Source organism: Mauremys mutica, chromosome 6, assembly GCF_020497125.1.
Source record: "Mauremys mutica isolate MM-2020 ecotype Southern chromosome 6, ASM2049712v1, whole genome shotgun sequence".
Lineage (NCBI taxonomy): Eukaryota > Metazoa > Chordata > Testudines > Geoemydidae > Mauremys > Mauremys mutica.
In genome coordinates this window covers 74,125,018-74,413,375 of record NC_059077.1, presented here as the reverse complement: position 1 = coordinate 74,413,375, position 288,358 = coordinate 74,125,018, and the positions used below count along the sequence as shown (strand labels likewise).

General features: G+C 40.9%; 2 protein-coding genes and 1 long non-coding RNA gene across 12 annotated transcripts in view; 2 read left to right on the top strand and 1 right to left on the bottom strand.

The window, feature by feature from the left end:
* Nucleotides 1-47,645: 47,645 nt before the first annotated feature.
* CSNK1G3 (casein kinase 1 gamma 3) lies at nt 47,646-201,607 on the bottom strand. 7 transcript variants are annotated; one of them, XM_045020930.1, is made up of 16 exons: nt 201,390-201,607; nt 184,999-185,074; nt 177,266-177,694; nt 168,559-168,599; nt 156,355-156,423; nt 152,731-152,800; nt 119,937-120,085; nt 118,359-118,593; nt 97,971-98,056; nt 97,759-97,843; nt 96,595-96,743; nt 92,760-92,855; nt 91,023-91,118; nt 65,191-65,297; nt 64,747-64,770; nt 47,646-50,091 (listed from the first exon to the last, which is right to left on the bottom strand). In XM_045020930.1, the coding sequence occupies exons 3-16, from the start codon at nt 177,441-177,443 to the stop codon at nt 50,037-50,039; spliced, it is 1,440 nt and encodes a 479-aa protein (XP_044876865.1). In that variant the 5' UTR covers nt 177,444-177,694; nt 184,999-185,074; nt 201,390-201,607; the 3' UTR covers nt 47,646-50,036. The 7 variants fall into 7 exon arrangements, with proteins under 7 accessions (XP_044876865.1, XP_044876867.1, XP_044876866.1 ...); XM_045020932.1 differs by having other exon boundaries at nt 91,029-91,118; XM_045020931.1 differs by lacking the exon at nt 201,390-201,607 and adding an exon at nt 201,194-201,215.
* Nucleotides 201,608-201,910: 303 nt separating this feature from the next.
* Nucleotides 201,911-224,318, top strand: LOC123372659. Its single transcript, XR_006580393.1, has 6 exons — nt 201,911-202,238; nt 207,145-207,221; nt 211,815-211,938; nt 212,722-212,794; nt 215,081-215,119; nt 223,973-224,318. It is a non-coding gene; the product is annotated as an uncharacterized LOC123372659 (long non-coding RNA).
* A 12,564-nt stretch (nt 224,319-236,882) lies between these two features.
* The window catches only part of CEP120 (centrosomal protein 120), a 71,668-nt gene continuing 20,192 nt past the window's right edge, over nt 236,883-288,358 (top strand). Inside the window, exons 1-17 of one of the 4 annotated variants that reach the window (XM_045021878.1) lie at nt 236,883-237,018; nt 251,506-251,662; nt 253,935-254,049; nt 256,615-256,756; nt 261,060-261,208; nt 265,413-265,610; nt 266,648-266,875; nt 267,135-267,351; nt 269,516-269,629; nt 271,132-271,306; nt 272,798-272,947; nt 274,203-274,385; nt 278,798-278,894; nt 278,989-279,138; nt 281,110-281,199; nt 281,642-281,734; nt 284,225-284,386. In XM_045021878.1, coding sequence (XP_044877813.1) covers nt 251,535-251,662; nt 253,935-254,049; nt 256,615-256,756; nt 261,060-261,208; nt 265,413-265,610; nt 266,648-266,875; nt 267,135-267,351; nt 269,516-269,629; nt 271,132-271,306; nt 272,798-272,947; nt 274,203-274,385; nt 278,798-278,894; nt 278,989-279,138; nt 281,110-281,199; nt 281,642-281,734; nt 284,225-284,386 — 2,391 coding nt within the window. In that variant the 5' untranslated portion in view covers nt 236,883-237,018; nt 251,506-251,534. Of the gene's footprint in view, nt 237,110-247,235; nt 247,600-251,505; nt 251,663-253,934; nt 254,050-256,614; nt 256,757-261,059; nt 261,209-265,412; nt 265,611-266,647; nt 266,876-267,134; nt 267,352-269,515; nt 269,630-271,131; nt 271,307-272,797; nt 272,948-274,202; nt 274,386-278,797; nt 278,895-278,988; nt 279,139-281,109; nt 281,200-281,641; nt 281,735-284,224; nt 284,387-288,358 lie in introns of those variants that run through there. The other 3 variants (XM_045021879.1, XM_045021876.1, XM_045021877.1) reach the window with 3 other exon arrangements.

Sequence of the window (288,358 nt, the reverse complement as noted above, 5' to 3'; positions counted from 1 at the left end):
GCAACCAACAGAAAACAGGAGCCAAATGCTAAAACTAACCAAAATGCAGAAGGAGTCCAGTTCCCTAAAAAGACAGAAAAGAACAAATACTAAAAAAACACACTATACACTGCAAAGAACCACTATTTATAGTATATGTGCAATGAGTTTAATATGTTATTGCTACTGGTAATGTGTAATAAAAATAAAAGCCACCACACCATAGGCAACCCCATAAACCCCATTTTGGAGTGGGATAGGAATGCTGATCTTATAGATGAGGTATTACAGAAGCTATGAGTTCAATTCCTAGTTCTGACACAGACTTCCTGTGTGATCTTATTCATAGATTCCAAGGCCAGAAAGGACCATTGTGATCATCTGGTCTGACCTCCTGTATAACGCAGGCCATAGAACTTCCCCCAAAATAATTCCCAGAGCATATCTTTTAGGGAAAAAAAGCAGCCAATCTTGATTTAAAAATTGCCAGTGATGGAGAATCCACTACAACCGTTGGTAAATTGCTCCAATTGTTAATTATTCTCCCAATTAAAAATGTACACTTTATTTCCAGTCTGAATTTGTCTAGCTTCAACTTCCAGCCATTGGATCGTGTTATACCCTTCTCTTGGGCAAATCATTTAACTTCCCTTTGCCTCTGTTTCCCATCTGTAAAATGGGTGTGATAATTTTACTAACTGACAGAGGGTGTTGGGGGAATAATTCTGTTAATGTTTGTGAGGTGGTCAGATCCTACAGTGGTGGGAGATATCTAGATAGATAGGCACATGTATTAAAGGGTAGCCTAAAGTATGACATTTTTTTATTACAGCCTGTCACACAACGTTCTGTTTATATTTCATGAAAGTGGCCAATAAACTCTGAGCAGTGTGAAGGGGCCATAACTGGTAAGGGAACCTGCCCCTAACTCTTTAGAGGTGACTTCATGCAAAACAAAAGATGTGTCTCCTGGGATCTATTATTTACTAGAGTTTGACATGTTTCAGAGTGCACTGGGCACCAGAATGCATTAAAGTTCAAAGACGAGGTGTTGGGAGTCCAGTGCACACTCATCTATGGAGAAATCCTGGCTCTACTGAAGTCAATCAGAGTTACCCACTGAATTATGGGGTCAGGGTTTTACCACAGGAATCTGCTTGTCATCTGTAAAGGGCAGGGTGAACCAGAAAGTGTTCTCATGTGGGAAAGCTGCTCCCAAAAAGTCTCCTGCCAACAGCTGACCTTTTTCTCAAATTATCCGCAATTGCAGGGCATCACCCTCAAATTCAGTCTGTCACCTAGTTCATTCGCCAGAACACTCATTATCCACTTCTTAAGTTGGTCCTTAACTTGTTTAGTCCCAGACTTGATCCCATCCTTTGAGCTGACTGAAATTGCCAACAAATGTGACAGTTGTAATGACGGTTAGTGTCATGTGAACTCCTGTCATTTAAGAACTAGTTTGAGAGCACGAAGGACACTGAACAGTCATGAGACGGTAACTACTTTCAGTCTGAGTCACATTTGAAACAGTGACCTGGAGTCAATGGGTTTTGGAGCCCTCTGCATATCAAAAATAATGAGCATATTGAATAGGATATAAAAATGTAGTTGAAAAGCTCAGTTTTTTTATTATATTGTTATTTTTGTTATTTGTACTGAGGTAACCTATGGGGGTCACAACCATGGATCAGGGCCCCACTGTGCCAGGTGCTGTACAAACATAACAAAATGACACTCCCTGTTCTAAAGAGCTTAGAAGACAAGAAACAACAGATGGGTACAGACTGAACGGGGAGTACAAGCTGACAATAAGACAATGCGGGTCAGCCTGAAAAGCAGTAGTCACAGCACACCAGCTGTCTCATCATTGTTGAGTTTTCCATCAAATCAGAGGCGTGTTTCAAGAGAGATTTGAAGGACAATGAGGAGCTTTTAAACGTTTTTCTTAGATGGACCATTTTGCAAATATTTAAACATTTCCCCTGCAATTGCCAAAAAAATATTAAGCACCCAACTATAAATGAAGCATTTTAAAAAAAAATACAAGTTACTCTTTAATACTTTTATCTTGGAACGTTCTCAGACAGAAAATATTGTTGTTGTCTTTGGCCTCATTTGTAAAGAAGTGAAGCTAATACTCGCAGCAGAGGAGGAAAGAAAATAAAAGCAGCTTTCTAAAAAAAGACAACCAGCTGTCCAAAAGAACCTGTCTCTCTTTTCTAAGAGAAAGGGTAATAGTAACAATGAGGATGGAATTTGTTTTAAACTACACACTGCAGAAAGATTTCTGGTGTTCCTTGAGGACAAAAATAGCTACGAAGAGAGGTCCTGGTCCTACTGGAGTCAATGAGATTATCCATATGCGTTAGGACTGCTCAGGTGAGTAATGGTTTACAGGATCAAGTTCCTAGTCTACCTATTACACTTTCATTTTTTTGCCATGCAATAAAAACACTCTCAGTATGCAAAAAAGGTGTACAGTAGCTACCAGAGGGTTAATATGCTCTTAAATCCAATACAGTGGCAGTATTTTTTTTAAAGAGCTGGATAATTTTACAAATATGAGCATCTGTAGCTATTGAGTTTAAGATAATCAAGAGAAAACTGATGACCCGTGTTGATCAGGAAGAAATTCCATACACACTCCCCATATATATCTTCACACAATTGGCTAGGTGTATTGTGACAGTTTTCAATTTCTTTTGTATCATTTATAGATTGGTCACTGCTGGAAGCAGTATTCTAGACTACATTGACCTATGGCCAGATCCAGAATGAAACCAAACCCAATAGAACCGCAACATCACCTTTTGTTAGCATGGCCTCACTAGTCGTTCATATGAGGTGACATACAAAGCCAGTTTCCACTCGTATGATTGTTATCTATAAGAGAAAGCGAGAGAGAGTTAGTGCACGCTATGCCCCCGTTATTTTTTGGTTTTCCAGCTTCATTAAAATCCATCACAAACACCAGTTATATTATGCAAATCTCTAATACTAACAACTCCTTTTGCTTCCGAAGAACAGCCTTTTAAAGAGACTGTCATAGGAGGAATCTTTAGCATGCTTTTTGAGGCCTTTTACATAATTCCAGCCCTTTTGCCCAGCACAAAGGTACCAAAGTAGGGGTGAAGATCTTACCCAGAGTGTGGAGCGTAGATGTAATACACTTACCAGCCTGCCCAGGGGCGGCTACAGGCCCCAGCACGCCAAGCGCGTGCTTGGGGCGGCATGCCGCGGGGGGTGCTCTGCCAGTCGCCGGGAGGGCGGCAGGCGGCTCCAGTGGACCTCCCGCAGGCGTCCCTGCAGAGGGTCCGCTGGTCCCGCGGCTTCGGTGGAGCATCCGCAGGCACGCCTACGGGAGGTCCACCAGAGCCGCGGGACCGACGACCGGCAGAGCACTCCCCGCGGCGTGCCGCCGTGCTTGGGGTGGCGAAATGGCTAGAGCCACCCCTGAGCCTGCCATATTCAGAAGGCTGCCAGGCATGTTCTTCAATATGTGACATTTCCTTGCAGCCTTTGTGGTGAAGCCCTTTGTTACCCCTCCAGGCCAGGCTATTGCAACAGGGCTATTAAGGTCTTCACCAGAGAGGAAAGGACATGATTTTTTGGCCTAATGGAAGTGGGAAAGGCCATTTCTTGCCTCTGCTGTCGTCGGGGATCTTAAGAAGCAGAGATGTAGCTAGTAAAACCCTGAGATTGTGGTCCATTTTGACAATGAGTAAACATATTCACTCAAATGGTGGTGCCATCATAGACTTTCCACCTCCTCAAAGCACTACCCTCCTGTCCAGGTTGAACTTAAGCCAACTCACTCTCAGCCAAGTCCCTATTTTTGCCACACACAAAGTACTGAATGCTATCAGCATACAGAACACAGAGACCAGGCAATAGAGAGGAAAGTCACCTCAACAGAACATTTCTTAAAGACGGAGCCATCAGCTCTCACATGTTTGAAGGCTGCTGACAGCTTGCCCTGACTTAAAGACACATTAACTAACAATCCCTGCCAACAATAGGCCCAGAAATATACCCTACTGGTTTCACCATCCACAAAGGGCACTGAAGATCCAACTTGCATATGGTTAGGCAGATCTTCCAAGTGCATCTACAGTCTCTGAGTAGGACACTGGATATGACTCAATTAGGGCAGACTCTGCATTTATCCCTTCCTGCCTTGATACCACTAAAACTGCTCCAGAGCAGCAGTTCTTATAGCCAATCAATCAGCCTGATCTGCAAAGTAAATTGACGTATTTTCAGATGTGCCCCTCCATAAGTATCCCTCTTCTCAAATACCTTCAACACTAGCATTCCCTTTCTAGAAGGAAAACATCAATCAGACTTTAGAGTGTGCACATTGTTTTAATCATTAGAAAACATAATGCAACTTGAGAAGGAATCCAACAAAGGACGTTCGAGGAAGGGGAAATGGATAAAAAGGCTAAAAAAATATTAATTTAAGCCTAGAGTTATCAATTGGTTCTGGCTACTTTTGTTGCTATCCTGTGAAATGTGTTACCATGGCCAGATTATTACCTTTGCATTTTTAGTAGTCTTATCAGCACTGTTGTGTTCCAAGACCACATATATTGCATAAACCCTTGTTTGTATGGTAAATAGGCTCTATCTGGTTACCTAGGGAAGATAGAAGCATTTGATATGTATTGAATATAAAATTAAACATCTAAAAATGCAAATGTAAAAAATACTTAATGTTTTGTGCCAGTGTATATGATTCATATTTAACAGCCATAATTTCCTGTCAAATTTGTAAGCAATGCAAGTGAATAGTATTTAATATAATTTAATTTTAACTCCTATGCTAATTGACGTGACCTTTAAACTCTGAAAATAGTGTTTCTGTCCATGTGGCAAATATAATTATGGAATTTGATTTCCTATATGTAGTAGGCAATGAAACTGTTTTAATTGACACTGATATATATTTGTAATAACTTCTGTATAAATTAAGAATCAATGCCAATTTCAACTCCCTGGATATTTTTTATTGAACTGCTGGTTATTTCTCAAGGCTTGAAGCATGTGCAAAAGCAAATCCTTTGCTCACCACACAATATATGTTTTTAATCCTAGTATAGCAGGTATGCATGTCATTCAGGATCAAAAATTTGCATGTCTCCCTCTCACACTTATGCACATATAAATCCCATTAAAACATGGCTGCCTTAGTGAGATTTTGGCCTCTAGCTGATTTTTGATTGTTGGGCGCTCTTTGCATTGTCTAAGTAGAGATAATATTGTACTATCTGATATCAATGTTTCAGTGCATCAAACATATTTAATACCGGTATTCAAGAGAACATCAAAGGAGGGCTCTTTATTCAGTAACACTTTACTTTCAGTTTGCACAGGGCGGCATGGATTAAGCAAATCTTTCTCCTTCATTACACAGAAATACTCTGCGAATGTTGCAGATGTGTTCCCTGCTTGTATTGTCATTTCTTTGTTCACATCACCATTGATGTAATGTTGGAAAACGGGCCTTGACTACAAATATCTCAAGTGAAGTAACAACTTCATGTAGAGCTTTATTTAAAAATAAAATCAAAGTACTCTGCCATCTGGAGCCAGGTGTTCTTCATGAATCAGGTCCTTGCTAGAGTATGCCTTGAATTGGGCACAATGTGCTATTCGTTTAAAAAAATGTATTTTTAGAGTTCCGGGGGGGAAAAAATAGCTGGTTTATATGAAATATTTTTCGGTCATCATAAAACCCACAGTTATTCATAATTTTGGACTAAAAAAATTAAAAGGACACAAAAGGTCATTTCAAAATGTGTTTAATCTTTAATAACGTTAACACTGTGAGCATATATTGGAAAATGGACTGGAGCATAATGAAAGGAGCAGGAATGCTGGCAGTTCAAAGTTCTCTCTCACACACACACATACACGCCTTGATCTAGTCTCACATTAGGTACATACTGCTGTGAGCATGGACTTCCTTCCTTCTTTGCATAAATCTAAATACATAAAACGGGAGTTACATGGCTTTTAAACTGGTGTGAGTGAAAAGAAAATACAGCTCAGGAAATGCTCAGCTACGTTGCCTGTCCCATTGTCTGAGTCTCCTGTTTGTTCATGCCCCGCTATTTCTTAGCAAGACAGCTGGAAAACAGCTACAATGGTTCACTGCTATAGAACACCAGGAGAATACCGTGCCGCACAGAAACAGCACTTTCCCCAGTAATCAAAAAAGTCAAATAACTGCCCCCCAACTCGCCTGTGCTTGTTTCTAAACAGGAACATATGTTTTACTTCCTTCAGAGTAGAAGCACTGAGCTGCCACTGCCTTCTACAATCACTGCTCTGGCTCCATGTAAACCATACAACACAGGTCCACTCTTGATTGGCCCCTCCCAGCAAGAGATCTGCCGCCAGCATGGTTGGAGGATTGTTAAGAATGTGTCCCTGTCCCCAGGAGAGAATTGTTGCCGCGCTAAGCACTTGAGACCATTTTCAGCGCACAGGCTGGAGGGGGAGCGCGGGGGGAGGGGAGCTTGCTTAAGACACAACCTTTTCTTCCAAACACAATTGATTTCTGCCAGCTTGCAGATTGAAACACACATTGCTTCTGCACATCAGGGGTTTCATTCCAAGCAACTTCTCATAAATAAATCTCTCTCAAAACTATAAACATTAGAGGAAAAAACTTTCTATTAGACAGACGCTGCAAATGGCGCATAAGCCAACAAAACTGGGTCTAACTGGTGTTGTATTTTACGCCGTGACTAAACCTTCACCTTTGTGCATTTTTTTCAGATGTAGGCAAAAAGCACCTTCATATAATAAAGCTTATCTATGCCTGTAAGGGCCATTTCCCTACAGAGATTTCAAATGTAGTGAAATAATGCCCCACTAATCTGTAAGACTTTTTCAGTAATAGATGTGTTTTCTCACTAAATCAATTCAGAGGCTAATTGGGGTGGAAGGTGACTATCTCTAGTGGTTATAAATACATTTGCATTGCTATCAATCTTTTTGCACGGCGGATGTTAAACGAGGCTGAACAAGAAGATCTCAGTCTAGCGTTAGGGCAATAAAGCTCCGCGCGAATCCGTAGTCAATGCTGCCATCACGTGGCCAAACTAAAAGTTGCAGAATGGCCAATAAAGTTCCCTCCACTAATGGTTATGCTGCGGTTTTCCAGCCCTGGTCTGCCACACCAGGAACACCACAGAGGCCTGCCTGGCGTAGTTCCTTTCCCACTCCCTACCTTGCCCCACAGGTTCTAATGTGCTACTGGCTCTTACCAAGGGCACTTACGGCCAGCACATTGCAAGGGCAGAGACCAAACTCAGCCCACTCCCCACCTCCAGGCCCAGGATGTGGGGGAGAGTAGCAAAGGCAGAGCACCTGTCCATATGGGTCTAGCCCCAAGGTCTAGGGAGACCAGGAAGGGTGGCTTACTCTCCCTTACAACTCCATGTAGTCATGTCTATGATCCAGCCCCAAATCCTCAGCACAAGGGTAAAGAATGAAATTCCAGTAAAAACATTTCATGCCCTGGCAGAGCCCAATTCACAAAACGACCACAGAGACCCTTTCCCCATGCAAACATCATCATGTCCATATGGACATCTGAGAAAGAATGAAATGCCTAGTCTGCACCCTACATGGGGCCTGATCCTCCAAGGTGCTGAACACTTACCTCCCAGTAAGCTCAGAGATGAGGATCCTGAAGAGCTCAAGGGATAGAACCTATAATGTCTATCAGTGTGAGTATCTCCAAGCACTTCACAAACAACACACTTCACAATGCCTCTGTGAGATAAACAAACACAATAGCCAACAAATAGAAGCTTAATTCAATTACATTCAATTTAATTTAGCTTCTGACAAGACAGAAAATTCTCTGGAAGAAGTGGTGGGTCTGGCATTAGCAGACAATGAAGCAAGTTAATTTGGAACAACATTTTACGGGTCAGGCAGCTAGTTTAATTTTTTTTTTTTTAATTTCTTTTGTTTCATGGAAGTGCGAGAGGTGTGAGAGGAGGGAAGGGCTGTTAACACCAGAGAGCAGTAAAAGAGCAGGTAACAAGGTGAAAAGAGTGGAGTGTTTTGATTGTCTAAGGAAAGAAAGAACAGCTGGGCATGATCCTAGATCACAACCACTTTGATTAGTGCTCCCCATTTAGCAAATGGCTGTACTGTCAAACACAGAATCCAGTTACTAGAAGTCAAATCAAAATATACTTAGATTTGTGTCCAACCTGAAACACACATCAGCCTTGTTCCTAATACACAGGCCTCTACCTCAAGGATGGGCATTACAAATGAATAGGTAACAGTACTCCAGAGTTGAGGAGGCTGGGCAGTAAGAGCTATAGCTCACCATTTAAACTGAGAAGTGCTCCCTCAGACTTAGCTTCTACCTTATTGCACGCTTCCTAACCATCAAGCTACCTCAGGCCCACTTGAGAGCTCTGTGTGAACCAGGTTGCCTCCTCATGCATAGAAGAAACCCACATGAAGGGGCCAAAGGGGACAGTTCAGCAAGGTGAACCTAGAAGATCTCCTGCAAATAATCCTTCAAAGGAGGTAAAGTTCACAGGGGTCAAGGCATGGAAAAGAAACCCCAGATCTATGAAGTCAGCAACTGATCTGCATGGATCATTACACCTCTGCTGCTCTCCCATAGCCTGGCAGCTCGATCCCAGTAGGAACCATATTAGTGGCCAGGTCACCCGCTAACTGTATGGTAGCATCTACACAGGTGACACAGCAGGAGTTAATGTTTAACTACAATGTCCCTGCTTGAACATCCACAGTTTGGTGAGAGGATGGCACCATATAGCCTAGCAGATACCTTGTTCCATCCCTTCTCAAATAATCCCACAAGGCTCCTTCCACACAATAAGGCATCGCTCCCTACTTCTTCATGGACAGCATCCTTGAAGGATCCCGTCCTCTGCAAGGACTAGAGAGGATGGTCCAAGCCAATTGTTTTTCCAGGTGTGCAACCATTTAATGATCAACCTATTGTAAGCATCGGCCACTGAAATCTCACACTTGGTAGAATGGGAACCACACTCATTTTTATTATTTCTTTGAGAGGTATCAGGTAATGAAAGAACCAAAAAGGTGCCATCACAATCTTTGCCAGGCTATATCATGGTCGGTGTTCTGCAAAGCTTTAACAGCAAGAACTTACTGAGAATAGCCAGTGGCTCAAGCCCAGATGGCTAAAGGGCTGATTATACTGCACTCAACTGTTATGACTCCAGCATGTTGTTTTCATGTGCCTAATGTTGCAGTAAACAGTTCATAAACTGTAAGTAATGGTATTAAGGCAGGAGGCAAGAAACTTATGTCCTAACCCTTGATTATTTAACATTTGCATACATAATACCTCATGGCAATACATTTGGCTTCCTTGACCACGGGATTCATTGCGGTGATCCTTCAGGGATGCTGTCCATGAAGAAGTGGAGAGCGCTGCCTTACTGTGTGGAAGGAACCTTGTGGGATTATTTGAGAAGGGATGGAACAAGGTAGCTGTGAGACTATATAGTGCCATCCTCTCACAAACCTGTGGATGTTCAAGCAGGGACATTGTATAGAAGGGTACAGCTTGCTCAGGAAGGACAGGCAGGGAAACAAGGGAGGAGGTGTTGCCTTATATATTAAAAATGTATATACTTGGACTGAGGTTGAGATGGAAAGAGGAGACAGACTTATTGGAAGTCTCTGTCTAAGAATAAAAGGAGTAAAAACAAAGGTGATGTCATGGTAGGTGTCTACTATAGACCACTTAACCAGGAAAAAGAGGTGACTGAGGCTTTTTTTTTTAACAACAAAATCATCCAAAGCACAGGACTTGGTGGTGATGGGGGACTTCAACTACCCAGACATCTGTTAGGAATATAATACAGAGGGGCACAGATTATCCAACAAATTCTTGGAATGTATTGGAGACAATTTTTTATTTCAGAAGGTGGGGAAAGGAACTAGGGGAGAGGCTGTTCTAGATTTGATTTTGACAATAGGGAGGACCTGGGTTGAGAATTTTAAAGTGGAAGGCAGCTTGGGTGAAAATGATAATGAAATGATAGTGTTCATAATTCTAAAAAATGGTAGGAAGGAAAATAGAACTATAAAGATAATGGATTTCAAGAAGACAGACTTTAGCAAACTCAGGGAGTTGGTAGGTAAGTGGGTTGGGAAGCAAGTCTAAGGGGAAAAACAGTTCAAGGGAGGTGGCAGTTTTTCAAAGATACATTATTAAGAGCACAAGAGCAAACTATCCCACTGCATAGGAAAGATAGGAAGTATGGCAAGAGACCGGCCTGGCTTAACCAGGAGATCTTCAATTATCTGAAACTCAAAAAAGAATCCTACAAAAAGTGAACACTAGATCAAATTACAAAGAATGAATATACACAAATAACACAAGTATGTAGGAGCAAAATTAGAAAGGCCGGGGCACAAAATGAAATTAAACTAGCTAGAGACATAAAGGGTACCAAGAAAACTTTCTAGAAATACATTAGAACCAAGGGGAAGACAAAGGACAGGGTAGGCCCATTACTGAGTGAGGAGGGAGAACAACAACAGAAAATGTGGCAAGAGTAGAAGCGCTAAAGGACTTCTTAATTTCAGTTTTCACCAAAAAGGTTAGTAGCGGTTGGACGTCTAATATAGTGAATGCCAGTGAAAATGAGGTAGGATCATAGGCTAGAATAGGGAAAGAACAAGTCAAAAATTACTTAGACAAGCTAGATACCTTCAAGTCACCAGGGCCTGATGAAATACATTCTAGAATACTCAGTTTGTTGACTGAGGAGATATATAAGCCATTAGCGATTATCTCCAAAAAAATCATGGAAAATGGGAGAGATTCCAGAGGACTGGAAAAGGGCAAATATAATGTCAATCTATAAAAAGGAACATAAGGACAACCCAGGGAATTACACACTGGTCAGCTTAACTTCAGTACCCAGAAAAATAATGGAGCAAATAATGAAGCAATTAATTTGCAAACACCTAGAAGATAATACAGTGATAACAGTCAGCATGGATTTATCAAGAACAAATCATGTCAAACCAATCTAATAACTTTCTTTCACAGGGTAACAAGCCTTGTGGATGGGGGAAGTGGTAGATGTGGTATATCTTGACTTTAGTAAGGTTTTTGATACTATCTCGCATGACCTTCTCATAAACACACTAGGGAAATACAACCTAGATGGAGCTACTATAATGTGAGTGCATAACTGGTTGGAAAACCATTCCCAGAGAGTAGTTATCAGTGGTTCAGAGTCAAGCTAGAAGGGCATATCACATGGGGTCCCACAAGGATCAGTTCTGCATCTGGTTCTGTTTGATATCTTCATTAATAGCATAGAGAGTACACTTATAAAGTTTGTGGACGATACCAAGTTGGGAGAGGTTGCAAGTGTTTTGAAGGATAGGATTAAAATTCTGGACAAATGATCTGGATAGACTGGAGAAATGGTCTGAAATAAGTAGGATAAAATTCAATAAAGACAAATACAAAGTACTCTATTTAGGATGGAACAATGAGTTGCACACATACAAAATGGAAAATGACTGCCTAGGAATAAATACTGCAGAAAGTGATCTGGGTTCATAGTGGACAACAAGCTAAATATGAGTCAACAATATAACATTGTTGCAAAAAAAGCAAACAGCATTCTAGGATATATTAGCAGGAGTGTTGTAAGCAAGACATGAGAAGTTATTCTTCTGCTCTACTCCACACTGATTAGGCCTCAGCTGGAGTAGTGTGTCCACTTCTGGGTGCCACATTTCTGGAAAGCAGTGGACAAATTGGAGAAAGTCCAGAGAATAGCAACAAAAATGATTAAAGGTCTAGAAAACATGACCTATGAGGGAAGATTGAAAAAATTGGGTTTGTTTAGTTTGGAGAAGAGAAGACTGAGAGGGGACATGATAACAGTTTTCAAGTACATAAAAGTACATACAAGGAGGAGGGAGAAAAACTGTTCTCCTCTGAGGATACGAGAAGAAGCAAAGGGCTTAAATTGCAGCAAGGGTGGTTTAGGTTGGACATTAGGAAAAACTTCCTGTCAGGGTGGTTAAGCACTGGAATAAAGTGCCCAGGGAGGTTATGGAATCTCCATCATTGGAGATTTTTAAGAGCAGGTTTGACTAACACCTGTTAGGGATGGTCTAGATAATACTTAGTCCTGCCATGAGTGCAGGGTATTGGATTAGATGACCTCTTGAGGTCCCTTCCAGTCCTACAATTCTATGGTTTCCACCAAAACTACTAACACTATAGCATGCTCCTTTACATAGCAAATAAAGACACAGCCCCTGCACTGATGAGCTTACAATCTAAACTGATAGAGATACAGGACACTAGGGAAAGATATCAGGCAAGAGCAAGGAAGGATTACATAGAATAAGGTTACGGGGCTGCCTAACTGGTACAGTGTGTGCATAATGTTAAGTTAATGGGGAGGGGATTGCTAGTTACATTGTTTATTTAAATTCTTGTTTAAAGGGAATTAATTATTTTAGAGTTTGAGAGAACTGTTTTGGAAAGGTATTTGGGATATAGGCCACACAGTTCTTTCCACAATTAAAATGGAGTCAATCAAACTTCAGCTTTGAAGGCCTGCAGGGGTACTGGGAACCAACCCTCAAATCTCTTGTGCTAAAATGTGGTACATAGCTTGTACTATTAAAATTTCTTCTTTCGAGTGCTCCAAGACATCAGCTATTTGTATATTGACCTTTTTTATTTTTGCCTCATGTACATTTATTTTAAACAGAGATGTCTATAATTAAGGGGAAATAACCGAACAGCCCACATTTTATCTTTTATTAGTTACTAATAGAGAAATTCACTGTTTATTGAAAATTGATTTGATCAACTCCCCAATTACTGAGTGCCAAATGAGGAGAATTCTAGGTGGTCCATACAATGCAAACAGAAGCATAGATGAAAATCCAAACACCAAAAACACAAGCCAGGGGAGCCTTGGGACAGACTCAGGTAAAAATGGACCATAAATGAGGAGACAGGTGGCAGTGTTGGTTTCTAGTTTTTATTGTTATTGGGGAGACAGGGGTAGAACGTCATTAAAGGCTGCAACAGAAATAATTGATTTGTCTAATCAAAAAGAAAAAAAGCAGCAATCTTTGGTCTGGAAGCTTAGGGAAGTGAAAACATTCAGGAAATACCACTACAACTAATGGTGGGTCCATATGTAAACTTCCCCACCACTGTTTTCACGGTGGATAGCAATAGTGAGAGTGCTAACAGAGTCAGACCTGCAATGGCTTAACAGTGCATTATCTAACCTTGCTCACTGCCAATCTAAGACAACATAGTTCTTAAAATGCTGTTAGCCTCCTTCACCTGGTCTACACAAGAGCTCTTACTGGAACAAAAACCAATTTTGAAATTGCAGAATTTCCCATGATATGGAAATTCAGGTTCCCACACAGCTCTAGTCACCACCAGTCAGGCTCAGGACTCCTGCTAAGTTCTCATAGTTTGGCTGTTTTCATCAAGATGGTTGAGTAACAGGCCCGCAGATTGATTGTTCTTGTCCCTGACAGATCAGGGGTGACAAGGATTCTAATCAGGGGATGGTCTTTTGGGCTTCCCTGCAAACTGAAATTGTGTCATGACCTGCAGGTTTCGAATCCAGGTCTGTAGTGCTTAAGGAAGCAGTCACAATCCAATTTTCCATCTGGCAGTGTGCTGACATCTACTTACCTAGGATCCATGAAGCCCAGTCCCACTTTGAGGCTCCACCCCTCAGGCCCCATTGGCAGAGTCACAGAGCAGCTGATTGTCCCACTGGCCCTACTTAAGCCAGCAGCAGGAAGCTGCCTGAACAACTGGGCTCCTCCTTGTTCTAGACTGTGCGCCTTGTGCTTCCTGCTCCCCCAGCTTGATTTCCTGCCATCTGACTCGTAGTTCTGACCTTCAGTTGTCTCCTATCTCTAACCTCTTGGCATCCTAAGCTGGCCTGACTCCAGTTCGAAAATCATGGTTCTGATCTCGAGTTTGTCTCCTGCTTCTGATCTCCCAGTATCCTGACCCAGCTGATTCTCAACTCCTGTTTCATGAATGTAAACTCTGGCTCCTCATGACCCGTCCCTGACAATTTATGGCCTTGGCTCTCCATCTCCTCATATAGGCTAGACCCCTCTTACGTGATTGTGAAGTTATTGAGCTTCATTATTTATTTATATATATACAGAATCCTGAGTGATGTGTACATAACATACACTTTGCAGGCAAAGCACTATGTTTACTAAAAGCAAGGCAGAAACAAATGTAACATCTGAAATGATCTTTAATATTTTAGTTATTCTAGGTATTTGTAATGTTTGAATTTAAACCACTAAAGTTACAAAATATCCATCAAGTTCCATTATAAAATAGATATTTCAAAAGCAAGAACAGCCAGCCTGTTTCTATACTTCCAGATGTTGCTTTGTTTATATCTAACAGCAACATTCAGGGAAGAATAAATCTACTTCTGCAGCATGGAAGAATCACCCACATGGAAACCAAACACAGTTTTTGCTAAATCGGCCCAATTTATGCTACGTGTTCCATCCAGTAGAAACATATCACCTTAACTGTAATACGTTACCACCTATTAAAACAAAATTGGAATCATCTTTTCAATCCACCAGCTTGCCTTAAAATGTCTCTTATAGGCAGGTTTGACCTTTACATTATGAATTTCATTTCATAGTGAGCTCTTACATTTATGTTACTGCTTAACATGAACTCTCATTGAAATGTGACGTGACAATTTCTATCTGTATTTATTCATAGTGAGCTTTCTGCTTAACTACCATCAGGCTGCAAATGTACTGGAGAAATAATATTTCCTGTTATTTCAGAACCGTGAAGGTCACACCAGCTTCATGTGAAAGGAAATGAAATGCTTCATGTTTTTCAATTGTGTTGTAGAATTTAAATGCCTTTTAAAAATCGCTTGCAGTATGATGTTTGCCACTATTTATTTTTACTGTCTCCTTTTTTCCTCTAAGTTGGGTGTCCTGTTTATCATCATTAGCACTGCACCACCTACAGGATAAAGATACCACATGCAGCCATTCAAAATGTAGTAAGCCGCACAGGCAAATGTATGGAACTGTTTTGTGAACTCTAAGGATTTTTGCTGTGGCTGAGTTCTAATCATGTGTATTTATTCTCTTGACAAAAGAATTTTTCCCTTTCTGAATCTTGCAAACAAATGAAAGGATCCCATAGAGATTTATAAGCTGTTACCTTTATGTTCTTATTAACACACATCGATATTAATAAATGCACAAGTCTAGTTCCGTGATGAAAGACCTGTAATCTACTTCCAATTCGGCTCCATGTAAACACCAACTTTTCAGTTTCTGGGTGGTCATTAGTATACAGTAACTATGGATATGTCTACACTACGGGATTATTCCGATGTTACAGAAACCGGTTTTTTAAAACAGATTGTATAAAGTTGGGTGCACGCAGCCACACTAAGCACATTAATTCGGTGGTGTGCATCCATGTACCGAGGCTAGCATCAATTTCCGGAGCGTTGCACTGTGGGTAGCTATCCCATAGTTCCCGCAGTCTCCTCTGCCCATTGGAATTCTGAGTTGAGATCCCAGTGCATGATGGGGCAAAAACAGTGTCGCGGGTGATTCTGGGTAAATGTCGTCACTCAATCCTTCCTCTGTGAAAGCAACGGCAGACAATCATTTCGCGCCCTTTTTCCCTGGATTGCCCTGGCAGACGCCATAGCATGGCAACCATGGAGCCCGTTTAGCCTTTTGTCACTGTCACCTTATGTGTACTGGATGCTGCTGACGGATGCGGTACTGCAGTGCTACACAGCAGCATTCATTCACCTTTGCAAGGTAGCAGAGACGGTTACCAGCCCTATATCACCATCTGCAATTGGAAATTGGCGATGACGGTTATCAATCCTTTTGTACCATCTGCTGCTGTCATGGGTGCTCCTGGCTGGCCTTGCTGAGGTCGGCCAGGGGCGCATGGACAAAACTGGGAATGACTCCCCAGGTCATTCCCTTCTTTATGTTTTGTCTAAAAATAGTGTCAGTCCTGCCTAGAATATGGGGCAAGTCTATTAGAGAACCAGAGAGCACAGCTGCTCCGGGTCAGAGCCCCAGATATCCTGCAGGAATGATGAGCTGCATGCCATTCTAGGGGGTGCCCCTGCAACAACCCCCCCCCCCCGTTGCTTCCTTCCTCCCACACCCCTCCTGGGCTACCATGGCAGTTATCCCCCCATTTGTGTGATGAAGTAATAAAGAATGCAGGAATAAGAAACACTGACTTTTTAGTGAGATAAAATGAGTGGGAGACAGCCTCCCGCTGCTATGATAGTCCAGGCAGTACAGAATCTTCATTAGACATTAAAGGGGGGGGGGAGGTGCTCAGCCTCCAGTTGCTATGATGAGGATGGTTTTCAATCCTTCTGTACCGTCTGCTGGGAATAACAGGGAGTCATTCCCATTTTTGCCCAGGCGCCCCCAGCCGACCTCACCGAGGCCAGCCAGGAGCACTCATGGGATGATGATGAGGACAGATATCAGTCATTTTGCACCGTCTGCCACCGGGGAGGGGAGCGGATGCTGCTGTTCAGTGCTGCAACACCCTGTCTACCAGCAGCATGCAGTAGACATAGGGTGACATTGAAAAAAGGTGAGAAATGATTTTTTCCCTTTTCTTTCAGGGGGGAAAGGGGTAAATTGACGACATATACCCTGAAACACCCAGGAAAATGTTTTTGACCCTTCAGGCATTGGGAGCTCAGCCAAGAATGCAAATGCTTTTCGGAGACTGCGGGGACTGTGGGATAGCTGGAGTCTTCAGTCCCCCCTCCCTCCCTCCATGAGCATCCATTTGATTCTTTGGCTTTCCATTACGCTTGTCACACAGCACTGTGCTGAGTCCCTGCTGTGGCCTCTGTCTATCATAGCCTGGAGATTTTTTCAAATGCTTTGGCATTTCGTCTTCTGTAATGGAGCTCTGATAGAACAGATTTGTCTCCCCATACAGCGATCAGATCCAGTATCTCCCGTACGGTCCATGCTGGAGCTCTTTTTGGATTTGGGACTGCATGGCCACCCGTGCTGATCAGAGCTCCACGCTGGGCAAACAGGAAATGAAATTCAAAAGTTCGCGGGGCTTTTCCTGTCTACCTGGCCAGTGCATCCGAGTTCAGATTGCTTTCCAGAGCGGTCACAATGGTGCACTGTGGGATACCGCCTGGAGGCCAATACCGTCAAATTGCGGCCACACTAACCCTAATCCAACATGGCAATACCGATTTCAGCGCTACTCCCCTCGTCGGGGAGGAGTACAGAAATCGGTTTTAAAAGCCCTTTACATCGATATAAAGGGCTTCGTTGTGTGGACGGGTGCAGGGTTAATTCGGTTTAACGCTGCTAAATTCGGTTTAAACGCGTTGTGTAGACCAGGCCTATAGCTACTGCTCTTTGTACTAGCTTTTGGGACATAGATTTTTTTAAAAAAACCGTAAAACATACATGGGTAATTAGGAGATACAAGGAATCAGAGCAATTATAAATGATTTCTGCAACTAATTTGAGCTCATTCACTTTTTCTATGCCAAGAACACTTAGAATTGCTATGTTTTATATATATATTGTAGGCATGTTTCCATCATAGATACCAGTAGAGAGTAAAGAAGATTACCACAAGCGTGCCATTGACTTCAATATTGTTGTAGTGTACAATGCAATACAACTTTGTAATTAAAATACATTATGGAAAAATATCTTCTAACATTTTAAGCTTCCTTATGGAAGCTTTAAAGTCAAAGTAATTATATAACCTGGTTCATCTAGACTATTGCCCTAATCCATTTGCAAACATTTGGTGACATGTTTGATAAAATTAATACATCTATTATAATTATATCTTATGGGATAGTTACAATATTATGGGACACCTATTTAAATGTACATAAGGATGTCAAAATTTAAGTGTTTAAAATAAAACACTGAAATTAATATTAGATAAAAAATAAATGTATTTAGATTAGGGAAATAGAGTATTTTATTAATTATTACTTATTTCATTAGGTGCCTGATTACATATATTTTATCTGGAAACTGCTTTAGTAATCTAGATTATGACATATGTTAATTACAGCTATTAAGTATGTATGCTATATGGTAGAAATAATGGACAAGCAATCACATACTACAAAGATTTAAGCTCTATCTAGCGTTTCCAGTATCACAATATTAACATGAGTAGAGTCCCAGTACCCAAATTAAAACATCAAGCAGCACACACTGTTGTATGTTTGTTTGTATGATGTCTAAAGTTAGGTTTCTAAAGAAAAACACCTCTAAAAACAGGCAAAACTTTCATTTAGGAATATAAATATGGATTTAGAAGTCTAACTTTAGGTACCCAGGTTTGAAAATATTGGCCAGAATGTTTTATATAAAATTTCTTTTTATGCATTCCAAAACAGTTATAGCCATACTTATATGCTGCATGCTGTCTGTTGGACTATGGGATTTTTTAGGAAGTATAGTTTATATTTGAGCCATAAACTATTTCAGTGTCAACATATTTAGTTTTATTTACTGTGCTGTCATATATTATATATGAAGATAAATATTGTGATCTTCTTAAACAACAAGTCGGGAAACCCTATCTCATTAGAGAGTAAAATACTGTATCATAATACAGGGTTTCAAAATTGCTATTTAAGAAAAAACAGAATATTAATCTCTATTCTTCTGTATTGAGTTTTCAGTATCAGATGGACTAAGAATGATGGACATCCATAATTCTTTTTAAAGAGTGAAAATTTGTCTGTCTGTGCTCACTGATAGCTGCATGAGGTTAGTGAGCTATAACATTAATACTGTTAATACAATGAAATATTTACACTACAGGTATCTTGTGTCTGAGTCCATATTAAGTGTTCAATAAATGTTAATGAGATAAATGACGTTACTTGACAGAAATGACCTGAACTCTAACAGTACCACTATTAAAGCATGCCCATTGTGTCCAGATATTTTAATTTAATAAATGACATTGTAGACTTAGGCATTAAAGAAAAAAAAATTGCTACAAAGGGTCTTTTTTGTTTTGTTTTTCAAGAAAGGAGAGAGGAGAATTTCAAGTAATCACAGAATACAGAAGCCCATTTCTTGCACCCATGCTCAGATTATTAGTCAAAGATGTGTAGTCTACATCTCTCAAGCTACTGTATACATAGTTCTTTCAACACACAGTCATGGTCTGGTGGATCAACTGCCCTAATCAAATACCTGATAGTTATGTCCATAGTCAGAATTCCTGCCGACATACCAAGTGGGGACCAGTTGTCAAATATTGTTTTTCACATTTTCAAAGCAAAGTAATACATTACTGCTTTACATGGTTATTTAACTCAAACTTTTAAAATTTGAGAGCCAGTGTTTCATAGGGATTACAGCTGGGCCCTAGAAGTTCAGACTCCTAAGTTCTATTCCTGTTTCTGCCATTAACTTGCTGTGTGATTTTGGGCAATCACCTACCAATAAAAATAACCACACATGCAAGTACCTACTACAGAAGTGGGTGCTGAGGCTTCATTTTGATGAAACACTGATATCCTCAGATGTAGGCTTACATATCAGTGCAATGTGTAATAAAATAAGGTTAAAATAAATCTGGCATCAGTGTTTATGTACCATGATGTGACATACGATTAAAATGGGACTACCAAGACCAAATTTAAAGCTGGCAAAAGTTTGTAACTTCATTACAGAAGATGTCCCCAGTTATGCCAGCTGTGAATTTGAGCCTCTACCTTAAAGGAATGCAGACCACAGTCATACCGTAAACTATCATTGGCCCAAATGACATTTTATCTACAGATTTCAGTAAAGTTTCCATAACATACATGTTTAATCACCTCTACAGTTCCCTCTGATAAATTAACTAACATGGATTCTAAAAAACAAATTCATAGGACTCTGCCACATATGACTAGCCCATTTCAAATTAGCTGTTACAGTTATGTATCTTAAAACATGCCTTCTCATGGATGCATCTAATGTGGTTATCTAATGTGCCAGTAACTCATCCAGCAAATGCAATAGGTACTCAGAAAAAGATCCTTTATGGCAGGAATATCATAAAGAAAAGCTGACCAGCTAAAAGCTTGAATATAATTATCTTCAGTGGAGCATAAAAATAATACCTATCAATCAAAACCACACTTTAAGATGTGTGGCCTTTATTGCTAATCCTAAAAATACAGGATTGAACAGGGCTTAATTTTCTGGATCATTCAAATCAAGACTACACAGTATCATATGTTTTTTTGAAAACTACACATATAGGGATTAGGTTTTTCTCTTTTAAATATCTCCTGTGTGCAAAGTTCTTTATCCTACTGCCTCCTAATCTTTCCCTTTATGCATGGGATGGTTAATTCAACAAGTTTTACATTACAATTATACTCCAAACACAGAGAACCCTGGAATTGAGCAGCATAGTAGATCAATATATTAGTGTTTTACCTCTGAAAAGCAGAGTATAAATATCTTGTTTGGATCACATTTATAAAGTATTTGATGGAGTCACAACCTATTTTCTAGTGGACGTTTGTCCACATCACACAATTCCCGCATGCCACCACTCTCCAGCACATTTGACAATTTCTGCCAATAGACCTACCCAGGAGTAATACCTCTTCCAACTATCAACTCATCAAAATTAGAAACTGATAAACAGTGTATGATTTTGGTGACCTAGTGGTTGTAGACTAGAACATCTTTTGGTGGGCTGGAATTTTTAGATGTAAAATCATTTTAGACATCTATAAAACTGATTATAGATATATCTGCTAAAACTACCTTAAGGCACCATTAAAGCAGCATACTCAATACTCAAGTTAAGGTTGAGCCTCAACCGCAACACTGTATGTGTACAGTATACATGACAAAGACTTTGTGATGACATTAATTCTCATATACACCATAATTCCTTCCTCTTAGGGACACCACACACACTCGTCTCTGGGCAAGGGCACCATCTTCTAGGCAGCAGCCCTCAGACTACACAGGGCACATTGATCTCTGGAAACTTATGGGAACACTGCAGGAGGATTAAAGAATGAATAGTATCTTCACCAGGGGAAACAACAGTCTTCCCATTGGGAGTGCAGGGTTTAGCACCTGAGAAAGCTTTACAGGGAAACCTGGAATATCCTATTTATAAGAATAGGAGATACACAAGACTAATGAGTAGGCGAATCAGTTGAGCGCTCTCTCTCTCTCTCTCACACACACACACACACACACACGGTATGTCTACAATTAAAAACCTATGGCTGGCTTGTTCCAGCAGACTCGGGTCACAGGGCTCAGGCTAAGGGGCTGTTTAATTGCAATGTACACATTCAGGCTCAGGATCGAGTCTGGGCTCTTTGACCTTGCAAGGGTCTCAGAACACCACAATTAAACAACCCCTTAGCCCAACCACTGCAAGCCCCAGTCAGCTGGCACTGGCGAGCCACGGGTGTCTAATTGCAATGAGTGCAGACATATCCTTTGACAGTGAAAACACTGTGGGTGGGCATTCCACCCTGAGTGGTTTTGTTTAAACTAACAGGGTAGGAAATCTGAACACAGGAAATTATAGACAAATGTAATGTCAACAAACCAATGGTATAACCCAGCCCTTTCCTCCCAAACAACCTTCCTCCCAAAACCACACCCAACAAATGGATTCCTCTCATGCAAAGGCTAATTTTACATTTGAGGGACACAACTGACAAATGAAAAAGAAACAGAGAGATATCCACTAAAAGAAATTAGATAATGCATGTATTTAACATTCATGATTATTTGTATAAATAATTTACTTCCCTTTAATGCAGACATGAAAAGTACTTCTGCTTGGATTCACACTGTGAGTAAACTAACCCTACTGCTTCTCTGTAGCAGATTTCTTAAACTCAGAAACCCCTTTTTTTTTTTCTTTCTTCTTAAAGGAGAGTGACATAGAAAACTGTTTCAGGATAACAGCAAACCAAATCAGTCTGTACAGATTAAGCTAAAATGTCATGTTGGGCAGTCCAATTTTTTGGCATAACCTTTCATTAAAATTGTTTTAAAACTACTTTCTAACTAAATACCCCAACAAAAACTGCAAAATAAATTAAAACTTAGTGGCTTACTAGACAGGCCTAAGTGGAGAAATGAGAAAAGGACAGTTACCTGCGTTCGAGATGTGTTGCTCAAGTGTATTCCATAGTAGGTGTGCATGCTCGCCACGTGCACCGGTGCCGGAAGTTTTCCCCTTAGCAGTACCCGTACTGGGGGAGCACCACTGCGACCCCTAGAGTGGTGCCTCTATACCGCGCTATAAGGGGAGCTGCGCATTCCCCCCACCCTCAGTTCCTTCTTGCCGGACAACTCCGACAGAGGGGAAGGAGGACAGGATGTGGAATACACCTGAGCAAAACATCTCGAAGAACGCCAGTTACGGAACAGGTAACTGTCCTTTCTTCTTCGAGTGATTGCTCATGTGTATTCCACAGTAGGTGATTCCAAGCTCTCCCTGTTGGAGGTGGGTAGGAGTTCACGATAGACCGGGACCAAGTACCGCCCTGCCAAACCCGGCGTCATCCCTAGATTGGGAGACGATCGTGTAATGCAAAGTGAATGTGTGAACTGAGGCCCAAGTGGCCGCTCTACAAATGTCTTGGATCGGGACATGGGCTACGAAGGCAGCTGATGAGGCCTGAGCCCTCGTTGAGTGTGCCCTAACAATTGGTGGCGGGGGAACCCCTGCCAGGTCATAGCACGTGTGTATACATGAGATAATCCAGCAGGAAAGACACTGGGTGGAGATAGGTTGCCCCTTCACCCGCTCAGCCGAGGCAACAAAAAGCTGTAAGGATTTCCGGAATGGTTTGGTCCGATCCAGGTAAAATGCCAGTGTTCTACATACATCGCCTTCACATGCTTGGTGTTTCTTGCTGGGGGCATGGGGCTTAGGACAGAGCATGGGGAGAAATATGCTCTGGTCCATATGGAAGGCGGAGACCACCTTTGGGAAGAACGCCAAGTGTGACTTTATCCCTGTGGAAGACCGTATAGAGGGGTTCCAAGGTCAAGGCCCTGAGTTCCGAGACACGGCGGGCCGATGTGATTGCTACAAGGAAGGCCACCTTCCATGAGAGGCGAGACCAGGAACACGTGGCCAGGGGTTCAAAGGGAGGACCCGTGAGTCGTGACAAAACCAGGTTCAGATCCCATTGTGGCACGGGGGATCTAGCGTATGGGAATGAATGGTCAAGGCCCTCAGGAAGCGGGAGGTCATAGAATGAGAGAAGACTGAGTGCCCTTGCACCGGCGGGTGGAAGGCCAACATGGCCACCAAGTGTACCCTGACCGAGGTGGGTGCCAGTCCTTGGATCCTAAGGGACAGGAGGTAGTCCAGAATAAGATGAAGAGGTGCGGAGGAGGGGGAGACTCCCTGCTCACTCACCCACTTGGAGAACCTGGACACTTCGCCACGTATGTACGGTGCGTGAACGGCTTCTGATTTTCCAGGAGGACTCGCCTTTCCTGCTCCAAACACCTGCCCTCCTCCTCGTCTAGCCAGGGAGCAACCACGCTGTCAGGTGGAGCGCAGCTAGATTGGGATGGAGGAGACGGCCCCCATTCTGGGAGAGGAGGTCTGGGCAAAGCGGCAGCGTCCTCGGGGGGGCCGCCAAGAGGTGAAGGAGGGTCTTGTACCAGTGTTGGTGGGCCCACGCCGGGGCTATGAAGTTGACTCTTGCCTTGGCTGCTTTTACCTTTTGCAGGACTTTGTCAATGAGGGGAAACAGTGGAAAAGCATAAAGGAGCCGGCCTGACCACCACAGAAGGAATGCATCAGAGATTGCGTCCTTCCCCATCCCTCCCCTGGAGCAGAACCAGGGCCAACGCCAGTTCTGGTGAGTTGCAAAGAGATTGATCTGGGGAACTCCCCACTCTCAGAAGAGCCAGTGAGCGACCTCCGAGTGGACCTACTGGGGGGAGAAGACCCTGCTGAGGTGATCCGCTTGCGTATTGCGGACACCTGGGGTGGTGACCGGGATGGCCTGGTCGGCGTGCAGGAAGGGCGCGAGCTGCCAGATGATCAGTCGCTGCGCGCCAAATGGTGCGGGCAGTGGCCCTCGAAGCGGGAACTGCAACCCGCAGGAGAGGTCTGATGGGCACCCAGTGGGGGCTTGCCCTGAGACCAGGGAGCTGTCACTGGCTGTGCACCTGGAACCGGCAGACTCATAATGTCTTTTGCAGCCTGCATCACCTCCAGCATCAACCGCATCCGTACTGGCAAAGATGTGCGAGCGGACGGCTCCGGGCTGCTCCACTCAACACGAGTCGGAGGCCTTGAGCCCGGGGGGAGCCATGGGCTGCCCGACATGGGACCAGCCTTCCCTCTTTCCTTGTCTCGGTGCCACTGCGAGGTAAGACCCTTTCCCTGTTTCTTGGAGGGGGAGCAGTGCCAGCTGGTAAAGGGGGCCTCACTATGCACCGACGATGCACGGTGGGTGCCGAGTCCGCCCGGCGTGCCTGAGTTGGGACCAACGCTGATTCCATGAGGAGAGCACAGAGTCTAATGTCTCTCTCTCCTTCTTGTTCCGCGGCTTGAATGACCTGCAGATCTTACAACTTTCGCTGATGTGAGTCTCACCCAAGCAGCATACACACTGAGCGTGTGGGTGACTCCTAGGCATAGAACGGTGACAGGAGTCACACGACTTGAAGCCTGGGGCATGGGGCATGCCCCGAGCTCACTCTAAAAACTGAAGTAACAATTCCAGGAACGGTACCACTAAGGTCGAGTAGAAAGGCTGCAGCAGAGCTGGAGCACAAAGTTCCAACTACCTTCACTGGCAGCAAGAAGGAACTGAGGGTGGGGGGAGTGCGCAGCTCCCCTTATAGCACAGTATAGAGGCGCCACTCTAGGGGTCGCAGCAGCGCTCCCCCAGTACAGGTACTGTTAAGGGAAAAACTTCCAGCACTGGTGCGCGTGGCAAGCATGCACACCTACTGTGGAATACACCTGAGCAATCACTCGAAGAAGAATGGACTGTTAATCTATACAGGGTACAATTTAATTATACAGTAATCATCGGGTAAAAATCCAATTTGAAAGTAGTTATAGAAGGGGTTTGAATATGTAAAGGCCTTTGTAGTGGAATAGCTCATCACTGTGGGGTGTGGTGGCGTGAAGGAGTTATTCACTGATTTCTTCAGGTTCCATATTAAGTGATTTTAGTCCTTGTATTCCAAATAATCCAGATATCTCATCCAGAAACATTGCATGATTGTTTCCTTAATGTATCAGTCAGGTTTACTAGTGGTGCCAGCCAAATTTCAACAAGCGTGACACCTGCCAAAATCCTCGATGCTTTGCAATCAGGATTCCAAATGAGGCACAGCATGAAGACAGCCCTTCTGGCACTAAATTATGAGCATGGATCTAGAAATCAGTTTGCCGCAAAAAAACGCAGAATTTGCGCTTTTACAAAGCATCTTTAATTTTTACATTTTGTGAAAAAATAAAAACATATTAATTAAATTTTACTGAAAGCAGCAGTATCACTTATTCAATGTGTGCAACCTCCCCCTTTTTGAATGCGCTTTAAATTTACAGTGCTTCTGACCAATCTACATGACGTATCTGGAATACATGGCATAGCTACACAATGATTCCAATCATTCCTCTACAACAGAGCTCAGAGAGGGGTGGTTATCTGCTCCTTCTCCTCCAAGAGTCCTCACCTGTGGAATCCATTCTCTCTCAGTTGCTCTTCTACAGCTACAACTTGGAGAGGTGGCAAGGTGCCACAGACATGCCTGCAAGAGATCAGCTGGATAAAAGGAAGTGTTCCAAACTTAACCCAGGCAAGAGTGAGGTGATGCTGGCTAGGAGAGGAAAAGGCTTCCAAGAGCCTGCTGGACCATGTTCCCCTTCAGGGTACTGAGGATTCTATTTCTTGTGAAAAAGTAGGACATCACCTCCACCTCTCATGTCACCACCCAGCACAGCCCCACCACTCACTCTAAGGGCTTGTCTCCACTTACCGGGGGATCGACACGCGGCGATTGACCCACTAGGGTCGATTTAGTGGGTCTAGTGAAGACCCGCTAAATCGACTGCTGATCGCTCTCCCGTTGACTTTGGTACTCCACTGGAATGAGAAGCATAAGGTAAGTTGATGGGAGAGTTTCTTCTGTTGGCCCAGCATGGTGTAGACACCACAGAAGGTCGACCTAAGGTACATCAATGTAGCTGGAGTTGCATAACTTAGGTTGACTGAGTCCCATAGCCTAGACCTGCCCTAAGTGGTGTGGGGGCCTTGCATTGCTCCATCACATCACAATGGATTTCACTCTGAACTAATACATCTGCTAAAAAATGGAGTCTCTCTTCAGAATTGACTAGTACTTTTTAAAGCCCCAGTCTTTTTACAGAATATCAGATCTCATCCTTTATTTCATATTTAAAATGGTCTCTTGTGTCTTTTCAATATAAAATGGCTACTCCATGTTTTGTTAATGATAAACTATAAAAACAAACCGCACTGCACAAATGAATCACAAAAATGCATTTAGATGCCAAGAGAGTGGGTGGAGGGATAGCTCAGTGGTTTGAGCATTGGCCTGCTAAACCCAGGGTTGTGAGTTCAATCCTTGAGGGGGCCACTTAGGGATCTAGGCCAAAATCAGTACTTGGTCCTACTAGTGAAGGCAGGGGGCTGGTCTCAATGACCCTTCGGGGTCCGTTCTAGGAGATAGGTATATCTCCATTATTAAAAATTAAAAAATATATTTTAAAATAATATATTCAAAATCAGTCCTTCTTTAATTTACATGCCAAGAGCTTAGTTTGAGATTCTGTTTCCCCTCCTATTGTTGATGGCTTCACATGAACATCTCCTGTAAAGCAGGGAAGCAACACAATCTCCTTTTTTGCTTTAAGACTTCATGCTGCCACCAGCTGTGAAATAGAAATTTGAAGTCTGACCTTGGCAGGTAGAAGCCCTTCAATTTACCTTCTAATAAAATAACAAAGATTAATGGGAAGCGTGTTACTATTCAGAGTGAAATCAGCCACCATGTTTAATCTGGGAAATCAAAACAAATGCAGTACACAGCATTAAAAATAATTGTGTTTATACACTTTATTTTTATCATCTAATCTTTATCAATTTATTTAGAATCTACAACCAGAACATGTCTGGGCTGTGATTTGTCACACCATCTCTATATAAAGCGGGCAAAGGTAGTCACTTTTTTGCTCGTTAAAACTTCATAACAGTATAGTGCCTCAGAGGCACATTAAACAAAGTATGAGTAATTCTTCCATTGAGCACTCCTGCAGCTAACTAATTATTAATTTAGCATGTTATTTTCTGAGTTACATTAAAGATGCTTACCGAAGGCAGGCAATGAATATCATGAACAAGCACAAAAATGCAGGAAGAAGAGCTGTCCAGACATTTGGAAAGAAGATATTGAAAAAAAGTATTGGCTAAGACTAAACAAAATATAATTTTCAATGTATGAGGTATTTCACTGTATGCTATGACAACATAGAATTTGCTTATGTGAAAAATGAAGAAAAACAACATATCTTGTCTCATGATGGCTCTTCAAGTGCTTTACAGTTTTTACAAAATAGCAATATATTTGAATAACATCACTCACCACAGAAACGCACCCATCTCTGGGGTGAAATGATTCTAACTGCCTGACAGTTACAGCAACATTAGCACAAAGTACATACCTTACTCCTTTGAAGGTACAGTGGAAATTAGGTACACAGAATGTCATCACTTAAATTGCAATTTGGTTAAGACAATGGGCCTAAAAAGCCCATCTCTTGCAAAAGATGCGAACATTTTTAATGAGTTTTGCATCTCTGAGAAACACTGCTAGCAATAAAGTTCCCCTTATGATCATACCGATGCATTGGTTTAGCACCAACTCTGAGAAAAGAGAGCTACCTACTGAAACAACTTCATTTCTTGTAGCCCCCTAAGTTTTCCTTCCAAGTATTGTCCCCGACCAAACCTTAACCTGTATGGTCTGATGAAAAAACATATAGCTGCAGGAGACTAAAACTGCAGTCATAGATTTGAGGCTTGCTATAGCAGTCCTTATATCATTTTAAGGAAACAGTATATGTAGAGAGGCTACTTACCAGTCAGTTAATATAAATTGTCAGTGTGGATCCATACTCTGGGGATAGACGTGCACCCAGGGTATTTAATTAGAACATTCTAGAAGGCAGTGATTGCTGGCATACAACTGCTTCCCCCATTTCTCCCAAACCAAATGTTCAATCTAAGGGTAAAAGAGTCAAATCCTAGTTTTCAGTTCCTTCCACTTACTCAGAATCCATAACAGACACTCTGAAGGAATAGGAATGTGGGGAAAGGAATGTTGACCATCTCTTTGAAGTTGCACAGTCATTGGTCAGTAACTGTTTCTCTTGGCAATCATTTTCATCCCAACTGCTAGAACAGCACCCAGTCCATCTCCCAGCTGACAAACCCACACAATATCCCCAACTAAGAGTTTTGAAATCACCCACAACCCAATGGTTGAAGCCGTTGTGCATGGTTATATGCAGCCAGATACTTGAATAAAGGGCTCCCTCTTACTCTGATAAACCCCTTCTACCAGAAGTGCGAGCACTTGCAAACAGGAGGGGCGAGGAGCCATTCATTCATCATCCCATTTAAACAATAGGGTTTTCCAGCAACATCAACCAAGGAAGGAGACGGTAGCACTTGGCAAGCAAATACAGTAGGTGCATTTTTTTGTTCTTGCTTAGTAATTTTTTAAACAGTCTATTGAAGAGCAAAGTATAATGTAATTTGGGGAAGGAAATACAGAAAACAATCTCAATTTGTTGCACAGAATCAGCAGCAGTTTTTGATCCCTGCATTGTTCCAATCTTTGGTGAATCAAGTGCCTGTTATGGGTCAATTAAAGCTATAGCTCTCATGCTAAGAGCTCAGAATGAGGAGGATTTTGCCGAGGACAAAGTTAACATTATAGTCAAAACCTAAGCTGCTAAGGAGCTACTATCTTTAAAGCTAGATGGATGAACAGGCAAAGAAACTACCCTTCAGTGAACTTGAATTTCTCCAGGCCTTTGAACAATCCAAAGTTCTCTTAAGGAAAGATGGCATCTCTGCATGCAAACCACTTCTGCATATGATTCCACTGACATTAAAAAACCATTAAAAATGACAATTTACAGCAAACATGTTTCCTGTTCCTTCATGAAGTCTCAAGAGATCCAGAGCCTTTCTGAAAAGGAAGCAGCACTGGTTTCCACATTATCTATTTATAGATAATCAGAGGATCAAGAAAGCACAATAGGTAGATGTCAGGCATGAGGATTAAAAATTTCAGCTCATGCCCAGGAAGGCAGGTTACTACTTTGATGAAGACCACCTGGAGCAATGAGAGCATGAGGTTCACATTTTAATGTATAATTTCTATTAAACTGAATGCCAACACTGATGTTCATACAGCAGATGCCATTGCAGTAAGTTCTGCATTCTGTATTTCATTAATGTTTTATTTTTCTATTTCATCCTAAAGGAAGAGTTACTTAATGGTGTGCTAGACTGTAATCTCTTCAGAACAGCAAGTTTTGTGTTTTATGACTGGCCTACACTTATAAAGTTTTACTGGTATAATTATGTCAAGTTAGGGGTATGAGTTTTTTAAAATCAACATAGTTATACCAGTAAAAGCCCTTCTGTGGATACAGTTATACTGGAATACAGGTGCTTACATCAGTGCAGCTTATTTCAGTTTCCAAACCAGAATAAGCTATATGGGCATAAGCACTTTTATACCAGTACAACTGCATCCATACTAGGGATTTTGCTGCTTTAACTATACAAGCAAAGAGGGTTCTCCCGCAGTGCAATATATATCACAGGCAAATTGTAATTCTCTCCTTTTCCTCATCCTGCAAACAGTTACATCAGGCTATATGGTTCAACCCACTTAGGAGCAGGAGGCAAAGAAAATTCATCACTCCTCTGTAAGTAGCAATGCCTCCCCTACCCTACTTAGTTTGAGTATTTCCAAAGCAAAAAAGCACTTAACCATAAAACTGGGAAAGGGGGGGCAGGGTGAAGTAGGATGAGATAGAGGAGAAGACCAACAACAAGTACAGGTAAATACATTTTTGCACACCGTTTCCTCATCCTATAAAGAGAACACTACTGCATCATGCTGCTATAGCAAGCCATGCAAGCAAATGTTTTACTTTAACCAAGGGCTTGAAATGCACACACATACCCATGCAGACAAATATTGCTTGTAGCAAGCAATGAATGTATAGCTATTCTGCATGTTTTATCCGTTGTGGTTTCAGCTTTTACCCAAGAACACAGATTTATTACAGGATAAGCCTGAATAGCTCAGATAAGTTTTTACTCACTTTCAAGCTAATTATTATTATTTTTTAATCAATTTACAACAAAAAAACCACACCCTTCTGAAGTTTTTTTAAACTTCTGTTGTTACAGCATCTAAGATGGTTAAGCCAGAATGAAAGATTAAGGGGAAAAAATCCATATTTCCAAGTTTGTTTACTTTTTGCATTTGGCAGTCTCCCTGGTTTTAGTCACGGATCTTACATACAGCAACAGAGGAGAGAAAAACATTTTTTAATGATAAATATAAAGCTAGGGCCATTGACAAAGGGACTCAGAGGCACATACAGTACTACTTTTAACTGACATTTTTCACTACTTTTATCTAAGTTTTTGAAACTGACTAGATTTAAAGTTAATGACAACCCTTTATATTATTTAACTATTGAGGAAGTCTGACCTTACCAACCTCTTTGCCCATCTTAGCAAAGCCTTTAGCTGAAGATCTTACGTAGCTAGATAAAATTGGGTAATCTGAAACAGAGGTAAATAAGTCAGCAAGTCTGAAGGCAAATAAAAACTGTTCCCATGAGAGAGAATTGAAGATGGGAGGAAAGGGTGTCTAGACAACATCCCTAACTCAATGAACTTTAGACAAGACAATCTTCCTTCCAAGATTATGGAAACCTGACTTTGAAGCCCTGATTTCTAAAGGCAACATCCTTTTTTCATTGGTGCAATTTTCTGTCAGCAAAATTTAGCACTTTGTGTGCAATTAAGCCTGCTAAGTATCTGATTATGATTGTACTTGGCCACCTAAGTGACAAGGTTTGCAACTCCAAAAAGGGATGCCCAACTGAAAATTGGTCCCTAATGCTCTAACTTGAGTCACTCTACTTCAAGGTTCCAGGAGAAATCTACTAACCGAGGACAATGCGTAAATCTCATCTATTGGCACAAAAGAATCTCAAAAATGGTGGATCAAATTCTAGAAATTAAAGGGGAAAAAATCAAACTCATTCATCCAAGAGAACTTGAAGGCTAAGTAACAGATGCATGCACTCACTTAGGGAACTTGTTCTAAGTCTCTCAAAAATGAAATCCAGAACTTGTACTTGGGGCAGGTGAGGTTTAATTTCCCTGGCTTCATACCATCCGTAGGGAGCATGATGTAGGTGATTCAGTAATACAGGTTCCCATTTTGAGGGGGGACCCTATGTCAAATAATGTGATACTTACACTGAATGACAAAAAGGCCAGCAGTTTTGGAATACCTGATAGTTAAAAGAAATAGAAATTAAAAGGGCTTACATATTCCAAATGTAAAAATTATCTAAGACCTTGGCATTGGACATCTAGGAAGCAGGAAAGTTTAGCCAATGGAACACAATCATCTTTACTACCCTTATTCTCAACTCTCTGATCATGACCAATCAATGATAATAATTTCTATTATTTTATTGCAGGTGGAGCAGAATAGGTTCCTCACAGGTATTGTAGGCAGAGCTGGTAATGCCATCTATAGTTAAGGTTACTCAATACTTCCCTTTTTAAGACCCTGTTTTCAGTTGCTTATAATTTGGCTGAACTTTAATAGTCTGGGCCTAAATTTCCCATGATGAAAATTCTGCTAAATTTCAGCTAAAATGGTTCAGCCATTTTTTTAGAACAAGATTAAGAAAAAATACATTTTGCCCATCTTAAAATTCTTACAACCATTTTGTTGAGATGCTCCAACATCTCCATGCTCTGGAGCAAAATCTTGAAAATTATAAGCAGGTGTAGATGGGCTGTCTTTGTGTCAGGGAGGTGCCTTTTGTAGTCCCATTGAAAAACTGTCCATATTTGGCCAAGTTATAACTAGGGCTCTCCCAAATTCGTGGTCCATTTTGGTTAATTTCACAGTCAGAGGATTTAAAAAATTATAAATTATTTCAGATATTTAAATCTGAAATTTCATGGTGGCGTAACCGAAGGAGTCCTGACCCAAAAAGTAGTGGGGGGGGGGGTTGCAAGGCATATTGTAGGGGGGGTTGCAGTACTGCTACCCTTACTTCTATGCTGTTGCTGGCAGCAGTGCTGCTGTCAGAGCTCGGTGGCTGGAGAGTGGCAGCTGCTGGCTGGGAGCCCAGCTCTGAAGGCAGAGCCGCCGTCAGCAGCAGTGCAGAAGTAAGCATGGCATGGTATGGTATTGCCACCCTTACTTCTGCACTGCTGCTGGTGGCATGTAGCCTTCAGAGCTGGGCACCCATCCAACGGCCACCACCCTCTGGCCGCCCAGTTCTGAAGGCAGCGCAGAAATAGGGGTGGCAATACTGCAACCCCCTAAAATAACCTTGAGACGCCCTGCAACTCCCTTTTGGGTCAAGACTCCCAATCTGAGAAACGCTGGTATCCCCTGTGAAATCTGTATAGTATATGGTAAAAGCACACGAAAGACCAGATTTCATGGGGGGACACCAGATTTCACGGTCCGTGACACATTTTTCATGGCTGTGAATTTGCTAGGGCCCTAGTTATAATCCTTTGAAAAATCTCAGTTCATATTTGCTGAGTCTTGCAGCTAACAATATTGTCTATACCTGGCATACTTCTGCTCAGGCTACTGGGCTGTGCAGAATGTTCCCTGCTAGTGCTGCTCATAGCTGCCAGGGGCTTCTGTAGAGCCGAGCACAGGAATGAAGAAGAGGAGACTCTCCTCTGCTCTCAAATTCCCTGGAACCCTGCTTTGAGAATTGAGAGGTAAGGGGAGAAAGAGTGGGATGAGGATCTGAGGCAAGGACTGGCAGAGGGACAGGCTTAGAGAGGAAAGGGACAGAAAGGGGGATGATGACCACTGAAGAGTAGTCCCCTCCAAAATTTGGGAATGGAACCCAAGATTCCTGATGTGATCATTCCTCTGCTGTCAGCAAAATATCTGTGAAACCCACTCGCAAAGTGGGTCTTGTCGCCATCTAATAGCTGATCTACATATAGGAATGACAACTGATACTGCTCTCAGTTATGCTGTTAACTCAAGAGGCAGAAGTCTGTGCTATGAATCTAAAGGTTCCGACCTTACTGATAAACAAATCCTGTTTTTCCAGTTTGCTTTAAAAAAACAAAACAAAAAAAACCCTAGCAAATTATACACAAAAATTATATTAAGATTTTAAGTCAAGCTCTCAAAAGTTAGTAAGTTCCAGAATTATGGTTGCCTATCTAACTTTTGCCTCCCTTGTACATATGCATTATGCTTCAGTCTAACTCAGGGGTCGGCAACCTTTCAGAAGTGGTGTGCCGAGTCTTCATTTATTCACTCTAATTTAAGGTTTTGCGTGCCAGTAATACATTTTAATGTTTTTTAGAAGGTCTCTTTCTATAAGTCTACATACAACAATAGTTTAGTTATATATTATAAAGTAAATACGATTTTTAAAATGTTTAGGAAGCTTCATTTAAAGTTAAACTAAAATGCAGAGCCCCCCAGACCGGTGGCCAGGACCCAGGCAGCGTGAGTGCCGCTGAAAAGCAGCTTGCGTGCCACCTTTGGCACGCATGCCATAGGTTGCCTACCCCTGGTCTAACTGCATGATCACATTTTATTCACAGAACCTCTGCTTCATTCCTTGCACAGGATGCACCTGCTCTAGGGAAGAAATAAGATTGTGTAGTAAAGAACAGTTACTAACCTTTCTGTAACTCTTGTTCTTCAAGATGTGTTGCTCATGTCCATTCCAATGTAGGTGTGAGCTCGCCCTGAGCATCGCCGCTGGAAAGTTTTCCCTCCAGTGTTATCCATCAGGTTGGCTCTGCTGCTCCCTGATGTCACGTGCTCGTAGCGCCAGTATAAAGGGTCCCACCAACCCACAGCACCCAGAGTTCCTTCTTCCTGGCTAACTCCGACAGAGGGATATGGGGAGTGCTTGCTCACATCCATTCCACTGTAGGTGACTCCCAAGCAGTTGTGCAGGTGCAGGGTTTGGAGTTTATTGACATGCTGATTGTAACATCATTCAGCCAAATCCAGCATCATCTTTAGCCTGATGGGTGATGGTGTCGTAAGAGGTGAAAGTGTGAACTGATGACCATGTTGCCACTCTACAAATATCCTGGATAGGGACTTGTGCCACGAATGCTGCTGAAGATGCTTTGGCCCTTGTGGAATGTGCCATCAGGGCAGGGACCCTCACCAGGTCGTAGGATGTGCAGATATAGGAAGTGATCCATGATGAAATTCTCTGGGCTGAGACTAGAAGACCTTTCATCCTGTCTGCAATGGCCACAAATAGTTGAATAGATTTCTGAAATGACTTAGTCCTTTTTATGTAGGAGCCTCCATTCCTTTCTATTGGCATGCAGTTTCAGATAGAAAACCAGCAAGAAGATATCCTGGCTACTATGGAATTGAGAGAACACCTTTGGAAGGAAAGCTGGATGAGGATGCAATTGGACCTTGCCCTTGAAGAACACTGTGTATGGTGGTTCTGAAGTCAGGACCCGGATCTCCGAGGCCCTTCTTGCAGAAGTAATGGCCACCTTCTAGGAAAGGTAGGACAGAGAGAACATAGACAGCAGCTAAAATGGGGGTCCTGTCAGTCTTGACAATACCGGGTTGAGATTCCAGGGAAGGATTGGTTGCCGTACCTGGGGGCACAATCTCTCAGTGCCCTTAAGAAAACGTCTACAGATGGTGTTTGAGAACATGAAATGACCATTCACCCATGGTGAAAAGCTGAGATGTGGCCAGATAGACCCTAATAGATGACTCGGTTTGCCCTTGTTGTTTCAGGGACAGTAAATAGTTTAGAATGAATGGTACTATTGATTGCCTAGGTAAGAAACCCTTCTGCGTAGACCAGATTGAGAACATTTTCCACTTTGCCAGGTTAGTAGCTCTAGTGGACTGTTTTCTGCTCCCTAGAAATACCTTGTGAACAGGGCGGGTGCAAGGATGTTTCACGCCCTAGGCGAAATTTCCACCTTGCATCCCCCCGAGCCCTGTGGTGTCCTTGGCCTTGGGGGTTGGCCCCTGCCATTCCCGCTCATTGGCTGCTGAAACAAAGAGCCAGTGGTGTGCATGTGTAACGGAATTCGTAAACCTTAGCCGGGGCAAAGTATTTCTTTTCCATTTTCTTTGCTGTTGGCTGAAGGGACACTGGAGTCTGCCACAGTGCCTCGATGAGGTTCATAATAGTATCATTAAAGGGCAATGTTATTCTTGAAGGGCCTGTTGCTGTTAGAATGTCTAACAGGGCAACGGAGGAGTCTCTTATCTTTTCTACCTGGATCCACAGGTTTTGAGCTACTCTCTTGAGGAGTTCCCGATGTGCCTTGTAATCATCCTGGGAGGGTGCTATGTCTGCTCCTGTGACAGTCTCATCCAGAGAAAAAGAGTACCAGGAGAGGGCACTTCTTCACCCTTGGCACTGGACAGGTCTCCTGGTGCCGGGTCTTGATATTTGGCACCAACCTTGATACTGGAACCTGGATCTTGCCTTAAGTGGAGTGGTGCTCGGGACTCCAATACCATGGAGTATGACCTTCTAGACTGTGACCCCTGCATCAGTGGGAAAGCCCTATGGTTTCAGAAAGGCCACTGTACTGGCATTTGCCACTGGCCCAGGGACCACGCCGTGGGTGGGATGCCTTGGCCATATATTGCCAAGTGGAGTGATGGTAACATCTCCTGCCACAGGAATATGACTCTGACTCAAGAGTCTGTTTTTGAAGACTCCCTTCCTGGAGACCAGAGTGGAGCAGTGCTGACTGCTGCTGGTGAGTGGTGCCATGAGGGAGAAGATGGGGATGGGCCATCATGGCCAATTTCCCCTTTGAAGGTACCTAGGGCTTCAGTGCCATGGAGTTCCTTCTTGCCAGTGCCACATCTGTCAGCTCCCTGATGGTACCAGCAGAGAGAGTAAATCTCTTGTTGCAGCAAATGCATCTGGCATCAATTATACCACCAGGGCACTGGAACTCCAGTGGCTCTCCTGTGGTGAAGAGTCCATCAGTGTCGGACACAAAGGTACCCGTGCCAGGGCTAGTCAACAGAGTTGCACGGGCTGTTGGAGCCACAGAGTGGCCTGCTGAGGGTCGCACTCTATTAGCATCTCTCTGCTCCACCGAACTCGGGGTTGGGGATCAACCTCTATCAGTCTTTTTCTGCCTTTTTCTTGGCACTGGTGATGGAGACTGGAGCTGAGGTTTTTCTTTGGTGCTGGGGATGGCAGATGGTGCCGAGACTCTTGAGAAGCAGAAGAAGCATATTTTCTCAGTGCCGGTGATGAGGGACGGCGCTGAGTATGTCGAAGAGTAGTCAGGGTGCTCCTTACTGAGGCTGACATACTCGGTGCAGAGTCTGAGTGATCTGGATCCAAGGGAGATCATAGTGCTGCCTCCATGAGGATAAATTTTAGCTTTAAATCTTAGCTTGTCTCTATTCTTTTTGGTACAGGGCCTGAAGTCTTTACAGATCTTACAGCGCTCCCGCATGTGAGCTTCCCCAGGCCCTTAAGGCAGCTGGAATGGGGGTCACTCACAGGCATAGGCTTGTGGCACAAGGCTTAAACCCCAGAGAGGCATGCCCTTGTACCAGGCAGGGACTAACCCCCTTGAGCAGGGTTCTGCTAATCTATTTATCTAAAAACTGAAACTTATTTACTAAGAAGGAAGGACAGAACAGGTCGGGCAGGGGGAGGAGTGGCACTATATGTGAAAGAAAATGTAGATTCAAATGAAGTAAAAATCTTAAATGAATCCACATGTTCCATAGAATCTCTATAGATAGAAATGTCATGCTCTAATAAAAATATAACATTAGGAATATATTATCCACCACCTGACCAGGACAGTAATAGTGATGATGAAATGCTAAGGGAAATTAGAGAAGCTATCAAAATTAAGAACCCAATAATAGTGGGGGATTTCAATTATCCCCATATTGACTGGGAACATTTCACTTCAGGATGAAATGCAGAGATAAAATTTCTCGATACTTTAAATGACTGCTTCATGGAGCAGCTGGTACGGGAACCCACAAGGGGAGAGGCAACTCTAGATTTAATCCTGAGTGGAGCGCAGGAGCTGGTCCAAGAGGTAACTATAGCAGGACCGCTTGGAAATAGTGACCATAATACAATAGCATTCAACATCTCTGTGGTGGGAAGAACACCTCAACAGCCCAACACTGTGGCATTTAATTTCAAAAGGGGAAACTATACAAAAATGAGGGGGTTAGTTAAACAAAAGTTAAAAGGTATAGTGACTAAAGTGAAATCCCTGCAAGTTGCATGGGCCCTTTTTAAAGACACCATAATAGAGGCCCAACTTCAATGTATACCGCAAATTAAGAAACACAGTAAAAGAACTAAAAAAGAGCCACCATGGCATAACAACCATGTAAAAGAAGCAGTGAGAGATAAAAAGACTTCCTTTAAAAAGTGGAAGTCAAATCCTAGTGAGGCAAATAGAAAGGAGCACAAACACTGCCAATTTAAGTGCAAGAGTGTAATAAGAAAAGCCAAAGAGGAGTTTGAAGAACGGCTAGCCAAAAACTCCAAAGGTAATAAAATGTTTTTTAAGTACATCAGAAGCAGGAAGCCTGCTAAACAATCAGTGGGGCCCCTTGACGATCGAAATACAAAAGGAGCGCTTAAAGACGATAAAGTCATTGCGGAGAAACTAAATGGATTCTTTGCTTCAGTCTTCACAGCTGAGGATGTTAGGGAGATTCCCAAACCTGAGCCGGCTTTTGTAGGTGACAAATCTGAGGAACTGTCACAGATTGAAGTGTCACTAGAGGAGGTTTTGGAATTAATTGATAAACTCAACATTAACAAGTCACCGGGACCAGATGGCATTCACCCAAGAGTTCTGAAATGTGAAGTTGCGGAACTATTAACTAAGGTTTGTAACCTGTCCTTTAAATCGGCTTTGGTACCCAATGACTGGGAGTTAGCTAATGTAACACCAATATTTAAAAACGGCTCTAGAGGTGATCCCGACAATTACAGACCAGTAAGTCTAACGTCGGTACCGGGCAAATTAGTCGAAACAATAGTTAAAAATAAAATTGTCAGACACATAGAAAAACACAAACTGTTGAGCAATAGTCAACATGGTTTCTGTAAAGGGAAATTGTGTCTTACTAATCTATTAGAGTTCTTTGAAGGGGTAAACAAACATGTGGACAAGGGGGATCCAGTGGACATAGTGTACTTGGATTTCCAGAAAGCCTTTGACAAGGTCCCTCACCAAAGGCTGTTACGTAAATTAAGCTGTCATGGGATAAAAGGGAAGGTCCTTTCATGGATTGAGAACTGGTTAAAAGACAGGGAACAAAGGGTAGGAATTAATGGTAAATTCTCCGAATAGAGAGGGGTAACTAGTGGTGTTCCCCAAGGGTCAGTCCTAGGACCAATCCTATTCAATTTATTCATAAATGATCTGGAGAAAGGTGTAAACAGTGAGGTGGCAAAGTTTGCAGATGATACTAAAGTGCTCAAGATAGTTAAGACCAAAGCAGACTGTGACGAACTTCAAAAAGATCTCACAAAACTAAGTGATTGGGCAACAAAATGGCAAATGAAATTTAATGTGGATAAATGTAAAGTAAAGCACATTGGAAAAAATAACCCCAACTATACATACAATATGATGGGGGCTAATTTAGCTACAACGAGTAAGGAAAAAGATCTTGGAGTCATCATGGATAGTTCTCTGAAGATGTCCACGCAGTGTGCAGAGGCGGTCAAAAAAGCAAACAGGATGTTAGGAATCATTAAAAAGGGGATAGAGAATAAGACTGAGAATATATTATTGCCCTTATATAAATCCATGGTATGTCCACATCTCGAATACTGTGTACAGATGTGGTCTCCTCACCTCAAAAAAGATATTCTAACACTAGAAAAGGTTCAGAAAAGGGCAACTAAAATGATTAGGGGTTTGGAGAGGGTCCCATATGAGGAAAGATTAAAGAGGCTAGGACTCTTCAGCTTGGAAAAGAGGAGACTAAGGGGGGATACGATAGAGGTATATAAAATCATGAGTGATGTTGAGAAAGTGGATAAGGAAAAGTTATTTACTTAGTCCCATAATACAAGAACTAGGGGTCATCAAATGAAATTAATAAGCAGCAGGTTTAAAACAAATAAAAGGAAGTTCTTCTTCACGCAGCGCACAGTCAACTTGTGGAACTCCTTACCTGAGGAGGTTGTGAAGGCTAGGACTATAACAATGTTTAAAAGGGAACTGGATAAATTCATGGTGGCTAAGTTCATAAATGGCTATTAGCCAGGATGGGTAAAGAATGGTGTCCCTAGCCTTGGCAGAGGATGGAGATGGATGGCAGGAGAGAGATCACTTGATCATTGCCTGTTAGGTTCACTCCCTCTGGGGCACCTGGCATTGGCCACGGTCGGTAGACAGATACTGGGCTAGATGGACCTTTGGTCTGACCCGGTACAGCCATTCTTATGTTCTTATAAGAACAAGATAACTATATACAATGAAGTTTGAAAAAAGTCCACTGAGGGAGTACTTGCAGAACACAAGGACAAGGTAGTTCCAGAGACCGCCATGGGTGGTAAGAAGGAACTGAGGGGACTGTGGGTCAGCAGGACCCTTTATACTGGCGATATGAGTGAGCACCAGAGCCGACCCAACGGATACCCGTGGGGGAAAAAACTTTCCAACTGTGATGCTCAGGATAAGCACACACCTACATTGGAACAGACATGAGCACTCAAAAAAGAATGGAAGTAGTTGTCTGTGGGATCCCTGCCTCATTTGTTACAGAAGTGGGAAAGTGTGTCGTAAATCAGATAGGGGACAGCAGGAAGAGAAAGGATGGTCTCATGGTTCTATTCAATGTAGGTTCTTATGCCATGCTTAATCACCAACAGTGTATTAAACAATGCAACTAACATCTATCATGTTTGTTATCGCCATCCTTTCCACAGGGGAGACATATAAATATATATTATATAGGCACACTGCTATATGGTTATATTAGAGAAGCTAAGGTCTATGAAATGCATCCTGCACATAGAGCAGAAGGCAGTGAGATTTGTGATGGTCCTTAGTTCCTGGGGGAGTTCATTCCCGTCTTAGGCTGGCCCCCAAGAAAGCTTTACATTTATTGTATACCTGTTGCTGAGGAGATATAGTACAGCATTCATAAACCCTGAAGACATGCATAACTGAGGCCACATTATCATTTGCCAGAATGAGAGAGTCTCCTAGCCAACTGGAGGTGATGGAAAGCGTTTCACAGATGCTACTATGCAGGAGCTTAGAGTCAGCGAGGAAACAAGAAGCACTCATACGCTACAGACTGACCTAATTGTGGGTGTGTATCTTCAAGCAGAGGAGACTTCCCTGTGCCTGCAAACTCTTCAAAATGCTTTCCTCTGCCCACCAGCACAAACTCTGTCTTGCTCGTGTACAGCTTCAAAGAGTTATCCTTCATCTGTGAACTGATCTCTTCTAAGCAATGGACCTTTTTTGTAGTAGTAGCATGGTCAAGAGGAGAGGCAGACTTATGTGTCATCTACAAATTGCTGGTGCTTGAGGCCATGTTGTCTGACCAGTTCATCTAGTAGCTCATGTAGATGTTGAATACAGGAAGTTAATCATCATGGGACTCCACAAGCGAGAGGTCTAGTAGAGGTGCAGTTTCCCATTAATACTCATAGGGTGCATCCCTCAAGGAGGAACTCAAACAATTTTAGTGCATTACCCTGGCTTATTCTACTTTTGTTAGGGAGACATCAACACCTCATGATCAACAGTGTTGAACGCTGCAGAGGGCCAGGAGGATAAGAATGAACGTCTGCTCTCTATCCATTGACAGCAGCAGATCATCTATCAGGGCCAGTAAAGCAGTTTCAATTCCATATTCTAGCCTAAATCAACACTGTGCCCAGTCTAGGATATTAGCTTCAATTAGATGAGCTTGAGGTTGGCCTTTGGCTAACTTTTTCTATGAGCTTGCTCAAGAATGGAAGGTTTGACACTGAGTGATAGTTGTCTAGAACCGATGTATTCAGGGTGGGTTTCTTCAATGTTGGTTGAGCTATACTGCATGTTTGAGTGAGGAAAGGAAGGTACCTTTCATGGATGAGGCATTGGCTATTTCAGTCAGGAGTGCAAACAATTGCTCATGAAAGAAGGTCATAAGCCAGGAAGGATATGGGTAGAATTCAAATTTTGAGGGGAAAGTTTTTTAGGGTAGCCAGAACTTCTTGATGAATGAATGTACAAAACTCTGTGAATGCAGGCAGGCTACTGGTTAGTGGGTGCAGGTGGGATGGATCCAGGTTGTTTAGGAAGCCTTCCTGAATGTACATAGCCTGTCTGGGGAAGTCAGAAGATAGCTCTTTGCAGCTCTTGATACTTTATTCTAATGCAAGCTGTAGATACTTAGGTTTGATGAAGCAGTTTCCCACCCTGGATAGCACATTGGGGCAGTATTTGGCAGCTTCAATGAAGGCTGATAGAAGGTCTCTTGGTCTGTAATACAGTCTCAGCATAGGCTTGGAGGAACTGGTTATTTCATCCTGTCTGCATGTCTTTATTTTCCACCATTGGTGCTGGAATTTCTGCCCCTCCGGCACAGGGTGTCAGAAAACCAAGGAGATTTGTGGGCAGTGGGGAGGAAGGGGCTGTTTGCTGGCCAACTTGTTGATGGTTGAGGCATACAATTAATCAGATCCTCAAATCCTCAACCTGTGGGTGGAATATTGCAGTCCTTTAGCAGGCATTGGAATTTGATGGAGTTTCTGAATCTTCCTGGTAGAATCATGACCTTGAATCTTGTTGCCTGGGAGCTGGAAGAGCTTTGACCATTGCCTTAATGAGGTGATGATATGTCCAAGACAGTGGAACATCTCCCTGGAGAATTTGATTCTATCCCTGCCCCTGTCACATGGTTCCTATGTGATGCTAGGCAAGTCATTTAAATCAAACTTTTCACAGTTGTAACTCACTGTTCCTCACTTTCTGGGAATCCAACTTGAGACTCTTGGGCTGAGCACCTACAGCTACAACTGAAGTCACTGGGAATTGTGCTTTGAACATATTAAGTGCTATAAAACTAACTACTCTGAAAAAAAATCAGGTCCTACATCTCTCAAATTGGGCACCAAAATTAGAGGATAAGAACATAAGAATGGCCATGCTGAGTCAGACCAAAGATCCATCAAGCCCAGTATCCTGTCCTCTGACAGTGGTCAATGGCACGTGCCCCAAAGGGAATGAACAGAACAGGTTATCATCAAGTGATCCATGCCATCACCCAATCCCAGCTTCTGGCAAACAGAGGTTAGGGACACCATTCCTGCCCATCATGACCTATCTTCCATGAATCTATCTAGCTCCCTTTTGAACCCCATTATAGTATTGGCCTTCACAACACCCTCTGGCAACAGAGCTTGACAGTGCGTTGTGTGGAAAAAACAACAACAACAAAAACTTAGGACCTAATCACATCAGCCACGCCCATCAGGGGCTCGTTCACCTGCACATCTACCAACGTGATATATGCCATCATATGCCAGCAATGCCCCTCTGCCATGTACATTGGCCAAACCGGACAGTCTCTATGCAAAAGAATAAATGGACACAAATCTGACATCAGGAATCATAACATTCAAAAACCAGTAGGAGAACACTTCAACCTCTCTAACCACTCAGTGACAGACTTGAAGGTGGCAATTTTGCAACAAAAAAAATTCAAAAACAGACTCCAAAGAGAGACTGCTGAACTCGAATTAATATGCAAATTAGATACAATTAACTTAGATTTAAACAGAGACTGAGAATGGTTGGGTCATTACACTAATTGAATCTATTTCCCTATGTTAAGTTCTCCTCACACCTTCTATGGGTCATCTCAATTATCACTTCAAAAGTTTTTTTTTCTCCTGCTGATGATAGCTCATCTCAATTGATTAGACTCTTCCCGTTGGTATGCATACTTCCAAATTTTCATGTTCTCTGTATGTATAAATATATCCTGTCTGTGTGTTCCATTCTATGCATCCGAGAAAAGTGAGCTGTAGCTCACGAAAGCTTATGCTGAAATAAATTTGTTAGTCTCTAAGGTGCCACAAGTATGCCTGTTCTTTTTGCGAAAAAACTTTGTGTTTGTTTTAAACCTGCTACCTATTAATTTCATTTGGTGGCTCCTTGTTCTTGTATTATGAGGAGTAAACAACACTTCCTTATTTACTTTCTCTATACCACTCATGATTTTATAGACCTCTATCATATCTCCACTTAGTTGCCTCTTTTCCAAGCTGAAAAGTCCCAGTCTTATTAATCTCTCCTCATATGGAAGCCGTTCTATACCCCTAATAATTTTTATTGCCCTTTTCTGAACCTTTTCCAAATCCAATATATCTTTTTTGAGATGGGGCAACCACATCTGCACGCCGTATTCAAGGTGTGGGCATACCATGGGTTTATATAGAGGCAATATGATATTTTCTGTCTTATCTATCCCTTTCTTGATGATTCCCAACATTCTGTTCGCTTTTTTGACTGCCGCTGCACACTGAGTTGATGATTTCAGAAAACTATCCACAATGATTCCAAGATCTCTTTCTTGAGTGGTAGGATGCTTCTCACAATTAACACCTCTGTGCCTCAGTTCCCCATGTAAAATCACCCCACTGGGGCATTGTGAAAATAAATTCATTGGTGTTCATGAAGTACTCAGTTGCTATTATGATGAACATCACAGAAATCCCCAGAATGAAGTTTGTAATTCTGTATTCAGAGCAGGGTTTGAATAGTGTGCGGTAAATAAGGCCTGAGGCCACCCACAGAATCATGAAGGGAAAGCAAAATCTGGAATAGTTGCTCCCTCAATATGGTCCATATTGTGCACTGAATGAGGCAGGGTTCCTGTGGGGAAAAATGTGATAATGGAATTAAAGGCTATCATAATGCATATGCACACAGGGAGCTGAAGTTAAGTTGTACGTGCAACTTCAATTCTGGCATTTCCTGATTTTTGAGTGGTTTTTTGGGGGTTTTTTGTTTTGTTTTGTTTTTTTAAGTAAACTGAAAAAATAAATTCCATCAATTGGAATCATACTGACCTCCATGTGGGTCTTCCCCATAGATGGAATCTTTAGATCCACAGTACGGATTTCTACCACATGAACTAGTGGATTAACTGGTAGCAGCAGATTTACGTTCTGTGTGATCCAGCCATTTAACAGGAAATAAAAATTTGCGAGTGGGTTTCATAGCTCTTTTCTAAATGTGCCTCACAATCTTTAATGTATTTATCCTCACTACACTTCTGTGAGGTAGGGAGTACTATTATCCCCATTTTACAGATAGGGAATTGAGGCACAGAAAGACTAAATGACAGGAAATAAGTTTGTGGTGGAGTACGGAATTGGGCCCTAACCACTAGAGTATCTCCTGCATGTCTCCCACTACTCTGCATCAGAATCAAACTACTTTCACCATCATGGTGCCTGAGTTCAAGAAGCAGGACCATTCAGAGCACAGAAGAGTCTCCCTGCTCTCAATTCCAGTGCTCAGCACCACATTAGCTTGCACGAAATAGAACTGTATGGAAAATGCTGCGCAGGATGCGGAATGCCCAGCTGCTCTGTGGGAAGGGCGCATACTCAATCCACTTGGCTGAGTGAGAATCTTGACAGAGTAATGCAGCCAGCCTCTAGCAAAACTATACCAAGTATGTGTGAATAGTGATATTCAAAGGCTTATACCTTGGCAAGATTTGGACGGGTTTTATTTACTTACTGGATGATAAAAGGCACATACCTGACAGAAGGGTGGCCCTCATTTAAAATTAGGGCTGTCGATTAATCACAGTTAACTCACGTGATTAACTCAAAAAATTAATCACAATTAATCGCTGTTTTAATCACACTCTTAAGCAATAGCATACCAAGTGAAATTTATTTAATATTTTGGATGTTTTTCTACATTTCCAAATATATTGATTTCAATTACAACACAGAATATAAAGGATACAGTGGTCACTTCATATATTTTTGATTACTAATATTTGCATACTAAAAATGACAAACAAAAATAGTATTTTTCAATTCACCTCGTACAAGTACTGTAGTGCAATCTCTTTATCGTGAAAGTGCAACTCACAAATGTAGATTTTTTTGTGTTACATAATTGCACTCAAAACCAAAACAATGTAAAACTTTAGAACAGTGGTGGGCAACCTGCAGCCCATCAGGGTAATCCGCTGGCGGGTCATGAGACAGTTTGTTTATATTGACCGTCTGCAGGCACGGCTGCCCGCAGCTCCCAGTGGCCGCAGTTCACTGTTCCCGGCCAATGGGAGCTGCAGGAAGCGTATGGCCTGCAGGCTGCCCACCACTGCTTAGAGCCTACTAGTCCACTCAGTCCTACTTCTTGTTCAGCCAAACAAGCTTATTTACATTTACGGGAAATAATGCTGCCTGCTTATTATTTAAAATGTCACCTGAAAGTGAGAACAGGCATTTGCATGGCACTTTTGTAGCTGGCATTGCAAGGTATTTACATGCCAGATATGCTAAACATTTGTCTGCCCCTTCATGCTTTGGCCACCATTGCAGAGGACAAGCTTCCATGCTAATCAGGCTCATTAAAAAAAAAAATTGTTGATTAAATTTGTGGCTGAACTTTTTGGGGGAGAATTGTATGTCTCCTACTCTGTTTTACTCATTCTGCCATATATTTCATGTTATAGCAGTCTTGGATGTTGACCAGCACATGTTGTTTATTTTAAGAACACTCTCAGCAGATTTGACAAAATGCAAAGAAGGTACCAACGTGAGATTTCTAAAAATAGCTACAGCACTCGACCCAAGAATCTGAAGTGCCCTCCAAAATCTGAGAGGGATGAGGTATAGAGCATGCTTTCAGAAGACTTAAAAGAGCAATACTCAGATCCGGAAACTACAGAACCTGGACCACCAAAAAAGAAAATCAACATTCTGCTGGTGGCATTTGACTCAGATGATGAAAATGAACATGTATCGGTCTGCTCTACTTTGGATCGTCATCGAGCAGAACTCATCATCAGCATGGACACATGTCCTGTGGAATGGTGGTTGAAGCATGAAGGGACATATGAATCTTTAGGGCAATTGACATGTAAATAACTTGTGATGCTGGCTACAACAGTGCCATGAGAACGCGTGTTCTCATTTTCAGGTAACATTTTAAACAAGAAGTGGGGAGCATTATCTCCTGCAAATGTAAACAAACTTGTTTGTCTGAGTGATTGGCTGAACAAGAAGTAGGACTGATTGGACTTGTAGGGTCTAAAGTTTTACACTGTTTTATTTTTTAATGCAGTTTTTTTTTTTACATAATTCTACATTTGTAAGTTAAACTTTCATGAGAAAGAGCTGAACTACAGTACTTGCAATGGGGAATTGAAAAATACAATTTCTTTTGTTTTTTTACAGTGCAAATATTAGTTATATAAAAATAAATATAAAGTGAGCACTGTACACTTTGTATTCTGTGTTGTAATGAAAATCAATCTCTTTGAAAATGTAGAAAACAACCAAAATATTTAAATAAATGGTATTCTATTATTGTTTAACAGCGCGATTAATCACAATTAATTTTTTTAATTGCTTGACAGCCCTAATTAAAATTCAAGTCCTTGCTCGACAGCATACAGATGCTGAAGCTTCTCGATGAAATGGTTAAGTTTTTTTTCAGTCTGGGCAACAAAGGCAAAGCAATGTATTTTTTCCCTAATCTCATATTTGGAAACTGTGGAGCTATTTTATCTTAAATGTTTAAAAAATTTCACCTGAGACAGGCACCTTGCATGAAAAATGTCAGCCTGAACAGTTAAAGTTTGGAGACGTTATAAGCAACTGAAATCATGGTATTATATAGGAAAGTGATAGGCAGTCAACTCCACAAGAATATTCTTCTTAAAATTATATGCCAGACACTGTGGAAAATACCCTAATTGCAACCATGGGAAGCTCCCAAAGATTGAATACCACATCACCGAGCAGATTCCAATCAGGCTTATGTACTTCCATCCATTTGCTGTGTAAATGCATCATCAGGCTGCTATTTTTAGTGACTTTCTTTTACAAAAGCAATGCTTTAGGAGTCCAAATAGATTGATTATAACTGCTTGGGAGGCCCCAGACTAATGACTTCCACTATTATATCCAACCCTGTCGGAAAGGGGGGGGAAAAGACAAGTTAAAAAAACTACCTTTATTTTTTTTTCCTTCTTCAGTTACATAATTTTAAACAGGGATTTCATTATTCTGACATTCAGGCAATGTTGACTTCATTAGTTTAGAAAGGAAAAAGCATACAAATGCAAAACATTGTTGGCTTAACCTGAACATACCTGCTTTACTTATTATTGACCAGTGTGTGTTGCCAGAAGGAAATGATCCTTGGCATTAAAACAGAGCACTTAAAAATATTGCTAAAAAGAAAAATGCCTAAATAATGGTCTTTGCAGCAAATAAACAGATTTTATATTTTTTTATATTTAAGTCCATAATTGGATTAATATACACATCTTGATGTGTATAAGGAGCTCAGATCATATAAACACTGTACAGGCCAAACACCCCTTGAGAATTAAACTAAACTGGATGATAAGAAATACAATACTGCATGTATTTACAAATATTATGGAGTGACAAATTTGGTCAAATACTGCAAAGACAGTCAGGTTTTCACATTAGAATGGTCAAGTCAACTTACTTCTTCAGCTCAAATCAAAATAAAGAACATTGTGTAACTGTCCATGAGTTTAAGACAATCAGTAATACAAACAGGTTGAGTGGAAACTGTTGACCCAGTTATACAGTATATACTTTTGTAGGCCAAGTTCAGGTTTTTAAAAGAAAAATTTAACATTATTATTATTATTATTATTATTATTAACAGAAACAGTGACAATGACCAGATTACACATTTTTGTGTTCATGTGAGCACATCATTCATCAAAACAATGCACTGCAGTTTTGGCAGATAAGAAAAAATAAATTATAAAATACAACTAAAATCCCTGTAAATGCAATAATGAATTCAAAGGTGTGCATTTATCTATTTTAATACACATTTTGAATGTTACCACAAAACAGATTAAAAAATAAATAAGTATGCCAGAAGGCATATGTTGACAGAAAAAAAATTACAAGTTAGCTCTTGGAGGCTTTTTTAAAAATTGTGAGAATTAATCTGAGTTTTGGTCAACAAGTCTGTCTAGCCACTTCCGTCCTTTTATTCCATCTCTCCAAGTACTTGCAGCTAAATATGACAAAAGCACATCTCTGTCATTATGGCTTTAAATGAAGCAGACTTGAAAAAATGGAATGGGCTGCCTTTTCTACAGAACAGCTGGTTTATAGATATTGCAGGCACTTCAAAGGACTGTGGGGGAAAGTACCTGATCCATCCTTTCCCTAATATCTTACATCAGTTGCAATATTACACAGAAAGTTAAGAAGGTTCCAGAAAACTACAGCAAAGTTTTAGGTACTACAGTCTAGTACACAGAAGGCAGTATAAGTTCAACCCATTTCCATTGCCTTTTTTTTTTTTTAATCAATGAGTAAAATAATTTACCAACAAGATCTAACAGTTACATGGCACATCCAAATTTTCAGTTTAAGGAGGATGTTGCCATTCAGCAGTAGCCTTCATGGGAATTGTAGGCTTTAATTCCCATTCCACTTTAAGCAGATTCACATTTATTTCCTCTTAGTGTATTTTATAACTCTTAAATATCTTCTCTCTTTTGAAGATATTTCATCTTCCTGTCTAATGTAACCAGAAGCACAACTTACATTATACAAACATTTGTATTTTGTACAAGCATCGTTGCCATTTCTACTATACTGCAACTCCATTAGAGGCACAACAAAAGCATATTTTCAAACCCAGAGTCTACTGATGATATTTGTTCGTTAGCAACTACAGCATAGACCATGCCATCAGCAGAATCCATCTAGCTTCTTCCTCAGTATCTCCAGGTAGTGACTGTACCATGATATCATGGAGAGGATTTTATGTTAATACAATACAATTTGGGACTGCAGTACCATCAGTAATACTGAACAATCAATGCAGATGTCACAGACAATAGGAAATCTTAAGGTAAGATTTTTTATTATTTTTAAATGCTTGGGCAACTATATTTTTCTTCTTCATTATCCACTTGAAAAGACTGCTTTCAACTTGCTATTACAGAACTAATCAAAAACCAGATTTATGACATATCTGATCTTCAGCTAAGACACTGCTAATTGCTTTCTAGGACAGAAGAAATGCTTTTGAAGTTTAGTTTTGCTGAAGATAGAGCAGTGTTCATTTGTACCATTTCACTGGTCCATTTACTGATGGTCAAAGAAGCACTCATGTTTCATAAAACTTTAAAGCTTCCAGAAGAGATGGATGAAAAATAAAATACGAATGAAGGACAACCAAACCAAAGCACGGAGGCACGACATTTTTGTTTAAGATGGAGTCTTTGAAAATAATTTGTGGTCATTACAGAAATGATTTTTTTTTAAATCACAAGACAGCAGATGAACAAGAAAGTAATTCCCCATGTTCTGCCTGCTTCCAGAGTCATTTATGGCGTTGAATAGTTTTCCTTTTCCTTCGCTTGAAAAAACAACAGCACCTGCAAGTGTGACAGGAAATACGACATTTAACAAAAAAATGAAAGCACAAAAATAAATCATATCTAATGCCATACTTCTTTAATTTAAAATATGCAGTTAAAATGCCATAAAGTTATAAACCACTGCAAGGTACATATTAACCTCCATTGAGGGTGACTGACACATTACTGAAGCCAAAATTACAGCAGAATCATTTCCAACTCTTTTCACCCTTTCTTTGGAGACAGTCAAATAAGCTACATAATAGACAAGAGAATTACTAATAAAAGTGACTATTATAGTTTCAGGCCAAGACAGAACAGTCGTATTAGTTTGAGAGTTATAATAAAGCATTATGTATTGAGGATGAAAGGTGTATTTTTGGAAATAAAAGTGTTTTGATCTCCTGTGTATTACTTTTCATTAAGTGCTAGTATGACAAACAAGAATGTAAATGTATTTAAATATTTATATACTAAACCACTATACTAAAATTCACTAATATTGCTGTTGCTGCCCAAGATAATTTTAAAGGCATTTAAGCACTTAGAGCTTGGGAAAGGACCTTTTTAAAAAAAAAAAGAAAAAGGTCTCAAAACAATATTTAATAATAATTTTAAAATTCACGTTCTGATTCAGTGCTGTGAAGAAACATCATAAATGAAGGGGACCGGGGTATGAGAGCAAACAAATACAGATGAACAAAAAAAGTGACGGAAAATAAAAAGCTAAAAAAGGAGAGACAGAAGATGCAGAGGAAAGAAAAACAGAAGAAAGGAGATAAGTGTTTTTAAAAATCAAAGACTAAACAAGAGAAAAAATACTGGGAGAAGACAACAAAAAGAGGACCGAAGGAACAGACAGATGGAAGAAACTACACTTGTGGCATTTCTTTGCTATGTTAGCATAAAGGAATTTAGCCCTCTCTCTAAAACCCCAAGATAAAAGCTGCTTTGACTTCCTGGATATCTGCTCTAAGGTTAAAATGAACAATGGAGAAAATAGCCACACTATCTTTTTTATTTATTATAATTTCAGAAGTGAATGGGCAAACTTTATTTTAGAATATAGGATAGCTTGCCCAGGACAGGTTTGATGATTTGTTGGTAGTGCTCTGTACTACTGTGCTGCACACTAGGTAAGGATTGCTATCCACAGTGTCTCCTCCTCGAGGTGAGAAGTGCTGTGGAAGTGACATATTCTATAGTTACTGCACTTAAGAGGATTGGTGTGCTTTCAGTATCTCAGCAGTCCTTCCGCTCATCAAGCATCAGCATTCCTTATGTTCTAAAAGGAACCCTGCCTGCTTGGTTGAGATGTGGATTTTGAAAGGGAGAAAAAATGAGGGTCATTAGTGTTCTAAGAGAGATGAGGAATCCATCCATAGTGAGAGGGGAGTGGGAGAGTCACTGTCTCAAAATATTATCCAAGGGCACTCTGTAGCTCAATCACAAACAGAACTGGGGGACAGACTCAGACCAAAGCTGGTCAGAGTTACAGGACTTTCAGTAGAAAAAAAAAAGCACTAGTTATTGATAATGAGGAAACCCACAATTAGAAGACCAAGAAGAAGCTATATAGATTAAAGAATTCTTTTCAAGAAATAGGTACCAGCAATATAATGTTATTTATATAGTCCTTATGAAAAAATAGAACATGGCAGATCTTGAAGAAAAACAAATGCACCTAAAATCTGTTCATAAATCCTTAGATTTTTTGGTCATCCATGTATGAATGGCCAAGCTATGACCTCTACAGTTTGTGCTTAGGTTCTGAACCTGAAAGCACATCTGCAGAAATTGGTTCACTGCCAACTCCTCATTCACTGAATCCCTTTGCAAGCTTTCATTCACCATTCACTACTAGCTATCACACCTTTGGAGGCATGGCACAATCACTCATCAATGCACTGTTTGACAAAACCCATGGCATAATACCAGGACATTTAATCTTAGGGTTCTGGTGATATGCCACTTGGGCTACTGCCTCAGTTTATGTTTCCAGCTCTCAGAAGGATTTAGTCTTGTATTATAGGTTCACTTAGGGCCTGTCTACACAAATATTTAGTTTGTGACAAACTGGGGCATGAATCTACCCCAGAATAGCCTGCAATGGCCTAACAGTCCATGTGGACCATGCTGAAGCTGATCTAGGGACGTTGGTTCTGTATGCTTCCTTCCCTATCAGGTTTCAGTCCTTCCTTAGTTGTGATCTATATGTTATGCATGTAATGCTTCACTAGTTCCTGCTCCTGACTATTAGTTTGCTCCTTCCATGCCAACTACATGTGGACTTTGCACAACTGCCAATACAACTGGCACTGGGCATGCAGAAAAATTCCATCCTTAACCAATCCAGACAGTGTCTCCCATCAACTTCATGAACCTCATGAGCTTCGAAGTATTACTATTACAAAGATCTCTTCTAATGGATATTGATCTTAATTGTGATAAATGTGATCTAACAGGGTATCCCAATTAAGAGGATTTCACTATATAATGCTGAAGTCAAAAAGCTATTGGTAAGAGGAAATAAATCCTTGAATCTTAATATGTATTAATAATGTTTTTTGTTGGAGGAACATACATATACATTCCATATCATTAAACAGCCTTGGAAGCTCCGATACTACTAATATACATGAACATCTAAAGTGTTGGAACTCTCAAAGCCTCTAATTTTAACAAATGTCATTTAAATAAATCTAAATTTATGTAAGAAAATGTAGACATCTATTTTAAAATCTCCTAACATAAAAGCTCTTATGGCAAGATTTAGCATAGAGCTAAATTTATACTTTAATATACACCTTAACAGACCTAACCCCACCTTCACTCAATGACACTACACCAAGAAGTAGATCGCATCAGAACGGGCAACCCATATACCACAACAGAACCTACTTCAATACAGGAAAAACCCCTCTGACTGTACACCCTTAGTTGTCACCTACCACTCCATACTGGAACATATACAGGTTATCACTAAACAGTTACAACTCCATATTTTATGGGGATCTTATCCTGAAAGAGATCTTTCCTGAAACCTCTCTTCTGGCCTTCAAGCCTCCCCCCATCCTCCAGCTCCTCAGCAGAAGCAAGTTCCTCACAGACCAGGACACCAACTCAAAGCAACACCAGCCTCTCCCATAACACCGGATGCAAAGCAAAACCTGCAGACATATCTTCACTGATATGATGGTCAATACCACAACACACCTTTCAAGATCCTTGGGTCCTACACATACCTATCACAGCATGTGGTGTACTTCATCCAGTGCACCAAATGCCCCAACAACTACATGGATTGAAAACAGACAGTCACTACACTCTCAAAAGAACTCACACAGAAAATAATAAATGACCAAAAAAAAACCCCATATCACCCGCAATTGAACACTTGTCAAGTCCTCTGTCTTTATCCTCAAAGGAAACTTGCACAAACACAGCAAAAGATAACTCTGCTAGACACCAAAAATCATGGATTGAATAAAGACACTGAATTTATGGCTCACTACAAAATCTATAACCCACTAACCCTTCTTTATCCTACGACTATAGAGCTGTTATCCGCACACTTTACCTTGAATGGATTCTTGCAAAATGTGTTAACTCATCTCTTCCACCCTTGAATTTAGCTGTGACATTTTGAGTACCTCTCCCAGACCTGAAGAACTCCATGTAAGCTCGAAAGTTTGTCTCTTTCACCAACAGAAGTTAGTCCAATAAAATATATTAACTCACCCACCTTGTGTCTCTAAGGGCAGGTCTACACTAAGGGCGGGGGTCGAACTAGGGTACGCAAGTTCAGCTACGTGAATAGCGTAGCTGAACTCGAAGTACCCTAGTTCGAACTATTTACTCGTCCAGACGCCACGAGATCGAAGTCCGCAGCTCCAAGGTCGACTCCGCCACCGCCGTTTGCAGTGGTGGAGTACCGGAGTCGACCGGAGCGCGCGGGGAGTTCGAACTATCGCGTCTAGATTAGACACGATAGTTCGAACTCCGAGAAGTCGAACTCTCCGCGTCGACCCGGCAGGTAAGTGTAGACTAGCCCTAAATGTATACAGACAGTTTACAACCCCTTGAAGAATACAATTTGTAACAAAAATCCTGCAGTGTTTAAATGTGCTGTCACTAGAGGGCCTCACTATCAAACATACTACTGAATTGCTATAAAACAATTTTAATAGCACACAAATTCTCTGTGCATTTAAGTGTTTGAAACACACAGCTACCACAACTTTAAGTATGCACACAAATGTTAAAAGTTACTATTATACTTGATAGGAAGGAAGGTATCCACAATCTGCAAGGCATGTTCTCATGTACTAACAAATATTTTATGCATTTAAAAATGTTTTCTATATGACAAAAGTTGATCATGTTTTCTAAACTTTTTGCTTGTGGGTGTAATAACTTTCATCTATTGCATAAACAGTGATTATCATACCTAAGGGAAAGCAACAGTTTAGGTTGTGAATTTAAAGAGGATTAATTATTACTGATTAACTCTGTGTGCAGAAATTCTTATTCCAGAATAAGAGTCCTTAATTCCAAATTAGCTTAATCCATTTTGGATTGTCCACAGAGTGTCCACAGATGGAGTTAACTATTCCTAATTAAACAGGATTAACTATTCCCTGTATAGACAAGCCTTTATTCTTTCCCCCTTTATTTACTGCCACTACGTCATCTTCTCTGACCACAGAGTTCCACCTCACTTTAGTCTAGTTTATCCAAAGTGTTTATAGTCAAGAAATGTATCTACCTTATTGCTACGATAATATCACTGTGCTTCTCAAGTCTCTCATTGCTCAGTCTCCTTTCACTTCTCTCTCATGCCTATCTCCACCTTTAAAGTGTTTTGTTATTTTGCTGTTGCCTCTCACATAACCTTCACTCAGTTAATTCTACATTCTTTCTTGTTGCTTTTATCTCCTCCCTCCAAATCATGTTCTCGCTCATGCTGCTCCCTATACCTTGGATAACCTCCTACCTCCAGTGTACCAAGCAGCTTCACTCTCCTTCAATTTGCCTCTAAGATGCTGCAATATTAAACTTTCTCCTTTGGCTCTGATGCTATCACACTATCCTCCACTCAGGTACTTCCCCAAATACCACTCCTATTCTTATCCAGGATATGATTATATTTTAATGAAGCCATTGTAACAAATATAATAAAGCACCCCCAAGAGATTTTCCCTGGTCTCCCTTTTTTAACATCACTCCAATTTCATTCATGTTTGATATCTGTATGCATTTTATCTGTTATTTAATATTCATATTACAATCATTCCCACTGACCTCATCAGGATTGGCATTTCACTGTGCTAGGCTCTGCACATACAAAGACCCTGTCCTGGAGGGCTTACAATTTCAAAAAATTAGTGGAACTGATCAACAACCGGAAGTTCCATTCCAGGGGAAAAAACAGTTACTAATCTTTTGTAACTGTTGTTCTTCAAGATGTGTTGCTCATGTCCATTCCATTGTAGGTGTGCGTGCTCACCATATGCACTGGTGCCGGAAGTTTTCCTCTCAGTGGTATCTGTAGGGGACCGGCTCTGGCGTCCTCTGGAGTGGCATGTGTATGCGCTGCTATAAGGGGCGCTGCTGGCTCCCCCCATTCCTTCTTGCTGGAACTCTGACAGAGGGGAAGGAGGGTCGGTCATGGAATGGACACAAGCAACAAATCTCGCAGAACAACAGTTACAAAACATTAGTAACCGTTTTTTTTTCTTCAAGTGATTGCTCATGACCATTCCATTGTAGGTGACTCCCAAGCAATACCTATGGAGGCGGGTACAAGTTAATGGATGAGTCTATTGCAACACAGCTCTACCAAATCCAGTGTCATCTCTGGCTTGCTCGGTAACGGCGTAATGTGTCGTGTATGTGTGTACCAAAGACCACGACACGGCCCTGAAGATGTCCTGGATAGGGACATGCCCTAGGAAAGCAGCTGAAAACACCTGTGTCCTTGTCGAATAAGCCTTCACTATTGGTGGAGGCACAGCCCCTGCTATCTCGCAGCAGTACGGATGTGTAGCGGGGTACTTACCCTGCTCCTGCCCTGAAGGGCTTAAAACAGCCCTGGGAGAGGGCTGTGGAAGGGAAAGCAGCTAATAGGCTGATTGGGGAAGCAGCCGCAGTTGGGCCACTCCCCAATCAGGCCTCAGCTGGCCCTATACAAGAGACTGGGAGAGGGAGGGGCCTGGCTGCTGGGAAGCTCAGGGTGCCTAGAGTGAGGCAGGGCTGGGGAAAGGCGAGAGGGGCTGGGGAGCTCCAGGCTGGCAACTCCCAGGCTGCGGGGCCTTCTCCAAGGCCCCATAGAGGCACTAGGTTGCAGAGAGAGGCAGCAGGTCTAGACCCAACCTTGCCAGTGATGAGTGGCTGACACTGCAGTCTGCCCCAGGGAACGGGGGGTAGTTGGTGACTGGCAGTAGCCCACAACTGAGGAAAGGTGGGGATAGAGGGTTAGGGGTTCCCCGGGAAGGGGAGACACCGAGAGCGAGGGGTTACTGCCAAGAGGCAGCACCCCAGATAACGGGGCACCGCGTCCGGGAGGGACATGGGGGCCGAGCGTCAGCGAGACACCGGCCTGCAGAGGGCGCTCTGGAGGCTGGACGAGCTAATTCCCAGAGACAACCAGCAGGAGACGCCACAGGTGTGAGTCCCGCATCGCTACAGGATGCAAGTGGTGATCCAGGTCGAAATCCTCTGAGAGGACACAGGAAGGCCCTTCATCCTGTCAGCTACTGAAATAAAGAGCTGAGTCTATTTGTGGAAGAACTTGGTGCGCCCCAAGTAGAAAGCCAGTGCACGCCTGACATCTAGAGTATGCAGATGGCTCTCCTTGTTGGTAATATGAGGCTTTGGATAGAACACCAGGAGGACAATATCCTGATTGACACAGAAGTGCGACACCACCTTTGGCAGGAAGGTCGGATGGGGTTGCAGCTGAACTTTGTCCTTATAGAACACTGCATACGGGGGCTCTGAAGTAAGGGCTCTAATCTCAGAGACTCATCTTGCCAAGGTAATAGCTACAAGGAATGCAACTTTCCATGACAGGTGGGAAAGGGAACAAGAAGCCATAGGCTCAAAGGGCGGTCCCGTAAGCCTGGAGAGGACTAAGCTGAGGTCCCATTGGGGGACCAGGTCTCGGACTGGTGGAGTCTTTCACGGCCTTTCAGGAAGTCATCTCATGCGAGAATACTGATCTACCCTGGACGCGAGGGTGAAAGGCTGATATGGCCACCAAGTGAACCTTGATCAAAGAGAAGACAAGGCCCTAATGCTTTAAGTGAAGCAGGTAATCCAGAATGGACTCAGAGACAACTGGATTGGGGAGATACTCTGCTCCAACACCCAGCAGGACACACACTTTGCCAGATAAGTTGCTTTGATAGAGGGCTTTCTGCTCTCCAAGAGAACTTGCTGTACCTGACTAGAACAGGCTTGTTCCTCTGGATTCAGCCATGCAGCATCCAAGCTGCGAGGTGGAGAGAGGCAAGGTTGGGGTGTAGGAGCTGACCATGATCCTGCAAGAGTAGGCCATGGGGCTGCTACAGCTGGGATGCCGAACCAATGTTGGTGAGGTCATGCTGGAGCAATCATAATGACCTATGCTTTGTCTCTCGATTTCTAAGAGGACTTTGCTGATGAGTGGAATTGGTGGGAAAGCGTACATCTCCTGACCATGACAGGAGAAAGGCATCAGAAAGTGAGCCTCTGCTGAGGCCTTGCAGAGAGCAGAACTGATGACACTTTCTGTTCTGTCTGGTGGTGAACTGGTCCACTCGGGGAGCTCTCCACTTCTGGAAGAGTGAAGGGACCACTCATGGTGAGAGACGAAGGACCTGCTGAGGCAATCTGCCAGCATGTTCCAGATGCCGGGGAGGTGCGAGGCTTACAGGTGGATTGTATGCTGAATGCAGAAGTCCACAGACGGATAGCCTCCTGGCACAGAGCCGACAAATGAGCTCCCCCATGCCTGTTGACACAGAGCATGGAGGCTGCGTTGTCTGTTATCACCTGACCAGAAAGTTAGGGAAGGAACACTCCATAAGCCAGACTGATGGGTCTGAGCTCCCTGACGTTTATATGTAATGCGAGCTCCTCTCGTGACCATAACCCTTGAGTCCACAGTGTACTGAGATCCACTTCCCAACCAAGGTCGGACCATCTGAAATCAGATAGACTGTGGGTCGCGGACTTAGGAATGGCACACCTTCCAACACGAGATTTGTGTCGGAGCACCGCTGCAGGGAGGTAAGTACCTGTGGCGGGATCATGAGGAGCTTGTCCAGGTGACACCTGGCCGGTGAGTAGACCAATGCCAGCCACATCTGGAGGGGACGCAGCCTGAGTCTCGCATGCCGGACAATGTACGTGCATGCTGCCATGTGCCCCCATAGTCTGAGACAGACCCAGGCAGTGGTGAGCAGATGGGAAGTGATGCTGACAATCAGATCGGATACTGCCTTGAACCTGGCCTCTGGCACGAATGCTCTGTCTTGGGTAAAGTCGAGTATCGCTCTGATAAACTATATCCTTTGGACTGGGACCAAGGTTGATTTTTGTTCATTTATCAACAGGCCTCGAGCTTGAGAAGTGGTTGGCAACATCTCGACGCTGCACTGGACCTGGATCACCCCTTGATGAGCCAGTTATCGATGTACAGGTAGATCTGGATACCCCGACATCTGAAGTAGGCCACCACCACCGACATGCACTTCGTAAGCACCCTTGTTGCCATTGCTAGGCTAGAAGGGAGCACTGCAAATTGGTAGTGGGAGGTCCCAACTATGAAACTTAGGAATCATCTGTGTCCGTGAAATATCGATATGTGAAAGTAAGTGTCTTTCGTGTCAAGGGTGGAGTACCAGTCTCCCGAATCCAGGGAAGGAATGGAGGAGGCCAGGGAGACCATGCGGATCTTCAACTTCTTCAGATACTTGTTGAGGCTCCACAGGTTGAGGATGAGGCGTAGACACCCCGCACTTGGGATAAAAACATAGTGGGATTAAAATTCTTTCCCCCTCAAGTGCAGAGGGATTTGTCCACGGCTCCCGCCCGCAGAAGGCCCTGCATCTAGTGAGTGAGCAGATGCTCATGAGAAGGGTCCCTGAAGAGGGATGGGGAGAGAGGGTGGGAGGGGGCAATAGAAATAAACTAGAGAGTATCCCCCCTGCTGCTGTGCTGAGGACCCACTAATCCGATGTTATAGAGGCCCAGGCAGAGAGGAAGGAAGACAAGTGGTTGGAAAAAAGCAGGGGTGCTGAAAGGCCTCCAGCGTGGATGGCCCACTAGGTGCCAAGTACCTCTGCTGCTTCCCGGGGTGGCAGGCAGGTCTCAAAGGGAGCCTGACAGTTCAACAGGTGCTGGAGTCTGGCCACTGTCTGGAGGGGAGGAACTGCCCCATGCTGGTCTTTGCTTTCCTCCAGCCCTCTCCTTCCCTTTATGGGACATAGAAGAATGCCCTATCCCGGCCTTTCTTTGCTTTTGAGCTGGTACCAGGCATGGAGATTGGTGTCGTCAGAGGCTGGTGCCAGCGGTGCACTCCGCACCAATGCTGCAGTGCTTGGAGCGGAGTCCAATCTAGCCAGCTCTAAGGCCAGTGCAACGGCCGACTCCCTAAGAAGCACTCTAATTAGAATGTCCTGCTCCTTTCTGGTTCGCAACTTGAAACTTTTACAAATGTGACACTTGTCACTCACGTGGGTCTCCCCCAAACACCTCGGACAGCAATAGTGATCACTGACTGCCATAGGTTTTCTGTAGCCATCACCAGGCTTGAAGCCCATGGATCGGGGAATGCCCTGTCCCTAGGCTAAGTCCCATAGGGGACTAACTAATTATTTCTAACTTATGCACTAAGGGAAATAATAAACTATACAAACTTTATAAGAACTATATACAAGAGATTCACAACTAGTCACAGTTGAGAAGGAAAGAATGCCGAGGCAAGGAGATGTTCCAGCACCATCACTGGTAGTAAGAAGTAACTGAGGGAGGGGGAGCTGGTGGTGCCCCTTATACCAGCACATACACACGCCACTCCAGAGGGAGCCAGAGCTGATCCCCTATGGATTCCAGTGAGGGAAAAACTTCGGGCACCGGTGCATGTGGCAAGCACACACACCACAATGGAATGGACATGAGCAATCACTCCAAGAAGTTTACCTGAATCAGAACAAACGTTAAAATATTGAAATTTTCACAGAATAAAATGTTGCAAAAAAATCTGATTTCAAAATGTTGGAACATTTTGACCAAGATGGAACACTGCCATTAGAGAATCAAAACACTCAGTTTGTGCTTAGTTTGACTTTGAACTGCATTTGCCTGAGCTGCTGCAGTGGTTCATAGGAGTTGTAGTTCGGGATCCTCATGTCCCCAATCTTCCCTATAAACCAGACTCCCTGGCCAGAATACATCGTCTGTGATGGTGCCCATGGTGGTTCAACCGGAGGACAGACTGTGCTGCATCTTGGGATATGTAACATAGTTAAGGAATCCAACCCACAATGGACAGTGGAGACATGCAGCATCTGAAACAAACTCCCATAAAGCACAGCAACAGCTTAGGCAGATGCAATTCAATGTTGAACTGAGCTAAAATGAAATGTTTTGATTTGGTTCCACAAATCGAAGTATTGCCATTCAGGACAACCTGAGCCAAAACATTTTTATTGTCACTTTTGCCAAAATTTTATTTTCCCTGCAGAAAACTTTGATTTTGTGGAAACTATTTTCCACAGAAAAAACACCGACAAAATCCCTGACTAGCTCTTAAAATTTGATTGTGAATTCTCTAGGACAGGAACCTGGTCTTAAAGCTATAAAACATAATGCAAACTTATGGCACTATCAAATAATTAAATAGCCACATACATAATAGAAAAAATTTAATTTAAAATTAGAGTATTTCATTTTTCAAAATTAGGGTGAGTGTAAATACTGCGCTGATTTTAAATACATGACAAACACAATCACATTAGTTTTGTGATATCAAAGCATATTTGTATATTTTTAATATATGTATATTTTGTGTGCACACACACACATTATATTACATACACACACAGAAAGCACAGTAAAAATACTGTTGGGCTGACAATTATAAAGTGTCCCTTTGCTAGCAATCGGATGCTTACAGGAAAACAAGCTACCAGATTCACAAGGTTAACCCTGAAACAGAAGTGGTATATCTACATCTGGCTAAACTATTCTTGTGTCCATAAATCACTGGCAGCTAGCTGTGAGAGCAATTTTTCTGCAATCTGAAAAAGTCTCTGAAACCAAAAATAAATTCTGTCTTGGCAGTAAACTGAGAGACTAATGATATTTTGGGCAAATACTAAAGTCATGCTCCTAGAATATGGGAAAATATTACAAATGAAAATTTCTGGAAAGCTTTAACTTTGTTCATATTTTCAGAGGGAGAAAAGACTAGGCAAAGGAACAAAAGGTAATTAACTAGTTTCTTGACAAAATACCAAGTTTCCTTAAAAAAAAGTTACATATGTCTGTCCTCAGTCCAGATATGAAAAATATAGTTGTACTTACATTTTACATTGCTGTTTGAACATTAAGTAATCATCACAACACCCTATGAACTTAAGTTTTATTTTATTTTTGTAGTTGTTTAAGATTCTTGAAATATATAGTTATAAAGCACTCAATACCTGAAAGGATCCCTAATGCATACAACTAATATAGTGCTGCTTGAAGCAGCTTTTTTTTTGCCTTTAATTACTAAGAAAACATAAAACCAGTTCTAAAAGGATGGTGAAGCAGAAAGTGTGGTTTAGATTCCATCGGCAATAAAATAGTTGTCCTTTCTGGGAAAGTGAGATTCCCATGTATCAAAAAGATTAATAGGAGTCAGATGTAAAGAGACAGGTTAAGATTCACTTGTTTAGTATATGAGATGCAACAGCAAAAAAAGAGAGGCAAAAAAATTCAAAGATAGGCACCTAAATAAGTGATTTTTTTCAGAGATGCTGAAGATAAATGCTTTATAAGTCAAAGGAAGCAGCAGTTTCTGAGCATCTCTTAAAACTGCCTGGACTTCATTTTTTTAGGTGCCTGAATATGGATTTAATTGTCTAACTCTAAGCTTCTACATTTGAAAATTTTGGCCTTATTCGTCATCATTTTTCCAGACATGAGCACCTGGCAATAGCTTTAGTATAAGTCAAGCCAAATCTACAAATCATCTAGTACGTCAACTATTGAGGCAAGTAGTGTTTTGTAAATTACATAATGAACTTTAAGTAGCTGCCCGGAAAATCAGTAACATCAGAAATATGTCTATGAAATATGTCAGAAAGAAGCTATGGTCTTTAAAAGTGCTTTGGTGAAACAAGGTCATAGTAGTGATTAAATACTACTACATACCATTAAGAATAATATTCTAAGGCAAATTTATTTGTACAGTGAGTCATTTCAGCATATACCTTCAGCATATAGTGATGGACTTTCAAAAGAGATTTTTCCACTGCAAGTATAGTCCAAGAAATGTTATAAATTGAGATTTATTGTAAGGCTTTACAAGTGGCCTACCTCTCCCTAATATCTCCCATCTTGATAACACTATTTGAATGAATGTTTTGGGTAGTCCTAATATCAAAGAAGAAACACATGCGAGTATAAACTCTTTGGGGAAGGAACTACTGTATCTCTTTCTAGAGATCCTAACTCAACGGGGCCTCAGTGCAACTGTGTCTGACCTCTGGGCACTACTGTAATACTTCTATTATCACTAGTAATAATGTACCACCACCTTCATGCATGAGTGTCTCCATCTGATGACCAGCTGGACACACCATTGTGAAATCACGTTCTCCAAAGCAATACAAAAATGTCAATTAAAACCCCATATTTATTTTCTAATAATCAAGGAAAATCTGTTTTATTCTTTATTACAAATTGCACTACTCAGATGGATGTATTTAATTCCCACATACTATACAGTAACTCCTCATTTAACGTCGTCCTGCTTAACGTTGTTTCAATGTTATGTCCCTGCCCAATTAAGGGAACATGCTCGTTTAAAGTTGTGCAATGCTCCCTTATAACGTCGTTTGGCTGCCTGCTTGTAAGATTCTGTGGAAGAGAAGCGACTTTACAAGGGAGCATTGCACAAGTTCCGCTTCTCTGCCTCTTCCCCCTCCCTCCCAGCGCTTCCCCCACTGCCAAACAGCTGTTTGACAGCGCTTAGGACTTTCTGGGAGGGAGAGAAAGGAGTGGCGACACAGCACTTCCCCGCTCCTCCCCCTCCCTCCCAGAAAGTCATAAACACCGCCAAACAGCTGTTTGGTGGCAGGGAAGTGCTGGGAGGGAGAGGGAGGAGCGGGAAAGCGCTGCATCTCCACTCCTCCCCCTCCCTCCCAGAAAATCCTAAGTGCTACCAAACAGCTGTTTGGCAGCACTTAGGACTTTCTGGGAGGGAGGGGCAGGAGTGGGGAAGCACCGTGTCTCTGCTCTTCCTCCTCCCTCCCAGCACTTCCCTGCCACCAAACAGCTGTTTGGCGGTGTTTATGACTTTCTGGGAGGGAGGGGGAGGAGCGGGGAAGTGCTGTGTCGCCACTCCTTTCTCTCCCTCCCAGAAAGTCCTAAGCGCTGTCAAACAGCTGTTTGGCAGTGGGGGAAGTTTAGGGCTTTCTGGGAGGGAGGGGAACGAGCAGGGAAGCTTAGGACTTGGGGGGGGGAGATGTGGCGTTCTCCGGAGAGAAGGTGAAGTGGGGGTGGGAAGAGGTGGGCCTGGACTGGAGCGGGGACAGGAAGAGGCGGGCCTGGAGCATTCCCGACAAAGTCCAAGCCTGTTCTTCTCCGGGGAAGCTGCCGCTGCTGCTGTAAAGGTGCTTCCTAGCATCCTTGCCGGGTAGGCTGTGCCTGTGTGGGGTAAGCCAGGGGCACTTCCCAACCACAGGACAGTACTGTACAGTATATAATGCCTTTTGTCTGCCCCCTCCAAAATTTCCTTAGAACCTAACCCCCTGCATTTACATTACATCTTATGGGAAAATTGGATTCGTTTAACATTGTTTCACTTAAAGTTGCATTTTTCAGGAACATAAGTACAACATTAAGTGAGGAGTTACTGTACATCAACAAATACTTTTCCCTTTCACTGTGATTTATGTACCCTGCAGTTAAGTTTTTGTAATTAGTTAGCAAGTTGTCAATGACTAATAATTTAGTAAGTACTGTTTAAAAAAAATATGCAAAGTTCAAACATCTTCTAGTATTTGGTGCCAGTTCAGATAAATTAGTTATTTTCTAGATATTAAGTTGTTAGCCGAATATGAAAACATCTGAAAACATCAATGTTTTTCCACTAAAACAGCACAGCAAATAATATATAAAAAAACATTGATATTGTACTGTCCACTTAAAAGTATTAGAGAAAATACACACAGACTACACCACTTGAAACAAACAAGAGTTGAAGCAGGCAAAACAGCTCCTTAACATGCTGGTATTTCTTCCTGCCTCCAAGACAGGCTGTCTAATGGTACTATGTACTTCAAATCCTTTTGCATAGGTTTTCCAATTGTAATTGCCATTTTAAGGCTTTTTTTTCCTCCATAAAGTTTTAAGCCACGCAATGAGAACAAAACCAACGGAGCTATTTCTGCCTGCCTACACTTTGGAACTCACCACATGTTCAACACTTTCTGGCAGCTATGCACAAAAAAATAAAGGAAAAAAGAGAATCAGAACACCATATACCATGCAAAAGTTCTACAATTCTCACGAGAGTTGTATTCAGTATAGTGATTTTAAAAGACAGTAAAATTTCTTACCAAGCTGTTAGCTAGCATGTCAAAATCAAGTATGGATTTCACTACTGTAAAGCGAACAATTTGTGTTATTTTAACTTTAACTAATGGAGTCAACATTAAGGATAACAGATATTCTAATATTTAATTATTTGAAGCCCACATAATTAAAGCTCAAAAATACTGAAGTATCTTGCCACTTCCTAGTACAAGTGTGCAAGGTTCTTTTTATAAGTAACTTGGTAAATGAAATGCTGATTAGCTCAGTACTGGAGATCAAAACACTGCCTTTTAAACTTTAATAGATAAGAACAATACATACTTTGTTTCATCCATTACTTCTACTTCTGTAGGGGCTGTGATAGGAGCGTTCGAACGGCCTGCAGTTGGGTCATCTGTATTCAATTCTCCATTTGTTGAGCTTACAACCTGCAATTACCAAAAGTATTTTAAGTCATGCAAGTGCACATGTAGGATTCTGACACTGCATAACATACTGAAAAATCCAGATTAGTGTTATTAATATATTACCATTTTAGATACTATCATGACCATCATTCTTCTAATACTATTTACTAACTTTGCTCCATGCACTCACTCTCCTGCCGCTAGAAGAAAAGCAATCTACAAGACTGACTCCTTAAACATGGCAGACTGAGGCTTTGTCTACACTAGCACTTTTGTCAGCAAAACTTTTGTTGGTCAGCGTGTGGTAAAAACAAACCCTTGACGACATAACTTTCACCCACAAAAGCACCATTGTGGACAGCACTATGTCAGCGGGAGAGTGGTAAAGTCCGTAGTGTAGACATAGCCTAAGTGCAGCACCACAGTATTTAGACTCATAGAATATCAGGGTTGGAAAGGACCTCAGGAGGTCATCTAATCCAACCTGCTGCTCAAAGCAGGACCAATCCCCAGACAGATTTTTGCCCCAGATCCCTAATGGCCCCCTCAAGGATTGACCTCACAACCCTGTGTTTAGCAGGCCAATGCTCAAACCACTGAGCTATCCCCTCCCTATTTAGGACCGATAGCCCCAGATCTCAGCTTTCTTTGATACAATTACTAAGACAAAGCAAGAACATGATGATATTAAGGAAGAAACTGTTCTGGCCATTTGGCAAGAGCAGCAGGTGAGAACACAGGGAGCCAAGGCTCTGTTGATTTCCCACTACCTAGCAGTATACTTAGGAGCTACAGAGGAGGCAGCCAGGGCATCTGCCAATCTTCATATGACTTCAGAAGTTTCCTGGAACGTCACCTTCACTATTGGCCAGCTGATCTCCAGGACTTCAGGTCAGAGAAGGCAAGATTGCACTGGCAATGCTGTGGCTGTCCCCTCCTGATTAGTGGTCACTGTTGTTACAAAGCTTGCAGGCCTCTCTAATGGTTCCTGGTTGCCCCAAGAGCAGGCACTTTGCAGGAGTCAAGCCTGTTTTCTGCCTGATGTACGATACTGCCTGATACCAAGAGACTCAGTGCAGTCCTACCCTAGCTCTGCCATCTACAGGCTCTGAGTTGCTTAGCCGCCCCCAACCCTTGCCCCAGATGGAACCAGGTGGGTCATTCTGCAAAAAGCACTCACCAGGGGTGGAAAGACTGTTGGCTGCAAGGCCCAAAGTGTTTGCTTTAAGTTCCCCTGCAACACAGGAGCATTAACTGCCATCCATTAAATAGGTATGCTCTTACCTTCTACACCCATCTTCTCCCAAACTCCTTCCCAACTTCCCAGACCATCCTGGCTTTCAGGACCCCTGGCTTGGTTTTTAGCCAACTACCATCTACAACTATTATCACTTCCCTAGCCACCAACAGGGCAAATGAGGCCATTCCAGAGCCTTCTCCCTGATTTTATTTTGGACAGTTTGCCAGGCAGTTGGCTGACTGAGGGTGGGTGAAGACAGAGTGTACATCAGATCAGGTGACCCCACCCTGTAAGGCAAAGGGCAGGCCTACCAGCCCAGTGCATAAAAGCTGTATCTGCATGATGATACAATTCCAGTTGGGATAATATGGTGGCAGGAGCCTGTAGGACACAGAGGTGAAACTTAGCATGCAGTCAGTGCCCAGAACAGCAGGTAGGATAAAACTAGATGGGACAGATAGGGGTCACCAACCAAGTCAATATTATGGTTCGGGAATAGGAAGATGGCCCAAGAGCTTATACTTCAGAAGATTCTTAACCTCTTGTGATTAAGGGTTATATAGGGAGACAAGCCAGGTGAGAAAATCACCCCTATTGTGCCATTTACTGGATTACTCTCACAAGCTGTATTACTGTAGCTACTGTGGAATTATTGGCAGAGCTGGTAGCACTACCTGCTAAGGTGGCCCCACACTTCCTACTATAAAACCCTGTTTTTAATGGCTTATAACTTTGCCAATCTTTAACCATCTGGGTTGATATTTTCTATGCCAGGTGTCTGCTTAAAAAATGGGTCCGCCATTTCCAAGAATGAGATTAGGAAAAAAATACATTGGTTTTGCCAATGTTTAAAAAAAAAATGAAGACCTTTTCTTTGAGAAACTCTAGCACGCCCATGTTTTGGAACAGGGGTCTGAAATTTCCCCAGGCGACAATGTTTGTGGAAGAGATGTATATTTTGCATCCTCATAAAAATCCATTCAATTTTGGACAAGCTACAAGCCCCTGAAAAATCGCAGATGCATGTGCTTAGCAGAGCCCTGCTACAATATAGCTAAATTATGCAAAGATTCCATCTGCTCTGAGCATGCTCTGGTCCAGGGCTGCAGGGGATGAGAAGGACTTCCCTTACAATGGCTGCTCCCAGGTGCTGCAGGCTAGAGTGAGGCCAGGCATGGCAAGTGAGAATAGGGAGACTCTCTCCTGTACACTCAATGTTTGTGCCGCTGCACCCAGGAAGCATTGAGAAGGAAGTCACCTGACTAGAATGCAGAAAGGCCAAGAGCCTGATATAGGAAGAGGGTGGAAAAGACTGGGACAAGGAGCCTGGGAGCAAGATAGAGGATATAGGCTGGGTCTGGAGTCTGGCTGGAAGGGAGAGAAACTGGGACTGGGTAAAACGGAGATAATAGTACTTCCCTACCTCACAAGGGTGTTGTGAGGGTAAATACATTTCCCACACAATATTCAGGAGGGCCATATAATTACCTCCAGTAGACAGACTGTGAGACAGGAAGACAAATCAAATTAGTAGCTGGGATGGTGGGGACTAAAATTGGTTGAGGACCACTACTAGGGAGACTAAGAGCCAGCTGGGGATAAACAGGGTGAGATGACTGAAAGCTTGTAGGGGAAGACTGAATGGATGATGAAATGGTGGGGGGACTTGTACTAGCTGGGCAAGGAGACATGGGGATAAGGAGCCTGGGGAACCATCACTAATATAAGAAGGGCATATGGTAGCAGCACATTTCAGGTAATCAGCGGAACTGGATAATGTATGGCCAGTTCTTCAAATACATAAATGGGCAGTACATTCTGGCTATAGGTGAGCAGGCACTCTCACATTCCAACTTTCACTCTGTGGCCTTTCCCTTTTCTCTTGCAGAAAGCCTTGAACCCTCAACTCTGTAGCTCTATCAGCTTTAGAAACAGGAAGGGTTTAGCTAGAAATTATTGCTCCACATGAGACAAAAGGTTCCTCATCACTTGGGAATCCTACAGGCCCATGCGCTAAGCTTGCTCCATTGCTGAATGATTGTTATCCTAAGGAGATCTTTTCCTCTTGGCTTACTGGATGAGCAAGCAGGCTGCAGTGACTGAAGAGCCTCATCAGGTGGCCTGCATTGAAGGGTGTGTGTTGGCAGGCATCCCACTGATTAGATATTTATGTCTGGAATGGGGCAAGTTAGAGTCTCCCTTCCGGTTCTCAAAAACAGAGCAAAAGGGTATTCAGGTAAACCCAGAACTTCTGTGTCAAAGTTTTGTTTTTCTTCACTGAGCATGAGATTCCCTCTTTACTCAGTACTGATTGCTTGTCATCCTCTAGACCAATGGTTTTTTATATTTTCTACACTCTGACTTCATGCTACAACCAAAAAGAATTGAAGAACCTCTTTCCCATATGGCCATAAAGAATGAAAGGTAGGCATGACAACCAAGGTTGACAACTCATTCTGAAGAATCCTTAATGCTGATGGAGCTCCTACTAAAATATCCATCCCTTCTGCTTTCACTGCCAGTGCTTGAAAGCAGTTGTCTGGGTGGCTGGCAAGTGGTACTCAGTTTGCTCCCAGTTGTACATCCAACTCTTCAGTAGACTATGCACTCACATCTTTAGCCTTCCTTCCTAGTGTTTTCCTGGAGTGGGATTCAGCTGACTTGTGATTTGATCACCTGGGGAAGATGATAGGGTTATGTATGGGTATTAGCTCATGCCACTTTTCGACAACATGTAATAGAAATACATATGGCTTGCATGTCATCATTCAACTTTGGGGAAATTATGCGATTTCGAAACTGATATAGACTTGTTGGATAAGATAACAATGCAGTGTAAAAATTTTACCAGATGTTCCTAAAGCCAGCCAGATTTAGTCTGAACTCTACTGCATGAGCACCCACATAGCTCTTGCACCTTTCCCATCACTGACTACAGATATGGAAAGACAGCAATCAAAGCAAAACATGAACAAATCTGAAGAATTAATTACTTAATTTTACTCCTGGGGGAATTCTGCACCAAAAAATAAATAAATAAAAAATTCTGCATCAATTTAAAATTCTGCACACAATATTTTAAAATTTTGCAAAATTCTGCATATTTTATTTGTCAAAGTAACACAATATAATCACAACAGTTTTAATTATTTTTGGTCATTTATTTCAAAATACCTGTAAGCAAGTATGTCTGTAACAATACAGACAAAAAAGATTCAAGAAATATTTTTTGACAAATAGATTCCTTACTAGGCATATTAATACAGAACTCTGAGTAACAATTCATTTAAGCTACAATATAGAACCATATTTCCCGCATCCCTCAGAAGCAGTGCAAAGGGTTGGGGAAATCAGGGGTAATGATGGAGAGGGAAGTAAATTGCTGGGAAGGAGCCTGGGTGTGAACTTGGGGGGTTGTTGCCTATGGGTGGGAAAAGTATGGAACAGGTTTTTTTGGGGGCGGGGAGGGATTATTAGGGAGCTTCCTCCATGAAGACCCTCGCTGACCCCTAGGCTCTCCCATTCAGTCAGGAACATCTGCCCCCGTCCCCATGTGGCCCTGCACCCTTTCCCCTGTCCCTATGTAACTCTGTGTACTTGGAGTCCCTATGTGACTATGTCTCTATGTGACTCCCTCTGCCATCCCCAGATCTCTGTGCCACCACTCAGCCACCCCGTCCCGATGTTTCCCTGTAATTCCTCCCCCTGTCTCCATGCCCCCCTCAGCCACCCTCTGTCCCCATGTAGCTCTGCACCTCCTCCCCTATCACCATGTGCCCCCCCGGGCCCTGTGACTCCATTCCCATTCAGCCCCTGCCCCAGTCTGTCCTCCTCCACTAGCCCTTATGAAGCCCTGAATGACAACCCTCCCCCCAGCACCCCACGCTGTCTGTCTCCCCATAGCCCCAGTCTCCTGAGCTGGCCTGACAGGCGCTGCAAAGAAGGCAGGCTCTTTCTCTCTTCCCTAGATGGTTGGGAGCTGGTGGGCAAAAGGTGTAACCAAAGAAATTATTTTCTGCTGGGAGCTGCTGCTGTTCTTGCGCCACAGCCCCCTCTGGTGGGCAAAAGGTGGAATTGCAGCAACAATTTGGCAGCTTTTTTTGGCGCAAAATATTAAAAATATGTGTGGCTCATTAAGTATGCACACACCATCGTCTCATCCATGCACTGAGACTCTGAAGCTCTGCCTGCCTACCTGGCCCTGTGCATGGAACTGGAAGCATTTCTGAGAATGCCACCATAGAGGTCCTGGATTTCAGTCTCTTTCCTAGCAGCCTAAATCTGGCCTCCAGGACGTCTCCCCTACCCTTCCGTATGTCATTGGTACCTACACATACCACGACCACTGGCTCCTCCCCAGCACTACACATAAGTCTATTTAGATGCCTCGAGAGATCCACAACCTTTGCACCAGGTAGGCAGGTTGGTCACTATACGGTTCTCCCAGTCATCACGAACCCAGCTATCTATGTTTCTAATGATCAAATCTCCCATTACTAACACTTGCCTTTTCCTAATGCCTGGAGTTCCCTCAACCGGAGAGGTAACCTCAGTGCGAGAGGATACCCCAAAATCATCTGGAAGGACGGTCCTAACTATGGGAAGGTTTCCCTCTGCTTCCCTTTGCAGATGGAATCTTAGGAGAATTTTGCTGCTCAGTCCAGTACTGAGTCTATGCAAACTTTAGTTTCCAGAGGCTTATTAAACCAAATGTGGGTGGATTTTCACAAAGACAACAAAAGGCACCTCTGACCCCCAAGTGGCTCCCTTGCCAAATTTCAAATTCCCACCACTAAGTATGGAGGTGCTAGAGTGTCTCAATTACATGGTTGTATATTTATTTATTTATTTTTACAAAGTTGTCAGCAACTAGTTATAATGAAAAATGCTAGACAACTTCAAGTATTACTATCATCTCTTCCTATCATATACCTGTAGTTTTATACAATGGCTAATTTCAGAGTTCTCAGGTTTTTGAGTTAGTGTTCCAAGCTCAAGAAGCTTTGACTGAAGATCAGAGGCTGCTTGTAGGAGAGTGGTCTGTTAAGCAACTAAGTAGGAGTGGAGCAAACCATAACAAGGTGATGAGGAACAGCAGCCCAGATTCTAGACTGACAGTCAAATGACTTTCTCCAAAGAAAGCTAAGTGAGACCAAAATCTCCGTTTTTCAAAATTGTATCCCACTTCTGAGACAGCTGCATTCTTGGCCAACACAGTATACAGTTAAAGCTAACAAATTACACCATTTTCATATAAGATATTGATGAGTGTACGAGGAAGGGAGGAACTAGGGAAACTTTTGGGATAGGGGGTGCCTATACAAGAAGGATGGGCTCCACCTAAACCAAAGTGGATCCAGACTGCTGGCACTTAACATTAAAAAGGCTGCAGAGCAGTTTTTAAACTAAGATGGGGGAAAGCCAATTGCTGCAGAGGAGCACATGGATCAGACAGAGACTTCTCTTAGAGGAGAGACTATTAATAGAGATTCTCTAGGTTTTAGTCAGGAGGACAGAATGGAAGAGGATAAAGTATGATCAGACGAGAAACATTCACATAAAAAAGAATCTGACACATCAGAAAAGGGCAGACGAACAAACAGTGACAAGTTTTTAAAGTGCTTGTACACAAATGCTAGAAGTCTAAATAATAAGATGGGTGAACTAGAGTGCCTCGTGTTAAAGGACGATATTGATACAATTGGCATCACAGAAACCTGGTGGAGTGAGGACAATCAATGGAATACAATAATTCCAGGGTACAAAATATAGCGGAAGGACAGAACAGATTGTGCAGAGGGCTGGGGGTGGGGTAGGGAAGCAATGGCACTATATGTGAAAGATAATGTAGAATCAAATGAAGTAAAAATCTTAAATGAATCCACATGTTCCATAGAATCTCTATGGGTAGTAATTCCATGCACTAAGAAGAATATAACAGTAGGGATCTATTATTGACAACCTGATCAGGGCAATGATAGTGACTATGAAATGCTAAGGGAGATTAGAGAGGCTATCAAAATAAAGAACTCAATAATAGTGGGAGATTTCAATTATCCCCATACTGACTGGGTACACGTCACCTCAGGACGAAATGCAGAGACAAAATTTCTCGATACTTTAAATGGCTGCTTCTTGGAGCAGCTTGTAAAGAAACCCACAAGGGGAAAGAAAATTCTCGATTTAGTCCTGAGTGGAGTTCAGGATCTGGTCCAAGAGATAACTAACAGGACCGCTTGGAAATAGTGACCATAATATAACAACATTTAACATTCCTCTGGTGGGAAGAACACCTCAACAGCCCAACACTGTGGCATTTCATTTCAGAAGGGGGAACTATACAAAAATGAGGAGGTTAGTTAAACAGAAATTAAAAGGTACAGTGACTACAGTGAAATCCCTGCAAGCTGCATGGACACTTTTCAAAAACACCACAACAGAGGCCCAACTTAAATGTATACCCCAAATTAAAAAACAGTAAAAACTAAAAAAAAAGAGCCACCGTGGCTTAACAACCATGTAAAAGAAGCAGTGAGAGATAAAAAGACTTCCTTTAAAAAGTATAAGAGGGGTAGCCGTGTTAGTCTGGATCTGCAAAAGCAGCAAAGAGTCCTGTGGCACCTTATAGACTAACGGACAAGCTCATGCTCCAATAAGTCCGTTAGTCTATAAGGTGCCACAGGACTCTTTGCATCTTTTAAAAAGTGGAAGTTAAATCCTAGTGAGGTGAATAGAAAGGAGCATAAACACTGCCAAATTAAGTGTAAAAATGTAATAAGAAAAGCCAAAAAGGAGTTTGAAGAACAGCTAGCCAAAAACTCAAAAGGTAATAACAAAATGTTTTTTAAGTACATCAGAAGCTCTTTGTTGCTACAGTGATAAGCATCACATAAAAGCTCAGGAGGAAACTAATAATTCTGTATTCCACACAAAGTTTGGAGGTGTGTGTTAAATAGGGCACAGAGCCACATGAGGATAAAATAAAATATTGAACAGCTAACCCAATCAGTGAAGACCATCCATCTTGTGCACTGAATGAGGCAGGGGTCCTAGTGGAAAAAAAAACAAGTATATACACCTCTACCCCAATATAACGCCACCCGATATAACACGAATTTGGATATAACACAGTAAAGCAGCTCTCCAGGGGGCCAGGGCTGCGTGCTCCGGCGGATCATATCAAGTTAGATATAAAGCGGTTTCACCTCTATAAGAGTTTTTGGCTCCCAAGGACAGCTTTCTATCGAGATAGAGGTGTAATCATGGAATTAAAGACCTTTGCTAAGAGATAGCAAAGGTGTACATCACATCTCTTCCTCTTTGCTGAGACTGCAAAGCCATGAAGCTTGGCATTCTGGGTAGTTACAAACAGATCTGATGTCAGTTTACCTGAACACTTGCAAGAATCTCTTTGGCTTAGCTCCCATTTCCCTGGGAGAAGAGACATATGGCTCAGCCAGTCCTTTGGAAGATTGAACATCCTGACCAGGTCAGTACCACCTGAGATCTCTGAAGTGATTTTCATGCTAACCTGTCACCCTGCAAATGGATTTATGACATAAACCTTGTGTTGCTTGAACAATCAGCCCTGGTTTGTTACATGTGACCTGAAGATTAGGAGGACCAATCTCACTGTCCACAGCTTGAAGAGTAAAGGGAATCTCTCCGATGGATCAAGATCCTTGGGCTGAGACAGGACACAGAGAGCTAACCACCTGCTAGACTTGAGGAATGGACTTGAGGAAAGACACCCCCTCTGAAGAGATGTGTAGTGGTCCTTCCACAACACAAGTGCTGGACTTGCAGAAATAGTATGGTTTTGGCCTGCAATTCTCCCTCAAGTGGGGTCCACAAAGCCAAAAGAAGCTGAATCAAGGAACAAGTGGATTTTCTAGCCCACAGGACCACATCTATGAATGATGATAATGCCCAGCATGTGCTAAATCCAATTGACTTCCTGATCTGAGTTGCTAAGGTAACTACCTTGTTAATTGCCATATGTTGGAGATGTGTTAAGATGTGAAACTCTGGTAGCCAACAAGAACAAAAGGATAAAATTAGGTTTGAAAATGCACAACCCAAATTTTTTTAATGTAATTGTATGAAGAGTATATGCAGGCAGGCAACTTTTAGATGGAGAGAAGTAAGTTTCTAGGTTCTACTGCTGCTATCACTTGTCTACCTTTAATTTTCTGTAGGCAACAAAGTAATTCAGCCTTTGGGATATCACGACCAAAACTGGACAGATCTCCTTTATCTCTTTAGCAAAGCAAACAGAGTCGACCTCTTCAAAGCACTCCTGCTATAGCACTCAAAACAACTTTGACAGCCAGAAAATTACAGTCTGCCCTACATCTTCCTGGCTCTCTGACTGATAAGATATGGAGACAGGAAAAATCTGAGGGAACTCAGACAAAACATCCTGGTGAAAATCAAAGAATACTTGGTAGTGCTTTTGATCTGCTCTACTTTGCCAGCAGAAAAAGGCAGCCTAGTGCCCAGAAAAAAGGAAGAGGAAAAAGGAAGGTTTGCTTCCATGGCATCAAAAACTCTCCACGGGCTGGTTCCTGCCAGTTGGATGTGTTCTTAGGGGCTCTTGCCTGGCAGGAGCTCCAGAATCCCTGGTAGCAGTATTAAACAAAGAACCCGGCAGGGTTTGAACAATACTAATGAGCAAAGGAGGATTTCTTGTGCTCTGGCAGAATGTTCTTTCCCACTTGAAGCCCCTCAAGAGTTTGATCAAAGAGTTTAAGCTACGTATCTTTCAGCTACGCAATGATCCTATTCTTGAGCAGATGGCAAAGAGAGTACATTGACCTAAAGCAGGGAAAGCATGCAACTTTTTCAAGTATTCCCCAACAATTTCCTTGCTGTACTTGTGGAAAGAGAGTAGGCACAGGGCTATTTCCGAGACTAGAATAGCCTCTTTTGTGATTATTTTCTTGAGCGTCTTCCCCAGATCAAATTCAGGACAGTGAATCCCTGAGGACTTGCTCCAGAAGCAGGAGAGGGTCCTTCCCTTTCAGGAGATCATATGACATTTTTAGAACTTTTGAGGACTCTCTGGCATGGATTTGAGGCAGGGAATGGAATATCTCCTGGAGCTCTCAGTCATCGTAAACCTTCCAACAAGAGTTTTGGTTTGACCATAAACTAGCAGACTGGGATTGAGAACACACATCACAGGCAGGAGGGACTCTGATGGTTGCCAAACGCGTTGCAACCAGCTATTGGTTGAAAGTAACGCAGCAATGTAACAAGGAGCAGCAGCCCAGATATCAGACCGGTGGGCTCCTTGCAGATTTTTTTTTTTAAAGTCATCATAAAGACCTACCTAATGGGAAAAGTCTGCACCTAGGCCAAGAGCTCCTTAGTTCTAATACCTGTGCTGGTACTGACTTCTTCTGTGGACTTACACAAACCATAAGTACTCTGACTCAGTCTTCCCATCAGTCCCAAAACAACTTATAGGACTAATATTTCAAAGGAAGTTAATGTCCGTAAAATACTAAAAAATAAAATTTAAAAAAAAAAAAAGCAGGAGCACATATCACAGCTTGATGGAGCAGGAGCAGTGAAATGATATAAAGTTAACTTTTGCATTTTCCTGATCCTGGGCAGGTATGTGCTCGGTTGGTCCTCCAAGTAATACTGGCTTGCTAATGGCCCCAGGGACAAGCACAGTATAAAGGGTCACCTGGCACTGCCCAATATGCCAGCAGCAGAGATGATGGGTAGTACAGGAGTTTTCATGATTGCTCTATGACACTGGAGGATGCTTTCTGCACTGCAGTGATCCTCCCAGGGCTTGATACACCAAAAGTATGCAGCCAGAACCTCCTGGAGCTAAGGGTACAAAGTGGCTGCACCACAGAGGATCTAACCCAGGAGTCGGCAACCGATGGCACACAAGACAATTTTTAATGGCACGCTGCTGCCTGCAGGGGTCCCGGCCAGTGGCAGAGTGCCATTAAAAATCATGCCAAGCCCAGCCTGCTCTTCTCCGCCCACTGCTCTCTCCTGCGGGGGCAGGGGGCAGAAGCTTGGTCCTGCTGGCTGCTGCTGTAGGGCAGCCTCCACTGGCAGCCATGCTCCCTCCTCCACCGCCTCTTCCCCCAGCATGCTGGGTTCCTGCCCCTCCTCCTCTCCGTCCCTGCCGCCGAACAGCTGATGGCCCTGGAGAGGGAGAGGGAGAAGCAGAGCCAGAACTGCAGCTCGCTGCTCCGGAGAAGAGGCAGGGTTGGGGCCTTGGGGAAGGAGAGTGGAATCAGGGCATATCCCCTCCAGCCCCCTGCTGTGAGCCGCTCAGGGCAGGGGGCTAGGTGCATCCCCACGACTCCAGCCCACACCCCCAACCCCCTGCCCTGACTCCTGAACCCTCAACATCCCCCCAGCCCTCTGCCCTGACTCCTGAACCCTCTTCACACCCCCCCACACCCCATGCCCTGACTCTTGCACCACCCACATCTTCACCCCCACCCTGAGCACCAAATGGAAGCTCCTGCACCCCCCTCCCCACATTCCCACCTGCACCCCTCACACCAAATGGGAGCTGCCCAGGTAAGCGCTTCACACCCAAACCTCCTGCCCCAAACCTGAGCCCCCTCCCTCATTCTAGCTCCTGGCCAGACCCTACACCCCAACCCCCAGCCTGCTCCTTCACCCCCAGCCCTGTGCTCAGTGCACTCCCACCCTGAGCTCAGTGCAGAGAGAGAGAGGAGAAGAGAATGGGCTAAAACCAGGAAGAAGGTAAGTACCCACTCTGTGTGGGCAGGGCCAGGACTCCGACTCCAGACCAGCAGGGGGCTGAGTGGGGCCGGCAGCTGGGACCCTGGCTGTCAGGAGCTGGCGGACGGAACCCCAGACCGTCAGCGGGCTGAGCCGCTCAGCCCACTGCTGGTCTGGGGTCCCGCCTGCCAGTCCCGCTCAGCCCACTTCCGGTCTAGGGTTCTGGTTACCGTCCCCTTGCCAGCCGGTGTCCTGGCCGCAGGCCCCGCTCAGCCCGCTGCCGGCCTAGGTGAATGGAACCCCAGGCCGGCAGTGGGCTGAGCGGGCTGGTGGCGTAAGATCAGTACTTTAATTTAATTTTAAATGAAACTTCCTAAACATTTTGAAAACCTTGTTTACTTTACATACGACAATAGTTTAGTTATATACTATATAGACTTATAGAGAGAGACCTTCTAAAAAAACGTTAAAATGTATTACTGGCACACAAAACCTTAAATTAAAGTGAATAAATGAAGACTTGGCACACCACTTCTGAAAGGTTGCTGACCCCTGATCTAACCCTTTAGGTGGAAATACTACTCAAAAACTATATACAGAAATCTAACCCACTGCAGCTCGATATCACTATTCCATTTACAAAAAAGTCCACGGTTTTCCTGAATAATTTGCATAAAAATAGCACAATCATTTATTTATTTTAGAAAATTAAGACACCTCTGTACCCATAAACATGGATACACATATTGCAGCTTGATGTATTCCAGCAAAACATTAAAGACTTTCATCAAGAGCTATATAGTTTTGGTCTACCAGGATGACTTTTACCAAAACCTTAAAAAGTAAGGTTTGAAATCAAATGTGGTGTCAAGATGGATAGCTAAAATGAACTCAAACTACTCACCTATAAGTAAAAATGGGTCATTGTCTTCCAGATATCCCCACTTACGAAACTCCTATAAGATATGGTACTTGGTCCAAGCTAAGCATTTAATACCCTGGCAAAATCTCATCCCTGTCCTTAATTTAGATCGAAATTCTTAAAAATGAACCTATTTCTAGCATTATGAAGGGTCTTAATTCAAAATAAGAGCATAGAATGGGGGCACATACATCTCTGATTAGATGGTGCTGGTTTTCCTCTAACCCATGAGGCTAGGTATGGCCTAATATTACCAGAACTAAGACATGAAGAGAACTTTTTAGAGCTATATTCCGGTAAAAGATTGACAGAGGGTTAAATGACTTAAGGTTTAATACAGCTTTGTAAGATATTCAAACATTGCAGCTCTGTGAATCCTCACAATAAGACTTACACAACTATCAAAACTAACATCAGATGTTTATCATGTCTTAATCTCCATATTCTGCATTGATTCTACACATCAGAGGATATATGGAACAAATTAATGAGCTACTTAATAAGCATAATCATTATGTATATAATCACAACATGAGGCCAAGCACTGACTCCTTTAGATTTCCACCAAACTTCCATCGCCCCCCTACAATGAATAAGAGATCAAGTTTAGTCCTGAATACTGATCCTCCAAAAGGCAGCACATCTTCAGGCCAGTCCTATGCTTTCATTTTACTATATGGTTTGATAACATTTTCTCTTTAAGATGTTCTAAGTTTAGGGGAAAAAGCCTCACAAAACCATTGACAGATTTTTGTGTTCAGCACCACAATAAACAATTATGAAAGACAGGGAAACATAGCAAGCAATCCCTTGTTTAATTGCAAATATAAGAAACACTGCATTCTCCTGTCTAAAAAGTTCATTACTGAAGTCAGTCAATATACCTGAGCAATTCATTAGTGGCATCATAGCTCATTATGTCTCACTCAATACACATCAATACAAAACTAATTCCGCAATCCAAGGAGACAAGGTAATAATTCATGTAGAAGCTTTTGAATTTGTAAAAATCTGGGGAAGTTAGTACAGTAAGCTAACATGCTAATAGCTCTCCCCCTTGAAATATTAGCATCTTGCAACTGAGAAAGTACTTATTCCTATTACATCAGTTATATAAACTTCCAAAAATGCTTTTACTCCCTAAACTCTTTCCAGATCTTCCAAATTTCGGACTCTTGAATCCAATCCTTTATCCCAGATCTCTTTTTAGTGGTTCTCCTAGTAAAAAAAAATGGAGAAAGAAAAAAGGAGGAGGGAACCTTTTCTCTTTCGTATTCTCTTCAAAGTCCAGCCTGTACTAAAATACGAGGGCAAACAGGAGCAGATTTTGAAGCTCTGCAAAACAACATTGGTTGGAAAAATATTCTGAAAATATAATTTGGCAGGCCAAAAAAGAATTTGAAGACGAACTAGCAAAAGAATAAAAAATTAACAGCAAAAAATATTTTAAATACACAAGAAGCAGGAAGCCTACCAAACAATCAGTGTGTCTATTGGACAATCAAGGTGCTAAACGAGCACTCAAGGAAGACATGGTTGTTGTGAATAGGCTAAATGAACTCTTTGCATTCATCTTTGCTGCAGAAGATGAGGGAGAGTCCCATACCTGAGCCATTCTTTTTAGGTGACAAATCTGAGGACCTCTCCCAGACTAAAGGGCCAATTGAGGAGGTATTGGGATAAAGTAAACAGTAATAAGTCAAGAGGACCAGATGTTATTCACCCAAGAGTTCTGAAGGAACTCAAATATGAAATTGCAAAACTACTAACTATGGTATGTAACCTATCACTTAAACCAGCTTCCAAATGTACCAAATGACTGGAGGATAGCTAATGTGATTCCAATTTTTTTTAAAAGTCTTTAGAGGTGACCCTGGCAATTACAGCCCAGTAAGCCTAACTTCAGTATCACGCAAACTAGTTGAAACTATAGTAAAGAACAGAATTATGAGACATACAGAAGAACATGATTTGTTGAGGAAGAGTCAACACGGCTTTTGTAAAGGAAAAACATGCCTCACCAATCTGTTAAAATGCTTTGAGGGGGGTTAACAAACATGTGGACAAGGGTGATCCAGCTGATACAGTGTACTTGGATTTTCAGAAACGTCCCTCACCAAAGGCTCTTTAGCAAAGCAAGCATTCAGTCATGGGATAGTAGGGAAGGTCCTCTCATGGATCACTAACTGATTAAAAGACAGGAATCAAAGGTTAGGAATAAATGGTCGTTTTCAGAATGGAGAGAGAAATAGATCTGTACTGGGATCAGTGCTGTTCAACACAGAATCATAGATTAGAATATCAGGGTTGGAAGGGACCTCAGGAGCTCAAAGCAGGACCAGTTCCCACCTAAATCATCCCAGCCTTAAAAACCTCTAAGGAAGGAGATTCCACCACCCCACCCATTCCAGTGCTTCACCACCCTCCTAGTGAAAAAGTTTTTCCTAATATCCTACCTAAACCTCCCCCACTGCAACTTGATACCACTACTCCCTGTTCTGTCATCTGGTATCACTGAGAACAGTCTAGATCCATCCTCTTTGGAACCCCCTTTCAGGTAGTTGAAAGCAGCTATCATTCTTCTCTTCTGCAGACTAAACAATCCCAGTTTCCTCAGCCTCTCCTCATAAGTCATGTGCTCCAGCCCCCTAATCATTTTTGTTGCCTTCCACTGGACTCTTGCCAATTTTTCCACATCTTTCTTGTAGTGTGGGGCCCCAAACTGGACACAGTACTCCAGATGAGGCCTCACCAATGTTGAATAGAGGGGAATGATCATGTGTCTTGCTCTGCTGGCAATGTCCCTACTTATACAGCCCAAAATGCCGTTAGCCTTCTTGGCAACAAGGGCACACTATTGACTCATATCCAGCTTCTTGTCCACTGTAACCCCTAGGTCCTTTTCTGCAGAACTGCTTCCTAGCCATTCGGTCCCTAGTCTGTAACGGTGAATGAGATTCTTCCGTCTTAAGTGCAGGACAATGCACTTGTCCTTGTTGAACCTCATCAGGTTTCTTTTGGCCCAAGCCTCTAATTTGTCTAGGTCCCTCTGTATCCTATCCCTACCCTCTAGGGTATCTACCACTCCTCCCAGTTTAGTGTCCTCTGCAAGCTTGCTGAGAGTGCAGTCCATGCCATCCTCCAGATCATTAATGAAGATATTGAACAAAATCGGCCCCAGGACCGACCCTTGGGGCACTCCGCTTGAAACCAGCTGCCAACTAGACATGGAGCCATCGATCGCTACTCCTTAAGCCCGACAATCTAGCCAGCTTTCTATCCACCTTATAGTCTATTCATTGAGCCCATACTTCTTTAACTTGCCGGCAAGAATACTGTGGGAGACCATATCAAAAGCTTTGCTAAAGTCAAGGAATAACACATCCACTGCTTTCCCCTTGTTATCTCCTCATAGAAGGCAATTAGGTTAGTCAGGCATGACTTGCCCTTGGTGAATCCATGCTGACTGTTCCTGATCACTTTCCTCTCCTCTAAGTACTTCAGAATTGATTCTTTGAGGACCTGCTCCATGATTTTTCCAGGGACTAGGTGAGGCTGACTGGCCTATAGTTCCCCAGATCCTCCTCCTCCTTCCCTTTTTTAAAGATGGGAACTACATTAGCCTTTTTCTAGTCATCCGGGACCTCCCCGGATCGCCATGAGTTTTCAAAAATAATGTCCAATGGCTCTGCAATCACATCCGCCAACTCCTTTAGCACCCTCGGAACTCCTTTAGCACCCTTTGTTTTCCTTTGTATCTGTTCACAAATGATCTGGAAAAAGGGGTAAACAGTGAAGTGGCAAAGTTTGCAGATGATACAAAATTACTCAAGATAGTTAAGTCCAAAGCAGACTGTGAAGAGTTACAGAGTACTGGGTCATTAGGCAACAAAATGGCAGATGAAATTCAGTGTTGATAAATGCAAAGTAATGCACATTAGAAAACATAATCCTAGCTATACATACAAAATGATGGGGGTCTAAATTAACTGTTACCACTCAGAAAAAGAGATGTTGGAGCCTTTGTGGCTAGTTCTCTCAAAACAACAGCAGTCAAAAAAAGCTAACAATGTTAGGAACCATTGGGAAAGGGATAGATAATAAGACAGAAAATATCCTAATGCCACTATATAAGTTCATGGTATGACCACACCTGGAATACTGCACATAGTTGTGGTTGCCCCATCTCAGAAAAGATATTAGAAATGGAAAAGGTAAAGAGAAGGGCAACAAAATAGGTATATGGAACAGCTTCCATATGAGGAGAGTTTAAAAGACTGGGACTATTCAGTTTGGAAAAAAAGATGACTAAAGGTGGATATGATATATGTCTACAAAATCATGGTGTGGAGTTATTTACCCCCTTCACATAACATAACAACCAGGGGGCCACCCAATGAAGGTAATAGACAGCAGGTTTGAAACAAATAAAAGGAAGTACTTCACACAAGCACAGTCAACCTGTGGAACTCATTGCCAGGCGATGTTGTGAAGGCCAAAACTACAACTGGATTCAAACAAAGAATTAAATAAGTTCATGAAGGACAGGTTCATCAATTGCTATTAGTCAAGATGGTCAGCGATGCAACCCCATGCGCTGGGTGTCTGTAGGCCTCTAACTGCCAGATGCTGGGACATGGACAAGGGGATGGATCACTTGATTATTGTCTATTCTGTTCATTCCCTTTAAAACATCAGGAACTAACCACTATCGGGAGACAGGATACTGGGTTAGATGGACCATTGGTATAACGCAAAATGGCCATTCTTATGTTCTTACATGTAATGAAATTCCAGCAGTAAGAAGCAGGTCTTTTGGCTAACAGGACAATAATGAATGATGAACAAAAAAATAATGAACAGCTTAATAAGGTCTTTACAAGTGCATAAAGTGTTAGTAATCCAAGAAGAGAAGGAAACAATCAGCTATTCAGCTGACATTTTCGGGAACTGACCCACACTTTTATGAAGCAAGGACGTAGGAGGTTAACTAATGAACTGAAGCAATGAACAGTAGGTTGCTTTCCACTAATGAAGTTATAAAAACTAAGAAAACAGACTGTCACGGATTCAGCCTTTTTCACATATACAATGACTGGATTATTTCAGAGAAGCGAAGGATTTTTCCTTCATAGATCAAATTACTAGCTGTCTTTAATGTGAAGTGATCTATGAAGGAAAAATCCTTCGCTTCTCTAAAATAATCCAGTGTTACTTAACATTAATGTGATCGCAGTGGGCTGTTGTGTGGCTGAGACGTAACACACAGTAATCAATCAGGAATCTCAAAGGAACAGAGAAGTTTCTTACTGCACTTGGCACTCTTATGTAAACTAAAATGAAGATTTTCTGCAGACAAAATATAGCAACCTACATTTAAACTGATGATTCAAAACATAGCTGATTTCAAGTATCAATGCTGACTCATTAATTTACTTTCCTGCTAAAATTCAGCTGTCACCATTCACGCTGCAGAAAATTTCTATTTCAGATTAAGTTAGGGATGCAGCAAAAAAACTGTAGTTTATAGAATTCTTGCTGGCTGCATGCTCCTGTTTAAAAAAAATTGAAATAATTAAAAATTCTCTATCATTAGATATTCTGGAGGAGAAAAATTTCTTGCAATATGAAAAACGATTACCTACCTTTCATAACTATTGTTCTTTGAGATGTGTTGCTCATGACCATTCCATTCTAGGTGTGTGCGTGCCACGTGCACAGCTGTCAGAGACTTTTGGCTTAACAGTATCCGTAGGGTCGGCTGTGGCGCTCTCTGCATTCGTATATCAGGTGCCACCGACCCTATGCCCTCTCAGTTCCTTCTTGCCAGCAACTCCAACAGAGGGGTAGGAGGGCGAGTAATGGAATGGACATGAGCAACACATCTTGAAGAACAACAGTTACGATTGCAGACTATGTGATTCTACAGCAGGGTGCGTCCCTACCTGCATGTGTACGTGCAGAAGGACAGGGTGAGGGAACCCAGACTGGTGGAATGGGTAGGCTCAGTTGGACCCCAGCACCATAGGTGTCACCCCGGAAGGGAGGCCCAACCCATCACCAGCAAGTTAAACAAAGTGTCTGATTGTTCCATCATCTCTTCCACCTCTAGGCTTAAGTTATGGCCATCCTTTGGAGCAGGGCTTGGTGCCCCTTAAAATCGTCTGGTGAGCTAGTGCGAGAGGGTCCCGCCACAGTTTCATCTGGATCAGGAGAGGGCCTGGGGCATCATCCGCCAGGGGGGAGGAGGGTCTTGGAGTGGGCACTTGCCCTTCCACCCACCACAGCGTCCGTTTGCACTTTGCGCACCGAGACGGTGCTGTCTGATGCTTATCTGAAGCAGCAACTGAAATTGGTGTGAAGGGGGCATTGGCATAATTGCTGGCCACTGGCCTGCTGCCAGGATGGCATCATGGAGATGGATGCTGCCTCAGGAGCCCAGTCACCATGCTGTTGTTTTGGCAAGGAGCTGAACTTCCCCTCCATGCTGGAAGAATCCTGCCTCCAGTGACCACGGCGGGGCCATCAACGCCTGAGTCTGGCAGCTAACTGTCACCATGGGTGAACGGCGACTTGAATAGGCAGACCAGTGCTGGGAGCAGGGGGAACAGCACTGTGTTAGGGAATGTTCCTAGGATCTAGGTGACGGTGATTGACGTCGTAGAAAGGGTCGGCAAGAGGAAGACCAGTGCCAACCTATGGTGACCAGCGCCTCCTTGTGGGTGAGTCTCGATGAGAGGGCAGAGACTGGGAGTGCGGTGCCAGCGAACTGAGGCAACCTGAGCTGACGCAGAGACTGGGGTGTGGCGACAAAGAGCTCTGCCTTGGCTCTGGAGACCGGCGGCATTCACTCACCATCTGGGAAGCTTTCACAGCTGGCTTGCCCTCGTGGGGAGCCTTTGCTGGGTCCATCGCAGCACACGGTGCTGGCTGCGCTGGGAGAGTCTTTTACTCTGAGCACTGGGAAGGCGCAGACTATGCCGTAAGTTTGGGTCCCCTACTGCTCCCTGGAGGTGGTGGTGGATAGGAGGTCCCCTAGGGAATGTACCCCCATGTGGCTCTAGGGTGGGCGGGCAGCCTGAACAGGGCCCTTTCCTGATGCCCCTTGGTCCTTCTTGCTTGGTGCTGCGTCCCACTTTTTCGAATTCTTTTTGGGCACTGCTGAAGGGAAACAGTGCTGGGGAGAGCCTGGTGCCAGGGGTGCAGTACGCACTGAGACCGAAGTGCTGGGAGTCGTGTCCAGCCGAGATGGCTCCAAGGAGGGCTCTCAAATGGTTGTCACGCTCTTACTGTGTCCTAGGATGAAAATTCTTACAGATGTAACACTTTTCTTTTACATGAGATTGCCCCTAGCACTTCAGACAGCTGCCATGGAGGTCACAAACAGTCAGTGCAGGGCTTAAAACCCGGAGACTGGGGCATGCCCTGCCTGGGGCAAAGTCCCTGCCAGGACCCTAAATTACTAAGTAATTACTAACTAACTACAGTAAACGAAACTATTTACAGTTCTAATACACAAAGTGAAGAAAGGAAACCGCTGAACACTTGTGGGAGGTAAGAAGGAACATGAGCACGGCACTCCAGAGGGTGCCACAGCCGACCTATGGATACCGCTAAGGCAAAAGTCTCCGACAATTGTGCAAATGAGTACGCACATACCTAGAATGGAATTGACATGAGCATTGGAAGACGAACCTAATGTTTTTCAGTATTTAACTGTTTTTAAAAAATAAAGGTGAGCTTCCTTCAAATTTCAACATCTTTGGTTCGTTTTTTTTTAAGAGGACTTAGAAGTAGTAAATTTAAAAGTGTGTTAAAGCAAAATTAAAATTTTCAGATGCTGAAACAGTAACAAAGTTATAGTATACTGGACTGTCAAATATTGCAGGGCAAAACAGAAATCATATTTGACACTAAGTTATTTCAGTATATGGTACAAAGCATTTCCCACCATTTCAATAAAATGTCTCTCATATTAACACGAACTTAATTCAGTCTCCAATAAAGTGGTAACAAGAGCAGTCGGCCACTGAATATCAACAATCCTATTGCTAAAGCAAACAAATATATTTCAGAAGCAAGAAAGAAGTCAAAAGCATATATCTGAATTCACAGCTATGTACAGGCAGACTTGTATTAGTTTATCCAATATTCACTTTGTTAAGTCCTAATTCTTACAGAACTCCTCTGTACACAAACAATACACCTCCACAATTAGCACCTTTGTTTGCCATCTCAGAGGTACCAAGAATAAAAATGAGTCATGAAGAGTGAACTAGTTTAGAGGTGGTCCTCTAGAATGCATAAGGTGATTTGGCAGAGTACAAAGTGCATATAAGGTAAGTCTTTTCCCACCACTGCTCCTATAGCACCTTACAGAGCAATAAATCCAATGTAAAGAAATACTGTACAACTTCATTGAACCCTTTATAGCTTCTGTCATACAATATACAACTTTATGGCTTTGTCACACAAGACACTCAGGAAAGTTAGGACAAGTCAACTAAAGATGTGAAGTTAAAATGCATTAAACAACTGCACAGATATTCTCATTCCTGCAGGGGATTAAATTGAAGCAAAACATAGCCGATTCTCTTCTGAATGAGAGCATCCATACAAGGCTTTAATGCATTTTAACTCCAAACCTTTGGTTAACTCCTCAATTTTTTTTCAGTGTAGACAGGCCTTAAAAGTACTATAGCTAATTGTTGAAAGGAATCTAGGTTACGGTACTCGACTAGCCAATGCCCTGATTTATTGGCCAAATTTGATTTAAAAAATTCAGTTATAACTGAAAGATATACATGACAACACTTATTCACAATATCAAACTCTACCGTAAGAAAAATAATTAGCATCTTACATTATTTCACAGTATCTGCTACTAACAAACATTACTAATCCTTTGCCACTATGTTACAAAAACAATCCATAATTCAATAGGTGTGCAGATATCTCCTATACCAGAGGTTCTCAACCTTTCTCTTTTTGAGGCCCCCCAAAACATGCGATTAAAAACTCCATGGCCCACCTGTGCCGCAATAACTGGTTTTCTGCATATAAAAGCCAGGGCCAGCATTAGGGGGTAGCAAGCAGGGCAACCGCCTGGGGCCCCATGCCACAGGGCCCCCATGTAGCTACATGGTTCAGGCTTCACCTTCAGCCCCGGGTGGCGGGGCTCAGGGACCTGGGCTTTAGCCCCACGTGGTGAGGCTTTGGCTTTCTGCCCTAGGCCCCAGCAAGCCTAATGATGGCTCTGCTTGGAGGTGCCACTGAAACCTGCTTGAGGCTCCCTATGGGGCCCCGGACCTCGTATAGAACAGTAGTTCTCAGCCAAACATCTAAGATTAAAAGCAATGGGACAATTTAATACTATAGTTTCACTTTTAAACTAAGCTTTTTGCAGGAATTTAACTTTGCTGCCAGGTGACCTAAAAGGTCTGAACTCTTGCGATTTCTGCTTCCACTATTAAAGAATTAAATAAAAATTTGCTATTGCTCTGTATTTATAAGGCACACTGTCACCATTTCCTAAAAAAATATTTTCTTTTTTTAAAGGTAAATACTGAATTTGCCCTGTAGCTTTAAATGGACCAAAATGTTAAGATCAATTAAAAACTGTTCTGGTGGTGGTCATGGTTTTTTGGGGTTAGAAAAAGCAAAATATTGAAATTTTTCTCAGTAAATTCTGGGATTGTTGAAATAATTATTCTGAATGAAGTACTGAATGTGCCATAAACTAAATAAACCAAATGCGCCAGAACTAGATAAATTCATGGAGGATAGGTCCTTCAATGGCTATTAGCCAGGATGGGCAGGGATGGTGTCCTTAGCTGCTGTTTGCCAGAAGCTGGAATGGGCGACAGGGGATGGACCACTTGATGATTACCTGTTCTGTTCATTCCCTCTGGGGCACCTGGCATTGGCCGCTGTCGGAAGACAGGATACTGGGCTAGATAGATCTTTGGTCTGACCTAGTATGGCTGTTTTTATGTTCATAAACTATTTGAAGTGTTCCACTGATAGGTTAAACATAGATAGAAATATTTCTTAATGTAGCCAGAAGGTACTTAAGAAATCTCATAATTTTATCCAGTTTAAACTCAAATCCAATGCTAATTTCACATTCTAATATGGTTCAAGGAGACAAATCAACTACTTTCCTTTTTAAATTTATTTTATTGATATAAAAGAGTTGCTGTGATCAGAACACTGGTCTGACATTCAAACTGCTTGTTACCGGGAAGCTATGTAGTTTAACATATATATATATATATATATATATATATATATATATATATATATATATATATCTATATATATCTATAAAAAGTTTAGCGCAACTAAATCTTTGATGAGTTGCAAAATTCACTTTATTTTATTCAATTAATTTTATTCTAAACAAACAAAAGCTTTCCAAGCATCAGTTTAGAATTTTGCAATTCAATTCAAGACTCAGATTTTTTTTAAAGGTGCAAAAAACGTATTGTATAGAATTAACAGGGTGAAGTATGCAATTTTATTCCTGATCCTTGCCTTAGAGGAGAAAAAAACAAAAGATAATTTAGAAAAAACTAAAATATAAAAAATAGATGGAGCTCTCAGTCTCATTCTCAAAAAGTGTATTGAATACAGCTCCAAGGAAAATACACATGTTCCATACAACTTGTTGTTATAATGCTAAATTATTATGATTTTGATGGAAATGAATTACCGTACATACTTGATCCTAAACTGGTTCGTTTATAAGCCAACCCTCCCCGCCCCCTCCAAGATGGATAAGTAAAAATGGAAATTTTTTATAACCCATTCATAAGACGACCCTATAATTCAGGGGTCAGAAAACTTTGGCCTCTGGGCCGTCAGGATAAGCCACTGGTGGGCCGAGATGGTTTGTTTACCTCGAGCATCTGCAGGCACGGAGGTAAACAAAGTGTCCCAGTGCGCCAGCTGCTTACCCTGACGGACCAGGACAGCAACTGGTGGGGAAATTTTTTTTGTGGGGGAGAAGCTGGGGGTCAGGGGAGTAATCCCTGTGACCACCCCCCACATGACCGCATCCCTATCCCGGGACCCCCATGCTCTCCCCATCCTATCTCTTCTCACCTTATGTGGGGAGGGCCAGGGGAGGATGTCTCTGATCTGGCTGGAGCTGCTCCAGCAGGCTGGGCAACACGGCCACAGCCTGCTCCAGTGGGCCAGATTGGGTGGCGCAGCCGCAGCACGCTCTAGAGGGCCGGGCGGCGTGGCCACAGCCTGCTCTGGGGGACGGGACCGAGCAGCATGGCTGCAGCCTGCCAGTCCCGGAGCTGCAGCTGGGGGGATAGCAGCATGGCCTGAAGCAGAGAAACTCTGGCCCCGCCTCTTCCCTTCTAGCTGTGCTGCCTCTCCTTGCTTCCTCTGTTGTGGGGAGGGGCTGTGTCCCACCTCTCCCTCTCTATACCCGTTCATAAGCCGACCCCCTTCCCTGGTGCTTCCCTTTTTTACTAAAAAAATTTGGCTTATGAATGAGTATATACAGTACAAAGAATAGAGTGCATGCACATAAACGGGGCAGCTTTCAAGCCATCTGATGTGACAAGTATCTTCTTGATTCTTGTGGCTTAAATTTCCCAAGAATTACTGCAACCACATACATCACATACACAAGCAAAGCAAAACCTGGTTGAAAGTTACAAACATCTGATAAAGGAAATTAAGCATTCAGGAAGAAAGAAAGTTTGGACTATAACAGGGTCTGGGTGGGGAATTAACATGAGAGAATGAGTCAGCATTCAACTTAGACAGAAACTCTAAATTGGCCAACCTTAGTAAATTAATCCCCTCAAGCTACTGGACTGGGAATCATACTTCATTTGAGCATTTTGGTGGCTGGCAAAGAAACATATAGCTGTTACGGCTGCGCACAACTGAGCAAACAAATTAGCGAACTCAAAAACGTCTTGAGTACACCACTTTGTTCAAGCTTTGATGTGATAACCTACTTCTGTTAAACAGAAATTATTATTATGTTTTTCACTTGCAAGTGGAAGTGCAATAAAATTAGCTTTCTGGAGGCTCTTTAGTCACTATGTATAACTACATTCCTCTAACATCTTAAAGGGATGCCATAAATCGCATTACTGTCTGAATATTTTAAACTACTGTTCTTAAAAGCAAAATCTAAGACAGTGAAAAATGATCAGAACACCCCGCCCCCATTTTTAGTTTTCTACTTTGTGAATTTCACAGTGCCGTGTAGATGTAAATTCACCATGTCTGGTCAGATAACCAGTTTTCCCTTTTTTGCATTGGCCTCTCTATGAGGAGGGGAGAAAATACATTTGTTTGGTAGGGACAAGTATAATATCTAAAGCTGCCGTTATACTTACGTGTAGAAACTGACTATTTAAAACAGATATTTAGTTGAAATCAAGTACTTAACTAAATATTACTAATATTCATTAGTTTCTCATTTTTTACCCTGGTTAAAAAGTGTGAAGTGCTGCACTGTGCCAAGTTCTCAAAACAGGCTAATATTAAATAAACTTGAGTAGTTAAAATCTATTTAAACTATATCTAAAATTAAAATGAACTAAAGTCTTAACATTAGCTAATTTAGTTAATATAAATTTTAGAAATCTATACTGCTAAACTACAACAGGCCTTTGTAGAAATTCAACATACAAAAAGTCAAACTTTCTGCACTTTTCTTTTCCAATTTGGCAGTTGTAGAACAAAAGGAACAAGGGAATGTAATTATGGACACAACTATGAAGCAAACTTTTCCGCTGAAAACAAGAATCATGCCAGGAGTTACAGAGGAATAGGTTGCAGAATGTGGAAATAATCAGTCATGCAAAGAAGCAGAAAATACCTGTACCGAGCCACCATGTCTGTCAGCTGCAAGGTGAGCTCTCAAGTGATGGGGGTTGGCCTGCTGGGAGTCCCAAGCTGCCCTGTGGTCTGCCGACTGCCAATTATATAATGCATTAAGCATGCATGGAAGAGGAGGAAAAAAAAACCCAAAACATATTAAACATCTCATGCTTGTATTACAATGTGAAATAAAAATCCTACAGGAATACAACACAAAAACAGAATGTAACCACCTATGTATATATGCACATGAATGTAGATAGATACATGTTTAAACTTTGCTATTTACTATAGCTAAAAGTTGTAGAGTGGCTAAAAATGAACAAAAATGTATACACTCAAACATGAACTACCAGACAGATTAAGAATCTGGAAATAGAAGAAAGCAAAACAATAAACACAAATTAAAAAACAAACAAACTGTTTTTATTATTTTAAGTAACTTCAAAATGGTTATAAAGTCATTTGGGGTATGCAAAATTTCTCTCAAACACAGCAATATAATTAAAAGTATCATGGATACTCCAGAAGAAAACAAGAACTCATGATTACATATGCTTAAAATACAATCTGTTCCAATTGCACATCATGCATGTTATATTAACTGAAAATATACATTCAGCAAATGCAACACAAAATGCAGTGCACAATTACTATATTGTATATTCCTACCCTTGCATCAACAAAGGCCTGAAATTTTCTGAGAAACAAACTAAAGTATAAAATCACAATACTGATCAAAGTTATCAGCATACTGTAATTCTCCACTAGTTTGGCACTAGTATATCCTTTAAAATAACTGATTTTTGTACAGAAACCATAAACCTTTTAGGGCGAAGCTTTTGAAACCAGCCACCTAAATTATGTATGCAAATCTCATTTGTATGTATAAAGTGGGTAACTACATGCTTATACACTTTTTTTTAAATACCAGAATAAACCAAATGTGCATATGCACACACACGCACGCACACACAGGGTGGGTGAAGTATATCAAAGTAAAATATGATTTATAAATTTTGTTCAGATACTATTTCAACCTTTACATAAAACCGTTATTGATCTGTAAGAAAGTACTTAAAATACATTTTTCTCATGACAACATTCTGGTAATATTACCTCAGAATTGTACATGCTATGACCACCAGGTAACAGTGAATTCAAATCTTAAGCAGTCCATCTGTTCTTACAGCCTATGATTGTGCATTAAGTATTTTCTCTAAGAAAATCCTAAGAATACTTGAAACAGAAAATCTAGAATTTTCACAAATTTTACTGCCTTTTGAATTTACTAAGGTGGCAGTGAATTATAAATATGATGGGACAAAAATACAATCTTAGGAAAATGAACCCTTTAACACTAGTGGGTGAGTCACTGTACTGGGTGCAAAGTAAGAGACTATAAGATTAAACAGAAAAACTAAGGAAGAAAATACAAGCAATGCTCCTTAGGATGCAGTTGATCAAAAAAGACAAAAGGCTCCCATTTATTTATAATTACAACTTAAAAACACGACAGCCCTTTACGACCTTTATTTAAGGCTTACAAACCAAAAACATTCATGCATTAATAAAGGCTACCTTCAGCAAACAGAGAAAAATGGACAGCAGAAACTGGAGTCAATCTGAAATTGTGTAACACAAGCAATAGCAAAGCTGTTTTGACATAAAGAACAAACTTTATAGAAATGATGACATAAAATAATGCTGGTAAAATCTTAGGTGAGCAGCATACCTGATTTTTGGATTGTTGCATCTTATCTCTGTGCTGATGTGCTTCTCTGTTAGATGACAGTGCGGGGTCTGAATGAATTGAGCCCACTGGAGTAGGCTACAAACATAATATATTATGTAGCAAATTGTTAAAAAATATTTAAGTTTTCTACATACCAACAATTATTGAATTGTAATCCAAAACGTTTCTGAACCTGCCATGGAAATGTACAGAGATCTGGCCATACAAAACCAACAGCAAGTCATGAAGCAGACCCTCACTAATTCTCAAACTTGGTAATTCCCTCACGAAAACCAGTAACATGCTCTCCCTTCTCAAAAATTTAGGAGCAACTTGCTGTAATGATGCCCAATGATGAAGACTTCACTAGACTATGCTGTAATGCGTTCACTAGTACGCTTAGGACATGACAAGTTACTGTAAAATGGTCCAAATAAAAGCAGAAAGTACATTTTGTGATGAGTTCCTTGAATTTTTGTTTTCTTAAATTTTAATTTGAAAAGTTTGCCACTACTCCAGCTAGAAGTGTTGGTCCCACTACAGTTAAAGTTGCATGAAGTATCCATTCTAACCTATTTTGTATCAGTAAAAACAACGAGAAGTCCTTGTGGCACCTTAGAGACTAACAAATTTATTTGGGCATAAGCTTTTGTGGGATATAACCCACTTCATCAGAAGCATGGAATGGAAATACAGTAAGCAGGTATAAATATATAGCACATGAAAAGATGGGAGCTGCCTTGCCAACCAGGGGGTCAGTGCTAATGAGGCCAATTCAATTAGGGTGGATATGATCCATTCCCAACAGTTGATAAGAAGGGGTGAATATCAATAGAAGTAAAATTACTTTTTGTAATAGACTATCATTGTACATGTACATTGGCCAAACTAGACAGTCTCTATGCAAAGAATAAATGGACACAAATCAGACATCAAAAATTGTAACATTCAAAACCAGTAGAAGAGCACTTCAATCTCCCTGGTCACTCAATAACAGACTTAAAAGTCGCCATTCTTCAACAAAAAAACTTCAAAAACAGACTACAAGAACGTGCAGACTTGCAGAACTGGAATTAATTTGCAAACTTGACACCATCAAATTAGGCCTGAATAAAGACTGGGAGTGGCTGGGTCATTACAAAAAATAATTTTCCCTCTGTTGATATTCACCCCTTCTTGTCAACTGCTGGGAATGGGCCACATCCACTTTGATTGAATTGGACTTGTTAGCACGGACCCCCCGACTTGGTAAGGCAACTCCCATCTTTTCACGTGCTGTATATTTATACCTGCCTACTGTATTTTCCACTCCATGCACCTGATGAAGTGTGTTATATCCCACAAAAGCTTATGCCCAAATAAATGTGTTAGTCTGTAAGGTGCCACAAGGACTCCTTGTTGTTTTAACCTATTCCAGTTACTGATAGCTTCCTGTAAGATTTCAGGCTGAAATCTTCTATGACTAATCTCTGCCATCTTTGAAAGTATGAAGTATGAAGAAAAATAAGATTAAGTCACTTTTGAATGTGAACACAGTGTAAATGAAAGATATTACCATTTTACAAATTTTCTTATACTCTTTTTTATTTATTTTTAAAACAGACAATCAAAATGGCAGGGGCTTGAAAGATACAATTTTGTCTGGGAAGAATGCTTACTGAAAAGCAGTGCATTTCATTGTTCTAGAGGAAATCTGAGTTCACCATCTTATTCGCTTTTTAAAAATTATTTACCAACTATTCACAATGGAATTTTTTCACTTAGTTTGTAAGATGTGTAACTAAGGAATGATTCACTGAGGCTATGTGCAAGACCAGCTTAGCTAAGTAGTGAAAGCTTTATAAAGTTGCTGAGGACAGAAGGTACGTAGGGACTGAGGAAAGCTTCTGAAAACATTTTAAGATGCACAGCAGGGAGCTTCACTTTGATCATGCCCAAGGAAGGTGTTCCTTCCTATACACCATCTAAGCATGTGTGGGAGAAGGCATTCTGGTGATGTATAAATAGTTCCAGATTGTGGAATTTAAACACACTTCAAATTTGTAGAAGCTAACAGAATTTCCAAATCCTAAACAGGGAAGCTCCTACCTTTTTACTTTAAGTAAAGAAAATCTATTGAAAGAGTATATTTGTACAATGTTAAACAAGCATGGTTAAGTAATCAAAGACAGAATGTGCCAAATAAAAGATTTCAGATGCCCTCAAACTTGGACTGTCCCCTTCTGAGTGCTACAGAATATTAACTTTTGTTAAAAGCTACATTTGTTGCTATAACTTTATGTGCTGCATACTGTAGTACTATGTATATGCCATAATCCTATAAAATCGTGTATATAAAAAGCACACAGTTGTTTCATAGGGAACTGACACATACTTTCCTACACTTAAGAATCAATTATGCACATGATCAAGGTTAGCTTTGAAGTCACTGTTTCATCCCTGTATACATTATTGCATGTAAGCAAGGATGAAGAGAATATATATCCTGCTGTCTCTCATGTTAGATGGTTGGCTCTTCTAAGCAGAGAACACATTTAGTTGTGTTTTTATACTGCTTAGCACAACAGGAACCTTATCCGTGACAGGGCCCCTAGGCACTACTGCAATACAAAATAATTGTTATGTACAAAAAACCCAAAACAAAACAATGTTAACTGAATGTTATTTGGGTTGCAAAGCCAAGCCCTCAAAAATTAGAAAAAGCCAGATTAACAATTAATCTAATAATAATAATAGTAATAATAATGTAGAGTATGACAATCTTAGTAAAATGTGATAGTGAGAATAAGTTATCAAAATATGTAAGTAGATAAGAATATGTATATACAGGAGTATGACATTAAATTTAGTGTAAGTAAAAAGAGAAGAAAGTGTTACAAGATTATTGTAGAAAAAAATTCTATAACCCAAATACAGAATTTTGTAAAATGAAAGCTTAGAACTTGTAGAATATTGGAGCATGACTTAGACTATATTTTCCGTGAGTCTTTGACTGACTTTCTGTCTGGCTTTTCTCAAAAAAGTTTGGGGCTTTTTGGCCAAAAAATGAATTTTTTTAATTTTTCAGTGAAAAGTCAGAATTTTTTACAGATACTATCCCCCACCATTTTCTGATCAACTGAGACCCTAACTTTGGGGTCTAATCCTTTAGTCACACGCAAACTTTTCTACTGTTCCTGACAGTAGTAAAAAAATGTTTTAAAAAGGACATTTTTATTGAGTATTTTAATGAAGTACTTAGAATCTCCTTCAAGATACCCGTCTCAGGAAAAGCTTGAAAGCAGCAGCTCATGTGCCTGTCAGGCTGGAGAGGGAAGATGTGCACTTTGATGTCACAAAGGGAACGAGGCCTTTAGTATAGTTTCCGCTATAAACCTCAGATGCTGAGAAGTGATTTCTCAGTTGCTTAAAACTTTGGAAAAAATTCCCCAAAATGAAACAACCACACACTCCCAATGACAACTCTGTCCTTGCAAAGTTTCAAATGACAAACTGTTACTCTGCTAAAAAAATGATTAGAATTCCTACAACCTCCTATTATAAAACAGAGGAAGGAATTTTATTTGATGTTTAAAAAAACACCACCACACCTTTGGGAAGAGACCCGGTACAAAAAAAATCTCAGACCAAAATGTGATATTTCATAAATTTCACAATACGTAAAAACAGGGGATTACAATGGAAACTATTCTGCAGCTTTCACAAAAGTAGCTTGACTCATAATCTTAGTAAATTTTATAATATACAAGAAAAATCATACAAATATTAAGACTAACTACTATAGTTAAAAAACTGGTTAGACAAAAATACAGCATCTTTGCTCAACTGAACTCACCAGCTGTTTCCCAATCCAGTCATATTCATAATCAAACATATAGCCCTTCCGATCAAATAAGTCTGTAAAGAGTTTTCTTAAGTAGTCATAGTCTGGTTTTTCAAAAAAATCTAGCCTTCTTACATAACGCAGATATGTAGCCATTTCCTCTATACAAATGAGAAATATTCATAATTGCCATTTCTGTTTTATTAATGGTTAAACAATTACATTAATCATTGATACTTAAAAACAAACCAAATAAATCTTTAGCTTTCTATATAAAATTCAGATTGATTTTATGTCATGTTAATTTACTTATCAGTTTAGTTTTCATGTTCCACAATAGTTAATGCATTTTTCCCTTTGAAACAATTATGCACCAATTAACTTTATGTTCATGAGTATCCCATTGAATTTAATGGAACTGCCATATGTGTAGATGTTTGCAGGATGGGAGCCAAATAGACCAAAAAAATATCAACTTTTAAAAATCATGCTAAAATCTATCGTTACTAGACCCGAGAGGTTAATATACCAGAAAACTTTTTTTCCTCCCCCGCCCCCTTATTTTGTGTTTTTGAGAGAAGTTTCTGTTTAGTCAATTTCATGGGTGCTTCTGTGTAGCAAGTCAGTTTCATATACCTGAGTCTTTTACAGAGAAACCAGGGAAATAAAATATCTTTTTGTATAGGAAAATGCAACTATAATACCACAAAAATTGTTAGCGGGGACTCAGAGGCAGGAGTAATGCCCAAAATAATGAGTTACAAGTAGTTTAAAGTAAGTCAACTTCAAAGTGATGGTCCATCTACCAATAAGAAAAGTGTTACAATGAGTATTTTTTTTTAAATATTATCTGCTTTCTTATAGATGAAAGGGAGACCAAAATTTTATGCTTCATGACAAACTGATCACTACCTGGAACTGGAAATAAACTTCCTCCTCTCTTCTCTCCTCCCCATAAAATGTCAATATATTGAACAATTAGTGGTTTTGGGCCTCTCTCCTAATCCCCTTCAATAACAGCCAGTGACAAAACTCTGCGATGTTTCATTGTATTTTAAATTACATTCATTACCACATTATATTATATGTATTTGAAAGGCATTTTTCTTAGTAACGTATACAGTCACTGCAGCGTGATTTTAAACATAGATTCTTCTTCAGTAACGCAGTCATTACCTGGAAAGTTTTCACACAATACTTCGATAGGTGTTGCTCGTTTTGTGTCTCCAATTTTCTGATAACGTTCTTTTAATGTATCAGCCTATGATGTGAAAGATATAAATTTATAACTTCAGAAAGTATTTTAGGAGACAACTTTACTAAGGAAACACCATAGAGAAGACGACTTTTTTTTAAAAAAGGAGAGATGCGGATATTAAAAGCACTACCTTTAAACCTTGCCACGGAAGGCTCCCTCTGAGAAAATACATAAACATATGTCCTAAAGCTTCCAAATCATCTCTTCTACTTTGTTCTGAAACATACAATAAAAAGGTTATTAGACTATTACATCTGCTTAATGCATACTTTAATTTTTCACATGATTTAGAAAAAGTTTTAATATATTTAGAAGTTTAACAATGTAAAATTTTATATTAAAGTAGTACACATTTTTGCCTATTGTGGATCCTATTAAGAGCAGAGTTAAACAGAAAATGCCAATGCAGAATACTGCTATGTTCATTTTACTAATACAAGTCATTTTTTTTATAAAAGGAAACTGATCTGATATTTAAAATTATACTTTCATTAAACATGTCCACATTTTTCAACTATGTTAAATTAGAACAATTTAAGTCTGTCATTGAACAAATTTCCTTCTTAAAATGATGAAAATTAATGTGATACGTGGAAAAAGTAATATTTGTTCCCCATCTATCCACTTAATGGAGTTTTGTAGGAAGCCGAAGGTTTTATTGGGGATGAAAGAAGTCTTACATGGAAAACTGACTTTTCAGTCGAAAAGCACCATTGAGGAAGCAAGCAGCTGTAGCTTATTCCCCTATCTAGTTGACCTTAGAGAAGAACTGTGAATGGAATTACTTTGCAGTAATACAATTTTTGTTTACATTAATGAAGTGCTAGTCTGTGTATTAGAATTCCAGAATTCAAGCCACAGTATTCCATTAAGTTTACAAGAGAATAAAATAAGAAAACCAACAACAGTAAATTCCAAAAGAGAACTCAAGTGATTCAAATTTGCAAAATTCACAAGTGCCCTTCGGTTTCTGAAAATCTGACTATTTTGAAGTGAAAACACATTTCTTATTGACAAAGTATTATTCACATTTTAAAATTACAGATATCAATATATTTAAGAGTCTTCAATATAGGTAATTCAATGATCTTCAGATTATTCAATTATACAATATGATACCCCAAGATCTTATAACCAATAGAAAAATTACTGCTGCAAGTCAGCAATATTAGCCTTCTACTATTGGAGATGGAGGCATACAATTATATAGGATTTTTTTTTTAATTGAGGTGATTCATTGGATTGAAAGAAGTTCCATATATACACAAGTAACTCCTCAGTCTCAACAGTATAATGTTGTTTGGTCACTCAGTTTTAAAGCAATAATAGATTACTACTATTACTTATCTTTATGAAGAGAGTATAGATATGGCTGAACAAACTTATCTAGTCTACTCCTTATAGTAGATCAGGAAGTTCATAGCACAAAATTTGCCTTTACAGACCAAATCTTAAACACAGTTAGGGAATTGTGAATTTACTTTGCATTGTGATGTCCTTACATTTTACAGTTGCTTCCCTTCCCAACAGAACCGGTTTTTAAAAATGCTTATTCCTTTAAAAGGACTTGACCTTAAAAAGAAACAGCATTTTGACAAATAGGTAGCATATTTTACAACTGAATTTGACAAAACTGCTTAACTTGGAGTTCTCTTTCAAAGAGCAGTTGATGCTTTGTTTCTAAATAGTATGTGTTTCACAATTCAGATTTGCTGTATTTTTCCCCTCATTTGTCATGAAGAACAGCTGCAAGAAGATAATGTACTTTTCTGAGTTGGTGTACTTTTTCCTGACAGGTTTTCCTAAGTTCCTATGATGAAATAAATTTCCATGAACATGAACATGATTAAGTCCACAGATGGGAAAGCAACAATTTAAATAAACTCTTCTGTTTCCCTGCAAATGCACTTGGTAATAAAGAAGCAAAGAAATGAGAGGTGTCAGACCATAGTATGACGACAACTGTTTCCAAATAGAATATTTATTAAAGTTGTCTAAGCAATGCCAGTAGTTATTTAAGGATCCTATTAATGGTTGTTTTTATGACTCATGTATTTTAAATAAAGAAAAAAGTTTGCAGCGATTAATGCTTCTTTTCCCATCTTTTCTTAGGTTATAGAAAATGTGAAAAACATTGCTACAAAAAATTTTTAATCTGAAGTAATTTGTGTAGAACATAGGGCAGTTTTTTGTTTAAAATTTAACTAGAAAAAGCCGCACTCTAAGAGTGACCACTCATTTTAGTGGACCTTTTATAGACAAAAGCTAAATGGCCATAACTCGTAGAAGAGAATATGCTGTTCATATGGTATTCAACAGCTAAGCCCATTTAATGTGTTCTAAATAATAGTTTGTCTGAAAAAGGTAGATTTGAAGTACTTGTCAATATAAGAGGAGATTAAAATGTTCACAATGAGAAGCAGACAAAATTAAAAATATCACCACATTTAGTAGCATAGATAAAGTTTAACAATTGTCCTGTTTAAAAGAAAACAGCAAGGAGAAGCTCTATTAGCAGTTCAGATAAATTTGTAATTGTGCAAGATGAACAAAGCCTTAGACAATGGAAAGGCGCAAGAAGCATTCTCTTCCAGAGCTGTTCAGTGGGCATGGAAAGAACACACACTGCATCATGCATTAGGATAATGCAGATTGCTCCACCAGGTGTGCCAGCCTTACTCTGCAGGCTTGTGCAGTAAGAGGACGTGAACTTGTCTCCTAACTGTGGTGCTTAATTTGCACCAGGGCTGAGCCCCAGCAGCTCTAGACTTGACAGTTCATAGCCCTGGCACGTCTGGGCTTGCTGCATCAGTTATGCAAGTAAAGTTGCTTGAGCCCCAGCACCCCTTTCATTACAAATTAAACACTAGAGCAGTGGTCGGCAACCTTTCAGAAGTGGTGTGCCGGGTCTTCATTTATTCACTCTAATTTAAGGTTTCACGTGCCAGTCATACATTTTAACATTTTTAGAAGGTCTCTTTCTATAAGTCTATAATACATACAACAGTAGTTTAGTTATATAAGTAAATAAGGTTTTTAAAATGTTTAAAAAGCTTAATTTAAAATGTGGAGTCCCCCTGACTGGTGGCCAGGACCCGGGCAGTGTGAGTGCCACTGAAAATCAGCTCATGTGCCGCCTTCGGCACACGTGCCATAGGTTGCCTACCCCTGCACTAGAGAAAGGGTGAGTTAGCCCTGCTTGCAAGGATCAGCTCCTGGTTCAGGGCACATGAGAGGGCAGAAATTTAAAAGCTCCTATAAGGAAGATCACATCCTAGTCCTAAATCAGTAGTTCATTATCAAGAAAACTTGACTGAACTTACATTCAAAACACATTTTCTTCAGTTGATCCATCATGCATTCAATTTCAAATTAACTTTTATTGTACTGCATGACTATAAAACATTACACTACTAAGACCTAAAGGTTGAAAATTAATTGCATGCGTCAGAAATTTCAGAGATGATGAAATCTGGACATTCATGTGTAATATACTAAAATCACATTGGACAATATAACATTCTTTAGAGAATAAAGTAATTTTGCTTTCAGATATAAGTTGGTTTTCTCATAAAAACCAGTCAGCTCAGGGAACTGCAGCTTCTGGAAGCAAGGCCTCCTCTATACACAGAAATAAAAGTTAGAAAAAGCTTCTGAAAACATTTTAAGATGCACAGCAGGGATCCCCACTTAGATCATGTCGAAGCTTAAATATTTTGGTAACTTATTCTCACTATCACATTTTACTAAGATTGTCGTATTCTACACTATTATTATTATCATTATTAGATTAATTGTTAATCTGGCTTTTTCTAAAGGGGGGGGGAGAGAATAGCTCAGTGGTTTGAGCATTGGCCTGCTAAACCCAGTGTTGTGAGTTCAATCCTTGAGGGGGCCATTTAGGGATATGGGGCAAAAATCTGTCTGGGGATTGGTCCTGCTTTGAGCAGAGAGAGGGGTGGACTAGATGACCTCCTGAGGTCCCTTCCAACCCTGATATTCTATGATGATAAATCTGCAGTACTTCTCCAGAAAGAATCTTCCCAAGATGCAACTGTAAGAATCAAAAATTACTAAACACTATGTGAGTCAGCCAGAAGGATGTGATGGCCACCAGAAACATTTTTCAGAAATAATAAAAAAAAAAAAGCAACTTTCTAGCAAAGGCTCAAAAGGGGGGTTGTTATGCCCTTAATTAACAGACAAAGACAAACATTGACATTCATTTTCTTCACACTGCAGTCACAAGAGAGGTACCAATTTTAGAAAATATTCCCCAAACTATAACATACTGTAGAGGTAGATTAATTTTACTTTGAAGAAAGAAGTTTTTATTCAAGAGAGGGGGAAAAAACAAATTAAGAGATTTAAATTCAAGATTCAGGCTATAAAGTTCATATTTTGTCACACACAAGTAAATTCTGGAGTTTGTCTTAGAAAGTCCAAGGAGATATTGATATATTCTCCATGAATGCTATCTATCTCTACTAGGGCTGTCCATTAACTGGAGTTAACTCATGCGTTTAACTAAAAAAAAAAATAATCGCGATTTATTGCCGTTTTAATCACACTGTTAAACAATAGAATACCATTAATCTATTAAATATTTTCAATGTTTTTCTACCTTTTCATACATATTGTATTCTGTGTTGTAATTGAAATCAAATTGCATATTTTTTTATTACAAAATGTTTGCACTATAAAAATGATAGATAAATGAAATAGTACTTTTCAATTCACCTCATACAAATACTGTAGTTCAATCTCTTTGCTGTGAAAGGGAAGGTTACTCGCCTTGTGCAGTAACTGAGGGTACGTCTACACTACGGGATTATTCCGATTTTACATAAACCGGTTTAGCAAAACAGATTGTATAAAATTGAGTGCGCGCGGCCACACTAAACACATTAAATCGGTGGTGTGCGTCCACGGTCCGAGGCTAGCGTCGACTTCTGGAGCGTTGCACTGTGGGTAGCTATTCCGTAGCTATCCCATAGTTCCCGCAGCCTCCCCCGCCCCTTGGAATTTCCGGGTTGAGATCCCAGTGCCTGATGGGGCAAAAATCATTGTCGCGGGTGGTTCTGGGTACAGCCTCACCCCTCCCTCCCTGAAAGCAGCAGACAACCGTTTCGCACCTTTTTTGCTTTGTGAACTGTGCAGATGCCATAACACAGCAAGCATGTACCCTGCTCAGCTCAATACTGCAATCGTGCATGTTTTAAACAGCTCGCGCACTCTCGTGCAGTCTATGGTGAACCAGGACCTTCAAACCGAGGCGAGGAGGCGGCGGATACGGCAGCGCGGTGATGACAGTGATGAGGACATAGACACAGAATTCTCTCAAACCGCGGGCCCCTGTGCTTTGGAGATCCTGATGGTAATGGGGCAGATTCTATCCATTGAACGCCGATTTTGGGCCCGGGAAACAAGCACTGACTGGTGGGACCGCATTGTGTTGCAGGTGTGGGACGATTCCCAGTGGCTGCGAAACTTTCGCATGTGTAAGGGCACTTTCATGGAACTTTGTGACTTGCTTGCCCCTGCCCTGAAACGCCATAATACCAAGATGAGAGCAGCCCTCACAGTAGAGAAGCGAGTGGCGATAGCCCTGTGGAAGCTTGCAACGCCAGACAGCTACCGGTCAGTCGGGAATCAATTTGGAGTTGGAAAATCTACTGTGGGGGCTGCTGTGATGCAAGTAGCCAAAGCAATCACTAAGCTGCTGCTATGAAAGGTTGTGACTCTGGGAAACGTGCAGGCCATAGTGGATGGCTTTGCTGCACTGGGATTCCCTAACTGTGGGGGGGGCGATAGATGGAACCCATATCCCTATCTTGGCACCGGAGCGCCAGGGCACCCAGTACGTAAACCGGAAGGGGTACTTTTCAATGGTGCTGCAAGCACTGGTGGATCACAAGGGACGTTTCACCAACATCCACGTGGGATGGCCAGGAAGGTTTCATGACGCTTGCGTATTCAGAAGCACTACTCTGTTTAAACGGCTGCAGCAAGGGAATTACTTCCCAGACCAGAAAATAACAGTTGGGGATGTTGAAATGCCTGTCGTTATCCTGGGTGACCCAGCCTACCCCTTGATGCCATGGCTCATGAAGCCATACACAGGCAGCCTGGACAGTGGTCAGGATCTGTTCAATTACAGGCTGAGCAAGTGCAGAATGGTGGTGGAATGTGCATTTGGCCGTTTAAAGGCGCACTGGCGCACATTACTGACTCGCTCAGACCTCAGCCAAACCAATGTCCCCTATGTTATTGCTGCTTGCTGTATTCTCCACAATCTCTGTGAGAATAAGGGGGAGACCTTTATGGCGGGGTGGGAGGCTGAGGCAAATCACCTGACCGCTGATTACGCGCAGCCAGACACCAGGGAGATTAGAAGAGCACACCAGGAAGTGGTGCGCATCAGAGAAGCTTTGAAAACGAGCTTCATCAATGGCCAGGGTACAGTGTGACTGCTGTGTTTGTTGATGAACACCCACCCCCCTTGATTGACTCATTCCCTGTAAGCAACTCACCCTCCCCCTTCGAGTACAGCTTACTTATGCAAATAAAGTCACTATAGTATAAAAATCATGAATTCTTTATTAATTCATTATAAAAAGAGGGAGAGAAGTAAGAGTGTGGTTTGGGAGGAGGATAGGAGGGATGGAGAAGGCCAGTAAAAAAATTTCACAGTAATGACAGCCTTCTGGTTGGGCTGTCCACGGGGGTGGAGTGGGCGGGTACACGGAGCCTCCCCCCATGCGTTCTTACACGTCTGGGTGAGGAGGATGTGGAACATGGTGAGGGTTGAGGGTGGTTATACAGGGGCTGCAGCGGCACTCTGTGATCCTGCTGCCATTCCTGAAGCTCCACCAGACGCCGGAGCATGTCAGTTTGATCACGCAGCAGCCCCAGAGTTGCATCCCGCCACCGCTGATATTCCTGCCGCCACCGCTGATTTTCCTGCCGGTCTTCCTGCTGCCACCTCTCATCTCGGGTGTCCCTCCTGTCCTCACGTTCACTGGCATCTTTCCTGTAATTTGATACCACGTCCTTCCACTAATTCAGATGAGCTCTTTCCTTGCGTGTAACTTCCATAATATCCGAGAACATTTCATCTCGCGTCTTCTTTTTCCTCCACCTTATCTGTGCTAGCCTTTGGGATGGAGGAGGGATGCTTGAAAAATTTGCAGCTGCATGAGGGAGAGAAATATTTAAAAAGATACATTTTACAGAACAATGGTTATACTCTTTCACAGTGAACAGCACTATTCACCTTACATAGCACATGTCATTTCCCTACAAGGTCGCATTTTTCATCTCAATACTGAGTGCCTGCAGCTCTGGAGTTACAGATCTCACAGACACAGGTCCGGGCATCAGAATTCAGCTTGCATGCGGCCATGGTAAGCCACTGTCTTTTGGCTTCTGCAGTGATTTACCCCTCCCCCCAACGCATGGCTAATACCACGCTAGCTCCCTGCTAATCAACACCCTTCCCACCCACCCCCACCCACTGCGTGGCTGGTAGCTTGAGGAAGATCCCCGCTGACCAAACACAAAAAAGATCATCGGCATTTCACTCCTCCCCTCCCCCCGCTTAGCTACGTGCAGGAAAGGATTTTTTTTTAAGCTGCTGCAGTCCACGAACCCAGTAGGAAAATGGCCATCCCCCTTACTTAAATTCCTGATTTTTAACCAGGTTACCCTGAACGATATCACTTTGCTGAGGATAACACAGCGAGATAAAGAACGGATGCTTCTTGAATGCCAGCAATCACTGGGACCATACACAGCTATGCTTTGCCATGCAATGATACCTGATTACTTGCTACATGCATGGCGTGGTAAAGTGTCCTACCATGGTGGGCGGAACAAGGCTGCCTTGCCCAGAAACCTTCTGCAAAGGCTTCTGGAGTACCTCCAGGAGCGCTTCATCGAGATGTCCCTGGAGGATTTCCACTCAATCCCCAGACATGTTAACAAACTTTTCTAAGTAACTATACTGTCTGCGAATGCATCCCAAGTCCTCAGGGCAAATCAATCATTAAAAAACGCTTGCTTAAAAAACAATGTTTGCTATTTGCAAAGGTACACTCACCAGAGGTCCCTTCCATGGCGTCATTGTCTCGGGTAGTGGCTTGGGAGGGTAATTCCGTCAGGGTGAGAAAAAGCTCCTGGCTGCTGGAGCTCACGGAGTGCTGTGTGCTCTCTGCTAGGTCGTCCTCCTCTTCTTCATCTTCATCTTCCCCGTCCCCATAATCCTCAGCCATGGCAGAGATTACTACCCCTACCTCGGAATCCACGGTCAGGTGTGGGGTACTTGTGGCGCAGCCCCCTAAAATTGCATGCAGCTCAGCATAGAAGCGGCATTTTTTCGACCTGCCCCGGACCTTCCGTTTGCTTCTTTGGTTTTCTGGTAGGCTTGTCTGAGCTCCTTAACTTTCACTCTGCACTGCACTGAGTCCCTGCTGTGGCCTTTATCCGTCATAGGCTTAGAAATTCTTTCAAATACTTTTTCATTTCGTCTTTTGGAACGCAGTTCTGTTAGCACTGAATCCTCTCCCTATATAGCGATCAGATCCAGTACCTCCCGTGCAGTCCATGCTGGGGCTCTTTTTCGATTCTCAGGAGACTGCATTGTTACCTGTGCAGATGAGCTGTGTGTGGTCACCTGTGCTGATGAGCTCTCCACGCTGGGGAAGCAGGAAATGAATTTCAAAAGTTCGCGGGGCTTTTCCTGTCTACCTGGCCAGTGCATCAGAGTTCAGAATGCTGTCCAGAGCGGTCACAGTGGTGCACTGTGGGATACCGCCCGGAGGCCAATACCGTCGATTTGCGGCCACACTAACCCTATTCCGATATGTTAATCCCGATATTAGCGCTACTCCTCTCGTCGGGGAGTACAGAAACAGATTTAAAGAGCCATTAAAATCGATATAAGGTGCCTCCTAGTGTGGACGGGTGTGGCGTTAAATCGGTTTTACACTCCTTAAACCGGTTTAAACGTGTAGTGTAGACCAGGCTTTTGATTCTTCGAGATGTGTGTCTCTGTGAGTACTCCACTATAGGTGGAGTGCGTCCTGGCACAGTTGATTAGAGATTTTTGCTAGCAGTGTCTCGTCGGGGCACGCATGTGGAATAACTGTCTCGCAGTGCTGCTGGTGGCTCTTCTGGCCCGCACACACCCCGACCCCTTCAGTTCTTTTTCTCTCGTGGAACATTTAGTTCTTACTCCGAAGTGGAGGGGAGGAGGGTGAGTAGTGGAGCACCCACAGGGACACACATCTTGAAGAACCTCAGTTACTGCACAAGGTGAGTAACCTTCCCTTCTTCTTCGAGTGCTGTCCCTGTGGGTGCTCTACTTCAGGTGAATGGAGAGCAGTGCCTTCATGAAAATGGAAGGGACTTCGGAGCTGAGCCTGTAGCTTCGGCTAGGACCATGAAGCCTACCCTTGTGTCTACACTCATGATGAGCATAACGGCATACTGGTTAGTGAATGTGTGTTCAGATGTCCATGTAGCTGCTCTGCATATGTCTAGAATAGGTATGTTGTGCAGGAATGCTATGGAAGCCGCTACGGCTCTTTTCTAGTGTGTTCAGATGCCAATTGGGGCTTCTCTGTTATATAGGGAGTTTTATATCCATTTAGATAGTCTTAGCGTGGATTTAGCCACACTCTTTGATCTTTCTGTCATTGATATCAATAGTCTGTAAGATTTATTGAAGGTCTTTGTTCTGTCCAGATAAAAGGCCAGGGCGCGACAGACATCTAATGTATGTAACAACGCCTCTTGGGAGTTGTTGTGTGGTTTCAGATGGAATGTAGGTAAGTGAATTGGTAGAATGAGGATGATATTTTGAGCATGAATTTAGGATGTGTCCTAAGAGTCACTTTGTCCTTGTAGAATAGTGTGTATAGGGGGTGAGCCATGAGTGCCCCTATCTCACTCACTCTTTGTGCCGATGTGATGGCTGTCAAGAATACCACTTTCATAGATAAGTGAAGTAAAGAACACGATGCTAAGGATTCAAATGGTTTTCTGATTAGGCATTTGAATACCATGTTTAAATACCATACTGGTGTGGGTTCATGGATATCCGGGTACATGTTCTGTAGCCCCATTACGAACCTCTTAGTAGTGGGATGGGCGAATACTGATATCCCATCCATCTGTTGGTGGAAGGCTGCAAGGTGAACTTTAATCGAGTTTGTAGCCAATCCTGAGTTTAAGATAGTAGGTAATCCGGGATGATAGGAAGTGATGCCTGTTGTGCAGATATTTGCTTCATTTGGCACCACAGGGAAAATCTTTTCCATTTTTGGAGGTAAGTAGAGCGTGTTTTGTTTCCCACTATTAATCAGTACTTATTTTATTTGGTCAGAACAGGTTAATTCCTCAGGGCAGAGCCATGCCTTCAGGTGGAGTTTCCCTGGATCTGGATGGAGGGTTAGACTGTTGTCCTGTGACAAGAGATTGTGTAGATGGGAGAGAGTGAATGGCTTGCATATTGCCTTGCGAGTCAAGAGAATCAAGTCTGTCTGGGCCATGTTGGTATTATAAGGATGAACTTGGCCCTGTCGGTTCATGTTTTGTGTATGACTCTGAAGATCAGAGGAATCGGTGTGAAGGCATATAGGAGAGGGGCATTCCATTCGATAAAGAATGCGTCTCCCAGTGATTGTGCTTCCTGCCCTGCACATGAGCAAAACTTTGGGCATTTCTTGTTTGTTCATTTCGCAAACAGGTCTATCACTGGAGTTCCTCATCTGTGGAAAATATGATGTGTTATTTCGTCGTTGAGTTTCCATTTGTATTCTTGTGAGAACTGTCTGCTTAGTGTGTCCGCCGTGATATTCAGGCGGCCCAGTAGGTATGATGCTGTGATAGTGATATTGCGCTTTATGCACCAGTTCCATAGTTTTAGAGATTCCGCACATAAGGAGCGGGATCGTGCTCCACCTTGGTAGTTGATATAGTACATGCGATGTTGTCTGTTAGGATCTGTATCATTCTGTTTCTTATGAGAGGAAGGAAGTGGCAGCATGCATTGCGTACCACGTGTAGTTCTAGTAGGTTTATGTGAAAATGTGTTTCCACAGGGGACCATTTGCCCTGAGTGGTATGTTGGTTCAGGTGAGCCCCACATCCAATCAGGGAGGCATCTGTTGTGATCTGAACAGATCCTGTTGGATCTGGTACACCAGAGCAAATGTTCATTGGGTTTGTCCACCAGCATAGTGATCGTATCAACTTTATGGTGGGTGTCATTCTCTCGTTTAGACTGTGTCTTTGTGGGATATATACTCACTCAGCCATCTCTGAAGGCATCACATGTGTAGCCTGGCGTGTTTTACAATGAATGTGGTAGCATCCATATGTCCCAATAGTGGTAGGCATGTTCGTACATCTACCCATGGACTGTGAGAGACCACTGATATCAGGGAGGTCATTGTTGTTAACATGGGCCTTGGTAGTGATGCTCTGGCCATGAGAGAGTCCAGGTGAGCTCCAATGAACTGTAGTTCCTGTACTGGAGTGAGGGTGGATTTCTTTTCATTGATTTGCAGTCCCAAGGAATGAAAGAGAGAAATGGTTATTTGAATGCTTCATTCTGTTTCTGTCTTTGTGGTGCCTTTGAGTTGGCAGTCATCTAAGTAAGGGGATATCAGTATCCCTCATCTCCGTAAGTAAGTTGCTACTACTGCAAGTGTTTTAGTGAATACTTTTGGTGCCGTCGAGAGGACGAATGGTAGCAATATGTACTGGAAATGTTTTTGTCCTACTGTGAACTTAGGAAGCATCTGTGAACTGGATGGATTGTAATGTGAAAGTATGCGTCTTGTAGGCTGAGGGTTGCGAACCAGTCCCCTTCCTCCAGCATAGGGATGATTGAACTCACGGTGACCGTTTTGAATTTGTTGAGTATTCTTAGACGAAGGATGGGACGCATCTCCACCTGATGTTGCGCACCCACAGGGACAGCACTCAAAGAAGCGCAACTTACAAACACAGATTTTATTTTGTTACATAACTGCACTAAAAAAAAAAAAGTGTAAAACTTTACAGCCTACAAGTCCACTCAGTCCTACTTCTTGCTCAGCTAATCGCTCAGACAGACAAGTTTGTTGGCATTTACAGGAGATAATGCTGCCATCTTCTTATTTACAATGTCAACAGAAAGTGAGAACAGGCATTTGCATGGCACTTTTGTAGCCAGCATTGCAAGGTATTTATATGCCAGATATGCTAAAGAGTCATATGTCCCTTCATGCTTTGGCCACAATTCCAGAGAACGTGCTTCCATGCTGATGATGCTTGTTAAAAAAAACAATGTGTTAATTACATTTGTGACTGAACTCCTTGGGGGAGAACTGTATGTCTCCTGTTCTGTTTTACCTGCATTCTGCCATATATTTCATGTAAAAGCAGTCTCAGATTATGACCCAGGACATACTGTTTGTTTTAAGAACACTTTCACTGCAAATCTGACAAAAACGCAAAGAAGGTACCAATATGAGATTTCTAAATATAGCTACAGCACTCGACCCAAGGTTTAAGAATCTGAAGTGCCTTCCAAAATCTGAGATGAACAAGGTGTGGAGCATGCTTTCAGAAGCTTTAAAAAAGCAACTCTCCGATGAGGAAACTACACAACTTGAACCACCAAAAAATAAAATCAACCTTCTGCTGTTGGCATCTGACTCAGATGAAAATGAACATGCATCAGTCCACACTGATTTAGATTGTTATCAAGCAGAACCCGTCATCAGCATGGACGCATGTCCCCTGGAATGGTGGTTGAACCATGAAGGGACATATGAATCTTTAGCACATCTGACAAGTAAATATCATGCGACGCCGGCTACAACAGTGCCATGAAAACACCTGTTCTCACTTTCAGGTGACACTGTAAACAAGAAGCGGAGAGCATTATCTCTTGCAAATGTAAACAAACTTGTTTGTCTCAGTGATTGGCTGAACAAGATGTAGGACTGAGTGGATTTTCAGGCTCTAAAATTTTAACACCCCCCCCCTTTTTTTTTTAAACACAGAATTCTACATTTGTAATTTTAACTTTCATTGTGTTACATGAGAAAGGGTCCTCTTCAGAGAAAGAGAACCTTCAAGTACAGGCCTGATGTAATGGAGTGTCCCCATGTAGGTACCCTGAGAGCTTCCAGCCTTCAGAGCACACTAGCAATTTCACATCCCCTCATAACTAAAGTAAAATGTATACCCCTGTGAAAGAGCGGGCGCCATATTGCTTATATGAGATTTAATCGACAACCTGTCTGTATTAGATCTCACTAGGTTGCACAGATTTGCATCTGTCAAAGAGTAAACTAAAACCTTCTTTCCTTGAATCCTTCAGTGTAGATCAAAAGATGCTATAAATAATCTGGAGTTTGGATCACAGACAATTCATAGCCTACAATTTTTCCCTCATCCAAAGCTCACTGGTTTTCAGGAGGGCCAGTTCAGACACCATGGACAATCAGACAACTAACAAGCATGGCTAGATCGTTCAAGCTGCAAGAGGAATTATGTGTAGAAATTAGTTTAATAAAACAATGAGATCACAAAATAAATTAATTGTTAGGAGTTAATATTTTTGATCAAGGCTATGTAGGTCAGTATACTATATTTTGTGGTCCTGGAAACACTTGGGAGTACTAAGGCTAGGGCGAAGCACACAACTTAATAGTTGCAGTGAATTTTCCATCTGCTGCTGCTGCCTTAGTTAGACAGATGACAAACAGATTTAAATTCTAGAGGGGATTTTCTCTCTTACAAGTAAGATTCCATGTTTGTCACGGAGGTCATGGAAGTCACAGATTCCTTTCTGTGACCTCTGAGACTTCTGCAATGGCCCCTTCGGTTGGCCTGAGTGCCCTAAGCAGCTCAGGCAGCCCCGGGCAGTCGCACCAACAGCTGCTGGGGCAGCCTCGGACCCTCCTATCCCAGAGCAGTAGGAATTTGGGTATAGGGGGACTCAGGGCTGGGGATTGGGGTGCAGGGCGGTGCTTATCTGGGGGGGGGGGCTCCCCGGAAGGGCGACAGGAACTCCCCTCCCTCAGCTCCACATGCTGCCTCCGCCTGCAGGCACTGCCCCTGCAGCTCCCATTGGCCGCGGCTCCCAGGCAGTGGGAGCTGCAGACCCAGGGCTTGGGGTGGAGTGGAGGCAGCACATGGAGCTAGGAGCTGGAGGTCGCCACTTCCCAGGAGCTGCGTAGGAAACCTCCCACAGCCCTGCCAACCTCCCGCGCCACCCCCTCCTCCCCAAGTTTTAGTCAGGGGTATATAGTAAAAGTAATGGACAGGTCACGGGCCGTGAATTTTTGTTTACTGCCTGTGACCTGTCCAGGACTTTTACTAAAAATACCCATGACTAAAATGCAGCCTTCTTTATAAGCTACAAACAAGTCCCTATATGAATGAGAATTAAGTTGAATTTTTTCTATTCTGAATTCAGTCTTCAAAATAATCTCTTTCTCAAAGTCAATCTTTCAAAAGAATTGTGAGACAGCTGACATGATCAATTGAGTTTTCACTGCAGAGTTTTCCTGACAGTATCTATAAATAGATGCTCTGAAAAATCTATACTGTGGTTAAGAATTTTGAGACAAGTAGCAGCTCTAACTTGTTTATATTGAGAAGGCCTCTGACAAGACGTAAAGTCTACTTTTTACTGTGCAAAGAAAGAAGGCTCCTCCAACCTGCCTTTGGCACATTTGTTTTAAAGGATATCTAAAGAGGGTACATCTAGAAGAGGATAAACTAATTCCGCAGCTAGGTTTAAAATGAGCTGGCAATCTTCCATGGACTCAGGGACTGTGAAAGTGGAAGCCTCAAGTGTTTTGTACAATACCATTTCTTAGCCCTGACACAGAAAGCCTTGAGTGATAACCTTCTCTATTGCCCCACTCCAAGCAAACCTATGGTCCTCAGCGTTTTTGTTCGTGAGTCTCCCTGCCAGGGAGTTGCTTATTTGATGGATGCCCAGGACTGGATTAAATCAGCAGAACAACAACTTTGGAAGGTTGGTGACTATAAATGTCTTCCACGGAGCTCCAAGATTCCACTCCCTGGCAAAATAAAAGATAATTTCTCATCTGCTACCATTGTTTCTATGTGATGACCAGTTTTAGTACAAGTAAGGTAGAAGTAGAGGTAAATTTCATGTTTGTATGTTTTTGACACATTCAATTGTGTGAGCCTTTAAAAATAACTAAATTAAAAGCAGAGAGTGGGCAATATAGTAATGACGATAAACAGAACAGTTTGCAAAACATCTAGTGCTGTTAGCTGCTTATCCACACAATCACAAACCACTTTACAAGGCATTCCAGGTGCCAAAAGTCCAAATCACCCCAAGAAACCCAGTTACTTATGATAATAACTGTGGTTCTTCAAGATGATTGCCCACATGATCCATTCTCAAAATAAGTGCGCTCCTGGTACGTGAACACACAATCTTCTAGACCGGCGTCTCAGGTGAGGCCACTCACCCCTGTACTAGACTCTCTCATACAGTGTTCCAATGGCCTAAAAAGAGGAGTGGCCCCACCTACCCTTCAATTACTTTCACTAATTCAATACAGTTCTTCTTCAGAGTTGCTTCTATAAGAAGATGGGCAGAAAGTCTGAATTCATATGGATGATCTTCAAACACAGAGGCAAAGAAACTTTTATATTGAAAACTGCTCCTACAAATACCCACTCTTGGGAAATTGAACACTTAAGTCATAATCATGTGCATGATCCATTGGAACAGCCTTTCAGAACTGGTAACTTGATCTATGGCCTTAACACCACATGTCACAAGATGTCTGTGGAACCTGTGGATAGATGTGATCTCTTATATAGACATCTAAAGTATGGAAAGTGACCTCTCTACCTGTAAATCAGGCTTTGGGGAAAAAAGAGGCAGGTTAATGACCTGATTGAGATAGAATCAGAGGCCATTTTAGGTAAGAATTTGGGGGTGAGGATGCAGGGCCTTACAGTACAATCATGCTGTATTTCGTTCGCACTGAACACGTCATATCCGTGGAGGAAAGCTATGCATCTTCATACAAATGGTACAGAGAACAGTTACACAAGTGTTCAAATAGAGGTTCCAGAAGTTTTGTGGGAACAAAATTAGAATTACATGGTAGAGCTAGTTCATACACCAGCACAAAACTGGAGGAATCCTATCAGAAACTTGATAGCTGCAGAGTGAAAAAGATTTTTTTTCCAACCAATTCAACCAAGGAGAAGAAAACAGAGATGGTAGCCAAGTGAGCATAATGTAAGACAGTTCATATTCTTCCAAGTGTAACAGTCGAAGATAAAAGCAATGGATCACCATATTGGTTCTATTCACTTTTAAGTTGTCAAAATGAAAATCTCTCTTCCACTTCATCAAGTGGATATATCTGCTTGAAAGCTTCCTGCTTTTTGATAGCATATTTTGTACCTCAGCAGAATACTTGAGAGAGACTGGAGCTGAGTGAAGAATCTCATCCCAGACCCAAAAGACAGAAGATATGATACATGAGGACTTACAGTGGTGGTATCAATTCAAGTAGATCAGAAGATCAAAACTACAGAGCCCAAGCCACAGCATCTTGGTGCTATCCTGTAAGTTTCCAAATAATCTTTTGAGGGAATGAGTACAGAAAGTTCTGTCCCCAGTCCAGGAGAGACATATCTGCCATTGATGCTGAGTTCTGCCTGCACTGCAAGTATACTCAGTGATATACAGCATTCCCTGTAGCAGCTAAGATCCAGAATGGGCAATGGTGTCACATAAGCACATGGAATCATAAGGCCTAATATTGGTAAAAAGCCACAATATACTTTTCAGACTGGAATTACAAAAGGATTCTGTCTCCATGATGGTATGAAACATATCCTCTCTCAAGAAAGCTTTTGCAGTGATGGAGTCTCCACTTAACTCCATCTTTTGTGCCAAGATGAAAGTGGATTTTTCTTTATTAGAATTGGAAAACTGTGCACATTTTCTTGAGAGCTGAAGATGGGGAAAGTGATCTGTTCAGCTTATTATTTTAAATATAAGCAGACATGATGCCAAACTGTCTGAAAAAAGCAGTTATGACAATTAGGCATTTAGTGAAAGTTTTCAGTGCCATACAAATACCAAAGGACAATATTCATACAGGTTTCACCGCTACACAGGACTGGGGGTATATTTAATGAGCCAAAACAGATAATGTGAAAGCAAGTGTCTTTCAGGACTGTCTCAGCTAACCAGTTGCTTGAAACTTGATGCGAAGGATCAGCTGCTCCCAGTTGAACAGTAAAGAAGATTTCTGTCAAACCTGAAGTCAGGAAGAACTTTGCCTCTGGAGTTGGGAGCGGAAATCCATTTTCTGTTCTTCTTGGGCTGATCTAGAAAGGCCAACATTTTATCCCATGTGAAGAATTCATGCTTCTCCAGCACTTCTTGGTAAGTTGCAATCCTCATCTACTATGAGCAAAGCAGATCAAAGATCTGAAGCCTGCTGAGTTTTCTCACTGACCACTGTCATTACCAGAGAAGCCAGAGTGAGTAAAAATATTGAAACCACCTTTTGAGTGTCTTGATACAGTGAGACCGAGATTGAGGTTCCAGGACACAAAGGCTAAACCTCCCTCAGAAGCATGGTTCTTCTTCCTCTACCTCTCCTTCCATCCAGGGACAGAGTCCTGGATGCTCAGAAGCTGATAGCAACTTGGAATCTCCAGCCTGCTTAGCTGGGCTCGAACCAGGAAAATCAGGACACCAACCTTCAATGTCCTTTAACCCAGGTGAGAGCAACAATCTCAGTGCTGCTTGTGCTCAATACCAAGTCAGGTTAGCAAAGTCTTCAAAATCAACATGCCTCAATGTTGGTGATGTATGTTTGGTGCCAAATTCAATTGACAAGGAGTTTAAAAATCCTCCCCCCCACCAATCAGTTAGATTTTGAGGCAGTACTTCCAATCTTTGCAGGCTCCCCTGAAGAAAGAGAAGGAAAGCATGTGCCTGCTTAAATTGTGACTTTTGCCCAGCATTGGAGATACTAAACAAGGTCATCTGTAATAGTTTACATAAAACAAACTACCAAAAGAAGTGGTGAATTCCTCATCTCTTAATGTCTTCAAATCAAGACTGGATGCCTTTCTAGAAGATGCGCTTTTGCCAAACAAGTTTTTGGGCTCAATACAGGGGTAGCTGGGTGAAATTTAATGGCCTGTGCTATACAGGTCAGACTAGATGATCTAATGGTCCCTTCTGGCCTTAACTCTATGAAAAAACAATGTACATTAAACTGGATTTTCTTAGCTACTTCAGCCATGCTACCTGCAGAGTCAGAGGACCCAGACAAGGAAAAACACCTGCAAAAAAGAGCAATCCTATTAGGACTGCTTTAGGTGAAGAGGAAACAGCCCCAAATGGCTGGGTCCCAGATGATGCCTGCAATGGCACAATATTTTTTTTTAATACACAAAAATCTCTCTGACTATACACACAAAAAAGAAAGAGTACTCAAAGAGGCAGAAGAGAGCAGTATTTTGGGCTTGCTGCAATGTTAGCTGCCAGAAAGAACTGAATTTCAGTTGCAGTCATTCCCCTCAGAACTCTAAGCAAGGAAGTATGTGAAGCATGCAGGGCACTGAACACACATTTTTGTTATACTGCTTCTGTTAAAGTATAAAACTGTAGTCTTGTGTAGTGTTTGTTTTTTTAAAGTATGACACTGAAGCCTACCCAAATCCTTCATTTTTTCTGATTCCTAAAACCCAAGTACAGACTTGGAACTAAAGAAAAAAAAGAGTTGGGGGGTGGGGGAGGGGGGCGGTGCGGGAGGAGAGGCTTAAAAACCTGTGCCTATGGAAATGGTAGCCTAATGCTCTTCGCAGAAACAAAAAGTAGGATAAAGGCTTAATGTGTCTATGTGCAACAGGTTCTCTTTAGATAACATTTAAGAATGTGTTCAGGAAGACAAAGGTTAATTAAGTCACATAGGTTATTTCAATATTACTTCTTGAAGAAGCTCTCTCTCAGACAACACTGGATGTTTGGTCTCTGCTAGTCATGTGATTTCTATTACTTTTGTTTGCTGGATCTGTGTATGTTAATACATTAATAGCTGGGTTCTGTACTATGGACTGCTCTCCAAAAGTTTTCTTTTTCTTTCCATTTACATTATAGTGTGCACAAACACAAGTAAAATAAAAAAATTGTTAAATGCATAATCCTTAATACCTAAAATTAGCTGTGACCATATACAGGTATTTCAGTCACCTAAATTAATTTAATCAAAGAGTACAATTCTTTATGGAAAGTGTTCGTTTCATAACTGACACACCCCTACTGAGCAGAAGGGCAAAGGACTCAATTGGCATCAAAACTAGAACTACCTTTGACACCAATGAGTGGTCTTTCTCCAAGTAAGGGATCAGGCAAGCTGGCAAGATAGCATGGAAATCCTGTAGTGTTGCTGTCTAAGCTGTACCTATTATTGCATTTAGAAAACATCAATCCTTTCACATCCAATATATTCACTTTGTAAGTTAAAAAACAACAAATTGTGATACTTCTAAACAACACATTTTTAAAAGAAAGTTAATCACACATACTTCATCCTCATTATATAACACGAATGGCCAAACTGTGGCGTGAGCCACATGTGCCTCTTTTACCCTTAAAGTGCAGCTCGCAGAGCCTCCACCTACCAGACTGGGGGGGAGGGGGGGAACTTAGGACCTCTGCCTTGCAGCGGGTGATAGGGTTGGGGCTTCTGCCCAGTGGGGAGGGAGGACTTGAGGTCTCTGCCCGGGGGGGGTAGGGGAGGAACTTGAGGCTTCTGCCCAGTGAGGCACACCTGCCAGGGCTCAGGGCTTCAGCAGGAGTGCGGCTGAAACCCCAAGCCCAGTCTCAGGTCTGAAGGCCTAAGCCCCAGCAGGTGTGCCCGGGCTCTCAAACTTCTGAAGATAGTCATATGTGGCTCGGGGGGCGAGAGGGGAGTGTCAGGAAGTTTGGCCACCCTTGTTATCTAACCATTCCATAAGACAAAACATACTGTAATATTTTTAACAGAGTTGATCATGATCTGAGATGATATGGGGTAGGATGACTTTAAAACCAAGAGAATCCTGGGGAGACGGATAGCTCAGTGGTTTGAGCATTGGCCTGCTAAACCCAGGGTTGTGAGTTCAATCCTTGAGGAGGCCACTTAGGGATCTGGGGCAAAAATTGGTCCTGCTAGTGAAGGCAGGGGGCTGGACTCTATGACCTTTCGAGGTCCCTTCCAGTTCTAGGAGATTGGTATATCTCTAATTATTACCTTTTATTACCTATTTTTATAGTGTTTTAATAACGATTTGATTCAGTGCATAAGTCTTCAGTTTTTGATGAGCACAGATTAGAATTTGTTTCTTTAACCATCTGCAAACTGGATGATTCAGAGGTAAATACTAATTCATACAAAGTTAGTATAGTTGTTGAATTCTAGTTTCTGCATTTAAAATGCAAACGTACCTTTTCCTAAATGTGTATTTATACTCATGTATCTAGCTGTTCCTGTAAGGCTCTTGTGTTCTCGATATGGTATGTGCTTCTTTGTCTCTGGATCTATATACTCCTTTGCCAAACCAAAATCTATAATATGAATAATTTGCTGGGTTTTGTTTCCTGGTCGTCCTATTAAGAAGTTCTCAGGTTTTACATCTCTGTATATCAAGTTCTTTGAATGGACATATTCCATACGAGAAATCTTTATTAAAGAGAAGAAAGGACAGAGTTTAGTTTAAGCTTCAGTTTACCACAAGAAAGCGTCGTAGATGCAAACAAGTATTGTTACATCAGCTTTTTCTCTCTCTATATACAAGTATTATCACCTTTAAAACAAACTATAGACAACTATTTTCCTCTCAACATGTGCCTAAATTCCACTTAATGTTGATGGGACATGAGCACGTGAATAGAGGAAAACACACTCCACCACTTGCATATAAAAAAAATCTATACTTACAGCTTCATATGAATCACAAAAAAAGAAACAAAGTAAAGTCGATAGTGAGCAAGCTGTAATGAATGCATTTTTGTGCACATTATTGGACATGAAACTAAGACCTGAAATTACACTGTCTTGCTATCAGAATCAAGGCTCTGTAAGGACATGCAATGTTCTGTACATATAAATTTTAGCCAGTGCATTGCCAATATGAATACGACTTTCCTCCTAGATGTATAAATTAAGGTTTGAAAAAGATTTTTATATTTGGAAAAGAATGCTTGTTAAATGATTTTGTATTTGTGATGTTATAAGCCTTTATTGATTAATAGAATCTTTGCCATTCATGCCATAAAATGGACATCCCCCTCTTCACTGACATTTAAGTAACATGTTCATACTAATTATTTCATTTTAAATGCTATTATTACTGAAATACTGGCATTTAAAATGTCCAAGTGGCATTTAAAATTTGTACCCCTGGTGGAAAAAAAAAAAGTGGTGCGCTATATATCTGGATTTTAAAAGATGCAATTACTTAGTAAATATAAATCTGCGCCAATGAAAATAAAAACAATATTATTTGGCTTTTACTCTAATCTAGTCTTATGGCAGACTACTCAGAAAAAATGCCTCAAAACCTCAGATTTTCCATTTAAACAATTTTGCTTGTACCATGTATTTTTGTATTGCCCTTTCCTAATTTTATGACTAAGACAATGTGTAAGATGGCAAATGCCTATGTTACTTAAGAGTTTAATCTGCTTATTTTAATGGAAATGAGTGTGTCAAACTGAGCCTTATGACTTTAGGCTACAATTAAATGAGCTCTTCAAAACAGATACTGAATTTATGCAACTGTCCTTAAAGACTAAGGGAAAAATTATGGCACATAAAAAAAATGACAACTAAGCAATACTTCATTCTTGGGTGTCCTTTAAAAAGGATTGCAATAAAGCCAACACAATTTAACAGATTGTATACTATAGATCCCTTATCAGATAAATTAGTATTTAATCTAGTACAAAGACTGTCCACATACTGGTCTACCAAACACGCTCAGATTATTAAATAGATATAAATACACATATATTTATACTTACCAACTGTATAGCTATCATAAGAACAGTTTTAAGAGAAAATGTCCTATCACACAGGTCAAACAGGTCTTCCAAGCTAGGTCCCAGTAGTTCTAGCACCATGGCATTATATTTGCCACAAGGGCCAAAATAGTAAACCTGAGGTATACCGTCTGGAAAAGAAAAAAAATATGTATATGTAATTAGTTATAGAGTACTTACCTAAATGTAAACATATACCTTATTTCTTGCTTACAGCAATATTAATTTTAAGGCTTATTAGTTGGATCTACACTTTAAAACGTATCTGTCTGATAAAAGAACTAATATTAAAGCTGTATGAAAAATTATTAGTGTTAAAGCAGTTAACTTCATTATGCCTGCTGTATCCATTTCATACCTTCTTCTGGAAACTAGGTATTTGACAATTTTGAAAAAATTAAAGCTTTTTTTAAAAAAAAATAAAAAAATCAAGAGCTACCCATTACACATTAGACAGTAAGTGCAGATTCAGTTCATGAAACTGTACTTTATTTCAACTATTGTTCTTTAGTTCAGAATGGATAAAAGTACTATTTTTTTAAACAAAAAAATTAGATTTTCTTAAATTGGATTTTTTATATAATTCAAATACATTTTCCTTTTTTAATAATGTGTGTTTAAAATTTAATTTGAAATTATGACAAGCTATGTTAAGGTCTAAACATTATAATCTATTAAAATTATTTACATAAATAAAATGTACTGCGTCAAGGAGCCCTCCTCAAATAATAATGAGATACAGGGTGCTGCTCTTTTTAATTACATAAAAAAAAATCAAGAGAAAAACATACTTAATTTCTCAGGTCAACTCAGGCTTTATAACAGGTCACAATTTCATGTACTGCATTAAATATCTATATTATTTTCACTCTTTACAACAGAGTGAATGATAGTATTTAAATTTTTCTAAATGTTAAGTACTTTCAATTGCTGTTGTGCACAAAAGGTTTTGCCTTAATTATTTTTGGTTTCAGTTTAGCTAGCAGGTGCAGAGAACACTTCCTTCATCTGGACTAGTGAGAAATCACTTGCGAGTTGAAAAAGCAGGAAAGCTTATTTTCCCTCTACCAATTTTCAAAAGTATGGTGCCTAGTGGGATGTTCAATGGAAAACAATGGGAATTAGACACCTAACCATGATTTTTTTTAAAGTTTCTTTTATGCTGTTAATATCTTTCATCATTAAAACTGGAGTACTAAACTTTAAACTTTATGCTATTGATATTTTGCATTTCTCTTAGCTTAGACAGGAAGAAACAAGCCAATACCTAGTCCATTTCATTTCTGGTTTCTTTACGCACTAGCACAAAATAGCAATGGTGGATTGCAAATATGTATGGAAATATTTGTTAGAAAAACCTTCCCAATGATTTATTTTTATTTAAGTTCATGGAAACATTTTGACTTTTGCAAACCTTGTTTTTACAAAACCTAAAGTTAAAGTCAAATGTGTTCTGGCAATATCTCTTCAATGTTATGAATTTAATATACATGACGAAAGTCTTAGTTGCATGGATCTTGCTCACTTTTGACATTTAGTATCTAACTTAAGTCTTATTTGTTTTACAAAAATCCATTTTAGTAAAATATTTTTCTAAAATCTGTAGGAAAATGAATAGTGTAAGGATACCTTAAAAACAAAAAAGTGCATTTATCTAGGCATACAGTTTTCCTATTATTTTTTTCCATTAATGCCAGGTAGGCTCTCTCAAAATAATTAATTTTGGTGACTACTAGAGTTCTTCATCTCACTCAATGAGAAACATTAACAGAAAACATACACAGGAATATGCGTTTCTCAAAACAGCATCCAGTGCTGTAGCCATAAAAGTATCTTTTGGAAGTAACACAATTACATTAATAAAACCCTATGTGAGGAGTTGAGAAAATCTGTTACTGAGTTTGCATTACTGGCCACGTCTACACTAAAAGCACTTTCTCAGTATAGCTATACCAATATACTATATCAGTAAAGCGCTCCTAGTGTAGATGCAGCTTATATAAGCAAACTGCTATTTTACTGGTATAACTGTCAACTACATAATGGCTGGCATCATGGCTTTTGCTGGCACAGTTTTGTCAGCTGGGCATCACACTTCTTCACACCCCTGACCGACATATCTTTGCCAGCAGAAGTTTGCAGTGTAGACATGACTACCTTCCATTGGCCACATGAATACCTTAAATTACTGATTCACGTAAGAATTAACTACTTAATCAATGTACTTTCTGAATGGAAACATTTGATAGAATAAATTTAGAAATCAAATGAAGACTGTAACCGCTTTTTAATACTTTAAAATGGTGTTCACTCTCCCTTACAGAACTGTAATTACAGCTTATTTGGCATCTTTATATTGTTCTCTCTCTCTCGTTCATATCTCTTTTCAATTTATTGGCACTAAGAATAGTACATAGACTCTATGGATGGTAATGGAATAATGTGATCCTTTGCACTTCTTGGAGATCTTCCTGGGATCTACAATTAGAGCACATGTTGCCAAACTCAAGAACTGGGATGCTAATAGGACTATTTTTATGTTAACCTAGACTGTATTCAAAATGCACTGCACCTAATCGTTTTCCAATTCTTTCTTTGTTTGAGTGGTAAATTTGGTAAGAAATGTCTATTGGCATTTCAACTTAACTCTTTATGGGATGTTTAACATAGTCTTTGTCAAGACATTGAGACTAGAAGTGAAGAAAGTCCTCCATTATTCTCACTTAAGTATTACGTAGAATACACCCAAATTTATTGTTTTGATCCCAAATCTCAGACACCAGGACCATATTAAAAAGCTGTTAGATGAAAAAGCATTCTGAGTACTGGCATACAAGAATACAAAATATCTAATTTTGATTAAAAATATCTATATATCTAATATTCTCAAAAAACAATATGTTTTCTAGCTTAGTATGATTTATCCAGAGCAATAATGCAGCCATGGTCATATATCTCCTTAGAGATCATCAGCTGGGTACAACAAACATGTCTGGGGAAGGGACACTCATGTCTACTTGAAATCTACTTGAAGATTCCTTTTTAAAAAATTACTTTAACGCATGTACTATAAATGCTCACAAATTCTGTTACTAATTTTTGTGATTTTATAGTAACATTTTCGTATTTTGTTTAATGTTTTTTCTTGTCGGTCACTGTTAAAGACTCATAAAAAGCATAAAAATGACTAATTGACTACACATAGGAAACTATGAAACATCATGCATGAAATACTGTAATACACACAAAGTGATAAAAGTTTTTCTTTATAATCATTCAGTTATGGTACTCTTAAGTAATACTTTCAACAGTAAGTAAAAAATTCAGACCAACATGTGGCTTACGAGAGATAGTGTTCCTGGAAAATTTTACCATCTTCACAGACAAATCTACATAAAGATGGAGCTACAGTTGAGAGTACATATCAGTAATTAGAGGTAAAAATCCATTAAAGGGATTATGTAATTATCCCAAGAACAAATATTATAAATCCATGAAATTTAAGAGGTAAGGATAAACTCAAAAGAAATCCAAACATGTGAAGGTATAAAAATGCTGTTAACATCAAAGCAATCTTAAATCTGCCCTGTAGTGACGTCACACAATAACCATACAATTATGACTGCTGCATATTAGTGCTTGTGATCTAGAATTAAACTGATTTTTAAAGGCACATTAGATAGTGTTCATATTTTTTCCTCGTGATGTCACTACGAGATAGAATTAAGGTTGTTTAGGTGTCTTAACTATGCACCCATCTTTTCTGACCCAGAACCCACAAATAGCTGTCCTGCTACTAAAATCCAGCAATCCTTTGCAGGTGGTCTAACACTTAAATGTCTTTAGCCTTGTAGCAGGCCCTTGCATGTGGGCGTGGGTGGGTAGTAGCTGACTGTGGGTGCCACAAAAGTAGCAGTAGAAGCAGCTGCCACCCTTCATATGTGCCCCATTGAAAGCATCTTTCCTCCTTTTTTGCTTGTTACTGGTGGTTGTAGTGAGAACCATTTTGCTAGACCAGGGGTCGGCAACCGGTGGCTCGCGGCTCGCCAGGGTAAGCACCCTGGCGGGCCGGCCCGGTTTGTTTATCTGCCGCGTCGGCAAGTTCGGCCGATCGCGGCTCCCACTGGCCGCGGTTCGCGGTCCCAGGCCAATGCGGGAGGCAGGAAGCGGCGCGAGCCGAGGGATGTTCTGGCCGCGGCTTCCTGCCTCCCGCATTGGCCTGGGACCGCGAACCGCAGCCAGTGGGAGCCGCGATCGGCCGAACTTGCCGACGCGGCAGATAAACAAACCGGGCCGGCCCGCCAGGGTGCTTACCCTGACGAGCCGCGAGCCACCGGTTGCCGACCTCTGTGCTAGACCATAACAGCAAACCAGTTTGGTTGCTGTTCCACCTTCTGAAGACAATTAAGGGCTTTATCAACTCACAAATGTACCAATTTATCTAGATTGCTATAGTTAGTACGGACGCAGTTATACCAATACGTAAGTGTTTATATCAGTATAGCTTATTTACATAAGGGAAAGGGAATAGGCTATACCAGCATAAGGTACATTTATACCATTATAACTGTACACACACTACTGCAGTGACCAAAACAAACAAACAAAAAAATCATACCCTTAGCTTATAGACCAGACCCAAGTCTACGGCTTTATATATATGCAAAAGGATATCGTAACTCAAAATTTTAAGTGCTCTGTTTCCATTTTCTGGAACCCAAACCCAAACCCAAACTTCTGGCTTATCCAATGGACCTGTAGGTGCAGAAATCCAAGAATGAGAGCCAGATGATTTATAGGAAGAGGAGGCACAGACAGTTGGAGATATAAAAAAAGAAAAAAAGAATAACTGTAGTGGGACAAATTTACGTGCAAGGAAAACATGTTTTTGGCAAGGAACACAACATACCTTTAGAATTGTCTATTTCTGTATATGTGCATACAAGAGTGGCAAAGTTGGAAAACACATTTTTCTCATCAAGTACTTTTTTCTAACAAAAAATGCAGCAACTGAACATTCCATAATGATCATTCAGCTGAGGAATGTTTAGTGCAAGGTAAAACTGTTGCAAGCAAACGGGTTGAAGGTGGGGAAAAGAAAGGTTGTGAATAATGAAACCGATGGTCCACAAAGTACTTAATATAGTTTAACACTTCTCAGAATTGAAGATACATCTTGTTAAAAAATATTGAGTACACCACCACAGTGAAAAACAGAACTATTTTTATCCTCACTGGATCACAAGCAAGAGATTTGTTAACTCCAAAGTCTCAGGAATTGTTCATCTCCATTGCCATCTTTGTTGCCCATAAATACTGCTTTTTCAATCTGTTTGTAATATTTTAAGGCATTCAAAATACTTGTAAAAAATCCTATGGAAACTAGCAGGTTTTTTGGGTTTCCTTTAGAGTTATGTAGTTCATTTCTACAGCTACATGCTGGTTACGAAGGAAACAGCTGTAGAATGGAATTTGCTTGGCTGCATTGGCAGGTATGCAGGCAGAGTTAACAATGGCAGACATGCACGGGAGATGTGCCAAAACATGTGCATAACTTTTTTTCTACTTCACAATGTTATGGAGGCACTGGCAGACACTATACAATAAGGATGTGTCCGTTTTTCCAGTTAAAAACAGGCTTTAAATCCCTCTTAGACAAGACAAGTGTAATTTTGGTTGTGATCAGCATCACTTATTCTAAAGATATGGATTGAATTTTGGGGAAATCTGAAGTTAATTAATTTAATGTTCATGAGTTTTATTAATTTACAAGTGACTCATTTTTTTTAAATGTAGAGGTCAGATTTCTCTTGCTTACAAAACTAGTACGTGAAACCCTGTGCTGTTTCATGGGTCTGACAGTTAAGCCAAATAATCCACCATCTATGCAGTCTCCTTCATGCAGCCAGTAAAATTGTTGTGCACAAATTAGCTGCACAGTATGGGACATTAGTAACCACTAGGAAAGGGATAGATAACAAAACAGAAAATATCCCAATGCCACTATATAAATCCATTGTACATCCATACCAGGGCTGTCCCTACACAGTGTAAGTGGCTGCGTAGCGCACCCAAAAATTTGGGACACCCCTGGGTCTTAGTGTCCACATTTTCCCTTCCCCCCAACCGTTCCTATCGCTGCAGGTTCCCACAGCTAGTTGCTGCAGCCTGGTGAGTCTTCCTCCCGAGGGGATCTAGTAACTTAAAAGTGGAAAAAAAACAGGAGTACTTGTGGCACCTTAAAGACTAACAAATTTATTTAAGCATGAGCTTTCGTGAGCTAATTTGTTAGTCTTTAAGGTGCCACAAGTACTCCTGTATTTTTGCGGATACAGACTAACACGGCTGCTACTCTGAAACCTGTTAAAAGTGAAAAAGCCTTCCAGCCTGCCAGACCTATTAGCACAACAGTGACACTGTTAAAGAGCCATTCAAGTGGTATGAAGCCATTTAACAGGCATTTGCCAACCCCTAAGTATATACTGTCAGTTTCTGAATTTACTGATAAAAACAGTTGTGCATGACTGTAATATTTACTCAGAACATGTTAGTCTACAGGCCCTTAGTTTGAAATTTGCTTTAAAATATTTCATTACAAGATTGCTTAAGATTATAAAATCACATCTCTAAAAAAAATCCTTAAAATATCCTTTGTTATGCCTAAAATCTTTGGAAACATTTTTTTAAAAGTTGGTGAAATTTCATAAACATGTCTATTGTTATGGAGGTCACACAAAGAAAATTAGTGTTCCCTTTTTCTAAAAGCAATGAACATTGTTATGAACACACTAAACCTCTGTGACTGATTAATTTAAAATAATGTCTTTGTTTCAGTGAGTTAAATATGTAGTAATCTGCAATGATTACTTTATGAAGGCTTAAGTGTACATTTCAAATATAAAATCAGCTTAGAAATATGGATTAAGAAAACGTAAAACAGAATAATTGTATCATGTATTCAGCAGGATAGCTGACTTGCCCTTACTACGAAGTTTTTGCAAATAAATCTCTGACAAACTTCAGGATATATCAAAATACCTGTGACTGACATTTTTATTCCTAAATTTAGTGTTTTTAATTAGGTACCTTCTGCATGTCCAGTCTTCACCATCTGGCATGTAGTTGAAAACATGTTCCATTTTCTTTTGGGGAAAAAAACACTCTTCTGCAATTTCTTTCTAATGTCCTTTGCTTTATTTGGATTCAGGGATTTGGCTGGAAGGGGGTGAGCAGGGAGGAGGAGAAGAGAAGAGAGAAGGGAGACAGTGGGGGAGGGTGGGGCCTGGGCAGAGCAGGGGTGGAGTATGGGCGAGACCACAGCCTCCTCAAGAGGCAGCTTCACCTACTGCCCACAACAGCAGGTAAGAGCGGGTTGGCTCCCGCACACCCAGTGCGCACTGTAGTGTCCTTAGGCAGGGGCCATATTCAAGAGTCGAATGCGCAGGCGCCGCACATTCTGCATGAGGGAGAGGGTACGGGGGTCTCTACAGGGAACTGTGACTCTCCACCAACGTGAGGCAGCCGGGCAGCTCGGTATCCTTGCTGCCTCGTCCCTCCCCCCAGGCTGCGAGCCCAGGCTGCTGTGGAGCATAGGGGCACCTGTCTAATAATACTACATAGGGCGGCCCTGATCCACACCTTGAATACTGTATGCAGTTCTGGTCATCCCATCTCAAAAAATATATTAGAACTAGAAAAAGTACAGAGAAGAGTAATAAAAATGATTAGGGGATGGAACACCTACCATATGGGGAGAGATTGAAAAGACTGGAGCTGATCACTTAGAGAAGACATGACTAAGGGGGATATGATAGAGGTCTATAAAAGCATGAATGGTGTGAAGAAAGTGAATAAGGAAGTGCTATTTACTCCCTTCATATAATACAAGAACCAGGCATTACCTAATGAAGTTAATAGGCAGCAGGTTAAAAAAAAAAAAACATAAGGAGGTACTTCACACAACACAACGTCAACCAGTGGAACTCGTTGCTGGGAACATTGTCAAAGAAAAAAGTATAACTGGGTTCAAAAAAGGATTAGATAAGTTCATGGAGAATAGGTCAATTAATGGCTATTAGCCAAGATGGTCAGTGATGCAGCCCCATGCTCTAGGTGTCACCATCCCTCTGACTGCCAGAAGCTGGGACTGGATGACGGGATGGATCACTCGATAATTGCCGTTCTGTTCATTCCCTCTGAAGCACCTGGTACTGGCCACTATCGGAAGACAGTATTCCAGGCTAGGTGAACCACTTGTCTGACCCACAGTATGTCTATTCTTATGTTCTTAAGGGTGGTTATTGGTTGAGTTACCTTTGATATCACAATGGTCTAGGACTCTCGGCGTGGCATAGATACACAGCTTGCTGTTGCATGCATGTAATCCATTAAGTCAAAATGGTTGAGAACTTAAAAGATGGATGATAACAGTCCACAAATCCCAATGATGATTGAATCTGGTGACATTCTGGGCTTCTTATAGCTAATACTGACTATGCATTTTGCATAAGTATTACACCAATTATTTCAGTAGTCTTAGCTCTAAGTTTGTGAGATCCTTGTTTGTAAACAGGAAGTATAGTATCAGAGGGGTAGCCGTGTTAGTCTGGATCTGTAAAAGCAACAAAGAATCCTGTGGCACCTTATAGACTAACAGACGTTTTGCAGCATGAGCTTTCGTGGGTGAATACCCACTTCTTCAGATGCAAGAAGTGCATCTGAAGAAGTGGGTATTCACCCACGAAAGCTCATGCTGCAAAACGTCTGTTAGTCTATAAGGTGCCACAGGAAGTATAGTAGTGATTATGCAAGCAAATGATCAGACAGCCTACCATAATGAATCTGAAAGAACATAAGCAACCAGTTGCTCTGGAAAGTTGGTTTATTACGTATTTATAACAAGAGAGTACTGACTATAAAGCATAGTGCTGCATGTGTAGTAAGCATTAACTATGTCTGGACATAATGTTCTTAAATACTCAACTTATGTTTAGCCTATTTTATAATATTCTTTACTTGTTTATAATTGTTGACTTAAAGGTTTAAGCATTTAACTCCAATAATGCAGATCATGTTTTGGTTCATGTTTATTGTTGACATGTTAGTACATTTCAATTTCTTTATATTTAATTTCCTGAAGCTTATTTAAAAAAGAAAAATCCTTTTGAGCTACACATTTCCTTTTTTTGAACTGTTCACTACATACTTTAAAGTTATCTGAATACAAGAATGAAAGCTATTTGTTTGACCCTGAAGGTTCAATTTAAGGAGACTGATAAAAGGATTATAATAGGGAAAGTTGAGATTAAATAGTGAAGATAGCCCAAGTTATTTTAGAATTCCCATTTGGAATAACTACCTGCGCTGAGGTTTAGAGCCCTCATGGGTAAAAGTTATTGTTGAGGTCAATGGGGTATTGTTATCTCAATGTTTGCAGATAAAAGGGAAAAATATGCCCTACATCATCACTATTTTGATAATCCCTTAACTCTCCACCAATCTTGATAGTCACAACTCACTTCTCAGCATAGATTAATAGCAGGCAGCTGTAATAAGCACAAAAAATATTGTAGTATATTAATATACAGTAAAGTATCAAAAATTAAAACTAAATTACAGTACACTTGTCAAAATAAATCAGATTATATTTATGAACTATCTTTCATTTGTTTAGTCCAGAATTGAAATTTTTCTTACTGATCACTAGTCTAAGATCAGTACTTAGAAAAGTTTATTGGTACATTTATGCTGGTCCACCAAAGAGTTTTTAGCTGTGAAAAGGGATGAGTTAGAGGTATTAAAACCCATTATTGTGACTACTTTCTCACCTTCTTTCCCACTCTCAACTGTAACATAATTCTAGCAGTCACTCTAACAAGTTGTTTTAGAATTACAATTTTTTTCCTTTAGTCAGACAATGCATCAAGCATCTCTTGTGTATGGAGATGGGATACTCTTGATTTTTACTTGCTGTACTTCAAGACTCAACCATGAAAATCAGTCTTCCAAATCCTACATAACCCTTTTCAGGTTCACTACAGTCAATCATTAACCCTGAATTCCGCTGTGCCAGACACTTGGTTGGTGAGCGACTGCAGATCTCAAGTAATTTGCTTTTGCGGTGCTGCAAGCTTTGATAACTACCCCTTTCAGCAGCTGCCTCCGCTACACCACTTGAACCCATCTTTTGGGCTTCCCCTATAACACCTGCCTTTTTCACATATTCTCAGAGTTAAGACCAGATAATTAGATTACCTCCTCTGTATCGTTCATTAAATTTCACCCAGTTACTCTTATATTGAGTCCAGTATCATGCATTTGGCTAAAGCGTATCTTCCAGAAAGGCATCCAGTCTTGATCTGAAGACATTAAGAGATGGAGAATCCACCAGGGTAGATGGCAATGTGTTCCAATGTTTAATCTCCCTCTATTATATTTGTGCCTGTTTCCAATTTGAATTTATCTGGCTCCCAACCACTGTTTTTTGTTATGCCTTTCTCTGCTAAATAAAGAAGCCCTTTAGTATTGTCTTTGCATGAAGGTACTTATATACTAATCAAGTCACCTCTCAATCCTCTTTTTTATAAGATAATCAGATTGAATTCTAGGTCTCGCACTGTAAAACATTTCTCCAGTCCTCAAATAATGTTGGTGGCTATTTTCTGCACCCACTCAAATTTGTCAACATCCTCTTTAAAATGTTGACACCAGAAATGTACACAGTATTCTAGTACTGGTCTCCCCAATGCCATGTCATCTCTCTACTTCTATTCACTACTATTGTTTCTACATTCAAGGATCACGTCCGCTGTTTTTGCCACAGAATCGCACTAGGAGCTCATGTTCAGCTGCTTGTCCACTAAACCTTTTTCAGAGTCCATTCATTCCAGGACAGAGTTCCCCATTCTGTAGGTATGGGGTACATTCCTTGTTCCTAGGTGTACAACTTTGCATTTGGTTGTATGGCTGTTCTGTCATTATTTACCACTCCCTCAGGTTTTACATAATCCACAAATTTTATCAGCAGTGATTTTATGTTTCCAGATCACTGATGAAAACGTTGGATAGTATTGGGCCAAATATAAATGCCTTCAGAGCCTCATTAGTAACATACTTATTTGATGAGGATTCTTCACTGACAAACACTTTGGGATCTGTTAGCCAGTGCTACACTTGGTGTATTTTATTGATACTGTATATTGCTAATTTTCAAAATCAGAACTTCATGCAGCATTAAGTCAAATGTGTTACCAAAGTCTAATACATTTATACAGTTACCTTTATCAACCAAATTTATAATCTCTAAGAATTAAATCAGGTTTGACAAGACCTATTTTCCACAAAAGCATGTTGACTGGCATTAAAATATATTCCTATTGTTTAGTTTTAAATTGAATCCCATATCAGTATTTCCATTATTTTGACTGGGACTGATATCAGGCTAACCAGCCTATAGTTACCCATGTCATCCCACTTACTCTTTTTGAATACTAGCACAACATTAGCGCTCTTCTGGAATATTCATGGTATTCCAAGATTTATTACAGATTAATATCAGCAGAACAGATCTCCTCAGCCAACTCTTTTAGAACTCTCTGGAGCAAGTTACCTGAACCTGCTAATTTCAAAATGGTTACCTCTAGTAAATGTTGGCATCCTGGATAGTTACTAACAGACAAAAGTACTTCTTCATACTCCCGTGATACAAGTACATGATGCTACTCCTTTCCAAATACAGAACAGAAATAAAGACTTATGCCTTTTCCACATCATTAACAATTTTACCATCCCCATCTATTAAACAGGCCTATGCCATTGCTAGGATTTCTTTTGTTTCTAACATTTTTAAAAACTCTTTGTTGTCCCTATTCTTGTCACTCAGAGATTTTTGCCCTCAGGTCTTCAGCTTCCCCTATCAATTTTCTGCAATTCAGAATTTGAAATTTATATTGATTGCTATTTCCTCTTTTTTCTATTTGCTACTTTTTTTAAACCTCCAATTCCTGCCTTCTCTTTGCTACTGAACCAGTAAGGGCTTTCAGTCATTGCTGCCCTTCTTGCTTCATTATGAAATTTTGGCTTTTGGGCTAGGTCATAAACTATTCGAGAACTCCAAATTTTCATTCACGTTTTTCTTAGTTTTGGCCTCATAATTAATCCTGCTCATAAATCTCCTCAGCCTTGGAAAGTCCTCTCTTTTGAAGTACCAAGTACATGCATTACTGGACGGAGCTATCCTCAAGTTGCTCATATGCAATGTAATCAAGTCATAACCACTGATCACTACACAACTAACTTCCAGTCCAGTGACTGATTAATTCATCTTTATCCATTATAAATAGGTACAAAATAGAGTTCTCTCATGTTGGGTATAATACCTTTTGTGTTAGAAAATAATCTACAATTTTTATAAACTTTCAGCTCCTCCTTCCAATTTCCTGATCATTACAGTAGCTTGGAGCCTCTCCAAGTCTCTCCCTAAGTCTACAGAGGCCCCAGTACCCTCCACTCCATTCCCTTTTCAGTCTCATACATACCCACCCTCCTTGGCATCTAACTCACCCTCTGCCTTCAAGGTGCACCTACTACTAACCCTTCCTCATTAACTTGCCTGTTCTCAGGATGCACAGTGGGAGTAAGGAGGAAAATTTCTGTTGCTAAGTAGAGAGCTACACTTACAGATAGTACATTCAGTCACATATGGCCCTTGACTACAAGAAGGGTAGCGGTGTCATTTAGCTCTGGTAGAGGGGGATTAAACAGGATGAGACAGATTCTGAAGGTTCAGTCGAGGCAGAGGACTTCCGTAGAAAGAAGAGAAACTTACTCTACAGTAACCAGGGTTCTTGCAGATGTGTTGTCTATACATTCCACTTGTTAGTGTGCATGCTCCCTATGCACTGGAGCTCAGATTCTTTTGGCCAACAGCGTCTATTGGAACTGCACCAGTGCCTCGAGCATCCTCGGGCCTTCCAACCAAAGCCATAAAGGACGAGAAACCTTAACTATTCCTCTTCCTTTGCCAGTACAGAACCCAGGCATTACAATACTACACAGTAGCTGAGACAGAGGGTGGATCATGGAAAATATATGGACATCTTCTCAAAGAACCACAGTTACTGTAATTTTTCTGTTCAGTGCCTATCCATATATATATTCCACTGTTGGTGACCACAAGCAGTGATCTAGATTGGGGATGGAAAAGAACTGGGGTGCTAGGAGTGTACCTGCATGATTGCAAGACAGCCCCACCAAAATAAGCACCAGATCTTGATGCTTCTACTACAGAGTAATGCTGCGTAAACGTATGTACTGAACTTGAGGTAACTGTCCGACATATCTCTATTATTGGAACAGTTCTCAGAGATGCTGTAGAATCTGCTTGAGCTCTGGTAAAGGGGCTATAACCCTCAACAGTGTGTCTAAATTGGTTATTTTGTAGTAAAACTTAACATATGTAGAAACCTAATGAGAAAGTCTCTGAGTTGATACTGCCTGACATTTTATCCTATAGCCATAGGTTCCAAAGAATCTAGACGACACCTAAAATGGCTTATTTCTGCCAAGGTAGGCGAGAACTCTAAATACATCTAAGGTGTGAAGTTTAGCCTTCCCTTCTGCAGATTTAAAAGCTCTCGGAAAAAAAGGTAGAAATACTGTTTGGTTGAGAGGGAAGCCCGAGACTACCTTTGGCAAGAACTTCAGGTGAAGTCCCAACGTCACCCTGTACATATATGCAGTGTAAAGGTGGTCCTACCATTAGTGCTTGTATTTCCATCACCCTTCTAGCAGATGTTATTGCTAATAAAAAGGCTGTTTTGATGGCTAGATGGAAGAGGGAACATGTAGCTAGGGATTCAAAAGGTGGATCTATCAAACTTGTCAGCACAATGTTGAAACTCCAAGGAGGTGGTTCCCTGTCTAGCAGACATAGTTGCATAAGCACTATATAAGAGTTAGGTATTATTACTTTTTAAATTAAAAATTCTTCAATATACTTGTAATCAGTGTGCATATTAAAATGAATAGAAGAAAAATGTTTCAAAGCAAAAGGGTTTATAGGCTATTTAAAACTGTAATAATAATTTCTTTCATGGCTTGTTTAATTTGGGCATCTACCAAGGGCCCAATCCAAACTGTCAATAATCCTTACTTGATCCCAAATAGTTTTGTAGTCTATTTTTTCCCCTACAAGGTTAAAAGTTAGAACACAGAACTGTACAATTCCTGGGTTTTCAAGTCAGTCCAAATTAGCCTAAGATCTATAGAGAATATCCTGTCATAGAAAGCATTTAAACAGTTCTTCCTCCCTTTTAAAATGGTCATTTCAGTCTCAATTTAGGTCTTAAGGCTAATGAAACTGTATATACCACCACAAATATAAAAGTAACATTTCTAAATTGCCAATGATAATTTTATTTCAACTCCACTTTACTATTTCAGTGGCGTAACTGCATAATTTGTCACACTAATACATAATTCATCTGACTATAGAAGAAAATGCATCCCACATCGTATTTTAGAATAGAACTAGCATGGAATGTCACCTTTTGTTTTACATTAAGATGGTAAATAACTATTAACAACTGCAGAGTTCTTAATTGAATACAAAAAAAACCCAATCTTAGTATGCAGCTGCTAATTACAACACTCATATTGCATCCTAACACTATCAAAAAATTTCCTCACAAAATTACTGCCTTGTACTAAAAAAATCCAAACTGTCAGATTAGGCCAGAATACTACACCTATAAAATTCCTCTCTTTTCTGTACTCCCACCCCTTCACCTACACAGTATTTAACCATTGTAGTTCTACGGGAAACTTTCAAACCTATCTTAAATTCATACTGCCAGTGTTTCTACCATGTTTGCTAATTAACAGTGTATTAAACCATGTAATTTGTGCTCGTGTCCCATCTTTCATTATTTGACTTCTAACTAAAGTTATAGGACCAAACAAGATGCTGTGTATGTAAAAATCCACTGAACTCCTATTACAGCCTGTACTGTGCTCCCACAAATAAGACAACTAATTCCCATAGCAAGAGACTAATATGATGACAGGATTATAATTTTACTGAAGAACAGGAGTTGACAAGATGGAGAAAGCTGTTATAAAAATAAAAGTCTCCAGTAGCATCAAAGGAAACTAATAACGGCAAAGTAAAATTTTGTCCATACATTTTTTAAAAAGTTTAATGGATTGTGAAAGTTGTTTAAGATAAAAAGCATTCTGAAAGAGCTCAAGAGCTCAGATCAGCTCTTTTAAAAATGCCTCATGGCCCAAAGAGACAAGGTGGGTAAGGTAATAACTTTTATTGGACCAACTTCTTTTGGTGAGAGAAAAGCTTTCAAGTCACACACAGGTCTTCATGTCTGGGAAAGGAACTTCTAGCATCACAGCAAAACACAAGATGGAACAGATTGTTCAGGAAATTAGTTAGCACCTACTGTAGAGGACCATTCAAGGTAAAGCAGCCCATTTTTCCATTCATAGCACAAACTCAACCTAATAATTTCCTTGCAAAATTAGAACCATAAGTAGAACAAAACAAAAAAGGGCTATATTCATTTTGAGACAGACAAGAGTTAATACACATTTTTTAGTCTAAATTTGGCTTAGGCTCCACCTATATTAGACAAGACAACCTGCAGTAGAGACTAGCCTAGAGGGCCACATTTACTATAATAATCATTTTGTACAATGAATTCTGAAGTAATTGCATTTTTAAGGTGTATTTATAATTTAAAGAATCAAACCCTGCTATAACAAGCTCTATACAATTCGGGGTGGGGGGAGGGGGAATTAATATTAATTTTAACTTTAAAAAGGAAGAATCAAGTAGAAGCACACTCATCAAAAGTACCACATCACTCATCTTGATTTTAATAAAGTAGCTATATTTTACATGTTGTATGAAAAGAAATTTTGCGAGGAATTTCTTTTTAAAAACACAACAGAGTGGAAGTACCAACAACAGGCAGAGAAATAAACTGCCACATCAGTAACATTCCTTCTATTTATTATTTTTATTGGATTTTATTTGTAAAGGTAGCAGCTAACCAAACAAGTATTTGTAATTGTGTTCCTACAGATTTATTTGGGCATAAGCTTTCATGGGTAAAAAACCCTACTTCTTCAGATTCATGGAGTGAAAATTACAGACAGTCTCTATGTAAAAGGATAAATAGACACAAATCGGACATCAGGAATAGTAACATATAAAAGCTAGTAGGAGAACACTTCAATCTCCCTGGACATTCTATAACAGATTTAAAAGTAGCTATCCTTCAAGAAAAAAAAAACTTCACAGACTTCAAAGAGAAACTGCAGAGCTACAATTCATTTGCAAATTTAACACCATTAATTTGGGCTTGAATAGGGACTGGGAGTGGCTGGCTCACTACAAAAGCAATTTTCTCTCTCTTGGTATTGACACCTTCTCATAAATTATTGGGAATGGACCACATCCACCCTGACTGTATTGGCATTGTTGTCACTGGTTCTCCACTTGTAAGGTAACTCCCTTCTCTTCATGTGTCAGTATATTTATGCCTGCATCTGTAATTTTCACTCCATGCATCTGAAGAAGTCGGGTTTTTTTTACCACAAAAGCTTATGCCCAAATAAATCTGTTAGTCTTTAAGGTGTCACCGGACTCCTCATTGTTTTTGTGGACACAGACTAACATGGCTAGCCCTCTGATAATTGTGTCCCTAGTGACTCATCTACAATACCCAGTCTTCTCTATAAACCATTGTGTAAATTTACAGCCCCACAGAAATGTTTTGAGTAAAAGTGAATACTACACTAGCCTTGTTGTTAATGCACACAATACCAACGGCCCAGCCTCCTGGTATAGAAATTGTACATATTATGACAAATTTATAAATTTAAAGAAAGAACATTAATGGTTTAAACCACTGATACAAGTTTGTCCCAAATAAAGCTAATCACAAAAACTAACCTAATGGGAATCAGTACATGGACTACAGCAGTGGTTCTCAAATTTTTGTATTGGTGACCTCTTTCATACAGCAAGCCTCTAAGTGTGTCCCCCCTTATAAATTAAAAACACACCCATATTTTATATATATATATATATATATATATATATATATATATATATATACACACACACACACACACACACACTAAGCTGGAGGTAAAGTGGGGTTTGGGGTGGAGGCTGACAGCTCGCACCCCTCATGTAATAACGTCACAACCCTGTAAGGGGTCACGATCCCCAGTTTGAGAACCCCTGGACTACAGTCAGGTACTTTTTCACTCAGCCAATCATTTATCTTGAAGTACATTTAATATTAACATTCCATGTGCCATGCCATAAAAGTATTTTTCCCATAAAACTGTGTTTACATACGAAAACTAAGTTTATTTTTAACTATTCAGATGAGACTTGCTACTTCCATAATTTATTCCTACAAATTTCTTGTCTTTAAAACAAGATTTTTTTTGTAGAAATGTACATAGCACACCTGGATTAGAAGTGATCATAAGGAACTAACCATCTGATGGTATGACAGTGATTTCCAATTTCAGTAAGCTGACTATGGCTTCCCTAAGGTTGTAGAAAAAAAATTAAGAAAACAGCCACATTATACTATATTTGTGTTGTTAAACATTGCATTGGAGTAGTTCTGTGAAAGCCCCTTGTTAACAAAATTGTCCTTTGGTCACCATGAAGCAGAATCTTTTACTAGAAGTCATATGTCTATATCTCTTTTCCTTGAAATGATAACCATGAAAAAGCAAACTGATGTCGACATTTACGTGGGTTGAAGGAAATCTGTAGCTCTTTATAACAGCCCTTAACATTTTGGCAGCAAGAAGCTGGGGATCTCACACCCGAAAAGTAAAATGAATCAATTGAGTTTGGGGTCCTTCCCAAGTACTAACTCTCTAGCCCACTGCAAAATCCCTGGGGATAGTTTTATGCACAGTGGAATGACCACCAGAAGAATCAGTTATGCTGAAGAGGGAGGTGTACAAAAAGTTATTTCATATGTCGACCCCAAACTGCTAAACTTATTAACACTCATTAACATTTTCAGCCCTTTCTGGGGCTGAGACTAAGAGAATCATGGAAATGTAGGACTGGAAAGGACCTTGAGAGTTCCAGTCCAGCTCCCCATGCTGAGGCGGGCCCTAGTAAACCTGGATCATACCTGACAGGTGATTGCTCAATCTATTTTTAAAAACCTCCAAAGATGGGGATTCCACATCTTCCCTTGGAGGCCTACTCCAATGCTTAACTACCCTTTTTAAAGTTTTTCCAAATAGCTGACCTAAGTCTCCCTTGCTGCACATTACTTCTTATTCTGTCTCCTCTGGACATGGCAAACAATTGATTACCATCCTCTTTATAACAGCCCTTAACATATTTGAAGACTGTTAGCAGTTTCCCCTCAGTCTTCTTTTCTCAAGACTAAACATGCCCTTTTTTTAAACCTTTCTTCATAGGTCAGGTTTTATAAAACTTTTATCATTTTTTGTTGCTCTCCTATGAACTCTCTCCAATTTGTCCACCTTTCCTAAAGTGTGGTACCCATAATAGGACACAGTACTCCAGCTCAGGCCTCATCACTGTGGATAAGAGTCAGTGGAACAATTACCTCTCGTGTTTTATATATGACACTGCTGTCTCAGAAAGATAAAAGCTTTTTTCACAACTGCATCCTATTCCCATTGTGATCCACTATAAAACCCCAGATCCTTTTCAGCAGTTCTACCACCTAGCCCGTTATTATCCATTTTGTAATTGTCTTTGATTTTTTCTTTATAAGTATAGTATTTCAACCTGCCTTTATTCAAATTATCTTGTTGATTTCAGACAAGTTCTCCAATTTGTCAAGGCTGTTTTGAACCCCAATCCTGTCATCCAAAGTGTTTGGAACCCCTCCAAATTTGGTGACACCCAAAAGTTTTATAAATATACTCTCCACTCCATTGTCCAAATCATTAATAAAAATATTGACCAGTAACAGATGCAGGACTGACCCCTGCAGGATCTGACTGGATACCTCCTCCTAGTTTGACAGCAAACCACTGAATCTTTTAATAGTCTTTCAACCAGTTATTCACCCAACTTATAATCATTTCATCTAGACCACACTTTCCTAGTTTGCTTATGAGCATGTCATGTGGGACCTGTGTCAAAAGCCTTACTAAAATCAAGATATATCACCCCTATTGCTCCCTCCCTGCCCCATCCACTAGACCAGAGATCCTGTCAAAGAAGGAAATAAGGTTGATTTGACAGTATTTGCTCTTGACAAATCAATACTGGCTATTCCTTATAACCCTGATATCCTTTAGGTGCTTACAAACTGATTGTTTAATCATTTGTTCCAGCATTTTTCCAAGCACTGAAGTTAGGCCAACTGATCTATAATTCCCTAGGTCCATTTCGTTTCCCTTTTTAGAGACAGGTACTGTGTTTGCCCTATACCAGTCATCTGAGACCTCACCCTTTCCTCACCCCCTCTGAGTTCTCAAAGATCATTGCTAACAGTCACAATATTGCTTCAGCTAGTTCTTTAAGTACCCTAAGATGAATTTTTATCAGGCACTACTCACCTAGATACATCTAACTTATCTAAATATTCTTCAATCTGTTCTCTCTCTAATTTGGCTTGTATTCCTTCACCCTTGTTAATATTAATTGTATTGAGTATGTGCTTACTAGTAATCTTTTTCATGAAGATGGAAGCAAAATAGGTATTAAACACCTCAGGCTTGTTGATGTTGCCCATTGTTAGCTCTCCTTCACTAAGTAAAGGTCAGTTAAAAAATAATAATTAAAAAAAACCTTTCCTTTATCTTTCTCTTACTGCTAATCTCTTAACGCCTTTTATGTCCTTTGCTAGGTGTGACTAATTTTGTGCCACAGACTTTGATTTTGTCCCTACATGCTTGTGCAATTCTTTTGAACTCTTCCTTAGCAATTTGCCCATGTTTCCACTTTTTATAGGATTTTTTATTTTTATTTTCACATCATCAAATTGTTGATGGAGCCAAACTGATCTCTTATTATTCGTCCCCTCTTTCATCAGGATAGTTGACAGTTGTGCATTTAATATTGTTTCCTTGAGAAACTGCCAGCTCTCCAGAATACTTTTTCCCCTTAGATTTTCTTCCCAGAAAACTCTATCTACTAGTTCTCTGAGTCTGTTAAAATCTGCTTCTTTGAAGTCCACTGTCTTTATTCAGCTGCTCTCACTCCTTTCTTTCCTCAGGACCATGATGTGTGCCACTCATGATTACTTTCCCCCAAATTGCCTTTCACCTTCAGATTCGCTAGCAATTCCTTCCTGTTAGTCAAAAATTAAGTCTAAAATGGCTGTCCCTCTAATTACTTCCCCCACTTTCTGAAATGAGAATCTGTCCCTAATACATTCCAAGAACTTATCAGATCCTTATACTTTTCTAACAGATGTCTGGGTAGTTAAATCCCCCCATTGATACTGGGTCTTACATTTTGGATATTTCTGTTTGTTCTAAAAATGTCTCATCCACCTCCTCCTCCTGATTTGGTGGTCTACAGCGGACCCTCTACTATGATGTCATCCTTATTTTTCCCTCTTTTATCTTTACCCACAGACATTCAACTGGTCTGCTTCAACTCATTCTGGACCTCACATCAAGTGTATATATTCTCAACCTATACTGCAATATCTCTTTCCTTTTTCCTCTGTCTGTCCTTCCTGAACAAGCTATACCCCTCTATACCAATAGTCCAGTCATGAGACCACCAAGTCTTTGTGATACCAATTAAATCATAATTTAGCTCATGCACTAATACTTCCAGTTCTTCCTCTTTACTCCCCATACTCCTTGCATTTGTGCCTAGACAACTAAGATTTTGAGCAGATTCTCCCACTGTTTTCCCTCTTGTTGTTCCTACAACACTATTGTAATTTGCCATGTCTTTCCTGGAATCTACCCCTTTTTTATTCTTACCTGTAGGCTTTTGTCAACTTGCCCCTAGTTTAAAACCCTCCTCATTAGGTTTGTGAGTCACTGTCCAAAGATGGCCTCTCTTTTCTTAGTCACATGGATCCCATATCTTCCCAGCAGTCCTCCTTCCAGGAACAGCATCCCACGCCTTAAGAAGCCTAAGCTGAATGCTGCTCACTCAGGCAGCTATCATGGCATAGGGACCCCTATCACTGCAGTCGCAACTGCGACCAGGGGAACACCCCCTCTGCACCAATGACCAGTACCACTAAGAGCACACAGTTCCCCCTTCCAGTTGCAAAGAAGAAAAGGCAGGGTCAAACTCTCCAACTAGCCACTTCAAGAGCCAAGAGAAACCTATTTCCCAACTGGCCACTTTGCTAGGTACCAGAAGGGACCGGTTTTCCATCCCCCTATCTCCCCTATAGGCAATAGGTTAAGCAACTTAAAATGTTATCTGTCAATTACTGGTTATCAATTAATTGGTTACTGACAGACAAATTATTGATTGTTTACTTATTATCTACACTAGCCTTTTAAAATACAAATAGACAAGCTAAACGTTCCATTAAGACATTAAGTGGAAGAAAAACACTCATCTGTTTAACAGTTTCAAACTATGTTTATTCCTATTATTCAAAATGTTTTTATTTTTAAATAGAGAAGTGGGAGGATATTAATTCCTATTATAAGCAAGGTCCTTTTGGGTAATAAACAAGATATTTAACCATACCCAAAGATTTTAGGAACATGTTCAAAAAATGAGCATATCGGTTACGTAATATTTAACAGCAATCTAGTTGAAGGTTGCTTTTAACAACATGTAGTGTCAAATCTATAAATAAACTACTGCCTCTCAAATGAGGAAGGATTTAAACTACTGAGAATTTTTTTTTTAATCCCAGTAAAGTGATGTCAGCTGAACATAAACAGTAAACAGTAATTAATGTACAGGAGGCAACATGTATATAGTAAAATAATAAGTTATGTCACTCATCTTGTAGCTTTTCCCATGAAACTGTATCCTGCTGTATGCCTTATACGGTATTAGACAAAAATTATATTAAAAGAACATTAAGGCTACAAAGTCAAACACTCAAAAGTTAGGAAATGCCCAAATTAAGGTAATCTGTACAACTTTAATTCAAGTATCAGAGTGGTAGCCGTGTTAGTCTGGATCTGTAAAAGCAGCAAAGAATCCTGTGGCATCTTATAGACTAACAGACGTTTTGCAGCATGAGCTTTCGTAGGTGGATACCCACTTCTTCGGATGCAAGGGAATACCCACTTCTTGCATCCGAAGAAGTGGGTATTCACCCACGAAAGCTCATGCTGCAAAACGTCTGTTAGTCTATAAGGTGCCACAGGATTCTTTGCAACTTTAATTCAGTTCGCTTGCACATGCGCATGACAGACTTTTCCAACAATCATGTATAATGTACATGCAGCTGAACCAGGGAGAATACTTAGCTCTGCTGGGTCTTACTCTAGTGCCTTAAACATAAAAGACAACATTCCTTTCTACTTGCAACCCTCTATCTCATTCACTGTCCATCTTGTGCACAGAATGAAACAGGGATCCGATAGAACAAATAGTGTAATCATTAATATTAAAGACAACACTGTAATGGATGTGAACAAAGGGTCTGAATTAAGACTGAATGGCCAACTTTATTCTCTTAATATATTCTTTCCTGTAAGATGGCACAGTGGAACACCTTTTTACCAAAGCCAATATTAGCAGAAGCCTATATGTGCAGCATGTCAAATTTGCAGAAGTTATGAACTAACCCAGTGACTGCTCCACAGATTTTTGTATGCTGTGTAAGATGTCCCAGCCCAGGAAGCTGCTACCACTCTAAAGTTATGTCTCTGCCATGAGTTAGGGGTGTGATTCCCTGCTCAAGCAGACATACTCCTGCTTACTATCAGCTGAACCAGCATGCTAAAAATAGCAGCATACCCATGGTAGCATGGGCTGTGGCAGCATGTGCTAGCAGCCCCAAGCACAAACCCACCTTAACCCAGTGGGTACACAGTGACACTGCTCCCACTGCTTGTGCTTTCACAGCTACACTATTATTCTTAGAATGTTATCTCAGATGAAAGCTAGCACCCGTAGGTCTATGAACTGGGAATCTCATCCCTAGCTTGTAGTGTTGATGTAGCCTGAGACTAGGCTGTCATGTTTAATGTTGGGAAGATGCTCGGACTTTTAAACCTCATGAATACACCATCTCAATCATCTTGAAATAGATTTTTAAGTACTTTCGCTCACGCGCTGGGTAATAAAGAACAAACAGAAGGTTGGAATGGATTCTCAGGGTTCTGCAGACACCCAAGATTAAGCCAGGGATGGAATCAAATGGTTTGAGACAAAAGAGGGCTGCACAACAACTTCAATTCTGTGAAAAATATATTTTTGGTTTAAACACAAGGTCACCTTTTCACAGATCTCAACAGATAGCAATAACATCTATCAGACAGGCCACATGGCAAGAAATACAAGCAAGCTTTTCTGAGAGGTTTGAATAGGTGTCCAGTCAGGGCATTAAGAACCAACCTGAAGTTCCATGAAGGAACTCAGTGAATCCAGGAGTGGGAGAGAGGGTTGGGAAACAGAATAATGACAGATTTCAGAGTGGTAGCTGTGTTAGTCTGTATCAGCAGAAACAACGGAGGAGTCCTTGTGGCACCTTAGAGACTAGCAAATTTATTTGGGCATAAGCTTTTGTGAGCTATCTTATGCCCAAATAAATCTGTTAGTTTCTAAGGGTACGTCTACACTATGGGATTATTCTGATTTTACATAAACCGGTTTAGTAAAACAGATTGTATAAAATCGAGTGCACGCGGCCACACTAATCACATTAATTCGGTGGTGTGCGTCCCCGGTCCAAGGCTAGCATCGATTTCTGGAGCGTTGCACTGTGGGTAGCTATTCCGTAGCTATCCCATAGTTCCCGCAGTCTCCCCCGCCCCTTGGAATTCTGGGTTGAGATCCCAGTGCCTGATGGGGCAAAAATCATTGTCGCGGGTGGTTCTGGGTAAATGTCGTCAGTCACTCCTTCCTCTGGGAAAGCAACAGCAGACAATCATTTCACGCCCTTTTTCCCTGGATTGCCCTGGCAGACGCCATTAGCATGGCAACCACAGAGCCTGTTTTGCCTTTTGTCACTGTCACCGTATGTGTACTAGATGCCGCTGACAGAGGCGATTCAGCAGCGCTACACAGCAGCATTCATTTGCTTTTGCATGATAGCAGAGATGGTTATCAGCCGTTCTGTACCATCTACCATGCCATTGTAAATTGGCAATGAGATGACGGTTACCAGTCCTTTTGTGCTGTACCATCTGCTGCTGTCATAGGTGCCCCTGGCTGAGATCGGCCGGGGGCGCAAAAGACAAAAATGGGAATGACTCCCCGAGTCAATCCCTCCTTTATGGTATCTAAAAATAGAATCAGTCCTGCCTAGAACATGGGGCAACTGTACTAGAGACCCAGTGTATTAAGAGAACCAGCGAGCACAGCCGCTCCGTGTCAGATCCCGCAGAAATGATGAGCTGTATGCCATTCACAGGGAGTGCCCCTGCAACAACCCCACCTGTTGATTCCCTCCTCCCCCAGCCTTCCTGGGCTACCATTGCAGTGTCCCCCCATTTGTGTGATGAAGTAATAAAGAATGCAGGAATAAGAAACAGTGACTGGTTAGTGAGATAAAATGAGGGGAAGGCAGCCTCCAGCTGCTATGATAGTCCAGACAGGACATTAAGCAGTGTGGGGGAGAGGAGCCCAGCATCCCGCTGCTATGATAGTCCAGGCAGAACAGAATATTTTCTTTACACATGAAGGGCGGGGGCTGATGGAGCTCAGCCCCCTGTTGCTATAATGAAGATGGTTACTACTTCCCAGTAGATGGTACAGATGGTAACACTCATGGGCTGATGATGAGGATGGATACCAGTCCTTCTGTACTATACCATCTGCCACAAGGCTGATGATGACGATGGATATCAGTCATATTGTACCATCAGCCACCAAGGACGGGGGGGCGAGGATGCTATAGTTCAGTGCCGCAGCATCGCGTCTACCAGCAGCATTCAGTACACATAGGGTGACATTTAAAAGAGTCAAGAGACGATTTTTTTCCCTTTTCCTTCTGGGGGTGGGTGGGGGGCGGTAAATTGACGAGCTATGTCCTGAACCACCGCAGACAATGTGTTTGACCCTACAGGCATTGGGAGCTCTGCCAAGAATGCAAATGCTTTTCGAAGATTGCAGGAACTGTGGGATAGCTTGAGTCCTCAGTCCCCCCTCCCTCCCTCCATGAGCGTCCATTTGATTCTTTGGCTTTCCGTTACGCTTATCATACAGCAGTGTGCTGAGTCCCTGTTGTGCCCTCTGTCTGGAGATTTTTTTAAAATGCTTTGGAATTTCATCATCTGTAACGGAGCTCTGATAGAACAGATTTGTCTGCCCATACAGCGATCACATCCGTACGGTCCATGCTGGAGCTCTTTTTGGATTTCGGACTGCATCGCCACCCGTGCTGATCGGAGCTCCACGCTGGGCAAGCAGGAAATGATATTCAAAAGTTCGCGGGGCTTTTCCTGTCTACCTGGCCACTGCATCCGAGTTCTGATTGCTGTCCAGAGCGGTCAGTGGTGCACTGTGGGATACCGCCCGGAGGCCAATACCGTCGATTTGCGGCCACACTAACCCTAATCCGATATGGTAATACCAATAGTAGCGCTACTCCTCTCGTCGGGGAGGAGTACAGAAACCGGTTTAAAGAGCCCTTTATATCGATATAAAGGGCCTCTTAGTGTGGACGGGTGTGGCGTTAAATTGGTTTAACGCTCCTAAAACCAGTTTAAACGCGTAGTGTAGACCAGGCCTAAGATGCCACAAGAATAATGACAACTCTGAGAAAGAATCTGATACCTGCATTCAATTAAATCCTTCTTCTGCATGCAGCATTCAATATACAAAATTAGCATAGCTACTTGACATGTTAAGGGGGAAACTATGACAATTGTGTTCAGGCAATCTAATATCTGAGATGTAGAAGTCTACTGTGAAACATGAAATTTTCTGAATCATTGTTTGAACTTCGTATTCTGAGGAAAGAAAAATGGGTAGAAATGCTTTTACACATGACAAGAGACAACACCCTCTAAATATATTATTTTCCTACTTGTGCAAGTCCCTCAAAAAACCAGGAAGGTACTCTGGCTGATAATTTGATCAGAGACAGTAGATCTTGCTTTAGAGAGTTTGGGGAGTTGTCTAAGCAATATTGAAAATACCAGAAAACCAAGGCATTCTTAGCCAAAACAGAGCAACTAAAGTCACCATTGTTTTTTCACTCCAGATCTTCTGGCTGACTCTTGGTAGTTGTGACAGAGGCTACTCAGCAAAGGGTCGCCCATTCTGTGCAAACAACTCTCATCTCAGACCTAACAAACTCACTACATCAAATGCATTGTGCAGGGTACTTATCCATAAAGAGTAGCATGTAAGGCAGTGGTGGGCAACCTGCAGCCCATCAGGGTAATCTGATTGCAGGCCGCAAGACATTTTGCTGACATTGACCGTCCGCAGACACGGCCCCCTGCAGCTCCCAGCGGCCGCGGTTCTCTGTTCCCAGCCAATGGGAGCTGTGGGAAGCAGCGGCCAGCACGTCCCTGCAGCTGTGCCTGAGGAAGGTCAACATCAGCAATGTTGTTGGCCCGCAATCAGATTACCCTGATGGGTCGCATGTGGCCCACGAGCTGCAGGTTGCTCACCACTGATGTAGGGTATATACAGAAAGCTCATAACTTATCTAGACTCAATCATTGTGAGACACATTATTCCTTAAATATTACTATATGTGTAACTACATTGGAAGTATCTTTATAGTCTTCAAGTAAAAGTTAGTCACCAGGGGATAATGTGTTTTGGTGATAGCTCATTCACACAGAAGGGAGTTGTCACTCCTCCCAGTTTAGCCAGTGATGTAAAGCAAGGCTCAGTTGTCTAGCCTTGCTCCATCCCAATACTATGAATGGAAAAAACTATCAGAGGCAACTGCAAACAAGCAAAGCCACAAGGAGGTACAAAAAGGAACGTTACAGACAGAAGTTTGCTTCGTCTATGAAAAAAGACTGTTTCAGTATAAAAGGAAGATTTACTCTGAGATGTCTTGCGGGATTCAGGTATATTCTCACAAAAAATTGGATCCTCGTTCCTGTGAAGACAGCCAGCTATATACCAGACTGATCTTCTGGGGTGAGGGGTAGGGAGAACCTAGTTTATTAGACAAGAAAGGTGACCATTAATCAGTGTAGACCCAGGTTTAAGTTTTATTATTTTGTTTTATATTTTAACCATTTGTCTCCACCCCTCTTTTGTTCCTAGTCTTGTATGTTGATTGCCAGACAGCAAAAAAAATGTGTGATGGCTGAATATACTGTATTTCTGACTACTGTACGCTCACATAATCCTTGAATGGAATTTGGTATTTTATCCAGATGTTGGAGAATATGGAGTGGTGACATTTCTAAGTAATATTAGTGATCAGGACAGCCAGTTCTCAAACCATGTTCTACAAGTGTACCTATCTCAATCTACAGGGTCCCGTTGAGACAGGCCTCAAGGTGAGTCTTCTTTTCAATTCAGTAGTAGAAAAATAGTCTCTCTAGGTTCTTGCACAGGTGTTTACCACCATAAAACATTCATCTTCCAGGTTAGATTTCTATTGCAAAGGCCAAGCAGAGTCTTTAACAGAGTCTTCAAGCTCCTTTCCCTTCTCTGGTTATAGGACACTCTGCTTTGTGTAGATTTTTTATGTTAGTGGTAGGAGATGAGGGTGGTAGTTGTAAATATTCCAAATATAGTGGGAAACTTATCTAAAAGAAAGGTCTTTCAGTCAAACCTAAATGTGAGACAACCCTGGATTAGTTTCATCTCTTGAAGTTTGTTCCACAGCCTTGAACGTTTTGTCCCAGATTCTCACATGCTTCATCCTGAGGTTTTTCCAGAGGAGCTGAATTGTCTTGGAGATTTGTTCTGTAATATAGCTAGGAACAGACATATAAAAGGCTTTGAAAATCAGAACCCAGGCTTTGAATTTACAGTGTAAAAGGACTGGGAGCTGGCAGAGAGATTAGAATATAGGGTGATGTGCTCAAGGTAGTTTAGCCTGTGGAGGCAGCAGAAAGCTGCATTGTGCAGAAGCAGGATCCCTTATATGTTTTCCTTTTCAGCTTCAGATACAGTGAATTCCAATAATCCAGCCTGGATGTGATAAACATATAGACCTTTGTGACCAGGTCCTCAAATGAGATGAAGGACCAACATTTCCTAGCAAGCTGGAAATTTAAAAAAAGGCTAATCACTAATGATACCCAAACACATTGGCTTAGTAATGAGCTTATCATGACCACAAGGTATTTCACCTCTTTGACAAATGTGGTGCATATGCCCAGTGGTTGGGAAGAACAATATACAAATTATCTCTAAGCATCATCTCCTCTTCCAACCAGCATCACACCGGTATTGCCTAGAACGAGTTTGAGCCCGCTGCTCTTCATCCAGAAGCTAGTCTCTTGTAGGCATTGCAACATGTTAGTGGTGATGGTTGCATTTGGGGAAAATGAAACATACTACCAGGGCTTTGAATTGGACTTCTAACCAGTGTTATATCCTGGTTAGAAGTCCAATTAAAATCATTCACAATTCCATGAGCTTGGCATGTGAGGAAAGAGAAAAGAATGTTGGCTGCCTAACAAGCCTTCAGAAAGAAAGGCCTTGGGTCCTAGCTTGCACAATTCCTCCTTTAATACACCAAGACGAGAACAGATTCCGAAGGTACAGGGCCACAAAGCCAACCTGCCTGAACAGTGATGGATGGTGCTCATATCATCCATACAGATATGACATGCACTGAGAAAATGTAATATGCACTGATTGAGTGTCAGTCATGCACCTGTGTCTAGTTTAATTTCAGATAAAAACTGGTAACAATACATACAGGGAACTTCTGAAAGGTAAAGTGTTCTGGACTGCAGTAAGTGTACATTGTATACCTATGCCTATCAGTTTTATTTACTTGTCCTGTAGTTTTGAGTATTAGAAACAACAATTAAATTACCTTTTAAAATTGACTTTATCAATTTACTGCCACAGTGCTGACAGACTGATCGCTTGCTGGGTAAATAAGTATTTCCTTTAGTTAAGTTTTCCTGCCAATAGTTCATTGAGTTATTCTTACTTTTGAATTGTGACTGTGTAAAAAGGAGTGACTGTGTTTTCACAAAACTCTTCAATTGGGTCTGACGCTAAACAAAAAGCACATCACCTATGTGAAAGATCGATAAATTAACTAATTTCCTTAAATCGTGTTAAATATATTTACTAATCTAATTTCAGAAAACTAGTTTCCCCAATTAATTTTCACTAAAGCACCAGCTCTGGTGGAATGCATAGCCACCAGCAGTGTACACACCAACAGAAGTCCATGTTTTTTCTTCTACACTCCAGAAAGCAGCAAGAGGTGCACCAACTGTGTCAATGCACCCAAAGATCTTTGGACCCATTTGCACTACTCTTCTAGAGCATCTTATTCTTAGGGTCAAGATTCCCATCTTGTTTATATGAAGAGTACTCCACAATCTAGAAGATTCATCCCATTCTCTTTGCCCCATTACTTATCCCCCAAGAATTGCCAAGATGCAAGTTGCATTAAAGCATTCTGGGCTTCGTACCTTCTTACCCCTGACTTCTGAAATATGGCAGGACACACATAAGAGACTGCAAAAACAAGAAACATTTGCCTGGAAAGCAAAGCATAAGAGACTTGACTTACGATAATTTAAGTTATGAAAGGCCTATATAATATAAACTGATCAGTTCCCTCTATTTTACTCTGTTCCACAACAAAAGATCAAGGGCTCAATGATCTTAGCAGCAAGTTAATTTAGAACCAATGAAAAAGGAAGTACTATTACATAATGTATAGTCATCCTGCAGAATTTATTGACAAAGGAAACCATTAATTCAAATGCTATGGCTGAAATTCCCCCCACCTTCCCTTAAGGGCTGGATAATTTTACAACCATTGACAACTGTAATAGGACAAGCAAAAGTAAGAGTTATCAAATGGCATGCCTCAGAATAAAATCACTTGCATTAACTAAGAACTGATTCCTTATCTCACTTCAGTGCACAACTGACTGGGCATATATATTCGGGGAGTGGGAAGTCACTTTCCACAGAGCATCAGATAGTGGTAGCTGCTAATGTAAAGCTGGAAAACATAGTCCAATCTAATGTATGGAAAATATGTAGAATTTGACCCTGTGAATCTGATTATCAACATCACAATTCACATTAACAAAACTAAAGATTATTTTGGGAGCATATCTTATAATTAAAAAGTTTAAGTAGCAAGTAAGAGTACATTTACCCTTGCTTGCCAACAAGGTAAAAGCACAACTTGAGTGGTGAATCTGAAACTTAATGAGGTACTGGATAAATTTAATCCACATGTCCTTTCACTATTACATAATGGATTCATACAAGAGCAAATCAGCCCAGACATTGTAACGGGTTCTGGATTTTGTGTATAATTTTTTTCAAGCCCCCCCCCCCCCTTTTTTTTTTTTTAAAGCGAGAGAAAGCGAGAGAGGTACGAAGACTGGGAAAAGGACAGGCTGGAGGGGCCGAAGGGTCTATAACCCTGAGAGTACACTCCCCTCCGAATATGGAAAAGAACTCAGTTTCAACAATCCTCTGCTGTCAGCAAATATATGTGAAACCCACTGACAAAATGTGTATCATCTACCTCTAGTGGCTGGTCCACAGAAGAGGACAACCTACTGTGGCTTTCAGTTACTGTGAGAATTGTGCCGTCATTTGAACTGTACTCTAGATCTGGAAGTTCTAACCTCCTGTTGAAGTAGGAGGAAGTCGCTATGGTTCTACATGATGGAATTTCTTTTCGGCTTGCTTTTTTAAAGGAAATTACATACAAAAAGTTATATTAAAAGATTAAGATTTCAAAGTCAAACAGTCAAAATTTAGGAGATGCCAGAATTAAGATTGTCCATACAACCTTACTTCAGACCCCTTGTTCATCTGCATTATGACAGTCTACATGATCACATATTTTTTTCCACAGGAATCCTGCTTCATTCAGTGCACAGGATGAATAGTGCTCTGGAATTCATCACAGTGTATACTGAATGAGGCTGCTGTCTAAACTTCCCTGGCCTCATTTGTTTCAGAATGAGAATGTCAGGTGGGATTACATCAAAATCCTTACTATAATCAAGATACACTGTAGCTACACAACTGAAAGATGGGTAAGGAACTGGTTAAAGGGAAGACTATAACAGATCACACTGAAAGGTGAACTGTCACGCCAGAAGGAGGTTACTAGTTGAGTTTCTCTAAGGATCAGTCTTGGGACCAGTCTTATTCAACATTTTCATTAATGACTTTGGCACAAAATTTGCATATGACACAAAGTTGGAGGCATTGCCATTATGGAGAAAGACCAGAAGAGCATATAAGAAGGTTTGGACAACCTTGAAAACTGGAATAAAGAGAAATGGGATGAAATTTAATAATGCAAAGTGCAAGGTCATGCACTTAGGGACCAAAGAATTTTTGCTATAAACTGGGGATGCATCAGTCAGAAGCAATAGGTATACTGGTCAATCACAGGATGACGATGAGCCACCAATGTGATGCGGCCATGAAAAATGCTAATGCAATCCTAGGATGCATCACGCAAAGTATTTCCAGTAGAGATAGGGAAGTGTTATTACCATTATATAAGGCACTGGTGAGACCTCATCTGTAATGCTGTGTGCAATCGTCTCCCAAGTTTAAGAAAAATAAATTCAAACTGGAACAGCTGCAGAGAAGGGCTCCTGGGATGATAAGAGGAATGGAGAACTAACCTTCAGAGAGGAGACTTAAGGAGATTGGCTTGTTTAGCCTAGCAAAACAAAGAATGATGGGAAATATGATAGCTCTCTATAAATACATCAGAGGGATAAACGTCAGGGTGGGAGAGGACTCATTTAAGTTAAGGGCCAATCTGGCACAAGAACAAATGAATATAAACTGGCCATCATCAAGTTTAGACTTGAAATTAGACGAAGGTTTCTAACCATCAGATGAGTAAAATTCTGGAACAGCCTCCTCCTGCCACACACTAAATGTTCATATAAGCCCTGCTGGCATGCACTAAAAGTTCCCTTGTGCACTTTAATGTGCTCCCATTTCAGAAAGGGTAGATTACTGTACTACGGAATTTTAGTGTGTATCAGAAGGAGCTATGTGGACACTTGGTAAGAAGTAGATTTACACACAAGCTTTCCACAACTAAGTGTTTGTATAGACAAGCCCTTAGCACACCAATTCACACCCACAACATCTATAACATCAAAGGTTTGAGTATTTGGAAGCTATATTTTCAATAGGTAAAAAAATATCAATTTACAATAAATCTAAGTTAAATACATATACTCACAATAGCAAAAAAAAGTGTATAAATAGACTACATAATACATTTCCATCAGAGTGAATAGGCCAGTACTGACATGAAAATATTCCAACAATAAAGTTATATATGAAACCAAACAGCTTTTAGTCTATTTTTTGTTTTGCTGCTATGGCTATCTACCAATTTAAAAAGATGTTCTTAAAGGACAATCACACTCCAAGATCAGTCAACTCATGTTTAATCCATTGTCAGTTTTCACATTATTTTATAGTCTGATACACTATATGTATGTTTACCTCCAGATCCTAATTGCTTGTAGAATCTGTATTCCAAGTGTAGCTGTGGTGCTCTGGATTTCATTGGCTCCTGATTTAACAAAAAAAAAAAAAATAAGGATTTAACATTTAAAATAAGACAGTTTATCTCAATTACAGTTTTTGAATTATTTACTATCCATTGTTCTAATAATCATCAATATATAGTTAAGACATCTTTACCAAAAAAACAGTTTTATGCTGACAATACTTAGTGAAAATGTACACGGTGAAATGAACTGGTGTTAACAGATTACAGAAGGATAAGCAGTACCCATCCGAAACTAATTCTATATTAGATTTTAAAAAAAAACTGTCAAAACAGGATTATTTGGGTTGCAAAGGCAAGCACTTGAAAGTTTGAAAATGCCAGATTTACAGTTGCCCATGAAATCTTCATTCTGACCTCTGTGTATTGAAGGAGACAGGAATTATGTAGGAAAAAAGTATGTGATCATGTAATTAAGACTTATTCACATGCACAAGGGGGCATAATTAAGATGTAAAGTTTAACTATAAATCTGACATTTCCTACCTTTTGAGTGCCCGTTTCTGCAAACTAAACATTTACCTTTTTTTTTTTTTGGTTTGTTTGTCTATTTTTAAAATAAAGTTCTACAGTGTGCAATGAACAACCCCTCATTATGCATCAGTGAGTAATGAAGCCTGAACCTTCATCATTACAGCACAGACTAACTCTTGACCTACAGGACCAACTACAATAACTGATAGCAGGTAATGCTGTTAGCCCAGTGTGTGTGTGTGTGTGGGGGGGGGGGGGGGGGGGGGGGGGAGGACAACAACACAGGACTCCTGAATCCAGGAGTAGCCCAGAATGACTACGCTTCATGCTTCTCTTTCCTTCTCCTGCCACCTCCTCCCTGGAAAATTGGGAAGAACATGCCCAGGTTGAGTCCCCTGGGGCAACATCGGCCACCAGTGACAGGGGCTGTGTCCAGGGGGTGGAGAGCCCAGCTCGGCTTTCTTCTTTCTTCTCCACCCAATCCCTCCATACAGCTCACAGGTGTTCCCAGTACAGCATGTGCAGCAGCAGCAGCTTCTTAGCCCTTTTGTGTGTTCGGTTATTTTGGCAAGCTGTCAAAATTTTCTTGAGGAACACATGAAAGAAGAGGAATGATGATTTTTTTTTTAACACAGTTTATAGCTCAGCAAAAGCTGAAAGGAAATTTCATGACAAAAAAAGCATTTCCCTAGTTCAAGGATACTTCTCCCTTTGAGTATCTAAGGTCTCCTGCAAACAATGGAAGAATGAAAGAGTTTCTCAAAGGAAAGGTACCAAAATCCTTTAACAATTGTAAGGGTTCAGCAATCTAAATACAGGGGTTACTACCAGATGACTTGGTAGATCTGGGATAGTATCACATTTAATATAAACTCAATGTAAGTGAAAATGCTGTTCTTTAAAAAAAATGTGCAAAGCACAAGAAACTGATAATAGCTGTGATCCTTTAGAAGTCATCTTTCAATTATGGGTTATTCGGAGCCTTCCAATAAAGCCTATCACTTGATCACTGTTACCTAACTGGCATATTTAGTTAAACGAGATAGAAAACTTGGCTATACTGGAGTATCACTGACTAATGTATAGTATATTGGTCTTTAATCCAGTTGTACAGAATATTGCTTTCTCTCAAATGCATGGGGATTCAAATTTAGGATCACAAATACACAAAATTAAATAATATAGTTGAAATTTGCTGTGATAGAAGTTTTTATAAACTATGCAGTTCTGCTGTAACTAGTATTATATAATGCAATATTAATGTCCCATGAACTGTTATGTGGTATCTTCCTCTTCTGAGGGTAAGAAGGTATGTGCGTCTGATCTGCTCACTCAGTACAGAACTGCATTTTCATTGGGAAGAGGAACTCGCTTAAATGAAGTGCATGTACCTACTTATTAGACTATAGAGTATTTAGAGATTGGTCTTAAAATAAATAGGTGTGTTCCAGTTCAATGGTGGAGAACTGCTGGGATAGAATAGTTCTGGGAAACCACCAGAATGGAATGCATTTGCCAAGTGCAAAGCAGCCAAGCAAACCAATCTGAAAGCTCTATACCAGCTGAAAATTCCCTTAGTCAAGAGGAAGTGGCCAGTGGCCATGTTCTCCAGCTTTAGTGCATTTTACACCATTATCTGATGGATGATTTAAGGGATTAATTATCCATCAAATAAGGTGTAACATAATATTCTACCAGTTGAAGACTTGCTTTAATACTGGAAAAAAATTGGATAACATATTTGATGAACAATGTTCAACTATCTCTGCTTCATACACTAAACGCAATTCCTACCATAGTTCATTTCACATAACAAGTGGTTCCAGTGAGAGGACAATGCAGAATTATCTACAGCAGGGGTCTCAAATATGCGGCCTGTGGAGTTATTTGCTGTGCCCTGCCAAGCTCCTCCTCACCCCACCACCCCGAGTTATTTGCTGCAGCCCATCAAGCTCCCTGCCACCCTCCTGAGTTATATCCTGCGGCCGCCAAGATCCCCTCACCCACCACCCCTCTCTCCCCCCAGCGCGCCGCATACCCACTCCTCTGCCTACCTCCAGGTGCTTCCCATTGCCAAACATGTTTGGCAGCGCTTAGTACTTTCCAGGAGGGAAGGGGGAGGAGCAGGGAGCCACGCGTTCAGGGGAGGAGGCAGAGAAAAGGATTTGGGGAAGGGGTTGGAATGGGAGCAGGGAAGGGGTGGAGTGGGGGGAGGTTAGGGGCAGCGGGATGTGTGTGTCAGTGATGCAGCCCTTGGGCCAATGTACTAGTCCTCATGTGGCCCTTGTAGTCATTTGAGTTTGAGATCCCTAATCTACAGAGTGTATTTTGTTTCCATAAGTAACAATTTTGAGAACATACACAGTTGGCTGTGGCAAGATACAAGAGCATAGTTAAGGATAATCTTGCCTTGTCCTTGAACTTTGAATTTAATTATTGTAGAGAAGGTTTTTCTTTACTATCTAAACTCCATCTTAATAAAATTTGCACTAATAGTCTAAAAGCAATTAAGAACAATTTTGACTATATACAAGAATGCTTAAGTAAGAAATCAAGATTTAAAAGCAGAAAAATGTAATTTGTTTTATGAGTTGTTCAAGACATCCTGCGCCAAGACCTAGAACTACAGTCCCAGAGATTTGCCGGAGTATGCTGCTGAAGTATTTGCCACTACCCTAACTTTTTCTTGATGTTCAAATGCTGACGGATCCAAACAGCACACTGTGCTCTCTCAAAAGAGTCAAGGTGAGCTTTTTCAAATATATAAGCACAAGACTTCACTATTTTCCATCTGAAAAGTTGCCTCACAAGCCTTGCGGCATTCCTTAGATCATTAGTTTTTTGTGAAGGCTTTCACCGGAGTCAGTTTTACATCCAGGCAGGGCCAGGATTTTTTAAATTATATTCAAGTTGCCACACAAAAGGAAAGTGTTCCTTGTTTTCCCTAGATGAGAATAGGTCTGCCTCTGAAGGACAGTCTGGTGGTTAAGACTAGGCTGAATTCTTGGCTCTGCTGCAGGTTTACTACACAACTTTAATCTCTGTCTCAGTTCCCTATTTGAGAAACAGGAAGTGTTCCTTACCTCAAAGGAATGCTGTTTGAATATGAACAGCTTTTGTGAGATGCTCATATAGGTTGCGAAGAGACTTTCCTATGTTAAACAGATACACTTGTCACAAATATTTATGAATGCTGTGTTTTTATTGCATATTAATTTGTATACACAAAACACACCAGGAAACAAGATATCATTACCTTATTTAACAATTTGATAAAAGAATTTAAGCATTGCAGAAGACAGTTGCTCACCCTAGTCATAAGGGCAAAGACCCAGGATCTATGAAAAACATTGTCCTATGACAATGTCAAAGTACTCAGCTGCAAATCACTTTGTTTCAACAATTTTTATCTCCACTACAGCCTCACAGTCCAATGGTAACTGTTACTTGTTACAGAGCTGCTACATTGTATTCCTTCAGTCTCTTTTGTATACTCTAACAATGCACCAGTCTGACTGCAGGATGGTTTCCGGGAGCAGATTCCCATTGGAGACAGGGGTCATCACATGAGTATTGCTTCTTGTTGCCCACTCATTCCAGGAACCATACCAGCCTGTTAACTTTGTCTGTATTTACAAGTATAAAATAAAAATTAATCCAGGTTCTCTCTGCAGATATTTCAGTATATCGTCATTCTGGGCAGCAGTAACTCATGATCTCATCTCTAAAAACTTAAATGTCCTTTCTGCCTCCTGTATCCAAAGGGCTCTGCCAACTTCTGGGATTGACTACACCACAGCACTTTTGTTTCCTCTTCATTCCCCTTGGGAAATCATATCTTGCAGCGATTGAATGGAGACTGAATAAACTGATTCAAGGCTATGGAGGACAAAATAGCAGGAACTTCCTCTCAATCATTTTGGCAATCTGATCATTTAGTGATGGAAAGAATTATTATTTTCAGATGGGTGGAGCATTAAGTAGCAATCCTCTTCTACTAGTGTAACTTCAGCTTTTAAAAAATAATTGTCTAGAATATGGTCTAATCAGAGGATCTGCCATACTGTATCAGACTAATTGGCTATAAAGTCACATATCCTACTATTACTTTATTACATAAATTGCTCCATTGGCTCTTCAGACAAAATAATCCCTGCCCTAAATAGCTTACAGTGTATGCTTAGATACAGCATGGCAAAGGAAAAACTACTGAGTGTGGGGAACTGCTTTAGGTAGTTGTGTATTTATATTGATGGGTCTATTTTTTTAGAATGTTTGTTATGAACTGTAATAGATGTTTATGAATAAAGTTTTGGGGGAAGCTTATTTGGTTGGTGGTTTAACATGCAGAGGGGGTGATTTTGTGGGAGCAAAGAGGAGATAATGGAAAGAGTGGGAGAGTGAAGTATGACATGTAGCAGGGTAACAAAGGAAATCTGGTTGCCACAGAGGGACTGCAAGATAATAAAATAAAAGTAAATGAATAAAAATGTTAACAAGACAAGGAGTGCACAGTTCAGATGTTCTCAAACTGTGGTCAATGGAGCACTGACTGGTCACGCAATGCTAGTTATGTTCAGATCTTAAACTGAGGCTGTGTGTACATAGGATCAGTTATATCAATATAATCCCCCAAGTAAACAACACACATTCAGATTTAAGAGTGGCTTTTTTCAGTTTTAAATTTAAACTTCTTCCCAAGTAAACTAACTTGAGTGGGATGGGGAGAGGGAGAGAGAGAGATAGAATAAGAAGAGCATATCTATCTTTGGGTTACCAGTGAAACAATCTGTTTAATTCACACCTTACGTTATAAAAAAAAATTCTGTATAGATAAGGCCCAAGTTTACAGAAAAGTAAAACTACATGAAATGTTTACCCAGTTTTTTCCCCATACAAGAACTCCAGCAATTTATACAGGGATGTGGGGGATCATAAATGGGAAGGAAGGTGGTGATATATTTCTGAACAGGAAAGAAGACTGCTCATGAGAACCTATTAAGATGTGGTCCACACTATGAAAAATTCGTGAATCCCTAAAGTCAGGAGACTGTGGGTGCAAAAGCACTTTCTGCTACTGTCAACCACAGGTAGCTTGCAGGAGAGCGCAAATACCTGATGTTTCAGAAGGTTAGAATAACTAATTCATTTAACCAGTTGTACAATGGTGTATGTAACATTTTAAAACACTAAAGTTTGCAAATTTTTTCCTTGCTTACATAAAGAGCATAATAAAACATCCTTGTGAAAATTAAAGCATAAAACCACACATAGTTAAAAACGCACTTCATGCCAAGAACACCATCCCCTCTTGAATATCAGTGTGTAATGAGGTGAACTAGGCCCTGACTCCCCCTGCTGAATGCCTCACAGCCCTGCCATACCCCACCCCAGAAAATGGCAGTGGAGAGAGTCCTCCAAGTTGCTTAGCGTGGCAGCGTGGGATGCAGCCAGAGAGGGGCAGCAAGGAGCAGCCAATCCGGGTTTAGCAAGCCCATATAAAAGGAGCTGAAGTGCAGAGCAGAGTTCAGTTCTTTGCTGGAGGAATGTGGATGGTGTGCCTGACTGGCTGAGGGAGCTACAGGACCTCGAACAAAGCAGTGCTGGCAGAGATTGGGCATGTCTGGGGCGGAGTAGAGGCCAAGAAGGAGCTCTGGGCTGGCCGCTGGGACTCAACAAGAGCCAGGCCCTGAGATAAGGGTGAAGAAAGTGCTGGGGCCACGGGGAAGTGGCTCAGGGAATTGTAGCAGTGACTCAGCTAAATTGAAGGGACATGGTGGATGGTTGCTATCTTTAGGGTCTCTGTAGGGCAGGCCCAGGGCCCCCATGCCAACTACTGACGAAGTGGCCTGGACTTTGATGCATCCCTGGAAGAGGAACTGAACTGTGGTGGTCCAGCTGGAGAGCCTGGGTCTAAGCAGCCCCAAAAGGGCAAAGACATTGCCTCCAAGGAGGAAGCCCTGGGGCACCACTCTACACCTGAGCAGGGACAATTTGAGGGAGCCCAGAAGGGGCTGAGAGACTATCGAACCAGGGTACCGCAATAGGCCCTGCTGGACTGATTGAGAAGCGAGCGCAGAGATAGAGTTGCAAATAAAGCAACATTACAGAGGTGCTGAGAAAGCCCCTCCCCCCCAACACCCCCCGTTGGACTTATACCCTGGAAGGGGTTTGATTTTTATCTCACAGACAGACTGCCCAAAGGGCTGAGTTGCTGAAGACTCAACTGCAAGCCAGAGAGAAAGTGCAGGCACGTACATTCGGACAAGAGGACGCTTGCAAGAGGTGTCTATACCCATCAACAATACTGAAAGTTAGAGTTTTGGCCTTAACTTTGAATTTCCTGCCTTTTGTTAGTTTATTATATGTTAACACACTACTTCCTTTGCATTGCTTCAAGTGGTCAAGTAATTATTATAGCTGAGTCTTGCACATTGTAGTAACACACACTAGGGCTTTACCAGTAGTAGAACGCTTTCAAAACTTCTAAAACAAGTTATTTGAAAATGGTTCTTAAAGCTTTTTACACAGCTTTAAGTGATGCTGTTGTAAGATTCAGAGGAATTAGCAAATAAAAATGCTAAAACTAAATTGCCAAAGCACAATCACTTCAGAGGTTGAATGAAATTAATATAAAATACTGAGTTTAAATTACTATGCTATTTCTATAAATAATTCATAAAGTGGCAATGTTTATGAATGTGGCAACTTGCTCAAAAGAATCCATGAATGAACCAAACAGTATCACATTTACATTTTTTCTTAATCTGGAGTACTATATAATTAGTGCTCCAAAAGACACTATAAAGGTTTATTGTGATTACACTACCTCAGCAATTATCACATTCTGAACACAGAAAGAACTCGACTTGTACTGGACTTAAAGAGTTTCAGGCATATTTTAAAAGGAAAATTAATTTAAGATAAGGATACACAATTTTGCTCTTTGGAAAAAAAGTTAGTTTGGGATGTTTTTTTTCTACTTGTGGAATGAACTTTGTATTTGGCAACCCTGACTTAACCACCAAGTAGTTTGGTAGAAGTTCCTCTCATAAACTGCTTATATAATTATATTTAAAGCATTTACTTTTTATACTTGCCATTTTTTATTTCTCTATTCTACAACTCAGGCTTTCATAGTCTAAATTTCATTTTATATAACCAGAATGTTCAATATATAAGGTGCTGCAAAAAATATTCAACAACTGATTTGGAATAACTCCATGGCATTCATTAGTGGAGCCAAGAGACAGCTACGCAAGTTTTTCCAAAAAAAGTGTCAATAAAAGTTACAGCGCTTTACACCTTCATACATTGTTTATAAGGTTGGGGGTTTTTTTGGTTGGTTGGTTTGTTTTTAAAAACCTCAATCCATTCTGAAATATCTTCATTATTATAGAAACTATCATTGGTTTACCCACAGCTTAGGGCTTGTCTACACTTACTAGGGATCGACGAGCAGCGACCGATGCATTGGCAGTCGATTTAATGGGTCATCGACCGCAGATCACTCTCCTATCGACTCCTGTACTCCACCGGATCGAGAAGAGTACACGGAGTCGACAGGAAAGCATCTTGGGTCAACATCACGTAGCACTGACCCCTTGGGTAAGTAGATCTAAGCTATGTTGATTTGAGTTACACTATTCACGTAACTCAAGTTGAGTAGCTAAGATCCAATTTCCCCTTACTGTAGACAAGGCCTACTAAGTCACATCCACAAGCACAGTAGAACTTCAATTTAAATAACGGTTGAAACTTAGGGCTCTTCTTCATGGGGGTGTTAATCCACAGCTTTTTCAGTTAATCCACTCTGAAAATACTTGTATATAACACAATGCAATTCATTATAGTGCACTGACTCCATATTTATAGCAAATTCCAGAGTCTCGTTTCTAAATGAACTAACTTTGCTGCAAAGTGAGTTGGTCCCATCTATTCTTCATGTGCACGGAATGCTGCTGAGAACTACTTTGACAGTCAACCAATGGCTATCCCACATCACTTTGCAGATGACCATTACAGACTTATCTATTTACCTGCATGCCCTTCCCTTCTCTGTCCCCTCCCCTTTTTACAACTGGCATACAGCACCATCTTCTCCATTCACTCCTGGATGCCTGCAATAATACTACAGAAGCCCTACAACACCCTGAATCTCATTGCCATCTGGGCAGAAGCATTAGTGCAGGAAAGTCGTGTAGCCACCCACCGCAATTAAGACATTTTTGTGAACACTGCTGGGCAGATGTCCATGAGGGGCCACAGCTGGGATGCTGAACAGTGCCAGATACACAGCAAAACAGCTCAGAAGCACCTACATTAAAATAAGGAAAAACAGGAAAAAACTCCAGTAGGAAACGTGTTTAAAAAAAAACAAAACAAAAAAAACCTGACAGGGACAGTACTTGGTCCTGCTCGTGAAGGCAGGGGACTGGACTCAATGACCTTTCAAGGTCCCTTCCAGTTCTATGAGATAGGTATATCTCCATATATATATATATATATATATATATATATATATATATATATATATATATATATATATCCTGGGTTGGGTGGTTATGTAAAATCCTATTCAGCACCTTAAAAAAGGACAGGTTTTATAACACCTTAAAAAAGGACAGGTTGGAGATATACCTATATATAACCTGTCCTTTTTTAAGGTGCTGAATAGGATTTTACATAACTACATAACCACCCAACCCAGGAAACGAATTGAGCTTGCTGCCTCCTCAAGGGACCACCAGCAAGACACCCTAAATCCCAGGCAGCGATCCAGAGAAGGACTGAGGCTGATCCTATGGGAAGAACCTTTGCATGTACTTTTTTAAAACAAAACAAAAAAAATGTACTATTTAAGTTATAATTTGTTATTATACTATACTAGCTTCCATGCTGGGTGCCCCACAGCAACAGCTATTGTAGGTTGATGTGAGATAGAAGCCTTTCTGACTGAGGTCAAAATCTCCCTCCTACCCTCAGCCCAAACTGTCCATTTGCCGCCACGCCTCCCCCTCCCCCTCAACCCATTCACTGTTCCAAAATGGTGGCTACTGAAGCCAGGTAATTGGCCTCCAATCTCAAGTTAAAGCCCCAACTACCTAACATTTTTGGGCCCCCACCCATATACATATTTTCTTTTCTCTTCCCTCAGATGTCCGACCCAATACCACCCCACCCCGCTCCAAACCCCATTTGCCACCTCAAAATGGCAGCCAGCAGCATGGCACTTCTACAGTCTCTCCTTCACCCCATCCCACAGCAGATTCAAATAAGGAAAACATTATTTTGTGAAAAATGCAGAAGTTTATTGAAACACTGATTACAAGAAAAGAAGCATTCTCTTTTCATAAGATAGACATCAAAAGTGCATGCCCAAAAGTATAAAGAGTACAACTCCCCTGTAAAAGCTCAGTAATATGCATTCTTACAGATTGGTAACTGTGAATGCTTCAAACAATCATTGCAGAACCCTTTCTATTTTACTCTGTACTTTCAACATGTCTTCAGGTAAGAAAGCAAAATCTAAAGCTAAGAAACTGTTCAATTTTTGTTCAGAGACTAAGGAATAGCTGCATAGCCTTCCCCAATGGTATAGTTTGCAACTCCTTTCCACTCCAGCAACACTTCTAGGGGGATCATCTTAGTGAATAACTTCACAGTGTATCTCCCTGGTCTGCCCTTTCCCTTTTTGAATATGATCATTCTCTGCATCCTAGTCACCTGCCTCAGTGCAATATCATCCAGAGTCAGCCTTCTGGTGATGTAGAGGGAATTATTATGCAGTTTGTTTATTATGCAGATTCTCCCTGCTAACCCCTCCAACATCAAATAAGCACCTCTAAGGCATAGCAAAACTGCAAAGCAAGAACAAGAACACAATTCCCAATCCCAACCTCCTTTCCCCTCCCTGCACCCTTACCCTCAATCCTCCAAGGTATTTAAACTGTTATTTTTCTCTTTTTTTTGTTTTTGTTTTGATGAGCATGTATAGTTAAAATCGGGTAAGTTAAATGCACCTATGATGCGACTCCACTGTAGTGCTTAGATTATTCACACATACAAAGTTTATTTTTAAAGTCATAAGATCAATATATTACATAATCAGCAATAACCCAAATTTAGGTGAATGAATTAAAGAATGCAGTTTAGATATTTAGCATCCATGCATTCAGGTACATTACTGATGAAAAAAGTTATACAGAGAGTTGGTGGCGGAAAGCAAAATATAGCAATGAGTGAAGATTGTCCCTCAGTAACTGAGAATTTAGGGGAAATTTTTTTTCTCCATTTAGAGAAAAAAAAACAACAACAGTCCATCAGGAAAGTATTTGAGTTACTTTCCCAGCTGCACTTCTGCTCATTCCTCCTGGTATTGCCAATGTCCGGTGATGTGCTCTAGTAGATGTCCCTTGACCACCTGATGGCATCCGACACCATGAGTTGCCGCATCAGCCGAGCATAGCATTGATTGACTCCACATTCACATTCTCCACATTCTATCAGCACTCGCTCATTACCGGGGTCCCATGCACCCAGGTCTCCAACAATCAGCACGTGAATTTGGACCTCGTAGCCCCTAGCTCTCAGAGTGTCAGCCAGGGGGGCAAATTTTTCCAGCTTTAGAGATTGGGAGTTGTGGAAAGCTGGGTTCCTGTTTTCAAAAGGTACTGTGACGTCCACCATGATGTTTTTCTTCCAGTACCCGTTGGTTATGACGATCGTAGTTGGCTGTCGGTTCAGAGAACGGTGGAATTCACGGTGACCTTCCCTATGGACGTGGGGTAGTGTCTCGTTGGCATAGCCGCACTTCCTGCGTCGCTTGTCCTGATTCCTGTGGCGGATGGCTCCGTTCAGTGGGACACAATTGAGCCAGGCCCGGTGGATGAACCTCCAGTCGGCAAATCAGGTAAAGCAGCCCCCAGGGAGGAAGTGGTTGCTGGTGTCCCACCTGCATGTCACCTCAAAGGCCTTGCCCTGGTCTGGCTTCTGTTTCAGGTTTTCCACGTATTGGCAGCAGATGGCATCCTTCAGGGTCCTCTCCAGCATGATTCTAGCTCTCGGAGTGATGATGGTGCGCTCTGTGTTCTTCACCACTGGCACCAGGACTCCCAGCTCCCAATGCACACACTGCTTACTATCTCAAAGGTTCCCCCAAGACTTGGAAGAATCTCAGAGAGGTAAAACCAGACATGCATGAAAATGCTATCACAGCCTCTCTAGAATATGAATAATACTCCCTTCTCATTTTTTAATACCCCAAAGCTACAGCACCTGCACTGGCCAGACCCTCAAAGACAAGGCCCTTGTCAATGGCTCAGTGGCTGGCAAACCTGAGGGGAAGAAAACTGAAAATTTGTGATGAAATCTTCATAGATATCATTAGAGAGTCTCCATTCCCCCTCCCAACCCCAAAAAGAGAGAAGAGAAAAGAGATGAAGAAAAGAGAGGGGGTAGGAATAGCTCAGTGGTTTGAGCATTGGCCTGCTAAACCCAAGGTTGTGAGTTCAATCCTTGAGGAGGCCACTTAGGGATCAGGGGCAAAAATTGGTCCTGCTAGTGAAGGACTAGGCTGGACTCTATGACCTTTCGAGGTCCCTTCCAGTTCTAGGAGATTGGAGATATACCAATTATTACTTTATTACTATTACTTACTTAGGCAGTATCTGAGGCTAGAGAGTGAATCTGACAAGGAGCTCTCCAGGCAGCGGCAATGGACAGCATGGCAGTTGCACTGCCATGGCTAAAGTCAGTATGGAAAAAACAGGGAGATGGCAGAGGCAACTCCTGGAGAAGATAGGAAGTCAAAAGGTCCCATTACAGCACGTTACTATTAGGGCAGCAGGCAATACAATACTGCAAACCAGCATCTAGCCAAGTTATGTAGGCCACAGACAACACTGGCTACTGGGAACAACTCCTCCTCACTGTAGTCCCACAGAACTGCTCCCAGAAGCCATTCCCCTCCCGGACGCCAGAGAACAGGGCACCTGGCACCCCCTTTCTTGAGCTCTCTATCACCCCAGGTAACTTTTGAGCCTTGGCACTCCACTTCAGAAGTTGCAGAGCCTAGCTGTTACTCGGCTGTGACTTTAAGTGCCCCTGCTCCTTGTATTGTTCCCTGCACTGAACTGCTGCACTTTACTGTTTTGTTTCACTGCTGATTTAATGAAAAGGTTATTTGTCATTAGATAATTGTTATGTAATACATTTATTAAAGAACCCGACAAATGAAATTTTAAAGAAATCAACAGTTCATTTTACACAGCAAATAATTACATTTGCACTAATTCATCAGGGTTTGCAACCACATGCAAACACACAAGGTGCAATAGGAACTGCCACAACACTGCATTTTCAACACCCATAAAACAATACAATTCAGCTTTGCAATTTCAGGCCTGAGGTTCAAAATAAGAGCAATCCCTGACAATATCACCCTCACTATTTGCATTTTGTCGTGGACACTTTGCTGGCTTCTCAAGTGGCTGAGCAAATCTCTGCATCACCGCCTCCCACCCATTGATAATGTTTTCTCCCTTACACTCACAAATATTGTGGAAAATACAACATTTGGGATTTTTTTCTGCTGCTTCTAGTCTATTCCACAAACAAAGCCATATCCCTTTCCAACAGCCAGATGCATTCTCAACTGTCTTTCTGCAACTATTGAGACAGTAGTTAACAGTTCCTATCTTCTAAGCAGCCAATTCAAAATGAGCTGGACAAACTAGAGAAATGGTCAGAAGTAAATAGAATGAAATTAAATAAAGACTAATGCAAAGTATTCCACTTAGGAAGAAACAATCAATTGTACAAGTACAAAATGGGAAATGACTACCTAAGAAGGAGTACTGCGGACAGGGATGTAGGTGTTATAGTGGATCACAAGCTAAATGAGTCAACGGTGTAACCCTGTTGTAAAAGAAGCAAATATTATTCTGGGATGCATTAGCAAGAATGTTGTAAGCAAGATGTGAAGTAATTATTCCACTCTACGTCACGCTAAGGCATCAGCTGGAGTATCGTGTCCAGTTCTGGGTGTCACATTTCAGAAAAGATGGGGACAAATGGGAGAAAGTCCAGAAGAAAGCAACAAAAATTATTAAAGGTCTAGAAAACAATAATCTGAGAAAAGATTGAAAAAACTGAGTTTGTTAGTCTGCAGAAGAGAAGACTGAGGGGAGACACGATGCCAGTTTTCAAGTACATAAACGGTTGTTACAAGGAGGAGTGTGAAGAAATCTTGATCTCTAAGGACAGGACAAGAAGCAATGAGCTGAAATTGCAGCAAGGGAGACTTAGGTTGAACATTAGGAAAAACATCCTAATTGTCAGGGCAATTAAGCAGTGGAACAAATTGCCTAGAGAGGTTGTGGAATCTCTGTCATTGGAGGCTTTTAAGAATGGATTAGACAAATACATCAGGAATGGTCTAGTTATTATGTACTCCTACCTTGGGTGCAGGGGACTGGACTGGAGGATCTCGAGGTCCCTTGCAGTCCTATGCTTCTATGAATGGCTTTACTAACCAGGGAAACAGAGGGTGAGCCAGGTCTCCCAGGATAAAACTGGAGGAAATGTCCACACTATTCCCAGGGCCAAGGAGTCTTATTTCTATTAATTTAAATACACATAAATTTCAAAAGATCTTAACACTGTGAACTCTTCCAGACCACCCTGAAGTTATGTCTATAAACTTGCAATGGCAGTCAACAAGCCCTCGGAGCACCATGGAGAAATACCCCTTTCTATTTATGAATTTTGAGCCATGACTTGGGGAGAGGAAGAGGAGGCAAAGAGGCACATGGGCCCATCAGCTGTCCCAATACAATCTGAGAATCATATGAGTACAAAAATCAATAACCTCCTGAGCATTATATCAAGCTTTATAACCCAGGGGAGCACTATCTTTTTTCCACGGCATCACACAGCTGCCTGACAATGGCCCCAATAGGTATGAAGCTTGTCCACATTATGGAGCACTGCAAGTTGGTACACTGCTGCTGTAGCTGCAGGGTCAAGTCAGCACATATCTCCAAAAAGGTTGGCATCCCCATCCAGAAATTCTTTCACCAATGCTGGTCATTCCAGGTATGCAGAACAATCATTTCCCACCAATCCATGCTGGTTTTCCAAGCCCAGAAGTAGTGCCGCTTGCTGTGAAGCTGCTCCAGGAACTGGTCCTCTACTCAGTTGCTCAGTGTCTTCCTTGTTCACTTCCTTGTTCTGCCACCACTGGAGATCCTCCTGCTGCTGGAGGAGCTGCTGCCACATTGTCTGCTTGATGGTGTGTCAGGCAAATCAAAACTGAATTCATCCAGCTTTGAGTGTTAAAATACAGCCCAAACAGGCTATGCGTATATCAAGGTTGCCAGCATACTGGCGCCAAGCATTTTTGGGCCCAAGCTGCCCCACAGCAATTCAAAAATGGTGCTACCAACCCTTAAAAATGGCAAGGGCAGAGACAAATGAATCACAGGATTTTTAAAAAAATAATCAGAACCAGCCCTGCTATGCATCCCACAAAACACAGTGAGAAAAATCCCAGAATGCACACTGCTCAACAGCAAAGCAAAGGAGCACCTTTACAGAGTGCCATACACACAGTTCACAGCAAATCACTGCCAAGTGTACACAGTGATGCTTGTTGACAGAGGTTACAGTGCCTTGGGTGCAAGCTATTACTGCAGCTTCTGTAACATGTGTTACCTGACAGCAAAAAGCTATGAATTAAACTCCTCATGCAGACAAGTCCTTAAAATGTGGTTTGGGAAAGAATGTCATGGTCATAAGCATATCACATCTGATATGGAAATTATAAGCATTCATTAGTAAATTACATCAAATATCTCACATTCTATAGCTATCTGTTCACAGTGAGAAGCAAGAATAGCAATCATGACAGACAAGATAAACTGAAAAGTTGGCAGTGGAATTAATTGGAAAAATAGTCATCCAGGATCTCCACTGCTGCTCTCCTGCTGGACAGAAGCAGAATTTCTGGAGCTTTCCTCTGATGTCACATTTTTCAATCCTCTACTGCTATTACAGGAAAGAGGAATCCACCTAGTATGATTGGTGGACAGATTCGTAAAATAGTAGTCAGTCTGGTTCACCCATGAAACTAGTGACAACAGTTGAAACTAGTATAATTCAGTGGTATACACACAAGTAGACTTAATTGCATATAAACAAACCATTATTTGAAAATAAATTTCTAACCAAATTCACATCTCAAATATTGAGAAAAGTCAGTCTGAATACAAAAAATATTAACTTACCAGCTTAATTGCCACATATTCATTTGTGTACAAATTTTTTCCTTAAAGAAAGACAAAAACAAGAATGTCAGACTCTGCCAGGAGTTGCTTTTAAAAAGACACAGCATTGAAAGAAATCCCTTTTGCCAAAAACTACATCCACATTAAACATTAATGAGGCTCTACTATGCCTATTTGGTTCAGCAACTAAACACACTACTTGCCAAAGAGCTTATTGACAAAGTAACACTCAGGCTTGTGACCAGCTTAAATAGCACCCTATGTTGTGTTTTCATTGCACTGAAGTAACACATGACCTTAACACATGACCAAAGAATGAATGGCAATTTACCCAACAGGTTGACAAAAGGGTGATTTCAACAATTAAATTGAAATATTCTTTTAATTTAATACATAATTGATTTTAAAGTGTATTTTATCAAAGATAAATTCGCAGTGTCAATATTGGCAGACCCCAAGTAAAGCAGAAACAGCTATAAAACTTACTCATTAACACAACTAACAAGATTTGCTACTGTTTACTTTGAATCCAAAATTCCAGGCCGATCTCTGTTAAATACATGACTGAGTAGATGCCATCACAGAAAGAAAGAAAAAAACAATTAATGTTTTCAACACAGTAAGAAAATATTTATACAGATAATTAATGAAACAAGCTGTCTGAAGAACACATCAGTGTTATGCACGCCTAGATTAAGGAAATCAAATGCTGTTATAATTTTAAATCAGATTTAAGCATTTTGATTACAATTTAATATGGATTTTTTTTCAAATAAGAAAACTGCATTGATTTTTCTTTCCTGTGCAACCTACAAACAAATTAAACAAACAACAGGCACTGTTCGAACAGAAAGCTCAAAAAGAAGTTAGCTGCAAGAAAGGGTACATTTGTGCTCTACCAACTCCTATTTTCAGTGATTTGTAACTCAGTGGAGGTTTAGATTTTTTTTTAAAGCTAGTTTCCTCTTGCTATTTCTTTAAAAATATATTTAACTAAGCTGCTAAACTTTAGTGGCATAGATTTAAAGAAGTGAATTTAATGGTTTTAATACTGTATTATCAAGAGAATGCATTTCACACAGAACATGCCCTGAAGAGCATCAAAAGCTGGAAATTTTGCTGAGACACAATATGGGTCACTGACCAATTGTACAGAAAGCACTACAGGATTCCAAGGCTATTCTGTGGCCCAAAGTGACCTTACCTTGTTAGTTAGCACCAGTTCGTAACATCTTTGTTACTACTTGGGAAAGGAAAGTTAGAAACTGAACAGACAGGAGGAAAGTAAAAACACTGAGATGGAGTGAAGAGGTGGTGAGAGAAAAAAAGTCTGAAAAATTGGTATTAAAGAGGAACAGTGGGGTGCATTTGATTACTGTTTATTTCACAGAAAAACATGCTTGAAGAAAAAGTCCACAGCCATGATACTGAGACAGTTAAATTTACTAGTGCAAATAATTTCAGATTTGGGGTTTGTTTTAAAAGATGAATATCGGCCAATTGCATGAGGTAAACTAACAACGGTTGCAGTTTTGTCATGAAAAATTTTAACAGAGTTAAGATAAAAGAGGATAAAAGCTCATTAGCACCTAAAACAACCTTTTGCCAATATTTTAGGGAGGAGTTTGATATTTTAAAGATACCATCAATTTGAAAAATCACATTTCAAATCAGGAAAATTTTGTATTAACTATTAATGCAACAAACCTGGATGGTTAATATGGCAAAAAGACCACAAAATTATTTCATTTTTTTCAGTTTTACTTCATATACAAAATGCTGTAAGATGCACATTTTCACTATTTTGCTGACTGTCAGTACTGAATTTTTTTAATTCTCCACTAAAAATGTTGTGACAACTAATTATAGAATTATATATATTTATCAGAAAATTGACTCAAATTAAATTGAAAAATTAACTTATTGAACTTATAAAAGGCATCAGATTTGACAACTCTGGAGAGTTAATTCCTCTCTTTAGGCACACGATGTACCACTGGCAGCAGCAACATAAGTTCTCCCTCATAGCATCATGGAGGCACGGTTGAGTTGAAAACAATAGGAACCGCAAATTAAGTCCTATTAAGAAAAATAAGACTGTATAGTTTGTTGCAACTTGAACACAGTGTCTAGTGCTTACAAAGGCTAAAAGCCCCAGCTCCCAAAAGTCAGTAATATTCTGAATTTTGCTGGTGGACCATGTGCCTGTAAGAGGAGAGGAGACCTGAAGTCTTTGTAGACTGATATTTCCCTCTTGGTAACCTCTACTCCCCACACCAATCAGGAGGAGGGGAGAGAAGATTACAAAGTGTGCAGAAACCCAGGGGAATCTACCCCACATTATGGGTTATATGATGGGAGCCCTGTCATCACACACTAGAATCAGTTAAATGCCTGATATGTGAGAGCAGGGGAGTGGGCACACTGCCCAGTGTTAAATTAATCCAGTTGTGGCCTACCACATAAATGCATCCAGTGTGTCTGTTCATACACTTGCATGTCCTGATCAATTTACCATGCCACTAACCACTATAAGCCACCATAAAGATATGGCAACATCTTTTTTCTCCAGCATAGACAGACCACAATAGCTTCCAAGTTGTTGCTAAGCTCAGGGGTTCTCAAACTGGGGGCCATGACCCCTTAAGGGGTCGTGAGGTTATTACATGGGAGGGTCACAAGCTGTCAGCCTCCACCCCCAAACCCTGCTTCACCTCCAGCATTTATAATAATGTTAAAATATATATTTTAAAAAAAGGTTATTTTAATTAACGGGGGGGATCACACTCAAAGGCTTGCTGTGTAAAAAGGGTCACCAATACAAAAGTTTGAGAACCACTGTCTATCTAATAGTCTCCCATTTATCTCAGGCCTTAACTTTGTTGCTCTACATTGAGGCCTTGGCTACACTTGTGAGTTACAGCGCAGTAATGCCACCCACATCACTGTACCTCACTCCCCATCCACACTAGCAAGGCATGTACAGCACTGTGTCTCCGCGGCGACAGCGCTGCTGGTACTCCACCTCCCCGAGAGGAATAAAGTTTATTGTGCTGCCACTGCTGCGCTGCAGCCCCAGTGTGGCTGCCCAATGCACTCTGATTGGCCTCCAGAAGTATTTGGCAGTATCCCACGCCTGTTCTAGTCACTCTGGTCATTAGTTCGAACTCTACTGTCCTGGCCTCAGGTGACCAACCATCAGACCCGCCCTTTATATTCCCCAGGAATTTTAAAAATCCCCTTCCTGTTTGCTCAGCCAGGCATGGAGTGCTATCAGCAAATCTCTCCAGGTGACCATGTAACCACGCGCCAAGCAATCCCCAGTATGGAGCAATGGCGAGTTGCTGGACCTCATCAGTGTTTGGGTGGAGGAAGCTGTCCAGTCTCAGCTGTGCTCCAGCCGTAGGAATTATGATACCTTCGGGCAGATATCAAGGGACATGATGGAAAGGGGCTATGACCGGGACGCACTGCAGTGCAGGATTAAAGTGAAGGAGCTGCGGAGTGCCTACTGCAAAGCCCACAAGGCAAACGGCTGCTCTGGTGCTCCCTCCGCGACCTGTCGATTCTACAAAGAACTGGACGCGATACTTGGGGGTGACCCCACCTCCACTCCGAGCACCACCATGGACACTTCAGAGCGTGAGGAGGAGGAGGAGGAAAGCAGGAGTGAGGGTGCTGGGGTGGGGTGAGACACCCCGGAACCCCTGGAGGCATGCAGCCAGGAGCTCTTCTCGAGCCAGGAGGCAGGTAGCCAGTTGCAGTGGCCGGTGCTTGGTGGAGGACAAACAGAAGAGCAGGTTCCTGGTAAGTGGCTTTTTTTTCGGGAAGGAATTTTTTCAGTGCAGGCTCTCTCTGAGAGGAGAGTTAGGGCTGCATGCATGCCTAAATGCAGAATAGCGCACTGATGTGGTCTATCACATCACGGTAATCGGTCTCGGTAATCTCTTCAAAAGTCTCATCCAGAATGTGGGCAATGCGCTTGTGCAGGTTTCTTGGGAGAGCCACCGTGGTCCTTGTCTCAGTCAGGCTAACGTGTCCGCGCCACTGTGCCATTGCTGCACACAGGCAAGCTGCATACGGGCCAGGGCGGAAACTGCATTGCAGCAGAAGACCCTCCCTTGCTTCCCAGGTCACCCTCAGCAGTGAGAGATCTTCCAGGACGAACTCCTGTGGAAAATGTTGGGACAGTGTTCAATGTAAGTGTCCCCTGCAGCTATTGGCTCTCCCCAAGGGACAGAAACCCAGAGGACAGTACAGCCATGAAACAATCAGTCCCCCTTACTCACCATTTTGGGGCTCCTGTGGGTTATGAGCGCTCTCTTTGGAATGGGAAAATTATGCTATTGTGTTGACTGTGTGTGCCCTCCTTAAGTGCGGGGGAATCATTACTCTGTCTGGTATAAACAATGCTGCCTCTGTTAAGTGTTGCATTTTGCCTTTATAGATGCAACCTTGAGATCTCAGCCGTCCGTGTTATCACCAGCTGAGAGACTGCAAAGACTCAGGAAGAGGCCACGAAAAAGCAAAGACGACATACTGCAAGAAGTGATGCAGCAATCTCTTAAAGAGAATCAAAAAGCGCAGGAGTAGAGGGAGAGCGAAAGCAGGATCCGCCAGGAAAACGCAGCACACGGGCGGCAAAGCATGGAGCATCGGCAGCAAAGCATGAATCAGCTGATAAGCATCATGGAGAGCCAAGCGGAGTCTGCCCAGGTGCTTGTAGCCATGCAGGCAGAGCACAACACCTGTATCTTCACCACCCAGTCCTGAAAACTATGACCCTTACCCTCTGCACTCAACCCCCATCACTATGCAGTATAGCCATCCTGAAGTGCAGCACTCATTACACAGCACTCCAGACAGGACATACACAAATCTGTGATTGTACCGTTCCCCACCCCACCCCCTTGCCCTGATTCCCAAGCAGTTGTGTTTCTTTTCAATAAATGAATTTTTTGGCTTTGAAAACATTCTTTATTATTGCATAAAGTAAAAGATACCTTAGCCCAGGAAAGAAACAGGCACTGCAAGTCAGCTTAGCAAACACCAATTCTTACTAACATTGGAACCACTGCACTTGACTCCCGTGCAAGGCACCAGACATTACTGCTGGTTTTCAGCCTCAAATTGCTCCCTCAAGGCATCCCTAATCCTTGCAGCCCCATGCTGGTCCCCTCTAATAGCCCTGCTCTCTGGCTGTGCAAATTCAGCCTCCAGGTGTTGAACTTCGGAGGTCCATGCCTGAGTGAAGCTTTCACCCTTCCCTTCACAAATACTATGGAGGGTACAGCATGCGGATATAACCACAGGGATGCTGTGTTAGGCCAAGTCCAGCTTCCCATACAGCAATCGCCAGCGGCCCATTAAACAGCCAAAAGCACATCCCACAGTCATTCAGCTCAGCCTGTAATTGAACTGTTCCCTTGCTGCTGTCAAGGCTCCCTGTGTAGGGTTTCATGAACCACAGCATTAACAGGTAAGCAGGGTCTCCAAGGATCACAATGGGCATTTCAACTTCCCCTACTGTGATCTTCAGCTCTGGGAAAAAAGTCCCAGCCTGCAGCTTCCTGAACAGGGCAGTGTTCTGAAAGATGCGTGCATCATGCACCTTTCCAGGCCAGCCTGCGTTAATGTCAATGAAATGCCCACGGTGATCCACAAATGCCTGGAGAACCATAGAGAAATACCCATTCCGATTAACATACTTGGATGCCAGGTGGGGTGGTGCCAGAATAGGAATGTGTGTCCCATCTATCGCCCCTCCACAGTTAGGGAAACCCATTTGTGCAAAGCCATCCACAATGTCCTGCACGTTACCCAGAGTCACGGTTTTTCTGAGCAGGATGCAATTAATGGCCTTGCAAACTTGCATCAACACGATTCCAGTGGTCAACTTTCCGACTCCAAACTAGTTCACGACTGATCAGTAGCTGTCTGGAATTGCCAGCTTCCAGATTGCAATAGTCACCCGCTTCTTCACCGGCAGGGCAGCACTCAATCTCGTGTCCTTGCGCCGCACGGTGGGGGCAAGCTCCTCACACAGTCCCATGAAGGTGGCTTTACTCATCCGAAAGTTCTGCAGCCACTGCTAGTCATCCCAGACTTGCATGACGATGTGATCCCACTACTTAGTGCTTGTTTCCAGAGCCCAAAAGTGGCGTTCCACAGTGCTGAGCATGTCTGTCAATGCCACAAGCAATTTCGTGTCAAATGCATTACGCGACTCGATATCATCGGACTCCTCACTGTCACTTTGGATCTTAAGAAATAGCTCGACTGCCAAACATGACGTACTGGCGAGACTCATCAGCATACTCCTCAGCAGTTCAGGCTCCATTTCCCGCAGACCGAAACGGAACACAGATCGCACTGCACAGAAACCGTTGAAAGATGGCGCCAAATGTGGACAGAAACACAGGGATTGCTGGGATGAGAAGTGATGCATCACGGGGCGTTAGGACAGGACCCGGAATGCCCCGCACACACGCCTCCTTCCCACAACCCACGACAGCAGAATGGGAAGAGGTATTCTGTGGGATAGCTGCCCATAAGATACCACTCCCAATGCCGCTGCAAGTGCCACAAATGTGGCCACAACAGTGCGCTGTCAGTGTGGACAGACTGCAGCGCTTTCCCTACTCAGCTGTATGAAGGCAGGTTTAACTCACAGTGCTGTACATCTGCAAGTGCAGTCATGGCCAAAGACTCCAATCCTGTAAAGATATATGTATGTGCCTCAACTTTACGACTTGTAAGTAATTTCACTGAGATGCATAACATTAAGCCCATGCATAAGTCTTTGTAGGATGGGGGCCTAAATTATTTGTCACCACATTCACACATGCAAAATTCTAAGTGTCAAATAATCATAGGCTTTTGTTTTAAATTAAAACAGAGTCTATGACAAATCTAATTTTAATCATAACTTTTAATGTGAATGACCTACAAATTTAAATGATTTTATACAGTACATTCAGATAAGTACCGCTCACAGAGTGCAGCCGATGGGTTTTTTTAGTTTCAATCTCATACTCATCTATGTCTAAAATCAGCAGATTATCCACTGCTAACTTTTCATGTTATGCACACTTGCAAGCTGAGCTGTTGAGATAGAAGTTGACTTCTCTATTACCTTCAGCTGCTTTCGCACTTAGGAAATCCCAATCACCACAAGCAGCAAAGTAAAAACTTACAAGTACTGAGTCTATTTCTCCCTGCTTCCATTTCTACTTACTAGGAAAACCAAAACCTTGTAAAAATATATCAAAACAGATACACAATAATAAATATATATTTACATGACAGATAACAGGTTCCTACAGGCTATGTCAAATTTCACAGAACTTATTTTTCATTTCTGTGTTTATCAAAAAAGGAAAAAAGAGACCAGACAAAAATAAGTTCTGTTATGAAATGTCTGGAAAAAAAATAAACTTCCTGATTTCTTATAGTTGTCTTAACAAATGGTATTTAAGAGAGTTAATACACTGGTTCAATTTAGTTCATACTATGTATGAAATCCATTGAAAAAAATCTAGCAAAAAGAGAAGTTAAGGATAGAGTTATAGCCTAAATTCTGAACTTCATAGGTATGAGGACAAATTTAGACCCTCAGTATTATTTTATCTGTTTTATTACAGCCACAAATGATTAGAACGCAACTAAACACATAGTGTTTCCTGCTGAGAGCGCAAAAGAGGAAGGGGGAAAAAAAACAGTAACATATCTGAATTGTAGTTAAGTCACTGGATAATCTAGAAGTGCATACAGTATACCAAAAGTTTATAAGCTCTTAGTATGAATAAACATATTGGAAAATGAAAACATTGAGAAAAATGCACTCTTGGACTTAAACCAGAGTAACGTGCTTTACAAGGGTTGGATATTGTTACAGAAGCTATCCTCCTCATGACAAAAAAGTTAAACTGTGGTCCCCTGTTCTGCCCTGCAGTGATTATTCATAGATTGTCTGTACTCCATGGTACTCTTCAGAAAATAAGTTGGCCTGAACAGCAACCTATCTCAAAACAGATGCAAGTGTCAAACAGAGTGCATGCTTGTGTCACGGCTGAGCACAAAATGGTTGTTTTTTTAACACTAGTATTGCGCTAACTGCATAGTCAAACTCAATCTGAGATACCTAGAACACAAAGGCTACTGTACAAAACCGAACTATTTTACTTAGCTAGATTTTAAAAATTAATACCCAACAGTGTACCTAAGGCAAATAAAATAACTTTTAAACACTGCAACCTTTATAATGTTCAGCTCAGCCATTTAATATAAGTGCTTAAATATACAAGATGTCCATTTTACATAAGCGTAGATCTCTGTTTATTCTTCCCTTGGGTCAGAAAGTTGCGAATTTAACTTAGTCTGAAACAAAAGCGTTCACACGCTCAGCATAGTAATACTGTAGACAAAGTAATGACTTCAACTGACATACTCAACTAAATTATTTACTTGTTTCACAGAGAGAGAGAGAGAGAGAGAGCGCGCGCGAGAGCGAGCGCACACACATTAAAGCCTAGGTAATTCTGTAAGAAAAAATATTTCATAAGGTGCGATGAGATGTTATCTCTGCAACACAAAAAATCTGAGTAATAGGAAAAATAGTATATATGGAAGGTAAACATATTGTGAATGTCTAGTTTGCATGTACATCTTGAATTAGATAGAGTGGAATAAGGAATACCAGTCTTACCTAATCGTAGTTCTCCAAAATTACCACATCCAATTTTTTTGCCAACTCTAAAGTTAGGTCCAACCATTAACACTCCAGAGTTCGAAGAGCCAGTGCCACGTGGATTGTGACCTGAACGCCCACTAGGCCGTGCCATTCTATCATCTGGTTTGTCCTTGTCTTTCTTTTTACCATCCATATCAAGTTTACGGTACTCCACTTTGAATTTTTTTTTTTTTTTTAATTAAGACAAGCAAACTCAAACGGGATAATGTGAGAATGGAAACATCACTAGTTAAGTGCTCCAGCTGGTTGATCAGTCACTAAATTGTAGTTGGTAAGTAGTCAATGGCTGCATATTCATCCCATTCGCAAAATAGTTTTCCTTGGTAGTCTTTGAAGCAAAATATATACTCAGTGTGTATCCTACCAGCAGGATTTACAGAGACTCTGTAAATGAAAAAGAAAATTAAACAGAGTATACATATTTGGAACAAGGTATCTTCCTAGAGTGTCACATGATTAAAGTATAATAAATATAACTTTAATATACCCTTGTTGCACAACATTACCACAGTGACTAATTTTTGTCCTCAGATTCCTATACGCAACTCCCACTGATTTCAATGAGAGTTGTGCAGAAAAATCTGAAAGCAGAATTTTAATACAGATTGTTAATACATTACTTTTTGCAAAAACATATCCAGCCTGAACTATCTAGTGTACAAACTTGATACTGTAATTTAAAGAATGTCCATCAAATCTCAAAATCAGTTATCGCAGTTTTGAACGGGGAAGAAATTCACTTATTTCTCAAAAGTTATAAGCAACTGATATAGCACTTCAGGCAAACACCATATATACTCATTCTCTGAAGCTGATAAACTCATTCAATTTAAAAGGAAAAAAAAGATTCAAAACTACAATTGTCTCTTTTCCTTTTTCTGAATGGTAAGACATCTTATTTTTGATGCTTAATGTAAAGCTTAACAAAGAGTGCCAAGTACTTTTAATATATTGTTCTCCATTATTTCTAGTATAGGCTACTTTGAAAATAAAACCTATTTCCTTACCAACTTTATCTTTTATTATTATTAAAGGAATATTTTAGTCATCACACACTTTTTTGGTTCAATTCACTTCACTGCTTTCGGCACTATTCAAACAAGAATTTTATCAAAAGGGATATTAAGTGTTAGTGTACTGCTGTCATAAGTCCAGTAGAAGGATCAAAAAAGGACTTTATTTAGTCCCTACATGAATGGCAGCTATTGTTTGCTATTTGAATCACTTGATAAAAGTCATTTAAAAACCCCAAAGTTCAGATGACATTTACTCATCACATACCAACAATCTTAGAGAAGGTCAAATTCTGGTCCCAAGACTATTTAACAATATCCTTTGACATATATTCTATTTTAAATGTTAGGATTACCTGGAAGTTAAACTCAAGATGTCTCTTTTTAAAGCAAACTTTATAACTATCACATTCTAAAACACATTGGTTTTGGAATATTGTCCTTTGTTTAACTTACCTCGTTTTCAAACACCATTTTAGCAGAACAGATGTCACATTTTTCATCTGCTTCTGGCGTATACAAAAAGTAACACTATGTTCTGTTACACTAAATCAACATGACAACTATCATGATGCTACAAAATCAAAGTGCAAGTACAGAAAGGAAGAGCCATGTTGCCGCTCCCTGCCTAGATGGTACAAGAGTGCAAGGGAGAATACCCTCCCCACTGTTGACCTCTGACAATAAAATCATGGTTGTTTCTGATATGATCTTAAGTGGTGGCTTTAAGCACCAATCAATCAGCAATTGGTCTGACCATGTCAACTCAGAAAGAAGTACATAAGACATGGGCAGCTTAGGGAAGATACCGGATAATTTAACTCTCAAGAGTACCTGTGAGAGTATAAAAGGCATCCTCTGGACCAGGAATAAAACAAAGGCCTATTTCCAATCTGCTTTTCTAAAACATTAGATACTCAGAGTGGGTCTCTGCTTCATTCAGAAAAGCCCAAAAGGATTTGGCATAAGGTCATTTTGGGTCAGCATTTAAGTATCGTCTGCAAGGTTATTCCTGTTCATGTCTTTTGCCATAGGTTGTCTGGAGCAACTGTGGGAGGTCTAAGATAACAGAATTTGCGGGTGGGGGGAGGAGGGGCAAAGGAGGAACTGACAGAACATGATTCGTTTATCACCAGCTTCAACCACATCTAACTATAGAAACTGGAGAAATGCCTCAAACACAATCAACAAATTCAATCCAACACCCCCACTAGATAGGCTATGTAAACTCTATTGCCCAAACAAAGTATGTGCCAAGCACTTGTCATAGACAAAGGAAAGAATGATTACTTACCCTACAGTAAACTGTGGTTCTTTGAGATATTTTAGTCGCTGCGGGCACGCAACTGCCTCACACCACGAAGCTCAATCTTTTGCACAGCCATGTCCGTCAGGGTCACGCATATACCTGTGCCTCCTCACGCTAACATGCACAAGCATAAAGCATGGAATGGCCACAACCTTCCCTCAGTTTCTTCACAATTCAAAGTCAATGTTAGCTGAGGACTCCAAAAATGGGTCTGGAGGGTTACAATATCCACACTAATTACATCTCCATCTCCAAGAACCACAGTTACTGAAGGGTAAGTAACCATTCTCTTCTTCAAGCATGTGTCAGTGTGGGTCCCACTGTAGATGACTGGCAAGCAGTGTCCTCTTCAGCATGGCAGTAATCTGGAGTACCAGCTGCATCAGAGACCTGAGCACTGTTATCCCAAATCTAGCATCAGATCTAGCAGCCACATCCAGTGCTTTACTAGTGTGAGCAGATTTCTCCATGTCACGGCCCTGCAGATTTTTGAAACAGACTGAGGAGGTTGCTTGGACTCTGGTTGAATAAGCTTTGATCATCAATAAGAGTGGTACCTCTCTGCCAGCTGGAAAAAACAGTGAGAATCTCCAACTGTCTAAATGGATAATTCAGTGTGAGTGGCCTGGCCTTTCGAGCAACCAGCTATAGTCACAATCAGCCATGGGGATAGTAGGAAATACTTAGTCCTGTCAGTGTAGTAATATAGGGCATGAGATATATCCTACATGTGCAGTTTTAACTCGTGCATGGAATGAGGCTTAAGGAAGAAAAAAAAAAATCAACTAACTCACCTGTTTAAGTGAAATTCAGACACCAAGTTGGGGATTTACTTTGCACATCTCAGAACCACCCCGTCCTTGGGGGTACAAGGAGTATAGGGATTGGACTGTGCGTACCTGAAACTTGTTCGCTCTCCTGGCCGAGGTGATAGCCACTAGAAAGACTATTTTAAGGGTTATATGATGGAGGGAGCAACTCCACGTGGGACCCCATTAGCTTCAGAAAGACAATGTTGAGATCCCATGCAAGCTGTTATCAATGGGTAGGCATGCATTAGACCTTTGAGGAATTTCAATATGGTTGGAAAAGAGAAGACCAAGACCAACTGTACCAGAAGATGGCACGCCAATATTACTACTAGGTGTGCCCTGAAACAGTCTGGATGCTCTGGTCTGATCAACTGCAATAAGTAATCTAGAATTTTAGTTATCAACACTTGTTCAGGCACTAGGCCATATTGGGTCTTCCATATGGAAAAATCTCTTCCACTTGAAAAAAGTAAGTCTTTCTTGTGGACTGGTTCCTACTTTGTGCCAGGATGTCCTGAACATGCAAAGAGCAGTCCTTTTCCATGGTATTCATCCAGCCAGCATCCAAACAGTTAGTTGTAATGATGTGGATCTGGGTGCAACACTTGTCCCTGGTTCTGCGACAACAGGTCTGGGAGCCTGATTTAGGGGCCGTGGTGAATGTGTTCACCAAGTTCAGCACCAGAACTTTTTCAGACAGTAGGCAGCTATGAGGATGAGTCTGGCCCAAGCAGTCATCCAGAGGATTAACACAATCAGAGAAAAGGCATACAGCAGCCCTTATTTCTACTGCAGTAGAAAGGCTTCCAACCAGGATCCCAGACTCATGCAGACTTGGGAACAGAAGTTGGGACACATTGCATTGTTTCTGTTGGCACACAGATCTATTACCAGGATTCCTGTGTTGATGAAATAGGAGTTTGTGAGGGACTGCAGCAATAACCACTTGCAACTAATTGTCAACTGTTCAGGAAATCCACTGAATTGTTGCTGGTTCCCAGGAAGTGCAAGGCTGTCCGGATTAAGTCATGCAGGCAACACCAGTTCTATAGTATGACTCCCTCTCTGGAGTGCAGGGAGTGGGGGATGAGAGGACCGAAGGTGGTGCCCCTTTGTTTCTTTTATGGTATATTGCCAACGTATTTGTCAGTATCTATACTATCAATTGCCAGAAGACCAGGAGGAATGCTTCACACACTAGCCTGATGGTTCTGAGTTCCAAGACTTTTATGTATAGCCTCATGTCTTCTAAGGGTCATCCCATTTTGGACATGTCCATCACTAACATTCCAGACAATGAAGGGATCTTGAATGGTACTCCTTTGTTGACACTGCTAGGGTGTAGAGACCAAGACAGTTCCCTGAGGATGTGAGATGAAGTCACAACTGTCTTGCTCATAATGCTTTGCCAGGGAATAGACTGACCTGAGACAAAGTCATAGGGATCTCAGGAAAAGCCTGGCAAGCAGTGTGTCACATATGTACAGATGGCCTAATAATGTGAGGTAAGTCCATACTCTCATAATCAGGCAAGCAATTACCCCATTTATTAACAACTGAAACGAAAGTAATCTATATTGAGGTAAGTATGACCTAGCTGACAGAGTGAATTCTGAGTCTTATAAATTACTGTGCTGTGACGAGAGAATTTCTCAGATTACTAGGAGGTTCAAATGGGGCAAGCAGGGATAGGGCATTGCCAAGGTTTGTCAGAGTTTCCTGATAAAATTCAGCTGTGATAAGCCAGTTGTCTAGGTATGGGTAGGCAAAGATAACTTGATTCTTCAGGTGCTCCGCCATGAGAGTAAGGCCCTTGGTAAAGACACAATACTGTGGAGAGCCCAAAGGGCAGTACCTTGGACTGATGGATTCAGCCTCACTGTAAATTTGAGGAACTTCCTGTGGGCCAGGTGAATGGCAATGTGAAGTACGTGTCTTGCAAGTCAAGAGCCACAAACCAGTCCTGTACCTGAAGCAATGGAATGATGGAGACAAGTGTTACCATCCCTGAATCTGAGGTGGCATGTGTATTTATTGAGTCTCCTCAGATACAGAATAAGACAAAGTGTCCCTTTCTTCTCTGGAAGAGGAAATAGTGGGAGAAGAAATCCTTGCCCTCTATTGAGAATCTTCTTCAATTGCTCCAAGACTGAGCTACAAGGCTACTTTTTGTAAAAGGCTCTCATGAGAAGGATCCTTAAAAAGGGATGGGAAGAGGGGCAGTAGGGTTTAGGGGTATGGAAAGGAATTGGATGGCCTAGACATGGGTAACAATGTCTAGTACCCATTTGTTAGCCAAAATCTCTGCCCAAGTCCAATAGAAAGGGAGCAGGGGGGAGAGTTTCCAAAAAGTCAACTGTAGGATCCTAGTCTTAGCATGGCTCCTGACAGTCACAGGAAACCTACTGAGTCTGAAATGGAATTAGGTGTATATGGATGACTGACACCTTTCTACAGTATCGTGGTCACTGCATCCAGGATGGTTAGTCTGAATAACGAGTCTGGGGGGAAAATAGTGTTCTCTGCCTCTGAGGGGACGGTTACCAGACTGGGTTCCATCCCCTTGAACAGCATATCTTTGGTGGTCACCTGAACCTTCTTCGGGATGTATCACACCTGTAGCCAAGATGCCCAGACCATCAAGATAGCATGGCAGGCCAGAGTTTAAACCCCAAGGACTTAGCGTCTGCCTTCAATGATTTTACTACTTTGCCTTGCCGTACAGGAGGTTTCCCGTTTTCTCTCTTCTATTACTTTTTTTTGGGGGGTGGGGGGGCGCGGGAGGGCAAGAGGAGAACATTCAACTAAAAAGAAGTACAGAAGTGCAGAGTATTTCTTCAGACAAATTTGGAGCTTGGACAAACACCTGTGAGAGTCAAGCACAGCCCAGGTTCTGTCCCACTACCACAAGAAGTAAGAACAGGGGTTCTCAGACTTTTGTACTGGTTACCTCTTTCACACAGCAAGCCTCTGAGTGCGACTCCCCTTATACACTAAAGACACTTTTTAATATATTTAACACCATTAGAAATGCTGGAGGCAAAGTGGGGGTTGGGGTGGAGGGTGACAGTCATGGAACCTTCATACACACACAAAATAGATCTGTTTGAATATATCAAAGTAATTTTAAAATGTATTTCCTTAATCTAGCATAACCTCATCTTGGTACTTCTCTGGCAAAAGGAAAAAAGTTGTGAGGAACACAAACATAGGTCTAATATCCAACAGTAGAAAAGACTATTTTTGCTTTTTAAAAAAGTGTCAAATGTCAATTATTTATACATGAATAAACAGGATAGTCAGAAATTCTACTCTAAAAATTATGTCGAAGACAAACTTTGTTCAGTCACAGAGATCAAGAAAATATTCCTCTTTAAGTAAATGAGACAGCTAATTTAAATTATTTTTCTGACTCTACCACCATTTTCTGCCTGTTGGTAGAAAAATTCTTATCTGTGAAACAAGCACACACAAGAGGCCAAGGGGGTTCAAAGGAATGACTAGAAAAAGACTGTGCACTTACAGCTACCAACATTAGTGCCATTCTAACCAACCCCTGTTGGAATAGTTGTGTCTAAATAAAGGAGGTCCCAGAATCAATATCAGAACACTTCAGATTTCAGCCTTAAAAAAACCATTAACATGAAGATTCAAAAGTGGGACCACATACAGAGACGCTACAACACGCTAAGCAGATACATATTTTTACAACAGTCACAATCCCCAAGGCAACAGACAAGTAACTTTATACTCAAAGATAATAGAATCATAGATTATTAGGGTTGGAAGGGACCTCAAGAGATCATCTAGTCTAGCTCAAAGCAGGACCAATCCCCAAATCCCTAAATGGTCCCCTCAAGGATTGAACTCACAACCCTGGGTTTAGCAGGCCAATACTCAAACCACTGAGCTATATATTGGTGAAAATTTGGATGCGCTTTCACAATCTGATCAGCAGTTAGATAGCATATAATGTACTAATTTTTTGGTTAATGCTGCCACCATTCACAGAACTGTAAGAATCACATGTTTAAACTTGTAGGATATTTAGTGAGCAAATTATTATTAAATATTTTTCTAAAATATAACATTAAAATAAATTATTCTGGTGTTCTAGTGTATATATAGAACACATGCACTTCCATTGAAATACCCTTTAGAAGTATTTCAATGGAATGTATAGTAATAAATCAAAGATAAGCAACTACAAGTTTTAGTTTTCAAAAAAATTCTCAATTATGTGGCAATTTATAGGCTTGTCACTTTTCATTTGTTGACTCAACAGATGTTACTGGATACCTACTGCAGAGACACAGGAAGTTCTTTTAATATTTAACAATGTTAGTATTACTGTCAGAAAGGAAGACACCCACCCCTCCTATCTCTGGTCTTGAGTGTAATGTTCCACTTTGCTATACTATACAATTTCCATCTAATCTGAAGTAAACAGAATATTTGGGGTGTTTTTTGCCAAGAACCCCCTCTATAACAAATTGTGGATCATGTCTCCCTCACATACATAATGTGGTATTAGAATTCACAAATCACACTTACCCAAGAAAGCGGTACACTGTTCATGGCAATGCCTTTTCTTCACCATAATGTTCACGTTTTAGATGTAAACAGCATGCTAAAAGTAAAGAAATACATATGTAATACTGGCACTCATTCATGCATGTAAACATTTCTGATGCTTTACTCAGATTTTATATAAATTAAAGATTTAGTACTGTTGTTTTTCTAAGTCAAAGTAGAAAGCAGGCTTCTATTAATATTGTAAGTGTGAATGTGTCCTATATATACCAGAAGCCTTCTAAATATAAAGGAAGTCATACCCTTCACCAAACTAAGCGTACCAACTAAAATGACATATTAAGAGAGGGTAAGGGGATAATTCATACAAGCAAGATGATTACGAAAGCATGGAAGTGTCTTATAAATTACATTTGCTACTTTGTTTGTTTTGCTGGATTTGCTACACAATTCATCCCACTCTTCTGCCACCACAGCAATTTCCCATTAGGTTTTTTACTCTCCCTCTACACAAACAAGCAGCTCAACCAAATAAAAACAGATAACTTTGATTATTTTGTTTCTTGTAGAAATCATGAAAGAAGAGAGGGATTTAAATGAGAGGCAATTGCTTTGTCCACCAGCTCAGGAAAAGCATTCTGTAATTAGGGAGCAGTATGAAGGCAAAAAAAACAAACAAAAAAAAAAAAAGACATCACTGATGAAGTGGAAAGGGCAGGGCACTGATATTATACAAGACAAAGAGTTGAGTAATGAGGGGGCCCTGAATATAAACACAACAAAGTTTAAGTCTGGTTCCAATGAGAGAAGCCAGGAGAGATTCCAATAGCGGGGTTATAGTCAGAATACTGCACAAGAAAGATGGATCTTAACAGCTACAATTTGTATTGACTTGAGATAGGGAGGTGAAATGGGCATCAGGGAGGCCAGTAATCAAGAAGGGAGATGACAATGGCCTGTAAGAAAAGTTCTAGCTATTTTCCAGAAAGATAATGTTCCTATGTTCTCAAGTGTTGTAAAGGGAGAAACAGCAAGTTCCAACACTGCCTGGAAGATTAGGCATAGGGCAGGGAAGACAGTAAGAGAGGAAACAAATATGATGCCCCAGTAGCAGGCCTAAGTTGATGGTAAGTGCAATGATGTATTCAAAGTGACAAAGAACAGGAAAGGAGAGAGAAGAATCAGGAATTCAGTTTTAGCCACGTTAGGGTTAAGTTACTGATCTCCGGCAACAGAACTACATGTAATACACAAAATCATTTTTAAAGTTTAAACATAATTAAACTTAAGAAAACTTGCATTAATTCCATTCCTAAAATATTTTTTATGGATTTAACATCATCATCGAGAAGCAGTATGAGGGCCACTTCAGTGTCTATCACAGCCAGTTCATGGAGGAAAATGAACTTCCATTGCTGCCCCATGGCAGGTCTCAATTAAGTATCAATGTTTTAAGGCCATGTTGCTAGTGGACCATATCAGTTAAGTACACAGTAAAACACTCTGAGACACAGCTATACTTAGTTATTACAATACAGTCCTTTAAACAAAAGCAAAAAGGTATTATAACACATAGTCAATCACAATTTTCATTAAAATATAGTTTTAGACCCTACTGAAAGCCATCATAGAAACACAGAGAATGCAGTATCTCCAATTGTCAGAAAACCTCCCTTTGTGCAGTGACACCATTGTAAAGTGGTGATATACAAGCCTATTTACATGTCTTTCTATGAATGGTCTATTTCTTTCCATTTCTGAATCAGTCTCTCTCAAAACAGTTTTAAAATATTTTCATACACAAAAAATTCCCATACAAACCCATAAAATGCATCCGAGAAAAAAATTCTATACCCATATTCATGTAAACCTTAATTTACATGAATATGGGTATAGATTAGGAAACCATGTGCCTCTAGAACACTGGATTCCATGCTGCAATATAAGGATATTCTCTAGTTATGTATTATGTATGTGAGGAAGGGTTACAGGGAGGAAGGTAAAATGAGGTTGCAAGAGCCAGAGGGGGGGAACAGAGGAGGAGTGGGACAGAAGCCTGATGAGGCAGCAGGGGGAAAAGGAGCTGGTCGGAGGGTCTGATTAATAACAGAAGTGCAAGAGAGGCAAGAGCAGAGGGAGGACATTGACACACTAAAAGCACAGAAGTATAAGGGCCTATAACCACTAAAGCACAATGCCACAGGACCTAGGCTTGAATCCAGGAGTCTTCAATCTCTACATTACTTTGCTGTCAGGAAATAGTGTGAAACCCACGGCAAAGTGTGTTTTGTCCACCTCTAGTAACTGGCCCACATAGAGGATAACAGCTTTACAGTGCTGCCAGTTACTAAATTAGCTCAAGTGATACGAGTCTTTGCTGTGGATCTAAATGTCTGAACACTGTCAAAGGCCGAAGATGGAGCCAAAACCACATGATGGATTTTTTGCAGTTAAATTTTAACTTGGGAAACTATAATAAAAGATTACGGGTGAAAAGACAAACACTCAAAAGTCTGAAAATGCCAAAATTAAGGTGTATCTGTGAAAACTGCACTTCAGCCTCTTTTCTTGGTCTTGATGACTTCCAAATCAAATTTGCTTAATTAACAGGTAAAAAGATGTTTTCCTCTGGCAGATAGTTCTGAAAATTCAGTCTGAAAGTTGAAATTCCAGCTGTGCTATTTCTGCATCACCACAAGTAACAGATTCTACTAGATAAATTCTACCCTCTCTTATACCTTGTGCAACCCAACTGACTTAATGGGGTTGTACAGGTGAGAGGGCAGAGGTCCTTGCAAATCAAACTTAGTAAAAATTCATTTATAGATACACTATTGAAAGCAGAATCCTGCCGTTTCCCATAGCTCTATAAGCCGTGAAGGTTAAGGATTAAAAAGCTAATGAAAACTTCATATTCTAGTTATAAAAATTAGATAAGACAATACCTAAATCGCAAAAGTGACCTTACTAAACAGATCTATTGTCACTTCAGAGCAAAACTACACTAAGCTGAAGTATTATACCCACTACAAATGACTCACATTATTTTTGTCAATAAACACGGATATAAATCACCCAAGAATATGGTGACCTATAAGCAGACCACCATTTAAAAGTGTTCTTAAATTTCTGCAAATCAAAAGAAATCACTCTCAGTTACTGTACATGATGAATAACCCAAACAAAACACAGTGAAAGGAACATTCAGCACAGACTAATTTAAATGCATGTCCATGACACACAATTGGGGAAATTATGAGCATCTGCACTGTTATTACTCCTCCTTGGTACACCACCCCACTTGCTTGCATACATGTCATTGTATGGTAGATGAGTATGTAGGCGGTCTATAGAACTATCATGAAGGTAATATTTTCAGAGTGTGCTGCAAGAGTTAAGATTTTTTTTAACCTTCTCATCTTTTTACCCATATATGTGTGTGTGTCTAGTATATATAGTATTGAAAACGAAAAAAAAATAAGCAATACGGCAAAACAGACAATGAGCAATAAGAATCACGGGAGAGCAGAGGTAAGGTTATGATGCAATAGTCTTCAATTACATAATCACACAATATTTCATAGCTCCCATTCAGTGCTCTGGTGGTGTATACAATCTTTACACAATTGCATGGAGTGCCAATGTCCACAAATGTCCGATGTTCTACATCACCAACAAGGAAAAAGAAATACTCTTCCATCCATCCAAGATGCTCTTTTCTAGCAAAAACAATACTAAGCTTCTAGCAACATTAACCAGTTTTACAACCCTGGGGAGTTTCTATACAACAACGAGAATGGCAGATTCCTATCCTCTTGTGGATCCTCAATGAAGTCAATGGGGTCCATGCAAGAATAAAGCTTCAGTCCTGCAGTCAATTTCAGGATTGGGGGTCTAACTGTTGTCAGAAAAGCTGGTGGTTGAACCACCAAGAGAAGCTTACATTATACACCTCTACCCCAATATAACACTGTCCACAGGAGCCAAAAAAATCTTACTGCGTTATAGGTGAAACCGTGTTATATCGAACTTGCTTTGATCCACTGGAGTGCGCAGCCCCGCCCCCTGGAGCTCTGCTTTACCGCGTTATATCCGAATTGTGTTATATCGGATCACGTTATATCGGGGTACAGGTGTATTACAGGGAATAACACAATAGCCCACCCAGACCAACATCTTTAGGCCATGTCTAGACCAGAAAAATAGATGTCTAAAAAAATTAGCTAGGTGAAGCCTAAGGCTGACCGTAACTAGTAACATTTTTTAAATGTCTACACTAGTGTTTAAAACACGTTTGCCAACACAATTTAGGCAACCAACATTTTTAGTCCATACATAGCTTTAGACAGTTGCTACTGCAGCGTTAGAACTTTGATTTTGCACAAGAGCATGGATCCAATAACAGAGAACACTTTTAGTGAATAACTCCAGAGAATACTAATATTTCTTCAAATCTGCAGATCACCTTTATTATAAAGGTTACTTGATCTTTCTTTTATCCTTGCTAATGCACTTTCAGTTTAAACTTGAATAAAATACTATTAAAAACATTAAGACTGAAAAACAAAACATTGCAGAATCAGAAAGTGATTAAATTAAAACAAAACATGTAATCTTAACTGCTCTCTTGGGCATAAGCATTACCATATAGTTTAATTACATAACATACTACTATTCCTCATACTACTATAATACATAAGTTTCCTATAACTTTACAGAATCTAGTAATATGAGAATTGGAGAAGTCAATGAAATTGAAACTAGTTTCACACAGTAAATTTTAATTTGTCCTGCGTAAACACGTTTCAACATTTCTCTTCTACAGACTTCCAGGAGCCTTCCCTCAGCACCTTCCCAGGTGCATGTGGAATTAAGCGCCTCCTGAACAGGCCTTATTTCAGGTAATGGGCACTTCAGTGCACTTTTAAAATATGCATCTACCTCAGCTATGCGTACAAGTGCACCACTTCCTCTCAGATCATTAGGAGCTTACTGAGAAAATCCCTTTCACAACCTAACAGCCATTTTCACCATATGCCTGCGAAATCAAACCAAATTTCCATATGAAAACAGACTTGTCAATGACAGCATCAATGCCAAATTTAAACTTTCTAATCCAGACTGTAGAGCTGTTCAAAATCACATGATCAGATTGTTTATTATAAGGAAAGTATTTGGCCCTTGCTATGCTAATTGAAAGATCTATGAAGCATTTCTGCTCAAGCTTAACGTGAGAATTTCCGTGCAGTCACAGACCAACTCTGAGAAATTACAACACAATAGAGGAAAGCTTCAGAATTAAAATTAACTGAAAACAGAATTTAGAACGGAGATGCTTAATTATGTAAGCAGGTACTGCTTTCCAACAACTTTTGTGATGAGACCAAACTACCAGAAAGGAGTTCTAAAATCAAGGCCAGTCACCTTAACTCATCCTATTACATCTATATGCAACATAGACTCTATATTCTTATGTCACGTCCCTGAACTAAGAATAATTTCCTGTAGTTTGTACAAAAAACCTACAAGTGCACACTTTGGGTCAGATTCTACAAACACTTACGGATAAAAAAACAACTTTATTCACTGGAGCAGCCCCATTGAAATCCACTGGTCCACTTGCATGAGAAAGTTATTCACCTGAATAAGTACTGCAGGATTAAGCCTTTTTTTTAAAAAATTACACACTTCCAAGGCACAGACGATTTCATCTGCCAAACCACATAAATTTACATAATTTAATCCAAAATTATGTTTAAACTCCTCCAACATTTAATTGCCAAGCATAGCGTTTTCTAAATATATAATTAGTTCAAATTTTCAGAGATAACATACACATATTTAATCTATCCTATGCAGCCCTTTGTGCAGAAAAAAATTGTCAGTAAACTATATAATAAAAGACAGTTTATTTAAACACGGTGAGGTCTGTCAAGAGAAGAAAGTTGCAAATGTTTAACTAAAGGAGTGATTTTACTGATTTAGTTAAACTTGTGCAAACCCCTTTGTGGACATTGTTATTTTAGTTTAGCTTAAACCAATTCCTAATCAATTTAAACTGAGCTGGTTTAAAGCCAAAATAGGTGTGCACACAGACTTTTGCAGTAGTTTAAAAATCTCATTTTTAGTTAAATCATTGTAACTTTCTTATGTAAAGGTCTAAAGTTAAAATTTAGAAGTTCAGAGATCTATCTAAGCCAAATGTTAGTATCCCAATTTGTCATGCCTAATTTTGTCATTTTTATATAGTATTTTCTGATCATCAGTGATTCAGAGCAGACAATGTAATTGTTGCAGCACAGGTCAAAGTTAAAACAACATTAAAGGCCAGCTCCAGTTCCACCCCCCACCCCCACCCTTTTGCTCTACACAGCCCTATATCTGAAATATCAGAAGCAACATAAAAACTAGGATCCCAATACACCAAAGCCAATCATTTTCTCCAAAGTCAGAAAAGGCACCTCTCTCCCAAACACGTTATAACGTCCAATGCTGAGTGAAAGTTAATGCTGAGTTAGCTAATACTACATAATGCATGCTCCATTTTTCTACAATGGTCACTGTACTACCAGTGTTTAATTCATTACACAGCAAAGCAAATTAAAGTGTCTAAATCATCACATTAAAAAACTATGCTAAAAAACCCAAACGTGCAAAAATCAAACACTCATGTTAGGAAGTATAAAATGGGAATAATACCAGCTTCTACAGTACTTTCTTCACAAGTATGTTAGGAAGAGAAAATCATTACTGTTTGAAATTCTGATACTATGATGAGCATCCAAAGGGAATTAATAATTCTGTGTTTCGCATAGGGTTTGGGTGGTCTGAGGTAAATACGACATGGGGCCACACACTTAATTGTGATGACAAAATAATATATTTCTACCCATTCAGTGAGCACCGGCCATCCTAGGTACTGAATGAGCTGGGTGGATCCTGTGGGGGAAAAACAGCACGTCATCATGTAATCAAAGATCTTATCATCATGCATATGAACAAGAGGACCGAAACTTAGAAGTTGCATGGGAAACCTTAAATGTTGGTTTCAGAGTAGCAGCCGTGTTAGTCTGTATCTGCAAAAAGTGTCTGGCATTCTGTTTTTCAGTAATTCCTACATTTTTGGGAAGCAATCTGAAAAAATTCCCATCAATGAATTTATACTGGCCCCTCACATGGATCATCAGCAGTGATGGTACCTTGACAGATCTCTACCAGTTAAGCTAACAGAACAGTTGAAGTATCAGAGGGGTAACCGTGTTAGTCTGGTTCTGTAGAAGCAGCAAAGAATCCTGTGGCACCTTATAGACTAACAGACATTTTGCAGCATGAGCTTTCGTGGGTGAATACCCACTTCTTCGGGTCTATGACAGACATGGGCAAACTACGGCTTGCGGGCCACATCCAGCCTGCAGGACCATCCTGCCCAGCCCCTGAGCTCCCGGCCAGGGAGCCTAGTCCCGGGCCCCTCCACTGCTGTCTCCCCTCCCCCATAGCCACGCGGGCCGCGCTTTAGCCCACTGCTCCCGCTGGGCAGCGTGGGGAGCACAGCTGGCTCTGGCCAGGTGTCGCGGCTGCGAGCTCTTGATGCTGATAAGGGGGCAGGGGGGTTGGGTAAGGGAGCAGGGGGTCCTGGGGGGCAGTTGGATGGGACAGAGGTTCTGTGGGGGTGGTCAGGGGATGGGGAACAGGGAGGGTTGGGAGTGGAAGTCCCGGGGGGGCTGTCAGGGAGCGGGGCTGTGGATAGGGGTCGGGAGGGCAGTCAGAGGACAGGGAGTGGTCAGATAAGGGGGTGGTCAAGGGACAACGAGCAGAGGGCACTTGGATAGGGCGTGGGAGTCCCGGGGGGGGATGTCAGGTGGCAGGGGTGTGGATAAGGGTTGGGGCAGTCAGGGGACAGGGAGCAGGGGGGTTGAATAGGGGGCGGGGGTCCCGGGAGGGGGCAGTCAGGGGACAAGGAGCAGGGGGGGTTGGATGGGTTGGGGGTTGTGAGGGGGGCAGACAGGGGCGGGAAGTGGGAAGGGGCAGGGGCCAGGCTGTTTGGGGAGGCACAGTCTTCCCTATCTGGCCCTCCATACAGTTGCGCAACCCTGATGTGGCCCTCGGGCCAAAAAGTTTGCCCACCCCTGCTCTATGAGGACCAGCCTTTAGGAGATGAGACAGCTAGCCAGTGTGTTTTACTGCTACTTGCTGTCAGCAGAGGAATACTGGGACAAACTCTGGGTTCTACAGCAGAACCTTAAAGATATGAGAACCAGAGTTACAAACTGACCAGTGAACCAGACACCATGTGAAACTGGAAGTAACCAATCAGGCAGCAGCGGAACAGAAAAAATGCAAATACTGTACTGTGCCTGTATTGCATACCCCTCCACTCCCACACACAGGGTACTCACTTACAGCCAGAAAGTGAAGATGCTGAGATTCGCGGACAAAGCTGTGAGCCCCTGCTGCCAGCCCAAGGCAGCCGGAACAGGAGCTGCACCGGGGTCTGTGCTGCTTTCCTGTAAGCTACGTCAACACCATAGCTTTTGCAGAAAACGTATTGCTCAGCTCTAGAACCCTGGATTGGGGCATGCTCAATGTATATTGGATCTTTAGAGAATTTAGCTGCTAAACTCTAACAAACCTCTACTAAGCATGTACAAGTAGCAATATTCTTAAAACTCATCCAAATGTGGGTGGATTTTCATGAAACAGTAAAAGGCACCTCCTAAACTTAGGCCTTTCCATGTCAAGTTTCCAGTCCCTGCTTCAAAGCAGGGAGGTGCTAGAACTTCTCAATAAAACAGATGAGAGATTTTTTTAAAACATTGGAAGAACCATGTACTTTTCCCTAACCTCACTCTCAGAGATAGCTCAATTTGATTTTGCTGAAATTCCAAAAAATCAGCCAGACACCTGGCATGGAAGGTTTAAGTCCAAACTGACAAAGCAACTGAAAACAGGCACTGACAATGGAAACTATTAGGCGATCTTAACTATAGGCATTGCTGCTGTGCCTACAATGAAAGGACCAGCACAAAAAATGTGACTGAGACACAACATTACAGGAAAAAAGCTGACAAAGTGAACTTCAAGTGAACTATAATTATCAGTTTCTGATTATGTCAAACAAGCAGCATGAAAATCAAATGGATCTTGACGTTATAAGAATCTCCAAGATGCGTCTTCAATCATAGCTTACCTATTTTAATTATGTACATACTACCAACCGCACCAACTCCTTTGCTGAACATCCCAATTGCTATCAGACTTCCACTCTTGCAGCTGTGACCCGAGACCTTGCAATACTCACTTAAAACATTTCTTTATTATAACCCATTTGCATCAGAATGTCACATTTTGCAGTAACTCCTACATTTAAACTTTTTTATATTAAAAGATTATGGAAAATAAACCTAATTAACTTTAGTAAAACAGTAAAATGTAAAAGGAATCACTGGCACCAAATAAGCAAACCAGAAACCTGCTTTATTTTAGCCAATTAGTCGCTCGATATATGAGAACCTTCTGAACATTCCATTTCAAAAGAACCCAGCCATTACTGATGGTCCTCTACTGTTGAAATCAATTGAAATCTTTCCACTGACTTCAGTAGGTTTTCAATCAGGCCCTAAGACAAGCACACAAGTTCTTTGCTGAATCAGTGCCTAAAAGAGTTTTCTCATGTTCTCTCTCTTAAGTGTTAAGAACTTATATTAAACTGAACTACAATAGTAAATATGAACTAAACCTTTTTTATTATTATTACTAACACTGCCAATGTAAACACAAAGGACAAAATCCTGATCCCACTGAAAACAAAGGGAATTTTGCCACTGGCTTCAATAGGATCAGGATTTCACCCAGAATGTCCACTGATTTTAAGGAAAAACAGAACACAAGTTTGAGCTTCGAAAACCAGTTACAACTTTGCACATTTCCTCTATGTTTGAGATTAAACAAACAAAAATTAAACTTTGTCACATATTACATCCCCTTTTTTTGACGAACAAAAATCTCAAATGCAACCTAACAGCTCCGAAGTAGAGGCTGAAAGTTTTTTAAGTTCCAAAAGGGTATCACAAGTTACATTTTAAAAAAGATAGCTAAGATATTTGTGTAAGTTAAAACTTACAAAAAAAGCTTAGGAAGACAGACAATGTTTACCCTACATTGTTTTTACCTCATCTGTTTAGGAATTATTTTATGTTTATTAGTATTATTTATTGTTATACTATACAACTTGGATTTACAAGTACTATTTATTATCAAAAGCCATAGATAGACAGATCTTAACCTATCAAGTCTGGAAACAAATACTAAATATAATTAGTGTTCGGGATCCTTACTCTCAACTGTGATACATGAGTTTCTAGCCATATCATCAGCTATCAGACCTCAGAACTGCCAAAGGCCCCAGGATAGAATATTTCCAGAACTTAAAACCAGAGTAATTGAATGAGGAAATCTTACATTTGAAGGGAAAGGAAAAGGCCTTTTTGCGTCAGATCATTAAAACCAAAAAGTTACACCTGTTTGAAAGCTATTAGAAAAATAAGAATGTTTAGTGGTCAGTGCACAGGCGAGGCAGTCAAAGGCACAAAATACACTATCATACAGGTTCAGCAATTTCTCAGATTTGGTGAGATCTGATGTGGATATCCTCAATATACATGAAAATCAAGAATGGCATGGGGTGAAAAAAGTTTTATCATCATTTCAGCTTGTCGGCTTCTTCATGTGTGACAGCACCATGATTCAGTTATTCAGGTCACAAACGAGTACCCCATCACATGTTCTATTTGTCATTTTTAAGAGTTTTATAAAATTATTTAAAAAGCTATTGGTATAAAAAAAATCCTTCATATCCTTCCACTGTAAAGTCAAGCTACCTTCATTACCACAAGTTCACTGCACAGACCTCAAAGGAAAATTTTTACTAACAGCTTAAAAAACACCAAGTTACTTAAGAACTTTTTCATACATAATGTTTTGATTTTATGAAGTGATATTTTCCCTAAAAGACCGGGAAACAAGTGCCTTATACCCAGGCCCCAGTGCATTCCAACTGCAAAGCTACAAAATTTACAACAGAATCTGCCTGTTCCTGAAGCTGTGCAGCAGATTCTAAGCTTTCATTTAAAACATTATTCTAACCCTTGCAGTCTTCCAAAGATGAAGCACATGAAAACTGTTTCACAGTTGTCTTCCTGAGCCTGCAGACAACCTGAGAGATGTAAATTGCCATCAATCACCTCCAGCTTCTGATTAAATTTCCTCCTTTTTCCCCAAATGTGGAACCCCCTCTATCACTCCCAATTTACTTTGGTTTGAGGCTCAACAAGTGCAAATCTGTGACATACAGCATCTGTATAAAACTGAAAGGCTTAGAATGCTAGAAGTAGAACTGGTGGACAAAGGTTAATAGGCAAACAGTAGGAGAGGCAGTCACTGGCACATGAAAAAAAAGCAGCTTTGTCAAATGAATCTAACTACAACATACTCAGTATGTGAATTTTACAACACAGTTACAATGTTTAAATATCCTCCCTGCAATCTATGCCATAAAGCTCACTGTGCTACTATCAACTGATGCACAGGTTCATGTAAAGACAATTCTCTGACCCATTATTCATCTGCTTTTATAAGGCATCCTTTTGTTTCTATTCTTTTACAATGAAGGCTATCTCCTAAACACAGGGCAGCAAAAGAACACTAGGAGCATCAGTGGCTAAATGCATGTGTGTGTTTTTTAAGGTACAATATTGAAGATAGACATTTATATACATCGAATAGCAGCTAGATCTGGAAAGTATCAAGTTATGAACACCACAGAAATAAAGGTTGTGCATAACTCTGAACAAAATGTTATGATTGTTCTTTCAAAAGTTTACAACTGAGCATTGACTTAATACAGCTTTGAAACTTTACTATGTAGAAGAAAAATGCTGCTTTTAACCTTCTTAAGTTAAATGAAAATCAATCAATTGCCTTGTCAATTTTTTTTTAATTTCCCTTTTTTATTAGTTTACATTTAACACGGTACTGTACTTGCTTTTTTGAGGGAGGGGGAGGTAGGAGTCTCTGCTGCTGCTTGACTGCATATTTCCAGTTCCAAATGAGGTGTGTGGTTGACAGGTCAGTTCATAACTAGTGTTAGTAACTCTGAGGTTCTACTGTACTTTATATTGAAGATGACTTCCATTGCCCACTGGTAACTATGCTGCTACTTCTCAATTTCTTGTATTATTAAATTTAACATTCTCAAGATATATAATATGTATACTCTAAGCACATATATATAGTGGCATCCTTTTTAAAAATACCTGGTAAAGGAATAAGTTTGCAAAAAAAAAAATGTGTAATTATAGTGAAGACTTGTTTAAAAATAAATTCAATACATAAAGAGATAAAATGCTGTTCATCTGATGTGGTAAAAGAATTAATTAGGTAAATTAATAGATTTTATGCATATCAAAATTCAATACCCCGTTAAAGGTTTTTTTGTGCAAAATATTTATCCATTTACTTTGCAGATACCAATACACTACTACATCTACCATTAAAAAGATACAAAACAGATGAGCTAAAAAAATCTGGCTCATCTGTGTTTTTGAGTACTCAGCTCACAGTATTTTACTATTCACTATTAAAGCATTTGTCAATTGACTGGAGAACGCTGAACTGATGGTGTAAAGCATTTTGAGCTTCTATAACAAAGAGGAACTAAGATTGTTGCAGTATTGTTGTCAGAGATTGGTGTTTCCATTTTCCAAATGAGGAAACAGAGGCACTGAAGCTGGCTCAGACCAATGTAGAACCCATATATTCTGCCTACTAGCTCTGTACTTTAAACCACAAGCCCATCTTTCCAGACTGCTTTCTTACTATCCTATTTCCACAGAACTAAGATTTAATAGAGCCATTTATTTTAACTGAAGGAGAAAATATGAATATATGTTTACTTAAGCTACCAATCCATTTACACACATGCTACAAATATAAACATGTGGTAATTAGCTGAATATTTGCCTCAATTTTTCACATTTAATAATTTGGGGAAAGGCAACTGCATATCTCTCTAAAATCACAAGTAAATCAATACCAGAACGTGAAAGATACACAAATAGACACCTTAGACTGAATGAATTATAGATTGCCATCAGTGCACCTCTCACTTTTGCTTGCTCTTGTGGTGTACATTTGTGGTTTCCCAGCAATGTACCGTATATTCTCATTCATAAGCTGAATATTTTTGGTAAAAGTGACACATCAAAGAGCGGGGGTCGGCTTATAAACGGGTCTACACCAACATTTGATGATTTTAAACTCCATGGAATCATTGAATTGAATATCTAGTACAGGGATCGGCAACCTTTGGCCCGCGGCCCACCAGGGTATCAAGTATCAGAGGGGTAGCCGTGTTAGTCTGGATCTGTAAAAGCAGCAAAGAATCCTGTGGCACCTTATAGACTAACAGACGTTTTGCAGCATGAGCTTTCGTGGGTGAATACCCACTTCTTCGGATGCAAGAGTGGGTGAATACCCACTTCTTCTTGCATCCGAAGAAGTGGGTATTCACCCACGAAAGCTCATGCTGCAAAACGTCTGTTAGTCTATAAGGTACCACAGGATTCTTTGCTGCTCCCACCAGGGTAAGCACTCTGGCGGCCCGGGCCGGTTTGTTTACCTGCCGCGTCTGCAGGTTCAGCTGATCGCAGCTCCCACTGGCTGCGGTTCGCAGCTCCAGGCCAATGGAGGCAGCAGAAAGCAGTGGCCAGCACATCCCTCAGCCCATGCCGCTTCCCGCCACCCACACTGGCCTGGAGTGGCAAACCGCAGCCAGTGGGAGCCACAATCAGCTGAACCTGCAGACGTGGCAGGTAAACAAACCGGCCTGGCCCGCCTGGGTGCTCACCCCAGTGGGCCGCGGGCCAAAGGTTGCCAATCCCTGATCTAATACATTGTCATTTTGTTTACCTGGAGCGCCTGCAGGCATGGAGCCCCTCAGCTCCCTGTCGCCGCGGTTCGCCGTTCCCAGCCAATGGGAACTGCTGGAAGTGGTGCAGCTCCCATTGGCTGGGAACTGCAAACCACAGCCACAGGGAGCTGATGGACTCCATGCCTACAGGTGCTTCAAATAAACAAAACATCCCAACCCACCAGTGGCTTACCCTGACCGGCCGGGAGCCAAAGTTTTCCAACCCCTGAAATATAGGGTCGGCTTATGAAAGGGTCATACAGTTTTTGCTATTTTTACCTATCAATTTTTTGGGGTCGGCTTATAAACGAACAGGCTAATGAACGTGTATATACAGTAACTATTCACATGCAAGACTCCCAGATTCATTGCTAACTTTGAGTTTCATCATGTAAATTCTTTTCTTCACATGGTTTGTGGTCACTCTTATAACTGCAATACTTGCATTGTATCTCATTTCAAAATAACAGTTTTTAAAAAATCAAAGCTAAGTGATAAGAAATAGCTTATCTTTTTTTTTTTTTAGAAGTTTTAAAAAGGTCCTTTAAGTGGGAATGAACTACACTGTGCTACAACTTTTTTTCCCCATTGAACACTACAGCAACCCCACTAGAGGCAGACATTTAAAATTATTAAATGTTGCAACTGATCAGTATACTGTTTTTTAGCATGATTGTTTCTGTAATTTGATACATCTGGAAAATTTAGTAGGCAGCAACTACCTCCACTTTACTCTTCAACCTGGATGGTCTACCCTTAATACACCTGGATCCTAATAAACACACACTAATGCTGTATGGCTCAAGACTTAAGAATTTTTTTAAACCAGGATATGATTCTTCAAAACAAATTTTGAGCTTCTTTTTTTTTTTTTTAAGAAATACAAATAAAACAATTTGACCCCAGAACACCTAGATATTACAAGTTGGTTACAAATATTCCTGGGATTACTTAATGCAGCTATTTTTAAAAAAATAAAGATGGGTATGGCAACAATCTTACGTTTACAAATGCAAGTTTCCCCAATATGCACTTAAGAATTTTTTATGTTTTGGTGCCTTGTACTGGCAAGATTAGAAAAAAACAGTAACCACATTACTCCTGCAAAAAGTTATTATGGGACAATCTAATAGCTAGTGAAACATGATCACAATGAGCCAAATTAGTATTGTAGCAAGTAGATCATTGGACTGGCACTTTCAAAGGTAAGTGTATTTTGTGGGAGAAGTGTTAAGTTGTCATCAAAAACATGACCTGCAATTCTTCAGGATCAGGCAGGTCAAGTAGAAACTTGACTACCCATGAGTGTTTTCATCTTGGTCCAGCCCAAAAAACACTCCCAAGACAAATATTTTTGAAAACAGAACTCAAAGCATTAAAGCAGTACTCAAGATCTGATGTATTCTGCTTTCTTATTCTTAAATGACCCTATCTAGGGCATTTAAAAGGTGGTCACATAGAAATTCAATTATTTATTTATTTTTAAAATCAGTGAGTTAAAAAAAATCAAGTTGACAGAACCCCTGTTTACTAAAGTTAATCGGGACTTTTTAAAACATCAACACTAGCTCACTTGGACTCGCTTTACTCAACAACCTAATATAATGTACTTAACACAGTTCTACAGACAGAAAATATTGACCTATTCCCACAAAAACAGATCATTTCTTGGATATTAGTTATCAGTAGTATGCAAGGAATGATTAAAGTAATGAAAAGAAAAAGTAAGTCAGTAATGCTTCTCCAATTAGATTATTTAGAATGACTTTTGCAGCAAACAGTAAACAAAGCAAAAGAAGTAGTGAGGTCTGACCACCCGAAGCTGGGAAGGGTTACGCACAACACACGGCAGTGCCAGCCACAATAGCAATATTCTCTCCCCCAGCGCCTTAAATCTGGATTCTGGTCTGTTGAGCCGTGTCCCTTCATGGATGAGATTAGACTCTCGATTCCCTCCTGGCTCGGGGAGTCAAGCCCAGATTTCCCCCCACGCCTCCTCCACAAGGACAGATGTGTCTCGGTGTCATTTCCACTCCCGTGTAAAAGGAGCAAACAAGCACGTCCCCCAGACGAGCGCACACACACACAAACACAACGCAGCAACACACTGGAGGTGCCTGTTGAGTCACAACCAGACGATCATGCCCTGCTCCCGCCTACCCGAGAAGCCAGGCAACCTCCCAGCGCCCCGGCCCGCATACGCACGCCCCCCTGCCACACAATACGCGCTCTCCACCCGGCCCCAGCTACCTCCCCGTCCGCAGCCTCCACCCGCCCCACCGAGGCGCTGCCCACGCCGAGCTTGTTTCCAGCAAGCGCCTCACGTCACAGACACCGGGCGAGTCCCCCGACCGCAGCCCTCCGCTCGCTGCTTAGCCCACACGGGGGGAAGGGGGAGCGGCGCCGGCCGGGATGCGAGTCACACCCCGGAGCAGAGGGCAGTTACCTCCCGGGCACTTGGGGCAGGAGACGCCGCCGCCGCCGCTGCAGGGGGCGGAGAGGAGCCGGCTCCGGAGCGCTCGCTGGGGCTGTCCGGAAGGCGGCGAGTGCCCCCAGCGCGCTGACCCCTTCGGATCCTGCCCGGCGCCCTCCCCGCCTGCGGTGCGAGCGGAAAAAATGGGGTCAGAGGGGGAGGGCGCAGCCCGAGAGGGGTTCCGAGTCAGAGGGAAGCGGCGGCGGAAACCGCCTCGGCAGGAGCGGCGCCCGCGACACACACACACACACACACACACACACAGCGCACGCCCCTTCCCGCCCCGCCCCCCGCCAGCCACAGGAGGCGGGGCTAAGCGAGACGGGGAGGAGGGGCGGGGCGCGGACTCCACCGCAGGAACGGGCCGAAGGAAAGCAGGGGGCGGGGGCACATGAGGCCACGCTCGCGGGTGGGCGGGGCCTGAATGACACGAGGAAGGAGAGGAAATGTGATTGGAGAAAAGAGGGAAACCACGGTCTCGGGAGCCACCCCTTTTCCAAGACTCCCTTTTCCAATAGAGAGCGACAGGCCTCTCAGCCAATCAGCGAAGAGACCGGTGCAACTAGGAGCAAGCCAATAAGAAGCGTTGGGTGACTCGCGTGATCGCAGCCTTAATCGTTTCAACAAAACGTGGGGTCTGTAGTGCAAGCGGCGCTCTTCCCCCGTTCCTTGGCGCGGCCGCTCAGCGGCAGGCTACGCTGCCCACGCTGCTTGCGGGGAGGCCCCTCTGGCGAGAGAGCGTCATTCCCGCTGTCTGCCGCCGGGAGAGGCAGGCAGGCTGCGGGCACCCGCCTCCCGCTGCAGTCCCGGCACCTCCTGCAAGTAGGGTGACCGGACAGCAAGTGTGAAAAATTGGGGTGGGGGGTAATAGGAGCCTATATAAGAGAGAGACCCAAAAAATGGGACATCTGGTTACCCTACCCACAAGAGACTCGCAGCGAGGTGTCACCGAAAAACCTGCGGTTCCAACCAGTGGGTTGCGAAGATCAGTCTGGTAATGTGACCCCCTAAAGGAAAATAAGCAGTCCCATTGGGGTGTGGCAGAACAGCCATGTCGAGTCTGCCCAATAGGCCTCTGGGTCAGTAGCTGCTCTTTGACTTGAGGCAGTGTCTGAAGCCTCACAGGGAATGACCAGAAAAGGGCTATTAGCAAGTGAGCCATCCCCTGTCATCCAGTCCCAGCTTCTGGCAGTCAGGTTTAGGGACACCCAGGGGCATGGGATTGTTTCTTTAGCCGTCTTGGTTATTAGCTATTGATGCACCTATGTATGCTCCCTGAATTTACCTACTTCTTTTTTTGAATCCAGTTAAACTTTTGGCCTTCACAACATTTCTTCGCCACCAGTTCCACAGGCTGACTGTGTGTTGTGTCAAGTACTTCCTTGTGTTGGTTTAATCTGCTATTAATTTCATTATGTGACCCTCTGTGTTATGTGACAGTGAAAGTAACACTTCCCTATCCACTTTCTCCATATAATTAATGATTTTATAGGCCTCTATTATATCCCCCTTAGTCATCTCTTCTCTAAGCTGAACAATGCAAAGTCTTTGTAATCTTTCTTCCACAGGAAGCTGTTCCATCCCCCCCATCATTTTAGTTGCCCCGCTCAGTACTTTTTCCAATTCTATCATATCTTATTTGAGATCAGTGATCAGAATTGCACACAGTATTCAGGGTGTTGGCCTACCATCGATTTATATAATGCATGATATTTTCAGTCTTATCTATCCTTTTCCTAATGATTCCTAACATTTAAGTTTTTTTAATGCTGCTGCAATTGAGAAGAGGTTTTCAGAGAACTAGCCACACTAACTTCAAGATCTCTTTGTTGAGTGGTAACACTGAATTTTGACCCCTTCATTTCGTATGTATAGCGAGGATTGCTTTCCAATGTGCATTACTTTGCATTTATCAACATTGAATTTCATCTGCCATTTTGTTGCTAGTCACCCAGTTTTGTGAACTCCCTTTGTAAGTCTTCATGGTCAGTTTTGGACTTAACGGTCTTAAGTAATTTTGTATTGTTTATAGACTTTACCACCTCATTGTTTGCCCCCTTTTTCAGATTGTTTATCAATATGTTGAACAGCACCAATCCCAGGATAAATCCTGGGGGGACTCTTTTATTTAGGTCTCTTCATTGTGAAAACTGATCATTTATTCCTACCCTTTGTTTCCTATTTTTTTTAACCATTTACTGATCCATGAGAGGACCTTCCCTCTTATGCCATGATGGCTTATTTTGCTTAAAAGCCTTTGGAGAGGGACCTTGTCAAAGGCCTTCTGAAAATCCACATACACTATATCCATTGGATCACCCTTGTCCACAAATTTGTTGAGCCCCTCAAAGCATTCTAATACATAGGTGAGGCATGATTTCCCTTTACCAAAGTGTTGACTTTTTCCCCAACAAATCATGTTCATCTATGTGTCTGATAATTCTGTTCCTAATTTCAAACCAATTTGCCTGGTTCTGAAGTTAGGTATACCAGCCTGTAATTGCCAGGATTGCTTCTGGAGCCTTTTTTTTAAATTGGCATTACAGTAGCAATCCTCCAGTCACCTGGTACAGAAACTGATTTAAGTGATAAGCTACTTATCACAGTTAATTTGCAATATCATATTTGAGTGCCTTCAGAACTCTTGGGAGAATATTATCTTGTCCAGGTGACTTATTCCTGTAAAATTTATCAAAACCACCTCTACTGACACCTCAATCTGGGACAATTCCTCAGATTTCTCACCTAAAAAATGGCTCAGGTGTGGGAATCTCCCTCACATCCTCTGCAGTGAAGATTGCTGCAAAGGATTTTAGCTTCTCCACAACAGATTTGTCTTCCTTGAATCCTTACTTGAATTAGCCCCACTGATTGTTTGGTAGGTTTCCTGCTCCTACTGTATTTAAAAAAAAAATCTGTTTGCCTATATGTCTTTTGCTAGTTGGTCTTCAAATTCTTTTTTGGGCCTGCTTAGTTATACTTTTACACTTGACTTGCCAGAGTTTATGCTCCTATTTTCTTCAATAGGATTTTACTTCAGTTTTTAAAGGATGTCTTTGTCTCTACTTCTTTTACACTGTTGTTCACCTAGAGTGCTAGTTGTCTGGTCCACTGAGGGGTGGTGGTGTGTTGGGTTTTTTTGAGTTTTTGGAGGAAAGGGGGGACGTGTTGTCTCCTTTTTAAACCAGACTTGTGGTGTTGTGAGCTCTGAGTAATTAGTTTTGATCATAGGATTTGATAATAGGGGACCCTTCACTTCTACTCTTGGAAAATTTAGATCAGAAATTGAAACTCATTAAGCAGGTTATAGAGGTATTTACACTTCAGGAAGGAAGGAATCCTCTCCCTTTTAATTTTTCCTGCATCAGTAATTTATTTGTGCCCTCAGTATTAGGACTGACACATAGTGCCTTCCCCAGTTGGGCAGCAGAAGCTGGAAAGGTATATATGTAAAATTAGCTGCTTTACAGGGGGGCATTTGCCTCTTGCAGATGGCCTTCTGTGTACATTTCATTGGTCCATGGAGTGTTTAATTTATGGGCCACTTCTAAGGTTCCTCTATCAGAAGCATCACACCTTTGCATCATCTCAGTCCAGCATCCTGATGCCATCAGGTCCTGCTGTAAGGGGCCTTCTGCAGTTTACTGTATACTTTCTTTCACCTTTAGTGTTTGCTCTATCCTCCTATGTCATAGTCCCTTCTGCCACCATTCCCACTCTCCACCATCAATTCCTCCATGCTCCCTGCCAACCTCCTCTCTGCCCCTCAGTATTCCTTGTCCCGTTCTTTCTTACCTAAGACTTAATCCCACCCTGCCTTCATCCCATAACACATTAAGTGTATGTACACATTGATATTAAAATACTGCCTAAACCGAAACATAGAAATAGTGATATACACAAGTAAGGTGAGTGAAGCAAATGTCTCCCTTTCCCTTCCCAACACATACATTGTCTTGTGTTTTAACTGCAAGCTCTTCTTGTCATAGACTACTCCTTACTTTACATTTGTACAGCAAACATGGCAAAACAAAACCGCTGTCCTGGTTGAAGCCTTTAGGCTCTGTTTTATAAACACTATAATAGAACTCACACCTGTGCAGATGAAAGAATTTTGCTCTTGGCCCTTTTCTTATTCCATCCCTCCCCCACACCTGCCCAGGTAGGAGGATGGAGCTTTGAGCAGGTGAGGTAACTAATACCTATTTCAACACCTTGACCTTCATGACTTTAGAGAAACAAAGGAAGGAAAAATCAAAAACTCCTTGCATCTGCTGTGCCCCTCACCTGAAGGTAGAAAGTATAGTAATTGTTTTGAATGTTTGCATATATATTGGTATTATAAAATTGAGTTTTAAGAAATGCATAAAGGATTAGATAGAACATGTAAATGGGATAGGGGCAGCTGTCACATCTTATTGCTTGCACAAAACCATAGTGTAGTGGAACACACGAGTATTCCCCATGTTCACCAGAAAACTTTAGAAATACAGGAGAAGTGTTCAAATGTGAGGGTATGCAAGGAGCTGGTGCTTGCTGTATTACTTTAGATAGCATAAATTGGCCAAAGATGTCAGCATAGTCCAGTCACTGTCCAACATTAAACAAGGTCCAGGCTTTAGTGACAGAGACCTCAGCCTGCTTAGCACCATGGCAACCACCCCATTAGAAATCCTTTTAATCTTTTATGAAAGATAAGCAAATAGGAAAAACAATTAAAGCATTTGAAATGTAGAGTATTAAAATTAAAGCCTTATTGAACATCCCTTGTTCCCTCTCTCTTTAGCTGGAAAGAGTTTTTCCAACAGAAAAACCCCATGGTGTGACAGAATCTCAGATGGTAATAACTGTTCTGGGGCAAGTGACTGATTCTTTGGGACTGGGAGTAACCTAGAGTATTGTGATTTTTGGAGTAAGGGACCATCTATCACAAGGGTAGGCTTACTTGGGTGACTAAATAGATCGGAGTACCTAAAGAGACTGTCTGACTCCATGGTTAGGCTGTTAGAATGCCCGAGTTCATGCTTTGTACTTGGTTGGGGAAATCTAAATACAGAGCTCATAACCCATATGGGGTTTATGCCCTGCTTCTTAACAGTCTGCCCTGAGGATAGTACTTATGCCTGTGAGCCACTCCAGACAGCTTAATAACCCCCTACCATCATTATTTTGTCCACGAATTAGCCATCAAATCCAACACACCAATTTTGGTTCACAGATTTCTGTTTCAACACTTTTTCTGTTTACCAGGCATTATCCTAATAGTCTCTAAGGGTATATCTACACTACCCGCCAATCCGGCAGATGTGATCTATCTATTGGGGATTGATTTATCGTGTGTAGTGTAGACACGATAAATTGATCCCCGATCGCTCTCCTGTCGACTGCTGAACTCCAGCTCGATGAGAGACGGAAGCAAAGTCGACAGGGGAGCGGCAGCTGTCAATCCCGTACTGCGAGGACGCGAAGTAAGTGATTCTAACTCGATCTAAGATGCGTCGACTTCAGCTATGCTATTCTCGTAGCTGAAGTTGTGTATCTTAGGTCGATTTCCCGCCCCCCCCCCCCCCCCGCCCCAGTGTAGACCAAGCCTGAGTTGCATCAGTAGGCCTTTTCACTTGGACTAATTCAGTCTGTCTTCATTTTTGGGGGGAAGGAATTCAGTACAATCAATACTGGTCACAACAATGTATAACATCTTATGAACTTTTTTTTTTCTTTTTTACAGTTGAACTCACAATTTGGGTAAATTTGTAGACCTCCATCACCACAACAGGGCCTTCCCCTCAGTTTTAGCCATCAAAGGTAAAACCCAGCTCTAGCTGTTTATAGATTTCACTTTATTCTTGTTATTTCCCCCTTCCATGTTCTCAATGTTTTTTAGTTAATTTAGTGTAGATTTCGAGTAGTTGTGTGGTCAGTTATATTCTATTTTTCAGTTTCATTTTAAGTTCGTTATTTTGGTCTTAGTTCCAAAAGACATTGCCAGTTGGTACTGAAGGATGGCCAGAAAGTTAACTGGATTGAAATAGCATCTTTTGTGCAATACAAATATCTACTACAAACATTTCTAGAGCTCTGCTTTAGCGAGACTGAGCTACTGGGGAGATGAAGGTGATGCAAAACAGAGCACCGCAAGAGTTCAAGGGGACAGAATCTATACTTCATTCCTTCCTGATTAAGTAAGACCTTTAAGCAATTCCACTGACTGACCCTCAGAATTATCAGTAGGGGAATAGCGGTGAATGAGATCCAGTAAGACATTGGATGAAAAAGGTCAGGAGGAGGAGTCTATTTAGGCTAAGCATCAGAGTGACTCAGTCCCACTAGACACCCTCTTAGTGCTGTGGAGTAAAGGGCCATCACCATTCCTCTGGAGCCCCAACAGTTTAACTCCAGACAGCACTAAGGCAGCATTGGTGCTGAGGATGACACAGACTTCTCCCTTTGAGAGAGAAAAATCACATCATTTCTTCCCATCTTGGTACAAAATTCTCAGTTGTGAAACATACTGACTACTCTGTAGAAGGTGAGTGTGTGAAGCTAACCTCAATGCCACTGAGTCTCATTCATTCATATGCATGGGGAATCTTCCCCTATTACCTTGTTGAGCAGAGATTCTTCCTTGGAATGGCTTTTTTCCATGAAATCCAAAGGTTTCCTTCCTCACCACCTCAGACGGGGACTCTGGAGTCACAGAAGAAGTAGAGCTGGTTGAAGAGTGTTGTGTACAAAAAGTTTTACAGCTGAAAAATACAATTTCATCAAAACAGCTCAGTACTTCAAGGGTGCATATGTACAGCTGCAATGGCTGTATACAGTCAGAGTTCTGTCCAAGACAAACTTGTAACTATAGACTTATGGGGAATTGGTCAGCCTTTGGGTTGACCAGCAGGTATCCACCTCAGTCCCTCAAATAAAATAAAGTTCTGTTGAGAAGAAAGAACTGGTTCTGTCATGAGCAAATAAAGGTCTTGCTTCAGTCCAATTCTGAGTTTATTGGGCAGAATCTTTCCTCAAATTCTTTATCAATTCCCAATCATACATGAACAAATTCTTACAGAGTTACTGTAGGTATTGATATCTACACACTGCTTTTCTGAACAGGTTGTTGAACTCAACTTTCATAAATCTGAATTTTGCAGGTAAGAGCTGTAGATTTCTAACAAAAATGCAAGGTATTTCACTACTCTTTATTTTGGCCCAATAGTTCACTTAATCAGTAATACAGTAAAACCTGTAATTCTAGAATGCAGTCAGGTGTCAGTCAGTAAAGGAACAGGAGACAGAGTGGCAAAGTTGTATAATTCTTCACTTGTCTTAATCTGGTATAAAAAAATAAATCAGTGGTTTGTGGCATAAAATTGAATGAAACTGTTTACTGATTACAATGGAAGAAGTGGATCACTGCTCCATGTAGAATGTGTCTACACCCTAAATCATTGAGAACATACAGACATACCATACATCAAGTACATAAAATAGAGAAGATGTCATTGCTTGATTTTCATTCATGCATGCTTATCAAAGTGAAGCAAAGTGCTTCAAGAGTTAAATCCCAGTCTGCCGATTATTGCCTTCATGGCGTTTCAATGTTTTGAAAATATCTTGTGCATACAGTAATATGGCAGTTTGTCAGTATAACAAGTCCCTTAATTTTGCAAAGATTTTATTTTATGAAGTGTTTTATCACAAAGTTGACAAGCACCAGAAGTGTAATTCTCCACCAGGACCTTCAACTGCTAAGTTTCATTATTCATTGTTTTGCACTGGGGAGTCTTCAGCTGCAGTTGCCAGAGGGTTATAAAGTGTCTTAGCTTTTGTACTTTGTTCAGATGTTAAAATATAATTGTTAAATATTTTATATTTCAGTACTGTTTTTTGGAAGAGTCTCTATTAATCTGACTGCAAAATGCATTAAACATCTAATATAAATGTTTCTTTATAACAGAAAATTAAACAATCTAATATTTATATAGATTTTCACGTTGCACCTTTGCATATATTCATACTCTTGTCACCTGCTTGATGTAATAGATACATACATGGTTTATGATCAGGAATACAAGGTATTTCAGGCTACTCTGCAGTATTTCCATTTGCCTTTATAACAGCCATTATTCAAGTTACAGCTTTGCTCCTTCCTGGTTTTGTTGACTCATCACAAGGTATGCTGTTGATCTTTCTGCTTACGTCAAAGAAGAAGAATTCAAGCTTTGTAGATCAAACTGTGTATTGTATTATTTCTCTTCTCTCCCCTGGAAGGAGGATGTTACGTTTAACCATTCACTCCATTACCCTGGATCTTGGTATTCTCCTCCCCCACCCACCTCTTGTTTCCCTATTGATTAAATCAACTGCAGTGACCACTAACCAAGCTTGGATTCTACTACAGAGAAGGAGTATGTGAAAAGCACCACAAAAGTATATTAACAGAGCAACTGTCTTACATGCCAAACTTCGCATTATCCAACCATTCTTTCCACTGCTATTCCTCAAAGATTCCACCCACAGGATCTCCTAATCATTCCCCATATAGGTAATATGAACAGCCAGGCACTGACAGGGAAGTTCAGGAAAAAAACAAAAACCTTACACTTTTTCAGCTCCTTCATGTAGGCACCTCCCCCTCACATCAACTCCTTAAGTGCTCTTGCTCTTTCCCATATGGCAGATGATGGCCTCTAATGTTTTCCAGAGGAAATCCCATTGGCTCTCTTCTACTCCCACCTCTACCTGCCTTCTCTCTGCTCCCAGTAAAGGTTCCCCAGCTGAGGGATGGAGCAAAATGTTCCATAATGCTAGGGTGACCAGACAGCAAGTGTGAAAAATCAGGACAGGGGGTGGGGGATAATAGGAGCCTGTATAAGAAAAAGACCAAAAAATCAGGACTGTCCCTATAAAATCGGGACATCTGGTCACCCTACATAATGCTAAGGTGTACTGAATATGGCTAGGAGCTCTTTGTCAAATACAACAGGAGGGAAATCTGAGAAAAATGGGTTTAGGGAGAACAATATTGAACTGGATTGCTAAGAATATCACAACAGAATTCTTCCTCTGAACTACTGATTATTTTTTCATTTAGCATGATCAAGAATATGTTGTGATTAACTTTTTGTATTGCAGTAGCATTCAGAGGCTCCAAGCCACAATGTGCTAGGCATTGTGCAAACATAGGACTATACTCTGTCTCTGCACTGAGGATAAAGGGGAGGGGGGAAGTTACATCCATAATGAGATAAATCTTGTTCTAATAGGTTTGCAAGACTACTGTCTAATTCAGAGTATATTCAGATTCAGGGTTCCTTTGATTTACTCATCCAACTGTAATTATACTATTATACTCATTTTTGAAGTCTTCTTAGGAAGCTTCTTCTGTAAATCAGGCTGGAATCTAGCCCCAAGAGTGAGTCCTGCTGCCAGCCTGCCTTCAAAGAGAAGAATCAACTGATTTTAATTATGTTAATATCTACTCTAGTAATTACCAGGAGCTTCTTTAACATTCCTTCCTTCTTCCATACAAGTTAGAATAGGTCTAAGTTTATTTGGTCTACTTACATTTAGTCTAAAAGAAATGCCAACCCAAAGGATCTGAAGAAATCTATGACTTTCAGACATGAATGTTCAAGATGATTTCAGGAAGCATGTTACACGAAGACTCAGGGCCTATCCAGTCTAGAATCATGGAAACTCTTCAACCCAGGACTTTGCAGGAAAGGTCTCATTCCAGCCAAGCAACAGGAGTCTCTTAGATTGCCAGGCAGAGCATGAGGAATGAGATTATAATTTCTCTGCTCCCTTAAATAAAGAGAATGAGATTAATTCCATAAAACCTTCTGCTTTTTAAAGTTTGTGTATTCTGTGCTGTTGCTGCTGCTATTTAAATTTGTCACAACATTTAAGGATGATGTTTTTCAGTGAAGGATATTTCCACAGAACCCAGATGTATATTCTCCTTCATTCACAATAAGCAAGATCATAATATTTTCAGTATAATGCTAAGCACAGGGGAAAATGAGCACTGTGCCAAGGCCAAGGACATACTTATGAATTGTTTCTCCATGAAAAACCTTGAGTTGTAATCTATAAATGGTGACAGCTGCTATATAACAAATTGGAAAAAAGATAGATGAGTGTTGTGAGCTTTCACAAATTGGTTGCTATATGTGAATTTATAGAAAAATCAATACAGATTTTTCTCTTTTAGGAGTTTAGTTATTTTAATGAACATTGTCTAAAAGTTCCCTCTGCAACTATGGACAAAATTTCACTTTGTTCCATAAGGCCACCTAGGTGTAAATGAGGAAGGATTTTAGTCCTATGTGATCAAATGAAGCATATGAATAGTGGTAGCTAACGTATGCCTATACTATTTTTCCCCCTTGGCTTTCTCAGGACTAATACATTGCTGCCTGGAGGAATCACTGCATGCATTCTATTTTCATCTGAAAAAGAGAGAGTTCTCCCTTTAGTGAATTTCCATGGATGAACTCCCCATTCAGCTAAGAAAGTTAATTTGGTAAGATTTATTATAATTCCTTTGTATTCATTGGAATCCTACCTTAAGAAATACCATCAAAAAGATATAAAGGTTGTTGAGCAAAACCAACTTCCATCAAAGTCAGCAGGAGCTGCAAGCACTCAGCATCTGTGATAATCAGGCCCTTGGCCTTTATACAAAACAGTCCTACTCCACATTTCAGAGCTACTCCATTATTTATCCAATGGAGTTGCAGAGTCCAACAAAGATTCATTAGACTCAGACTTCAAGGTCAGAAGGGACCATCATGATCATCTAGTCTGACCTCCTGCACATTGCAGGCCACACAATCTCACCCACCCACTCTTTTAATAGACCCATAGCCTCTGCATTACTGAAGTGCTCAAATAATGATTTAAAGACTGCAAGTTTTAGAGAATCCACCATTTACCCTAGTTTAAACCTTCAAGTGACCCATGCTGCAGAGGAAGGTAAAAGTAGCTTTTTATTGAAGTTGGACCAGCTCTTATACAAATCAGGTTAATACATATTTACAAGCTATATTCAACATAAACTAATGTACATCTTTTGCCATATTACCCATACTTTTGTAAAATAAAGTATTTAAATAGAATATTGTGAAGTTACATAATAAAACAGGAAATCTCTCTAATATCCATTATTGGTATTGTACATTATGAAACCAACAACTGAAGAATTCTCCAATGTATTCTGACACTTGACACACAAATGATTTACTCTTTTCAAACTACTACATTTAAATTGGTCAGATGTTTATTTTTCTCTTCTGTTTTTCCACAGAGCATAAGCATGTTCTACCATGCAATTTAAGAGAGGAGGACACGTCTTCAAAGTTTTTTAGTTTTTGAAATGAGTAAGTCCAAAACTCCATTTCCTCCCCAGGCTGCATAACAAATCACTAAAAGAAGGAGATTTCCACTTTCTTTATATAGCATGATTCCCAGCTAGAAGTAACATCCTTACAATTACTGTGGTTCTTTAGGTGCCATTTCAGTATTGTCTATTCCAAAGATTAACTGCTCCAGAAAGAACTTAGTATTTTTTAATCCAACTATACTTTTAGTAACACTTTCTACCATTAGTTCTATATTTTGGGGCATTCTCACTGCACTTTCTCCAGTGCTACTTGTGTGACACTAATTTCATGGGCCACCGCCTTGCAGTCATGTACTTAGACTCTGTAAAAGTGTATATGGTATTTCCAGCAAGTTGCAGGCAGTGCACTGCTCCTAATATATATTATTTCATTCCATTCTTTCTCTTCCATTTGGAAGGCAAAAGATTTCTCATTTATTTTGATAGCATCTGTTAATATATAAAAGTTTACATACTTTGAATAATACTCTACCTATAATCCATTTCCATTAAGAGTCCAGAAACAAAATTCTTAGCTATTCCACTGGATATTTGTCTTATCTTTTTCACCTGGCAAAACTAACAACTGGAACTATAAGTATTAGGGTAAATTATGAAGTCTTTTCCTCTTTCAGTTTATTATCCATTCTGAAATAGATTACTGTTGTATTTTGTACCACTTTCTAGTAAACTCATTTACCTGTCATTTAAATGCTTTGTTTAAACACTATAAGTTCAGTAATTAGAACAAGTGGAGTTAACTTGTGTGCCAAATTTTAAAAAACTGAAGTCCATATATCCAACATTGTCATAATTAAAGAATACTGTTTACAAATATATTCTTTACCACGTGAAAAGATAAGAAGAACTGGACAATCTCTTTTTCCATCTTAATATTCTGAGTTCTCCTTCTAAGCTGATAAATGATTTATGAAAAATACCGGTTTATCTAATTTTACTTTCACTCATTAAGTTCTCTCCCTATTTTTATAAGTGATCTACATTATTAATATTATTATTTTATTATTTTATTTTATTTTTTTGCATTTTTGCTATATGCTCCCTGGCTATTTGACTCAGAATCCAGTAGGAACCACCCAACAGACAGATAGTAACACCTATAAATTATAAATTAACTTCTAAACTGAGCGGGCTCACTATTGAAGAAAATGAAAAAACATGTAAATTCCATTATATACTTTTAATATATTTAATTCAGAGTAGAACTTTACTTGATAAAAGGCTGGGAATTGTGAAATAGGTAAATATTCTTATACTGGAAGATGTTAGTGGCAGCCATCAAGCAGGTTTTTGATCTACAGACAATCACAGACCTGGTTAAAGCTAATGGGTGTGTTAAGCACCCATTTTTCTGACTAAATGGAAGGAGAAATTATGCCAATTTTATTCAGCACAGGGCCAAGAGCTAAGCAGATCAAAGAAAGCATATCTATCACACTGAGGAGATTTAAACTTCAGGACTCCTTATAAGAAATGGAAAGGGAGGTGGATAGTTTTTGCTGTTTTTAAAATTAAATAGGCAGCTAGTATTGTTTTTAAAATTATTATGAAGAACAAGTTTAAGCTTTCTTGTAACGTGTGTTGTTTGCCTGGACTGCTCGAGACCTTAATGCTTGTTTACGAGGAACTCTTTGAGTTGGCTTCTTAAATACCTTCATGCTGTTTCACATCTGACACTCCTGGATGAAACATAGGAGCCTTGTCTTATAACAGGCTTATTCAAAGAGATACAAGCTATAAAAGTGAGATCTTGAAAGAGTGTTATGGTTTTCATAATGTAATAAAAATACTGAGGGCGCAGGAACAAACTATCCTGAAGTGCAGAAAGAATAGCAAATATGGCAGGTGACCAGCTTGGCTTAATCATGAAATCTTCAGTGAGCTTAAACTCAAAAAGGAAGCTTAAAAGAAGTGAAAATTTGGACAGATGACTGCTCTAGCAAAATATTGCTAGAGCAGTAAGGCTTCTTTAAAATACAGACAGCTCTCCTGGACTCCTTGCCCCCTCAGATTAGCCTCCCAGGAGATCTTGCCCATCAAGTGGTTCCCAAACTTTAACAACCTGTGAACCCCTTTCACTAAAATGTCAAGTCTTGCGAACCCCCCACCCCCAAATGAATATTTCCAGGGATTTTTTCCTTTACCTGAGGATAAATTATAAAAGCATTGATCTTGGAAATATAAAATTTGTTTTTATGACATGCTTATTATACACTATTTATTATTAATTATGTATCATTATGGTATTTTTATTACTTCACAGACAAGGGCAGTTCCCAGACTACTGCACTGGGCAACACAGGTGAGTAGGTGAGCAGCCTTCAGTGGGGAAAGAACAGGTTAAGGCAATGGTTCTCAAACTTTTGTACTGGTGACCCCTTTCAAATAGCAAGCCTCTAAGTGCAACCCCCCTTATAAATTAAAAACACTTTTTATATATTTAACATCATTATAAATGCAGGGGCCAAAGCGGGGTTTAGGGTGGAGGCTGACAGTTCATGATCCCCCATGTAATAACCTCATCACCCCCTGAGGGGTCCCGACCCCCAGTTTGAGAACCCCTGGGTTAAGGACTATTTAGAAAAGCTGGACATGCACAAGTCCATTGGTCCCGATCTAATGCATGCAAGGGTGCTGAGTGAGTTGGCTTATGTGATTGCAGAGCCATTGGCCATTATTTTTTAAAATTTGTGGCGATCGGGGGAGGTCCCGGATGATTGTAAAAAGGCAAATATAGTGCCCATATTTTAAAAAGGGAAGAAAGAGAACCTGAGGAATACAGACCAGTCAGCCTCACTTCAGTCCCTGGCAAAATCATGGAGCAGGTCCTCAAGGAATCCATTTTGAAGCACTTGGAGGAGAGGAAGGTGATCAAGAACAGTCAACATGGATTCACCAGGGGCAAGTCATGCCTGACCAACCTGATTGCCTTCTATGATGAGATATGATGGCTCTGTGGATATGGGGAAAGCGGTGGATGTGATATATCTTGACTTTAGCAAAGCTTTTGATACTGTCTCCTACAGTATTCTTGCCAGCAAGTTAAAGAAGAATGTATTGGATGAATGGAGTGTAAGGTGGATAGAAAGCTGGCTAGATTGTCGGGCTCAACGGATAGTTGGCAGCCGGTATTAAGCAGAGTGCCCCAGGGTCAGTCCTGGGGCTGGTTTTGTCCAACATTTTTATTAATGATCGGGATGATGGGATTAATTGCACCCTCAGCAAGTTCGCGGATGACACTAAGCTGGTGGGAGAGGTAGATAAGCTGGAGGATAGGAATAGGGTCCAGAGTGACCTAGACAAATTGGAGGATTGGGCCAAAAGAAATCTGATGAGGTTCAACAAGGACAAATGCAGAGTCCTGCACTTAGGATGGAAGACCCCATGCACCACTACAGGCTGGGGACCAACTGGCTAAGCAGCAGTTCTGCAGAAAAGGACCGGGGGATTACCGTGGATGAGAAGCTGAATATGAGTTAGCAGTGTGCCCTTGTTGCCAAGAAGGCCAATGTCATATTGGGCTGTATTAGTAGGAGCATTGCCAGCAGATCGAGGGAAGTGATTATTCCCCTCTATTCGGCACTGGTGAGGCCACACCTGGAGTATTGTGTCCAGTTTTGGTCCCCCCACTACAGAAGGAATGTCGACAAATTGGAGAGAGTCCAGCGGAGGGCAATGAAAATGATAAGGGGACTGGGGCACACGACTTACAAGGAGAGGCTGAGGGAACTGGGGTTATTTAGTCTGCAAAAGAGAAGAATGAGAGGGGATTTGATAGCAGCTTTCAATTACCTGAAGGGGGGTTCCAAAGAGGATGGAGCTAGGCTGTTCTCAGTGGTGACAGAAGACAGAACAAGAAGCAATGGTCCCAAGTTGCAGTGGGGGAGATCTAGGTTGGATATTAGGAAACACTATTTCACTAAGAGGGTGGTGAAGCACTGGAATGGGTTACCTAGGGAGGTGGTGGAATCTCCATCCTTAGAGGTTTTTAAGGCCTGGCTTGACAAAGCCTTGGCTGGGATTTAGTTGGTGTTCGTCCTGCTTTCAGCAGAGGATTGGACTAGATGACCTCCTGAGGTCTCTTCAAACCCTAATATTCTATGATTCTATGAATACAATGGAAAGACTCCTATTGATTTCAGTGGGAGCTGGATTCAGGTTCTTAGTCCTTTGTCCTTGCCATGGGGCCAATTCTACAGGATGCTGAGAGCCCATTTGGAAGTGCTAGAGTGACTTCAACTCCCAATTCCAGCTCAAGCTTGATGACCAGTCTCTTTCACCTGGGAAGAGATCCATCCAGTAAGATGGTGGTCACACCATGACGGAGGATGGCATAAGATATGTAAATCACCATAAGAGCTCCATGAAGACTGTCCCATGCAAGCAAAAAAATACAATTCCAAACTAATGTAATAAAAATAATACTCATCACATCTTCAAATTGCTTTATAAACACTAACATCCCCAGGTGGCAGGTAAATAAATATTTTTATTATCTCCATTTTAAAGCTGGTCGGAAGCAGACAGGTTAAAGCACACATTTTCACAAGCAGGATCTAATTTTTGGGTGCCTCAGTTTTTGGGTGCCAAACTTGAGATGCCTTGGCCTTATAGGCTGAGCACCTACAACTCCCAATGAGCTCAGTGAGAGCTGTGGGTGCACACCTCTGAAAAATGAAAGACAAAGTGTCTGAAATTGGGGGCCCAAAAATGAGGCCCCCCAAAATAAGCCAATTTTGAAAATGTGTTGGTATGTGATGCAACCCATGGCTACAGAAGGAATCTGCATCAAAGAGGAGAATAGAGTGCAGACACTTCTGTTTCAGACCACTTGACTATACCATTCATTTTCATATTAATGATACATTCCTGTGGTTTATGGTACAGATTATGAATTACTGAGAGGCACCGATGGCATAGTATACTTATACACTGATTTCCTAGAGTTTTTCTTATTGATAAATTATTGTAAAAAGCAACTGAGTGGAAAATTCAGCTGTAAATTTCCAGCTGATTTTTCCTACTTCCAGCTGACAACTGGTGTTTAGAACAGAGCAACAGGTCTATTGGGTTGCCTGGTCCTCCTCCTGAATCCCAGCGAGATCACAAGAAGGATTCTAACAGTCTTTTTAAATATACTACTAGGGAAGTTAAAAATTGCTTGACATTTAAAAAGATTTAAAAATCAGAATAGCCAACTGAGATTCTGTATATTCAAGAGAAATAGATGCAAGAGTGCTCCACCTTTACATTTACTATTATTATTGTTGTTGTGCCCTATTATTAATGCAGAAATCCTTCTTGCATTACTTATTTTTACCTCCCACGTGATAAAAATACCTTTATTCTTCTGGAACAAGAGTCCTATTGCTTTCTAACATAAACTATGCAGAGAAATAAATGTATTTGATATGTTTCAATTTTGAAGAGATAAGCTTTACCAATGCCATTTTCACTGGATGTAAGACAAAGTTGGCACAGAGCCAGGATGTGCCCAGTTACCACAACTATCCTACCCCTGTGAATAATGATTTTTGAAGAGGCTGCATCCAGCTTTTATTCCTACAGCTAGCAGATTAGTTATCATAAATAAGAGATGACAGCAGTAGAGTTAAGAGTGTTCTCTTCCCTCCAAATCTAATATCCATGTCAAATGTGTCTGGCGTACAGAGCTACAATAAAATCAGCCTGGAGTCATCATAATTTTTCCTTATAGTTGAACTGCATATGACAGGTGAATTCTACAAGGTCACCTGCATTTAAAAAATACTTCATCTGCCTCCCTGTTCATTTAAGGGTGCTAAAAATAAACTTTTTAAAATTCCTAGACCAGATTAAGATATTGTTTATAATTTATTAATAAAAAAGCCATGAAGACACAGTCTTATCTCAAACACAAAATTATAAATCTCTAATTAAAGGAGATAATGCACCTGCAGTGATGCTTTTTTTAATATTTACATTTATTGCTGCTACAGCTCTGCCATGCAGGTCTGTGCATCTTAGTAGATTCAAAATGGTTCCCTATTATTATATAAGCAAGAAATCAGTGAAGAGGGAAGGTACAACATTAAAGGTTGCAAAGGGGAATGTAATAAAAAATGACAAATATCAGTGTACTAGTGATGAAAGCATGCTCTTTGCTTCCTGGACCAGGGAGCAACTATGAAAATGTAATATGTAAATAAGTATATACTCATTGGAATTCTGCCACCAATTTCAAAGATGAGTAGGACAGACATTTTTCAGAATCAGATCAATAACTACCAAACTGTTAGGATGGAAAACTTGTTAGGCTGCTGGTTACTGGAATCTTCATGTAAACACAATATTACTATTTAAGTAGGTGATTAGTCCAAGCCAGTATATACAATTCCTATCAACTTTACTTCTTAGATAGCAAGAATTGAAATTGCTGAAGCTTGGATATTGAGCATTAAAGAGCAACACATTAGATATCATGGGCAGTCAGTTCCATTTAAACAAAGAGGGGAGGGGCTTTTGCCCAAAATAAGTAGCAGTGCTGCATGAACCAGAGCTCCCCTTTTGTGAAAATTTTATGAAGTGAAAAATTGACATACTGGCTGGGGTATCATGGGGAACATGTTGATGGGGGATAAAGGACGTTAGTGGTGAAGTGGAATGGAAAAGGGCTGCTTCTTTTTTTCTCCTCAGAATGAAAAAAAAACTGGGACATGTCTCACTAAAGGGCAGTGTGGGAGGAAACAGTATTTATTGCTCTGTGACCCCTTTTCTGTTCTCTTCTAGTCTCTGTCTTGTCAATCTAGCTTTCACCCTATCATCTCTCTGTCTCCCTTCCATGTATGCTACCAGTTCACCAATACATCATTCACCAACTGCCTCAGTTTCCCCCTTTATTCAATCCTGCCAGTCCAACCCTTTCTTAGCTCAGAACCTTTTCAAGTCCCCTCAGTTCCTGGTTCAACTCAATCTTCCCTCTCCAGAAATACCCTTCTATCTAAACCTTTTGCTGAAGTAACAGTATTTATATGCCTGACAAAATGCCTTAAAGGTGTGTTGTGATAATTGGGCCTAAAAATGTATTCTAATTGTGAGCTCAAATGTAAAAAGTATGTGAAAGTCATAAGATGTTTGTAAGCAGGTTCCCTCTTCAGCCCTGGGAGGTAAGCCATCATGGTGATTTAACAGCACACACTAGGGTGACCAGATGTCCTGATTTTATAGGGACAGTCTCAATATTTGGGGCTTTGTCTTATGTAGGCACCTATTACTCCCTCTGATTTTTCAAACTTGCTGTCTCATCACCCTAGCAGGGTACATTAACCAAGAATCAATATTATTATTATTTCTTGCCTTATGCTCCTGGTACAACAGAAGAGAGCAGCAGATAGAGGGGACCTCATTCCTGCTCCTTGACCCAGCCTTTTATATGGCTTGCTTTTTCCTCTGAGCTATTCAGCTAGTGAGCTAATTAGCTCATTGGACTCCCTACAAATGCAAGCAATCCCCACTCAGCTTCTTAACCCAATGAGATTACCACATTCCCTCCTACTCTAACTATGCCCAGTACTCTTTTTGATCTCAGCAACCGGGGAACTGGGTCCCTGTAAACAGCACTCTGTAACAATGTTGCAATAACCTATAATAACCAATGCTGGTGAAAAATAAGCCAAGTTATTCTCACTAATTAAAAAGGTGCAAGAAAATGAGCAAAGAGACTGAATTAATTTAAATTAAAAAGGATCTACTGATATAATTCCAGGACTATGCTTGGTAACAGAAAATGTAAAACCAGAAATTAATTAACCTAAATTGGTGTGTCAACTATTAGGCCTAATTGTGGACAACATAATGAGGAGATGGGTGATTCCACCCATCATTTCCATTTTCGTTAAAGAAAGAGATGCAGAGGCAGAGGAGATAGAAGAACAGATGTAGGCTACTGAAGCAAGCTGCACCATCATGGTTACTACCCCTACCATCTCTTGGGACCCTGGGCCTTTGTCAGCCTAATGCTGAAGGATGTCCTGACCAAATTGGGCCAGAGAGAGGGTGAGGAACCCCAGTAGGCCAGTCTGTATTCCACCCTGGTCCCACCAATCACATAATCCATTTAGTTACTATCAATGTGTCTGTAAATTTCTTTTCTAAATTCTGATTTAATTTTTGAGGTTGCAAAGCCACCTAATTAACTAGACTAGTAGGGACTAATTCATTAGATAATAGATTAGATGATAAATTATATATGAACTGTTTCACAGCAATTTGTACATGGGTCTCAGGCTATATATACAGCACTTAGTTTCAGAGGAAAACATTATGTGCAGTCCAGGTATGTAGCAAAATTGGTAAAAATATGAAATCAATAACAGTATTGCTTTAGTTAAATATCTAAGACAGGATGCTATATTTGATAAGCTACACTTTGCTTACATCTTGCAATATCCCTGTTTAACAAGGGATCATCTGGTAAATAAATTAGGTTAGGAATACAGCATCTCACATTTTGTCATCTCATTTCTTTTCCAATGAGGAAATAACCCACTTTTGGAGTCCAATTTTTTTTCTGACAGCTGTGAAGTCAGGAGATGTAAATATGCAGATGTGCACAATTCAAATTAAGTCATAAATAAATGCTTTTGTTCATTGTAAGTGTTATAACATGTTTATAACCACAGGGCATTAAGAAACCCCATTATTGATTTATGATTAGGGATTTTGGAATGGAAAGTCATTTTAAAGATAAACCTCATTCTAAGGGGGAGCTTTGGGGTTTTTCTCAACCAGCTAGGTGTTAAAATATAACTTGACCTTTCTGTACTAAAATTCTAAAATGTCTCTGAAACATTTTAAATATCCACCTTATATCCTAACTTAAGCAAGCCCTGCACATGGTATCCTAAGCCATTTTGCTACCTACCTTAGATGGATTTAATCCTCTGACAGACAGGTATTGACACAAAGAAAATTCTTCAATATTTTAGAAAATATACAGTCTATATAATTTATGATAATTCATATTTGATAAACACAGCACTTTAGACACTCCAATTGCTATAAGAAGGGTATTTGTTACTGTCTTTGCAGGAATCAGTTGTTATGAGGACTTCACGTTTCAAGTGGCTGTTTATACAACCTAGTAATTAGATCTGATTAAATCTAGGATTACATTAATTTTTCAGTGCCTGCATTGACCTGCCATTAACTTTACAGTATAGAGATTATGAACTGACTCCAAATATTCCCCTGGTGCAAACTGCACACAGCTATCAAACTAACCCATTTTTTGTGGATAACAAATCCATGTGTTAGCTAAAACAAAGCAAGGCACACATTTAACCCATGTAACCTTGCTGAAATTTGACTTTGAGTTCTTGCTAAATAAATTGACAGAAAACCTTTTATGAGAAAACAGAAGAAAGGAAATACATTTGTGAACTGTTGGTAGTGCCAAATACCTAGATGGATTTTGGATAGCTTAATAATCATCTGCACGAAATCATGACATGAAAGAAAACTGTACTGTGTGCAAATCAGTGTTACTGAACTAGTGGAGCTGCTTGGCTTCCTAACACACCTTTTATAATTTCATGTGAATAAGAGTAAGAATTTCAACTTTTTTCCATTTAAACAAAGAATTTAACAACTGTATGATTATTTTGAAGTCCCCTTTAAAATAATCCCGGTTTAATATCTTCTTGCTCAGTCATTTCTCATGAACTCATATGGAACTCATGACCTCAAATTCACCTCAACTATGAAGGAATCAATAGGCTATAGTACTGATTTACAGTTTGCTCAATCACTTGCAGCATAACATTAATTACTTTAGTCTGAAAACCCCTGTCATATAAAGTAGACTAATCTGGTTTGTTTAAAATAAAGAAGATTCTGAGCCAGATTCTCAACTGGTGTAAATCAGCATAGCTCAGTTGAAGTCAATGGAGCCACATGGATTTATATCAGCTAAGCATTTGACCAATGATCTACAGTGTTGTTTCTTGGCTCAAGAAACCAAACCAGACTCAAAATTTCATTGACATCATTGTAAATCTCTTTAATGACCAAAAAGTCAATTAAAACATTTGTATTGACAGCTTTCTTTGGAGAGGTCATATACTTTTACTAATGTAATCTTGGTACCTCATCTTAAGCTATCAATGCTGAAACAACATTTCTAAAACATATCACCTTCTGAATGATTCATAGACCAGAACTGAAAATCTAGAAAACACAATGACAGCGTTCTTCCTTTTCAGATAATAATGTACAGAAAAAAGAGTGCTGCATTATGAACCTGATCTAATGAGCATTCCAGTCAATAGAAAGAAACCCATTAACTTCAGTGAGCATCAAGTTGGGTCCTAAATGGGTAGACAAAAATAGCATTACCCTAGGAATGAAATAGGAGTGACCCTTTGCAATTCTATACACAAATATCTTGTGAACACCCTTAGATATTAACTACATAATTTTTTTTTTTTTTTTTTTTTTGGAAAAGACCATTGTAATTGTCAGGGATGAGCTCTTTTGCCTGAGGCTGAGGACTAGGCAGCCTAGCCTCCAGGCACATTAATGAGCTCAGCTGGGCTGTGGTAGGACCACCTGATTGCCTGGCCTTCCTGATTGGCTGAAGGGAGACAGCAGGCCTGCTTTTAAGCTCAGCTGCAGCAGCAACTCACTAGTTACTCCTTGTGTATGGGGGTGGTATTTGCCTTGTTTTAGCTTTGTTCCTCATTTGCTCCAGGCCTTCTTACACTGGAGTACTGTCTCTGACCCATAACTCTTGTTCTTGGCTCCTGTTACAACCACTGGGAACACACCCCAGTTGTGACAGTAATTACAAGTGTGTGCATGTTTTTGACAACTTTACATAGAAGGTCAAAAAGCAGTTACCATGCACTTTACAGTGATATAGAAGAAGGGAAACCTTTTGGACCTTGCAAGTAATATATATTTTGTAATTTAAAAACTTTTAAATAATATTCCCCCTCCAGCTGAGGATTCTTTCATTAAAGCATAACAGGTGTTAACCCCTTATACCTAAAACTGTGTAGCATAGTAGATAGAGCACTGTGCTGGGGCTCAGAACACCAATATTCCTGGCTCTGTCACTGGCCTGCTGGGTGATCTTGGGCAAGTCATTTTATGTCTGTTTCTTTATCTGTAACAGGGAGAAGACAATTGTGTAACGGGGGGCTTGCCCCTGGGCTGGAATGCCTGGACTTAAGTCAGCCCTGAGTACAAGAGGAGCCCCAGCTGACAGGAATCAAGTGATTCCAATATAAAAGGCAGCAAGGCCAGGGGGCAGGCTGGGCAAGTTTGAGAAACTGTGGAGCTGGGATTGATGCGGGGAGTAGATACAAGGATCAAGTGAGTGAAAATAAGGAGAAGACAAAGGAAGCAGAGCTAGAAGGGAATAGCAGATAAAGCTGTAGCAAGAGAGAGTCTCCTGCAGAGTCCCTGAGGAAGGGACAGTACCTCAGGGAGGAGAGGCTGTGTCCAGTTTAAGGCTGGATGGAAGATGCATTTTGTGAGTGTCTTTTGGGTATTGTATTAATATAATAAAATACCCAGACCCTGAGAAGGGCCGCAATTGAGCAAAGCTGTGGAGTTTTATTTAAGGAAGAGGAGGAAAAACAGGAGCAGGGCACTGTTGAGGCACCCCTGGCCACAAGAGGGTGGTTGCCACTGTATTACAGTATCAGAGGGGTAGCCGTGTTAGTCTGGATCTGTAAAAGCAGCAAAGAGTCCTGTGGCACCTTATAGACTAACAGACGTTTTGGAGCATGTATCCGACGAAGTGGGTATTCACCCACGAAAGCTCATGCTCCAAAATGTCTGTTAGTCTATAAGGTGCCACAGGACTCTTTGCTGCTTTCACTGTATTACAGATACTGCCCTTTTTTGTAATGTGCTCTGAGATCTGCTAATGAAAAGCACTGTATAAAAGTATATTAATTTATACCCTTTCTGCTCCCCCTCCTCCTTCTATATTTCTAGTTATAGAAGGGTATGTTGTAATAATCGGGCCTACAAATGTACCCTAATTGTGAGCTCAGCTGTAAAAAGTGAGTGTATAAGTTCAGAAGATGTCATAGTAAACTGTAACAACAAATGTTGATTGGAAAAAGATGCAAAAGGGAGACAAACTAAATTAGTCCAAGCAAAAAGGTCTACTTATATATTGATTTTCATGTCTACATTTCCTGAGAAAAGTGGAAATCAATGAATCAAAATTGGTATCAGAAATTAGGTCTAATCGGTGGACAAAATAATACGGGTGTTGCCGGCTCAAAGGGCCCGAGGAAAAGCAACAGCGGGGGTTCATTGCCCGGTGTGCGTCGCACTAATTAACACACCAGGGTGGAGAAGCAAACCAAGTTTATTTGAGCCCAAATAAGGTGCCAGGAAGAAAAAGCATTCTCAAATCCTGCACACCCGCACGCAGGCAGGGTCCCAGCATTTATACCCCCCTTGTTTGTGTAAGCCTTTTGTTTGGTTTTCCCCCTCACCCCTCCCTTCCCAACAGCAGTTACTTTAAACATTACATTTCAGCGTGTTAGAAAAGTTCCCATTCACATATTTATCTATGGCCTTCACAGCACAGACACATGCAGATTTTCCTCCCCCTCCTCCCCGCCACTTTTTGCTGTTTCAAACTGTCCTACAGCTGCAAGCTGAGACAGCTGACAGTTACACATTTTGCTTGCTGTCTGTTAGCATCTTAGGCTGGTTAAAGTTCACAGCATGGAAGACCTTTGGTTACCACTTTGGTTTATTTAGGCCTAGGGACACCAACAATTCCCCCCTTTGAGAATACTCAACAAACTTTTGGTGAGTTTTCTCAAACTTTAAAGACAAAAAAGCAATGAAGCAAGCTCTGCAGAAATATTTACAACTGCTCTTTTGAGCTTAATCACCCACAACCCAGGAATGAATGCATGGACAAAAGAGTGGAATGTTCATTTAACAACTAAGGGATTGGGGCACTGACTAGAAATCAGGTAGGTATACCAAGTGGTTTAATTTCCCAGATGTCTCAGTGAATAATTCAGTCCCATATGCATGCTCCCCATGGACCCAGCAGGATTCGGTATGTGGGAGCCCACACCCACCCTAACCGGTCCATATGCTTGGAAGGAGCACTGTGAATGTCCACACTTCCATCCAGAAAGTGTCCAAGTATGTCTCCATGACCACAGATCAGATGGTACTTCTGATGCGTCTCTAAGGGCAGTGGGCCAAGTCCGGTGCAAAAGATCATTCGGAATGGCCATCAGCTGGTCATTCAGGAAATCCTGAATTTCTAAACATACTAGATCCCACTGCAATGCCTTCCCAGCCTCAGTGATATTCAATACCATCTCTGTCAGTAACTTCTGGGTCATAGGGTGGAAATGACATGTAACTCACCAGCTCCAGCCTGTACTTAAGATAGCTGAGCTTCAAAAATAAGGCTAGTAGCCTTTTCTAGTTGGCCCAATTTCTTATCATGTTCTTGGCTTTTAAGAATATTCCAAATGGCTGCTGTACTATTGGCCCCTAGCCCACAGGGATCTGGTTAATTCTCTTTCTTTCCAGAGGAAATAACCCAGGCCCTCGGTTGTGCTAATCTAATGGCAGTCCCTTGTGAGCAATTTGGGTATGTAGAAGTGATCTGAAAACTGGATAAGGGCAATGTCATTTAAAATCCAATTAGGGAGGGCAATACATACTGAAGGATTTATCCAAAACACAGGGCGCAGCCTGTAGATTAAACCCCAAAATCCAATCAATACCACATTCCCAAGCGTGGGTCCCACAAAATTTTTCCTGCCAGTGTATAATTCTTTGTTTCTTCACCAGGGTCAGTTCTCGATGTCCTTTTTAGTCAGGAATTCCTGGACTTTGGCAATGTCAGTGGAGTGAGTGTTTCTTCTTCTTCTTTCCCGAAGCAGTCGTGGTTCAGCATCCTACAGGGGAGATTACCAGGACATCCTGTAATGGTTTTGCTTTTTCTAGAAAAGTTTAAAGGCACAGTAGATTTGTCAGTGGACAAGGGAGAGGTTACAAGCACGTCACCTTGTCCTTTTCCCCTGCTGTCCAGAAGCACAGTAGAACTAGACGAAAGAATAGGCTAATCATCAGTAGGAAAATTATTCTGATGTGGAGGGGTCTTTTTGCAGTGAGAATCCTGGGTCCAAGCAGTCAGTCTTTGGCACTTCACAGCGGTGTTGGTAGTCAGCAGGACTTGGAAAGGGCCTGTCCAGCGTGGAGCCAAGGCAGTCTTTCGTTGATGGATCTTTATGTAGACCCAGCAGCAAAGAATCCTGTGGCACCTTATAGACTAACAGACGTTTTGCAGCATGAGCTTTCGCGGGTGAATACCCACTTCTTCGGATGCCATTCACCCACGAAAGCTCATGCTGAAAAACGTCTGTTAGTCTATAAGGTGCCACAGGATTCTTTGCTGCTTCTACAGAACCAGACTAACACGGCTACCCCTCTGATATGTAGACCCAGTCTCCTCGTTCCAACGAGTGGCAAGGTTGCACAGGATCCTTCGGTAATGCTTCCTTCACCTGTGTATAAAAAGACTTAACACATTTCATTAGTGCCTGACAATACTTAAGCATTATGTTATCCATCAAATGAATGTCCATCTGAGCTAGGGTTAGTGGGGGTGCAGCTGGTAGTCGCATTGGGCATCCTGTCAAAATTTCATGAGGGCTGAGTCCAGTCTTTCGATTGGGAATGGCTCTCATACTCATCAGTGCCAAAGGAAGGGCATATGGCCACTTTAAGTTTGTCTCAGCACAAATCTTGGCCAGTTTATTTTTTAAAATCCCGTTCTGGCGTTCCACTGTCCCAGGTGAGGGCAGTGAAGGTTGTGTTGGATCTGCAAAGCTGCACATAACTCCTTTACCATCTGTCCAGTAAAATCAGTTCCACGATCACTGTTGATACTCACAGGGATGCCAAAACGTGGTACAAAATCTTTAAGCAAAATTTCACAACAGTCCTGGCATCTGCTTTCCTGCAGGGAAAAGCTTCAACCCAATTGGTAAATACATCAACTAAAACTAATACATATTCATAACCACAACATTTAGACATTTGAATAAAATCAATCTGAATATTTACAAAAGGTCCCCAAGGAGGAGGGTGGGCTGCCTGGTGCACACCAATCTCGTTTAACTGCAGCAACCATCCCCCCTTTCCTTGGTAGTCAGCCAAGTCTTAGCTGTGAGCAATGTCCTTGATTGGGGCCAGCGCCTTATCCTTAGACTGAGCATGTTAGCTATTCTTTTTCTCAGTTAACTCTTTTTCTTCTTTTTCCATTTTGGCTTCTTTAACCTATAAAGGAAACTTTTACTTATACACCTTTTGTTAACAATGAACACATACACATTGCTGTTATACAGTACATTAGTCTTATTATTTAATGTATGCCACATATACCCTTTCACTAAAATAACCTTATTACAGAGGTTTAAAACAACAAACCAGGACAAGCACACCCACTTTGAGAAGTTTACTTAATATAACCTCTAGTCCAATAGTTTCCCACAATCCCCAGCCCTTGCTTTTAAAGACTGTTAGTATGCAAATTTTAATAACAATTTTCACTTAAAAGATTTAGCCAATGAAGTTTCTTTCTCTTACTTAAGAAAATGTATTAGACTTTAGTATATCACATTTTCTTTCTGATGTATCCAAACACTTTGTATTCTAAGTTGAACAGAACCAGTATCTGCATTTCAATCCAACCCTTCCGCTTGATTTCAAATCAGACCATCCCATGAAAATATTAAACACATCAATTCTGGCCACAAGACAAACACCACAAGACAGAACATAGAACACAAAACATAATTTTTACTCTGTCAGTAAATGCATGGTATGTTGAATACTGTTCAGCTGGCATTAGTTTTCTTTGATTATCTGAAAGACAAAAACAGACTGCCTTCTGGGCAGTCAATCATTACTTAAAATATACAAATACTCTTGTTGATTTCAGGCAAAACAGGGGAATTACCCCATATTTTCTTTGCCTGAATTTATTTACAAACATTTCAAAGACACCAAAAACTTTTCTCTTTAGCATTTTTACAAAGTTCAACTGCTGTTCCCTCCAGCAACTACAGAGTTAACTCTTCACCTTCCCTTAAAAATCACTTGCTTTTCCCTTAAATCACTTGCTTGCCTTCCAACAGCCACTTACCGATTCAAATCACCATTCCAAATATCCTTCTGAGTATTTGAAATTCCCATGCTTATACTCACTTACTCCTTTTTTTTCCCACTACCCTTAAAAGTTTCCAACCTGTTCTCCAATCTCTGTCTGTTGCCTGCCCGCCTGGGCCCGATCCTGCTTTTCTCGCTGAACCGTCACTTCCATGGGCACAAACTTGTTCCACTACCAGTTTAGCTAGGAGGGTGGGCTTCTCAACTAGCCCCCACCCTTCTGGTCTTTTCCCTAAAACATTTCTACTCACAAGACTACCCGAGTCCTCCCTTGTGAGGCTTGCCACCTGGGCAAAAATACATGGCCATTGCGTAAAGGCCATTTACTTAACACACAATCCAAACCCCTTTAGGGGGTCTACCCAGAGACCCACCCATTTGTCTGCTGACACTTAAACAGAAAAGAAAATTACACAGAGAGCAGAGAAAATTACAGTCTAAGCCAGATTTTTCCACTTCTATTACATTGTCCGTTACAGGGGGCGGGACAAAAGGATCTCAATACAACCTCAGAGCTTCATCGCACACATGGCTTCCACCCTGAGGAATTACGAACGAGAAGTTCAGTTCCACCCACACACCTAACGCCCAAATGAACAGAGCAGAAAAACAACAGTAACCGGTTAAACAGAACAGAACCAGAACCAGATAGTGCACCAAAACCAGATAGTGTTTCCTTATTCTATTAGGGCTCACCTTTAATCATGCAATTCTTAACATATAACACCAACAGTACCAAACAAAGCAAACATAAAATAACAAGGGTAAAACAGATAGATGGTGTAAATTCTGCAGGGCTCCCCCATTCTTAATTACTCACCAAACTGTGACAAATTTCTGTTACCAATTTATCCCTCACGTCAGGTGATCAGGCTGACACTGCAGGAGGTTGGGGGAAGAAAACACACCATATAACCAAATTTTAAAGCTTCATTAAAAATAATAAAACAACAATGGAGAGTGTTGGGTATGCTCCCACCTCACTCAGGAAAAATATGAATGCCCCAAGCCTTAAGCCACTTTAATACTCACACATGTCTCACTGGAAAGTTAAGCTTTGCAAATGTAATTTCAGTTCTGTAACTTGTATTGCCTTTGGTTTGCCTCTGTCTCTATTTTCCACAACCAGCTGGGGCTGAAAGCAGTTTTTCTTTGCACTTAGCATAGTCTGCGCTGGTTCTTGACCTTGAACACAAAGCAACTTTTCCCTTCATCTCTGGGACAAGCTGAATTTCAAATTAACCCGTTCCTAGACAAATTGCTCGCACTGTGTCAGAGGCTCTTCTTTGGTGATTAAAAGCTCCTCTGAGATATATGATCTTATCTAGATTGAAGGTACCTTCTAATGGGCATTGTTTAGATGGATTTTCACGCGTGTGAAGATTCCAATTCTCTAAATACCTGCAGGTTTTAGGACCATAATGTACGTACATGTACTATGCTGGGGTACCCTTAGGGGGTGAGGTGGAATGTTTAGACTGTCCCTTACCCATTTTCCACTTACACACACAGAGAGGGTGCCCTGTCCGCACTAGCGGCTCATAAACTAAGGATCTCTCCCTACAGGGCACTCACACAGGAGAGACTAACGGGGATGACCATGACTCTCCTACACCTCCCTTCAGCAAAGAGCGTCGGCTAGTCTCTGGGAGACGGCGCCGCTTACTCTGATTGCATCCAGTGAGATGATCAGACTGTCAATAGCCCACACGGAAAGGAAGGGGGGGGAGGGAAGATGGGTTCACACACTCCTAGACCCAGGTAGCTTCCTCGCCGGACGATGCCAGGCCGAGTCAGCCCACCGTGGGTCGGATCTCCTAAAGATCCACTAGTTACCGGGCTTGCGTTAGAGTAGTCCTGATCACTAGCTTTTGCTTCACAGGGTATTCTGGGCGTCTTCCGGTAACAGCCACTCACACTGGTATACACACACACACACACACACCAAGACCATTATTTCCTATTACCACGATGCATCTTATCTTGCTGCACAGTCAATAAATTCAGATGGCATGAGCCCAACAGAGACAGACATTCCCACGGACAGTCCTCCTCCCAGTGCAGCTCTGGGGCATATGATGGGGGATTTTTTACAAGAGCTCTCTATACAAACAGCTTCAGAAGCTACCCATTCGCTGACAAAACAGAAGTAATTGAAGGATCGTGTTGTAATTAAGTGATCCTTCTGGTGGCCACCTTTCCTGGCTATCTAGCTGGTACTGAGGCCAGTCTACTGTACAAAATCTTTTCAGTTTACTTTTAGCCATTGGATCCAAACCAAATACCTTCCAATTTGCTAGAATGCATTCTAGGGGCGTACACCTTGCCCTACCAACCATACCCTGTCCTTGCCCCATACTATGGGCTTGCCCTTGACCCACTATAGGACGCTCTCTCGTCTAGTGAGAATTACAACGGCTGGGCGTCCCCAGCCTCAGGCAAAAGTCCACACCACTGGACTGTTCCTACCTTATCCACAGGACCGGTTCCTCACCGTCGCCCGCAACAGCTTCTTCACTATCTGAGTGCGTTGCACCGTTGTGTCCTTCAAGGTCGGCCTGACGCGTCTCTGCCGAGGCCCCCGGTAAAGGCACCGGTGCGCGCTGGGTGTCGGCTGTGACCATCGTCCACCGGCCATCGGAGGAGTCCGGGCAAGGCACAATTTTGCCTCGAGCCCACCCAGGGACGCCAAAACTGTTGCCGGCTCAAAGGGCCCGAGGAAAAGCAACAGCGGGGGTTCGTTGCCCGGTGTGCGTCGCACTAATTAACACACCAGGGTGGAGAAGCAAACCAAGTTTATTTGAGCCCAAATAAGGTGCCAGGGAGAAAAAGCATTCTCAAATCCTGCACACCCGCGCGTAGGCGGGGTCCCAGCATTTATACCCCCCTTGTTTGTGTAAGCCTTTTGTTTCGTTTTCCCCCTCACCCCTCCCTTCCCAACAGCAGTTACTTTAAACATTACATTTCAGCGTGTTAGAAAAGTTCCCATTCACATATTTATCTATGGCCTTCACAGCACAGACACATGCAGATTTTCCTCCCCCTCCTCCCCGCCGCTTTTTGCTGTTTCAAACTGTCCTACAGCTGCAAGCTGAGACAGCTGATAGTTACACATTTTGCTTGCTGTCTGTTAGCATCTTAGGCTGGTTAAAGTTCACAGCATGGAAGACCTTTGGTTACCACTTTGGTTTATTTAGGCCTAGGGACACCAACAAGGGGATGGGCTGGGCTAAACTAACCATCATTTCCTTTTGGGGTCCTTAAATAGATTTTGGGAAATAAATTGGCTCTTGAAGTGAACTCCACCTTCATGGCTGCCACCCTTGCTGTTTCCTGGGACACCAGACCTCCTCTATTTCCACCCTGACCAGATCGGGTGCCAGATGAAATTGCCACCTCCAACAGCTCTAGCTGAATCCCAACCACCACCTGAGATGTGAGACTTTGTCTCCCTGCAATCCTTTTATCCTTTTCCTTCCCTACCTTACTACTACTTTCTTACTTTTTCTGCCTATTAAAACTCTGGCTTAGCCAGTCAATAGTGCATATTTTGTAATGCTGCTGGGAGCCTGTGACTAGAGAGGTAAGTAAAAGCAATGTCATAAAGAGCCTAATGCTAGTACAAGTTTGCCAGGGCTTGGAGTGGCTGATAAGACCATGTAATAATAAAGGTAATAATTGGAGATATACCAATCTCCTAGAACTGGAAGGGACCTTGAAAGGCCATCAAGTCCAGCCCCCTGCCTTCACTAGCAGGATCAATTTTTGCCCCAGATCCCTAAGTGGCCCCCTCCAGGATTGAACTCACAACCCCGTGCTAGACCTGTGTTTTTCCTGCACTGAGGTTGCACTAGAGACAGAAGTTGCACTTTTTTTTTTATTGCTGCTATTCTTTTCTCTCCCCTTTTGTGCTAACTGGGCACTTAATAGATATTTTTAAAAAGTTAATAGGGTGGTTCTAAGGAATTGGGGCCAGAGCAGAAGGGAGGTGAACTCAGGCCCAAGTTTCTCTTTACCAACAAGGTGGATATCCCTTCCACAATTTTTAGGACATCTAACAGTGAGGGCCCAATTCTCCTTTTCCTGAAAAGGTCTTAAAGCAGACAGAAACAGCTTCTGGGGAACAGCCCCAGCACAAGGGGATTTATGAGCAGTCCAAGAGTATATTACAAGTCCCCAGGCTATTTTAATTTACATTGTGGGGTGAACAGACCCCCTAGAAAGGCTCGGAAAAATGGAAGCACAAAGACACCATTCTTGCACTCAATGCAGGAACACAGTAAATGAGAATTGGGACCTGAATCTCCAGTATATTGCAGTTGCTTTTCATGTATAGTTCTCCATTTTATTCTCTTTCCACTTTTTCTAACAGGTTTCTTAAAGATCACTGACAGTTCAGTTCACTAATAAAACTCTTGTAAATTATGTATTAACACAGAGATTCTAGTGTCACAGCTAGGGCCCTATGAAATTCACGACCATGAAAAATGTGTCACGGACTGTGAAATCTGGTCTTTTGTGTGCTTTTACCCTATACTATACAAATTTCATGGGAGAGACCAGTGTTTCTCAAATTGGGGGTCCTGACCCAAAAGGAAGTTGCAGGGGGTCACAAGGTTATTTTAAGGGGGTAGCAGTATTGCCACCCTTACTTCTGCACAGACTTCAGAGCTGGGCAGCCAGAGAGTGGCAGCTGTTGGCCAGGCACCCAACTCTGAAGGCAGCGCCCCGGCAGCAGCAGCACAGACAAAAGAGTGGCAATACCATACCATGCCATCCTTACATCTGCGCTGCTCCTGGCCAGCAGCTGCCACCAGGGCCGCCCGGGGGGGGGGGCAAATGGGGCAATTTGCCCTGGGCCCTGTGCCTCGCAGGGGCCCCCACAAGAGTTTTTTGGGGCCCTCAGAGCGGGGTCCTTCACTTGCTCCAGGGGCCCAGGAAAACTCTCTTCTTCTGCTCCGGGTCTTCAGCGGCAATTCAGCGGCAGGGGTCCTTCCGCTCTGGGACCCACCACCGAAGTGCCAGGTCTGGGTCTTCAGGACACTTCAGTGGTGGGTCCCAGAGCGGAAGGACCCCTCGCCACCGAATTACTGCCAAAGCAGGGGGCCCCCTGCCGCCAAAGACTCCAGGCCTCCTGAATCCTCTGGGCGGCCCTGGCTGCCACTGTCCAGCTTGTCATAAACAGATAGTAAGGGTTAAGGTCTCTTTTACCTGTAAAGGGTTAACAAGCTCAGTAACCTGAGGAACACCTGACCAGAGGACCAATCAAGGGACAAGATAATTTCAAATCTCTGTGGAGGGAAGGCTTTGTCTGTGTCCTTTGTTTGGATTGCCGTTCTCTCTTTGGATCTAAGAGAGGCCAGACATATTCTTCAAGTTCTCCAAGGTTTCCTGAAGTATTTTCTTCTATTCAGTATAATGAGTATTAGAAGGCGGTTTAGTCTTATAATTGATTTCTACATTTGCAATTGTGTGTTTGCTGAAGAAATATCTTTATTTCTGTTTGCTGTTACTTTGATTATTCTGAGAAAGGAGCGGGCGGGGGGGCGGGGAGAGCCTCTCCAGGTTTATAAGTTAGACCCTATATTTTTGCATCCTGGTGATACAGAGATAGTGTACTTTTTTTCTTTCTTTAATAAAATCTTTTCTTTTAGAACCTGAGTGATTTCTTCCCTTGTTTGGATTTTCAGGGGAAGGGGAGGGGGAAAAGTGAATCCCTCTTTGTTTGATTCAAGGAGTTTGAATCAAGGTATCTCTCCCAAGGACAAGGGGAGGGGGAAGAAGGTGGGGGGAATGGATTATTTCCCTTTGTGTTAAGATCCAAGGAAGTTGGGATATGTGTTCCCCAGGGAAAGTTTGGGGGAACAGGGAGTGTACTAGACACTGGAATTTCTAGTTGGTGGCAGCTTTACCAGATCTAAACTAGGATTTTAGTTTAGAGGAGCCTATGCAGGTCCCCATCTTGTGAACGCTAAAGTTCAAAGTGGGGAATAAACCTATGGCACAGCTGCTCAGCTCTGAAGGCAGCGTTGCTGCCAGCAGCAGTGCAGAAGTAAGGGTAGCAGTAATGCAACCCCCTCTACAATAACCTTGTGACCACCCCACAACTCCTTTTTGGGTCAGGACCCCTACAATTATAACACTGACATTTCAGATTTAAATTGCTGAAATCATAAAATTTATGATTTTTAAAATCCTATGAGCATGAAATTGACCAAAATGGACAGTGAATTTTGTAGGGCCCTAGTCATAGAGTAAGGAGACATCTGCATACCATGGAGATAGGTAGTTTCTGTCTCAGGCACAACCCTGATTAAATACAACCAGGATAGTGAGAGAGGAATATTATCCTTAGGTATTTTGAATTTATTCAAATACTATATTCATATAAAAATAAACAACCAATTTTCCACTGGTCCCCCGTCCCCTCCCAGTCATGTCTATGCTTTGAAATTTGCCATAAGTGACCTACAGTGTCTTAGTAGCAAGTCAAAGGGGTGGAATCCTACTAGCTATCACTGTCTATTTTAGTAAACTTCCCTTGCTGCTGCTTACAACCTGAATACTAGCTCCTTTAAGTATAAACTTTTCAACAGGCCTATTGCTCAGTACAGCTGGATCAAATCCATTTGAAGGAGCGTATCCTACAGCTCGGGTCTCTTGTTCCTAGGACACTGTTTATTTCTCTGCTGGTCCAAACTCTGCAAAAAAATACTCTCAAACCATCTTTCTCCTATTTCAGTTTTTCCCTTCCCTAAATGATCAGTTTGCTCTTCCTGAGCATTAGCAGGTCATGCAGTGAGGACAGACCTTTATTTTTAGTTCTTTGCTCAAGGATAGTATTTACTCCCTGTCACATACAAACTGTATATAAAGTACAGTTTAATATGTTATTGAAGTTCTCTATATTTTATGAAGAAATAGAACAAAACATCTGATTACTTCCTATAACTGTAAACAACCCATGGCTGATCAAAGGAACTAAAGTTGTCCTCCAATTTTTTTATCAGCAGCTCTATTCATAAGCACCAGAGGACAGAGCAATTTACAATGATCTGTGCAAGGCTATTTAAGTTTAGGACAGACCAATCTTACTAGGTAAAGTGATCTGTAAAAATTAAAGGGACCCGAGGCAGGCTTAAATAAGAGATAAGCAGACAATAGTCAGTCAATAGCTATGCAGTAGTGATTTACTAGGTCATTCTGAAACAAATAAAGTCAATCTTGGAGCTGAAAATAGTGGGGGACAATGTAAAATTAAAAGTATCAGCATTCAATGTAGATTTTTAAATGCTAATATCAGTGGCATTCATTCTGAATGAAACTGTGTATGCTTTCAAAGCAGAAAGGGCTATAAGGCTAACTACAAAGAAATGAGATGTGAGTGGAGACTAATTCAGCCCTGTTTAAAATTGTAAGTTACCTATTGTTAAGTAAGATCACAAGGATTATCATCTTCTATCCTGCTTAAACTCCTACATTCCGTTCCTAATTGTAAGTTAAAGTTGTCAGCAGGGTATCCATGTAGCTAATTCACAATTTTTTGAGGCATCAGCTATTGCCCACTGCAGGGGCACAACGCTGCAGCTGGTGGATCAATGATCTCATCTGCTATGACAAGAGCAATGTTTCTAATTTGTGCAAACTAATAAGTGTGGTCTGTAAGGAAAGGGTAAGTTGTCTATAGAATTAAATAGCATTAACAATTTTTGTTGACAAGTTAAGGTTGCTTGAGCCCTTCCAGAACATCAAGTTCAGCAAAACTCAAATTTTTGAAAAACAGAAAATACAGAGCTGAGGTAAATGTCCATGCCACCTTAACTCTGCACATGCCCACAAACCCCCAGAGCTGGCAATAGCCAGTAGGAATTATCTTCATGTACTCCAGGTGCATTCAGGCATAGCTGTGTTGAATGGTGGAGAAACCTTGAAGCAGTTTGGAAAGGTTGTGATTGTGATATGAGGAGATCTGGGTAGGAGTCCTCCCAGGTATGTGATCAACGGAAAGAAGTTAATCAAAAGAAAGAAGTGTTTTCAAAATAAAGAGGTTCCAGTCCACATCATTTCAATACAGATTTAGGTAGGTTGTCAGTAACAGGGCAATGGGTTCTTTTTGCCACAGATATCCTCAGTAGTGAGGTTGTGCTGCGAATTTAATGATGGGTAGGGGAAAGCATGGGTTTAGTTGGTATCCTGTGTGCAAGTGTGAAGCATTACAAAAGAGTATGAAGTGATTGTTAAATTTTACAAGTGTGGTAGAAGGAGTGTTTAAGCATGGGACAGGTTCAGGAAGCACCTGTCTGTTACAGTGAAAAGGCAGTGTGGGAGTATGGGTGTTGTGGGGCATCACTAAAGAGGGCAGGTATGTGGGTGTTAAAGTTATATGGCTATTTTACCTTAAGTCTATTTCCTGGCTATCAGAAGTGTGAGCTTGCTGAACTTGCTATCACTGTCGTCACTGACAACCTTAACTCTGTGTTAATAAAGGGTTTATTTGGGGATTTTTGTCATTTGATTTACTAGTGTTTTATGGGTGGTTTTTTTGGTTTTTTTTTAAACAAAAAGAGAAATGTTTGTTGGTAGTAGTTAGTAGCCATTTAGACAGTTCTCACCTAGGTTTGCAGTTGATATGCCTGCTGTGGCTAGGTAATAATAAAAAGACCCAGCTTTCACATAGTGCTTTTCATCAGCCACAAGAGTGGTGAGGTGACTTGCCCAAGGTCACCCAGCAGGCCAGTGGCAGAGCTAGTAATAGTCCCACTGCAATTGTCTTTCCATAGGTCACATGCTTGCTCTACCCCCCCCCCCCCCCCCCCCCCGCCATCCCCCTTGTACATTTTGTTATATTGGAATGGGGACAGTGGTCATGCTTTGAAGTATTTGCAATATGCAGCGACTAACAGGGCTGGTGAGAGAAATCTCATCCATGCTCTAGGTCCCCAAACCTTGATAGTTCTATTCCACAATGGTTACAGTAGGACTGGTGTGTATCTTCTCCTCTACCCTCTTCCCCACCATTCCCTCAAATATGCAGCCCTCCCACCAATTCTTTCAGTTCTCCTCTACTTCCTGTCCCATAAAACCATTAGTTGGCACTGCAGCTTTAACAATTAAGAGGCAGCTCCTTGCTGCCTCTTGCCTTGTGCTACTGTGTATACATATCACAAGCAGCAGCTTACAGGAGGGCTGCACACTACCTTCCTTATGCTTATTTAGTCTGAGCTGGGCCCCTCACTCCCATTGCCCATCCCCAGCTGGGACTCCTGCTCCTGCTTCAGCCAGGTTCCCTAGCCATGTCCCGGGTCTACCCAGTCCACTGTGCCTCAAAACTGGGCCCTTCCCACACACTCCCTGGTAGTTCCCCTCACCCCACCCAGGGGTGATGTGTATCTTAAATATTTATTTTCTGGCTTTCAGATGTTTATATTTGTGTTGTCTTTAGTCCACTCCCCACCCCCAATCCAAGCTCTCATAGAGGGACAGGGACACAGACACCTCAAGAGGAGCAGAGGTCCCCAGAACAAATGGCAGGGAGAGGGGATCATACCGCTGCTCCGGTATATCCCAAAGCACACACTGCAGGAAAGAATAATTGATCCCTCCCCACCCCCGCCCCCAACTTCCTTTGCTACACTTCACATTTTCCAACCCCTCCCACTCACCGTAATCCCTACTTCTTCCTCCAGCCCCTCTTCCCTCCCAACTACCCATTCCTATTAATCCTCTTCACTATTATACTCCCTTCCCTTGCTCTGATCATTGTGCCAGAGTCCAAACCCTTCTCTCCATAATTCCACCTACTCTTGCACCCCCCCATCACACCATGCCTCCCAGCAAGCACTTGTATGTATAATTTATGTTCTTTTAAAAAATAGTTTCAGTGCCATCTGAATATTCTGCTATACTCAGATTACATTTCTCACGAATACATACATACACACAAACACACACACAAAACAAACTCACCACTTACAATCACCACTAACAACAAATCCTTAACACACACAGATTTTCCCCAAAGTGTACAGTTCATTCTCAGATTTCTGCTCAGAGTTGGTTTCCAACTTTAAAGAATGTGTAAACTTAATAAAATGCTGTTTTTCTTGTTGGGGCTGTATCTCGGGAACCCATTGCTCAAATCACCCCCACACTCTATTGCTAACCCTATCTACGCTCCCATGAGGCATAGGAAATTTTAAGACAATGTGTGCAAGCAGGATTTTAGCGCATGTGTAGAAGTCATCCTTTAAACAGGACAGGCTTTCCAACCTTAGCTAGTGACAGTTCCTTCTTGGCTATAATATTGTATGAAATTAGAAGGAGGAGGGGCTCTATGCATCCAGCAGTAGCATAGCAGGTGCAGAGAAGTGTGAGATGGTCCATTAGTCTTAGTGAGATGCTCTCAGATGGAAGAGAACACCCCATGGCAACGCCTATAGCCTGAAACAACAGCTCTGAGATTTGTTATTGCTCCATTCATGTCAGTGGGTGTTCCCATCCTCCCTACCCACTGCTGGAGAGGCTGTAATATGTGTTAAGCGTGCCAGTTCTCAGCTCCTCACTCTAGTGTCATCAGTGTGTTCTTGGTGTATGCTCTGAGCATGCACCATCCTAAGCTCCAAATCCTGAAAGACACAGCTTCCCCTGATATTGACTCACATGGGGGAAGTGGGTGCACAGATGGTCTCAGACCCCCTTTGGAGGGACGTAGCACCCAAGATCCCAGTTCGGAGAGGGGCTCAGACACCCCTAGAAAGGCAAGCCCCTCTAGAACCCCTCAGATGGGCAGAGGTACACTAGATCCTGGCGCGCGCACAGAAGGGGAGAATGTTGGGCTGACTGGCATCCCTGTCCCTACTCTCTCCTAGTCCCACTGCCACTCTCACCCATGTCTTTTTTCCCAGTTTCCTTCTGCCTCCTATTATCTGACACCCCACCCATCCCTTTTCCCCCTTCCCCATAATGGCTCCTGTCCTCACTACCCCTCAACCTCCTTTCCCCCTATTCTCACCTACTCTTCCACCCCAACACCTTCCCGTCCCAATGAGAATTTGCAGGTGTAGTTTATTTTCTTTCCAAAATGGTTTCAGCACCCTCTGAATATTCTGCTGTACTTAGATTATAGTTCCTCAAAATAACCCTCCCCCCTTTGATAGACGAAGACTGGAACCAAAGGCTGCTATGTTTTATTTCAGGTTTCTGTCCTGCGGTAGGTTTGCACTCAGTGCATGGTTTGGTGCTTGGATTTAATGACTATAACATACCTTAGAGCCACCCAGGTCTTGTGATCTAGAGGTAATTTTCCAAATTTCTCTATGCACATGTGCAGTGTAATCCATTAGGTGCATGATTAGGCATATGAACCATAGGGTTTCTGTATACTTACAGCACTACAGCAGTGCAGCTGTAAGTATAGACAAGCCCTGCTGCAGCGCTTAGTGAAAACGCTACCTAAGATGACAGGAGGTGGTAGCTATGTAGATAGAAGAAGCATTCCCACCAACATAGTGGTGTCTACACCCGGAGTTAGGTTAGCATAACTGTGTCCACACCTCTGAGTGACATAGTTATACCAACATAAGTTTGTAATGTAGACCAGGGCTCAGAGTCGCTTTGCTTCTCCAGATAGGTGTGCATCAACTCTTTTTCAAATATTGTTTTAATTTAATTTCCCCCAAAGGGTGCTGGGTGCCATGCACTGTGGTGGGGTAACCCTGGAACATCTGATAACCTGGCACAATGATCTGAGCCCCAGTTTGGTCTCTGCCAGTGAGCAAAAAACCATTGCTAGAATGTATCAACTGGAAGAAAAGTTGTGTTTTGGAAGGGGGCTGTATCTGTGGAACCTCTGGGTCAAATGGCCTCAAATTTGGACCACCAACCATACCCCATGTCCAGCTGAATCACACACTGTTTCAAGACAATTCAAGTAACAGTGCAGATTTTATAGCACTTTGAAGAGTCAAGCTACAAACAGAAAGGGCTTCTCAACCTTAACTATAGCAGAGATGAATGAACTTGGGCCATTGCCTCTATTATTGAAAAATAAAAAATAAATCCCAAATTCCCCACTCCACTGAACACACTTCTCTTCCTGGGGAGAGAATGAGAGAACAAATATGTGTCATATGTTAGTCATATTGCTTAATGCACTATGGGAAGGTGCTTAGATACTACAGTGATAGGCATGGTACAAGAACCTCTGTAGAAAAGAACAGAGGAATAGAATGAACTAAAATGTAATTATAGAAGGAACTGTTCCTTTAGGGGTTGAGTTAGGTTACAGGAGTGCATAAGGTAAAAACATGATGCAACAACACCACTAATGGAGAAGCAATTGAAAATGTTTATTGAAGTGAAGGAAGAAGAGATTGTGAATTATGTAATGAACCTTGTAAAATGAGGGATAAATTAGGGCACAGGTGCAAAATTAGAATGTGAGAGATCAGTGAAAACTGAAATTGCAGGGGAATGTTAATGATTAGAGAGAGCTACTGTAGCTGAACAGTTTCTGGGACTGGAAGGAAAAACAAGTTAATTTACATTATAGACTTTAACAATACCAATCAGCCATAATTTACATATTATGCCATAATTAGTCTAGCAATACAATGTATGAAGTACATTAAGTAGTAGAAAATTAAATATAATCAATGCTTACTATTTATAATACATATTTTTCCTCTTAGACTCCTTGTGGAGTTAAGGTAGAAGTGAGACATGGGATAGTGGATGGACTACTTACTACATGCAAATTTCATTATAAAATGATAGATGGATATTGAAACTCATGTAATTCTAATCCCATTACTAAATGGGGGATTTTGTGTTTAATTTGTAGAGCATGTGCATTAACGAGAATTAAATCAATGAAGTGGAAAGACTTCAATACCTAGGTTATGTGGTGACTTCAGTAGTCACACAGAAACCAATAATTGTAATGGGGCAGAGGTTGACTACTTATTGAAGAAAACACTGGCTGTTCTCAGTGATTGTAATGACATACATTTGGTTCAGTCTGAATTATATCTCAATTTATTTAGAATGTGAAGTTTTGTTTTCATTTTCAGACACCTTTATTTATTTCACTCAGTCAACTAAAACAAATATGCTGCACTGAAACATTAAAAATATTACTCATGCTGTCATTTGCTTTACATTGTGTTAATTTAGGTCCCCTTCCAGCTCCTGTGTTCCTGTTAAAGTCTTAAGGCCATTAAATTGTTCCATCCTGGTAACCTTTCAACCACAAAGATAAAAAATGTGCAGAAATTTAGCCATATGAATTTTCATTCCTAGAGTAAATGATTTCTATTACCAAAAGACTTGCTTGGAGTGTGGAGAGGAAACTATTATAAAGACTAGCCAAAGAGGAAAATCAGACCAGATCAATGTGGGTGAAGTGGGGTGGGTGTCACAATTCTCAGATTACTGACTGGGAACTCCTGTTGTCTGGCCTCTGGTTAAACCCTTAAGGGGGCACTCCAATCCACAAAAACAAGACTCCCCTATACTAAATTAAGCTAAACAATCTGCCTTCATTTAAAGGGGGAGGAGGGCCCTGGCTCCCACTCCCCAACTCCTTCTTAGCATAGTCTGATTCACTACCATGGAGCCAGCCAAGATTATTCCACTGTCGGTAGATCAGTAGGCATGGGAATCAGTGAGTGGCCTTGTGGAGGGCAGCTTCCCTGAAGCTCCCTGGGGGTTTCTCTGTGAGCTGTAGAGCTACAGTCTGTCCCCCCAGAGCTGTCCAGCTATCTGGAACTTCCTGCTTTTAAACCCTTACTCCATCCTTGACATGATGGGGGAGGGAGAGGGGAGAAGGTAGGAGGAAATCAGCTTTGTCCACAGTAGCTCTTTAACCCCTTTGTCACTGGTGGGGGTTTATACACTCTGTCACAATGGAAGAAGTGAAAAGGGGTCAATGTGAAAATGAGAGGTAGCAAAGTTGTGAATATTAGAGAAGACAATGGAAGAATATGAGTGGAGGGAACAAGGTTAGAAGTTGAGGTGGGAAACATGATGAAACACAGAAGTTGAACAGTGTTGAGGAAGAGGGAAACCTAAATGTGTGTAAAAACAATGAGGAGTCCTTGTGGCACCTTAGAGACTAACAAATTTAGTGTTAGTCTTTAAGGTGCCACAAGGACTTATCATCAAAAACAATGAGACAGACTAACATGGCTACCCTTCTGAAACCTAAATGTGTGTGGTGCTTCCCAGGGTTTTGAAGCATCTTGCTACCACCTCCCCGATTTGTCTGCATATGTCAGAGCTCAGATTCCTAACTCCACCAGCCACAGGCAACACAAGTATTCTCCTCTCAGCATCTGAAGGCTCTGCCATCCCTTTTCAGGTTAGCAATAGATACAGTCCACCCCTGAGTGCTCCAGGCCTCCCCCTGGAGTGCCCAGCCACTGATCCGCTAAACATTGACAGAATTCCCATACCTTATGCTCCCAAAAGAACAGTACACCCCAGCTTTTATTGTTACACTCTTGATCACTGCTCCACTTAAAGCACAGCACTTAGATTTGTTTATAGCAAAAACAAGAATGTTTATTGAACAAAGCTTAGACATTCTAGTGATAGCAAGTAGAAATATTGGAAACCAACAGAAATACTGGAAACCAAAATAGAAATATTTGCTTACCCAAAGTCCTTCTTACAGCATTTTTTCACCAACATTGCTGAGACCCTCCTTTCATGTGCCCAAGCCCACTGGCTGCTTTTCTCCCCAGATGAAAGATGCCAAGGTTTGTCTCTGCACCCCTATGTGTATTACACCAGTTCTTTATTCTTCACTTTCCTCTCCCCCGCTGTTCATCTCTTCCTGTTAATTTCTTCTCCTGAAGTTTCTGCAATATGTTCATTAGCATTGACTAAGTATGCAAATAGACTTCCATTGTAAGACACACAATACACAATGGCCAGTCAGTGCCTCTTGTCTGGTGGAACCTGCATGTAAATATCAGATACAAGGAGTCCCGGTGTCCTCTGCCAGTTCACACGAGAAGTCCTTGAGTCACAATGGGACTAAATCTAATTACATTTTTGGGCCAAACAACCTACTCACTTTGATTTCTAGAATAAATAAATTCAATCTTTATTTTTTATTCTGTATAGCCTTCCAGATGGCTGGACCCAACTGATTTGAAGTAATTGCCCTTGAGACTGCATTCTTCCCCAGCAATTGCTCTAAGGGGGATCAATAGCTAAGATCCAGAGAAGGATGCTGTGGAGATGTGCTTATTCAGCTTATCTCCGCATCTCCTAGGCACTGTGTTGGCTGCCTCCAGGCTCTATCGAAGACTGGGGCAAAGCAAGTGCCCATAGCCTGGTTTCAAGTGGCTTCCAGTGACTGAAAACTGAGAATGACTAAAGTGCTGGATGTGAAGGTGACTTAGTGTGATGGAATGTGGCTTATTCAGGAGAGAAAGGCATAACAAGAAGCAATGGCTGGAAGATAAAGCCAGACAAATTGAAATTAGAAATATGGCACAATTTTTAACAGTGAGGGTGATTGGAACAAGCTACCAAGGGAAATAGTGTGTTCTCCATGTTTTGATTTCTTCAGATTAAGACTGGATGCCTTTCTGAAAGAGATGCTTTAGTCAAACACAAGTTATTAGGTTCAGTGCTATAATGAAGGTCAGACTAGATGATCTAAGGGTCCATAACTGGTCTTAAGTATCAGGGGGTTAGTCTGTATCCACAAAAACAACAAGGAGTCCGATGGCACCATATAGACTAACAGGTTTATTTGGGCATAAGCTTTTGTGGGTTTTTTTTTTTTTTTAAAACTGACTCCTTGTTGTTGTTCTGGACTTAAAATCTATTAAATCTAGCATACTTTGGATGCTGTAAAAATAATCCTTCTTTAAGATTATCACTTATGTCTTGCTCTCCGTTATTTATTCTACATTTATGTTAGAGGTCCATCATGCCTTTTTTTTTTCCTTATCAACCACAGCCATGCTGCATGCATGATACAACTATATATGTATGCAGTGTTTGTTGTAGCCTTGTTGGTACCAGGATATTAGAGACAAGGTGGGTGAGGTAAAGTATTTTATTGGACCAACTATATGTGTGCAAATAGCTGCTCCTCATCATAGTGAAAAAATTCACTGAACCCACAACAACTTTGTTTGAGCTCTGACTTCAGTGGGGCACAATATAATATATACTGCAGTTGCTTTTCCATAGTCAATGTTTGTCAACTGTTACCACAGATACCTTCTATTCTACATTTAAATGGATAACTGTGATATTTCAGATACCACTGTGTGGCAACTGTTACCTGGACAACACTGTTTTTTAATGGTGACTTGTCTACATGTACATTTAAAAAAAAAAAAAAAGCTTTTGGCTATTTTTTCTTGACCTGATGTGTTCAGATGGTATGGAGTGTATGTCAGAGATCTGCATGCACAACTATTTTACAGTCAATTTTCATTTTTGAGATATTATTCTGCATTTTTGATTAGCATTAAAAATGAACAAATTAACAAATTTCAAGCACATAAAACTTGCAGCAAATTAAAGGCTGCATCCACTTCCTATTTAAGTTATTGGAAGAACTTCTATGGTCTTTGGACTTATTTTTGCATTTTGGTATACAGACAGGGGTATCATCTATGCTATATGGAGCAAAAGGGTGAAAAATAGTGACCTGAGGCTATTTAATTTTGAGACTCAAGATATTTCAGTTTTGTTCCTGGCAAAAACAATTTTACATTATATTGTGTCTCTCAGCTTCTGTAGCACTGGCATTATTTGCATGTTTTTAAAATAGTTTCTCATAGCACTTCACTGCCAAGTTAGTAAATGATAGGAATAAGTTATTAGATACAACAAATTGTTTTTCACCTCTTCTGTTTATATTTTGCAGTTATTACATCCATTATATTTTATTAACAAATATAAATAAAGAAAAGGATATGCATGGAATTTTACAAATAGAAATTTAATTACTTTGAAATTTAAGTTACTTTTCTTAAGGAAGTCTGCAACAGTCTGGAGACTCTAAAACCAGGTTTTGTTCCCTCATGGTAAGAGCTTGTCTACATATGGACATTTACCAGCATAACTATATACGGCTATCAAGGTACTGCTCTCATTATACTGGGATAGCACCTTGCGTGGATGCTCTGAGGTTATATCTACACTACCAGGATTATACCTATGTTGCCATAACTATGCTAGCATAAACTAGAAACAGACTTCAAAGAGAAACAGCAGAACTTAAAATTCATTTGCAAATTTAACACCATTAATTGGGGCTTGAATAGGGACTGGGAGTGGCTGGCTCATTACAAAAGCAGCTTTGCCTCTCCTGGAATTGACACCTCCTCATCTATTATTGGGAGTGGGCTACATCCACCCTGATCCAATTGGTCCTCTCAGCACTGGTTCGCAAACTTGTGAGGCACTTCCTTCTCTTCATGTGTTGTCATGTAATGCCTGCATCTATAACTTTCACTCCATGCAGCTGAAGAAGTGAGGGTTTTTTTACATACGAAAGCTTATGCCCAAATAAATCTGTTAGTCTTTAAGTGCCCCTGGATTCCTTGTTTGTTTTTTTTAGCATAGGCCAAGTGTACCCTGTAGAGACAGAAGGGGTTTTTCCATTGCTCCTCCCTGAGCAGCAGCGGCTAGGCTCCTTGAAGCATTTTTCTGTTGACCTTCCTGCTACAGTGGGAGTTAGGTCAATTTAGCTATAGTACTCAGCACTCCTGAGTGCTGTAATTATGTCAACTTTAATTGTAGATCGGGCCTTCTAACCTAGCACTCCTTTTTCCTGCTTCAGCTTACACCACTTTCAGTGCAATGTGGCAGTCCCAGGATTGTTAGATTTGTATGCAACTGAGGCTACCGCCAACACTCCTTGCAGCCCCCCCGAACATTTTCCTCGCACTCCAGCCCTATGGCACCGCTAGGAGGACGGATAACATAATTGCACGCGCCCCTTTTTCTCTTGCTTTTGCACGCCCCCATCTAGAGCGCTGGTGGTGTCGTTCTCCCGCCTCAGCCACAGGTGGCGCTGCTCCACACACGCCGCTTCTTCCCACCCTAAACGCCGCTGTGAACGCTGGGCTGTAGGTTGGCCGGGAGTGACCCCAGACCGGAAGCGGCGCTCTCTCCTCTTCCACCCCAGTCTCTGTGTTTCTTTGTCCGCCAGGCTGCCCGGTGCGGCTCGGTTGCTAGGCGGAGGCAGCGGTTTGGTTTAAAGCGCGTCCGAGGCGGCAAAGGGCTGCGGGTGGCGGCACCGCGAGCGGAGCTGGGCGCGGCGGATCTCGCTCTCCGGCGGCAGCGGCGGCGGCTTTCTGCTCTGTCCCCAAGGAGGTTGGAGACGCTGCATGTGGGGACCCCCCGCCAGGGCCCGAGACTCCCTTCCCCGTAACCGGGCTCAGCTCGTCCCGGCCTCAGATTCCGCCCCTCCGCAGGGCCAGGGACCCCCCAGGCTGCCAGCCTTAGCCCGGATCCCCGATTTCACAGACAGCCCCAAAGCAGAAATGGTCTCCAAATCCGACCAGCTTCTCATCGTTGTCTCCATCCTGGAAGGTAAAGTGCTGAGCCCGACGCTGTCCTCTGAGCCCAGAGCTGGCTCTTGCTCCGCACACGTTTGTCTCCTGGCATTAACATCTTTGTACTCTTTCCATAGACTTTCTGTTTGTCTTTGGACTGTGTAAATTTTGCTAAAATACCACGATGATGGATTTAGTAATTCTTGTAATAACATGCCAGGATGTGAGACTGAATTACCTTTAAGTAACGTATATGGGCTTGCCTTACAACTGATGTCTTTGTTGTTGTTGTTGTCTGATTTCTCTCTTTTTATTACGAACAGGGAGTACTTCATAAGGAATATACAAGAATAGTTTGAGAACTGAAGTTACATTACTCCTTAGAGGCATAGTCTCCATCTAAGGCCCATCTACACTAGGAGAAGATAGATCTAAGTCAGGGGTAGGCAACCTATGGCATGTGTGCCGAAGGTGGCACGCAAGCTGGTTTTCAGTGGCACTCACTCTGCCGGGTCCTGGCCGCTGGTCTGGGGGGCTCTGCATTTTAATTTAATTTTTAAATGAGGCTTCTTAAACATTTTTAAAACCTTATTTACATTACGTACAACAATAGTTTAGTTATATATTATAGACTTGTAGAAAGAGACCTTTTAAAAATCTTAAAATGTATTACTCAAATGCGAAACCTAAATTAGAGTGAATAAATGAAGACTCAGCACACCACTTCTGAAAGGTTGCCGACCCCGATCAAAGTTATGCAACTTCAGCTAATGTGAATATCATAATTGCGATGAATCCGTTGACTCCGCCTGCGCCTCTTGGTGCAGTGGAGTACAGAAGTCGATGGGAGAGCTCTTGGGGATTGATTTATCGCCTCTAGACTAGATGCGATAAATCTACCCCTGGTGGATCAATCGCTGCCCACTGATCCGGGGGGTAGTGTAGACATACCCTTAATAAAGTCAGAATTACTTAAAATCTAAATGAATGAGCAAACTTTCATTAGTTTTGTTGAAAGCTCTGTTGACCAAATTCAACTCTGATTTAAATGGGCATGTTTCTCAGTGCAACTGACTAACATTAATGGTAAGGGTGATGTAGGGCCTACATATCTTAAGGGTCTCCTAGCCACTACCTTCCACTGGGAAGGTGAAGCAGGTGTTGAGGTAACAACTGTGCAGTCTTTTAGAACTTCCTCCCTTTTTCTGCTTGCTTGCCCTGGATGTTGTGGCTAATTCAGGGTACATGCAAATAACAGGGTACTCCTTCTAAGGTATTGGAGAGTAGAAGTATTAAACTTTTGCTAGTCTCATTTGTTTTATGGTGGTGCTCCCTTTTTCTCCAATTTTAAATTACAGAAAATATTGAAAGAAAACATTCATTCATGTAACACCATGAAATTAGATGATGTAAAAATCAATTCCAGGGTTTTAGATTAATCTCTGATTCTGGTTTACTTGAGGGAAAGTAAGTTTTCGGGTATGTTAGAATTGAAACAGTAAAAGGGAAACAACATTTTCAGTGTTGTAGCTGCTGTTTGCATGATTACTTTAACAGAAAGAAATTGGGTGAGGAGGAGCTAATTTTCAGTGTTGTTAGAACATTTGATAGCAGTTTGTGTATGATCAGTTTGATGGTTTCATTTGCACAGCACTTTCGCATATAAATAAACAGGGAATGGAGGAGGGGACTTTTTAAAAAAAGAAGGGGTGGGGGGAGAGAAACCCAAACAGGGTGACTGCAAAGTTTTGTGTATTTTACAGATGTAACTCAAAGACAGGTATAATTCTTGAAACTCTTGATATACTCATGGCACTCAACTCTACTCAACTTTTTAAAAAGTTTGTATGTCCATTTATTTGCCATATCCTAATGATCTATATCTTAATTTTTTTAACAAAATAATAATCAAATAAAGTTTGATACCTGGACTGACCAAACCCTATAGAAATACAATTTCTTTAAAATATAAAGACAAAAGCTAAAATATAAATGAACAAATGGAGCTGAAAGGTTTAGGTGTTGTGTTAAATTCTGTGCAGGACACATGTTCCTTACAGGTGTATCCACACCTCATTTCTCTACACAAAATGTCTTTACTCGGGAGAGAGCTTTCTTCTGAAAATCGTGTCAGTTTGGACATACACTTTGTAAATGTAATTTACAGCCTTCTGTTAACTTTCAGAAATTTTGGTAGGTGGGGAAAGGACGGCTAAATAAATATCTCGGACTTTTTTATGCTTCAGTTGCAGGTTGTCCTAAATTAATGTTACTCTACTCTATCTGAAAATATCTGATTACATCATCATAATGGGGTACTTTTGTGTGTTTGTCTGTGGTTTCAGCATTAGATTCTCAGTGAATGACTTTGGGAAGATCTTTTTCCAGAAATTGTTCTAAATGTTATTTGTAAAGTGCCCAGCACTACAGTATATAATTTGAAATAACTTTTCCAATAGTCTGATGATAAATTTTTGAGACATAACCACAGTAAATACAAAATACATGTTGATTTACATTCACAGTCATAAGGAGAAAAACTCTGTCTTGTTTCTTTAAAATGAGAAATCCATTAGGCCAGAAGAGTGTTGATTCAGACTGCTTTCTTATCTCTCTTGTCTCAGGAGTCACTGCTATGTAGTAACTAATTGAGAGAGGCATGCTGATCTAAATTTTCAAAAAAAGATAATTGGTGGTACCCAATTTAGTTTATCTTAAGGAAGCCTACTTTTCATAGAGTACTGAGCTCCCACCTCTTTAAAAGACCCAAGTAGTACTTTCAAAATAACTTGTCACATTTGAAAATGTAGGCTACTTTTTATGAAGTGTTGAGAATTTTAGGATGTATATAAATATTTGCGGTCGTAATAATGTTCCTTTTCCAGGTATATATAAAAATTTGGTAAGACTGATTACTCTTTATGGACCAATAGCTTTCAAGATTCAGCTTATACTTACTTTAGGAGGTGGTTCTACATTTTTACATTCCAATAATACAACTCAAACATCTTTAGAGGTAATGCTCCTGGGCTGAAAACTTGTATACCACATTCAGATAGATGCTAGTCAAATCCCTAAATTAAGTATTATGAAAATTTTGGGGGGGAAATTGCACAATGCCTATTTGGCTGAGTGTTTTTAATATCCTGCTGTTATGAGCACCCAAATCACAAAATTAACAAACGAACACAAGAGGTATGACTCCATCTTCATTTCCTCTACCCCTTATTGTTTTAAAAAAATAAGAACCTCACATCAGGTTGGTGTAAAGCTTAATGGCAGCTTGTAATGAACCACTTACAAATAAATAAAAATCTGCACCAGCAACATTCCTACTATGTATCTGACTGTATTGTCTGTCCAACTTTGATTGCAAGCTCTTTATGGCAGGCAGTGAATTATCCTTTCTTATGACAGTACTAGGACACTATTGGTGTACAACAAATAATGTAAAAATTCAGCCCTGGCTCTTGAGATAAAGTTAGAAAACATTGCATATTATACCCATTTAAACAACCCAATGAACTTCCAGAACTAAAGGAAAAAAATCAAAATATCATAGTAAGTGCCTGATCCCATATACATGGGAGAGTAAAATTACTCACGTGAGTAGTTCCATTATATTTAATAAAACTACTCACTAGTAAAGTTGCTGACATACATGTTTGCAAGATTGGGACCGAATGCATTAAAAGCCAGTTTCTTAATAGAAATTTATTTATCACATATATTTACTCAGGACACTTTTCTACCTTTTATGTATTGAAGTCCACCTTCCACTTCCTAAAATTAAGATGTGGAAAGTATATTAATACATATTAAAACAACTTCAAGAAGAATGATACAGGAAACTTATTTGTACAGTTTTTTGTCAGAAAACAGAAAGAAGTTCTTCTGTGTTTTTAGCAGATGCCTGATAGTTGTGCCTTTGTATTTTTTCCAGGACGCCATTTTCCCAGACGTGCAAAGCATATGCTTGTGGTAGAAGCAAAGTTTGATGGTGAACAGCTAGCTACGGATCCTGTGGATCATGCAGACCAGCCAGAGTTTGCCACCGAATTGGCTTGGGAGCTTGATAGGAAAGCACTTCACCAGCACAGGTTACATTATAAAACTGGCAATTTTGTCATTATTTTTATCTTTACAGCCAATGAAAGCTGTGTGTTTGGCTTCTAAAAATTTTAATGACAGTAGTACCAAGGTAGATTTGATTTAAATCACTAGTCAGGAAGACTCGATTAATCATGCATTTCTATATTAAAGTGCATTCTTCTTGGTTGTTACAACTTTAATACATATTCTTCAGAACTCAGCTAGATGTAGGTTTCATTTTTAGAAGGTACACACTATACATTTTTAAAGTGACTTATTTTGAAAACTTTTCAGATTAGTTTTACAGCTATATCAGAAAATGAATAATTGTTTGGTTATTTCATTTACCAAAGGTAATTGAAGCAGATAGTTTACCTCCCGATGACTTCATAAATATCTCCAACTCAACATGTTAATCATTAATATTTGGAGGATTTTCTTGCCATGCTGTATTAGGAGGAGAACATCACCAGACAGACATTTAAATTGTTTTATTTAACTAAAACAACAACGTTATGTATTCTGGATTTTTTTCTTCAACAGCAAACATAATATTTTAACAAAATAAGCATTTGAATTTAGTTAAACATTCAAGTTTTTTAAGATCAGGTTTGTTTTTGTTAAAATTATTTTAAACTAAAATAGTTAAATGAAATATTTAAAAAAACCACAAAAATTAATGACTGTGTCAGTCAGGTCAACATGAGAAACTTAAAATATTGGTTTCTGCAGTTAACTCCGTCGTCTTCACCTTCATTTTCCTTTTTTTCATAATCTGGAAAAGAAAAACAAGCTTTCCTGCGTTTTCAGGTCCCAAACGATTTCTCAATTTGGAATGAATTAGTCCAAAGGAAGAAAATATTCTTTCTACATTGGCAGAAGAAGCTACTGCTGTTAAAGTGAGATTATCACTTCAACAGTCTTTGAATCTAAGTGCTTAAGTGATTTGTAATCCCTATTCCATGCTGAGATATATTATAACTCAAAGATATCTTATCTAAAACTATCTTTAGATAGGTTTTTTTCCCCACAAAAAGCATTTTCTAAAAAAAAAAATTTAAATAAAATACTAGGTTTTTTATTTTTATTTTTTAAAAATCAATGATTTTTATCCACCCTGAGTAGTATAGTCTGCTATGTATAATTACAGTATATATTGAAAGTTTTCCACCATGGCATTGCTGCTACAGCACAAATAAGTGGTAGTGTGAGTGACATTGAAGGAGTCTAAAACTCATACATGAGTTTTAATTAAAAAAAAAAAAAAATTTATAGCAGAAGAGCATTACGCTACAATACATACGGTATACACTAGAATATATTACTAGAAAACGTAATCCTACACCACATTAAATGCAAAAAAACTCTATTACAGTTCTGAGTTATGGTTTCTGCAGCAACGTCACTTAGCCTACTTAAGCATATATAATATCATATGTGGCATAAATTTTATGCCTTAACGCTCAATGTAACAGACTCATCACACTTAGCTACTATGCATTTTCAGTAGTGGTACCACCATCATCAGAGAAATTTTTTCACACTTGCCATTGACAAGTGCATGAGCATCTCTGCCCAAATATATTGATAATGCACAAACCACTAGGGGGCATTTTCTGTGCAGCTGTAGCCATCTTTATTTTGATGGTTGTATATGGGGGGGAGGGGAAAATAATTTCAAATGTTTTGAGGCCACTGTTTTTAATGATGTAGTTAAACTTACATTCTGAAGACATACTTGAAAATAACCAAAGGACGTAATCAAGTATTTATCTCAACAGTCTGTTTTACGTATTTATACCTTTTTAACCACTGAATTAACACTGAGGTGAAATTCCAATTGTAATGAGTGGTGCTGCTTATTTTGTGTGTCAGTTTAATACTATACATCCAACTGTTAGCTTAAGATTTAAAAATAAGAAGTGATGAATGTTACATGTCTGAGAGTAGAATCTGAACCCGCCTCTTTCTGGTGAGGAACAGGTTCATATAATACTACTATATATTTTCCATGATCGCTTGTGCTTTAGGAGGGTCTCGTGAACTAACTTCTTTTAAGTGGGTTTATCTACTCCTTATCATTTATAAAAGTGTTGTACTGTTAAACTTCTACAATCTATTCAGTTTGTACCATAACTTGATGTAAACCAGTTAAAAAGTTGCTATATTTTCACATTTATTTTATACTGTCATCCTTCCGTGCTGTGGCATTTTTTGTCAGTTAAGTCTGATTACAGGGATTGTTGGCACAAATTGGAGTTCATTGTGGTATTCTTCCAGGCTACAGCGTACACCTATCAAACTCCAGTGTTTTGCTTTGGATCCTGTATCTTCAACTAAAGAGAATATAGGCTATATTGTACTCGATTTAAGAGCTGCTCAAGAAAAGAAACAGGTATGATTTGTTATGAAGAGATGTTAATAACTGACAGTTTGACAGTACTACATTTTCCATTTTTGTAGGTACTGAAGTAGTTCTTAAAAGGAAAATCCTATTTGAAGGAATGTTGACTCATCAGAGCATGATGAGGTTCAAAATCTTTTCAAAAAAGATTTTAATAGCATGTGTGAAGACGAAATACAAATATTTTGTATACATTTTATTAACATAATGAAATGTAAAATGCATCTGACCCTTAAATTGGTCATTGGAGATTACTGTGATATGGCCAAGTTAAACATGTGTGAAGTTTCTTTTGCCTTACTGAATTTTAAAGATTTTGAGAATTGCAATATTAAATTTCATATGAAATACAAATATATCAATAATTCTCTGTAAGCTGTGTCTAATAATCAGACTAGTATTGAATTTTTATTTTTTGTCTGTGATTGAGTAGTTGGTTCTTATTTGATGAAACAACCAAATTTCCATTCTTAAAAAAATAAAAAGCCCTCGGATCATGACAATGAAATAATAGTACATGGAAAAACACTCAAAGAATGATTAAAATGACTGAGAGCTGAATCTGTTTAGTTTATCAAAATCATGATTGAGAGGTGACTTGATTACAATGTTTAAGTACCTTTCCCAGGGAGAAAATACTGAGTACTAGAGGACAAATGTGCAACAAGCTGAAGCCAGTAAGTTTTAACTAGAAATAAGGTAGACAAGGTGGGTGATGCGGCCTTATGGCTGAGGGGTGAAAACATTATCTTTTGTTGGCTATTTCTGTTGCTGAGAGAGACAGCTTTAGGGTTGCCTTGAAGAAGATCTCTGTAAAAGCATGTCTCTCTCAGCAACAGAAGTTGATCCAACAAAAGATGTTATGTCACCCACCTGGTCTCTCTCTACTATCCTGGGACCAATACAATAACACTGACAGAATAAGTACATTTTTAACAGTGTGAAACTGGAACAAACTACCAAGAGAAGTAGCAGATTTTCCATCTCTTGATATCTTCAAATCAGTCCTGGATGCATTTTTGGAAATTATGCTTTAGCCAAATGTAAAATATAGTGCTCAATACAATGAAATTTTAATGCCTGTGATAAACAGGTCGTCAGGTTAGATGATCTAATGGTCCTTACTGGCCTTAAACTCTGTGTATAAACTACACCATGGCTGGTCATATGATAGCCTGGATTCCCTAGAGCCATAGGTTCCCATTTTAGCGGGGTTGAGAGAGCTTGCGTTCCATACAGTTTTACCATGTGAGGAGGGTCTGTCAGATGAGATCTTAGAAAAACAAGATTTTTCTCTATTCTGATTAAAGATTCTATGGTGGTTTTAGTCTATCTTGTTGACTATGCCCAGGCACTGGAAGGAATATGTGCAGTTTTTTTCCTCTAGGAGTCTAGCCTAAAATATGGCCAGCTAATATAGCTTCAGATATGTCAGTCTGTGTCTTGATTCAGTTTTTCAGTTATGTTAAGCTAATTGGATTAAAAAAACACACCCTCTTTGTGTATCAAGACCGGGCTTATCAGTCTCACAAAACACCTGTGAGTTAGGGTGCAATCTATTATACAGATAGGTAAACTGATATACAAAGAGAGGTAATGAGTTGCACAAGGTTATGAAGGGAATTAGGGCAAAACTGGGAATAGACTTCGCTCCCTCTGCTACAGTCATTAAGCCACAGTTTAGCCTACCTTAGAAGAGAAAAAGAGGGACAGAGATAGAAAAATGTTAAAAAGGAAAAAATAAAGCAAAAGGCTGGTGTTTGGCAGTTTTTACGGAGCTATTTTTTTAGGTGAATGGCAGGCACTTTTGAGTAAACCTTGCTCAGGGATGCCTGGGATGGGGCATGTGCAAAAACGGCAGTTTACCCCCCCAGCCCCCGCTTAAGAGGGCTCCCAAACCTGTGGAAGTGAGCACCTAGTATTGATCTGGCACACAGGGTCACAGTGCCACTTTGATTTGGCCCAGCCACTCCTCTGTGATGATGGAAAGGTCATTGGGCCAAATTTGAGTGAGCAGTGATCCCATGTGCCAGGTCACTGCCTGGAGCAGGGAACCATGCCCAGTCTTGCGGGACAGGAGGCGCCTCTGCAGGGTGAGTGTGGGGCAAGCTCGCTCTCTGCCTCCTCTTCTCCCTGCCACCCTCTCCCAGGTCTCAGGTGAGGAGGGAGAGGTTCAGTTTCAGATGTTGCCATGGGGTCCCATAAACCTCTCTGATCTTGCTGTAATTTTTTATTTTTGCTCCATCTTAGCCTTTGGAAGTGCATGGGAAGCAGCCTATCAAGGCATTGTTGTTAGACATCTAGACTGTTAGGCAGAAAGGTTTGGTCCACATCAATCTACCGAAGAAATTTGATATAACAAAACCAAAGCTATTACGGTAGAACGTGACAGAGAATCAGTCTGATATATTGAAAATAAACACTGAAGCACATCTTAACTCTCCTACAGCCTAACTGCCAAAAGATGTATTTAATCCTGTAACCACATTATATGCCTTTGCCATTCTCTACGTTCTTATTTTTGGAACATACTTTATTTATTTATTAATTCTGCAGGCACCAAAATGGTATCCTTTGCTCAGCAACAAATATACTAAATTTAAATCTGAGATACAGATAAGTATAGTGTTGGAAACTGATACAAAAGCACCGGTGGATGGCTTTAAAGCAAAAGAAGCACCTCCGAGAGAAGGGAAAGGTTAGTAGCATAATCCAAATTTAATTACATTTTATTCAGAAAAGTTTTGTTTCATGTCCCTGAAGAACATAAAGTTTATTGCAAATCATTGTTTTGGGACACAAGTGCATTTTTATATAAAATATTTACAACCTATTACAGTGCATATAGTACATATCAATGTAATGCAAGTGCAAGGGTTATTTTATAATGGCTTTCCAATCATATCAGGATCCAGTAAAGTGTCTGTACTTGTTTGTTTATTTTAATAGGATGGTTGTGAGGTTTGTGTCATTTAACAACAAACAAGCTGTTTATTTCCTTGACAGAATGTAGTTTTGATAGTTTGTACTTAAGATCATCAAGTATTGAAATCAAGTAGTCCAGAAAGGAGGCAGTAGAGAACATGAGTAAGAGTTGATCAGGGCATGCAGGAAAATAAAATACAGATACAGGGATGGATTTTAAAGCAGAAGGGGCAAAATTTTATTAATGTTTAGTTTAAGATGGGAGAGAGCTGGTGCTCTCCTGCTCCAAAATGAGTGAGACACACAGATCCCTTGGCAAAGGATCCTCTTTCTTTGTAAATATTTCTTGCACCAGATCTGAAACACTACCAATTTATCTATAGAGAGTAACATGTAATGTAACTCCAAATGCTTGTAATTTGTCAAGAGTCCATAATCACTGTGAAATGTGTATGGGTAATTGTAAGGGTCCGGTGTAGGGGGCTCGGCCCTCTCAGGAGCGGCCGGGAGCCAAGCCGCGTCACTACACGGCCTAAATCCGCAAGTCAGTCTCCGAAGGTCCAGGGGCTCAGACCCTCAGGCAGGGGCTGAGCAAAAAACAAACAGTGTCAGTAATTTAAGCCCCAGCCCTCAGTCAGGGCGGGGCAGCAAACAGCATTTCTTTGCTCAGGTCCTGGGAGCAGGAGCTGAGCAAACAATAGGTGAGTCCAGACTTCTGGGTCCGAGCTCTGGTATGAGGGGGAGACTGCCACCCGTGCGGGGAGGGGTGGCAGGGGGGGACACAGGCCCACCCACTCCACTGTGTCCCAGCCCGGGGCCCTAACAGCAGCAGTTAGTCTGCTGCTGTGTCGGTGGGGTCCTGCCCGCAACACACCGACATCGGCTCGCAATCTGCAGTAGCCAGACGGGTCAGCTATCCCCGGGCTACTTCCCATCTCCCCCTCCATGGGTACCTGCTCGTCGCTGGTGTCCGCAGCGGGGTCCCACACCATGGGCTCCTCGTCATGCTGAGAGTCAGCTAGCTCGGGCTGCTCCTCAAGACGCGGGTCGGGGTTACGCTCGGGTAGCTCCTCGGAGTACCGGGCCCGGGGAAGGCTCGGCCAGTCCTCTTCGGGGTATCGAGCTCGGGGAAGGCTCGGCCAGTCCACCTCAGGGTACCGGGCTCGCGGAAGGCTCGGTCCAGCAGGAGCTCGGTCAGGAGCGTCTGTCCTCTCCGGCCGCCGGGCTGCAACTGAGCGCTGGGGCCGGGCCTTTATACTTCCTGTCCCGCCCCTTGACTTCCGGGGGGCGGGGACAGGCGGTGGTGGCTCCGCCCACTGGGGGGGGTGGCTGTTCTGGCTCCTCCCTCTCAGGAGCGGCCGGGAGCCAAGCCGCCTCACTACAGTAATGTTTAAGGAATAATGTACTGAAAGTATGCTTGATAGACTTGGAGTAGAAATTTATCACAAGGAGACAGTGTCTTGGTGATGACCCATATGGGCAAGGGGGAGTTGTCACTCTGCCTTGATTGGCCAGTGATGCAGTAGAAAGGCTAGGTTGTTTAGCCCTGCATAATACAAAGGCTATATCTACAATACACTGCTTTTAGTGACACGGCAGGGTCACCACAGCCGTACCATTAAAAGTAGCGCAGTGTAGCTGCTGTTTGTCGGCTCTCCTGCCGACAAAAAACTTCTTCCCACAATTAGCGGTGTTCAGGTTGTTGGCAGGAGAGCACTCCTGCCAACAATGCGCTGTTCACACTGGCACTTGTTGCAGCAAAATGTTTGCCTTTCAGGATTTTTTTTATTTTTGTTTTTTTTAACACCTCTGAAAGATAAAACTTTTGTCTTTCAATTGCCAGTGTAGACATAGTCTAATATCAGAGGGGTAGCCGTGTTAGTCTGGATCTGTAAAAGCAACAAAGAATCCTGTGGCACCTTATAGACTAACAGACGTTTTGCAGCATGAGCTTTCGTGGGTGAATACCCACTTCTTCAGATGCAAAGCTCTTCACCCACGAAAGCTCATGCTGCAAAACGTCTGTTAGTCTATAAGGTGCCACAGGATTCTTTGTTGCTTTGACATAGTCTAAGACTTTTGAATGGGAAACCAGCAGAGGCAACAAGAAGCAATCAAAACCACTAAGAGGTAAAAAAGAAACTTTACAGCTAGGCAGGGTTTCGTCCTATCTGTGAATAGAAACCACAACTCTTTTCAATATAATATAGTATGGGGAAAGGACACTCTGCATCCATTCACTGAGGAAACCCCTTATGAATGTTTGGATCCTGGTTCTAGAGAAACCAGCCAGTTCTGCAACAGACTGAATTTTGGCGGGAGGGGAAGAAAATCAACTTTCTTAGATATGAAAGGTAACTATTGATAAGTGTAGACCCAGGTTCATGCTTTCTTTTTTTTTTAATTGTAACAGTTTGTTTTCACCACTTTTTATTATTTCTAGTTCAATCTTTATTGTTTTTGAAAACTACTTTTGTTTTATTATGTGGGAGAAAAACAAGTTCTCTGAGTTTGAAGCAACAAGCTAGAGGCAGCTTTATTTTCGAGCAATTGCAAATGCATGGGAGAATTCTCTTGGGCAGGGTTCCCCTCCCGAGGCAGGTCTCCATTAGGTAAACAATTAGGCAAGCTCTTATACCTTTCATTACATACAATAATGAGCAACAAATGTATTTTGTTATACATTTTCTTTCTGATATCTCACTTTTCTCATTAATTTCTGCCACAGTCTATGTTCCATTCTTAGCTAACACAATTCAAAACCGTATCTCTTACATTCTGTTCTCATTCGCTTTCTACTCGCCTAGCCCTTCAAGTCTCGCGTTATTAGAGTCCATGTCAGCCTGACTTTGGTAGCCTGACTCTTGCTCTATTCCTAGACACTGGGATCTCTATGTTCAAATTCCCTTTGTCCCTTTCTCCACTTCCAAGTGCTCACAAGCTCCTTGTGGTTTACAGGAGCAGTGGTTTAAGGTAAAACTGGGGTGCATGTTTGAGTGCAGAGGATCTGGGATTTCTGTAAGTACCCAGGGGCTGGATATCACAGAGGAATGATTCAGAGGGACTCAGGAATTGTTAATCTGTTGACACCTATTGTTAACCTGCAAGGCGAAGCTTGGTCTGGGTTATGCCAGCCCTAGCTTCGCCTTGCAGGTTAACAATAGGTGTCAACAGATTAACAATTCCTGAGTCCCTCTGAATCAAAGTGCTTGAGTAGCTGAAAGGATGGTGATGTTAGGGAGCTGACCCTCAGCTACCACAGGGAAGACTCCCTCTTCTGGAGGCAGGGGTAACAAGATGACTGTCAGTCCAGGGTGCCCTGAGAACTGTCACAACAAGACAGTTCAATGCTGTGTTAAATTTCATCATATTAAATAACCTGTAGTCAGGGTTGGCTCCCTTCAGCCTCACTCCTCTAAATTTTCACCCTTCCCTGGAAGGAGGAATGAGGGCATATGTGAAAGGTTTTCGAAGTTTGTGAAGACTCAAGGTCTTCCCTGTTTCCTGTAGACTAATAGGCACCACCAGGTATCTCCTAAGTCTCGAGTGGAGACAGACTAACTAGGTGAGGGAATGAGAGTGGTCAGGAGGAGCCAGGAACAGGGAGGTGATGGGGCAGAGACAGGGATAATTTGGAGGAGACAGAGCAGAAGGAATCATGCTTAGCCTGGGAATGGGCATGTGAGTTGGTGTCTGCTAGAGCACACTCCCCTCCAGAGCCTGGGATTCCCAAGTCACCCGAGTCTCTTAGTTCCTCTACTGTCAGCAAATGCCTGGGAAACCCACTGGTAAAATGTTCTGGCCCACATAGAAGATGCCAGTCTGATACTGCTACTAGTTATGTTGTTAGGTCAAGCAATCATTGTCTGTGTGATGGATCTAAAAGTTCCAACTCTGCTGGTGGCCCAGGTGGATATCAGTCTGATGCTCCATGATGTAATTTTGGGGAGGGAGGGTTTCAGTTGTGTGTGTGTGTTTGTTTTGATGATGATTTTTTTTATTTAAGAACAGATGAAATACACATCTGGAGATGTAGAAGGACATAACCATATAAATTCAATTATCTTCTCTTAAAGTGCCTGCTCTGCTTTCTGGGCTAGATCTTAAAAATATTGTAGCAGTCCTGAATGAGGAAGAAGGCTATCATCAAATTGGACCAGCAGAATATTGCAGAGAATACTTTGTTTTGTCTGTGACTATAGCATTTGCCACACAGTTGGAACAGGTAATGATTATTATTCACCTTTAAGACTATTATGCCAATAAAACGTTTATAGTATGTGAAAAAGTAATGGTTTGGCTATTGTTTTCCCATTTCCTGTATTCTGGTACAAGACTTGTCTTTTAAATCTTTATCATCTTCTGGTGAAAGAATAGTATTCATTTTGGGCTAGATTTAAAGTTGTATTTTGAAAAATTATGCATTACTTTACTTTATACTTGGTAAGAATAATTTTATTATGTGGACAGTGTAAGATTTATGATGTCAAACCATTCATTTATTGTCTTCAGCATTTGGGTTTGTTAGTGGTGAGATAGGTACATTAAAAGTACATTGTCATCACTTAGCAACCTTAACTGATTTCTAAAATAGTGGTTTTTGGGTTTTTTTATTTGGAACTTGCCAAGTTGTTTGGATTTTTAAAAAAAATTCTTTGTGTAAATTAAATTTAGAATTACAAGCAATCAGATCAACTTAATCATGGAACTGTAGTTGCAAGTTTAAATGTGGAGAACTTCTATCTAATACAATGTTACACACTTACTTAGCTGAAGCTTGAAAACTTTTGGTCCTTCATCTTCAAAAATACAGATCTCTGCCACTTGAGGTTAAGGAAGCTCGGTTTCCTATAGAAATACCCTAGGTCATCCAAGTTCTTTCTAAGATGCAACCAGCCCAGAAAATACAACATGCTCTCTCTCACACAGTAATTGGGCTCAAAACTATCCAAACAATAACTTTAATTAAATACAACCTATTTCTTCAAATATAGACATAAATAAATTTAGAGAGATTTAACGAATGGAAAAGGTGGAGTGTTCACAACAAGCTGCTTTTTGAATTACAAGGACACAAATAATTGTTAAACATAAGTAATACTTTCAAATCAGTGTAGTGTTTAAATGATCTGTAACTCAAGTTATTTGAACTTTCTTCATATCTTACAGAAATATTCTTCTTTTCCTTGAGTAAATTTGGCAATTTTCCATGCCAAAATCATAGGGAAACAAAATTAGAGCTTTATAATGAAACTGGTTGGAATCATAGGACCAGATTTTGCTACTTTTACATTGAGTATCTTGTTTGAAAATGGTATTCTTATACTTATAAGAAGCACACGGGATCTTTTTCAGGGGAAAAGGCAACACACTGCATTTATTGAAGATACAACAATTAGCATATGCATTCAGTCTCACACACATACGCACTGTCCCACCAGTCGATAGTATAGTTACCAGTCCAGAGTCCGGAGCAACCTAGTGGCCAGCTAGGTTGATCACGGGCAGGGAGGAGCCAGTTACTGTCAGTCACAACATGATGCTCCAGGGAAGTCTTGGGAGGACAAACCCAAAACTTAATGGCAAAGCATCCTGTTTATATAGTGATCTTCCTTCATTGGGACCAATGAGTTTTGCACCGTCATGTTGTAATCAATTGCCGTTTGATAAGTGCTTGTTTTCTTAAGTTGTTCATCTTCTTTATTTTATTTCTTCATTAGTCTCTTGGGGAATTACCCCATGCTGGTTTTGATCACAGCTATCTTGTCCCGGTAGATAGGTGCTTGCCTCATCTTTAGAGTCATCAATCTGCCCTCCTTTGACATCTCAATAAGGGCATGTTGCAATCTTCTGGCGCTTTTGTCTGTCCTCCTTAGAACATCTGCTCCGGTGATGGCCTTCACACTTGTCTTCTAACACATACGTTCCTCATTCACACACAAAACAGGATTGATTTACAGAGAACATTTGAATAAGAACATCAAATTGCAATGCAGGAGAAAATAATCATTGCATTCTTTTACTTATTTCAAAATGCTAATTTTAAACCTACAACAAAGCGGTGACAGTAAAGGTCTATTACTGCCTTGAAATCAGCTTCAGACACAAGATTCTGGCAGATGCATCTTTACCAATGGCACACGAGGCCATTCCTTTCTGCTTTCAGAAAGGGTGGCTGGCAGAATATGGTCAAAGCATATCACACATCAATACATTTAATACATGCTACATTATTATTCTTTCTTTCATTCTAAATTATACAAAATACAACTATAAAATCCTAGTATGATCTAGTTGCTGGGGCACTGAAATGGGAATCAGGTAACCTGGGTTCTATTTCCATCTCTACCATTGACTTTGGGCAAGTCATTACACGTCTGTCTCTGTGACCTCCCTTTGTTTGTTTCCAAAGTGCAGAGAATCTAGACTCTTACTATGTGTTTGTACTGTTCCTATTGTGTTGGGGCCCTGATTTCAGTTGAGTCCTCTAGGCACTAATGTGTAATCCAAATTAGGGCTGTCAAGCGCTTAATTGTTCTGTTTAAAAAAAAAAAAGAGAATACCATTTATTTAAATATTTTGGGACGTTTTCTACGTTTTCAAATATACTAATTTTCAATTATAACACAGAATATGAAGTGTACAATGTTCACTTTATATTTAATTTTGATTACAAATATTTGCACTGTAAAAAAAAGCATTTTTCAATTCAGCTAATACAAGTACTGTAGTGCAATCTCTTTATCGCAAAAGTTGAACTTACAAATGTAGAATTGTGTGTTTTTAAAAAACAAACAAAACAAAAAACAAACCTGCATTCAAAACTAAAACAATGTTGAACTTTAGAGCCTACAAATCCACTCAGTCCTATTTCTTGTTCAACCAATTGCTTAGACAAACAAGTTTGTTTACATTTACAGGAGATAATACTGCCGCCTTCTTATTTACAATGTCACCAGAAAGTGAGGTGTTTGCACGGCACTATTGTAGCCAGCATCGCAAGATATTTACGTGCCAGATGCGCTAAAGATTCATATGTCCTTTCATGCTTCAACTACCATTACAGAAGACACGCATCCATACTGATGACTGGTGGTTCTCAATAACAGTCCAAAGCAGTGCAGACCAACGCATGTTCATTTTCATCATCTGAGTCAGATGCCACCAGCAGAAAGCTGATTTTTCTTTTTTTGGTAGTTTGGGTTCTGTAGTTTCCGCATCTGAGGGTTGCTCTTTTAAGACTTCTGAAAGCATGCTTCACACCTCATCCTTCTCAAATATTGGAAGGCACTTCAGATTCTTAAACCTTGCGTTGAGTGCTGTAGTTATCTTTCACATTAGTACCTTCTTTACATTGTCAAATCTGCTATGAAAGTGTTCTTAAAATGAACGTGTGCTGAATCATCATCCAAGACTCTGCTATATATTTCATGTTATAGTAATGTGGGTAAAATAGAGCCGGAGATACACAATTCTACCCCAAGGAGTTCAGTCACAAATTTAATTAAAGCATTTTTTTTAACAAGCATCATCAGCATGGAAACATGACCTCTGGAATGCTGGCCGAAGCTTGAAGGGACATATGAATCTTTAGCGCATCTAGCACGTAAATGCCTTGCAATGTCAGCTACAAAAGTCCCATGCGAACTCCTGTTCTCACTTTCTGGTGATGCTGTAAATAAGAAAAAGGCAGCATTATCTCCTGTAAATGTAAATAAACTTGTTGGTCTTAGCGATTGACTGAACGAGAAGTAGGACTGAGTGGAGTTGTCATTTTTCATTGTTTTATTTTTGAGTGCACTTATGTAACAAAAAAATCTACATTTGTAAGTTGTACTTTCATGGTAAAGAGACTGCATTACAGTACTTGTATGAGGTGAACGGAAAAATACTGTTTCTTTTTACAATGCAAATATTTGTAATAAAAATAATATAAAGTGAGCACTGTACACTTTGTATTCTGTATTTAAATCAATATATTTGAAAATGTAGAAAAATATCCAAAAATATTTAATAAATTTCAATTGGTATTCTGTTGTTTAACAGTGTGATTACAAATATGTTTAATCGTGATTAATTTTTTTGAGCTAATCGCATGAGTTAACTGTGATTAATCGACAGCCCTAATACAAATTAAAGCTACCCCACAAGTAGTCCCACTGAAGTCTTTCGGATTGCATCTGAAGTAAAGTGTCACTCAGTGTGAGGAAAAGTGGCAGAATCTGGCCATTAATATGGAAAGACTGACTGTCCATGAATACAGATGTTTTAAAACATTCTTGCAATCTGGGTTTAGGTTAGTCTGGTCTTCTGGAGTTTGGGACAGTTTTTTTTGCTACAGTATTTATAACTCTAAGCAGATGCTCGAAGGCAGCTGTAATTATTTGTTTGTAAAAATAAATAAATTGATTTTTCTTCCCCACACTTAGCTAATTCCTAGTACAATGAAACTTCCAGAACGACAGCCTGAGTTTTTCTTTTACTATTCGTTACTGGGAAATGATGTAACAAATGAACCCTTCAATGATTTAATCAATCCAAACTTTGAGCCAGAGAGAGCATCAGTTCGAATACGCAGTACTGTTGAAGTCCTTCAGGTTTATTTTTCTGCACAGCCAAAAATACAGGTAAATAGTTTCTTCACACCTATGGTAACCTACATTAAGTAAAATTCAATTCAGATCTAAACTTGCCAGTCTAGAACTTTAATGCAGTAGACTTCAAAATCAATATTATTATATTGTTGGCTAATCTTTTATCTTGTCATCTTTTGAGCTTATTTGGTAATATTTATAAACCCCTCTTAGAGCTTGATTATGCTCCTGTTAAAGTCAATGGAAAAATTCCCAAATGGGAGTAGGAGTGGGCCCTAAGTGAGACAGTTGATGAGCAAGTCATATGGCAAACATAACACATTTTGTCCTTTTTTTGTTTTTATAGAGGGTTTTTTTCCTGTTGTACCTTTTCTCTACTGAACTGTACAGTTCTAGACTTCCCCTAGTAGTTCACAAAGTCTTTATTCTTAGGATGATACTTGAAATATGTGGATGCATACAGATACATAACTTACCTTTTTCCCTTTGCATATGGTTATGTCTATGCTACGCAGCTTTTAGCAACACAGCTGTGCTGCTACAGCCATGCCTCTAAAAGGCGCACACTGTAGCCGCTGTTTGTTTGGTTCTCCTGCCTACAAAAAATTTCCACCTCCAATGAGCAGTGTTAGTGTTGTCAGCAGGAGTGCATTCCTGCTGACAAAGCACTATTCACACTGGCACTTGCCATCGGCAAACCTTTTGTCTTTCGGGGGTGTGTGTGTTTTGTGTCATTCAGAGGTGGTGTTAAAAAAAAAACAAGTTTTGTCTTTCACTTGCTACTGTAGACATAGCCTACCTCACTGTGGTGTAGATAATTGTGTATCTTGTCTATATACTACAGTGCCTGCTCTGAGAGACTCCTTACCCAGATTGATACAGAGATTTTAGGATCTATTTACACCACTCCAGCCCCTTTATTCAGTGTAAAGAGACTGGAGAGGGGCTGGATCTCACTCCTCATCTTTTTTTCATTTCTTTTTAGAAAGAGGTTCAGTTTCAGATATTGGCAGTGGGAGATGTAAATGCATATATCAAAATTATTTTCTGAGCACTTCTTTTTACAATAGATCCATCTTTGCTGTGGGGACCAGTCTCTTGGAAGCACTGAAATACCACTAACTGGCTTGCTGAAGAAAGGAAATGTGGAGATTGATCAGCACCCTGTGGCAGTTGAAGGGGCATTCAACCTTGTTCCACCAAATAGAGCCAAGCAAAAATTGCCACCATTGGCCTTAGATATGGCTCCTACTGTTGGGGTATCAGTAACCCTACAAAAGGAAGGCTTAAATACCCAGGTACAATCCACTCATTTAGATTGTGGTTCAGCTGCTGTTCTAAAAGATCAAAAATAAGTTTGATTTTGTTGAATCAGATTTTACACTTTAAATCATGAAAAGAAAAGCCTGAAAGAACAAGCTACAGTGTATTTGTTACTCTATTTTTACAGCTCTGTCTCTGTTTATCCATGCCATAAGAGTAATCTAAAATTCTGTAAATATAGTAAAGAATTTTTCACTGCTATGATTAATAAGAAAATTGTATTATTTTGTTCAGTCATTGATCCACTTAGACCTTCAGACTGAGCCAGAACACTCGCAGAAAAGAGTTTTGTCTCCCACATGGGATAAAACAAGGAGCCCAGAGCAAAGATCTCACAGTGCTCCTTCTGCCCCACTTCAGAATGGCCATTCTCCTCCCACAAAAGATGAAGCAACAGAGAGCGAAGTAGAAAGTCTTCAATATGACAGGGGCACAAAACTAAACAAAAAAGGTAGGTGATTTATGCCTATCAATATTCATAATTATAAACCAATTATTCTTAAATGTTTTCATAGCGCAACCCACAGATTACCTTCTGGATTTATCCTCTCCCATTTGTGATCATATCCTTGTGGCAAATAAGAATCACTTATGTGGAAAAAATATTTGAGTAGTTAATGTATTCTAGTTGCCTTTTTAATGTGTGTTGGCAGCTGAAAATAAGTAGAAGAGCCAGCCCCATGTAACCATTGCACTGTAGACCACCAGTGGTCCATGGACAGCAATTTGACCAGCAGTGCCACAAATATCTAAAGACCTCTCTCTGAATTTGGGAATTGGTGGGTTAGAGATTTTAGATAAAAAATCTTAAAGATACTTTCTTTAATTTGTAGGTGAAAAGGTTTGACATGAAAAAATACATTAAATGGGGAAGGAGAGGAGGAGCGTAGGATATTTAACCCTGAAGTTAAACTTCTTTAAGGAACTGGGAAACAGCTCCTCAACAATGGTCTATGCGAATCTATTTTTTGTAAGAATAGCTGCCTATTTTAATGATTTGTAGTGCATCAACTTCATGAAACCTAGAAGTGATACATTCTTAAGAGAAAAGGAAAACTATTTACAGATTAACATTAAATATTTAAATGTACAATAGAACTTCACTAATTTTCTGTTTGCTAATCCACAAATGTTTTTCTCAAAACCCAAATCTTTCCCATTTCTCATCAGAGATTTAATAGAAGAGGGATTAGATTTAATTAATTTTACTAAATATTAACCATTATGGAAGCCCCAGTCTTGGTTCCTTGGCTAAGGTTGAGTTGAATTTTTCTACTGTGTGGAGGGAGTGGGAAGAAGGGAAAAAAAAACTTTTTAAAATCAGTTTTCTTGTAATCAGTAACTACAATCAGTATTGTGCACCAATCATAACTGTGGTTCTTGCATCCAGTCATTGCAAAGTAGAGTGAAGGTGGATTGGGTGCTTTAATTGTGCATTTATATACTTGAATATATCTAGATTTCTTTTCAGTTAATCTTAACTCTGAAATACCTGGGTTTGCAATGCTTGTTTTTGTGGTAATTCAACATCTCTACAATTTATTTTTACTCTTAAATTACTGATGTGTACTCATCCTTAACTCTGGTTTTACATATTTTTTTATCAGGGAATCAACTAGAATGCAGTGAGTTACGTTACTAAATAAAATAACTTAAACTACTTCTGACAAAAGAGATGGGGGAAAAAACAGTATAATTTTAATATGTACTGTTCTTGATTTTTGTTTTCTCACTCATTAACTCGCATCACTTTTCCCCAGTGCCTGATGCAAAATAGTAAGACCTTATTGTACAAAACAATATGAACAGTTTGCTTTTATACATATACTAAAGCTGGCTGGAATTCTTTGGAATTTGAAACTTGGACAAAAATGGAACAATGTTCATGACCTTTTTTTGACCAGTTCAGTGAGTAAATACTTTCCCAATTGTAGGCCACTCAGTGTCTGAGAACACATCTATGACTATAAATGCACATTTAATTTGTCTGTAGGTTACCTGGACAATACCAAGTACCACAACCATAAAGCATTTTTGATCTTGCCCAAACATTCAATGATAGCATAAAAACATAGACAAAGGAGACCCAACAAAGGTGTAGGTGGGTTTTTTGGGTGGGGTGGTCGAAGGGGGATATTTGTATTTAATAAAATAAAAATCAAAGAACAAAGCCCAGAAGAGACACTGACACTATCTGTTGAACATTATTCAAGAGTTTTCAAAGAGGCATATTAGTCAAGCAATTTGGTTGGCTAAACATCCCAAGCCAGTGGAATCAACAAGAACTCAGTTTATTTGCTAAATGCACTTCTTGTTACTCAGCTTTCTGGGAATGGGCCTATACCATACTACAGGCGTAAACTCTGGGTCTCAATCCTGCTCCCTTTATTCAGGCAATAGCCGTTTAATCATTAATAGAGTTTCTCTAAGAAAAGTCAGCAGGATTAGGCCCTTAATCTGAAACATGACAGGGATAAAAATCACAAGCATGGGAGTTAATCTGTAGATTACGAGGGAAACGCAGAGTTGTATTTGCTGTTTTTTTTTCTTTTAAATAGACATTTTTGCAAGTGTGGAAGTAGTTATTCCTAAGTCATTTCACAATTATCTTTCAGAGCTGGTGGTTGAATCTTGCAAAGAAGTTAACAACCAAGAGTCTGAAGAGCTAGCAGTTTTCAAATCTCAGAGCAAAGCAAAGTCGCCTTTACAGTCAGAGCTGCAAAATTCATGTAATGCTCACTAATATTCAGTCATAGAAAACTCTAATCAGTGCAACTCTGTTTAAAAACAGAAAATAGACGTATTTGTTTCCATATACCCCTGAAAATTTGTCAACCTTATTGCTTAGATTCATTTTTTTAAATTGCTACAGATTTGTAATGCTTGTGATGAACTCTGTTTCCTGTCCAGTCATTTTGGCTACATAATGCAATTAATGAATCTTTTCAATAAAGGGTAAAATACTACATTTTAAACTGCCCTCAAACTGTTTTCCATGAATCCCTCTATATATTGAATAGCATCCTTTGAAAGCCATCATATTTAGCTTTCTCCTGTACCTTTCTTATATTGTTACTGTTAATGCTACAAAACACCAGCCAGCAGAAGATAGATGAGTTCTTATTTATTTTACCTCTTTATTAGCATGAGACCTATCTTCAAAAATATGACAAATAGCACCAGGTTTGAAAGACCAAAAGCAGAAGAACCAGTGTTTAAGGATATGCTGTAGTAACTAATTAAAATTAGTTTCAATAATAAAAGATAATCCTGTCCCTATTTTAGATTGTAAAATAGGTTGAGGAGTGAATAAACATATCTTTTGAGATTTGAAGAAGCTATGCCTTGGTAGCCTCATTCATCAAACCCACAACTTGACCTGCTGTCAGCTCCCTGGAGGAGTATTTGGGAAGGTAGGGTGTAGATAGTAGGGCACTGGACTGGAATTTAGGAGGCCTAGCTGGCCAGCTGATTGTGTGTCTTGCCCAAGATCAATCTTTCTGTGCCTCAGTTTCTCCACCAGTAAAATGGAGATAAAACTTCTTTGAAGTGCTTTGAGATCTGAGGATGAAAAGTTCTAAATAAGAGAGAGGCATTATTACTTAATCTAAGCACTTTCATTCCACACCCAGGACAAGCCTGGGAGTTTGCTTCTTTCCAAGCAAAGGATCTATCAGACTATTTGTCTGATACTTCATGCCTTCAAGGAAAGCTTTTAGAATCTGTGTCCAACCATTTTCCTTGGTAATTTGCATGTGGCTAACGTGTTGTTTTATTGCACATACTTTCTAAACTCTTTAATGGGTGTTTTTTTTACACGGTTTGATGCTTCCTAAAATCTCAGCGTCAGGTTCTAAAATTAGTGCCGAAAGACCCTCTGTTTACCCATTTTGTCAAATTGAATATACTTACCAGTGCTATATAAGTAATGAGTGCCCATTTTAAAGTGGATGGTAAAGTAGCCTCCCCTTCGATATTCCTTCTCATACACACTGTAAAGCTATGACCATATGGGATTTTCTTTCCAAATGGTTTCCTCTACTTGAAAAGTGGTAACTTAAAAATTTGAAATGCCATTTCTCACGTCTAATGTAACACAGATTGCAGTGTGTTTCAGAGTGGCAACTTGTCTATTTCCATTTAAAGTGCCAGGCATGTCGTGTCTTATCCAAAATAATAATATTTATTTATATATAACTATATGCAAAACACCTTGTATTTATATTTTCAGCCTTGAATGCTCTGGCACCTGTTTCCCAGTCCCACCCTGGAGCTGCGTCCAGTGCTGAGTCTACTTCGGGACAAAAAATTGCAGTTCCAGCAGCATCATATCATTTTTGCTTTTCAATAGATTTACGGAGTATTCACAATCTCGAGGTTGGGTTTCCAGTCAATTGCATTTTAAGGTATGATATATTTCAGCTGATGACCTTACTGTGAAAAAGGGTATTGGGTTTGGTTTTATTTTTTGTCCTCCTCCCGCCCCCAATTAAAAAAAAAAAAAAAAAAAAAGGAAAACTACACACGGTTTGGAATATTGGTAGCACAAGCAACCCGGTGCCTTCTCAAGTAGCTACCTTTCAGTAGTGGGCAAAACACTTTGAAATGTTAGGTTTGCTCATCACAAATGAAAGTTGAGAGAGTTCTAGTAATGTATAAAACTTAGTACAGATGCCCTCCTGGTTATGCAAATCCACACTTATGGAAAAAGTTCCATAAGCTAGAAATAGGAGTGTGGGTTGTGTTTTTTTTTTGTTTTTTTTTTTTTGCGTAATGGTCAGGTATACGTTTCCGACTTACGCAAAATTCGAGTTACACAAGGCATTCTGGAACGGAACACTTGCATAAGTCGGGGAGCATCTGTACTTATTTATATTGGATTTTCCTATTGTGCCTATCACTTGAAAATTTCAGACCATGTGATACAGACTGTCACTCAGCCCTAAGAGAAGACAGGAAGATTGTTTTGTTTGTTTGTCACAATTCATTTTTAGGCTCAAGTGGGATCTTCTGGATTGTAAGGGAACACACCTTCCCACCTAATTGCTAAGTGGAAGAACAAATAGAGAAAATGCACTCCAGAACAACAGAGCTCAGAGTCAAATTGTCATCATGCATCACATGAGCATTTTGTTTTAGTAGTTAAGACAAAGAATATTTTTTTCCTATTTAGTATATTCCAAAATAATTGTGCTGATGCCAGAGATGATTTTTTCTTCAAAGTCCTAAAAAGCAGACAAATATTCTAACTAACAAGTTAATATGCATCTTCAGTTAAATTTTCAGTGAAGGTCTAAACTAACTTTTTCAACAGCAGTATTTACATACACAACCAAAGAAAGTTGGACTTTTAGCAGCAGCAGGAACTTAAGCAGCTTTTTCAAATACAGATCTGGAATGGAGTAGAAACCTAAATTTCTTGTTGGTTTGTGGGGTTTTGTTTGTTAAAGGCTTATTGTTTTCAGGATTTGAATGTAATTGTTTGTAGCTAATATTCAATTTAAATACTTATTGATCTCTGCAATCTAAATCCGATATGAAGATTCCTTTCTCCCACACTCTTACAGAAACTAGATGTGTGCTACAGAAGGCTAAAATGTTAAATATAACTTTCATAGTCCTGAAGATTAGTAATAGCTATAAAGGGTGTTTGTGTTCAGGTGATAATGAACTTTGACTCTGATTCTGCGTTGTTAACATAATTGGGAGCTGTTGAACATCAAGGGCCAAATTCTGATGTTGGATATGCTTGTACAACTGACATTGCACATGCATATTTCAAAAGTAGAATTTGGTCCTGAGCTACTAGGGTCATCAACTGATGACGATTTTCCTTGACTTTCTTGCCTACAAGACTACGACTTGAGTTAAATTTGCATTTTCTTTTTTCTCATTAGATACTCATATCCATTTTTTGGTAGTGCGGCACCTATTATAACAAACCCTCCTGTAGAAGTGAGAAAAAACATGGAAGTTTTTCTACCCCAGTCCTATTGTGCATTTGATTTTGCAACTATGCCTCATCAGCTACAAGACACCTTCTTCAGGTAGCACTTGTATTTTTAATCTTATTACATGAAGCATTATTTAACTGTTTTTAATGTATAAAAATTTGTAAATCCTACACTTTTTAATTTAGTGTCTTAAAATAATTTAAGTTGTGTAAAAGAGAAATCCAGCAGTTAACCAAGAATACTTAAGATATTTTTCTTGCCCTTTGAGGCTGTCTAGTCTAGCATGTAAAGGTCAGATTGTGCAAATGTTACTCATATTCGTGAACATTTACTTAAACAGGAAATGTGGTGATATCAATTGGAGCATCTGTGTGGGTAAATTCTTATCAAAGTAAGGGTTACATGATGTAGCCTGAAAAAAACAGTTCTGCTTTCGCAGAATCATAGTAAGTTTTCTAAGGGTATGTCTACGCTACCCACTGGATCGGCGGGCAGCGATCAATCCAGTGGGGGCCAATTTATCGCGTCTAGTCTAGACGTGATAAATTGACTCCTCGAGCACTCTCCCATTGATTCCTGTACTTCTCCACCGTGAGAGGCGCAAGTGGAATCAATGGGGGAGCAGCAGCAGCCAACTCAATGCTGTGAAGACACCACGGTAAGTTGATCTAAGTACGTCAACTTCAGCTACGTTATTCATGTAGCTGAAGTTGCGTAACTTAGATCGATTTTTCTCCTCCCCCTTGCCCCTCCCCCCCAGTGTAGACCAGGCCTAGGTGTGCAACCTATTCTAGCTGACTTGGAGTCTGGCAATCAAACCAGCCATAACCTGTGAAACATAGTTGCTGTAAAGATTAGAAAAATGAAATTGTAGTGGAATGTTTCCCCACTACATTGCTCCCTTTTTGTAGGCATGTAAGTAGGGTGGAGAATATCTTTCACACATACTCCCACCCTAAAGCCTAAAACACAGTGGTATTTTGGAAAGAAGGGTAGAGGAGAGAGGTTTTGTAGATACAGTAAATAAATCATAGATTGGCATTTTCAGAAATGGAAAAGGCCTATAAGATCATCCAGCCCATCACCATGTCAGTGCAGGATTGTTCTCTGTATACAAACTGGAACAGGGTAGTGATCTAGCCAAAGTGACGGAATGCACGAGAAGATGCAGAGTTGTCTGTCAGTCTTTCTCCTGTGGGAATCAAGGGTATGTTTATGCTGTGGTAAGAATGAGCTAGATTGATTTGGGAAGTTATTTCTGTAAGTTTATTTCTTGCTTTTCCATGTAGGTGAATGTCGTCTTCTGTCTGGCCTATTGATACTACTAAAATACTCTTCTGTATTTCAGGTTACCACTGCTGGTTGAATTGTGGCACAAAGATAAAATGACTAAAGACATACTTCTGGGAGTTGCCAGGCTGCAGCTTTCAAATGTTTTGGGCTTGGAAAAAACCCGATTCTTGGGTACTAATGGTGAACAATGTTGGCGTCAGACCTTTAGTGAAACAGTTGGTGTTATGGCAGCACAAGGGTAAAACCTTTTTTAAAAAAAAAATATATATACACACCTCTACCCCAATATAACGCGGTCCTCGGGAGACAAAAAATCTCACTGCGTTATAGGTGAGACCGCATTATATCAAACTTGCTTTGACACCCCCCTCCGCCCCATTCCTTATTCCCTGACCGTTCCCTCCAGAGACCCCCATCCCTAATCACCCCCAGGACCCCACCCCCTCTATCCCCTGACTGCTCCGACCCCTATTCCCCCCGCCCCCGACAGGCACTCACTGGCAGCGGCGGGAAGTGGAGCAGCCCGGCACCAGTCCGCGGCGCTCCACTTCCTGCTGTCGGTGAGTGCGGGGAGGTTGGGGAAAGGATGCTCACCTGCGGCGGGAAGCGGCGCGCCCGCTCCACTTTCCTTGCCCCGGCCCCAGCCATGTTACTGCGGGGCGGCTGGGGAAAGGTCCTGCACTCACCTGCAGCGGGAAGTGGAGCGCCATGGAGGGGAGCGCCACGGAGGGGGCTGGGCTGCTCTGCTTCTGCTGCTGCTGGTGAGTGCGAGGGGGATCCCTTCCCCCAAGTCCCCTCCCCCGAGCTGCACGGCTGGGAATGGGGTGAGGGAAGCAGAGCGGGCTGCTCCTGGCCCCCCGCTAATCCCCCGGGCCATTCTGGCACTGCAGGCCCCCCAAAAGTGCCCTCCTACAGCTTCTGCCCTCTAGACCCTGGGGGGGAGCCCCTGACTGTCCCCGAGACCCTCTGCCCCTTATCAAACCCCTCAGCCCCAGCCTGGCCCGGCACCCTTAACATGTTGCTCAGAGCAGCGTGTCAGAACTTTACCGCATTGTATGCGAACCCGCCTTATATCGGGTCGCGTTATATCCGGGTAGAGGTGTAGTTTGCATAATAGCATGTCTTACCTTTTAATTTTATTTGTTTAATGTTTTCTCCTGATAAAAGAATCCCTTAGTCCCTCTATTTGACCCTTATCCTACTTTGAAAATCTTTTACTCTTAACTTTCATTTGAAGCATTGGGTCAGATGCTTGAAAGGGATAGAACTTTACATTCATAGAATTTTATGAATAGCTGTAATACATACAGTCGTGGTATTTGGGGTTGATTTTTTTTCCCCATGTTTTAACAACTTTACAGAATTTCTGTATAGAAAAATGTACCTATCATAACTTTGAATTTATGTTCAAAGTGCTGTAGAAACTTAACTTATTGCTGAAATTTCTGATTAAAATTTGAAAATAGGTAAGAAATGTTATTTGACAGTCCAACGAAATATTCAGTTGAGCTGCTCTTTGAAGGGATACTGTCATACTTGTAGGTCAGATTTGGCCCAAACTTATATTTTTGTAAAAGCAAGATTTCACAAAACTGATTGGAAAGCCAATATAAATATTTCTTGTAATTTGTAGTTAAATAAACATTCCCTTCTGGAACTGTACAAATGATAGTCCTGGAGTATGAGAAACTGAAATTTGTATTGACTGACTTTCATTTTCCAATTTAAGAAATTCAAAGGTAATCAGAACAAGTAGTGAAAAGTAAATTTAGATTTTTTAAAAAATCTTATTTTAATAATCTGAAGTGGTGTTAGTAACATGTAAGGACCTTTTTATTTTTCAAAATATTTTAGGACACTGTCCTTATTAATATCTGTAGACTATAAATATATTGAGAATCATGGACAATTTCTCAGTATTGCATTAAGTCAAATTTTTCTTTTGCCTGGGAAGCAGGCAGTTGGACAACAGTAACTTCAGGGACCATTAAGAGAGTGACAGAGCTGAAAATTCCCACTAATTATTTGTTTGGACAAGTTATGTTGTTGTGGCTTTTACCTCCTGGAAATAACGTAGCCTATAACCAGTTTTAGTTTTTTCAGATCCAGCTGTAAACACGACTGCACCCTCATTCCTCCTTCCATGCAAGTTATTAGGTCTGGGTCTGTTCTTAGCTGACAAAATGTAGGCTTAATTGTTGTTGGCTTTTTTCTCCTTCCATACTTTTTGTTTGTTTTTTTTTGTTAAATTAGGATAAATACATCTTGTATTGCTCTCCATTTTGGAACATATTATTCTTTTAAAACTTTCCAGCTTGAGGCTGCCCAAAATGAATATCACTTCCTTAGTATGAAACTTCAGAATTAGTATTATCAAAGCTTACAAACCTTTATATGTTTTGTAATCTTGGGTGACTACAGAGAAGGAGTAGTAAAGTAAAACCCATTCATTAAGGCCTTCATTCAGGAAAACACTTAAGCCTATGCTTAACTTCAAATATGTGCTTAAATCCCATTGACTTCAATGCAAGTTAGCTATATGCTTGAGTGCTTTCCTGAATCAGAGTGCAAGACGTTTCATTTAGGTGTCCTGAATCAGTATTGTGATCTATAAGAAACTGAGCAGGAGTTTGTTGGACAATGTACTTCAGAGGACTTTCTAATAGTACAATAACTTGTTAATAGAAATTCTTAGATTTAGGGGCCTCAACCTTTACACATTACGAAAAGTCCCGGTGAAATCAATGGGACTACACATGAAATGAAATCCTGCCCCATTGAAACCAATGGGAGTTTTTCCATTAACTTCAATAAGGCAAAGATTTTACCCCTAGTTTGTAAATGTAACCATATGTGTAGCTCTTTGCAGGATCATGGTCTAAATTATTACTTCCTTTATAGAATCAAATGGACTTTTTCCCAAGAGGTGAAAATCTCTGTTCAAAATGAAACACATGGCAGTATTGCACAAAACTTAATTACCAATAGATGGCACTTTCAAAAATATAATTAGCATGTGTTTTTATTGTGGCAGTGACTTTTAGTTTCATTCTCGTTTGACATAACATTTAGTACTATAGTGAATACTTTGATTTGATCATGTTCAAAGAGACAATTTACCTTAACATCTCATCTCTTTATGTAAACTGCATACATTTAATATAACCTAGAAAAATATAAATATTTTGGATACTGTTTTCAGAAAATCAGAAGTTTAGACAGTTCTGAGAAATTAATATAATCTTGCATACTCCACTCTCAAATTTAGTTAACTTCTTCCCTTGGAAAATAGAATATAACATAGGTGTAGTTTGACTTTTATATTTGGGGGGGGGAGGGGACAGCTCAAGTCAGGTCAATGGGGCCACGCATGGGGGGCGAGGGGGAATTCTGTGCCTGCCCAAGGCTTGCAGTTTGCCGGGGAGGAGGGAGGGAAGGGAAAGGGGCAACATGCCCCCTGCTCTCCCCAAACTACGCCTATGGAATATAGCTTTTAAAAACCTTTTAAAAACGCTTCAGTATATCTTTTTAAACAATGCTGAATAAAGAAGTACTTGGACCAGAACTCTCTGTACCAAAACAGCCATCCATGTTGGAATGATGGTTGCCTTCATCTCTATGGCGTTTATATGCATACTTTTCTTATTTAAACATCCTCTTCTCATGCAATATAAACACACTGATTCCACTGCCTTCCACACCCAGAGAGATGGGGCAGGCAAAATTTTCTCTTGGCTAGTAGGCATCATTTACTCTCTGTGTACTCACAAATTGTAAAAGATGTCTCCTTTTTTTATATCTAGAATAGTAAATCTCTTATTGAAGACACTTTGCATATCAGTTTCAGTACAGTAGCATTGTCATGAGACTCCCTAGATGGGGTTCAGATTTTCTTTATAGGATGTGGAGAGAAATAATTCCCCATTCTAAAGTGAGTATTAGGAACCCACAGACTTTTCACTTGTGAACACATTCTGTATAAAACGTATTTGAGACTGGGGCTTTGGAAGGAATAGTTCAGACTATCTCAGGGCAGACTATCTCACTAGCTGCTCTGTGATGAAACAAGAGGAGAGTTAGTGAGAAAATGGTTAAATTAAAATGTCAAGAGTTTGAATTTGTTAACCTTTTCCACTTTAATGGGCAGATGTATTGATTAAAAGAATAGTATTCAGGTATGTTGCTAAGTAGTACCTCAGTTAGGTCATTTCTTTTATAATTGATTTTTAAAAAGTTGAGCATACAATTGAATATAGGGTTCATGGAGTAAATTCAGTTGGAAAATACTTTTAATGAAGTATATTTTTCAGATTGGAGATTTAAGATTGTAGCCCAACTGAAGCATTGATTCTTTTTTGTGGTGTTATGTGTAATAAAAGAAAAAAAATCAAGAAAAAAAATAAAACCCTAAGGAGCAACAGTCTTAACTGTTCTTGAAACAGTACTGTAAGTTCTGTAAATTAATAGTGTTTTAGAACTCTCACATGCAGCATGCTATGCTTTGGAAGAGATTCGAACAGAGTACACTGTAAACTTGTTCAACCTTTTTAGCCTTGCTGTTCTACAGTACCTTGCCATAAATGAACTACAGTACGTTTTATGGGAACTTCCAACAAAAATAAAGCATCATCATTCTTATGTTATTTTTAGGGCAAACAATAGGATAGCAGAACTTTCTTACACTGTGACTCTGGAAGATTATGGGCTTGTGAAAATGCATGAAGTTCTGGTATCAGATTCTTCTCAGGTATATTATACAGTACATTAACCTAATCCTTTTTCTTTAAAGTTTCAATTAACGTTAATGAAAAAAGTAAAATTTGCATTATTTTCATAATCAGTGTTTAGGTGCTGGACAGCAGCAGGTCCCTCCACCTCAGCCTCATCATGTCCCAGAAACTGAGCCCGAGCCACGAGAAACTCTTGAATACAAAGCAGCACTTGAGTTAGAAATGTGGAAGGAAATGCAAGAGGACATCTTTGAGAACCAGGTTCCTTTACCTATATTTTTATAACAAAATTCAGACTGCATCTCTGCTTTAGTGACATTTAACAAAATGGGGGAAAAATCATTAGATATATACTTTTTTTAAATTTTAATTTACTTGTAGTTCAAAAAAACCCAAACAATTCAGTTGGCTGATACAGGATCATATGACCAAGCTTTTCTTACTGGTCAGTAGTAAGTTACTTCTTGATCACCTAGCAATAGACTGAAGCAGGTTTATATGACCCTATGAGATAAAACAGCATTTCACAAACTATGGGTCACGACCCCCCCAGAGTACCAGGGGGGTTGTGGGATGTCGGGGGACGGAGAAGGAAGGGATTGGGGAGAGGGGACTGATGTATGTTTCCACCCTCCAATGTTTTCTTCTGCTACAGTATCTATGGAGGTGAGAGTGGGCCCTGGCTATGTTTCCTTCCCCATGCACATAGAATCATAGGACTGGAAGGGACCTCAGGAGGTCATCTAGTCCAGTCCCCTGCATTCATCTAGACCATCCCTGACAGTTGTTTGTCTAACCTGCTCTTAAAAATCTCCAATGATGGAGATTCCACAACCTCCCTAGGCAATTTATTCCAGTTTGCTTTTTTTTTCTTTGCCACAATGTTACTCTTTTGACCCATTTTAGCTTGGGTCCACTATGACCCCCAGATCCCTTTCCTCAGTATTTCTTCCTAAGCAGTCATTCCCCATTTTGCATGTGTGCAACTGACTGTTCATTCCTAAGTGGAGTACTTTGCATTTGTCCTTACTGAATTTCATCATATTTACTTCAGACCATTTCTTGACATGGGTGGGAGGAGTGGCTGATATGGTGCATAAGATTGGGTTGTCCATCTGGGTTGGTTAGGTAGCACCTGGTGGAGACACCTGGCCCAGGGAAGAGCAGGATTCAGAGCATGTGGCCAGCCACTGGGGGCAGGAAGGACAGGGCACAGGCAGCTGGGCAGGGGGCACAGGTGCCAGCCACTGAGGAGGTAGGTGCACTGGGTGCTAGCTGCAGAGGATGGGAGGAGAAGGGCACCAGGCACCCCCCCTCCCACTGCTGAGTTTCAGTTGCTCCACTTGCTCCCCTTCCTGTGGTGGTCTAAATGTGATTTTTTTGTGCTTCTAATTTTCAAACCGCCTGCCTCGTAGATTCCTGGGGGCCATGTTAATGAAGGTAATCCCAAAGGAGGTCGTGGGAGGAAAAAGTTTGGGAACCACTGAGCTCAAATATATCCCTGAGAATATTTTTAAAGGATATAATAAAACGTATAGATTCTTGAGTTTTTAAACTTTATGAAACTCGAGTTGAAAAGATGACCACTGTTAGGTATTATCTTCTAACTTTCTCCCACTATTCAACCTGAATATTTTTTATTCTCTATTAAAATCTACTGCTTAGGATGTTTTGTCCTTTGCTGTCTTTCAGTTCATGAAATCATAATATTTATAGCATACACATTGTTTCAAAAATAGTGGCAAACGTTCTTATAAAAATTCAAGGGATCCTGGGTTTAAGTAGGAAATTTTTTATCATAGTGAATATAAAAAAAGATTATTATTGCATATCATACTGTGTGTATGCTGTACTGCTAAATGCTATTAAAGTACAAAGATGTTTCAGTATCACAGTATGTGTTACACTATTAAATCAGATGCAGAGTGGCTCAATGTATTAAATAGTTTTAACAAGTATTGTTCATGGCATCCTTCTACTAAAAGCCCAGCATGTTCAGTATCCTGCTCCTCTACAGGTCAGATCTCCCTAGGAGTTCTGCTTGTGTAAAGCCAGAATATTTTAACTAAAATCTGCTATGTGGATCTGAGAACAGAATTTTGTTCTCATTCTTCAGGAAGACTCTCCTAAATAATTACTTTACAGTTGGCTATCTGTGCATTTTAATTTTTTCTATAGCCTTTATTTTATTGACTTCCAAAGGTGAAGTGTGTTTTTGGTTTTTTTTGTTAGCTAAAAAAGAAGGAGTTGGCTCACATGCAGGCACTTGCAGAGGAGTGGAAAAAAAGGGATAAAGAAAGAGAAGCATTAGTAAAGAAAAAGGTAAGGAGAGTGACCCATACAAATTGTTTTGCAATATGGTAACTTCCAACAAGAGCATAGTTGGGGATGTGCGGCTGTTAGTGGGGCCCAAGACTTCACATCATTAAAAGGGCAGACAAAATCCTTCTTTCAAACTAAATCTAGAACAAAGGTCACTTGTGCTACCAATCATGGTACTGAGGTAGTGTATTAGAAAGAGAAAAAGGATCTCTGCCATGCCATGTAATTTCTATATTAGCCAGCCTTAATATTTGGAGATTTGATTTGCCTTGTATAGTATAGAAGTTCATCCCTAATTTCTGATCCTAATACATGCATGTTTTAAGTTTCATTACTTTTCTGTTTATATAAATATTGGAGTATATATGTCTGGAGCTCTGGGCTTATTTAAAATTGGGATTTTATTACAAGAAAAAATCAAGAAATCGGTGCTTGTTTTTAGGTAGCAGAATATACAAATTTGGAAGAACAACTTCAGAAAACCTTGACAGATTTAGAGAAGCGTGAACGACAGCTTGTCAGTGCAGAATCAGAGGTAAAAAATACTTATCAATATGTCAAAGAGAATGTTTGTTTAAATCCTGCATGCATATATACATTTTCTTGAGCTTTCCTATTTTCCCCCTTTCTGGACATTCTCTTAGCAGTTCGGTGGATATGGGGATTTATCACCTCCAACATGAATATCATTCTATTTCATCAGCTTCTTTTGAAGTTTGTGGACATAGATAAGAGTGCAATTTTATTTCCAGTATCTGTGTGGCAATACTCTACTTTCACCTAATTCACCTGTTCATTTGCGGTAATGGAAAATCTGAATTGTGACCTCGGCAACAGTAGTATGTGTGCAGAGAAGACATCTGCAACAGTTGTAGATGACATTGGAAATGTCCTTGGGGAAAGACTGAGGTCATAGTTAATGTTTTGCATTACACTGCAAGTCAAATGAATTTGGTGAGTGTATTATGTACCTCTATCTGTTAGAAATGGACATCCCTTTTCTGTGGGGGGCCACATTGTCTCATAGACAGTATGTAATTTGATACATGGGTGAATGGTACAGGGAAAAAATTGTCTATTAATGTGCAATTTTCTCGATGTGGTGGTTTTTTTTTTTTTTTAAGGTTTTGTGAGTGGGTGGGTTATGCCCTAGATGTGCCTAAACTGACTTTAACAAAGTCTCTGTTTGTTTGCTGTTTTCCTGGGTGGCCTTTTTTTGTTTGTTTGTGAAGGACCCAACAGTTGGGAGGGAGGGTGTGTGTGGAATATGGAGGTTGACTTGACAAAAGGCAGAAGCAGGCAGGTATTAAATGCCTATTGTGCAGTGGCTGTAGTAGTGGTCTAAAGTGGGGAGGAGTTCTCCAGGACTTCACATCCACAAATAGCTCCCCTTGTCAGCCTCCCCTTATAAGGAATGCATTTTTGGATGCATCAGCATTACCCAGTAGTGGCACCACCCCAAAGTGTCACCATCCCGTCCTAGTATAAGTGGTTCTGAGTTGGAGATGACAGCATCAATCTGCCCGCAAGGGCATTCTGCCTTCCCCCAGCTCTAATTCTTGCCCCTTTTACAGAGACTCCTGCTTCCGCCTCAGAGCTCCTTTGTTGTCTGAGCAGCCTCATCAGGGCCACCAGATGCGTTTGCCTGCTGGCAAGTGAGCAGAAGATTGCTGGGTGGAGAAGTTTCTTAGAGAGGAACCCTACTCTCCTATTCTAATAGCTTCAGAAAGAGACTCCCCCACCTCCTCTCTGTTCCCATTTTAATGTACAAGAGTGCCAAGCAGGGGGTGGATGGGCTGAATTGTTCAGATTCTGGCAACCAGATAAAATGTGTGTGCTGTATATCTCCTAGCATGACAGCCCCAAGAACAAGGGAGAAAGAGGAGCAGCAGAACCTAACAATGCTGCTGGGACCCAGTGGATCTTCCACATCAGGGGAGGAAAAAGCTAATTGAGGATATGGAGTGGGGAGGGCTTATCTACTGCCCCCCTTTCTGGACATTTTCTTAGCAGTGTAGGTAGATATGGGGGTTTATCACCCCCAATATGAATATCATTCCATTTCATCAACTTCTTTTGAGGTTTGTGGACAGAGATAAGAGTGCTCTCAGAATGAGCTGTCCTGGCTCTGTCCATGCCTTGCCTTATATTGAGATTCCCTGCGTACCTGAGATGTAACTTGCTGTGGAAATAGTCATATATCTGACAAATTTCCTTCTTAGCTTTCATTCAAATACCCAGTGGCCAGAGTTTGGCCATGGTCATTTCAGTCTTGAGGGAAGGTATTCTTATTAATTTTGAATTACAAATATTTTTAGCTCAAAGTTGCTTTTGATTTAATGGGACACTGACCCGAAGGTTTAGAGATATTAAGAAGCTGTTGTGTTCAACAGTATCTATGCAACTTGGTTTAAAAGAAAAAAAAGTCTTTAGCATGTATGTAATTTCAGAAGGAGTTTTTTTGAGAGAGTTTTATTCAGCCTGTAGCAACCCTACTGTTCATATCTTTTTGGAAAATTCAAGCATCCAAGAAAGATCATATTGCATGTTCAGTTCTGGATGTGAAGGTTGAGTCCTGTTGAACTTAACATCTTGATTCAACCTTAAATCTGATCTCACTGTTATTGCTTCACTATAATTGGCTAGATGGGATAAACTCAGTTCTTTGGCTTATGATGGACTGAGGAAGTGCAATGTCTGTGGACTACGCTTGGACAGTAAGATGTTGGTATCTCTGGCCCATAACAGGCAGGTGAATTAGAGGAGAGTTAGATCTGTGGCCAGTATGTAGTAATGTGAAGGTCACTATTTCGAATCTGGGAGGGAATAGCGAATGACTATAGTCCATATTGGAAATATAGAAATCAAGGAAGTGAAAATAATACTTCATAGATATGAGCCATAAAGAGTGGATCCAAGTGTAATGAGAATTTATTACAACCGTTAGTACCCGTTTTAATGAAGACTTCCAACTAAAGATCATAAACCTGTTTATTACGGCCTTCAAAAATGTTTTAATTTTAAGCTCCAAAGAGTAAAGAGAGAGTTACAAGCACAGCATGAACGAAACTTTCAAGAACTGCAGGATTCTGTGCGGCGAGTCAAAGAAGAATGTGCACATCAAGTTGAACTGGAGAGGTCAAAGATCAAACAGCTGGAAGAGGACAAGATCCGCCTGCAACAGCATGTAAGTAAAGAAATTAAATTACCTCCCTTCCCGCTGGGTTGAGTGGAAATAAATATACAAATAACGTTAAAAAGTTGTATATTTAGACACAAGCATAGTCTGGCAACTTGGAAATCAACACTTTGGTCCCAATCATTCAATGAGCTTGACGCAAGCATAGACGTCCACCTATAAGAAGCTTATTGCAGGAGCAGGGCCTTATTTTACCATTTAGATATTGTAGCATTATTTTCTTTTTGAGGCTGAAAACCAAATTGAAATTACAAAGGTGTATTGTATTTGGGAGAGATGCTACTGAAGTGTAGTGTATATTTCATTTTACAGCCCAATCGTAAAGCAGTGCTAGTATAGTTAAATATTTGAAAATGGAAAAAATAGTTTTGAGAATACATTATTCTTTTCACTCAGTATAATTATCTTTCTATCATGTGAATAGGGTAGTAAACCTTTTTGTTGAATGTTACAAAGGATGTTGTTAACAGAAAAATAAAGCATGTTTTCTTTTTAATTCTAGTAGCATTATTTCTAACAGTTCGTTGAGCCATTTTACAGCTCTCTCTCAGTTATTGTTACTGGAAATACACTACGGAATATTGGTTAAATATTTTTCAGTGTGTTTAGCTCATTTGAATGGTATATTTTTTTCTTTAGTGTTTTTCATGTGTTTTTCATTTCTTAACACTAGCGTTTATGGATTGGTAATCTCCACAGTAGCGCTGACTAATGAAGAGATCCATCTGTATCTTGCTAGAGGAATCCTTTGTATTAGAAACAGCTGGGTTTTTTTCAATTTTGTCCTTTTCAGTATGTCTTTAATTTTCATTTAGCATTATCTTGGTTTTAAGACTTTTTTTCATGTGAAAAGTAGTAACCAGTTTATCAAGGTTTAATGTAAATTTTCCATTGTGGTGTTGAGATGTTAACCTAGAAATAGCCCAGCTGCTGAGTCAAAAATCATTGACTTTTGATTACAAGCATGACATCTGTTGTATTCATATTTGATCATTTAAAAATTTCCACCTTCCAACCTCATTCTGCTGCGTTCAGCCAGCATTTTAAATTGTGAATATATCACTCAAGCATACATTTCAATTTTCACATAAATCATATTAACTATTTTTATTTAGACTGTTTAAACTATTTTGCAATATTCAGAGCATGAAATACTTTTATACAGTTATGTGACCTGGTCATGCCACATCTCTGTTCATATCCTAAGTCAGAGGTGGGCAAACTATGTGGCCTGCGGGACCCTCCTGCCTGGCCCCTGAGCTCCTGGCCCAGGAGGCTAGCCACCAGCCCCTCCCCTCAGTGCAGCTGCAGAGCCGGGGCCTCACCCAGTGCTCTGTGCTGCGTGGTGGCGTGACTGGCTCTAGCCGGGCAGCATGGCTGCCTGTCTTGATCCTAGCTGCGCCGCCAGCCACCGGTGCTCCAGGCAGCACGGTAAGGGGGCAGGGAGCGGGGGGGTTGGATAGAGGGCAGGGGAGTTTGAGGTGGTGGTCAGGGGGCACGGGTGTGGCTAGGGGTCGGGTCGGCAGAGGGCAGGGAATGGGGGTTGAATGGGAGTAGGGGTCCCCAGGGGGCAGTCAGGAAGGAAAGGGGGTAGCAGGGGGCAGTCAGGGGTAGGGATTCTGGGGGCAGTCAGGGGACAGGGAGAAGGGGTGGTTGGATGGGGCAGAGGTCCCCAGGGATCAGTCAGGAATGAGAGGAGGGGTTGGATGGGGCAGCGGGGGGCAGTCAGGGGCGGGGGTCCGGGGGCTGTCAGAGGACAAGGAACAGGGAGGGTTGGATGGGGCAAGAGTCCCGGGGTGGCTGTCGGGGGCAAGAAGCAGGAGGGGTTGGATAGGTGGCAGGGCTGGGCCATGCCTGGCTGTTTTAGGGAGGCACAGCCTCTGCTAACTGGCCCTCCATACAATTTTTGGAAACCTGATGTAGCCCTCAGGCCAAAAAGTTTGCCTGCTCCTGTCCTAAGTTAGTATATTAGTTCATTACCAGAGGCCCAGTCAAACCATAGCGTGGGACACTGAGGGCCATATTCACACATGATATGAGCAGGTTCAACTCCACTGATAACACATCTGAATCTGGCCTTTAGTGTACAAAGCTAACCTCTGATGATCATTAAATATAGCCTTAAAATTCATTAATATTAGTAACCAGAAGACACACTAATTAATTGCCCATATTTTTTTTTCCTCAGCAGAGTAGCATAGTGCTGACCACCTGCCATTGTCCTTATACCACATACATCATACCTATCAGTCCCCCTGAAATTCACAGTGGGCAAGCTTATTGCATCCTGCTGGCATTCATGCAGGTTTACACCAACCAGATTCCTCTTCCACCCCACTTGCTGGATCTTGACATTTTGGTATGGTTACAGCAGTGTGTCCCCAAATTTGCCCAACCTAGTGCATTGCTTTCAAATTGTGCTGGTTCAATTTTGCCTGGATACATTGATTGCTTGAAGACCAAGTGCTGTCTTGCCCCAAAGACACTGCCAGTGGCCTGATGTTGATATAAAGGAATAATTCATGCTACTCAGTTTCCTTCAGATACGTATCAGTGATTTTAGTAATTAAAGAATGACCTACCAAGAAATGCTTCACTACATTCCATGCTTCCCAGATATTTTTATGGCTCTTCAAATAAATGTAACCTAAAGTATGAAAAACTAAGAAAGCTTTTGCCTTTTCTTTGCCTAAAGTTGCAGCGAATGGGAGATGAGAGGTCTGACCCGTGGTATCTTTGTTTAGTGCCAGCTAACTGAATCTGGATAGCTGTAACCCCATGCAGGATCTTCATATCCACTAGTGTGGGCTTCTTAATTTTTCTGTCCTGTTAAAAGGCCTAACTTTGTCTGTTCATACATTTGCCTATTTAAGATAGTTGTAGTTCAAATTCCTGATTTTCATGCTTGAATTCTTTCAAAATACCATTTTAAATTACTGTCATGCATGGGTGAAGGTGAGCCCAATCATTTTCAAGAACGGATATTTGGATTGTCGTCTTCAAACTGTTCTATTTGAGACCTACTGAATAAAGGAATCCTGTTTTTGTTTTTGACAGCTATGTATATTGTTTTGTAACACTTCCTAGTGGCAGAGTCTCATTGACTGTTTGCACAGCATGGGCATCTATTCTGAGTTTGGTTACAAGACATGTCCACACTTCTCCTGGAAGTGGTTCTCAGGTCTTGGAAAACAAGCAAGGAATTAGACATTTTGGTGCAAATGTTTTTAGCATTACAGGCATTTCCTCACAACCGAGCCAGTTAGTTGCTTTGTTGATGGTCAACATATATATGCCATATTTACAAAGGAATTAGTAGGAATAAAAAGAGAGATGGTATGTTAGCTGCCTTACTTTTACAGTACAAGTATGATGAATTCTTTTCAAGTGGCGTAAATGAGAATGACTGGAACCTAAATGTCTGCGCCTTGTGTGTGGTGTTTTTTTTGTTGTTTTTTTAAGCACTACCGTCTTCTGATAATATTTCTATACAAAACAATAGACCGTTTTAAATGTTGGATACCAAAATGTGTTGAGAAAGAGAGCCCAAATAAATAGATGTATTAATGCAACAATTTCATGCCTTTAACCAAAATGAATAATTTCCCCAATATTTGGGCGTAAACTGCTAAACTAAAAAGAGAACCTATGGCGAGAGTTATATTTACATGTTAAAAGAGAAGCAAAATCCAACATTCAGAAATGCTTCATTTCCACTAATGAAGTGAACTGTGTTATTGAGGTGAACCAAGTTGGTTAGAAAATTATTCAATTAGATTGACTAACTAACTTAATCATTACTTTATGTACTCCTATTCCCAGTAGGTAATTGAAACTGTTTTGCCAGGCATTTTCTTTACATTACATTTCCAATCTGGAGTATTGAAAGTGCTAGTTACTTAAAGATATGACTTGCATAGTTCTTTTGATGGAGTGATATGGTCATACGTTGGCTAAGAC

What these genes read in the sequence shown, in the direction of transcription:
- CSNK1G3 (XM_045020930.1), bottom strand. Translation starts at nt 177,443, where the DNA reads ATGGATGGTAAAAAGAAAGACAAGGACAAACCAGATGATAGAATGGCA. An exon ending in TCAAACAGCATTCCTTTGAG is followed by an intron (nt 152,801 to 156,354) that starts GTAAGGAACACT and finishes TTGTTAAATCAG; the next exon opens with GAGCCAATGAAATCCAGAGC. An exon ending in CAAGCAATTAGGATCTGGAG is followed by an intron (nt 120,086 to 152,730) that starts GTAAACATACAT and finishes TTTCTTTTCCAG; the next exon opens with ACGGTATACCTCAGGTTTAC.